This window comes from Balaenoptera ricei, chromosome 1, assembly GCF_028023285.1.
Source record: "Balaenoptera ricei isolate mBalRic1 chromosome 1, mBalRic1.hap2, whole genome shotgun sequence".
In the NCBI taxonomy this organism is placed as follows: domain Eukaryota; kingdom Metazoa; phylum Chordata; class Mammalia; order Artiodactyla; family Balaenopteridae; genus Balaenoptera; species Balaenoptera ricei.
This window is the reverse complement of record NC_082639.1, coordinates 22,890,741-23,177,798: the sequence shown is the minus strand read 5'-3', so window position 1 is coordinate 23,177,798 and position 287,058 is coordinate 22,890,741. Positions and strand designations below refer to the sequence as shown.

Below are 287,058 nucleotides of genomic sequence, written 5' to 3'. Positions count from 1 at the left end.
CAGCTGCAAGGCTGTGCTTCTTCACCTGGGCTGAATTCTCTCCCGCTGCAGGAGAGGGAGAGTGGGTAGGAGGGGGAGTGGGGCAGGCACTCCAAGTGGGAATGGGGTAGCAGCTTGGTTCCAAAAGACAGAATGTTTGTTTGTTTGTTTGTTTTACAAATGACTTTTTTTTTTTCTTTTGGCCACACCACGCAGCATGAGGGATCTTAGTTCCCTGACCAGAGATCGAACCCATGCCCTCTGCAGCTGAAGCATGGAGCCCTAACCACTGGACCGCCAGGGAATTCCCAGAATGTTTGTTTTAGAATGAAGCATTTAGATGATGGAATTCTGCCCCTGTCCTCCTCTCTACTTTTCAGATGGGGAAACTGAGACCTAGAGAGATCAAAAAACTTCCCCAAGGTAACACTATATGTCAGTTAAAAACAGGGGTTCGAACTCAGGTGACCTCTCAAGCCAGGGCTCTTCAGACCACTCTGACTGCGGGATTAAAAGACATTCACGGGAGAACAAATGGATCCGTCTGCTGCTGTGTGTGAGAGGACTAGAAAGGGAGGCCCCTAATGCCAGGGTGAGGAGGTTGGACTTTGTTATGTAGGCAATTGGGAGCCAGGGATGGTTCTTGAGCAGGATAGTGACATGGTCAAAGCTGGCTCTAGGGAGCTGTCTATGGAAGCAACATGGAGGCATGATTGGAGATGATGAGTCTGGAGGCAGGGAGACTGGTGAAGAGACTAGAGTGGTGATCCAGGAGGCTAGTGATGAGGAGTGACCGTAAAATAGTGATGTAACACTAGTGACCATATTTTGACTACTTATGGATTCCAGGAACTTCACGTGCTTCATTTTATTCAATCTTCAAAACTATCCCGTTAATAGTCCCATTTTTCAGGACACTGAGGCTCAGAGAGGTTAAGTTACTCCCTGAGAGTCACACATGAATTAAGTGGCAGACCCTAGGCTTGAACCCAGCACTGCCTGCTCCACACAGGGCTGACATGTCTGGGACTGCAGCAGTAACGGTGGGGAGGAGGGACACTGCCACAGAGATCTGATCTGAGAGGACAAACTGACAGGGGAGGGAGGTGGCAGAGTTGGATGAGACTTGGGGAATCAGCCTGGGAGTTTAAGCTTCTGAGGGCATGTTGGGATGGAGCCTGGGTTAGGCAGGGGAGATAGCCAATTGGGCAGATGTGTAGTAAGAGGCAGGGAAGGTAAGGGGCATTTATCTCCCTACTCTCATTCCCAGTACCTTGTTATATGAAAAAAAAAAAAAAAAGGTTTTAAATCAATCCCTAATGACTCCCAAAATTACAGGAGCACTTCTCTAAGTTCCAGGCTCTGAGCTTTGTATCAGTCAGTTTATGCTAGGCTATACTGTGGTAACAAACATGCCCCAAATCTCAGTGGCTTAAAACTAAAAGGACTTCTTCCTCACTCATGCCACCTGTCCTTCTTGGTTGGCTGGGCCTTCTGATCCATGTTATCCTCTCTCTAAGACCCAGGCTAATGGGCCTGAATGGAGCTCTTCTGGTCATTCCAGCAGAGAGAAAAAGGAGCAAGGGGAATTGTGCACACATTCTTAAACTCCCACCTGCACATGTTACTTTCACTCACATTCCATTGAGGAAAGCAAGTCAATGGCCTCATCCAGGTTCACGTGGGCAGCAGAGTGCAATCCCACATGTCTGGGAGGAGAACAGGAAAATCTGGTGCACAATGCAAGTGCCCACGGTGTGTTTGATTTCCCCATTTGCGCATCCAGGGGGCAGCTGGAGCCCAGCATATCCAAAAGAGAACTTCCTCTTCTTCAAACTTACCTACCCCAAGCCTTCCCTGTGCCTGCAGACAGCACCTCCATCCTCCAGTTCATCAATCTGAGAACCTGAGAGTCTCCCCCTTCCCACCACCCACATCACATTCATCACCCAGTTCTGTTGATTTGACCTCCACAATGTGTCTGAGTCCCATCTTCTTCTCTCCCAAGGAGTCCCCAGTCTAGTGGAGGCGTCAGGGCTTGTTCTAAGGAGACGCTAGTTTGCTGGAGGAGATAGCTCTGCCTTTAGAAGACCGCCGTCAGCTAGGGGAGCCTATCCTCCCTGGTCAGGAGCCCTCTGGGAGAAACTGGGAACTGCTGAGGACACCTGGTCCCTGCAAACTCATGGAGACATGAGCTCACACTGTCCCAACAGAGACCATTGGTGAGGTGGCCCCTCTCATAGGTGGGTACCCCCTCGCTGAGGCAGAGGGGCAGCTGGGGGGATGTGGAGGCTAGCCTCCCCAGATGAGTGGGCCCTGGGTCAGAGCTGCCAAGGGCATCCCTCTCCTGGGAGGCCAGACCCCATCAATATCCTTCTCTGGTCTGGCGGTGGGAGGAGGGAGCCTGGACCCCAGCCTCACTGTGCCCCCAGTAGCCTGTGTCATCGCGGATGTGCCCCTGCCCCTCTCTGGGCTGGGCCGGCTGACACTTATACTGCATCCGCCTCCAGGCTGGACTCTCCCTTCTCTCGCCTCCCCGTCCCCTTGCCCCCAACCCTCTCCCCGCATCACTCCTGGTTCTTGATCCTGCAATTATGGAAACAGAAACTTGGCTAATTTCTTGGGCCCGTAAATCACCCAATGGGGAGGCCAAGTGGGCGGCCCCCGCTTCACTCCATCACCCACCCTAATGCATCGTCTGACACTTTCAATTTATTTTTCAATTCCTTTACCATCAGAAATGATGATTAAATTTCCTACGTAAATACCACTTTACCAAACTGAATTAATCTCAGGATAGGAGGGGCAGACAGGCCCCAGCAGCACCGTCAGAGCATCTCAGGCTTTAACCCTTCCGCCCAACTGAGGCCCTACTGGGAGGGCAGGGTCTCCTGGTGGGTGGGTGGGGGGGCTCACTGGGGTCACATGACCCAGACCCCTTTGCCCTCTTGCAGCCATTCTCCTGCCGGAGGTCTGGGAGGAAAGTCTTGCCCAAGGTCGTCTTGCCCAAGTTCACCTTCCCCATCAGGGCAGAGTCAGGGACACCAGCCCCTCATCCCCCCACCTGGCTCCTTCCGCAGGGGAGCTCAGTTGGGGAAGGGGCGCTTCATGGCTGAGAGACGATGAGATGTGGGGAGTACCGAGGTTTGCCATTTTTCAAGTCACTTAAAGGGCCAGGGATCCTGCAGGCATGAGGATGGGGGCTCCCTGTGATCCCAGAACCTGGGGCGACAGGAGTCCTACAGGGATGGGAGTGTGCACGACTTGCAGTCCCCTCACGCACAACCAACACCATCGCCCCCGCACCCACCATGGTCTCTCATATCAATCCAACCAACAGCTGCATTTGACGTGTCTCCCACCCCCAACCTCAGCCCAGACCTCCAGCCTGTGTGACCTGCTCCCCCGGCCTTCCCCCTGGTCTCCCCATTTCCATGCCTGCCCCCATCCATTCCCCATCCATCTGCAGAGTCATGGGCTCAAAATACTGCCCCATCATTTCCTGGCTTCAGTGCTTCCCTCTGCCCTCAGATCAGGTCCCTGCCCTTCACGGCCACGAGGACTGAGGGACCCAGCTCCTTCCCCATCAAATCGTCCCTCCACCTGGAGGGCCCTCTCCCTTCCTAACATCAAATTAGATGTCATCTCCTCGGAGAACCTTCTCTGACCACCATCCTCCATCTAAATGAGTTTTTACCCCCTACGATTCTATTTCTTTTCCTTCAGAGCACATAACACGAATGATAATCTTGTACTTATTTGTGGGCTTATTTGTTTAACAGAACTTCAGTGAAGGGATTTTTGTCTGACTCACTCAGTGCCTCAGCGGAAGCCCCTGGAAGCGGCCCTGGAATACAGCAGGTTCTCAGTGCAGACATTTAGCCCACGATGACAGATGATACCCCTGTCTCTGAGAGCCCCCCACCCCGGTTGGGGGACACACCCAGGCACAAATGGGGAAACATCAGGCAAAGAAGTGCCCTAAGGGAGGGACAGAGCAGGAGCTCCTGGGGCAAGTTCAGGAGGCTTCTCAAAGGAGGCCTCTCGCCCTTCCGACCCTCTTTTTCTGTCCCTCACCAGCCCCCTGACCCATTTCTGTACCACAGTCTCCCTCTGCCCTGAGGGGGGCCCCCCCACTGCACCCCACTATTAAGCCAGGGCAGCCGGGTGTGGGCAGGGAGGAGGAAAGTTAGCAGTGGCCCTCCTGCAGGATGTGAGTTCCCATTCGGTGGCCTGGAAAGCAGAAGGGGCGTCTGCAGGAAGCCCGGGGCTCAGGCCACCTTCCCACCCTGACGTGGGATAGGGCGGGCAGCTGGGCCTCAATACACCGTGTCACCCCAGGCAGGTGGCTGTCTTTCTTGAGGCCTTGGTCTCACTACTCTTAAACCTCGAAGAGCTTCTCAGAGGCACCTTCCCAGCCCACCTCGGCCCCAGCTGTGCCAGGTGGGTCAGTCCCTTCCCCTAAGCCTCTCTTTCCTCATCTGTAAAATGGCTCAGTGATGCTTGTTCTGAAGTTTGAAAAACATGGGGTGTCAGAGATGACACAATAGGCGTATTAATATAACATTAATATTAATCGTGAAAGGGCTTTTTTAACTGTCAGGTGCTGTGCCCACATGAGGGCTATGGTTGGTGAGGAGGCAGGATTGGGGCTGGGAGACCTTGTTCTCATCTCTTTAGGCTGCTGGACAGCTGGATTAGTCAAGCTCCTCCCTGTTACTAATTCACCAACCATTTAAAAGTAATTTATTAAACATCTGCTGTGTGCCATGCTTCAGGCAAGGGGCTAGGACACCATGGTGAGCAGAGCCAGAATCGGACCCTCAGTTTCCTCCTCCATGAAATGGGGCATCACCTGGATGGTCCAAGGGCCTCTCCAGCCAGCCCCGAGCCTTTCAACTAGAATTAGTCCCTGAGGCCAGGCTGAGGTTGCAGCTGGCAGAGCCAGAGCCTGGGCAGAGGGTTGAGAAGAGGCTGCAGACTGCAAAGTGGCCAGAGGGACAAGGAGGGGGGACATGGCTCCTGAGCCCGTTTCACCCCTAGGACAATGAGAGTTTCCAGGAAAGACCAGACATGCTCCCCAGCCCACCCCTCCTGCTCAGCCCAGTGACCTCTGGTCAGTGGCTGCTGTGACCTCATCCTCCTCTGGGAGCCCTGGGCTGGGAAGGAGCTCTGGGCCCTGACATGGACTTGGAGCCTGACCCCATGTCTGAGCAGGGAGCTCCCATATCCCTCTGTGCTCAGATGGGAAAACCAAGGACAGAGAAGAAAGCAGCTTTCCCAGGTCACACAGCAAATTAGTGATGACTAGTTCCCACCGATGTGTGTGCTTCTGATGAGGAAACTTAAAATACAATAACCACCATAATAATAAACAGTGCTGAGCGCTTTAAAGGTGAGACTGCATTTCACCCTCACACCCTCCCCTTGGGGTGGATGCATGGCTGGCCCCATTTTACAGACAAGGAAACTGAGGTTTCACTCCCATTGCTGCCCCTCTCACCACCCCTGCACGGTCCCCAGTGGGTTTTCTATGCTGTGGGTGGTTATTTATCCACGTCTGCCCTCCCTGCTCATCTCTGACCTCCAGGACGTCCAGGGCCGTCCGTGTCTGTTTCACTCCCCACAATACCCCAGCAGGTGCCCATCATGTAAGAGGGGCTCAACAGAGATGTGTGACAGGGCGGTAAAGTGAGAACCTAGGAAAACCAAGTCTCCCAGAGGAATTGTGCCCCCACCCTGACCCCCAGCAGCGGGCAGACCCCGACTCCTGGCTCCTGTTGCCACTGCCTGCCACGCGCCATGTACCCACGCCCAGCGCTGCCGAGACAGGCTGACTCAGAAGGAGTTAACAGCCCGAGTCTTGGGCTGGGATTCCCGGGCCTGCCTGGTTGGCTGAGCCCCATGATTAAGCCCCGCACGGGGGAGAGCGGGCTGCTGACGGAGGCGTGGCCGTGCACTATGGGGGGAGTCAAAGTCAGCCCCTTCCCCTCCCGAAGCCCTGAGCGCTGGTTCAAAGCAGCCCCACGTCCCTCCCCTCTCCTCCCTTCATCTTCAAAGCAGCCCTGGAGCTGGAGCGCGCTGCTGTTTACTCCTGAAAAAGAGGCCCTTGGGGCAGGGGACAGGCCCAGGGTCACACAGCTATTGGTGGTGGACCTGGGGCCAACGGCCCCTCCTCTGATTCACCAGCATCCTTCCTCCTCCTCCCTGGCTCTGTGGGTGGTTGAACACCAGGCTCTGGCTTTCAAAGTCCCTGAGCGCTTCTCTGTCCTCCGGCCACCCTGCAGGGTGTTCTGCCTGCCACCAGTCTGCTTCTTAGACTGAGCAGCTCATCCCCAGGAACTGCCCTCCCTCCCCCAGGCCTGCGAAGTGACTGAGAACATAGAAGATTCCCCCAGAAGAGCTGTTGCCCTGGCCAAACCCACAGAGAGGAAACATGAACTCATATCCCAGTTCCTCTGTTTTCCTTAATTCATTCAATCACCCACCCATCCACCCAGCCTCCCATCCACCCATCATTCGATGAGCAGCTCCTATGGGCCAGGCACTGCTCTAGACACTGGGGTGAAGCAGTGGACAGAAGAGATGGGCAACATAGTAGGCTCTCAGGACACAAGAGCTGCATCACTGTTACTGTTACACTTTGGTTACTATTGTTTGAAGACACCACCTGTTCTGAGGTCTCAGAAGCCACCAACGAGGGGCATGGGGTGAACACTGCTTCCCCTGGATGAAGCTGCCCCCCCAGGGGCCACCGGGAGCCACAGAGCCCCCTGAGCACCCATGGGTAGGGGATGCACCCAGGCACGGGGTCAATCCTTCCCATCCCCCATCCTTGCAGACAGGGCAGGTGGCTCCTGCTGACAGACTGTGGTGCCAGGAATCTGGGGAAGGTCTAATTAATTATGACAACTGACACCTTCGCCAGATGTCCGCCGTGAGACGCCAGCTCTGATGATAAAAGGTTCGGGTGATTCTGTTTGAAAAGCACTTTCCAAGCAATATGTTTTTCATTTGAGTCACCAGGAAATGGGTTTATTTTCAAGGACACCGCCCAGGAAGGGCTGGCTGAGCTTTTGCTCCCCCTGCTGGAGGGTCACAGAGGGTGCCAGGGCAGACAGGGCTGGGCAGCAGATCTGTCTTGCTCAGGATACAGGGCACGTCCACTGGGAGAGCCACGTTCTCCGTGGGCCTCACGACAGTTGGGCTCAATGACTATCTCATCTCTGCCTTGCTTTTCTCAGGGTCTGCATAGTCACATAACTGTGGGGTGGGGGCACATCACCATCCCCCCACCTTCTTTTCCTCCTCCCCCATCACTCACAGATCTTGGTCTGTTTGTTCCTGATGTGACCCCAAGCTCCTGGACAGTGTCTGGCACATAGTAGGTACTCAATCAATGAATGCATCCTTTTTTTATTGAAGTAGAGTTGATTCACAATGTTATGTTAATTTCTGATGTACAGCAAAGTGATTCAGTTATACATATATATACATATTCTTTTTTATATTCTTTTCCATTATGGCTTGTCACAGGATATTGAATATAGTTCCCTGTGCTATACAGTAGAACTTTGTTGTTTATCCATTCTATATACACTAATTTGCATCTGCTAATCCCCAACTCCCAATCCATCCCTCCCCCCCCCCATCCCCCTTGGCAACCAAAAGTCTGTTCTCTACATCTGTGAGTCTGTTTCTGTTTTGTAAATAGGTTCATTTGCGTCATACTTTCGATTCCACACATAAGTGATATCATATGGTATTTGTCTTTCTCTTTCTGCCTTACTTTGCTTAATATGATAATCTCTAGGTCCATCCATGTTGCTGTAAACAGCATTATTTCATTCTTTGTTATGGCTGAGTAGTATTCCATTGTATCCACATCTTCTTTATCCATTCACCTGCCTACCAACATTTAGGTGGTTTCCATGTCTTGGCTATTGTGAATAGTGCTGCCATGAACATTGGGGTGCATGTATCTTTTTTGAATTAGAGTTTTGTCCTGATATAGAGTGCATCTTCTTTTTTTTTTTAACATCTTTATTGGAGCATAATTGCTTTACAAGACTGTGTTAGTTTCTGCTGTATAACAAAGTGAATCAGCTATACATATACATATATCCCCATATCCCCTCCCTCTTTCATCTCCCTCCCACCCTCCCTATCCCACCCCTCTAGGTGGTCACAAAGCACAGAGCTGATCTCCCTATGCTATGCGGCTGCTTCCCACTAGCTATCTATTTTACATTTGGTAGTGTATATATGTCAATGCCACTCTCTCACTTCATCCCAGCTTACCCTTCCCCCTTCCCACGTCCTCAAGTCCATTCTCTACATCTGTATCTTTATTCCTGTCCTGCCCCTAGGTTCCTCAGAACCTTTTTTTTTTCTTTTTTTTTTTTTGATTCCATATATATGTGTTAGCATACGGTAATTGTTTTTATCTTTCTGACTTACTTCACTCTGTATGACAGACTCTAGGTCCATCCACCTCGCTACAAATAACTCCATTTTGTTTCTTTTTATGGCTGAGTAATATTCCATTGTATATATGTGCCATATCTCCTTTATCCATTCATCTGTCGATGGACACTTAGGTTGCTTCCATGTCCTGGCTATTGTAAACAGAGCTGCAATGAACATTGTGGTACATGACTCTTTTTGAATTATGGTTTTCTCTGGGTATATGCCCAGTAGTGGGATTGCTGGGTCATATGGTAGTTCTATTTTTAGTTTTTTAAGGAACCTCCATACTGTTCTCCATAGTGGCTGTATCAACTTACATTCCCACCAACAGTGCAAGAGGGTTCCTTTTCTCCACACCCTCTCCAGCATTTATTGTTTGTTGATGGCCATTCTGACCAGTGTGAGGTGACACCTCATTGTAGTTTTGATTTGCATTTCTCTAATGATTAGTGATGTTGAGCATCCTTTCATATGTTCATTGGCAATCTATATATCTGGTCGGCACCGCTCATCTGTGCGGGAATCTCTCCGCTTTGCCCTTCACATCCCTGTTGCTGCGCTCTCCTTGATGGCTCCGAAGCTTCCCCCCCACCACCACCCCCTGTCTCTGCCTGCGCGAAGGGGCTTCCTAGTGTGTGGAAACTTTTCCTCCTTCACAGCTCCCTCCCAGAGGTGCAGGTCCCATCCCTATTCTTTTGTCTCTGTTTTTCCTTTTTTCTTTTGCCCTACCCAGGTACGTGGGGAGTTTCTTGCCTTTTGGGAAGTCTGAGGTCTTCTGCCAGCGTTCAGTAGGTGTTCTGTAGGAGTTGTTCCACATGTGGATGTATTTTTGATGTATTTGTGGGGAGGAAGGTGATCTCCACGTCTCACTCCTCCGCCACCTTGAAGGTCCTCTCTAGAGTACATCTTTAAGGACAGCAGCACACATACACTGAGTGCTTACTGGGTGCCCGGCCCCCACAAGCTCTCATTTAATGCCCACCACAGGCCTATGTGTGATAATAGGTGACAATCATGGCTGGCGTCTGTTAGAGCTACGGGCCAGCACAGTTCTAAGCACTTCAAATGGATTAACCCTTAATCCCCACAAAGCCCCAGGAGACTTGCACTATTATTAACTTTCACTTCCAGGTGACTTACGTCCCTTGACCGAGGCCGCTTGGATGCCGAGCGGCAGAGCTGAACCTGGAGTGTCCTCTGGAGGCTGACTCTGACCCTGTGCTGTGTTGTTTCCCCATTTTACAGATGGAATCCCAGGTGTTCTGGTTCTCTGTCGCTGTGAAACAGACCCTCTAAACCCAGTGGCTTAAAATTTTGCTCACAATTTTTAGGGCCAGGAATTTGGCACATGGAGGACAGCTTGTGTGGCTGCAGTGACAGGCCACAGCCGGGTAGTCGGCAGGGCTGTCGACGGCTGCTGGGCTCGATGGGGCCGTGTATCTGGGCCTCGGTTCTGGTTGTCAGCGGCTTCAGTTCTTCCCCTGACACGCCTGCTGGGGCTGTGATGGCCCAGATGCCTTCTTCCCTCACATATATATCACCTAGGATGGGCTCAGCTGCCACAGCTGGGGTCAGCAGGCATCACTCTCCCCAAGCCATCCCTCCCCTGGTTTCCTGGGCTTCCCCACAGCCCTAACATTGGCCTCCCCCAGAGAGGCAGGGGGAGCGGGCTGGGCCCAGAAACCAGCCCGGCATCACTTCTGCCATATCCTATTGGTCAAAGCAACCAAAGGCCACCCCTGTCCAAATTCAAGGGGACAAATCACACAGAACCACAGCTGGTCTGTGAGTTGCGTGTGACAAACATCACCCAGAGGCAGGCCCCACCTGCCCCCAGCCTTGAACACCTATCCTATCCCACCTGCCTTTCCAATAAAGCCTCTTGTCCCACTCCATGAGCTCTGCGCCCCCTCTGCACCTTCCCCGGTCACCTGCCGGACCCCTGGCCCACTCAGCGTCCTCCAATTCCAGCCCAAGCCCCGAGAAGACACCTCAGGGTCCCCAAAGTGTGGTCGGTAGCCTCCCGAATGGAGGAGGGGCTTGCGAACATGCAGATTCCCCGGACCCTCCCCAGACCCAGGCACCAGGGCCTCTGGGATGGGGTGGGGCCAGGGAGTCTGTATTTAACCACCTCCCGGGGTGAGTCTGCGCGCTCCCACCTCTGGGAACGGCTGTCCCAGTTAGCGCACCCCTTTCCCACCACCCCCAGGCCCTCCTGGTGGTGCCAGCCCCCGCTGACCTCTGCCTACATGCCCCGGGCCGTCCCCCCAGCAGCCCTGCGGCCCGAACCACCACCGCCCTTCTCCGGGGTGTCAGGCGAGGCTCAGGGGGGAATGACGCGTCCAGTCTCTGCCCTCGGCTCCACCCCCGGCCCGCTCCTCCCCCTGGGCCGAGGACCCTGATGGGGGCAGCTTCCTGGGTGGGGAGGGCCCTGCTGACTCGCTCACACCGGCCTCAGGAGGGACTGAGGGGCCCCGGCCTCAGCTTCAGAGCCCTGCGGCCCCAGGAAGAAATTGGGAAGCGCTCGGGCGTTTGTGACTCAGCCGACCCAGCAGGGCTCCACCGCCGGGGCCGCAGCCCCCGCTGGCCAGGCCGGGCCTCGATCCGGCCACGGGACCCGCGTCCCCGCTGACCCGCGGGAGCCCCGGTCAGTCAGGGCGGAGCCGCGGCTCTACTTTCTCCCGGTACAGTTCCCGGACCTCACCTCAGGGTCCAGGTTCGCGGTTCAGTGAGAGAGAGACAAAATTACCCCGATACCGGCTTCCTAACGTTCCGTCACCAGGCGATTGGGGTCTCATGGAAAGTTCTGGAAGCCAGGCACACGGACCCCATCTGCATCGCCTCACTGAACCCTGGCCACAGCCGCACGGGGTGTGCTTCTCACCCCTGTCCTGGCGGGGGACGTGAGGCCCGGAGGGCTGTGCCTCCCGGCCACGAGGCACGCGGCCACTCAGGGGACAGGGCAGGCGATGGACCCCGAGCCCCGCCCGCGGCGCCGCCCTCCGTCCAGCACCTCCGGCTCCGCCCGCGGCCTCCAGCAGCCCCTGGGCGGGGACGGTGCCCCGGGCTCAGCCCGCCCGGGAGAGAGGAATCACAGCCCCGCCCGATGCGGCTGTGTCCGCCGCCGGGGTCGCCGCTGCGGGAGGAGCGGGCAGAGACCGGGGCGGGGGAGCCGCCCGTCAGCCCCGCGAGCTCCGTCCTCCGAAGACCGTGTTGCGCCTGCGCCTCGTTCTGTAAATTCTGCAGTGGCCTTTGGCCAAAAGCAAGAAAATCGTGACCTAGAAAAGGTAAAAGGCCTTTGAAAGTATGAGCCCGGAGCGCTGGCCTGATGTGTGGCCGGGGACAAGGTGGCTGAGGCGGCAGGAGGAGGAAGAAGAAAGGCGCGGCCGCAGTTCCCTCCCCGCGGCTCCTCCAGGTTTGTGCTGACGTCCGCGGGCCCAGAGCCCCGACCGGACCTGCAGGCGGAGAGGAAACGAGGGGGTGGTGTTGGGGGGCGCCCAGCGTGGGGAGGGGCACGCGCAGGGTCACCTCGCCCTGAGGACCCCCAGGCCCTCCAGCCGGGACGGCCGTGCAGCCAGGAGCTCCGCAGTGAAGGGGCGGCTGCCCACCTGCCAAGGCCAGGATGGTTCTCAATATCTGGGGTTCATAGCGCCCTGGAATTCAGGCCAGCCCACTTAAAGGTGTCCCAACAATCCAGCCATGATGACAAGGCCACGTTTTGCCATGTCCACAAGTTTCTCTCGCCCTCTGCTCTGGGTCTTTCTGTGCAGGCTGTGCTCTCCCACACCCTGACTATGCCTCTTCTAGATATTTCTAGCTTAGGCTCAAAGCTTAGATGGGTCCTCCTACCTTGCTCCTACGTGAGTTGAGATTGGTTTACATTTGTCTGACCACAAGAGGGAAGGACGTTCAAGAAGGGAAGGGGGGCATAGGACCAAGCTGCAGTCTGTGACCTAACTTACTCAGTAGTTTTTTGGACAAAGTGGGAAAGGTGAGGGGAGTCCTGCCTACATCTGCCCACCACATGGCAGTGGCAGAAAGTGGAAGAGAAAGGCTACATGGGCTCCGGCCTTGTAGCACAGTAACCCAGTCCCCCAGTAACTGCGGCTCTGATGAATCAACTCCTCCGCCTCTGCAGGGGTGGGGTGGTCAGGAAGGCAGAGGTGGGCGAGACTGGAAAGGAGGGAGAAGACTCCCTCCCCCTCTGTCAATCATACACTCCTCAGATGCTGCCCAGGTCCCAGGCACATCCCCTCGACAATCCCCATCCCAGACCCTACCACTAGAATGTTCCATCAGGCACCTGTAAGTCTCCATCTGAGGCTTCCTCTCGGCCTGCGTGCCAGGCAGCCTGCCTTCCACCAGCAATGGGTGAGAACCTGGAGGACCCACGTGGGATAGCTGGCAGGCATGTTCTAGAATGTCTCCTAGCATTCTTCACTGGGACCGAGCCCCAGTTACCCCCAGTGGTAACTGTTCTGAAATGCGCTTGGGCTGCTGACTTTGAACCCTTCCTGGCTGTGCCTTAGGTAGGTCACCTCCCATTCTGACTTCAGTTTCCTCCTCTGTGAGGATGCCCACCTGGCAGCTTGCTAGGGAGGTTTGTGATCCTGGATGCCAAGTGCTTAGACCAGCATCCGTGGCAGTAGGTGCTCCACTGCCGTTGATGTGTACTCCAACGGGCATCAGTTCTTTGCTGCCCCAGTACTCATCTCCTCTTATTCCAACAACAGTCCTTGATCTGGGGAGGGATCAAAGGTAACCCCCTCCTTCTACTCTCAGTCTGTGGTTCTGGGTGGCTCCAGCTAGTCAGGGATTTACATTAACTTGGCCACAGTTATTGGCTCAAGGATGGTCACAAGATCTGATAAGAGCCAACAAGTTGCAATTAAATGCTGGATAGGAATGCTGGGACTGAAGCACTTGCTCTTTGCCTCTGAAATTGAACCTGAGGGGACAGAAAGGCTGCTGCAGCATCTTGCCAACACAGGGTCTGAGGATGGAGCCAGTGGGGCAGAACCAGAGCAGGGAGAGAGAAAGAGACTCAGACCTTGTTTGAGCTCTTGAGCAAGCCATTCCTGAAACCCTCCTCTTTGACTTTTCAGTTACCTATGCCAATACTTCCCCTTTGTGCTGAAGCCAGTTTGATATGAATTTTCTTCTCATGATCTGTAACTGAAAGCAATGACCCAGATATTTTTTGTTACTACTATTATTATTTACCCTCAGGCCTCAGGTTCACCATCCACACAGTGAAAGGGTTGAGTCTGATGGAATCTCAGAGTCCAGCCCTGAATTGCTGGGATTCTAAGGAACCTGAGGACCTGACAAGGCTTAGAGCTACCAGAGGCAGGGATGGGTTTTTCTTGCTCAGGCCACAGGGAGGATGGCAAGCTGTGGGAGGAATATTGATAAGGACAAGTCAATCATGGCTTTCACTTGCTGGCCTGCTGGGGGATTTGGTTTGGAAAAACGGAGCCAGGGAAATGAAGAAAAGCTTCTTGCTGAGCCCCGGGCTGCTCAGTGGTGACAATGATACCCAGGCTCACAATAATCCCTCTCACCTCTCAGGTGTGTAAAATGTATCCTAATCCGCTTGAACCTCCCCATTGCACTATGCAAGAAGCAGAGCCCAGGAGGAAAGGACAGCTCAGAAAGGTTAAGTGGTTTGCCCGAGGTCACACAGCCATTACAGGACTAAGCCTCCACCAACCGGGTAGTGGCTCCAGACAAGTGGCTTCCCTTCCCCAGGCCTCAGTTTCTACATCTGACAAGTGGGCATGACCCTCCCTGCCTGACAAACCTCACAGGGTTTGGGTGAACAAATGAATGGGTGGTTGGGTAGGAACCGCTCTGAGATGCCAGGACAAGGCATTGGAATATGGAAAAGGAAATGGGGAGCCTGGTAAGGCAGCTTTCTGGCACATTCAGCCGACATTCCATTCCTGTCTCCCTCTAGGGCAGGGAAGGCCATGCCGAGGTCAGGGGTTGTACAAATGCCAAAGATTGTCATCAGACTAGCCATCTTGCACCTCTGTGTCTATGCAAACATGACGTGGCTGTTGAGGAGGTGATCCTGGGGGTCGTGAGGGCTGGGTGGGAATTAGGCTTGTGTTTCTCTAGAGTTCCCCATCTCTGCCTCACTGCACAGCAGCTCTGATTTCCAACTTCTAAAGCCTGGGGTGGAGGAAGGACCAGGACCCAGGGCTGCCTGCCCTGGGCCAGCCAGGAAGCAGAGCGGAAGGCAGGATGGCGAGTTAGAAACTGCACGACCGTGGCACCTCATCCCGCCTGGTTCCTCTCCCACTTCCGGCCTCCCGCCTCCTCCACAGCCTGGGTAACATTCGAGAAAGTAAATCCAATCACATGCCTCCCGGCTTAAAACCCTCCAGTGGCCTCCCACTGAACTTGGAATAAAATCCAGCCTTCTCACCATGGCCTCCATGGCTTCCGGTCTGTCCACAGCCTGGAATGCTCTGCCCCAGCTCTCCATCCCACAGGCTTCCCTCATCTTTGAAGTCTCAGCTGAAACGGAGTCAGCCCCACGTGCGCCACCCACTTATTCTCCATCCATGCCCCTATGATCTGTCTCCCTGGCTCGCCGGCACCCAGCCGGCACAGGGCCTAGTGGGTGTTTGAAAGAATGGATCAGCTAATTAATGCACTAGAGCAAATCTGTTTGACTTACTGGAGGTCACAAGACTCAAATCCTTAACTCGTCACTCCCAGGCCAGGCTCTTACTACCAACCTATCTTAACTTCACTATGAAAGTTGGGAGTGGGGAAAAGAAGAGGGAAGGGGCCAAAGGACAGATGCCAAATCCATTTCTCTTCCTAAATGAAGGCCCCTCAATCCAGGCTTCTCCAGTGTGAGCGAAGAGTTGGGAGCTGTTGAATAGATGGGGTGGGAGACATGACATGCTCAGGACCTTGGCCTTTGCTACTAAGCCCACAGACTCTGGAGCCAGACTGACCAGGTTCAAATCCCTCATCTTCCAGTGACTAACTGTGTGACCTTGGGCAAGTGATCCAACCTCTCTGTTGGGCTGAGCACAAGAGGAACCCAGGGAAGGGTTTCGGCAGGTGGGGACTGGGTGATACAACTGGGTTTGCAGAGAAATGGGTTGGAAGGAGACAGTTTGGGTGTGAAAAGTTGTCATCTGTAATTATACTCCAGACCCAAACAGGCTCCTACAGAGTGGGCTTGTAGTAAATGTCAGCTAAGCTGGAGTCTGTGGGTCCCATCCCTTGTCCCACACTTGGATGGCAAATACGGAGGTGGACGCCACCTTAGTCATGGTGTTCAGGCAGCACCGTGCCCGCCGTCCCCAATGTCCCCTCAACACTGACCATCTGCTACTCACCCAGGAGGCCCCCTCTCAGCTCTTCTTCCCTGCGGCCCTCTGATATCCTCCTATAGTTTTGGCAAAGATATCCCCTAACACCCCACTTTTGTCAAAACACCAGCTTTGATCTCATTGAGCAAGACACAATCTGAGATCCAACTGATGCCACCAAAATAATTTTAAAATAATGAATTTTGATTTTGTAAAAATGGCAAATGTATAGTGTAAAACATTTAAGCAACACTGACGATTACAAAAAATAAATAAATTCAACATTTGGTGGATCTCATTCTAGGCACCTCTCTGTGCACATGTGTAGCATAGAAGGAAAGATAGATGAGGAAAAATGAAATTATACACTATTTTTAATAAAAGGGTGTTAAATATAATTTTACTTAAATTTAACAGAAGAATTTAAAATCGAGGTTAAACTGAAATAAGTATTAACTTCAGATAAATGTTGCCTCACAAGATATATCCTTTTCCTAAAAATATTTTTACAGTTAAGAAGAAAGCTTGAAAAAAAAAAATTAAGATGTTGTGGTCATGCTTTAAAAAAAAAAAAAGCTTTATGTTTTTATTTTAGACTGAATCTACTGACTCCCTAGTAATAAAAGTTAGGAAATTAGTGCATTTATACTGTCCCTTAAAACGTTATTTTTATCTTGTCAGGGTTTACAACATTTCGTGCTGTTATGGAAGCACAATTCTCATGGCAATTTAGAGTGAGCTTTGCATTTAAATAGAATCACTTCTCAGCCCCAATCCTTCCTTTCTTCCTTCCTTCCTTCTTTCTTATTTTAACTTTTGACTATATCTTTGCCTTTCCTTTTATCTTTTTTACTTTCAATTTTTGTTAATAAAATATTTTTTTCCAGAAAGACTCATGAATGTTGTTTCCTGAGCTCCAGACAGTTGAAAATGTGTCTGTCACCTTTTCACTTGAAAGACAACTTGGCTGGGTATAATATTCGGGAGTTGTATTTTCTTTCCCTCAGATTTTGTAGACATTGTTCCAATGCCTTTTAGCATTACTATGGAGACCTTTGTGCCAATCTGATTTCTGCCTACATTGTGATTTGATTTTTCTACCTAGATGAACAGATGAATCTTTTATTTCTGAAGCTCAGTTATTCAGATTTGTCTTAGAGCTGATATTTCTTCAGCAATTATTCCTGGAAGACTGTGTGTACTTTGAACCTGAAGATTCATGACTTTATTTTCAGACTTTTATTTTAGTATAACTTTGAATATCTTTATACCATTGTCCCATACAAGGTTTATCCATTGGCTAACCTTTTTCTGTCTTTTATGCCTCTCATCACTCTAATCTTTTTTTTTAATCTTATTAATTTTATTTTTTTGGCTGCGTTGGGTCTTCATTGCTGAGCGTGGGCTTTCTCTAGTTGCAGTGAGCGGGGCTACTCTTCCTTGAGGTGTGCAGGCTTCTCATTGTGGTGGCTTCTGTTGTTGTAGAGCATTGGCTCTAGGTTCACGGGCTTCAATTGTTGCAGCACCCGGGCTCAGTAGTTGCAGCACGCAGGTCCTAGAGTGTGCAGGTTTCAGTAGTTGCAGCCCATGGGCTCAGTAGTTGCATTGCACGGGCTCTAGGACACATGGGCTTCAGTAGTTGTGGCATGCAGGCTCAGTAGTTGTGGCACACGGGCTTAGTTACTCCATGGCATGTCATCACTCTAATCTTTGACCCCCAAAAAAAGTTCTTCTTTTCTGTTTAATGTTGCATGACTTTCCATAGTTTAACTGCAATATTTCTTACTGTAGTTTAGTCATATTCATTTTATTTGCTGGTGTTTCTAATGTGGCTTAATCTCTTTTGTTCTTTTTTTCTATTTCATTCCTAAGAACAGCCAGCTTGATTTTCACTATTTTATAATCACTTCTTTCCATCCTTATATTTCTTATTTGAGTCTTTTACAGAGACATTGTGTCATTTGAAAATGATGAAGGCTGTAAAGAACAATTGTTTTTCCCTGCTTCTTTGGGCAATTCTTCTTGCAGAGTATTTTCCTCATCTGCTTTCGTTTATGTTCCTTTTCTCCCCTTTCGCAGCACTTCTGCACAGTTCCTGTGCTGGTTTCTTCTTAACTCAGTTTCGAATGGGGCCAGCTCTTTGTGGGATGGTAGTGTGGGAAAGGGTGGGAGAGACGACCTCAGGGAGACCACAGCTTCCATTTGGGTTTGTCGTCTTAAACTATTTTACCACATCAGTTTTTTCCTTTGCTGTGGAAACACAGCTCAGTGTTTGACACCCAGCGGTCAGTGTGGCCCCTGCAAAGCCTCGAGGGAGGCTGTGACTGGGTCCCAGGGCTCTAAGCCAAAGATTTTTGGATAAAGTTTTCAGGTTTGGGATGTATCCTGCAAAGCCTCAATTTTCCTATCCACAAAACATACTAGGGATGTTTACATAGATTCTCTCTTTCCTCTGGGCAATGGTCTAGATTTCACAGTATTTGGGCAAAAGGACTTCAGTGTTTGTGGTTTGGGGCTATGGCAATTTCTGATTTCAATAAAAATTCAGGGGAAAAATTCCCCTATATTCCAATTTTGGTTGTTGCTGTCTTTAGCTGATTTTGAGAGAGGAAGGTGATTCAAGTGTCCTTTAGCCATCATTTTTACCTGGAAATTAAATGGTTTTTCATCCATTATCTCTTTTAATTCTAACACCAACCTTAAGAGGTGAACTACGCTATATCACCCTAAGCTGGGTAGTGGTGGCAACAGGGCTAACAACTAGAAGACACAGGGCCTGAGCATAACATAAGGGTGCATGCTCATCTTAGGTAAGAGCTCCCTGCTCTGCCTCAGGGACAAGTCCTGATATGTCTGCAAAAATTCTCTCATACTTTGGGTTTGGGTATACACAAGACTTAATAGCTAATGCATAGCACTCACACTGCTGCTTCTGTGTTCACCATCCATGGCAGACATGACTAATCAACCACAGTAATCTTTTTTTCCCCCTCCATCTTTTCAACGCTACATTATAGGCAGACATTACCAACTAACTAACATTGGCAAGTGAAATGAAGCCTATTTGCCACCCCAGTATTAGAGATTCTTCAGCTGCATCAAAAAATGACAGAGGAGTCAGAAAAACCTGGGTTGAATTTTAGCTCTGGGATTACTAGCAGAATGACTTCAAACAAGGCTTTACTTCTCCGAACCTCAACTTTCCCATCTGTAAAATGGGGATCATTGTTATTACAAAAAATTATTGAGAGAACCACATTAGATAGTGCACGTTAGTCATGGTTGCATTAAAAAATAACTCCAAAACGTATCTTAAAACAGTAAGCACTTATTTATTTCATGAGTCTGCAACATAGCTGGGGAATTCTTTTGGTCTGGATAAACTTGGCTGATCTCACCTGGACTTACATATCTGTCTGTGGTCAGCTGGCAGGTCAGCTGGAGCTGGCTAGTCTTAGGTGGCATTACTCGAATGAATGACAGTTATCTGGCTGTCATCTGGGGTAATGGGGGTGATTAGGCCCAGGGTTTCTCTCATCTTCTAGTAAGCTAGCCCAGGCTTGTCCCATGGCAGCAGTAGGATTCCAAGAGACTGGGTAGAAGAACACTGCGTCTCTTGGGGTGAGGCTCTGAACTGTCACACTGTCATTTCCATCCCATTCTATTGGGTGAAGGAAGTCACAAGCCGGTCCAAGTACAAGGTGGGGAGAAATAAACTCCCCCACTTGATGAAAGGAGCTGCAAAGTCATATCGCAAAGGACTTGATTACAGGGACGGGTGGAGAATTGTGGCCATTCTTGCAGCGAGTCGAGCATAGCCCTTCGCTCACTAACAGCCGCAGTTGAAGCTCAATAGTGGGTTTGAGAGATAAAAAAATTAAAACTCACAAATTGCCTACTTTTTCTCTTGGGTGATGGAGCTCATAAAGACTGGATATGGGGAGTAGCTTTTACCTCATGAGTCAACTACCGTATTGGATAAGATTGTGCGATCCACGCTTAGTGGGAACAGTGCTGAAATCCATCAACGCCGTCTGCCATCAGTATGTGATGGGAGTTGGTGGTAAGTGTGCCACCGTGTGCTGGGCAGGGAGACTAGAGCTCAGAGGAGGCAGGTCCTGCTTCATTATGCTCTCCCCACGTAGATCACAGGTGCATGAAAAGAAGAGTCTTCTTATGACAACGTGGCATTTTTTGCTAACCTGCTGACAGTGTGTTAGCCCAAAGCTGATAGGGACCAGGATTAATGGATGCAATGGGAAGGTCACTGGCGTAGCATCAGAAAGCCTGTGTTCTGGTCCCAATTCCCATGGACCAGCTGTGTAATGTCGGTATGAGTCTTTTCCTTCCTGGGGATGGAGGTTGGTTGGAAAGGGATGGAGGAGGAATGTTGTCTGACAGGGAAAATGGGGTGAGCCCAGATGAGCTCTGAGATGCGTAATGAGTCAGTCTATTAAAGAGAGGCTGCCACCAAATCGCCGCGCTCCACCCCAACCCCAACTGCGTTCCCCACCCTGCTTCCCCATTTCCTAAACATACGCTTGAAGGTCACGGTTGGTCCCCATGGAGGTAATGGGCACGAACCTGCCTCCTAATTTAATGCAAATCTCAGCCCACCTTATTGTGCGGGAGTTTCAGTTCATTTGTACTTTCTTGGTGACACAACTCATCTCTGTCTCCAGTGGAGTCTGTAATCCCTGCAATTTCCATGGTGCTAGTAATTACGGGGGTAAAAAGTCGGAAGCATAGAAATTCTGCACCCTGTCTATGAGATTACACACTTTATGGAGTTTATTAAATTTATTTCGCAGGTACTGAGGAGATTAAACTCACTGTGTGGCTCCAGAGAGCAAAACGAGGACCAGTTGGCAGAACCTTCCAGGAGGCAGGTAAGAATTCAAAGGAAGAAGCACTTTCTGATAATCAGAACCAATTGGTACTGAGTGAGCTGTCCCAGGGGGCCAGGGGCGAGGCCAGCAGGGTCCAGAGCCCAGTGTGGTCACTGTGGGGGGCGGTGAAGAGCAAGGGTTGACGGCCATTTCTGGGTCCATTTCCCAACTCGCATTTCTCAGGAGTTTGGAAGAGTGAGTCAACTTTCCTAAGCCTGTTTTCATAAGAGGGTGGCCTCCCTGCTTAGTACAGAGCTATGCCCAGAGAGTGGTCACACTATTATTTCATCATTTAGAGTTGGGGGGAGGCTTCCTCTCCCCTCAAGTTTCCCCATTAACAGTGTGGAAACTGAGGCAGAGAGAGGTTCGGTAAATTACCAAAGGTCACACGGCCATTAAGTGGAGGAAGAGGGATTTGAACCAGGGCACTCAGGTTCTAGAACCCATGTTCTTAGCCACTACACTGTTCTTCAGCAACAGAAGGGTGGGTCAGTTTTGACTTTAGGAACAGTCCTCTAGCGGCCAGTCTAGGTGGTCGATTCAGGGACACAAAACTTGAGCCTGGTGATAGGTTTAGAAGCACATGACCACTGTCCAGTGGACAGTGGCACTGGTCACATCTACTGGATGGGGGCCAGCTGTGGAGCGTTTGCATGGACCCAAACATCAATGTGTCAAATTCCCACGTTGGCCTTTGACCAGACTATTGGGGAAACCGGCATGGGAAGCCCCCAAGACAGTGTCAGATATGTCACAGGGGGCAATTGCACTCCTCCAGACTGCTGTTGACAAAGACTCAGATTTAGAGCAAGAGCTAGAAGGGCCTGCATCATAGGGAAGCGACACCCGGAGACAGAGCATATGAGCAGGAGCAGCCGGGATTCTCAGACATAAGGATCCATAGGACCCAAGCCAGGCAAGAAGGAAGGGAGGAACAAAGACCTTTGTTGGAGCCACACCTGGATAAAGGGTTTTCACTAGTTGCCTAGTAAAAAGACATTGGAAACTCAAAAAGAGATTTCATTCAGTCATTCATTCTTGGAGACTTATTTAGCAGCTTCTACATGCTTGTTATGTACTGGTGTCCACCACAGGGGTGGATGAGACAGACCAGGCCCTGCCCACATGGAGTTTGTATTCTCCAGGGCCCCCATCGGTTGGAATACTAAATGCTGGTCAACACCATAGACACATCCCCAAATCTCAATGGTTTAATAAAAAGGTCTTTCTCATTCACATCAGTCTGATGTGGGTCTGTTGGCTCTTATAGCTTTGCTGTCTGAAACAGGTGGCCCCTAGGTCACTCTGAATGGGAAGAGAGGGATGGAGGAGTCACATTAGCTGTTTGCCATCTCAGTCTGGAAGTGACATGTTACTTCTGCTCATGGCCCATTGGTCAGAACGAGTCACATGGGGAGGACTAAGCTGCAAGGGAGGCTGGGAAATGTGGGCAGCACCTGCATTTCAGCAGATTCAGAGCTAGAAAGACATTGTCATAATCAGAAGCATTGCTAGGTACTGGAAAAGGGCCATCCGACAGTGAAGATCAGGATTCACATCCTGGGACCCTATCCACCACGAGCAAGACCCCGCACAACCTCTGGAACGTCGCCAGCGTTTCGCCATTCTGGCCAAACGATATTGCTAACATCCACAACTTGACAATGTCTTGGCCACAGGCTCCATCATTCAAAGTTGCATCTAGTTTTGCGGTACACATACGGTGAATTGTCAACAGTCCTCTTCTTAGAGGCTGACCTGTCTTTCTCAAGGAATCATCCAATCAATGTCCTAAAGCTCTTAAGTCTGGGAGCTCCTGTGGGTCAATGGAGGAACCGGTACCACAGGACCACAGTTGAGTTCTGGAGCCCAGAAAGGGCCACACCAGAAAGACAGCCCCTAGAGAAAGTCACCTCAGCAAGGCTTCCCTTTTCCTCTGGCTGACAGACAACTTGAACACAACTTTTCTCCTGGATGTGACAGGAAACGCAAAGAGAAACAAGATTGGGGTGAGGACTGAGTCTCCGAGAAGAGCCTCATTACTGGGAAGGACCCAGGTGCTAGCTCTGGAATGTTCCGTGACAGTGACTGAGTGGCCAGGCTTGGAGCCTGCATTAAATGTGACAGCAGGAGAATCAGGAGACACGGCCAGTTCATCGCATCTCTTCACCTGAGCGGTGCTAACATTTCTGAGTGACCAGGGCCCCCTTCTCAGGAGGCTGCAGGAACCAGGAAATCAAAGGGCACAGAGTCATGGGCCCAGCAGGGACCCCAGAACAGTTGCCAGTCCAGGCTCCTCATCTTATCAATGGTCCACAATTGTGCTATGCTCTCACATTCATTACCTCAAGAACCTGTGTGTGCGTTGGAGGGTGGGAGGAGGAAGTTCTTGTTATCCCCACATGTCAGAAGAGAAAATTGAGCCACAGAGAGGGTAGTGCCTTGTCTAAGGTCACACAGCTGGTGTGTGGAGGAGTTGGGTGTGGAAACCAGGGCTCTGCTGTCTTCCACGCTGCTATTCCTCTCTAGGAACCAGAGAAGTGACGAGGCCTGAATTCATCCAGCAACAGCAAGCCCTCCTTTATCCTAAAGAGATATTGTTCTGATGTGTGATTGAGGGATAACCTTCCCAGCCCCTGTAACTTTATCATTCAGGACAAGGAAGGCTCTGCTGTAGTGATAAATAGCCCCCAAATCAACAAAGATCAAAAATCTATCACTCAGGCTTTGTGTCCTTTGAGGCCCAGCTGAGGCTCTGCCCCTCATGGTCTTCACTCAGGGACTTAGGCCAACAGAGTGACCACCATTTGCTACATTGCCATTCACTGTAGCAAATCAACAGAGAACTCTGGAGGGTCTCCCATCAACATCAAATGCTCCAGCTCAGAGTTGACACACACCACTGTCTCAGTCGGCTCAAGCTGCCATAACAAAATACTAGAATAGTAGTGAGTGGCTTAAACAACAGGAATTTATTTCTCACAGTTCTGGAGACTAGAAGTCCAAGATCAAGGTGCTGGCAGGGTTGGCGTCTGGTGAGGGCTCTCTCTCTGTTGCAGACGGCCACCTTCTTGCTGTGTCCTCACATGACCTTTGCTCCATGCATGAGTATGAATAGAGGGAGAGGAAGCAAGCTCTGGTATCTCTTCTTATAAGGACACTAATCCCATTACAGGGGCCCCACCCTCAGGGCTTCATCTAAACCTAATCACCTCCCAAGTGCCCCATCTCCAAACACCATCGTATTGAGGGTTCAGACCTCAGTATATGAATTCTGGGGGGGACACAATTCAGTCCATAGCAAGCACTTTTGCTCACAACTGGCCAGAATGAGTTGCTCAACTACTCCCCCCACAGCCACAGGGGGCCGAGAAGTCAACCCTTCCTTGTGGAGAGCAGGAATACTGGGCAAGAGGTGCTGGTGACCCCCATACCCAGCTTTTCAGCTAGGGTGACTGGGTGGCTGCTGCTGCCTTTTAGCAAAGTCACAGGACCCTGGGGCAGGAGCACAACTGAGGGAAAGATCATGATAATGACTTTCATTGAGAAATTGCCCCGAGTCAGGCCAATGATGCGTTCTATATATACACGATGTAATGTAATCATGACACATGTATAGCGGAAGTGTTGACACCCCCTTTAATAGGTTGATTTGCACACAAATAGTTATTGAGTGTCTTTTGTGTGCCAAGCTATGCTCTAGACAGCAGGAAATAGCAGTGAATAAAACCAGCCTAATCTTTGAGCTTGCATTTTACTGTAGAACATGCACAATGACCAGAAAAACTCATATGCATATGATCCCATGATGTCGGAGAGGGACACGTGATAGAGAAGAATAAAGCAGAGGGGCGGAGGGAGCCACGGAGAGGCTGCGGTGACGGGGTGTTCAGAGGAGGCCCATCTGGGGGCGGTGGGGGGACATCTGCGCAGAGACCTGAGTCAGGTGGGTCGTGTGCATCCAGGTGGATAAGCATCTGGGGCAGAGGGAAGGGCACATGCCAAGACCCTGGTGTGGGACTGTACTGGGTGTGGTCATGGGATGGCCAGGAGACCAGTGGGGCTGGAGCAGAGTGAGGAAGAAATGGAGGGAGAGGAGGTCACAGAGGATGGGGACCAGATCAGGCCAAGGCCTCGGAGGCCTTGGACTTCATCCTGGGTGTGGGCTGACCTGGGGGTGATCCAGATGTGTGGGCACGTGGGCAGCGTAATTGTGGCACCAGGAAATTCTGCCTCTGAATCCTGGCTGTGCCACTCCCCAGCTGGGTGAACTTGAGCAAATATGTCTCAGGTTCCTCATGCTCCAGGATGCCACCGCATCTACTTCAGGTGACGTCTAATCGGGGAAGAGCGTATAAATGACTCTGCACAGGGCCAGCTCTTGCAGCCGTCTCTCATGACTCCACGGTGTCATCTTAACTGTTCCTGACAATATTTCTCCCCCACTTCTGCCTCCAGAATACCCACCTGGCCTTGTCACCGTTGGGCAACATTCTCCCCCTGAGGGGCTCCTGGGCGGCCTTCCCAGTTAGCCTCCCCCGCTCCACTCCCCCCTCCCCCGCAAGCAATGGGACCCACAGCCTTTCTGTGCATCACCCTGCTCCCAGCACAGCTCCCTTGACCAGAGCTGGGCCTGGCAGGAGTAATGGTATTAGACCCATGAGTTATTCTTTCCTTGGCCAGATCTATAACGTGTAAACTGTAAACTGCATAAACTCAAGGGGTCTGTGGCGGGGTTCTGTCATGGGCCTGGTCAAGGAGAATGCTGGTGGGGGGGAAGGGGGAACCACGACGTGTAAGAGGAGCAGAAACCCAGGACCATGAGGGAGACCCCCAGCTCTGCCCACTCCCCGCTCTCCGTTCTGGGGTCTGACCACACTCCTGACCTTGGATCTGGGGGGCCACCCCAGGTCCTGGATCCCCCTCTGGGTGTAAGTTAGCTTGAGTGAATTTCTGATTCCTGCCATCAAGAGGACTTCATTGCCTGTGACTGCACACCCTTCTTTCAAGGCCCCGTTCATCTGCGGCCCCCTCCTTGGAGCCCAGCCTGACCTTCCCCATGGTGGGCATTCCCGCCACCTCTGAGCCCAACACCTTGAACGTCCCTGTGAACCTCCCGTTCAACAGTGATGTTTGTCCATGTAGCACGTCATGCCCGCTGGACGGTCTCTTCCCAGGGGGTTGCAAATCCCGTTTCCTGATTCAAACCCCCAAACCCCAGGCCCCGGCGCAGGCCATACATATAGCAGGTGCTCAGTGCCAGTTTATTGAGCCAAGAGCTAATCAGAGTAGAGGTGACTTCGCTGGGTGCTGCCCCCGTGCCAGGCATTTGCACTTCCTGCACCCATCGTCCCGTTTAATCCTCATGAGGAGCCAGACCTCCTAGGTTCAAGTCTCAGCCCTGCCACTAACTAGCTGTGTGACCTGAGCAAGTTGTTGAACCTCCGTGTGCTTCGGTTTCTCATCTGTAAAATGGGGGTAATCGTGGTTCCTCCCTCATGAGGTTACTGTGAGGATTCAATGAGTTAACACAGGGAAGGTGCTTAGACTTGTACCTGGCACCAATAAGTGCTGTGCAAACATCAGCTATTTTGAGGCTGACGCAGATAAGGCGGCCTGAGGTCTAAGGTTACTGAATACACAACAGCACAGACCCTGCTTGGGAGAACGTGGAGATGCTGGGCCCACCGCTCACTGCCACTGGCACCGCGCCGAGGTCCACCTACAAGGCTGGTGGCCTGTGGGGCAGGCTGTTCTGAACAGCGGCCCACGCGTGCTAATAAAGATCTACGGAGGAAGTGTGCACAGATAAGCCTGAGGGTGCTGCTAAAGCCGCGAGCAGATGTTGACCTGAGAGAACAAGGTGGGTGGTCTGGGCAGAGCTGCGGTCAACAGGGAATGTTCACCAAGAGGCACTGGAGCAGGCAGAGCAGTTGGTAAAAATGTAGAAATGTGCCTTTATTGGCTGGTATCAGTTGCCATTCTGAGCCCCGTGTGCCCCAACCCCTCTCCAGGTACCCTCACACCTCTTCACCCTCCAGTAACTAAATAGTTACCATGCAGCCCAGCAGGGGGCCTCTGGGGCCCTGCCCAGCTCTGGCAGCCTCCAACCCTATTGGTCAGTGCCTTGGGTCTAGTGGTTGGTAAGTATTTTCAATCTCTCCCCGATCAAGGGACTAATTTTGCCAGCTTGAACCTACTCCCTCTTTCTCTAGAGTACTGCCTCCTCCATTTTTCTTTGGGGACTCACTGCCACCACTTCCTAGGTCCTTGGTGGTTTGGGTTCCAGGAGATGAGCACATAATGTCAGCCTGGCCAATTAGTAATTAAAAATACTGCACATAACCTCTGGCCATAGCAATTAGCTTAGAGATGGGCATGTACCTCAGGACTGACCAATGAAATTCTATCCTGAGACTTTTTTGGAATTACTGAGCTAGTGAAGCTCTCCCTTCTGCTGGAACCTCTGGGGGCCTCCAGGAAGAGAGGGGTTGTGTGGTAGGGAAGCAAAAAAGGAGAAAAATAAGAGTCAACTTACAGGGAGAGATGGATTCCTGAAGACCTCACCTGATCACCTGGATCCAGCCATACCTGAAATTCCCCTGGACGTTTCATTTAATAAGCTTTTAGTTCCTCTTCTGCTTTTCTTTCCCTTATAATCAAAAGGGTCCTGACTGATGCAGTTATTATCCCCATGAAATATTGTTCCCTGGGAAGTAACTTATCTACACTCATGCACCTGGTCACATACAGAGATTCAAATCCAAATCCAGCTATCTCTAGTGGTGATGGTCTTTGAAGAAAGCTTTAATAGTTGGGCTGAGGGAAGCAAAGTAACAGGCCCTGCTCAAGATGCAATTTGCCGAGTCTGAAATCACTCAGCAAGGCAATCTGATTTGAGGAGGCCTATTTTGCCAGCAATCTCCACAATTTCCTGGAATCCTCACCACTCACCTCCCAGGGCCAGACTGTCCACGGACCATGACAGTTCTGTTATCAGGCTTGGCAGGACACAAGCTGTTGCTGTGGCTGCCAGCCCAAATAGGTGGCGAGGTACAGTGGAAGGTAATTTTCCTCTCTCTCACTTCCTGGGGAGCAGCTTCCCTGCTGCCATCAGGACGGCCTGATGCAGGGGGTGGGGAGAGTCTCCAGGAAGCCACGCGCTCAAATGAACCTTGACAGGTAATCATTCCCCAGAGCAGCTGGTGAGTTGTGATTAGCGCTCCCAGGGAGAGAGAGAGGTGGCCGTGCCTCCGCCAGTTCCCTAGGACTCCAGCCTGGAAGTTGCTGGAACCAGTGCAGGTGAGGGGAGGCTCCAGGTGCTATGGGATCATCTTCCTGTGACAGCCCAGGATGTACCACCAAAAGGCCCTTCTAGACTGGTCTCTGTTCGGGGATTCAGGGTTAAAGTCAAGGTGAAGCTGAGACCATGATCCCCGAACAGTCCCACGTCTGTCTCTCCTTCCATATGGTGACCCCCTTGAAGGTGGGGAGGCTCTTATCCCACTGTTGGCTCCTGAAGGCCCAGCACAGTGCTAGCTCCTAGGAAAGCTTTGTTATATATTTGTTGACTGATTGAATAAATGGAAAAATAAATGAACTAAGAGGCCATCACTCCACAGGTGGGGAAACTGGGACCTACAGAGAACTCACAGCTCATTTGCAGCTACCACCAGCTATAACACAAATGGGTAGGGGACCTTATGCCCCGCTTGGCCAGGACAGCCCAGTATATGCCTACTGCCCTGGCGTAATAATTAATAGTGCTTCCTCTCTCGCTCTCAATAGTTTCCTCATTTGGATCATTTTTCAGGGTCACTGACAGGGTGGGGTCTCGAGAGAGGGAAGGGAACCAGCATCACCAAAAACTACCTGAGGCTCAGCTTCCTTCTTTTAATCCTCACAACCACCCCCCCATTCTCGATAGCTTTCCCACACCTTGAGCTTTCAGGTGTTCATAGATGCTCCATGACAGAGGTGTTCCATGGCCAAGTAAGTTTAGGAAAGGCTGAACTAAACAACCGTAAACTGACTTTCTCACCGTAGTGTTTCTCAGTGCCCCTCCTATGCTAATACAAGCATCAGGAAGAAAGAAAAGACACTCCTCCAACACCACAACTCCAGAAAGGAGTTGGTGTGGGACAAATCTTTATGCTAGTCCCCTTTAGTTTATGTCTTCACCCAGACAGGCGGTTTGCTGTGCCTCAGAATGTTATTGAGTTAACAGGAAGGGGGAAAAAATGCACAGGCGTTTTACGGGGCTAAAGAGAAGCTCAGAATAAATGGTTTTTTGCTCTGTCAAGCAAAGCAAGGGTTTTTGATTATGCAAACTTGAGCCCTAAGCTGGGGTGCAGGTGGAGGTGGAAAAAGCACGGGAGGGACATGGATAAAACTGAGAAGGGAAAGGAAACCAGGAGAAGCAGTGATCAGGAGACCCTAAGCCCAGGGGAATCTGTAGACCTCTTTGGGAATGCCCTGGACTTTGCAGAGAGCCTGAGTTGTGGTTCAAGCCAGTTTTCAAGACATTAAAGGAAAGGTGGCACCAGTAATCTGGAGGACTGTGGGCAACCCAGCTGAGCCATCTGAGGCCAGGGTGTTCTGTGATTCTGAGTCTCAGTGCTACAGTGGTAGGTTGGACTTTTGTTTCCCATCTTTTACTCCCTGCCTCTGCCATGTGGATTTGTAGAGCCCTAGAACAGGCAAGCTCACGATCTTGGCTTGGCCGTATGACTTGCTATGGTCAATGGAATGTGGGTTCAAGTGACCATGGCATTTCCAAACTGAGGCCTTACAAAGTAAGGGGGCCCTTGGGAGTCAGAGAGTGTGGGAGAAAAGCACAGGGAAGTGGGGAGCTTGAGAAAGCCATCCAATAATGCTGTGTATGAAGTCCTGGACACAAGTTGGGCATGTATGTAACTGACCCAGAACAATATACTAAAGGCTTAAAGAACTGAATTACAATGTAGTGTGCCCTTGGGGGAGGGGAGGCACACACTTGGGGAAAAATCAGATAGTATTGCAGTCTTTGAAAACTTAACTGAAATTGAAACTGCCGGCCAAAGAAGATGGGTGAGGATTTGTGGCCTGCACCCTCCTAATCTAACTGCCTTCTTTTAAAGAAAAATCAAAGTTCTCCACAAAATTTTAAAAGAGCCCCAAAGTTTCAAAATGTCCAGGATATACTCCAAAATTACTCAATATACAAAGAATCAGAAAATCTCAACAACTTGTAGGGGAAAAGACTGTCAATAGGAGCCCATTCTGAAATGATAGTCATGTTGAAATTATCAGACAAAGATTTTTAAAGCAGCTATGATAACAATGTTCCATGAAATCAGGGAAAATACTCTTAAAACAAATGGAAAGATAGAAATTCTCAGCAAAGAAATAGAAGCTTAAAAAAGAACCAAATGATATTATTCAGCCTTAAGAAGAGAAGAAAATTCTGACATATACTACAATGCAGAGAAACCTTGAGGACATTATGCTAAGTGAAATAAACCAGCCACAAAAGACAAATTCTGGATGATTCCACTTACACAAGGTGCTTGGCATAGTCGCTAGCATAGAGACAGAAAGCAGAATGGTGGTTGCCGGGCCTGGGGGGCAGAATGAGGAGTTTCTATGTAATGAGTATAGAGTTTTACAAGATGAAAAGAGTTATGAAGATGGATGGTAGTGATGGTTGCACAACATTATGAATGTATTTAATACCACTGAACTATACATTTTAAAATGGTTAAGGTGGTAAATTTTATGTCACGTGTACTTTACCACAATTTTTAAAATGGGAAAAAAAATAACCAAGTGGAATTTTAGATCTGAAAAAAGCAATAACTGAAATTTAAAATTTCATTGGATGGGCTCCGTAAAGCAATGGATATAACAGAGGAATGAGTCAGCCTGAGGACAGATCAATAAAAGTTATCCAATATAAACAACAGATGCGGGGATAGAAGAATGAGAAAATAATGAACAGAGCCTCAGGAAACTGTGAGGCAATATCAAAAGGTCTAACATTTGTGTCTTTGAAGTCTTTCCAGAAGGAGAGAAGAAAGAGATCAGTGCAGAAAAAGTGTTTGAAGAAATAATGGATATAAACTTCTCAAATTTGTAGAAAGACATTATTTTATGAATTCAAGAAGTTCAGCACACCCAAAATGGATATACTCAAAGAAAATCATGCCTTGTTATATCATAATCAAGTTACTGAAGACCAAAGACAAAGAAAAAAATCTTGAAAGCAACCATAGAAAAACAACATTTTACATATAGGAGAAAAATACATACAAATGACCATGGATTTCTAACTAGAATTCATAGAGCCAGAAGACAGTGGAACGTTCTTTTTTTTTTTTTTTGAATTTTATTTTATTTATTTTTTTATACAGCAGGTTCTTATTAGTTATCCATTTCATACATATTTGGAACATTCTTAAAGTATTAGAAGAAAACTACTGTCAACCCAGTATTCTATAGCTACTAAAAAATATCCTTCAGGAATGAAGGCAAAATAAGAACATTCTCAGGTGAAAGAAAATTAAGAGAATTTGTCACCAGCAAACCTTCTCTGAAATAAATGCTAAAGGGAGTTCAGATAGAAAGGAAATGGTACCAGTGAAAAACTCGGAACTTCAGAAATGAAGCTAGAGTAAGAGAATTGGTAAACATCTGGGTAACAATAATAGACTATTTTTCTCCCTTTAGTACTTTAAAATATGTGTGATAGTTGAAAACAAAAATTATAACATTATCTGGTAGTATATACATGTAAAACTTATGACAACTGTAATACAAAGGTTGGAGAGTAAAAGAAATAATGGATTGTAACATTTCTAAATTTCCCTTGAAGTGGTAAAATATTAATTTGAAGTAGACTGTTCAGTATGTATATTGTATGTTAAGTGTGTATATTGTTATCCCTAGAGAACCACCAAAAAAATCTGTACAAAGAGATGTAATAAAAAGACCAAGATATAAATTTAAATGGAACAATAACAATATTCAAATAACCCAAAAGAAGTCAGGAAAGGGGAAATCAAGGGAAAAATGTACAAGGAATAAATAAAATCTCAGTCTTAAATCCAAACATATCAATAATTACATTAAATGCAAATCGTCTAAACACCTCAATTAAAAGACAGAGTTTGCTGGATTGGATTTCTTTTAAAGACCCAACTACATGTTGTCTACAAGAAAAGCACTTTTTATGTAAAGATATATATAGGTTAAAAGTAAAAAGCTGGTAAAAAAAATGTACTATGCAAACATTAATCAAAAGAAACTTGGCATGGCTATTAATATCAGAAAAATATAGATTTCAGAAACAGGAGAGTTATCAGAGATAAAGCAAGATATTACATAATGACAAAAGAGTCGATTTAACATGAAGACATAGCAATCCTAAATATGTATGGAGCTAACAAAAGAGCTTCAAAATATAGCGTAAGGAGAAACTGACAAGTCCACAGTTATATTTGGATACTTCAACATTCCTCTCTGTAATTGATAGAAAAAGTATACAGAAAATCAGTAAAAGTAGACCTCAACAATATGACCAACTTAGCCTAATTGTCATTTAAAAAATACCACACCCAACAACAGCAGAAAACATTCTTTTTAAGTGCACATGGAATATTCACGAAGATAGACCATATCTTGGGTCATAAAACAAAGTAACAAATTTAAAAGAATTGAAATCCTATAAAATATGTTCCCTGGCCAAAATGGGAATAAACTATAAATCAATAACAGAAAGATATCTGGAGATTCCCAAACACTTGGAAGTTTAGCAGCACACTTATGAATAATCTATAGGTCAAAAAAAGTCTAAAGGTAAATCAAAAAATATTTTGAGCTCAATGAAAATTTGTGGGATGTAGCTAAAGCTGTGTTGGTAGGAAATTTTATGTTAAATGCTTATATTAAGGGAAAAAAGAAATATCTCAAGGCCAATAATCTAAGCTTCCATGTTAAGAAAGTAGAAAAAGAAGAGCAAAATAAAAATGCAACCAGAAGGAAGGAAGTAATAAAGACAGAAGCAGAAACCAATGAAATTAAAAACAAAAACAGTAAAGAAAGAAAAAATCAAAATTTGGTTAATTTTTAAAAATCAATAAAATTGATAAACCTTGTTCAGACTGATCAAGAAAAAAAGGGAGAAGACACAAATTACCAATACCATAAATGAAAGCAGGGGCTTCACTACTGGCCTCACAGGCATTAATATGAGAATAAGCAAATACTTTGACCAACTCTACACCTATAAATTTCACAATTTAGATGAAATGGACCAATTCCTTGAAAGATAAAAACTACCAAAGCTCACTCAAGAAGAATCTGATGATCTGAGTAGCCCTCTGTCTATTAAGAAATTAAATTTATAGTTAGAAAACCTTCCAAAAAAGAAAATTCGAAGCACAGATGGTCTCACTGTCAAATTCTATCAACATCTAAGGGACATAATAATACCAACTCTACACAATCTCTTCCAGAATGTAGAAAAGGAGGGAACACTTCCCAACACACTTTATGAGGTCAGCATTACCATGATAACAAAACCAGACAAAGACCATATAGGAAAAGAAAACTAAAGATTAATATTCCTTTGTGAATATAGATGCAAAAATCCTTGATAAAATATTAGCATGTCGAATCCAAGAATATATAATAAGAATAATACATCATGGCCAATTTTGTTTATTCCAGGAATGAAGATGATTGAAATTTAAGAATCGATCCATGTTATCCACAATGTCAACAGACTAAAGAAGAAAAAATATACATACACATACATATATATACACATATACATATATATATGATCATATTAACAGATGCAGAAGACATTTTGACATTTGACAAAATTCAATATATGCTCATGATTTTTTTAAAAATCTCTCAACAAACAAGGAATAAAAATGAATTTCCCTAACTTGGTAAAGGGCATCTACAGAAAATTTACAGCTAACATCATACTTTTTTTTTCAGTTTTTTTTTAATTGAGGTACAGTTGATTTACAATGTCATGTTAGTTTCAGGTGTACAGCACAGTGATTCCTATATATATCTTCTTTTTCAGATTCTTTTCCCTTATATGTTATTACAAAATATTGCATAGAGTTCCCTGTGCTGTACAATAGATCCTTGTTGGTTATCTATTTTATATATAGTAATATGTATATGTTAATCCCAACCTCCTAATTTATCCCTGCCCCCTCCTTTCTTTCCCCTTTGGTAACCAGAAGTTTGTTTTCTATATCTGTGGGTTAAATGTTTTGATGTCATTAAAATTATTAAAGTAAGAAAACTGGAAAAAAATTAATGCATCTCTATTTACATTTGGGGGGAAATGTAAATATGTATTTACGTTTAAGGGGAAAACATGGAAGAATAGACTAGAGCAACGGCTGGCAAAGGATGTCCTGAAGGCTAAATCTGGCCCGCCATGTGTTTTTATATGAGCCACAAGCTGTGAATGGTTTTTATATTTTTAAATAGTAAGGGTAAATCAAAAGAAGAATAATATTTCATAATATATAAAATTATATGAAATTCAAATTTCAGTGTCAATAAATAAAGTTTTATTGGAACCCAGCTATGCCCATTCATTTACGTATTGTCCATGTCGGCTTTCACACTATAATGGCAAGGTAGAGCAGCTAACATCATACTTGATAGTGAAACATGGAAGGCATTTCTGCTAAGATAGGGAACAAGACAAGAATGTCAGCTCTCACTATTCTTATTCATCTTTGTACTAAAAGTCCTAGACAGTCTATTAAGAGGAAAAAGACATACAGATTGAATGATTTCACAATATATGTATACATATATCAAAACTTAAAGTAGCACACTTTAAAATACACACATTTTGTCAGTTATACCTCAATAAAGCTGAAAAAAATAAGTAAAACTGTCCCTATTCACGGGTGACATGACTGTCCATGTAGAAAATCCCAAGGAATCTATTTTAAAAAATTTCCTAGAACTAAGAAGTTCTGGCAAGGCCATAGTATACAAAGTTAACATATGAAAATCTCTTTGTACTACAATGAACAGCTAGAAATCAAAAATTTTCAAACAATACCATAGGGGTTTCCCTGGTGGCGCAGTGGTTGAGAGTCTGCCTGCCAATGCAGGGGACACGGGTTCGAGCCCTGGTCTGGGAGGATCCCACATGCCACGGAGCGACTGGGCCCGTGAGCCACAACTACTGAGCCTGCACGTCTGGAGCCTGTGCTCCGCAACAAGGGAGGCCGCGGCAGTGAGGGGCCCGCGCGCCACAATGAAGAGTGGCCCCCACTTGCCGCAATTGGGGGGGGGCCCTCGCACAGAGGCGAGGACCCAACGCAGCCAAAAATAAATAAATAAATAAATTTTTTAAGAAAACAATACCATTTACAATAGCTCAAAAAAATTAGAAATACTTAGGTATAAATATAACAAAATATGTACAGGATCTATATGCTGAAAACTACAAACAAACAAAAAAAAACTGATGAAAGAAACCAAAGACCTAAATAAATGGAGAAACATATCACATTCATGGACTGGGAGACTCACTACTGTTAATATGTCAATTCTCCCCAAATTATTCTATAGATTTAACATGACCACAATCAGAAGTTTAACAAAATATTTTGTCAGATATAGACAAGCTAATTCCAAAATTTATATGAAAAGACAAAGGAACTGAGTCAAAACAATTTTGTAAAATAAGAACAAAATTCTTAAGACTCAACTGTCCCAACTTTGAGACTTACTATAAAGTTATAGTAATTAAGGCAGTGTGATAATAGTGAGAGGATAAACATATAGATGAGCGGAATGGAACAGAGACCCCAAAAATGACCCACAAGAATATGGTCAATTGATGTTTGACAAAGGTGCAGAGGCAATTCAATAGATAAGGGATCATCTTTTTAACAAGTGATGGTGGAATCTGTGTGCAAAAAAACTGAACCTCGAAACATACCTCACACTTTACACAAAGATTAATTCAAAATGGATCATAGACTTAAATATAAAATGTAAACCTATAAGCTTTAGAAGAAAACATAGGAGAAAATCCTTGTGAACTTGAGTTAGGCAGAGCTCTTAGATGTGACATCAAAAATATGATCCATCAAAGAAAAAATGGATAAATTGGACTTCATCAAAATTAAAAACTTACTCTGTGAAAGACACTGGTAATAGAAAGAAAAGACAAGGGACAGATTAGAGGAAAATATTACAAATCACATATCCAGCAAAGAACTTGTGTTCAGAATCTATAAAGAACTCTCAAAACACAATATAAAAATGAACAACCCATTGAAAAAATAGACAAGAGATTTGAAGACAAAAGACTTTTCACCAAAGAAGGCATATGAATGGAAAACAAGCGCATGAAAAGGCATTCAACATCACTAGCCATTAGGGAAACATGAAATAAAACCATAATAAGATACCACCACACATCTACTAGAATGGCTATTAATTTATTTTAATTGACAAGGACGTCAGCACATCTCAATGCAGTGCTGGTCAGCATGCAAAATGGTACAGTCCTTTTGGGAAACAGTTTTGCAGTTTCTTATGGTGTTGAGCATGCACTTACCACATGACCCAGCCATACTGCTACTATGTATTTGCACTAGAGAAATAAAAACTTACCTTCACACAAAAGCCTGTATATGAATGTTTAGAGCAGCGTTATTTACCATTGCCCCAAATTGAGAACAACCCAAATGTTCTTCAACAGGTGAATGAATAAAAACCCCGGTAGAGTTAACCCTCCAGATCCCCGGGCTCCGCATCCATGGAGTCAACGCAGATCAAAAATATTAGGAAAAAAACTTTTCTAGAATGTTCCAATAAGCAAAACTTGAATTTGCTGCACACCAGCAAGTTTTTACATAGCATTTACACTGTATTAGGTATTATAAGTAATCTAGAGATGAAAAAGTATATGGGAGGATGTACATAGGTTCTAGGAAAATACTACACCATTTTATGTAAGGGACTTGAGCATCCTCAGATTTTGGTATCCACAGGGATCCTGGACCAATCCTCCTCAGATACCAAGGGAAGCCTTTACATCCATTCAGTGGAACACTACTCAGCAGTAAAGAGGGCCGAACTACTGACACACACAACGTGGATAGATGTCAAAATAATTATGCCAAGTGGAAGAAGCCAGACTCAAAAAGCTACATGCTGTGTGTTTCCATTTGTATGACATTCTGGAAAAGGCAAAACTATAGGCATGAGGAACAGACCAGGGGTTACCAGGCTTAGAGGTGGGGAAATAGTGTGACCACACAGGGGCACACAAGGGAATTTGGAGGTGATGGACTGTTCTGTGTCCTGATAGTGGTGGTTGTGACACTAAGTTACGCATGTGTTAAAACTCAGAGACCTGTACACCACCAAAGGGTGGATTTTACTGTTTGTAAATTTGTTTTAATGTTTAAGACAAAATATTTGAAAAAGAGTCGAATGTTCCTGCTCACCCCTCCTCTGCTCTCTTCATTCGTCACGGAAAAGCCTCCCCAGGGGAGCTGCTGGCTCAAGAAGGACCTGAGGACAGACCGGAGCCCACCTACACCCTCAAGAAGAGCCCTCTCACCTGCCGTGAGCAAGAAAATACGTTTGCTATTGTAACCCATTGAGATTTCCAGATGACTAATTACGTAGCAAAAAACTGACTAATACAGTTACACAAACTGATCTGATCATAGAAAACACCTGCTGGCATCTCTCAGCACTCCGTGTCCCTCGGAACCTGCTGCTCTGGGAAGGGTAGACTATTCTTGTAATCAGAATGTCTCAGAGCAAGAAATAAAGGGGCCACATTAACATCAGACAACCGCCCTGCACCTACCCGAGGACCATAGAACCTCACTTCCCTCTTGGATCTCCCCTGTTAGCTCTGAGCATCCACGGTGGGCAGGGACACATGCTTAGGGCTCCGACCACCCTCATCGTCCCCTCTGCCCTCCTCCTGGACTGCTGACCCCTGCAAGCCATCAGCGGGGTCTCCCACCTCTGCCTCCAGTGCTCGTGTCTCCGGGAGCCTGCGCCTCTGCTGAGGGCTGAGGTCTCTCCCTGCTCCAATAGGCAGTGACCCCAGAAGGCCCAGGAGGTGCTGGGCGGGTGGCCTGCTCTGGGGAGAATGCCCCATCTCTTGTCTCTGGATGTTACCTGGTCCCTGAGCCACACTGCTCAGAAGCTGAGGCTCGCACAGCGTCTCATGAATACAGCCATGCTCTGGCCTTAACCCATCTCTCCATGGAATTGGAGAACTGTCCCTGTGGCCAGAAAGAGAAAGAGCACGATGCAGGCAGCTGCTCCTCCCCTCCCCCCCCCCCCCCCCACCAACCATCGCTTCCCTCTTTACCCACAGGCACCTGCCTCCAGAAATAAATTCTTCTCTTCTCCTTTAATCTAATGTACTTGAATAATGAAGAAAAGATATTTATGGAAGGGATGATGCCTAAGTCTACCTGCCAGGAGAACATGGGCCCCAGTTCCGATTCATTCAAAGCACCTCTACCCATTTAACAGATGAAGAAACTGAGACCCAGGGAGTAAACACAAGTTGCCCAAGTTTGCACAGCTGCTAAGGGGTAACGATGGGGATGAGCCCATAGCCCTCTGCTTCCAAAGATCTTTTCCATGTAGAAGGTTCAGGGGGTGAGGTTGGGGGTTAGGGGGTCAGAGGCGAATGAGTCAGGGGCGAGTGGAAAGTCCTTTGAACTCATGTTTATCTACAAAATTTATGTGACTCCAGACAGATGTATCTATCTTGGTTTTAATAAAAAGTGTTTCATGTTTGCCCTGGAGGGTAGTATAGGGTTTTATCTCTTTATTAATGTCCCTCTGTCATGGAGCAGATCCCCAGGGCTGAGCCTGCCCTGGGTTGAGAATTCCAGAAGTACACACCCAGCTGTCTCTGGGGATGGGGGGAGAATGTGCCAGGGGCGGGGGGTGAGTCTGATTGACCTGCTATTAGAGGCTCAGGAGAATTAGCCTAAGGGGGCAGGGGGAGTGTCTCTGTGTCGTCTGCCAGCACCAGGGCCAGAAACCAGGGACTTCAACTTGGAAAACTAATGAACTGTCCTGGACACTGATGTCACCATTTTAGGGATGGGGAAATTGAGGCCCAGTGAGGGAAGGCGACCTGCACAAAATCACCCAGAGAAGTGGGAGCTGAATCCGGGCCAGAATCGGGTCTCCTCAAGCCCACTCCGTGGAGTCCAGAGTATGGGGGCCGCCCTCCTGCGTGCCCCAGGCCCTGCAGTGGTCCCTGGTGGCCTCACTGGTGCTGGTGCTGCCCGGAGGTGGGAGGTTATGGGCTCTGTCCTCCAGGAGGTCACAGGTCAGGGGTGGGAAGGAGGGGAGTAGGTCACCTCCCCAGGTCCTGCTCAGGCAGCTCCCAGCTGTGTGACCTTGGGCAGTGACAGCCTCTCTGAGCCTGGATCTCCTCAACTCTGAAACAGGGACAGTGATGGCTGTTTACCGAGTGACATGAGACAAGGGGCGCTGACGAGGGCCCGGCAGAGTGACCGCTCTGCACAGGTCACCTGTTATTTTCCTTATGATTTTGACAGTTGTCATTACGGTCACTCCTACAGGCAGATTCAGGCTGAGGGAGGGTCTGGACAGCGCTTCAGAGCCAGACCAGGCTTTGTCTGGTTGGGGTCCGGGCGGGTTTTAAGGAGACTGCACCTGAGCCAGGCAGGGAGCACATTGGGTAGGGAATGAAATCTCAGTGCCGAGGGCAGAGGAGCCCAGCAGACAGGGAAAGCCCTGCTTTGAGCTTGGAAAGGGTGGGAGGGGACACATCCAGGGAACAGATGAAGATGCCAGTGTGACCTGATGTGGGTCCAGGGCTTGTCACATGCAAACCACGATCTCCACTGCTCAGAGCAGCCGCATGAGGCAAGTGTCACGTCAGGGCTCAGGGCAGGCCAGCCCAAAATATGCCAAAGTGGCACATTCATTAGTGTGAATTATAGCTCCTTGAGGAACAGGCAGTGCGAGAAGAACACTCTGACCCTCCTCTTTGTCTCCTGAAGGCAGAAAATAAATCTCCCGTGTGAAGGGTGCCCTCCCTGTACCAGGAGGGAGAGAGGCAACCTTATCGCCAGAGATTGGGAACTTGGGGCCAAGAAGGCTGTGTAAACAAACTGTGCTTAGATAATTCACTAATTAGTACCCAAGCCCAAGTTTCTTTGTCTTGTCAGTTCTTCACAAATATATTGTTTTTATGTCTAAAATGTATAAAGCTGCCTGCTTTGGTCATTGCTATGAGTCTCACATTTCTATAAACTCCCGTACGCACAAAATTAAAATTTGATTTTCTCCTGTGAATCTGTCTCATGTCAATCCAACGACTAGACCAGCCAGAAGAACCTAGAAGGGTAGAGGAAAATTTTTTTCCTCCCCAACATTTGGTGTAGTCAGCAGGATAAATTTTCCTGGCTAGATGCTGAGAGATCCTGGGACCTCTGACAAGTACGGGCAGAAGGTTAGCACTCTTACCATGTCAGCCTCCTGGATCTCTGCCTACAGACTCTGTTGCAAGCAGGAGTGGCGAGAGTCCTTTTCTTTTTCTAAATTTTGATTATCAGGAGAAAATATTTGTGGAACTCGTTCCTTGTCACATAGCGACTTGGTAACAAGGACTCTTGATTTTTATTGATCCTTTTCTTCCCAGAGATGGTTACTGTTTTTCTTTGTCTTTGTTGTGTCATTTGTCATCAGGAGGAAAAACCACAGGGCAGAACACAGGCACAGACCCTACAAGCTACTCACAGACTGGTAAGCTCCCAGTTCTCATCAGAGCAGAGCTTGTTTAGACAAACTTTTCTGTTTTTCTAAAATATCCCCTATGTAAAAACTGGATGAGGTTTTTCCTTTCTTCTTGTTTCATTTCCTGAGAACTTGCTCTGTGGACAATGAGAATATTTTCTCTGGTCTCTGCCGTCCGAATAGACTGAGATTTCAAGACAGGAAGTCACAAGCAGCACTCCATTTGTCCAGCTGTTCCAGCTGGCAGGGGGGTTTGTCATGAGGGGTCCCAGTCCCCCCAGGAGCCTTTGTCATCTCAATTTTCTTTACTTTGTTAGTGCTGGAAAAATCACATTCCAGTAGCACTTGCCTGGTGTCACAGATTAGCAAGTTTGTAACTGGAGGTGTCTCATGTTCCCATGAGAGACAGGAGACACCATTTTCACTACACCATCCTCACACCTGTTCAATGAGGACCTTTGCTTTCTCAGACTATCTTTGAGAGTGAACTTTCTGGATCTTTTGAGGGCTGCACTCTCTGATGGGACACCCTTTGCATCCTTCCTTAACCTAAAAAGGCTTGTTGGTTTGAGTTGCTAATAAGATCCTATTTGTCAGTGGCCAGACAATGGATCCTTTAAATTGAAAATTTAAATTGAAAAAAAAGAAAATTTAGACAATTGTCTTATCTGTACCTATGGAAAGACCAAATTAAAAAGTATAATGACCAAAATATATATATAGTGGCTAGGCTTAAGGACTCCCTAACAAGATGAAAGAAGAGGAATTAAATTTAGAACAAAATTAAAGTCCACATCCAACATAAATTCCCCTTCTCAAACTCCAGCCCCAACTCCTTAGCACTTAACTCCCCAAACTCCACCTTCCCCAGAAAATCCCTTAAACACCCAGCTGTTTGTTTTAACTTCCCTTTGCCTACAAGATTTACAAAGAGCACTCCAGCCTACTCTCTAGGCCTAGAGTATACAGGTTACCCATGTAAATGCTAAAATCCAAGAAAAAAATTTAACAGAAGCATCCAGAACAGACAAAAATGTTTGTTTTGCTGGGCTCTATAATCAGGCTTTGCCAGCTTCAGACCTTCCTATGCAATGTTCTTTGCAGGTATAATCCTAGAACCCCACCGAAAAAATTCATGTCCCCTGGGCCACAGAATTTAGAAATCCTTTTATTTCCATCTTAGTTGGAAATTTTCTCCCTGATATAAAAAGGAAAATTCAAAGAGTGTGGTGGAATGGGCAAACCAACTTCTAAGCATTATAATGGAAATGGCTACCCAATTCTTTGAAGATAACTTGAATGAATGCAAATAAAAAAAAAGAGTTAAAATCAACAATTCTTAATTTACAACTTGACTCTAGAAAAACAAAAGTATAACTCTGAAAACAACTCAAAGTCCACTCAGACCTTTTCCTGTTTGCCTTCAGACAATTGCAGATATTGTGAAAATCACGACATTGAAAGTACAATTGTCCTGCACCTAAGAAAAAAAAAAAAAAGGAAATTTTTTTTTTTTTAGGAAATTTTTAATAATAATTACCTTAGGCTAATAATAATAGGCAAATATACTCCAAAACTCCTAGGGAAAAAAACTTGCATTCTTTCTCTGTCCCTTGAAGTTATACAGCTTATCCTGTCTTTGAAATGTGAACACAGCCCACAATTGCCTGAGACTAAAGGGTAGAAAAATAAAAGAGAAAGAAATCTTTTTAAAATACAAACTGCAAAAAAGCTCTCTTGCCAAACTCTAGACCACAGCCTCCTTAAGATTACTTCCAGAGACAAATACAATTCTTAAAAGTCTTCTCCACAAATAGTAAAAGCCTTTAGCCATCTGAGCAAGTAAACTTTACTTATTCCAACTTGTTGACTGAAAAAAAATGCGCAACCTAAAAACTGAGAGTTATGTTTTATTCGGCAGACAAAACTGAGGACTTAAACCCAGGACACAACATCTCAGATAACTCTGAGAGGCTGCTCTGAAGAGGCAAGGGGAGAGCCAGGATATACAGGAGTTTTTGCAACAAAGAGCAGGTAGTGGGAACATCAAAAGATTACGGTTAATTCAAGAAAACCATATGTCTCAAGTTAAGGAATTTAACATTTTTCTATGTATGGGAAGATGCAAAGTCTGGGCTCATTGAAATCATTCCTTTGATCTGCACCTCAGCTGTCTGGGGCTGGTATCTGGTACTTTCCCATCCTGAGTCCCCTCAGAGTGCACCACTGGGGGTGGCTGCAGTGACTGACTGCTAGATGGGGGGCAAATCCTGCCTCCACCCTGAGACCCTTCAAGCCTCACCATTGGGCAGCCATAATGTGATGGCTTGATGGCTGCAACTCCTTTGTTTACTAATATGGCAGGTGGCATTTTTAGTTCACAAACTGTTATTTATAAACTAGTGAGTTTTATATTGTTTTAGAACAGAAGCCATAAGATCTCTGTTTGTATATATGTATATATGTACATCATAAATATGGTATTTTTTTATCTTTAGATGGAATTGCCAACATTAATTTGTAAAAGAGCTCTACCTAACTGACTTAAAAATAAGCACTCATATAAATTCAGTATTTGTAAACTGTCAGAAATATAGAAACTAACCCACATGCATTCAAGTTCACGTGATCTAGGAAAAATCTTTGGTAAATAAAAACTTGCTTAAATGTGTTGGTTTAATTAATACAGACATGTTTTTAGAGTTATCAACATTAAATACTCTTATTCTACCTATATTTACTAAAAGTCAAATAAGCTTATGTTATCTGTTACAAAATTTGTCATCAGGAAAAATAGTTCGGAATGACGGTTCACTTTGTCTAAAGTCTCATGAAGTTTTCATGAGTAGTCTAAACATAAATTCTAGGAGCAAATAATATATAGAATGATATATATAATTATATACATATATATATAATGTCGATGGGATAAGAGTTTATAGTTGAACTTTTTAACGATAATTTTGTGTTATGGTATGTATATATCTTCCAAAATCTTTTTGGTAGCTTAAAACTTTAAAGCTTTGCTAAATTAAATGACAGGATTTCACTGAGTGTCTAGATCATTTCCAAATAAGATAAAATACTGAAACATTAATTGCTAAACAAGTCTAAGTTTACCTACTTTTGACACCTTACTACAGAGACTATAGACGTTTGGGTCTATTAATAAACATTAATAAACATGTTTTGTGCCACATTGAAAAAATGTGCTATGAGGAAATATATCTTTCTAGAAATTATTAAATGAATTCATGAATTTGCCAATCTAAAAAATGCTGATGTAACAGTTCACAATTGATTACTTCTTAGTCTTCAGTAGAAACAAAAATCTCTAAGGGTTAGGAATTCTAGTTAATATATGTAATTAAAGCTACTAAAGTAATAAGGATAAAAGGAAATGACTGGGGGCTTCCCTGTTGGCGCAGTGGTTGAGAATCTGCCTGCTAATGCAGGGGACACGGGTTCGAGCCCTGGTCTGGGAAGATCCCACATGCCGCAGAGCAACTAAGCCCGTGAGCCACAATTACTGAGCCTGCGCGTCTGGAGCCTGTGCTCCGCAACAAGAGAGGCCGTGATGGTGAGAGGCCCGCGCACCGCGATGAAGAGTGGCCCCCGCTTGCCGCGACTGGAGAAAGCCCTCGCACAGAAACGAAGACCCAACACAGCCATAAAAAAAATAAATAAATAAAAATTTAAAAAAAAAAAAGGAAATGACTGTATATGAAAAGTAGGATGTATATTTTCAGTAAAAGAAGGTATGCAGAAAGGAAATACGTTTTTACTGAGGAAAATGAATGGAATTTTGTCCTAAAGTAAAATGATTGTTCCAGAACAGAAAAAAAGAAAAAGGTAAGACAAAACCTAAATCAACATAGAAAGTTATAGAAGGTTTGTGGAAAAGGAACTTTTATACATGGACAGGACTAGCTAAGATTGGAATGAATGAGTTTTAATATCAAAAGTAAGCTGGGGGGCTTCTGTGGTGGCGCAGTGGTTGAGAATCTGCCTGCCAATGCAGGGGACACGGGTTCGAGCCCTGGTCTGGGAAGATCCCACGTGCCGCAGAGCGACTACGCCCGTGAGCCACAACTACTGAGCCTGCGCGTCTGGAGCCTGTGCTCCGCAACGGGAGAGGCCGCGATAGTGAGAGGCCCGCGCACCGCGATGAAGGGTGGCCCCCACTTGCCGCAACTAGAGAAAGCCCTCGCACAGAAACGAAGACCCAACACAGCCATAAATAAATAAATAAATAAATAAATAAAACTAAAAAAAGATGAGTTTGTGTACTAAACTCATCAGTATGTGTACTAAAAAAAAAATTTAAAAAAAAAAAAAAGGGGCTTCCCTGGTGGCGCAGTGGTTGAGAATCTGCCTGCCAATGCAGGGGACACGGGTTCGAGCCCTGGTCTGGGAAGATCCCATATGCCACGGAGCAACGAGGCCCGTGAGCCACAACTACTGAGCCTGCGCGTCTGGAGCCTGTGCTCCGCAACAAGAGAGGCCGCGATAGCGAGAGGCCCACGCACCGCAATGAAGAGTGGCCCCCGCTTGCCACAACTCGAGAAAGCCCTCGCACAGAAATGAAGACCCAACACAGCCATAAATAAATAAATAAATAAAAATTTAAAAAAAAAAAAATTAAAAAAATAAAAAATAAAACAGATGTTTAAAAAAAAAAATTAAAAAAGTAAGCTGGTACAAAATTAGAATTTGTTTTTCTCTCTGTTAAAAGGATAAATTTTTATTGGACTTTTGGTCTACTTTTGATAACAGATTGTGAAAGCTTCTTTACCTTTTAAGTAATATCCCTAGAAAACAAAGATTTTGTGTTTTGTCAAAACAATTTTGTGTTTGTTTTTATCAGGTCTTTAATTACCTAGGAAAACTGAGTCTTCTTAATATTAAAAGAGCTAAGTTGTGTACACAACTGTGTAAACTTTTGTATTTGTCTTTTATTGTCACTTCAGTCAGATACATAATTGAGTGTTATTCCATAATGATTTATAATCCTATTTAGTCAAAAGTCTAAACATTTTGATATCTTTTTACAAACTTCCCCAAATCAAATTCTAAATGTGGTCTTTTTTTACCTCAAACTAACTTTGAAACTTTCCAGAAGATCCCTTGAACATTTCAAAAGATTTGTTCTCTCTCCTTATAAAAAGGGGGATATTAAGCTAATTAGGCTTATTTGATATGTTAAACTACATGGAAAACATTGTCAAATAAGAAGTACTACAAAGCCCTCTTTATGTTGTGTATATATTGATGTATATTATGTTATAAATATTATATAAAATTTCTAAAATTCTATGTCCTAGTATAATGTTATCAGCTATAATTTTATTTATCTTAAAATGTTTTTTGTTACAGGAATAACCAAATTTCCTTGTCAATTCTATTATAATGAACTCTCATCGGATCTTTAATAATGTGCACTTTAAAGTCTTTTATCATTTAAAGATAGTTATTGTTTTACTCAGATGCTTTTACAAATGCTTCCAACAAATGTGTTTCATCTTTGGAAAAATTCATGGAAAGGAATCTAACAAGTAATCTAAAATACAAGTTTCCAATAATTTTCAAATCATGCTGCTGAACTAGGTAAGAATGTACAGAACCCTAATGGAGAAACGGATGGTTTCATAAAATTTCTAATAAAAGATTAAGCAGAACAATAATTAATTACGTGGGACTGAATAAACTGATAGGATGATCATAATTTTTATGACTTTATTTGAAATATTACTCATTCTTTAATCTTTTGTTTTCCAGATATAAGGAAACCTTTCCTCTTAAGCTAACTATGACTTAGAACAATTTGGTAAATTATACTTTTGTAAGCAGAATTGAAACATTTATCTTTTTCTCCCTACCTGATCCCTCCAGAATTTAGAAATTCTCAGTGAATATTCTTTTTTTTTTCCACAATATAGTTATTTGCATAAGTTCAATAAGAATCTTCTCCTCCTAAAAGGACATAATTGGAAATATTGGTAATATTATCAAGGCTTTGACTAGAATGTCATATTGAGAGAGAGACGCATAGACTCAGATATGACCAGATAGCTTTAAGGAACTAAGATTGACTTTATGGAGCCAATAAATCTCCTTGGAAAAACAGACTGATACCTTGCTTACAGGGTTCCCAGCAGCCAGGTGAGTAAGGAAGATCACTTCTTGGCAGATACAAGAACCCCAGGATATTTGGGGAACCTCAAAGACAGAGAAATTCACCCAAATCTATAGGTATTGCTGACGAGTCTGATGGCACGTTCTTGGCTTGGCTTACTGGCCTCAAGAGGCATTTAAAAGTTCAGCAGGAGACTCCTTATCAAAAGTTCCAGCAAAGCAGATTTAAAAGAGCCTATATGCTGTACTTATGTAAATAATCAAGCCAAGCTTATTAAAACTAGACTTATTTTGCAAACAAATTAGTCTTAATATGGCTATCTTTGGTAAAAATAGGGGTAATTTTAGAAAGAAAATATTATATTATATATTATAATAATTATATATAATATAATATATTATATTTCAGTAATATATCATTGTGGATATCAGATTCTGGTTCTGTTAATTGTCTCTGAGGTTTGTTATCTACTTGTAAAATGGACTGAAAATGAATTCTTCTATTTTCCTCCAATCGTCTGGCAACAACTCTCTAAACTAAAATGTCCAATTTTTCTCCCACACTTCTGATTCAAAGCCACTGAGAACTAAAACTGCCCTTTTTCTAAAGAGCATGTAAGCTAAAGTTGGACAACTTAATGTAAACTAAAGTTGGACAACTTAATGTAAACTTCAGAGAAATCACCACAACGGCTCATGTATGGATAAACTTCATGCCTGTTGCTGTTTGGCCACACAGAAAAATCACTGGAGATATTCAAACTATGAACCAGGAGAATCTATCAGATTGCCACTGCCTGCCCTCACTCCATCTAAAGATGCTTCAAGTCTAACATCTAGAAATCTTCTTGACAGGCTACCTTCTGAATTCAAAAACTGGTTTATAATTTGTTCCAATAATTAACCATTGTTATTCTTTTGTTTCCATAGAATTAGAAGAATTAGGATACCTCCATAGAGGTATTAAATACCTCATTGCTTGTGCAATATAGCATTGGCCTAACTTTGGGAGCCCACCTGCCTCATCACCTCTTGAAATGAGTTTAACTAAACTGACCTATTCTCAGGCCTAGGAAACGGGTTCAGTGAGATATGGAATAAACTGCCACTCAGCTACTAACCTAATTTTCTCCACAGCCACCGGCTCAGCTATTAACATGAAAAACTTCCAGGGAAGTTTCAGAGGAGACAACTGTTGAGGCAGACCACCCCAAAGTGTCATATACATTAGTTTGCATTAAAGCTCCCTGAGGAACAACCACTGCAAGAAGAACACTCTGACCCTCCTCTTTGTCCCCTAAAGGCAGAAAATGAATCTCCCGTTGAAAGGTGCCCTCCCTGTACCAGGAGGTAGAGAGTCATCCTTATTGCCAGAGATCGGGAATTCGGGGCCAAGAAGGCTATGTAAACAAACTCTGCTTAGGTAATTCACTAATTAGTACCCAAGCCCAGGTTTCTTTGTCTTTGTCACAAATTTATTGTTTCTTTGTTTAAAAGATATAAAGGCTGCCTGCCTCGGTCATTTCTTTGAGTCTCACATTTCTCTAAACTCCCGTACGTACAAAATTAAAATTTGATTTTCTCCTGTGAATCTGTCTCATGTCAACTTTTTACATTTTATTTATTTATTTTTATTTTTGGCTGCATTGGGTCTTTGTTGCTGCGCACGGGCTTTCTCTAGTTGTGGCGAGCGGGGGCTACTCTTCATTGTGGAGGGCGGGCTTCTTATTGAGGTGGCTTCTCTTGTTGCCGAGCATGGGCTCTAGGTGCGCGGGCTTCAGTAGTTGTGGCACACGGGCTCTAGAGCACAGGCTCAGTAGTTGTGGCGCACCGGCTTAGCTGCTCCACAGCATGTGGGATCTTCCCAGACCAGGGCTTGAACCCGTTTCCCCTGCATTGGCAGGCAGATTCTTAACCACTGAGCCACCAGGGAAGTCCTCATGTCAACTTAATGACTAGACCAGCCAGAAGAACCTAGAAGGGTAGAGGAATATTTTTTCCTCCTCAGTTGTCACATGTGGGGAAACTGAGGCTCAGAGAGGGGAAGTCCATGTACAAAATTTGAGCTTGAGTGTCTGCCTCCAAGTCTTGGCCCTTTGAATAGAAATCCCAGGCTCTTTCCACTAGCCCAGATATTGCAAATCGACGGCCTCAGGCAGAATCCTGCTCCCAGACGGAATTTGTTTGACACCCACAGTATAATAAAAATCTGAAAATTTCATAGAAAGACACAAGATCTCTGATTTCTCTTGAAAAAGCAGGGAATTGAGACACTGTATTGCAACAGTCCTCCATGGCAACAATTATGAAGAGTCAAGCTCACCTTCAAGAGCATCACAGGCTTTGGAGCCAGATGACTAGGTTACCTTGGGCAAGTGACATATCCCTTGGGCCCCAATTACATCGTCTATATGATGGGTATATCACTGATGTCTACCTAAAGGGTTGTCCTGAGCAATAAATGAGTTTCACACATGTAAACCCAGGTGGGCTCACAGGCCAGACTATCACTGTGCTCACTCTGGTTCTCCTGTGATGGGACCTGCCCTCTCCTGGTGCCCACAGTTCCTTCCTCTGCCTTTTATCTCCACTGCCTTCACCCTCTCACTCATGTATGTGACCTGCCCACCTGCCCCAGGCCACTAGAGCTTGTGAGCCCTGAACACCCAGGGCCACTGCCCAACCCAATGCGAGAAAGATTTAGGCTGAAAAAGGGCAGGACTCAGATATGGGTCAGAGTGTCCAGGCCAGAATGTTCTCGATGTGAGTTCCAAGCTGGATTCTGCCCTCAATCTGTGTGTGTGAAACTGCCCGTCTGCATCTGGGGTGCCTTCACCAACCCACGTATCTATCCACAGGTGGCGTGGAGGCCCCCAGAGCACTGGAAGAGAGAGAATGGTCTGAAAGGGGCAGAGAGCCTGGAGGACCCCCCAGTATCCTGGGGCAGCATCAATGTGACCATGATGACAGGTTCATCCCGTCCCACATCCTCACACCTGGGGCTTCTCCAGGCTCAGCTGCTCCACCCACGTGATGCCTAGGACTTCCCCGAGCTCCCACCAGGGGCTCCAGGCCAGTGGGGGAAAAGGACCCCTACTCCACTCTCCTGAAAAACATCCGTCACGACCAACAGGACGGTATGAATGGTCCATGGGTACTGTCAGTGGAGCCAAGCAGGGGGCCTGGGTGAACTTGGTGGGAGAGAGAAAGATTGATTTTCAGATTATCTCCCAATCCATAGTTGTCAAGGAAGAAAAAAGACCTAAACAATCATAAAATTAAACCAAATGACTTTCTGAATGCTGAATCGTTTCTCTCCCACCCATGGACACCTTTCACCTGTCCCTAGGGAGGCGATGATGAATGGACTCGCCATGTGTATATTCCCCCACTGGTCCCTCTGACCATCCATGCACCTCTGCAGTCAGCAGGGATTGATTGTGCTCCTACTGTGTGCCCGGCCCTGTGCTTGGCGCCAAGAACCTGGGGACGAATGGGCAAACACCACCCCTTCCTCATGGGTCCACTGACCAGGGGCAACGCCTGGCAGTGACCAACCACCACAAGTCCAGAAGCACTCCCCATCCTCTTGCGAGTCTTCCCTCCAGCGTCTCCTGAGTGAGCCCACTGTGACCACCCCGCTTGTAACTGCAGCCCCCCCCAGCTCCTCCAACCCCACATCCTGCTCTTATCATCTTCAGACATACAGTATAATTTACTTATTCATTGTGTTTATTGTTTATCTGTAATACACACACACACACACACACACACACACACACACACACACACAGGCTTGTAAGCTCCAGATCAGCAAGGACTCTGTTGTGATTTGGTTTTGATGCATCACCAGCATCTGCAGTGGTGCCTGGCATATAGCAGGTGCTCAGGAAATATTTGTGGAATGAATGAATGATCACTGACCTAGTCACCATTCTCATCAACCCCCAGAACAGTGACAGTCCTGGGCCCAGTGCCTGAGCTCAGCCCAGAAGTGGGCGTCCTCTTTCTCAGCTGCCGCTGGGGGTCAGTGGTAGAAGGCGTTTGCAGTTCCAGGGGGAAGGAGAGAGCTGGGGAGGTGGTTTTAGGGCTTGGGATACAACTGGGGGAACCGCTGGTTTGGAGGAGGGGGAGTGAGTTTCAAAGAGTGCACTTGAGGGAGGGGTGGGGGAGCTGAGAACATGCGTGTAGCTGACGGTGGTGGTGGCTTCAGGGAGATGCTAGGTCTAAACGAGGGCCAGACAGGGAAAGAGGAGGTGAGGAACACGGCTTGGGGACAGGCCAGGCCAGGCCAGGGGTGGGGCCCGGAGAGCCAGCAGGAAACACCCTGACCCCTGTCGGGTACTCGCATGCCTTGTGTCAGGATGAGGTAAAGGGCTGCTCCCCAATCCTGCACAGGGGCTCAGGCTCTGGCACATCTCTTTCTTCCTGTCCCTCTCCCATCCCCTCCTGTCACCTGCCTCACTTGACCCTGGTCTGGGCTTGAGGGCCAGCCAAGGACAGTGGGTGCATCACCTACCTTCAGACTCCCAGACTAGCCTTTGGGAAAGCCTTGTCTACCCACCCCATCACACACCCATGGGGAAACTGAGGCCCAGAAAGGGTGAGAAGTACACTGGGTTGTTATACTCGCTTTCCCCTTTCCTGCCTCTCAAGAGTGGACAGGCCCTGGACGGGAGGCCAGGAGACCTAGACACTCTTCCTGCCGTCTGTCCCCTGTCACCTGTGCCACTGGGTGGGCTCACTCAGGAGACTCTGGAGGGAAGACTTGCAAGAGGATGGGGAGTGGGCTTCCCTGGTGGCGCAGTGGTTGAGAATCTGCCTGCCAATGCAGGGGACACGGGTTCGAGCCCTGGTCTGGGAAGATCCCACATGCCGCGGAGCGACTGGGCCCGTGAGCCACAATTACTGAGCCTGCGCGTCTGGAGCCTGTGCTCCGCAACAAGAGAGGCCGCGACAGTGAGAGGCCCGCGCACCGCGATGAAGAATGGCCCCCACTTGCCGCAACTGGAGAAAGCCCTCACACAGAAACGAAGACCCAACACAGCCATAAATAAATAAATAAATAAAATATTTAAAAAAAAGAATACATAAATAAAAAAAAAATTAAAAAAAAAAAAAGAGGATGGGGAGTGCTTCTGGACGTCCTTTTTTTTTTTTTTTTTTTTCATGACCTACTCAATCCGTTTGGTGTATTTCAAAAGGTGCAATACTTTTCGTCATTTATCAGTGAAAGAAGTTAGAAATTAACTTCCAAAAAAAAATCAGCAAATGGCAAACAAATTTCCTTGAGAGTCACAGTCACATTATGCTGCCCAATGGCAGCAGGGTAAGTCATTATGCTGCCTCAATTTCCCCATCTGTAAATTGAGCCCAAGAGGCAATATCTTCATTCCTTTGAGACTGCACAAAGCTGAACGCTCCAACTTCTGCTCACCCTGGACAATAATACATCCCTTGAACTGAACGGAAGTAACCTCCTGTTTCTCCTTTGCTGGAGGGGAGGGGAACTCAGAGTTACTGAGCAGCTCCCACACACCAGGCTCATTCATGTATGTTCTCTTACCTAGTGCTCACCACAGTCCTGGGAAGATTTCCCATTTTACAGATAGAGAAACTGAGGCTCAGAGATACAACACAACTTACCCAGTTACCCAAATCCAGTGGGTGGCAGAATGGGGATTTGAAACCAGCTCTGTGTAAGGCCAAGCCCACTGTCCTCTCTGCACCCATAGCCTCTGACCTCCTGTCCCCACCTCCATCCCTGCCCTGGGGAGACAGGCTGCCTCCTTTCCTACGTGCCCCCCTAACAAAAGTGGAGGAGTTTAGCTTCTCCCTCTCAGGCTCCCCCTGGCTGAGTCAGCCCCTCATTGTGGTGAGCATTCCCTTCCTCCGATTAGGTCCCAAGTCTTGCAGCGTCTTTACAAGCGAAACTTAGAAATCTGCTTGCTTTAACTCCACCTCTTCGTCTGAACAACACAGTCCAGGAGCGCCATGTAGGAGACACCAGGGCAGGTCAGGGGTTTCTGGGCCAGCTCTCAGGCTGGACTCCTGCCAGCTCAGGATGCTTCACTCTGCCCTGCCAGCCAGCGTCCCCCTAATGTGATGAGTGGCCCTGATTTAGAGATGGAGGGGGAGGGAGCCCCAGCTTGAGAGTTTAGACCCTGGCTCCAGCAGGACATTTGCTGAGATAGCATAGGCTGCATGCTAAAAGCACGACCCTGATCACTAGGGAAACACGGCAGATCTGCCTTGATCTTCACCCCTCTGACAGTCACTCCCCTGGCCTCTGCTCTAGCTTGTGGCTGCTGCCCCCAGACTGGACAGTTCTGGAACCAGGAGAGAGGGCGGGCTTGGGCTTGAGGGGCTGTGTGGTGCAGTGGTTACATGCTTGGGCTTGGAGCCAGCTGGACCTGCATTCAAGTCACAGCTGTGCCCCCCCGCTAGCTAGGTGCTCTCAGATGAAGTATTTATTTTATGCAGTATTTATTTTATATGATACAGTAAATTTTACTTTCTGGCATCCAGTTCTATGAATTTTAGCACATGGGTAAATTTGTGTGACTTCCCCCACAGTCAGGATACAAAACAATCCCATAACCCCAATAACATCCTTCACACTAATGCCTCATAGTCACACCCTCTCCCCAACCCAAAACTCTAGCAACTACTGATCTGTTCTCCATCACTACTGGTTTGTCTTTTCAAGAATGTCATATACAGGAAAGCATACACTAATGTTTTTTTTTTAATTTATTTATATTTATTTTTGGCTGTGTTGGGTCTTCGTTTCTGTGCGAGGGCTTTCTCTAGTTGCGGCAAGCGGAGGGCACTCTTCATCACGGTGCGTGGGTCTCTCACTGTCGCAGCCTCTCTTGTTGCGGAGCACAAGCTCCAGACACGCAGGCTCAGTAGTTGTGGCTCACGGGCCTAGTTGCTCCATGGCATGTGGGATCTTCCCAGACCAGGGCTCCAACCCGTGTCCCCTGCATTGGCAGGCAGATTCTCAACCGCTGCACCACCAGGGAAGCCCCTACACTAATGTTTTGAAACTGGCTTTTTCACTCAGCATAATGCCTTTGAGATTCATCCAAGTTGTTACATATATAAATAGTGCATTCCTTTTTATTGCTGAGTAGTATGCCGTTGTGTGGATGGACCAATACTTGTTTATCCAGTCAAACAAACATTTGAATTGAAGGACATTTGAGTTGTTCTTCTTTTTGATGATTATGAACAGAGCTGCTGGAAGCATTCATGTACAAGAGTGGAATTGCTGGACCCTATGATAAGTACACAACTAATGTTTAAGAAACTACCAGAGAGGAGAGAAGATGGCGGAAGAGTAAGACGCGGAGATCACCTTCCTTCCCACAGATACAGTAGAAATACATCTACACGTGGAACTGCTCCTACAGAACACCCACTGAACGCTGGCAGAAAACGTCAGACCTCCCAAAAGGCAAGAAACTCCCCCCGTACTTGGGTAGGGCAAAAGAAAAAAGAAATAACAGAGACAAAAGAATAGGGACGGCACCTGCACCAGTGGGAAGGAGCTGTGAAGGAGGAAAGATTTCCACGCACTAGGAAGCCCCTTCGCGGGCAGAGACTGCGGGTGGCAGAGGGGGGAAGCTTCGGAGCCACGGAGGAGAGCGCAGCCACAGGAATGTGGAGGGCAAAGCGGAGAGATTCCCGCACTTCCCGCACGGAGGCTCGGCGCTGACCAGCACTCACCAGCCCGAGAGGCTTGTCTGCTCAGCCGCCGGAGCGGGCGGGGCTGGGAGCTGAGGCTCGGGCTTTGGTCGGATCGCAGGGAGAGGACTGGGGTTGGCGGCGTGAACACAGCCTGAAGGGGTTAGCGCACCACAGCTGGCTGGGAGGGAGACCGGGAAAAAGTCTGCAGCTGCCAAAGAGGCAAGAGACTTTTTCTTCCCTCTTTGTTTCCTGGTACGCGAGGAGAGGGGATTCAGAGCGCCGCCTAAACGAACTCCAGAGACGGGCGCGAGCCGCGGCTATCAGCGCGGACCCCAGAGACGGGCGTGAGACGCTGGGGCTGCTGCTGCCGCCTCCAAAAAGCCTGTGTGCGAGCACAGGTCACTCTCCACACCGCCCCTCCCGGGAGCCCGTGCAGCCCGCCACTGCCAGGGTCCCGTGATCCAGGGACAACTTCCCCGGGAGAACGCACTGCGCACCTCAGGCTGCTGCAACGTCACGCCGGCCTCTGACGCCGCAGGCTCGCCCCGCCTCCTCTGTACCCCTCCCTCCCCGCGGCCTGGGGGAGCCAGAGCCCCCGAAGCAGCTGCTCCTTTAACCCCGTCCTGTCTGGGTGGGGAACAGACGCCCTCAGGCGACCTACACGCAGAGGCGGGTCCAAATCCAAAGCTGATCCCCAGGAGCTGTGCGAACAGAGACGAGGAGGGGAAATCTCTCCCAGCAGCCTCAGAAGCAGCGGATTAAAACTCCACAAACAACTTGATGTGCCTGCATCTGTTGAATACCTGAATAGACAACGAATCATCCCAAATTCAGGAGGTGGACTTTGGGAGCAGGATATATTAATTTTTCCCCTTTTCCTTTTTTTTTGTGAGTGTATATGTATATGCTTCTGGGGGAGATTTTGTCTGTATAGCTTTGCTTTATAATAGCTTTATTTTACTTCACTATATTATAGCCTCTTTCTTTCTTTCTTTCTTTCTATTTTTTCTCCCTTTTACTCTGAGCCGTGTGGACGAAAGGCTCTTGGTGCTTCAGCCAGGCATCAGGGCCGTACCTCGGAGGTGGGAGAGCCAACTTCAGGTCACTGGTCCACAAGAGACCTCCCAGCTCCACGTAATACCAAACGGCAAAAATCTCTCAGAGATCTCCATCTCAACATCAAGACCCAGCATCACTCAATGACCAGCAAGCTACAGTGCTGAACACCCTATGCCAAACAACTAGCAAGACAGGAACACAGCCCCATCCATTAGCAGAGAGGCTGCCTAAAATCATAATAAGGCCACAGACACCCCAAAATACACCACCAGACGTGGACGTGCCCACCAGAAAGACAAGATCCAGCCTCATCCACCAGAGCTCAGGCACTAGTTCCCTCCACCAGGAAGCCTACACAACCCACTGAACCAACCTTAGCCACTGGGGACAGATACCAAAAACAACGGGAACTACGAACCTGCAACCTGTGATAAGGAGACCCCAAACACAGTAAGATAAGCAAAATGAGACGACAGAAAAACACACAGCAGATGAAGGAGCAGGGTCAAAACACACTAGACTTAACAAATGAAGAGGAAATAGGTAGTCTACCTGAAAAATAATTCAGAATAATGATAGTAAGGATGATCCAAAATCTTGGAAATAGAATAGACAAAATGCAAGAAACATTTAACAAGGACGTAGAAGAACTAAAGAGGAACCAAGCAATGATGAAAAACACAATAAATGAAATTAAAAATACTCTAGATGGGATCAATAGCAGAATAACTGAGGCAGAAGAAAGGATAAGTGACCTGGAAGATAAAATGGTGGAAATAACTACTGCAGAGCAGGATAAAGAAAAAAGAATGAAAAGAACTGAGGACAGTCTCAGAGACCTCTGGGACAATATTAAACGCACCAACATTCGAATTATAGGGGTCCCAGAAGAAGAAGAGAAAAAGAAAGGGACTGAGAAAATATTTGAAGAGATTATAGTTGAAAACTTCCCTAATATGGGAAAGGAAATAGTTAATCAAGTCCTGGAAGCACAGAGAGTCCCATACAGGATAAACCCAAGGAGAAACACGCCAAGACACATATTAATCAAACTGTCAAAAATTAAATATAAGGAAAACATATTAAAGGCAGCAAGGGAAAAAAAACAAATAACACACAAGGGAATCCCCATAAGGTTAACATCTGATCTTTCAGCAGAAACTCTGCAAGCCAGAAGGGAGTGGCAGGATATACTTAAAGTGATGAAGGAGAAAAACCTACAACCAAGATTACTCTACCCAGCAAGGATCTCATTCAGATGTGATGGAGAAATTAAAACCTTTACAGACAAGCAAAAGCTGAGAGAGTTCAGCACCACCAAACCAGCTTTACAACAAATGCTAAAGGAACTTCTCTAGGCAAGAAACACAAGAGAAGGAAAACACCTACAATAACAAACCCAAAACATTTAAGAAAATGGGAATAGGAACATACATATCGATAATTACCTTGAATGTAAATGGATTAAATGCTCCCACCAAAAGACACAGACTGGCTGAATGGATACAAAAACAAGACCCATATATATGCTGTCTACAAGAGACCCACTTCAGACCTAGAGACACATACAGACTGAAAGTGAGGGGATGGAAAAAGATATTCCATGCAAATGGAAATCAAAAGAAAGCTGGAGTAGCAATTCTCATATCAGACAAAATAGACTTTAAAATAAAGACTATTACAAGAGACAAAGAAGGACACTATATAATGATCAAGGGATCGATCCAAGAGGAAGGTATAACAATTGTAAATATTTATGCACCCAACATAGGAGCACCTCAATACATAAGGCAAATACTAACAGCCATAAAAGGGGAAATCGACAGCAACACAATCATAGTAGGGGACTTTAACACCCCACTTTCACCAATGGACAGATCATCCAAAATGAAAATAAATAAGGAAACACAAGCTTTAAATGATACATTAAACAAGATGGACTTAATTGATATTTATAGGACATTCCACCCAAAAACAACAGAATACACATTTTTCTCAAGTGCTCATGGAACATTCTCCAGGATAGATCATATCTTGGGTCACAAATCAAGCCTTGGTAAATTTAAGAAAATTGAAATAGTATCAAGTATCTTTTCCGACCACAACGCTATGAGACTAGATATCAATCACAGGAAAAGATCTGTAAAAAATACAAACACATGGAGGCTACACAATACACTACTTAATAACGAAGTGATCACTGAAGAAATCAAAGGGGAAATCAAAAAATACCTAGAAACAAATGACAATGGAGATACGACGACCCAAAACCTATGGGACGCAGCAAAAGCAGTGCTAAGAGGGAAGTTTATAGCAATACAAGCCTACCTCAAGAAACAGGAAACATCTCGAATAAACAACCTAACCTTGCACCTAAAGCAATTAGAGAAAGAAGAACAAAAAAACCCCAAAGCTAGCAGAAGGAAAGAAATTATAAAGATCAGATCAGAAATAAATGAAAAAGAAATGAAGGAAACAATAGCAAAAATCAATGAAACTAAAAGCTGGTTCTTTGAGAAGATAAACAAAATTGATAAACCATTAGCCAGACTCATCAAGAGAAAAAGGGAGAAGACTCAAATCAATAGAATTAGAAATGAAAAAGGAGAAGTAACCACTGACACTGCAGAAATACAAAAGATAATGAGAGATTACTACAAGCAACTCTATGCCAATAAAATGGACAACCTGGAAGAAATGGACAGATTCTTAGAAATGCACAAACTACCGAGACTGAACCAGGAAGAAATAGAAAATATGAACAGCCCAATCACAAGCACTGAAATTGAAACTGTGATTAAAAATCTTCCAACAAACAAAAGCCCAGGACCAGATGGCTTCACAGGTGAATTCTATCAAACATTTAGAGAAGAGCTAACACCTATCCTTCTCAAACTCTTCCAAAATATTGCAGAGGGAGGAACACTCCCAAACTCATTCTACGAGGCCACCATCACCCTGATACCAAAACCAGACAAAGATGTCACAAAGAAAGAAAACTACAGGCCAATATCACTGATGAACATAGATGCAAAAATCCTCAACAAAATACTAGCAAACAGAATCCAACAGCACATCAAAAGGATCATACACCATGATCAAGTGCGGTTTATCCCAGGAATGCAAGGATTCTTCAATATACGCAAATCAATCAATGTGATACACCATATTAACAAATTGAAGGAGAAAAACCATATGATCATCTCAATAGATGCAGAGAAAGCTTTCGACAAAATTCAACACCCATTTATGATAAAAGCCCTGCAGAAAGTAGGCATAGAGGGAACTTTCCTCAACATAATAAAGGCCATATATGACAAACCCACAGCCAACATTGTCCTCAATGGTGAAAAACTGAAATCATTTCCACTAAGATCAGGAACAAGACAAGGTTGCCCACTCTCACCACTATTATTCAACATAGTTTTGGAAGTGTTAGCCACAGCAATCAGAGAAGACAAAGAAATAAAAGGAATCCAAATCGGAAAAGAAGAAGTAAAGCTGTCACTATTTGCAGATGACATGATACTATACATAGAGAATCCTAAAGATGCTACCAGAAAACTCCTAGAGCTAATCAATGAATTTGGTAAAGAAGCAGGATACAAAATTAATGCACAGAAATCTCTTGCATTTCTATACACTAATGACGAAAAATCTGAAAGTGAAATTAAGAAAACACTCCCGTTTACCATTGCAACAAAAAGAATAAAATATCTAGGAATAAACCTACCTAAGGAGACAAAAGACCTGTATGCAGAAAATTATAAGACACTGATGAAAGAAATTAAAGATGATACAAATAGATGGAGAGATATACCATGTTCCTGGATTGGAAGAATCAACATTGTGAAAATGACTCTACTACCCAAAGCAATCTACAGATTCAATGCAATCCCTATCAAACTACCACTGGCATTTTTCACAGAACTAGAACAAAAAATTTCACAATTTGTATGGAAACACAAAAGACCCCGAATAGCCAAAGCAATCTTGAGAACGAAAAATGGAGCTGGGGGAATCAGGCTCCCTGACTTCAGACTATATTACAAAGCTTCAGTAATCAAGACAGTTTGGTACTGGCACAAAAACAGAAATATAGATCAATGGAACAGGATAGAAAGCCCAGAGATAAACCCACACACATATGGTCAGCTTATCTTTGATAAAGGAGGCAAGCATATACAGTGGAGAAAAGACAGCCTCTTCAATAAATGGTGCTGGGAAAATTGGACAGGTACATGTAAAAGTATGAAATTAGAACACTCCCTGACACCATGCACAAAAATAAACTCAAAATGGATTAAAGACCTAAGTGTAAGGGCAGACACTATCAAACTCTTAGAGGAAAACATAGGCAGAACACTCTATGACATACATCACAGCAAGATTCTTTTTGACCCAGCTCCCAGAGAAATGGAAATAAGAACACAAATAAACAAATGGGACCTAATGAAACTTAAAAGCTTTTGCACAGCAAAGGAAACCATAAACAAGACCAAAAGACAACCATCAGAATGGGAGAAAATATTGGCAAATGAAGCAACTGACAAAGGATTAATCTCCAAGATTTACAAGCAGCTCATGCAGCTCAATAACAAAAAAACAAACAACCCAATCCAAAAATGGGCAGAAGACCTAAATAGACATTTCTCCAAAGAAGATATACAGATGGCCTACAGACACATGAAAGAATGCTCAATATCATTAATCATTAGAGAAATGCAAATCAAAACTACAATGAAATATCATCTCACACCAGTCAGAATGGCCATCATCAAAAAATCTAGAAACAATAAATGCTGGAGAGGGTGTGGAGAAAAGGGAACACTCTTGCACTGTTGGTGGGAATGTAAATTGATACAGCCACTATGGAGAACAGTATGGAGGTTCCTTAAAAAACTACAAATAGAACTACCATACGACCCAGCAATCCCACTACTGGGCATATACCCTGAGAAAACCATAGGTCAAAAAGAGTCATGTACCAAAATGTTCATTGCAGCTCTATTTACAATAGCCAGGACATGGAAGCAACCTAAATGTCCATCGACAGATGAATGGATAAAGAAGATGTGACACATATATACAATGGAATATTACTCAGCCATAAAAAGAAATGAAATGGAGGTATTTGTAATGAGGTGGATGGAGTTAGAGTCTGTCATACAGAGTGAAGTAAGTCAGAAAGAGAAAAACAAATACAGTATGCTAACACATATATACGGAATCTAAGGGAAAAAAAAAAGGCCATGAAGAACCTAGTGGCAAGACGGGAATAAAGACACAGACCTACTAGAGAATGGACTTGAGGATATGGGGAGGGGGTGGGGTGAGATGTGACAGGGTAAGAGAGTGTCATGGACATATATCCACTACCAAATGTAAAATAGATAGCTAGTGGGAAGTAGCCACATAGCACAGGGATATCAGCTCGGTGCTTTGTGACCACCTAGAGGGGTGGGATGGGGAGGGTGGGAGGGAGGGAGATGCAAGAGGGAAGAGAAATGGGAACATATTGTATATGTATAACTGATTCACTTTGTTATAAAGCAGAAGCTAACACACCATTGTAAGGCAATTATACTTCAATAAAGATGTTTAAAAAAAAAAAAAAAGAAACTACCGAAGTGTTTTCCACTACACCATTTTGCATTCCCATTGACAAATGTGTGAGAGTTGTTCATACATCCTTCCCAGTTGTTCCACATCCTTGTCAACACTTGTTATTGTCAGTATTTTTATTTTAGCCATTCTAATATGTATGCAATGGTATGTCATTGTGGCTTTAATTCTCATTTCCTCAATGGCTAATGGTACAGAACAGCTTCCCACCTGTACATTCTCTTTGAGGTCTATTCAAGTCTTTTGTCCATTTTCTAGTTGTGTATTCTTACTGCTGAGTTTTGTGAGCTTTTTACATATTCTAGATACAAATCTTTTGTTGGCTATGTGATTTCAGATATTTTCTTCCAGTCTGTGGCCTGTCTTTTCATTCTCTTTAGAGTGCTTTTTGCACAGCAACTTTTTTCATTTTGATGAACTATCATTTATCAACTTTTTATTTTGTGGATCATGTTTTGGTGCTGCATGTAAAAACACTTTGCCTAAATCCAAGGCATGAATATTTTCTCCTATGTTTTCTTCTAAGAGTTTCATTATTCTTTTTACATTTGGATCTATGATCTGTCTTGAGTTGATTTTGTATAAAGTGTGACATTTAGATGGAGGTTTACTTTTTGCATATGAATGTCCGCTCATTCCAGCATCATTTGTTGAAAAGACTCAGCAAAGTCTTTAACCTCTCTGAGTCTCAGTCTTCTCCTCTGCAGGATGGGGTTGGTAACAATAGCACTTGCTTCACAGGGTTCTTATGTCATAATCATCCCCTGTTCCCTCCTGATTAGTAAAGAAACCAGGTTCTGGACATGTTAGGATTTTTATGTTTTCCACCAACTGTTTACTTCACAGTAAGTCTGTGATGAATAAAAGATGATGTTTATTTATAAGTTCCTGGTATGCAGTAGGTGTGCAGTATATAGGAAATGGCTGCAGCCAGACAGCCTGGGCTCAAATCCCAGCTCTGCTACTCCCTGGCTGTGTGGCCTTCAGGAAGCTATTTAATCTCTCTGGGCCTCAGTTTGGTCACCTGTAGAATAGGGATGAGGATAGTAGCACCTATAAAGTGTCTGGGACAGGACCTGGCACACAGTGCAGATGACATGCTGACCCTCCCACCTGTGGCCAGTCCCTTGGATGCCAAACTCATTTCCTGACACCTTGAGTAATGTAGGCAAACACTTATGAAAAAAAGTGAAAGGAAAAAGGATTTGAAGCTGTATGTGCAGGATGACACCAGTTAAACACACACAGACAGGTATGGGCACATATATGGGGATGGGCACGTACCCACATGCACACACCCTGGCAGCAGCCAGCTGCCTGGGCATTGCTCAGGAGAATAACCAGCTGTGGTTAGATAAATGTCTCCCTGCTGCTACTCATCCAAGTGGGGCTGCCTGGGTGAGATGCAGCTAAACAGAAATCAGTGCACCTATATATACAATGGAATATTACTCAGCCATAAAAAGAAACGAAATGGAGTTATTTGTAGTGAGGTGGATGGACCTACAGTCTGTCATACAGAGTGAAGTAAGTCAGAAAGAGAAAAACAAATACCGTATGCTAACACATATGTATGGAATCTGAAAAAAAAAAATGGTCTGAGGAACCTAGGGGCAGGACAGGAATAAAGATGCAGACATAGAAAATGGACTTGAGGACACGTGGAGGGGGAAGGGTAAGCTGGGATGAAGTGAGAGAGTGGCATGGACATATATACACTACCAAATGTAAAACAGCTAGCAGGAAGCAGCTGCATAGCACAGGGAGATCAGCTCGGTGCTTTGTGACCACCTAGGGGGTGGGATAGGGAGGGTGGGAGGGAGAAGCAAGAGGGAGGGGATATGGGGACATAAGTATACGTATAGCTGATTCACTTTGTTATACAGCAGAAACTAACACACCATTGTAAAGCAATTATACTCCAATAAAGATGTAAAAAAGAAAGAAAGAAAGAAAGAAATCAGTGCACCTGCCCCTGTGACTCACACCCCGGGGGTGGGAGGGAGGATGGCAGAGGAGAGGGCATGTGTGAAGCATCCACTGCATCTTGATGCTTGCGGCAGACCCGCCCAAGTGCAGCCCCACAGGCCTCTCTGGTCTCTGGTTTAACCGCTTGGTGGCTGTTAACTTCTTTGCGGTTCCCCAGTGCATTTTTTTTTAACTGAATTAAGGATTTTATTTTATTTTGTTTTAACATCTTTATTGGAGTATAATTGCTTTACAATGGTGTGTTAGTTTCTGCTTTATAACAAAGTGAATCAGTTATACATATACATATGTTCCCATATCTCTTCCCTCTTGCATCTCCCTCCCTCCCACCCTCCCCATCCCACCCCTCTAGGTGGTCACAAAGCACAGAGCTGATCTCCCTGTGCTATGCGGCTGCTTCCCACTAGCTATCTATTTTACGTTTGGTAGTGTATATATGTCCATGCCACTCTCTCACTTTGTCACATCTTACCCTTCCCCCTCCCCACATCCTCAAGTCCATTCTCTAGTAGGTCTGTGTCTTTATTCCCGTCTTGCCACTAGGTTCTTCATGACCTTTTTTTTTTCCCCCCTTAGATTCCATATATATGTGTTAGCATACTGTATTTGTTTTTCTCTTTCTGACTTACTTCATTCTGTATGACAGACTCTAACTCCATCCACCTCACTACAAATAACTCCATGTCGTTTCTTTATATGGCTGAGTAATATTCCATTGTATATATGTGTCACATCTTCTTTATCCATTCATCCGATGATGGACATTTAGGTTGCTTCCATGTACTGGCTATTGTAAATAGAGCTGCAATGAACATTTTGGTACATGACTCTTTTTGACCTATGGTTTTCTCAGGGTATATGCCCAGTAGTGGGATTGCTGGGTCGTATGGTAGTTCTATTTTTAGTTTTTTAAAGAACGTCCATACTGTTCTCCATAGTGGCTGTATCAATTTACATTCCCACCAACAGTGCAAGAGTGTTCCCTTTTCTCCACACCCTCTCCAGCATTTATTGTTTCTAGATTTTTTGATGATGGCCATTCTGACTGGTGTGAGATGATATCTCATTGTAGTTTTGATTTGCATTTCTCTAATGATTAATGATGTTGAACATTCTTTCATGTGTTTGTTGGCAATCTGTATCTTCTTTGGAGAAATGTCTATTTAGGTCTTCCGCCCATTTTTGGATTGGGTTGTTTGTTTTTTTGTTATTGAGCTGCATGAGCTGCTTGTAAATTTTGGAGATTAATCCTTTGTCAGTTGCTTCATTTGCAAATATTTTCTCCCATTCTGAGGGTTGTCTTTTGGTCTTGTTTATGGTCTCCTTCGCTGTGCAAAAGCTTTTAAGATTCATTAGGTCCCATTTGTTTATTTTTGTTTTTATTTCCGTTTCTCTAGGAGCTGGGTCAAAAAGGATCTTGCTGTGATTTATGTCATAGAGTGTTCTGCCTATAAACTCAAAATGGATTAAAGACCTAAATGTAAGGCCAGACACTATCAAACTCTTAGAGGAAAACATAGGCAGAACACCCCAGTGCATTTTGAGGTGACCTCATTGCTTTCAAGTCAGACCATCCAAACGAAGCCTCCATATTTGGTGAAAAACTTCAGAGCCATTTTCATCCACAGGGATAACAGACAGACAGAAATTTAATGTGATTTATAGTCATATACATAAAAGGAAACTTGAAATATGCCATAGTATGAACAGTGGTCACCTCTGAGGAGTGGGATCATGGGTACCTGCTACTTTCTTCCTTACATCTTTTTGGTGTTTTCCTCAAGAGACGTGCGTTACTGTCAGAATCATCTCAAAGCAAACATTAGTTAAGAGCCTGTCCTGCACTTGGTGTTTTCCTCTACCGACCCAGACCCAGACCCAGGGGAGTCACGTGCTCCTGCCCACCAGGTAATCAGAAACAGGTGTGGTGGACAATCGATCATTCCAGGGAGGTCAGGGCTGGGTCTGTATAAAGATTGGTACCCAGGTCAGAACTTTCCAGAAAGGCAGGTGTTACCTGCATCTTTGCAGCCTTGCTGCCGGCCTCTTTCCTGCCCAGAGGGCGCTGGGTGGGCCCTGGGGGCAGCTGCAGCCAAGGCTGTGATGGCTGTGACTGGCCACCGTCGGGTGACCACCACGGGCCTGGCGCTACAACAAGTCTGTGAAGTGGACATTGCTGGCCCCATTTGGCAGATGAGAAAGTTAAGGATCAGAGAGGTGAAGTGACAGGGCTGAGGTTACACAGCTAGGATCTGGTAGAGTCAGGATGCCAATGCAGTGGCCACCAAGGCCTGATTTAAGGCTTAGAACACCTGGATAATCTCCATCATCCCCCACAAGCCTCCTTAAATAAAAGTATTGCCTAGGGTAAATGCAGCTTTAAGGCAAGAGCTCTGCCCAACCCCCCAGAGCCCCACTCCATGTCAGAATCCTGGAGCAGGGGTGCCATCTCAGGGGTGCCCTGCTCCAAAGCCCAGGTGCTCCCTCCTCTCCAGAAGGTTTCTCAGACTCAACCTTCACAGGCAAAGCCCCAGAACCTGGCCATCCAGGGCTCACTCCTGCTTAGGTGAGGCTGGGGAGAGTGGAGGGGACAGCTGGCTGGTCGGTAAGCCTACAGTGTGTCTCCAGCCATGGCCTCTCTGAGCTGTTCCCTCTTTGTGCTTCCAAAGACCATCTTGGGGGAAAGAAGGCAGCCCACCTCAGTCATCTCTCTTGTTTCCATCCTGGAGAGCAGAGCTGGGGTCCTGGCACTTGCAGTGAACTCTATCTCCACCCCTTCTCCACGGCCTGTGATCAGGGAACATGGGAGCACAGACCACCAGGCTCCCGGTCTTCGGGGCTGGGGTCAGGCTGAGGTGAGGTGTGGAGCAGAAGGGATAGGTTTCCGCCTTCACTTCACTATGGGACACAGGTTGAAAATGAGACCGAGTGCAGCTCACTCAGGTGCTGCGCCACCGTGATAAGTCACAGGTGCTGTTTCTGTTCAGCTGTGGCTTCTGCCCTGCCTGCACCTGGACGGGTCTTCAGCGCCCCACCCTGCTCTGACTTGGGAGAAAGGAGAGATAAGATCCCATCCTGACTCAGTCGAAGCCTCTGCAAAAACTCTAGAGTGAGAGTCGCCTGTGGGTTTTGGTTATCCCTGGAGATTTTAGAAACTAGAGCGGATAAAATGCATAATAATTTCTATGTATGGAGGGATGGGGGATTTATCTTACCTGTGCTCTTGTACCTGCTGTCTCATTAAACCTCATCATAACCAGGGTGGAGAAGGGATTATTATCTCACTATCTCCTTTTTAAGGATGAGGAATGGAGGCTCAGGAGGGACAGAACCGTGTCAGGTCACATCAACAGCAGCAGAGCCGGCATTAGACCAGGGTCAGAGTGACTCTAGTGCCTGCCTTGTTACCAAAGGCCATCTGCAGTCACTGTCACCTTCATGCTCTCACGTGTTGCGAGAGGTGGGCAGTGTGGGGACCAGGATCCCCACTATACAGACAGGAAAACTGAGATAAGACAGCATGGGTGACCTGTCCAAGGTCCTGCAGTTTGTTTGCTGCTGGGCTTATTCCAGGGCCCAGAATTGCAGCTCTTCAACTGAAGATGCTTGCAATGAAGATGGAATCGACTGTATTTCACTCTTCGTCCCTGGCTCTCAGTCTTTAGATTGCTGAAGAACCACCCAGGGGTGGGTGTGTCTGTTAAAATGCACGATCCCAGGCCTGACCCAGAGACTCTGACTTAGTAGAGATGGGGATGGAGCCAGGGAATCTGTATTTTATACACAGCATACCCCCTCACCCAGGTGCTTCTAGCAGGTCGAGTGCATGCAGACCACCCTTGGAGAAACACTGGTGTAGGGTGTTCCAGGCTCCATACTCGGTTCTATATGGACATTTTATAGCCTAGTGTTTAAGATCTAAGATTCTAGATTCATCCAATTTGGACTCAAGGACCAGCTCTTCCACTCACCAGCTTGAACCCAGGGAAAGTTATCTAACTGCTCTATGTCCAGTGTCCCCACCTGAAAGTGGGGATAATAATAGTACCTCCCTCATAAGGCCCTTGCAAGGAATGTTGAGCACTTAGAACAGTGCCTGCACAGAGCGAAGCTTGATGATGGTAATCCTCAAACGACCCTGCAGTGTAGATATCCTAGGCCCACTCTACAGATGAGGAGGTGTGGGCACAGAGATGACGTAAGCTGTATAAGGACACACAGCCAGTGAGTGACAGAGCTGGGACTCAAAGAACACAGTGCTCCTAAAGGCTATGTGACCCTGTCCTGGTAGCACAAACTCCCTGGCCCTGGCCTTTGCACCCGCACCCACAGGGCACTCACACACAAGAGGGAGTCAGGAGAGGCCCCCCGGTGCTAGGCAGAGATTTGCTGCAAAGGGCGAAGGATCTGCACCGTGATTCTTCAATTGGTACTGCCCAGAGGCTCCAAATTGCATCCCTTTTTGCCACAGATACTTTAAATATTATTGGATCTGTTGTATCATAAGGCCAAAGGGATAGAGCAACATGCACTGTAGCCTAGAATTACTGCAGAGACTTCTCTTCCTAGGTTCCCACTCAAAAGTGGCAGCTTTATAGATGATCTTGCTGTTAGATGGAAGTGAATCCGTGTGATGCTTTGTGGAATGTCAAGACAGCCAAGACTACGTTATGAGCCACAGTAGACTCGCCATACCCCTTAGGCAATATTCTGACAGTATACTGTTGGCCCAGCCAGGTCAAAGAAAACTGCTTCTGGTGGACCTTGCAAAACTGGTATAGAGAAAAAGCCATCAGCAAAGCCAATAATTGTATTCTAATTGCCAGGGGCCATGTCGATTTGCTCTAGCAAAAATAATACATCTGGGAAAACAGCTGCAATTGGAAAAACTACCTGACTACGTTTACAATAATTCACAGTCATTTTCCAAGATCCATCTAACTTCTGAACAAGTTGATCAGATTAGTTAACACACCTATTTAGAAGCACCCCTGTTTCTTTCAAGTTTTTTTAACTTCTTGTGCGTAGAGTTTTGGGGGGTTTTTTGTTTGTTTCTTTGCTTGTTTATTTTTTATTTTTTATACAATTTTGAAAAGTTACTTTCCATTTAGTTATTACAAAATATTGGCTATATTTCTCGTGTTGCACAATACATCCTTGAGCCTATCTTGCACCCAATAGTTTGTACCTCCCACTCCCCAACCCCTATATTGCCCCTCCCCCCACTGGTAACCACTAGTTAGTTCTCTTTATCTGTGAGCCTGCTTCTTTTTTTGTTATGTTCACTAGTTTGCTGTATTTTTTGATTCCACATATAAGTGATATCATACAGTATTTGTCTTTCTCTGTCTGACTTATTTCACTTAGCATAATGCCCTCCAAGTCCATCCATGTTGCTGCAAATGGCAAAACTTCATTCTCTTTTGAGGCTGAATAGTATTCCATTGTATATATAATATATACTGCACCTTCTTTATCCATTCATCTGTTGATAGATACTTAGGTTGTTTACATATCTTGGCCATTGTAAATAATGCTTCTATGAACATTGGGGTTCATGTGTCTTTTTGAATTAGTGTTTTGTTTTTGATGGTGGCATTAATCTGCAATCTGCACCACCACTGCCTCCTACAAGAAACATTATCACTTTGGGTTTATTACCTTTCTAGGGAGGGAAAGTTCCAGAACTTCTTCTTAACCCTTCCTGGGCCAGAGAACCAAAGTGGGAATTCTACCAGTTGCTATGTATGTCTATTCCAATTATACTTTCGGAAACTAGGGAAATAACAGACTTGGCCCACTGTGAGATGAGCTTGAAATAAGACCCCATCTATCACCTGGTGGTTGTAAATCCCCACTTTGACTAGTGGAGCACAGTGGCATGTTGGGTCCCCAGGATTTAGCATCAATTCATAGCCAGTATCCGAAATTCCTAAAAGGTCTGAGTCTTTCCTTTTCTCCAGTAGACAGTCACTCTAGTACAGGGATTGGCAAGCCATGTCCCGGGTGCCACGTCTGGCCCATGGCCTATCTTTGTATGGCCCATGAGCTAAAAATAGTTTTACATTTGTAAAGGGTTGTTTAAAAAAATAACATCTTTGCTGGTCCATATCCTGAGACCTGTTCCAGTACCGATTCTATATCAGTCAGGACCTAAACAGAAAATAGGATCACAGAATTTTATCAGGAAAATTTAATGTAAAGGATGACTGGCTAGTAATGGGATGAACTGCTAAGATGTGAAGAGAACTCTAACAGAAATAGCTGATCTACGGAGTTGAGGCAGGGTACTCAAGGAGTAAACTAATTTGAAAGAACCACTCCTGCTGCCCACCAGTGCTGTGATTCAGACCTCATTGGAGAGGGTGTGGCTGGAGCCACTGAAGTTTGGTGAAGAGTTTGCTGAGGCCCCACAGGCTGAGGCTGGCAGAAAACAGCCCACAGCAGGACCAAACCAAGTCGCCAGGCATCTGCTCCCTGCGGTGCCACGGAACCTCGCTGGGAAACCCACCCCCTCCGCAAGATGGAGAAAACGATGGTACCGACACCGTTGTTGTGAGGATTCAGCAATTCAAAACGTGTGAAAGGCTTAGAACGAATGGTGTTTCTCTAAGTGTGGGTAAGCCCTCCGTAAATGTTTGCTATCACTGTTTTTGTCATCACCTTTATCACCACTCTCCCCAGGGGGAGGAAACTCAGCCTGCTGAAGGCCACGGCAGGACACAGCAACACTGGACTCCAAGCCCCAGCCCATCTGGTGTCAAAGACCATGTTCTTTTCACTTGCACCAAGCAAGAAGCTCCTGGTCCAGTCTCAGTATTATATAGATAAACGGGGAATCTGAGGTCCAGAGAGTGGAAGGCACATGCCTGGAGTCACACAGCGAGAGGGGCCCGAATCAGGCCCAGGCCCCGCTCTCAGCTGTCTCTGGGCGGAATCCTGGAGACAACAGTAATCCCAGTTACCTGTGCGAATGTGACCCCACTCTGCTAACTTTCCCCTCCCCCTCCTTGTCTAATATTGATTTAACCTGTGGTTTTATGGTTAATCATCTCGTAGTAAATCTCTGCTTTAACCTCCCAGTGGGCCACCCAGGCTGTCTTTTTATTAGGAAATAAATAGTACAGGCACTTTGTGCCACACCGTGGCCAATGTGAGGCGCTTGCTGGTGGGAGGTGAGGCCGTGGCGCCTCTTGAGGCCCAGTAGACAAAGATAGGTGTGAGAATAATTCCAAGACGATGGGTGTGTGGGCATGGTTTATGCAAAACACAAAAGCTGAGATAAAATTGGCTTCTGCTCCAAAGCTCTAGGTAAGATTTTAAATGAAAGGATCAGCTGAGGGATAAGTCCCCGCACTGCTGCTTCCATGCTGTGCCTTCTGAGGCCAGCCTGACCCTCTCTGGGCCTCCGGGAACCTGAGGAGGGGGTTTGGAACTGTCACTCAGGGGTAATCCACCCACTCAGCGTGGTGAGAGTGAGCAGACAAGGGCCAGCTCAGAAGGAAGCTCCCCCCACAGACCTCTGAGGAGCCCTGGGGTCAGCCCTGCCCCACCCAGCTTCCTGTCTCTCTGACTCTCTGAACAGAAAGAACACTGGACAGGAGGTCGGAAGCCTGAGGCCTGGCAACCAAAAAAAGGCAGGAGGCTGCAAATAAGAAAAGAGCTTAGGACTTCCCTGGTGGTGCAGTGGTTAAGAATCTGTCTGCCAAGGCAGGCGACACGGGTTGGAGCCCTGGTCCGGGAAGATCCCACATGCTGCAGGGCAACTAAGCCCACGTGCCACAACTACTGAGCCTGCGCTCTGGAGCCCGCGAGCCACAACTACTGAAGCCCATGCGCCACAACTACTGAAGCCCATGTGCCTAGAGCCCGTGCTCCCTAACAAAAGAAGCCACCGCAATGAGAAGGCCGCACACCGCAACGAAGAGTAGCCCCTGCTCATTGCAACTAGAGAAAACCTGCGTGCAGCAACCGAGACCCAACGCAGCCAATAATTAATTAATTAATTACTTTTAAAATATATATATTAACCATCTAAAAAAAAAAGAAAAGAAAAGAGTTTATTTAGGGTCTTAAGAACTGCAATTTGGGAGACAGAGATTGAGTTAAAACCGAAAGAATGTTCTGGGGAAGAGAAAGAGTCAAGGGCTTATTAAGGAAAATGCCTCAAGGCTGTACTCTGACACAAGAAAAGAAATATTTGTCCTTAAGTGAGGGCTGTCACGAGTTGTTTTAGGGTAAGGGTCCCCTAATTTTCTTGAGTTTCTGGCAGATGTTCTGGATGCCTTCATTAGGAGGATAAGTGGTCAAAAGGTCAGATTCCCTCCAGACTGAGCCGTGCATAGGTCACACTTGCTCAATGGTCTCCTGGCTTCATTTTAGAGAATTGTCTTAGCAATACTAACTCCATTTTTATTTTTCTTTCACAGGCCTCAGCCCAGCCTGTATGATGATTTGCTGCATAACCTTGGACAAGCGTCTTCCTCTTTGGAGCCTGAGATACTGTGATTTATAAGAAATATATATTTAGTCTTCATGCACTGTTCCTGGCACAGCTCCTAAAACTCTTGGAATTTCCTAAGCTTTGAGAGCAATAAAGGTGCCTTTTGTTGTATGAAGGAGGTGACTTTTGGAAAGCACCTAGGTTAACCTCAGAATGGGGACTGGTTGCCAGGGGAACCAACCAGGCGATTGGAGGGTTAGAATTTTCAGTCCCTCCCCTCCCCCAGCCCCCACCAACCTCTAGGGAGGGGAAAGGGGCTAGACTTTCAGTTCAATCACCAATGGCCAATGATGTAATCCACCGTTCCTATGTAATGAAGTCTCTTCCCGCACCTTGCCCTATGTACCTCTTCTATCTGGCCATTTCTGAGTTATATCTGTTTACAATAAATGGGTAATCTAGTGAATAAAATGTTTCTCTGGGTCCTGTGAGCCGCTCTAACAAATAAATTAAATCTGAGGAGGGGGTCTTGGTTCCCATCTATAGGCGGTTGGTCAGAAGCACAGGTGACAACCTGGACTTGCAATTGGCATCTGAAGTGAGGTGGGCAGGGAGTCGTAGGCACGAACCCTTCACCTGTGGGATCTGATGCTACTTCCAGGGAGATAGTGTCGGAACTGAGTTAATTGCTTGGTGGTGTGTAAAAAAGCACTCACATCGGACGTCTCATCTGTAAAATGAGGGACATGCTGGACCCCAGTGTTCTTTCCAGTGACCCAGGTTGTGGGAGCCGCTGCAGGCTGGTCCACTCGATGGGAGGAAGGTGTGCGGACTGGACGGGGCCCCTCTGCCCAGCTACCTGCCGCCTCTTCTCTGTGCCCCTCCGCCTCCCTCCCTCATCCCTGGGGGCCCCATCTGGCACCATCCTCATCCCTGCTCCCCAGATGCAATGGAAACATTTCAGCATGGCTCAGTAGGATGCAGAGAACTGAGTCTGTCCCTCCAGATGGTGATGTCCTCTCCTGCTCCAAGCCCTAAACTTAGACGTGTTAGAGATGAAAACCAGAAGCTCTAGCTGCTCCTTCCTGTAGCTGTCATCCCACAACCTGTGCTGCAGAAAGCGGTGCCATAGGAGAATTGGAAGCAGGGTCTGGAAGAGCTCTCTGCACTCCCACGGCAGCATTACACACAACAGCCAAAACGCAGCCCGACTGGCCACTGGCCGGTGAATGCATGAGCAAAATGTGGTCTATCCCTACAGTGGAATATCATTCAGCCTGAAAAAGGAAGGAAAACCTGACACATGCTACAACACGGATGAACCTTGAGGACATTATGCTAAGAAAGATAAGCCAGTCGCAGAAAGACAAACCTGTATGATTCCACTTAGATGAGATACTTCAAGTAGTCAAATCATAGAGACACAAAGTAGAACGGGGTCCCCAGCGGCTGCGGGGAGGGAGGAATGGGGAGATGTCGTTTAATGGGGATGGAGTTTCAGTTTTACAAGATAGAGTTGTGGGGATGGATGGTGGTAAGGGGTGCACAACATTAAGAATGCATTTAATACCACTGAACTATACACTTAAAATGATTAATATGGTAAATTCTACATTATGTGTATTTTACAACAATGAAAAAATTCAAAGATTAAAAAAACAGTGCCAAATAATAATAACAACAACTGTTGATTAGTGGGCATTTACCACCTAAGTACTGGGCACTGCTTTAAGTAATTCACAAGCAGGAATTTATACACTGCTCCCAACAAGCCTGTGAAAAAGAAACCATTACCCCCATTTTACAGATGAGGAAACTGAGGCAGAAAGAAGCTAGGTAACTTGTCCAAGGTCACAGGGCTAGTAATGGCCAAGCCAGAACTGGACCAGACACTCTGGCTCTTGAACCCTCATGGTGACACATGTGATAGCCCTTATTAGCCCTGATCTGGGTTTTTTGTGCATTTGCCCGGTGAGACCCTAGAAGGAGGCTCAGGGGAAGCTGGGGGGAATCAGCTGTGGATTCCACAGGAGGACGAGGACTGTCCCCCATCAGCCCCTTCCCCACAGTCCCCAGAGCCACCCAGAGCATCCCTATGGGGAGTGAACCACACTCAGCCCGGCCTCTGGAGCCCCCAGTCCTGCGGCGCGTGGAGCAGCCAGCACCTGGCACTGGGGAGCCTGATGACTGCTGGCTCACCCATGGGTGGGGAAGCAGGTTCTGCATCAAGCAGTGCTGTACCAGGAGCAGCTTGAAGACTCCACGAGCCCTGAGAAGGAAAGTCACTGAGAGATTCAGGGATTTCCTGCTCTTAGTAAAGGGAGTGGCCAGGGCTTTCTGGGTAAGAGAAAGTTCCAGAGTTTGATCACCTTCCAGGAGACTGGAGGCAGCTCTGGCTGAGCCCAGGGAAGTCAGATGTCAATGCTTCATCTTGCCTCTTGTCCTCAGGAAGGTTATCAGCCCCGGAGCTGGTCACCACTGCCTTCAGGAAGTAACCACAGCAGGGACCAGCTTCATTCCATGTGCTGGCCAGTACCTCCCTGCCTCCCACCCAGACCTTCCCAATGCACTTTGCAGATTATCACCATCAAAAAATCAAAAAGACAGAGTTTATTTCAGAGCTGTCACGGGACAGAAGGGAAAGAGGAGGGCCTGGGGTCAGGCAAGTCTAGGTCACTTTCTAGTGGAATGAACCTGTGGCCTCAAACAATTCACACCCCACCTCTGAGCCTTCGTTTCTTTGGCTGCAAATGGGAACAAGGACCCGACCTCACTGGCCACGGGAGGATGAAATGCGATCACGGCCGGTGGGGGTTGATACGCTCTTCCATCACCTCTTTGCTCTTGACGGAATGTCTTTCCGTGAAAGGGAGGAGGTACCAGCCAGTGAAAAGGAACAAGAAAACATTTAAAAGTAAAACATTCAGCATTCCTAATCTTTGAAAACCAAACCTTTCCGCCAGGTTCAGGCGCAGACCCTCCTGCTGGGTCCTGGCTCTCTGCCCCCTTCTCCCCACACTCAGGGGTTCCTGCTTTGCTTCTGTGCCTGGACCGGAGCCAGACAGACACCGGAGCACTACCAGCCACTGAGCCGCTGCCCAGAGAAGGGCCAGGCGCCCAGGCAGTGGGAAGGAGCCGGGAGAGAGGCCAGAAGCCAGCGGGGAAGATGGTGTGTGTGGGAGTGTGTGTGTGCCTGTGTGTGTGCATGAGACAGAGACAGAAAGATGAAAGAGAGAGTGAGAGAGAAGACAGCACACAGAGACAGAGACAGAATGAGAAAGAGACAAAGAAGGAAAATAAACTGTGAATCCCTGTCTTTGCCTGGCGCCCTCCCTCCTCCCTGACCCCTTTTCTGCCCCATCTTCACTCCACCACCACCCCAACCGCCCCCCAGCTCTGGTAATTCAGCTCCCCTTCTGTAAGTAGGGGTGATCACAGCACCGCCCCTGGGGTCCCGTGAACCATCGCACAATAGGTGTTCAGTAAACGTGGCTCTTACGATGCCCCTCGTTCAGGGAAAGATTTATTGGGTAGAATCTGGGCTGTGCTTCCCGAGGGAAGCACCCAGAGGGATCAGGACCCTTCTGATGCAGCCGTCACCTCATCCAGAAAACCAGGACTGCTTTCAGTTGTTTATTTCTTATAAACGTTTTGATGTTTCATTCATGAAGTATGGTTTTCCTGAGGCCTCTTGGAATACAGAGGCTGGAGTGAAGAATTTAATGAGAACTCGGGCCTGTGCTCCCTGAACAGCACCAAGGACACCACTCCCAGGAAGCTGTGTCTGCTCTCAGAGCACGAGTCCTCATCCTAATGCTGCAGATTAAGTGGTGGGAAGGGTGGGGGACAACCTTCAGCTACAGGAGGGAGCGGGGGTCATGGACCCATTGCACAGGGAGGCAAAGTGGAGTCACTTCAGCATACATAAACACACACCGTAGCTGGAATGGGGATGATAGTTCAGACTTTTCAAAGCACATAGGAGGTGCACAACGAAGACTGACAGAATGAATGAAGGACATCCCATTCGCAGGTTCGACTTGGGTCCCAGAATGCCCCTGCGGATGGGGGAGGGCAACTGCCATTATCTCATCTTTCTTGACAAAGAAGCAAAGGGTCAGAAAGGTCAAGCTACCTGCCCAAGGGCACACAGCAGCAGCTGGTCCTCTTGGCTCCTGGGGAGGACTGAATCCAACTCTCCTTTGACAAACAGGGGAGCTCAGGCTGAAAGAGTGACAGTGGTGAGTGCAAGGGCAGCAGCAAGGGTAGTGCCAGGGCTGGTCAGGACTCACACCCAGGGTTTCTCTGACCCAGCACAGGCTGGGTCCCTGGATCCAGGCCTTCTCCTTCTCTTAGGCCCCTCTGCACTCCCACCTCCCTGTTCCCCTCCCACCCAGAGGCTGTGACGGCCCTCGGCCCTGCCCCTCCCCGACCTCAACCTTGGGAGCCAAATGTCTGGCGCTCACCAGGCCACTGGAGCTATGCACCCCCTTCAGCTCTCTACAGCCTCCAGGGAGATGTTCCCCTATGTCCTCCCCACCAGAAGGTCAGGGGAACGGGGACCTCCCCACAGATGTTCTGCATCATCCCAGGAAGTGGGCTGTGGTTGCCAAGTCCAATACTGAAATACCTCTCAGGGCACTGCCACCAGGCCTCATGACCGGGCCTCGCTTACATACCTCCTGCGACGGGACACTCACTCCCCTAAGTCACCCACCACAGGGAGGCAGTCCTGACTGTTAGAAAGCCTTTCCCTAGACTCACCTGAAAGCTGTCCCTGTGGCCTTATTCTTCCATCCCAGGCACAACTGCTGGGCCACCCAGCCTGAATCCTCTTTTCCCATGGCAGCGCTCTAAATATTTGAAGGAATGATCATGGCGGTTCCTTCTTTCATGAAATATTTACTGGAAGATAGCCATGGTGGCTTTTTTCATCCATCCATTCATTCATTCATCTTACCCTGGGCTGGCTTCCGAGGATGCAACTGTGACACAGCCGCGGTCTCTGTCCCCAGTATAGTGGGCAAGGCAGGGGAATGGACCAGCAGGGACACAAAATGTGTAAGTGCTGTGATGGGGGGTGGCGAGGCAAATGGCTGTGGAGCCCAGAGAAGGCGCCTTTGGGAAGGCAGGTGGAGGTGAAGGGAGCAAGTTTCAAGCGGAGGGAGCAGGAAGTTCCGAAGTGGAGAGAGACTCCACAGCACCCTGGGGACTGAAAAACAGAAGGGAGAAGGCCGGGGGGCGAGGGAGGGGCGGGGTGATGAGGGGGAGGGGTGGGCACAGCCCCGAAGCCATGCTGCCCGCAGCACCCTGCACCCCTCCTCCCTACCTCAGTTACCCCCATGTCCTGGATGGTCCAAGAGGCCAGAGTCCACCTCACCTTGGTGTTCAGGTAAAAGTGAAACTCAAGGACACAGGAGCCAGGACCAAGTAGAGAAAAGGCCACGAGGGTCTCCCTAGTCTGGGCCCAGGGTAGGGACCCAGGCCAAGCAAGAGGACAGAGTGACCCACTTTGTTACCCCAGAATAAGTGCCAGGCCCTGGCCAGGCTCCCCACATGCAGTGTGGGATCTGGACCTCACTACAGTCCAGCAGGGCGGAATCACTAATCCACCTGCTGAGGAGTTCAGTGAGGCACGTTCATTCACATCCCACAATCCCGTGGGGAGGGGCTTACTGGCCCTGCATGGGGGCTCCGTGACTTGTCCAGGCTCACACGGGTCTCTGGCCCCAGTGCTCAGTCTGTGCCCAGACCCCTCTGGGGCGGTAAACAGGAGGCCAAGATGGGAGTGACAAGACAGCCCTGTCCAGGTAAAGGTCCTGTGGTCAGACAGGAGCCAGCAGGAGCCAGCCTTGGCTCTGCCCTGGTCTCAGGCTCAGGCCCAGGCCCTGGTCAGGCCTGCCCAAGGCTTGATCTCTGGGGGCTGGGGTCACTGGGGTTAAGGTCTCTGCCCAGGGTCAGACAGACCCAGGTTAGAGTTCTGTCCCAGGGACTCAGTGGCTGATCCTCTACTGCCTGTGGTCTCCAGGATGCTGGGAGTTTGGGGGGAGCGGGGGGTGGTGCTTGCTGTGGGATGGTTGCTCTCTGGAGGCCTAGAGGGGTAGACGGGCTCTGGAGTCAGATGCACCAGTTCACATCTTGGCTCTGACCCTGAGCAGCCACGTCATGGGCAAGCCACGTAACCTCTTGAGCCTCAATGTCCTCATCTGTAAAATGGGGAGATAACGGTACCCCTCATAGGCTGGTTGTGAGGGGTCAGTTACCCACAGGACGGGCATTCAGCAGAGTCAGAGCCCCATCAATGTCAGATGTGATTCCCTGGCAGCCCTGAGAATGTCATCGACAGAGAAAGCCCTGGGGTGACAAATCTGGGAGCGAAGCTCTGACATTCACTCCCCTCCACACTCTGTGATCCTCCCCAAGGCTTTGACCCTTTATATGTAAAAGGAAGATGGTGACGCCCATTTCATAGGGCTGTGGTGGGGATGAAATGGCAGTGTGAGAGCCCCCTCCCCAACCCCAATGCCTGGCACCAAGGAGGGCCCAGGGAATGAGGTTGCCCCCCCCCCACCCATTGAACTTGCCCCAGGCATTGCTGCATGAGGGGCCTGGAGCTAGGCCAGTTTGGAAGGTATCTGGTGGGTTGGCTGGCTGGTAATCCTATTAGCTGACACTCGGCTCACTACCTGTGCCAGGTAGAGAACAAGGTGCTTCGCACAGCTATTATCCCCCTGAACCCTCCCAATACAACTGCCGATGCCCCCATTTTACAGATGAGCAGGTCAGAGGTGAGCAGTGACTTGTCCAAGGCCCCACAGGTGGCAAATTGTGGAGCCCAATTAGAACCCAGCCAGCCTCCCCAAAGAGCCTTCTCTCTCAGCCACCCACCCTCCCCGCCAGCAGGAGCAGGGATGAACAACCAGAAGGTGACAGTCCTGTCTGTGCTGATGGTGCCTGAGGGGACAGAACCCTCTGCTTCCCCTGCAGGAGACCCCATGACTCAGCAGGAGGGGGCGCGCCATCTGGCCCCGCACACGGATTCACTTTCTAGGGCAGATCTGCCCAGGACACCGTCTCCCACTGTTTCATTGTGTCTATTGAGCTGCGCAGGCCTGCAGGACAGAAGGTGGGCACAGCCCTGCTAGCATCCCTGCGAGACGGGGATGGAGGAGGGACGGAGGAGGGGTGCCGCTCCGCAGTCAGCGCTGGATGTTGAGGACGCCCACCTGGTGTCAACCGAAGAAAGCGTACAACGTGAGAGCTGTTAGTTTCAGTTTTACTCAGGGATCTTACTGGGGACGACAGCCTGGGAGACAGCCTCTCAGAGAGCTCTGAGGAACCACCCCGAAGAGGCGGGGGGAGAGGCCAGTATATATGTGATTTTAGCTAAGGAGCATGTGCAATCCAGCACACATCTCGGTAGAAGGTCACTGCTAATCACGAGGAACAGATATCTCAGTTAAGGATTTTAGTGCTTTTCTCAGTATGGGAAGATGCAAGAATCTAGGTTCATAAAAAATTCTTCTGGAAATATATCTATCTAAGGGCCTGTTTTGCCTATTTTTCCAAAGCACAGAGTACCTCATCCTGTTCTTTGTCTTGAATTCCTTTCAGGGTGTCCTGCAGGTCAGCGACTGCAGTGGCTAATGACTTGAGCCTTGTAGAACTGGGTGGTGGGTAATTTTGTTTTACACCAGGCCCCCTCCTTTGGTGACTTCCCCAACCCCTTGGCAACTCAGTGACCTTGTTCCTTCTCCCCCTCATACTCTGCACTCAGGAACAGATCCACTCTCAGTGTGAATGTGGACAGAGGGGAGATGACCATTATTAGGGCTCACAGAGGGGTCTCCCACTTCATGGAAAGGGGCTTGTGGTGACAAAGAGACAAGCTTTGGGGTGTATTGGTCTCAAGTCACTTAACCATTTGGGATCAGTTTTCTTGTCTATAAAATGGGATGATATGTATTGATAATTCTTGAAGCTAATTGAGGGATTCATGGGGATTTATTACACTACTCCTTCCACTTTGTGTATGTTTGAAATTTTCCATAATAAAAAAGTTTTTTAAAAGTGGGATGATAAATCACACCTTTGTAGGAGGAAGTAGGATAATACCACATGTAGAGAGCTCAGTGCTGGGCAAGCCTACAGCAAATGCTCAGTGAGTACCAGCTGTTACTGTTATTATTAAAACAAAAACCATCCAGTCCAAGCCCCTGTAACTGTATGGAGAGAGAAACTGAGGCCCCGAGAAAGCAAGAGATGGGTTCCAGATTCCAAAGTTGTGAAGAGGGGGGGCCAGAAGAAAGGACCAGGTCCTCAAGGCCTGCATCCCTCACCCTGATAGGTCTCAGCCCTGCTGGGGATCTTCTGGGTGTCCTCAGAGAAGCCAGCAAATCTCTGGTTTCAAAGGGTAATTTTCAAAGAGAGGAAACACTCCCTGTCTCTGATATTAAACATAGAACCATGTCAGTGCCCTAAAGGGGCCCCTGGATTGGGAAGGGGCTTTTGGGGAGGGAGCTCAGACACCCATTGAGCACCTACTGCATGCCAGACATGGTGCCAGGCACTTAAGTCAGACAAGGCTGTGCTCAGATCCCAGCTCTGCTGCTGATTTGCTATGGCCTTGAGCAATTCCTTTACCACTCTGAGCCTCAGTTTTCTCATCTGTGATATGGGAAAATAAGAGCCACTTTCTGGGAGGGTGAGAGGAATAAATGTAATAATTTACATGGGGTGCCTGGCACACAGTGGGAGCTCACACACTCTAGTTCTCTTCCCCTCAGCACTGACTAGACTGGTGACCTGGTTGACCCCTGCCCCCCTGGCTCCATCCCCTCCTCTGCTGGAAACAGCCTCAGAGCTTTACACTTCTCCCCTGCACAGCAGCCCAGGGTCCAGAACACCACATTTTCTCTGTCTGCTCCTTACAGATCAACAAAGGCTCATCCTGAGGGCCAGGCTGGGGGCACAGTGGGTGCGGAGGCAGGAAGGGGGAGGGGGGGTTGCTCTTTGAGAAACAGTCAGAGGAAGGGCCAGTAAGCATGACGGGGAACAAAGAAAATCTACCCTTCACTGATTCAAGACTGGATGATGGTGGTGAGGATGATGATGGTGATAGTGGTGAGGATGCTGATGGTGATGGTAGTGGTGATGGTGGTTGTGGTGAGGATGATGGTGATGATGATGGTAGCGGTGGTGGTGGTGGTGAGGATGATGATGGTGGTGAGGATGATGATGGTGAGGATGGTGGTGATGGTGGTTGTGATGAGGATGATGGTGAGGATGGTGAGGATGGTGAGGATGATGATGGTGGTGGTGAGGATGCTGATGGTGAGGATGGTGAGGATGATGATGGTGGTGGTGAGGATGCTGATGGTGATGATGGTGGTGGTGAGGATGCTGGTGGTGATGGTAGTGGTGGTGGTGAGGAGGATGATGGTGAGGATGGTGATGATGGTGAGGATGATGATGGTGAGGATGGTGAGGATGATGATGGTGGTGGTGTGGTGGTGGTGGTGGTGATTCTTATGGTGCAGATAATAGGGAGGATGACTATATCAGGCAGTTATATGGCACCACTATGTGCCAGGCAGTGTTTTAAGTATTTTACATATATTAATGCATTTACTCTTTCCAACAACTCTAAAAAGTTGATATCAACATTATCCCCATTTTGTAGGTGAGAAAACTAAGGCATAGAGAGGTTAAGTAACTTGCCCAAGGTCATGTGGTTGGTAAGTGACAGTATTGGGATTCAAACCAATCTGGCTCCAGAGTCTACATTTTTAACCACAATGCTATGATAATAATGACAGTAAAACAATGGACACAAATAAAAAGAGCAGCCAAACATTATTAAATGTTGATGACATGCCAGGAGCTGTTCCAAGCACTTTACATTATCTCATTTAATTTTCACTATATTCCTTTGAAGAAGGTAATATTTCCGCTCATTTTACAGATGGGAAACTGAGACTCAGAGAGGCAGAGTAATTGGTCCAATGGCTCTGTGATGAAGCTGGGATTTGAACTTGGCTCTGTCAGACTCCAGAGCCTGTTCTCTTCACAGCTTTAGATGGTACAGGATGCGGTCTGGAGTCTTTCTCTGGAGTCTGGAGACTCAGGATCAGGCTTGGCTCGGTTCCTCACTCGCTGTGTGACCTTCGGCAAGCTGCTCACCCTCTCTGGTCCCTTCTAGTCCTCAGAGTGCATTCCACCCCATCCAATGTGGCTCCTCCACTTCACAGTTGCATTCAGGATCCTCTCCCCTTCCCCACCCCCATATCTCATACGTCCCTTGGACCCAGCCATCCAAAGCCAACTCTCCAGACACTTACCCCCAGCCAAACCCAAGGAAACTGCCCATCTGAGGTCATTGCTCACAGATCCTCAGGTCTTGTGAAGTGTTCGGCCCCCCTTCCAATAACTGGAGTAGAAACCATGTTATCGTCTCCAGGTCTGCGTTTTTCTCTCTTGTCCTCCCCACTTCCACCCTCTGTATACATAACAATTGAGCCAATTTTCCCCTAATAATGCGGAAAACAGAAGCATAGGTGCTGGAAAGTAGCAGACCCAGTCTTGGGAATCTCAGCTGTGACGCTTTCTGTGTGACCTTGGACAAGTTTCTTTACCTCTCTGAGCCTCAGTACTATGCTGGCAAATTGCGGTTAACAATAACACCTACTTCATGGAGTGGCTGTAAGGATCAAACATGATAATGTAGTATCAAGTGCCTGGGTGGTAGAAATTCTCAATTAATGGCAGCTGTTAGCATTTTTAATTCTCTGCCCCTCCTCCACATTCACCCATTCACCCTGGTACGGGCTCCATCTCTCCTCTGTCCTTGCCTAATGAGATGGCCTCCTCCCCAGGTCCCCTGCCTGAGGTGTCGCCCCCACCCCCCCGCCTCTCCTCGTCCATCTTGCTCACTGCTGCTGACCTTCCTCTCCTTCAAGACCTTCAGGGGCCCCCACTTCAGGGTCGTAACCTGGCGCTCAAGGCTCTGCCTCTTGATCCCATCGGCCACCACCTGTGTTGCAGCCTCGGCTCCCACCACTTCCCTTCTGGTGACCAGTGCGCCAGGCCAACCAAGCTCGTCCTCAGGATCCCTGACCGAGGCGCCCCACTGCCAGCCCTTTGCTCAGACCATTCCCTGGGCTGAGCGCACCCTTGTGCTTATCTCCACATCCCTCCCAAACATCAGGACCCAGCTTGAATCTGCTCTGATTTCTTACTTTACTCCTGAACCCAGAGTAAGAATTCTCCCTCTGTGTCCCCTCCCAACTTCCAGAACAGTTCCCTGGTCTTTCCTCATCTACAGCACATATCACCAGTCCGTTTAAATGTTCAACTCATACACACACTATATTCGCTGCACTATGTCCCCTCCCCTCCAGTGTGGGCTGGTCTGTCCCCTGTTTGACCAGTTGCATTTGGCGGAGGTGATGTTATGCCAGCCCTGAGCCTAGCCTTTAAGGGGTCTGGCAGCTTCTGCCATGGTCTCTTGGAGCCCTGAGCCTCCGTGTAAGAACTTCATCTCTCAGGATGCTGTCACCCTGTGAGGAAGCCCAAGGCGTATGGAGAGGGTCCGGAGGAGGAGACACCCCAGAGAGAGAGGAGCCCAGAGCACCGGGAGGCCGAGCTTGAAGTGAAGGACTTAAGCGGGCATCTCGGGAGGGATCCTCAGGAGCCAGCCCCTAGCTGAGCCCTTCCCCAATTTCTGACCCACAAAATGCTGAGCAAAATAAAATGGTTGTTTTAAGCCGTCAAGTGTTGTGGTAGATTGATGTGCAGCAATAAACAGCTAGAGCAGAACTGCCCTCCCCAGCCGAGCAGAGCTCAGTCCCTTCTCATCCTGCATGTTCTCAGCCCCAACATCACCTCCTCAGGGAAGCCCACCTTGACCTCCACATGGGGTCAGACGCATGGCTCTGTGTGCTTATCACCCCCTGTGCTCCTCCATCATGGTGTGCAGTCACCCATGTGTCCTGCAGGTGTTGAATCTCTCCATCTCCCCTCCAGACCGAGCCCCCCTGCTGTATCACCAGCCCCACATATCAGGGCTCGGGAAACACCTGGGAAGCGAGTGAGCACGTCTCTCTGAGAGGTGGTGCCGTCTGTCCCAGCCCCATGTGCAGGGCGGGGGCAGGATGGCGACCCCAGCCCTGCTTCCCTGCACCAGGCCCGATTCCCTCCTTTTTTTTTTTTTTTTAATAAATATTTATGTATTTATTTTATTTTTGGCTGCCTCAGGTCTTAGTTGGCACACGGGATCTTTTGTCGCGGCGTGCGGGCTTCTCTAGTTGTGGTGTGCGGGCTTAGTTGCCCTGCGGCATGTGGGACCTTAGTTCCCCAGCCAGGGATCGAACCCATGTCCCCTGCATTGGAAGGTGGATTCTCAACCACTGGACCACCAGGGAAGTCCCCCCGATTCCCTCTTGACGACAGGTTGGATTCAAAGGGCTTGGTCACTGTGCCAGCCCTGAGGCCTAGTCCCGGGGTCCCCACCTCCGTGCGGCCCCTGGGGGTGGCCTTCCCTGGGGAGGGGACTGGGAGTACTGGAGGGTGGGGGAGAGAGAGGCCTGAGCCAGGCCAGGAGGACACCAGCATCAACCTCCTGCTGCCCTCCCCTGACAGCACCTGCCATCTGTTCCCCGCAGCCTGTCTCCACACCGCCTCCAGGAAGCCTCCATGGCTCCTTCATAACCACCAGCAGTTCCTCCATCCAGTGTACACCTGTGGGCCTTAGGCCACGCCCGGGCTGCCTTTGAGTCCTGACTCCTCCTCTATTTGTTGTGCCCCTCAGTCTGTGTACTGGCCTCCAGTTGTACAACAGGCCCATTTTACTAATGAGGGAACCGAGGATCAGAGAGGCTGAGCGACTTGCCCAAGGTCACACAGGAAGTGGAAGAGGCAGTACTTGAGCTCTGATTCTCTGGCCCTGAGTCCAGTGCGCTTTCCAGCACATTTGGACAAGGTGACTCAGGAGCCCCCTGGGATTTGCAACATGTTCCTTCCCTGAGGATCAGCCGAGAGCTGCCTGCTGCCGAAAACTGATTTCTCCTTCCTCAGAACTTGAGGCCCTCGGGTCCCCATGTTAATATTAGCAGCAAATATGAGGTGGAAGGAGTGAGCAAGTCAGACAGAGAGAGAGAAATTAAATGGCTCATTGAGAAACAGAGACAGAAGTATCGAGCAGCCTTTATGAAACACAGACACCAGGTTCACAAACACATAAACACATTCACACATAAACACACACACACACATTCACATGGAAGGAAGGAGAGAAACACACACACAAGGTGAGAGATGAGATGTGTGGAAATGAGATAATAGATATAAAGAGAAAGGAGAAGGAGGGAGAGAAAGAGGAAAAAGCAGACTCAGAAAAGGAAGGAAAAACAAAGACTAAGAAATAGCCACAGGAAGATCAAGATAGAAATATACAGAAATGGGTTGAAAGGTACAAAAGCCCACAACACATTTACAAAGACACAGTTACAGACACCTTCACATGAAGAGAGAATGTGAAACTCAGAAAGAAACAGAGGCTGGGTGAGAGAGACTTAGAGATGCACAGCCAGGCAGAGATGGACAGTCAGACAGTCAGCCATATGGAGAGACAGAGGCGAGTTACAATAGACACAGATAGAGGGAATGAGGACCGGGTCAGGGAGATAGAAAAGGCCATAGTGAGTGAGAAAGAAGAGAGAATGAGAAGAGGATAATAAACAGAGAGAGAGAGTGATGGGGAGAGGTCATGAGAGAAGCTGGAGGGAGGAGGGAGCTGGAGGGAGGCGGGAGCCAGCAGCGCCCAGAGCATCAGATGCTCAGAGCTCACGCCTCTCCTCCGCTGCCCGCAGCCCTCTTTCTTCCACCACCTCCTGACTCAGCTCACAGGAGCCTGAACTGTCAGCGGAGTGGAGACAGTCACCCTCCCAGATCCAACCACCCAGACACGCTCTGCCTCCACCCTGAGCCCTAAGGACCAAGAGGTGTTGTGGGTGCATCTGCATTGAGCAGGGCTTTCTCCTCCTGTCCTCACCTTTTTTTTTTTTCTTTGACTGCGCCACACAGCATGTGAAATCTTAGTTCCCCGACCAGGGATCAAACCAGTGCCCCTGCAATGGAAGCTCAGAGTCTTAACCACTGGACCACCAAGGAAGTCCCTCCTGTCTTCACCTTGAACCAGACTCCCTGACAGAAGGACAGAGACCTGCCCAGCATTTGCACCCCAAGCCCTGGCCTCAGAGCTGCTTGGTTCTACCTGCTGGTTTCTGAGTCACAAGGACTAGGGGTGGGTACAACCCACATCCCCTCAGCAAACCTCTGCGGGCACCCACCATGGGCAAGACACAGCCCCTGCCCCAGGGACCCCCACGTGGGAGGCAGGCAGCCCCCCTCACTGCTGCGTGACTATGGTGCCACCTGACCTCTCAAAGCCTCAACGTCCACCTCTGTGAAATGGGGATAATGGGGCTTCCCTCTCAGGTTGATGAAAAAATCAGAAGTGGATGCTGATGAAGCGCCTGACACAAAATCTGGCATAGAGCAGGTGCTCACTAAGCACTAACTTTCTCTCATTAAGAAAGTCTGAAAAATACAGCAATAAAGGCAGAAAGTGAAACATAGCCAATAAGAGTGAGGGGGTCCTGGGACGGGAGAGGTAGGTCATTCTAATTGGGTCAGGGGACACGTTGGTGGCATTTGAACCAGACCTTGGAGTATTTAAAAGTGAGAGACAGAGATGGAGGGGGTGGTGAGCATTCACCTTCTCAGGAGGGTAGATGCTGATAAACTTCACATTCCTGGCCACTTGGATAAGTTTGGACCTACATAGGTGGGGTAGGAGCAGAGAGCTGGATGGCTCTGCATGAGTAAGAGAGAAGAGCTTGGAGCACCCAAAGGCCATCAATTAAGGGGGGTTGGGAAAAGGAGCAGTGAAAGGAGGGGAATGCCACCATTGTCACAAGTCAGGTCACAGAGTATGAAATTGTCTGGGACTTGAGCCAATCATTCCTAGAGCTGAAGAAGACAAAGGGACCCCCAAGAAGCTAGCTTAGACTTTATGACTATATATAAATGCATATTTTCCTAGAGAAAAGATCCATAGTTTTTATCAGGTCCTCAAAGGGGTCTGTGTTAGTCAGGACAGGCCAGAATTATGCTTAGTAACAAACAGCCCCAAAGCTCCCTGACTAGGAGTTTATCTCTTTGTCTGTCATGAACTACACTGTGGGGCAGGTGACTCTCCAGGGTCCCACATGGGTTGACTCAGCGATCCAGGCTGCTCTGAGCTTATACCTCAACTATCTCAACATGCTGCCTCCATGATCTCCAGCAAAGAAGAAAGAGCTGGCACACCTTCCAGGGGCCTCTTCCTGCTGCAGCCCACATGACACACATCACAACTAGTCACATGGTGCACCTCACTGCAAGGGAAGCTGGGAAGACTTCCATGTGCCCAGGAAGGGGAGGAGAGCTGGATATTGATGAGCACCAGTTATGTCAGGGACACCCCCCCAAAAGTTAGGAGCATTAGCGTTAGAGCAGTGAGTCCCAAACTCTGATTTATAGACCACCTGACTCAGATAGTATCCTGAAAGCTTTGGGGAAATGCACATCCCAGCCTATGATCTTAGAGAGTTATGTGCTAAGGTCCAGGAATCTGTATTTTTAACAAGTTCACAGGCGAATGTACAGAACAAGTTTGGCAACCCCTGAAGCGCGGAAGGTCCTTTGATCACAGCTAGGAGTTGCCTCAGAGGTCATCCCAGGTTACAATCTTAAACTGCCTCCAACCGGCTTGCTCTCCACTCTCTATATCTTCATGCTGCTGGGGTGAAATTACAAAGCCCACTGTCAAGGTTGATGCCTGCCATCACCCAGAATTCCAGAACCCAGGCCTGTGCTTCTCATGCCAACACTAAGGTAGGGCCCATTTTGCTGATGTGATACTCCATCCCCAGTAGATATGGTTTTCTGGTATTTTCCAGGGCAAGTGGGCCTTTAAGACACAGGGTGCTCAGAAGTGCTCAAACACTTGCATTATGGTCAGTTCTCTCTTGGCCTCTGTTGTTTAATTCCTCCCGGAGAACAAGATTAGAAAGACAGTGCTAATTTAATTTGTCAGAATGCATAAAGATAAGATAGTAACCGAGGGTAATAAAGGGTGATAAAGTGCTGGGAGCACATAATTCACATCCACAAAACCTGGGCTCCTCCCATCCCGACAGCCTTCCCCACACTGGAGCTGATTAAGCTAAAATGATGGCAGTTAATTATCTTCCTCTGTTGCTGAGGAAGGCTGGCTTCCCCCAGCCAGGCCGTGGGCGTGAGAGGGTTTAGAAATGGGCAAATGAGATCAAGGGGAGGAAGGAAGGAGCAGAGGCTTGTGGACCCCTCTGGGATCAGCGTTATGTGGGCGAGGAGGGCACTTGGAGAACCTGTTCATTAGTTAGCCGTTCACCAATCAGCCCCCAGGGCTTGGAGTCCGGTGCTCCTGGAAGCTGTTTATGGGGCTACCTGAAAGCGGGTTCATCACTGAGCCCAACGACCTGCTGGATCCAGAACACGGGCAGCGACATCCATTGTGTTCACAGAGGGCATCACTAGTGTTCACGGGACATTCACCTCCCTGTGCACAAGGAGGCTTTTCATCGGTGCACACAGGGATGTTGCCCATCAGCGAAGCAACAAGTATTTTCCCGGTACACGTTGGGGTGTGCGTTGGTGTAAGGGCATGTGGGGATTCCAGGGGGCTGGTTCAGTACTGCCCACATGGTGTGATGTAGAAGCACCCATATTCAGACAGCCCTGGGGATAATTCCCTGCGCAACTGCTAACTAGTTGCATGACCTTGGCAAAGATTTTTCTCTAAGCCTCAGCGTCTTCATCTGAGGAATGGGGACAGTCGTAGCACCCGCTTTATAGAGTTCCGGGGAGGACCAAGAGATGGTGCCTGGAAAACACCTGGCTCGGCCCCCAGCCCACAGGAAGGGCTCCATGATCACGAGTTACCATCAGTGTCATTACCGTGAGGATCACACGGCTCCTTTCCGGGTGAACATGGGGCACATGTTTATCTGTGAACATGGGGGGAGGGGGCCTGATGTGCTGATTCATGGACCTCGTGGGCAGAGACATTTATGGCCACAGGGAGAGACTTTTCTGTCACCTCCAAGGTGCCATGCCACCCTTCCTCTGTGGCTCAGACAGTGAGGACTCGGTGCCCGGCCAGGAGGGAGGGAAAGCAGGTGGAAAGCCGTCCCTCCAGGGCCCGCGAGCTTGGACTTTATGAAAAGTCAGAGACCTGCTTTGCTGGAACTGGAAACAATTTGCGGCAACACAAAAGGAGGCGTTAGAGAGAGAGGCAGGCGCCCCAAAGAAAGGGAAGAACTGATTGTGGGAGAGCACTTTAACTGCAGCCACAGCCTGAATGAAGGGTCCGCATGCAGGTGCCCTGGCCCTGATGGGGGGAGGGGAGGAGCAAACCCCACACCGTTGCAGAGATTCCGTGGCTAAGCTTTAGTCTCCTTTTGTGTGGAGCTTGAAATGAAGACAGCTGATCTTGGGGCCTGGGATGGGGAGACCCTTGGACCTGGGTCAGATAAGGCTGGAATTTTGGGGGGGGGGGTGAGGGAGAGGGCAGAGTCACAGTGAAAGATGAAAGGGATTTGGAGCTGAGAAGGCTGTACCAGGCACGGGTTCAAGGAGTGACCCTGGCTGTTGGGGGGCGTTTCAGGGAGCGGGAGCAGGTGGGACTGAGCAGAGCTGGGAGGCTCAGATAAGACTGTGAACAGGGGGACGGCAGGCGGTGGTGCCAGGTGTGTGGGAAGCCCAAGGGCTTAGAGGAACAGCAGCCTGGCTCTTAGACCCGCACCCCAGCCCCAGCTCACGACTGGGCTCTGCGACCCCTTGGGAGATTGGGCGGCCCTGGATTGAGGAAATGTAACAAACCCCACTCTCGTGGGGTGTCAACCAAGAAGACACAGAAGGCTACAAATAAGAAAAAGCTTATTTGGGGGTCTTAGGAACCGCAATTCGGGAGACACACATTCAGGTAAAACCTGAAGTGTTCCCGGGGAAGAGAAAGAGTCAGGGGCTTACAAAGGCAGTGCCACAAGGTTAAGTTGTCTGGAAAGAATTATGATCGACCCTGACACAAGAAAGGAAATACTTGTCCTCACGGGATCGGCTGTCATGAGTTATTTTAGGGTAAGTGTCCGATAAGTATCTTGAGTTTCTGGAACCTTGGGCGGATGTTCTGGGTGCCTTCAATAAGACAATAAGTGGTCAAAAGGTCAGATTCCATCCGAACTGGGACGTCCATAAGTCTCACTCCCTCCATGGCCTCCTGGCTCTATTTAGAGAGCTCCCTTAACATTGCCAGCTCCATTTTGATTTTCCTTTCACAGAGAGTTGGGGATAGAAAAGCTCGTGGACATAACCCAACTCCATAACTAGACAGAAGGACTTCCCACGTCTAGGGGTGGGGAGTGATTGTTCAAAGTCTCTGCAGCCGTTTGGATCCTTTTCAGCAAATATTCACGGCCTTCTGCCCTAATGATGCAGAGCCTGGCCCTGTGACCTGTTTGGGCCAAGAGAGTGTCAGCGGATGTGACAGGTGGCAATTCTGAGCCAAGTCCTTAAGGAGCATCCCGTGTTTCTGCTCAGCCTCTTGTGCTTGTGCCATTTTCGATGAGCAGAGCACGCCTTCAGGAGCCACTGATCCACAGGGGTTTGTCCCGGGGCCCAGCAGGAAGGGCACGTGACAATCACAGGACTGAAGATATACGACACAGTAGCCAATATTCTATTCGTGAATCACTCGGTTTATCGCACACAGTTAGCATGCAACATGGGTTAATCAAAGTAGGGATAAAAGGGGTAACAAACCACTTCCAGGAGAAGTCCGGGATGGAGATATTTCAGCACGAGCAGCGGTCTCCAGTCCAGCAATGGGTCTCGCCACAAGCGTGAGTGGGAAGCCTCCTTCTGCGCCGACAGGGCCTCTGGCAGCATCAGTCTGGCAGCATCTCTCAGCAGCGTGGAGACAGGTCCTCCCGCGAAGAGCCTTCAAGTCACTCGTCTTAGTGGTCTCTTTTTAAGGAGGGATGGTCACCCCAGGAGAGGTCTTGATTCTATCAGCTTCTCCTTCTGTTTGAGTGATGTACGTGATCCATCAAACTTCTTTTTTTTTATTTATTTATTTATTTATTTTTGGCTGTGTTGGGTCTTCGTTTCTGTGCAAGGGCTTTCTCTAGTTGCGGCAAGCGGGGGCCACTCTTCATTGCGGTGCGCGGGCCTCTCACTATCGCGGCCTCTCCTGTTGCAGAGCACAGGCTCCAGACGCGTGGGCTCGGTAGTTGTGGCTCACGGGCCCAGTTGCTCCACGGCATGTGGGATCTTCCCAAACCAGGGCTCAAATCCGTGTCCCCTGCATTGGCAGGCAGATTCTCAACCACTGCGCCACCAAGGAAGCCCCTCAAACTTCCTATCTAAAGCAATACTCTTAGTTTATCACTCGAAGACACTCGCAGTCCCACAGTGAGCATTTCCAAACATCCAATATGGAGTTCACGTTGGCCACTGTGACTCCATTTTGAACTACTTATCGTAGCTTAAGTCCTATAAGTTTCACACAAGATGAGTAGGAGTCAAAACAACAGAGGACGAGAGGCTCGTGGAGCAAGCCAAAACCCAGCCCAAGGTCTGCAGCCAAGTGCATCCAACTCAGAACCCGGGACAGGCTGCCCAGCCAGTCCACAGACCCACGAACAAGAAGAGCAAGTGCCCACTGCTGGAAGCTACACCCTTCAGGGGGTGTTTCACGCAGCATTATGATGACAACGTCCGTGTGATATTGTGATTTATAATGAGAAATATCTATTTGGGCTTCATCCCCATTCCTGGCACAGAGCTCCTAAAACCTCTGGAATTTCGTAAGTGATGAGAGTAATAAGGGTGTCTTTATTATGCTAATGAGGCAACTTTTGGACCCCACCTAAGGACGGGGGCTGGTTGCCAGGAGAACCAACCATGTAATTAGAGGGTGAGAGTCCCATCCAACCTCCCTGGAGGGGAGAAGGGCTGGAAATTGAATCAATCATCAGTGGTCAATGATTTAATCAATCATGCCTACATAACGAGGCTTCCATAAAAACCCAAAAGGACAGGGTTCAGAGAGTTTCCAGGTTGGTGAACACGTGGAGGTGCAGGGAGGGTGGTGTGCCTGGAGAGGGCACGGAAGCTCCGTGCCCCTTCCTACCTACCTTGTCCTATGCATCTCGTCCATCTGGCTGTTCCTGAGTTATATCCTTTTACAATAAACAAGTAATCTAGTGAGTAAACTGGTTTCTGAGTTCTGTGAACCGCTTTAGCAAATAAATCAAACCCAAGGAGGATGTTGTGGAAACCTCTGATTTATAGCCAGTAGGTCAGAAGCACAGGAGCCAGCCTAGATTTTCCACTGAAGTCTGAAGTGTGTGGGGGGTGGCCGGCAACGGGGACGCAGCCTTGTGGGACTGAGCCTTTACTCTGTAGGATCTGAGACTATCTCTAGGTAGGTAGTGTCAGAACTGAGTTGAATTGTAGGACACTGAGCTAGTGCTGGGAAATTGCTTGATGTGGGAAGAACTACACCCACATAGGAATTGGGAGCAGGAGTACAGGCTGACAGAGCGCCACACAGCAAGTCAGGGGCTGAGCTGGACCAAATCCCACAGAGAATAAAGGACTCTTTCTCTACCACCTCTGTCCCCACCAGGTCATCACGCCTCTGACAGCATGCTAGCTAAGGTCTCACCCTTAAGAGGCTGTGTTTGGACGCTCCCCCTGGGTACGCCGTTTCCCGGGAGACCCCTGTGAAAGGCTCAGGCTGCCTGGAAGGGCTGTGCCAGCCCCTCCCCCTCTCCCCACAGCAGGGTCCCTCTCAGACCAGGCAGCGACACTGCGGCGACGCGGTGGGGCCAGCAGGCGGCTGTGAGGCAGAGCAAGTCCGGGAGGAGGGCTGGGCAGCAGCGGAGGAGGAGGTGGTACCCAGGGCTGGGGGGGGTCACAGGAGGGAGGAGGTGCAGGGCGCCGGGTGGGCGCTGCACCCGGGGGACCACTCTCCCGCCGGGATGAGCTCTTGGGTGCAGAGTGAGCGGACTGCAGACAGGAACGGCGCCCTGCTCCACACGCGCTTCTCTGTGACCCTGGGCCGGTGGCCTCGCTGCTCTGAGCAGGGCAATGGGGATAATAACACCCCCCCAGGACTGCGGCTCGGAGTAATAGACCCTGAAATATGCAACAGGCCCGGCCCAGAGCCTGGCAGGTGGACGGTCCCTGCCAGAGCGGGCTCCCTCCGCGCCCAAACCTGGCCAGGACGCCCCAGCCAGGGACATAGCTCCACAGTCACGCTTCGGGGACTTGTGTCCTGCTCCCCTGCCTCCTGGCTGTGAGACCGTGGGCAAGCCCCGCCCCTTCCCTGAGTCTCAGTGTCCTCACCTGCAAAATGGAGATAATGATAGCATCCCCCTGCAAGTCGAGCTGAGGACTCAGTGAGACAATCCTCCTAAAGTGCTGGCACAGGGTCTGCACAGAAGGCACCCTCCATCAAAGGCAGCCGGCGTCACCCCGAGCTGGGGGCTCTGCAGGGGGCCTCTTAGTGAAGCCCTGGACCCACAGGAGGGTTGTTGTTCCCAAAGTTATCATTCGCTCCTGGTGTCCTTTCCAGAATCCCACGTGGGAGGTTTGTGGCTGTCCCTCTCCTGCCCCTGACACCTCCTCTCTCCCTCCCCATCCAGCTTTGACAGAGTGGGTCTGGCTCTATGTGGAGAAGGATTCCCAGTTCACGTGAAAATTTCACGGAAAACAACATCTTCTACCCGATTGATGACGAGAGCAAAAACATACCAGCATCCTTGCGTTTTGCCTTTATGAACAAACAAGCTGTCCCCATGTGTGAGGGACTCGGTAAAAACTATTCAGGGACACATGGCTCCTCCTTTTAAGCCACAGTATGTTAAAAGCAGTTTCCTCTCCACTACATGTTACCTTTTCTCCTTTTTCTTTTCTTTTATATGCGGGCGACCCTTGTTCATTACTATGGACTTAATTAACTCCTGCTCAAAATTCGTATGTTGATGCCCTGACCCCCAGTGTGCTGGTAGTAGGAGATGGGGCCTTTGGGAGGTGATTAGAGTCAGATGAGGTCATGAAGGTGGGGCGCCAAGGATGGGATTAGTGTCCCTTTAAGAAGAGACCTCAGATTGCTTGCTCACACTCTCTCTTTCCCCACATCCTGTGAGGACACAGCAAGAAGGCAGGTATCTACAAGTCCCCTCACCAGAACCCAACCGCGCTGGCACCCCCATCTCAGACCTCCAGCCTCCAGAACTGTGAGAAATAAATTACTGTTGTTTAAGCCCCCTTTTGTTATAGCAGCTGAGCTAAGACATTCATTCTTATGAATGATCTGTTAAGGGAGATGAATCTAGGAAATTCATGTACTGTTGGAAAGATATAGCTCTTTAAAAAAGCATTCATTTATGGTGTAAAATACAGCTGAGTGAGAGTGTGTAAACCCAGGCAAGGTCAGTGGGCCATTACGGTGCAGGTTGAATAGCTTTGCTGTAGAGCTGTCTGTAATTACCTGCTCCTAACTGGTGCTCAGGGCTTCTGTTTCTGTTCATGACCTGCAGGGAAATGGTAGAGGTCTGGCGGGGTCTGTCACCACCTTAAAGCCCCAGCTGCACCCTCAAACCTGTACAGCTCCATAGAGCCCAGGTCCTTTCTCTGGTTGACTCCATCCTTGGGGCTCCAGGCCCAAATGGTCCTGTCTCTGGACCTTTGTCCGTGGCCTTGGCATGGAGTCTGTGAGTCTCCCTCTCCCTAGTGACTTGGTCCAGCCTCTTGGTTCCTTCCTACTGTCGAACCAGGCAGACAGTCTGGCAGGTGGAGCAGGGCTGGATTTCATACCATCCTCAGACCTGGGCCAAGACAGGCCCCTACCCTGGACCCCAGACATTAAAGGACCCTGCTCTGTCCCTCCTCTAGCCATGCCTCTCCTCACAGGATGACGCACATGTGTAGCCAAAAGGATGTGCTCATTGGAGACTAGCCCCTGATTTAGACAACAGTTTGGATACCTAGGACCCCAGAAATCCCCATCCAAGTGGCCTGAAGCCCACTTCCTGACCCAGGTGGGCCTCTTCCCTGGGCCTGTGCTGCTGAGGGTGGATGCGCTTGGTTGGGGGGTGAGCACCCCAGGCCTGAAGGGCGCCAAGGGGCAGCTGTTCGTGGGGGTCGTGAAAGGAGTTTGAACACGTGCGCTGGGGCATCCACACCCTTGTGCTGTGGGGCGGACCTAGGGAGAGGAAGAGAAGGGGATGGGCCCGGGGGGGCCAAGGAAGGTTCTCCCTGCACCTCCACATCTGGGCTGGAACCCCAAGCACTTCAAGTCAAACCTGGTCTCCCAGGTTGTTATAAAGTTATCTTTGTCAAGGTAGCAAATAGAATATATACTATTTCCACTTCACTGGTTTGATTTATCATCTTAAATATTCAGGAACGAGGGCCTCCATTAGGTGTGGTCTCCGTCCCTCAAATATCAGGGGCAACCTGGAGCACCTACAGCGCACAAACAGTATGCTGGGCCCTGGGGTCCGCGGGGAAGAAGCCCACCTCCAGCAGGTAATGCCGGCCGCCTCGCCCTTGAGTGCAGGAGTCTGATCTGACTGAGGGGCAGGCGGGGTCCTCACCGGGCCACGTGCTCCCGCTGTGGGCCCTGCGTGCGGCTCAGCCGTCCATGGGGATGGTTTTATCGCGCTGTGTGAGGGGTCACGCTCTGCTTCAGGGCGCCTTCAATGCTGTTCCAGAGAATAGCAGGGCCCTGTAACAGGACGAGAGGCTGGACAAGGTGGCAGAGGCCCCGCAGCCGGGCTTATGGCCCCATCCTCTCCCCGCTCTGTCTAATTACTCCTCACAACCAGCCCGCAAGGGGGCACGATCACCTTCCCATCTGCAGGTGAAGTCACCTGTCCCCGGTGGCATGCTCAGCGTCAGCACCCCCATCCTCTGACTGTCAGACCAGGGCCCCTTCAGGGGTCAGCTGGGTGTCAAGAGCGAGCGCCCAGAGCAGGGCCAGGGGCTGGAGTGGGCGAAAGCTGCGAGCAGCTGCGAGAGGCCCCAGTCACTCCTGTTTCACCCCCAGGACCCTTAGTGCCCAGCCCAGTCGTGGCACAGAGAGAGCATCCCCTGAGACACGTGGCTGGTGAAGGGACGACAGCTGTGGGACCCGGGCAGGAAGGCTCCCCCAGACGCCCTCAGCCGGGTCTCTCCTGTTTCCCCAGCCTCCTTCTATGTCTGGCTTCCCCACTCTGTTCCCTCTGCCCTCCAGCATTTAGGGCCTCCTCTCAGTCTCCCAGAAGACACCAGCTCCCGCCCACCACAGGGCCTTTACAGGTGCCCTTCTCTCTGCCTAGATCACCCTCCCGGTCCCGGTGGCTCTTCCTCCCCTTCCCTGAGCAGCTCAAGTCCATATTATCACGCCTCTTTCAGAGCATCAAAGCCCTCTGCTGCCTGGCAGTTGCCCCACGTGTGATGAATTAAAGATGTGGGCAGTGATCCATTCAGCGCAACTCTCCTCCGCTGGCTGCAAACTCCACGAGAGCGGCCACTGGGTCCTGGTCACCTGTCTCTCCAGCATCATAGCTCATGCACAAGAAATACGGAATGGATGATTGAATGGATGAACAAATGGAGGGAATGAGGTCTGAGCTGAGCCTGTGACTGCAGCCTGGAGCCTCCCCCAGCCCCACCCATCAACCTCTCCCATCCCGAGACTCAACCTGAGGTCCTCCTCTGGGTTCCCGTCCCAAGTTCTTGCCTCTGGAGTCCTTATCATTCTAGGTGGCCTGTGTAGATGGTCTGTGTCTCCGCCTGCCTCCCCATCCAGACCCGAGACTGTGAAGGTGGGATTCCCTCTAGGGCCCCAGTGTCCACCCCAGGGCAGGACCAGGGCGAGACAGTGAGCATGTGTTGAATGAATAAAGGAGGGGCTTTTGAGAGAAGGGAGGCACCTGGCTCTACTCAGAGGCAATGGCTCTGGCCCTTTGCTCTGCAGGCTGAGCTGTGGTGCCTATTCTCCCCAACACACACACACACACACACACACACACACACACACACACACACACACACGTCTATGGCACAGATTTGGCTGCAGCCTTCAGAGGTCCTGGGGGAAGATACAGGAAACAAGGTGGCACCTGGGAGCTGAGGGGCTGGGAGTAGGGCTGTCAGGGTAAGAGCATCAGTGAGCTGGGTCCTCTTCTCTCCTCTGAGAAGAAGCAGGCAGTGGCATACCTGAGACTGCTGTTTGGTGGTCTGGCTTCTATCGTGGCTGTGGAGTTGGTAGTATCTTAGAGGCACTGGTGGAGTGATGGCTTCTAACTCATCCCCACCCCCTTGAGGTCTGACATCTTAAAATTCATGGAACCACAGCACCTCGAGGAGGCAGGGACTCTCCTAGGCACTTACTAATAACCTGCCATGGCAGGAACAGGATTTACTATCGTCTGCATACTTATTTGCAACCATTTACACACATACACACAAACAAACACACACAAGAATTTTATCTTTACCCACCCAGCTTCCCCCCTTCCCTGCCCTCTAAACGAGAATGTTATCTTTGCAAGATGGTTTCCGATGTGTATGTGAGCCCGCTTACAAAGCAGAGCCAGGAGAATTGACAACAGGGAGAAAACCAAAGGTGAAACCAAGACTGAGGTGATGGTTCTACATGATGCAAGCGGGGAAGGGAAGGAAAGGAGACAGAACAGCTCTGCAAGCTGCGGGCTGGAGAGACCTGGAAGCTTCAGCTTGTAAGAGGCTCTGCAATCCCCTGAAAGTGAGGAATGGGGCCTTGAGAAATTGTGGGAGCACAAACCGCCTCCCCGGAGTCTTCTTCAGGAAATGGGAGTAAAATAGGAATTCCTTTTTAAATGACTGTTGGTCACCGGACTGTTTCTTTGGGTACAACACTGAATTGAGACTGGGCCCCACGGAACTCCAGTTACGATCAGGTCACGGCGTCATGAAGGATGCAGATGTTTCTCAAGGGCAGAGGTGGGGCTCTGAGTGTCACCCCTGAGGCCCAGGACCTGGCCTGTGCAGGGGAGACACTTCATAAATAAGTGCTGAACCAAAGAAGACTCTTTACTTGTAGGAGTTCATTTTATCGTCAGAGAGACTGCAGAACAAAAGTAATGAACAAAAGACTATCTTATTTTTTTCAGGGTTTTCACATTTTTTTAAAATTTTTATTGGAGTATAGTTGCTTTACAACGTTGTGTGAGTTTCTACTGTACAGCAAAGTGAATCAGCTATACGTATACATATATCCCCTCTTTTTTGGATTTCCTTCCCATACAGGTCACCACAGAGCACTGAGTAGAGTTCCCTGTTCTATACAGTAGGTTCTCAGCAGTTATCTATTTTATACATAGTATCAGTAGTGTATATATGTCAATCCCAATCTCCCAATTCATACCACTCTCCCCTTTCCCCCTTGGTATCCACACATTTGTTCTCTATGTCTGTGTCTCTATTTCTGCTTGGTAAGTAAGATCATCTGTACCAATTTTTTCACATTCCACACATATGCATTAATATACAATATTTGTTTTTCTCTTTCTGACTTACTTCACTCTGTATGACAGTCTCTAGGTCCATCCACGTCTCTACAAATGACCCAATTTCGTTCCCTTTTGTGGCTGAGTAATATTCCATTGTATATATGCACCACATCTTCTTTATCCATTCCTCTGTTGCTGGACATTTAGGTTGCTTCCATGTCCTGGCTATTGTAAATAGTGCTGCAATGAACATTGTGGTGCATGGAGAGATATACCATGTTCTTGGATTGGAAGAATTAATATTGTGAAAATGACTATACTACCCAAAGCAATCTACAGATTCAATGCAATCCCTATCAAATTACCAATGGCATTTTTCACAGAACTAGAACAAAAAATTTTACAATTTGTATGGAAACACAAAAGACCTCGAATAGCAAAAGAAATCTTGATAAAAAAAAAAAGAAAAAATGGAGCTGGAGGAATCAGGCTCCCTGACTTCAGACTATACTACAAAGCTACAGTAATCAAGACGGTATGGCACTGGCACAAAAACAGAAACATAGATCAACAGAACAGGATAGAAAGCCCAGAGATAAACCCACCCACCTATGGTCACCTAGTCTATGACAAAGGGAGCCAGAATATACAATGGAGCAATGACAGCCTCTTCAATAAGTGGTGCTGGGAAAACTGGACAGCTACATGTAAAAGAATGAAATTAGAACACTCCCTAACACCATACACAAAAATAAACTCAAAATGGAATAAAGACCTAAATGTAAAGCCAGACACTATAAAACTCTTAGAGAGAAAACATAGGCAGAACACTCTTTGACATAAATTGCAGCAAGATCTTTTTTGACCCACCTCCTAGAGTAATGAGAATAAAAACAAAAACAAACAAATGGGAACTAATGAAACTTAAACTTTCCTTGCACAGCAAAGGAAACCATAAACAAGATGAAAAGACAACCCTTAGAATAGGAGAAAATATTTGCAAATGAAGCAACTGACAAAGGATTAATCTCCAGAATATACAAACAGCTCATGCAGCTCAATATCAAAAAAACGAACAACCCAGTCAAAAAATGGGTGGAAGACCTAAACAGACATTTCTCCGAAGAAGACATACAGATGGCCAACAAAAACATGAAAAAATGCTCAACATCACTAATTATTACAGAAATACAAATCAAAACTACAATGAGATATCACCTCACACTGGTCAGATTGGCCATCATCAAAAAATCTACAAACAACAAATGCTAGAGAGGGTGTGGAGAAAAGGGAACCCTCTTGCACTGTTGGTGGGAATGTAAATTGATACAGCCACTATGGAGAACAGTATGGAACTAAAAATAGAATTACCATATGACCCAGCAATCCCACTCCTGGACATTTATCCAGAGAAAACCATAATTCAAAAAGACTATCTCAAGGAGAGTGACCAAGTCAGCATTTATTGGGTGCCTCACCGAGAGTCAGGCAACAGTCTGGTCAGTGGGCGTCACCTCCCCCAGCCCACAGAGGAGGAAATAGACTCAGAGAGGGGAAGAGGCTCACCCAAGGTCACACAGCTGGGCAGTGAGGAGCTGGGTGCAAACCCCACCTGCCTGGCTCCCCTTCCATGCTCTTTCCACTCACCCCCCTGAGCAGAGGAGAGGGAGGCAACGTGCGGCTGTGGGGGACCTGGGCAGGAGTCAGGGTGGGGTGGGGGGGAGGTCACGTGTGAGCTGGAGTTTGAAGGAGGCTAAGCATTCTGACGGACAGAGGGGACAGGACACTGGTGTAGGCGAGGGAGGGACGTTCCAGGTGGAAGAAGCAGCATGAGGAAAACCAGGAAGTGGGGAAGCCCAGAGCATCTTTGGAGCATAGAGAAAAGTGGGGTTTGGTAGGATCAGCAAAGGGAGATATAACAGGAAGGGCAGGGTGATCCTTGGCCAGAAAGTCCCTCCAAGGTCACGGCTTTGCACAAATCTTCCAGCCCCCTGAAGTCAACTGTGTGACCTCAGTTTGGATGTGAACGCTTAGGCCTGTTTTTTCAGCCCTTCTGACTGGGGTTATTTCCCTGCCCTATCAATAGCCATCTGCCAGCCCTCCCTTGGGGCCCTGACCTCTCCCATAGGCCCAGCTCTGCACATCCAGGCTCAGCAGGCCCTGCAGACTCCATCTGCCCGCGCTGAGCCCGTCACCCAGTCTCCTCAGGCTCCGCCTCATGGACGGCTCTGAGCCGAGTCACGGCTGGGGTCAGTGATGAGAGTGGCTATTTGAAGCACCCACCCCTCCTGCCCATTGTCCAGATTAAAGCCACATCTTCCTAAAGCACCGGCAGAACAAGTCAGTCCCCTGCTACAGTCCACCAAGGGCTTGCCATCCCAACGTCCATGGCCTTTAAAGCCACACACGCTTCCCTGCCTCCCAACATTGTCACTTCAACCCTGTTATTCTCACCGTGGGAGGAAATCGTTTTTCGGGCTGTGCAGCTGTTGGTTTAGCGCTCACTCCTAAGCCACCCACCAGCCATCGGGCACGGGCCAAGGCTGAAACACTGCTTCCACCTGACCACTCCCCTGGGCTTTCCATCATCTACTCTCCCCCAGACACATCCCCAATGGCCCTGTGTTTGTCTGTGGCCTGGGCTCTCTCCTAGGAGTCAGGCCTTGTGCTTTCCTTTAGAGCATCTGCCGGGCCTAGCCGTCTCTCTCTCCCTCTGGGAACCCAGCCCAGGGCCCTCAGTCTCTGTCTGCCAATTGGGGAGAGTGTCACCGTCAGCTCAGGGGCCACACTCAGCGCCTCTGGGAGGGGGAGGGTTTCTCGCTGGCCGGTAGTCACCATCTGCCGGACGCCTGGGTCTCCACCATGAGCGTGGGGAGCCATGGGGGAAGCATTGCTGCTGCCAGAGAGGCCCTTCTGAAATGCAGATTCCCCGTGAAAGGAAGCACATCACACTCTCGACGTTCTCCGGCCTCCCTCCCAATCACCTGGATGCTGAGTCCTGGAGTCAGGACTTGTCACTGGGGTCAGGTGCTCATGTCACCAACAGCACAGGCTCCGGATTCAGCCGGGCCTGAGCTCGAGTCCTGTCTCTACCTCTTGCGCCCTGGGTGACCTGGAACATGTCCCTTGATCGCTCTGGACCTCAGCCTCCCATCTGTTCTTGGGGCAAAAGATGTGAAGGAAAAGATGGGGTGAAAAATGGCCACCTTGGAGGGTGGAGGAGAGGATTGGGTGAGATGAGTCTTGTAAGTGCTTGGCCCCGTGCCTGTGCGTAGGAGATCTCGGCACGTATCAGCTGTCGTCGCTGTCAGTCATAGAAGCAGCAGGGCAGGGTGGTGACAGGCTCGGTGCCAGGAGTCAGCCTGGCTGGGTGTGAATCTGGGCTCTAGTCCTCCCCGGTGTGTGACTGGGAAAGCTTCTTAACTGTGCTGGGCCTCAGTTTCTGCATCTGTAAGATAGGGAGGATGGTGATGCCTTCCTCGCAGGGTTGTTGTGAGGATTCAGTGAGTTCCTGTGGGTAAAGCATTTGTTCACAGTGCCTCCATGTGAGCCCTTCCCACCGTGTTCACAGTGGCTGTTTCTGGGTCTGTCAGCTTCACCCCACCCCAAGCTCACCAAGGGCAGGGCCAGTGTCTCCATTCGGGTGACCAGCTTATCCCGTTTTACCTGGGACTGTCCCAATTTCAGCACTGAAAATCCTGCATCCCAGGAAGCCCTCAGGACCCAGCAAACCAGGACAGCTGGTCACCCTAGTCTCCATTTGTGCATCCCCTGACCCCCAGCTTTGTCCATCCGATTCCAGCTCACCTGTCACCTCCTCAGAGAGGCTGGGCCTGACCTAAGACATATGTCCCCCACCTGGTCCCTCTGTCACTTGTCACATTAATGTCTCCATTTTTTTCCCATCCTCCCCTAAAACCTCCGGAAGGGAAGTTCTCTGGAACCAGGGGTCCTGCTCCCCCTCCTCCACAGGATCCCCAGCACCCACTTAAGGTCTGGCATGTACCTGGTACTCAATACATAAGTAAATGTCATTCATTTATTAAGCACCTGCTATATGCCAGGCCCTGTCCTAGGCACTGGGGACACACCTCTGAGCAGGACAGATTCAACGCCCTGGGAAGGGGGCACGGGCAGTGGGCAGAGCAGGGCAGACAGTCCAGCGTGGGTGCATCAGGGGCCCTCCCAGAGGAAGTGGTGTCAGCTGGGCTCAGGAGGACGAGCAGGGGTACGCAGGCCACAGGAGGGAAGAGGCTCCTGGCAGAGCCACCGGCGGAGCAAAGGCTGGGAGGACAGAGGAGGTAAAAGGATCCAGCAGTCAGCGTCCCTGAAAATTCCAGAAATAGAGCCGCCCAAAGGCTGTGCACGGCCAGAGCCATTTCACCCAGGAGGGAGCCAGGCCTGGAGAGGTGAACGGGCCTGCCCGGGTGAGCTGGGGCTCAGTGATAGGATCGCTGGGCTGGGAGCCCGCTGCCCCGGACCCCTGGCTGGCCTCCTCGGCCTCGGGTCTTTCTCTGTGTCCCGGTCCACCCAGCCGCTGTCAGGCTGATCTTTTTTCCTCTTCTCCGGCAATTCCTCTTTCACCTTCCACCTTGGCGGCTGAGACAATTTCTCAATGTCCAGCCAAAGGGGTAATACTTATTGGATTTGATTTAAGTAATAAAACACTTGCTGGCCCAGCCGTTTGGATGGGAGAGCTGGGAACAGCGGGGCCCGGCTGCAGACACACGCGTCAGTCTTGCTGCTTTCCCAACATGAGACCCCAGAGGTGCTGACTGGGGGCTTGGGGCCAGCGGCCCTGAGGGTGGACCCTCTACTTCCAGGCTGCGTGAGCCTGGGGACGTCTCTTCACCCCTGGGAGCCTCAGCTTGCTTCCGTGTAAAGTGGGGCACCACCATGTACCCCGCAGGGGTTGTCGTGAGGACTGGAGATGCTGAGAAGCCTGAGAACGGTGTGCGAATTGTCATCTTCCCAGGGCCCCTGGGGTTCCAAGGCCTGACAGGCAGGGGCACTGTGGCCGCAGCTGTCTTGGTCCTGCCCCCTTCACAGACACAGGGCACTCACCACCTCCCGAGCCAAACAGCACACCTCGGGGTGGCTCTGTGTGGAAAGAAACGGATCGACACACCCGTCCAAGTTCTCCAGGCCCCAGGACAGGCCCTGCCCATCCTCTGAGCCCCTGCCCTGCACGTCGGGCACTGGGCGGAGACCCAGGTTCGAAGTCCTGGCCCCACATCCCCGTCCCACCCCCTAGAGCTGCTTCCCCCTCAGGTCTCACCCTCCTCATTGTACAATGGGGTCATTGCCCCTGCATCTCGGGCTTGTTGGGGGACTCCGACATGAAGGACGCCCGCCGTGCTGCCCCGTGTTCTGTGATTGCCGTCATCCTTGTTAGCTCTTTCCCCACCTTCTCCTCTGCAGGTTCTCTCGGAGCCGGGAGCTCATCCTTAGGGAGCAGGTCCCTGTTCTTATGATCTTCCTGTCTGGACTCTGAGTCCCCCCTCAACACGGTTTAATCCCCTTTTCCAGCCTGAGGTTCACTCTTGTCTATTTGTTATTCAATCTAGAGCAGCACTACCGTAGAGACCGTCTGGTCCAATTCCATCGTTGTCAGGTGGGGACACAGAGTCCCAGCAGGTCACTCGGAGACTCCGAGCTGAGATTAGAGCCGGGGAAACGCAGTGTCGAGCCCAGGGCTGTCCACCTCTCCAGGCGACCCCCTTTTGATGTGCCCTCCTCTGAGACCCACCACTGGGGACTCCACACGCAGCCTCTCCCAGATCAGGAGAGGGCAGGTCCGTTCTGCAGCCTCTGGGTTTCTCCATCTGTGAATCAGTCACAATAATCCCTGCCTCTCAGAGGTGCTGGGAGGAGAGCCTTGCTTGGAATTGTCCCAGTCAAGGAACACTGCCTGGCTAGATCCGGAAAATTCAGGAATGGGTTGAGGGGTCATGCATGGTATCTTCGAGGGAGCTAATGAATAAATCACAAGTCATTCAGAGGTGTCTGAAGCTCATCCACCTTCACTGGACTGACCTTCCTCTGTCATGCTCTCCATCCCTCCAGCAGAGTGCAGGTGAGGAATAAATAAACAGCAGCTCCCCCCCCCACCACCACCCGACACACATATCAGCTTCCGTGCAGACGTCACTCACCGGGCTGGCAGGGCCAGAAGCGGGAACCCCAGCCAGCCTCCCCTCTGGGACCAACCACAATCCTAATACCAACAGCTACTGCTTATTGAGCACCTACTATGTTCCATGCATCATCTTGTTTCTGTCTCACAAGAAGAAGTGAGTTAAGCACTATAATTAGCCTCAACTTACAGAATTGTAAGAGGGTCAGACAGTGGCACAGAGGAGAAAAGACAGGCTCTGAGTCAAACTGGCATGAGTTTGAATTCCAGCTCTAGCCCTTGACCGTTGTGAGGCCTTGAGCAAGTTATTTTAGCCTCAGTTTCCCCATCTCTAAAACAGGGAGTAACAATCTCGCTGGGCTCTTTTGAGGATCCCATGAACAAGTGGGTCAGGGTCTGGCATGTAGTAATTATTCAGCACATGGTGGCCTTGTTTATTCATATTATCGTTGTTGCATACGCCTATGTTATTTCTTTCCCCTGTGCCACCCTGGCTGCCTGTGCTGGGAGAACTGGGGAGCTGAAACCAACCAGAAAAAGAGTATGAACTTCAAGTGGCTACAGAGAGTTAAGACTTCCCTGCTGGGGGTCAACACACACAAACACACACACGCACACGCGCGCACACCTGCGCTTTTCCTCCAGCAAGAAGAGGTAGGTGAGGACTCCTTCCTGGTGGCAGCTCCTGGGCACTCTGCAGTTCCCGATGGTTGCAGGCTCCTGGTGTGTTGCCCTGTCTGGGCGGGGTCCCTATTTGCTGGCACTAAGCAGAAGGTAGATGAAGCCTGAGCAGGCAGGAGGCTTGAGTGAGGCTCTTCCCCCTGAGATCCTGATTCCACTCCTGCTTTAAGAATCTATTCTCGACCTGCAGAATTGTCTCAGCACTCAGCACAGAGCCTGGCACCAAGGGGACATTCAGAAAATATTTATTAAATAAGTAAACAAATTCTAAGATTCTATAGTTCTAGGTACCTGAGACTCTGATTCTAATATTCTGTGCTTCTGTGGTTCAAGAATCTTAAACCGTTAGTACTTTTAACCAAGGATCCCAGGCTCAAATGCCAAGAAGAGGCAGGCAGAGAATGTGTGTGAGTGAAACGGGCCAGATATGAGTACCAACACACACACTGTGTGAGGGGCAGGCTGGGAGGGTCTGGGGAACCCAGTCCCATCATAGCTATGACCAGTATGAACCCAGTGTGGCCAGATCTTCCGATTTTTCAGGGCAAGGCAGACAGCTGGATTTTTTTGCCTTTTCTCTTTCTACCTTTTTGTTGTTGTTGTTGTTGAATAGCCTCATTTTTTTTAACTGCCATGTTTTTTAAAATAATAATAGGAGAAACTGTGTGTGGGGTTTATGGGAACTCTCTGGACCATCTTTGCAACTTTTCTGCAAATCTAAACATACTCTAAAAGAAAAAATTTTATTAAAGAGAACAGAAACACCACGAGGGCCAAAAGCAATAGATCTGTGAGCTGAATCAGCCCCCCGGGCAACTGTTTGCAAACTCTGTGCTCAATAGCAGTGAAACTAGGCACTAAGCTTGAAGTCAAGGCCCAGGGTCTGAACAGCTTACACACTTCCACCTCCTGGCCAGGTCAGGGAGGCAAGGCCCACACCTAGAGATGGAGGCTGGAGACGTGGGGGGAGAGGCAGAGAGGAGCAGGTGCGGGGCAGCGTGGGGCTGGAGCGGGGGATTCTGGGTAGACACATTAAGTTGAGAGGCCTAGAGGATGTGGAGAAAAGGGGACCCTTGTGCACTGTTACTGGGAATGTCAACTGGTACAGCCATTATAGAAAACAGTATGGAGCTTCCTCAGAAAATTGAAAATAGAGCTACCGTATGATCCAGCAATCCTACTTCTGGGCATGGATCCAGGTCCAAATCCTGACTCTGTTCCCTACTAGCTGAGTGACCTCAGGAGAGTCACTTCCCCTCTTCAGGCCTCAAGTTCCTGATCTGTAACATGGAGATAATGATTGCTTGGCCTCAGCTCATGGCCCCAGAAGCTATCTGGTCTACCACGTCAGGGCAGAAGGCACAGTTCCTCAGGCCCAGGGCAGCAGGGCTCCCACAGGCAGGCCTGGCCGGCGCCCCAGCCTGGCACGGCCGAGCCTCTGCATCCAGCCCTGCTGACAGCTGGCCACTCTCACTGGTGACACGGCCCATCGTTCCTGGCATCTCAGCTCTGAGGCTTCTCTCCTTCTCTGTTCTGGGCCTTGCTTCCCTTTCAGAGTCGGGTTCTGCTCCTTGATTGCAGCTTGTTTTAGGCAGAACCTTTTGTTGCAAGGGGCAGAGCATGAAGAGTTAAAGCAAAAGGTATAGGACTTGTTGGCCCACAGAACTGGAACATACAGTGCGTGGAACTGGTTCCACAGGGGCAGCTGGAGGCAAAAGCTCTACCTGCTTCCTCCCTTCTCTTCGCTCTGCTTCCCTCTGTGTCGACGTCCTTCTCAGACAGGCTTTCTCCCCACTGAGGGGAAGATGGCCACCAGCGATTCCAGGCTTAGATGGTCCTTACAGCTTGTGACCTCAGAGGAAGAGGGCCCATCTCCCTCCCAGTGTCCATATCAGAGGATCCTGTTGATAAGAGAGAAAGGAAGGACAAACCCCTCAGAGCTCCTCGCAATGAGCTGATGCAACCTTCACTTCACAGGACCCGGGGAGAATGAGGGTCTGTCTCCCTGATAGGACTGCAGCCCCCACTCCCCAGCCCAAGAAGGTGAACTGTGAGGTCCATGGGGTCAGCAGAGGCAGGGATGGGCCAGATCAAAGGTCTCAGGAGACAGCGGAAAGTCTGGAAAGGCAGAATCTGCTCCCAGACTCTCTGATCAGAAACAGGAAGCAAAGGCATGAGTGGAGGGAATGGAGGTCTCGACCTCCCACCACAGTCCTCAGGGCCCCTGGAAGAGGTAACATCCCCGGCCTTCTCCTGGGCTCTGGGCCTGGCCAAGCTGCCTCCTGCATCTGGGGGTGAATGAGTAAACAACAGGAAGGCGGATGCCTTAGAATAACCCAGAATTTGGGGAAGAAAATATCAGCAAGCAAATCACAAGAGGAACCAATCAGCAGGGACTGCCAGTCAGCTGGACCAATGAACTCACCCAGTCAGATGAATTCATTTGTTCGGCCAATCACGTGTTGAGTTCTGCCATGAGCTACTATTAAGACACAGTGGGGCTGGCATTGGTGCTGCCTCCAGATTCCCAATGACCTTGGGCCTCTAGGAGTCTCCCCACCTCCCCCACCAGGGGGCACATCCTTCCCAACACGCAAAGGACAAAATGGCCTTGCATTGGATGGGAGCCTTTCAAGGCATGCAGGGAGCCGGGGACCAAGCCTGACATGTCAGTGGTGCATTGAGACACTCGTGTCTCCAGGCCCCTGATGATGTCAAAATGTTATGATTTCCCTGGAAGAAATGATGAGTGGAACTGAGTGGAATTAAATACCGACCTGACTGGAGAGGCTGCTGCTGAGTGTGTAGCCATGGTGACAGCATCCCTGCTGACTCCCCACTCACCAAAGGGGACACGGGCAGCTGGGAGAGAAGGAGCCTGTCGGACCCTCCTGGGGACACCCCTGAATTTCTGTCTCATTCAGGTTACTGAGGACCCAACTTTGTTCATTCGTTCCCTCACTCATTCCATATATTTCCCCAGCATCTATTTTGTTCTGAACACCACGACGTGTTCCCTGTCCTCAGAGATCCTATCGTTTAGCTGAGGAAGGAGATGTAAAGAGATAAACAAATGAATATAATCAGAAACTGGGATGCTTATTGTGAAGTGAGAGAATAAAATAACATGAGGGAGAAGAAGATGGCAGCTTAATCTCGGGGGTCCAGGGAGGGCCTCCCTGAGGGAATATTTGAACTGAGACCAGAAGGGTCAGGGGTCAGACAAAAAGGGAAGAGGAAGAGCTTTCCTGGTGGCAGGAACTGCCAAGTGAAGGCCCTGAGGCAGGAAGGAGCTTGGGGCTTCCCAGGAACAGAGGCCGCTAGTGTAGTTAGAATGAGGCTGGAAACGGACAGGACCAGGTCAGGAGGGGCTACGTGTTCTAGTAGTGGCTTATCCCAGGGCAGTAGGGGCCGTGGGAGAGCTTTAAGCAGGATTGTGACGCCACCAGGCCGGTGTTTTTACAGCTCTTTTGTCTGCTCTGTGGAGCGTGGACTAGGGGAGGAGAGGGAAGGGAGAAGAGCGTTCCAGGAAGAGGGAGCAGCTCACAGGCAGGTCAGGCCTGAATGAACAGGACGTGTTCCAGGAAGTGCCGGGAGTGGGTGGGCGCATGGAGGGAGGGGGAGGTGCTTGAGATGAGGGGGGGTTGGGTGGGGCCCTGCCACAGAGGGCTTCACAGGTGCCTGTTCAGAGTGTGACTTTTAAACGGGGGGAAGTGACATGATTCAATTTTTTTAAGTTCCCCTTAAGCTCAGCCTTACTATGTCCAACAGCCACTGCTGACCAAGGTTTTAGGAGGCTCAGCTCCCATTGGATGGGAAGGGGGCGTGGCGGGAATCCTCAGACAGAGAGGGGTGTTAGGGCCCTGGCTCTGTCCTTCTCAGCTGTGTGACCTTGGGTGAGCTCCTGAACCTCTCTGAGCTTCATCTCCCTCCTCAGGAAGCAGGGTTGAGACCCCTCACTCCACAGGGCTTCCCTGAGGGCCTGACGAGCTCCTGTGTGTGGCTCAGTCCTCGGTGCTGCCACCCGTGGCATCATGAATCCAAATCCCCCCTGGGGAAGGGGCATCAAAATATCCCTGGGAGGCAGAAGGGCCAGGGGTGTCTCTTCCATTTTCCAGATGAGAAAAACGAGGTCCAGGGATGGGAAATGACTTGCCCAAGGGTGGCGAGCGGCAGGCAGTGCCCAGGAGACATAGGCTGAGGATGGTGGGCGGTTAGAGTTGGTGCTCTCTGGAGGCCCATGGGTGTGGGTTCAAATCCCATCTCCTAGTCACCAGCTCAGTGCCTTGATCAGGTAGCCCAACCCCTCTGGGTCTCAGTCACCTCATCCCCAGCCTGTCAGAGGCTCAGAGGGACTGGGGTCACACCATGTGTGGAGCCCGGCACAGGGAAGAAGCTGCTTAAACTGACAAAAAGGAAGAGCATCAGGGCGAGACAGAGACACTGCCTGGGAGAATCACTCTCCCCTCCTAGGGAGCAGCTGCCCCAAATCCCCCCACTTCTCTTCTCCCACTTGGCTCTTGGCAGGATCCACTGTCATTTCTACACAGAGGTAACAGTAACAATAATTACACTAATCCCAGTTCGCAGACCCTTCCTCCCAGTGGTACTTTGCCAGCACCGGTTGCACTCCACCCACCTCCCCAGAAAGAGGGGCACTAAAGGCAGTCTAAGGGCAGGACATCCAACACCAACATGCTATGTGACTCTGAGCAGGGCCTTTCTCATCCTGGGCCTTTCTCATCCTCAGTTTCCCCATCTGCACAAAGCAGGTATGGAAATAGATACTTATAGAGGTAAGAAGTGTCAGTCACACTGGGCCACTAACTTCTGAGGCTGTTCAGAGGATGTGTGTGTGTGTTGGCCCTTTTAACCTTATCCCTCTCCCCTCTCCCCAGATCACAAAGCAACAGCCTCCATGACCTCCTGCCATTCCTCAAAGAGGCTATGCCTTTTCCAGCCTCAGGGCCTTTGCACTTGCTGTTTCTTCTGCTCCTGCTTCCCTCAGGTGTCACCAGGTTTGTCCCTTCATTTCATTCAGGTCTCAACTCAGCCATCCCTTAGAGTATCACCCACCCCAGCCTACCACTCCTTGACCCCCTGAATTTGCCCCCCACAAACTTCATGTGTTCAAACCCTAACCCCCAGTACCATAGAATGTGACTGTACTTAGAGATAGCACCTCTAAAGAGGTGATTCATTTAAAATGAAGCCGTTAGGAGGGTCCCTAATCCAATCTGACTGGTGTCCTTATAAGAAGAGATTAGGACACACAGAGAGACACCAGGGATGTGTGTACACAGAGGAAGACACAGCAAGAAGGTGGCTGTCTGCTAGCCAAGGAGAGAGGCCTCAAAGAAACTAAATCTGCCAACACCCTAATTTTGGACTTCTAGCCTCTATAACTGTGAGAAAACAGATTTCTGTTGCTTAAGCCACCCAGTCTGTGCTATTTTGTTAAGGCAGCCCAAGCAAACTAATACAGCCTTCAACCCTATTTTATTTTTCTGTGTAGCACTCATCAGGTCTGACATTATTTATATATACATATTTCTTTATTGTTTGTCCTCTCCTCACCCCATACAATAGGAACTCCACAAGGTCAGACACTTGGCTGGTTCTGTTTCCGGGAATCGTAGGCACATAGTAGGTCCTCAGTAAATGAAGAAGTTGGAGCCAGACACCCCTGAGTTCAAGTTCTAGCCCCGTCATTCCCTTACACTGTAACCTTGGACTGGATCCTTGACCTCTCTGGATCCTTGACCTCTCCTCCTTTACAGAGGAGCCCAAAGTGTCTCCTCTGTAAAATGGACCTAATAATCATGCCAGACTCAGAAGGGGTGTGACACTATGGAGGATTAATGCAGGCAAATTGCCTAGTGCAGTGCCTGGTGCGTAATATATGCTCCAGAAATAAGAGATAAGTTGTTGCTGTTCTCTTAACAGTAGTAAGTCCGTTCATTCATTCATTCATTCCATAAACACATACTGACACTTTTTCTGCTGCCAGATGCTGGGGACACGGAAAATCAGGCTTGGCTTCTGACTTAGAGGTGCTCCCAGGTTAGTGAGGGAGACAGACCAGGGGATCGGTAATGAGGGTCCATGAGCAGAGACAGAAATAGGCTCCCCAGGGAAGGTTCACAGAGAAGAGGGTGTTGGGATTGGGTCTTGAGGAGTGAGTAAGAGCTCGCCAGGCCAATAGGGAGGGGAAGGGCATCCAGGCAAAAGCAGGGGCAGGTCCTTGCCTGCTGTGTACCTGGCTAATGTCTGTGCCTCTGCGTGGCTGGTGCAGGGCCAAGGATTCTGGAACGTGATCCAAGGGCACCATGGAGCCTGGGAAGGATTTATAGCAGGAGGGAACCAGTCAATTTTGTGCTGTGGAGGGTCACTCCAGGGCAGAGTAGAGGGCTGGAGTGGAGGTACTTGAGGGCAGAGAGGCTGTCAGTGCACAGAGCTGGAGCATGGAGGGGTGGGGGTGGGGCCGTCAGCCAGAAGACCAGAGGGGAGCCCAGTGGTGAAGATGGGCCCCAGGTAAGCTCTGGAGAAGCATCCAGGCCAAGGGGCTTGATGTGGAAGTGCCTGAGCTGCAGGATGGGTCTCCTGGCTAGGCAGAGCTGGACTGACAGGTAGGGCTCCATGGCTGTGGGGTCAGAGAGCTGAGGTGGGTCAATCAGGGTGTCATCTTCATAGTTCACAGGAAGTCAGGAAGGAACATTCTGTCAACCAGAACCAGAGCAGGAAACTTGATAGGACTAGAGCAGTTTCCTTCCACAAGAAAGCCAAAGGGAAATACATTTGTTTCCATGACACGTGTTTTCAGGAGACCATGTGATTGTTTTTGCACTGGAAAGCCATGAATGGAAAATTCCACCTGCTGAGACAGACACTTTCTCCTCCAGGCACTAAACAATGGAGGAAGCTTCCGTCCTGAGTTTACTGGTGCCTGAAACCCTACCATTTGAGCTTCATTCCTAAGGCTTGAGGCTTTGTCCTTTGTTAAAACGCAAACAACTTCACAGAAGTCATGTCTTCAACACAGACTTATTTTCATTAATTCAACAAATATTTATTGACTTCTTGCTCTAAACCAGGCAGTACCTAGAGGCTGGGAACAAAGAGATTAGTTAAGACTTGTCCAGGTCCATACCTTTGTTTTTAAATGATTGAAGAAGACGATGTAGGTGATACAAACAAACTTTAACACTTCATGAAGCAGGAAGTCTTCGTTCCCAAGGGTCCAGAGAACTGCAAAATTGGGCAGAAGGCAGGAAGCATTTATAAGATAAAGAATAAAGAACAAGGAAGAGAAAACCAGAAAATGAATATAGAACAAGGACGAGAAAAGGAGAAAATAAATAAGGAACAAGGAAAAGGCATAAAGTCCAAAGCTGGCTTGGCCTTCGAGGATTGATTGGCTTACTAGGTATACTGCATTTCTGGTCAAGTGGAGCATTTACAGGGACACAAAAGTTATCTGGGTTTCGTCGTGCTGATGCGGCACCTTGGGCAGGAGCGGCTCCATCTTGGGCCTAGAGATTTATTTTATTTTACACCTTCAAGGAACTGGTAAGCTCTGTGTGTAGGGGGTGGGCAGGGGACGATAGAAAACTTGATCATAATGGTGCAGCAAATGGTGGTGGGGGCACCCAGCAGAGGTGACTCATTTCGTAGTTGCAAAAGGTAAAGCTTGAGCTGCGATCTAAAGGGTGAAGGGGGGTGGAGTGGGGATGGAGAATCCCAGCTGGGGGCACAGCCAGGGAGATGGATGGAGTCATGAGCCACGATGGTGGGAGACGGTGGACTCCAAGCCTCTCAGCAGCCTTGGACATGAGGCAGGACATTGGAGACGGGGCTGGAGCGGCAAAGAAGACTTCTCATTGATTGGATGTTATTACCCATCTCAGGTGGTGGCATCTGTCACAACCTTTGTTGCCCCCCACCCCCCAGCTTCCATCTCACCTCTTTCCAACAAGCCCACCACACTCTCCTTGAAGGAGCTGCCTCTTCCCACTCTCCGTCATGTGGTATGATTGACTCGGCCTCAGCTCCCGAGGTGGGGCCTGATTGGCTTAAGCCATCAGCCTACCCCATCCTGCTGGTACGTGATTGGTTCAGGGCAGGGCACATGACCCAGCTCAGGCCAATGAGAGGTGAGATGTTTGCTGGAGTTTCTGGGGGAAAGGATCGCCCTCTCTCCTATGGCGGAACTCCCAGAATGGACCCGCTTTTCTTCTGGCTCCAGGGAGTGAGGGGCACGAGGGGCCAGGGGTGACGGCAACACTGGAGGAGAGAATGTCAGAGAGGTGGAGCCTGGCTGGACCTACCTTTGCTGGTTCGCTGAGCCAGCAAATTCCCACATTTGTTTAACCCGTTTATTGTTACCTTCAAGTGAAAAGTTCCTAACTGGAGCAGGGCATTTCTGGAGGACAGAATTGGATAGAGCTGGAAAAGAAGCAGGCAGGGGTGCTCCGACCAGGGGTGGGGTGGGGGTGGTCTAATCCCCTTTCTTTTTTATTCCATCTCCATGTACAGTACTTACGAGTCAAGATCTTTCCCCAGAAAACATTCCCCGACCCCTATCACTGCCCTGGCTCCTGGTTGGAAAGCCCAGGTGTCAGGAGTCCTAGGTTCTATCCTAACCCAGCCAGTTGCCTGACTGTGGGGCTCGGGGTGAATCATACCCCCTCTCTGGTCCTCCATTTGTGATTCGCCCACCAGCCCCCAGACTGAGCTCTAGGGCAATGTCCAAGCAGCCCCAGAGCCCAGGGCAGGCCTGGCACAGAGCAGATGTCAATTGGGTTGTTGACCAATCATTGTGGGAGCTGTACCTTCCTGCTCTAACCTCCTATGTCAGGGACCAGCTGCTGTTCCTCTGTTCACCCAGAATGCCTCCTGGAGACCCCAGCCCCATGTTAGAGCAGCAGAAAGAGATTTCACTGGAAGAGATTTAGCATGCAACCTGCATGGTTCAGCTCACACAGAACCTCTAGTGCTGTTAAAGGCTCACTGAACCACAATTGGAGGGAAAAAAATTCACCAAAAGCTCAACCCTTTACTTTCCAGTTGCAGCTGACCTGGGCAGTCAAGCTCTAAGACTCTCTCCTCAGTCTGCTCATTGCAGGCAATGATGAAGAGCCCATGACTGGCGACAAGATTCAAAGAGTGAAATAAATCAATGGGGGTCAGCCTAGGTTTATTCCTTTAAAACAGCAGAGCCACAGTGCTGATCTGCTGGGTGGCATGGATTGCATCTCAGAGTGCAGGACGTGTCTGTATTCACAGGCAGAATCAGAGAAGGAAGGAGTGGAGGGACCCACCTTCTTCCATGAGAAAGGATACAACCCCAAGAGCACTGAAGGGTGAGTCAGGGGTTCAATGGGATCCTATATATGTGTGACATGTGTGTGTGTGGTATGTAGCTCTTGTGTGAGATGTGAGAGTGCGGCATCAGTGAAAGTGGTAGAGGAAAAGGAGGAGGTAGCAGATGATGATGTGAATTCCAAGGTAAGTATCTTGAACTTCATCCTGTGAGCACTGTACCCCACCACAGACACACACGCACACACACACGCCACAGGAATTTTTAAGGTGTGCCCAGCAGTACAAGAAGACATTACATAGGCATAGGACATCCTCCCTACTCTAATACATGGAAATATCCATTGCTTTGTATTTTATATTAAAACAATCATGGGTATAATATAGAAAGCAAAATGTGCATATTTTTGAAATATTAAATTGGAGAATTTAAAGAACCTGTGAGCTTGTGGTTTGGGGTCTAGATGAAGCACTGTCTACATTCAGACCTTTTGGTAATCTGGGTGTTCCCATATCATGACGCCATTAGCAAGAAACCCCCAGTTTCTCCTCCGGGGTCGGCGTTGGGGGGGGGGCGGCGGCGGGGTAGGGGTGGGCGGCGGCGGGGTGGGGGGGGGGGCTCTGTCCGTGGTGCTGAAGCAGGATTAAATCATTCCAACGGTGAGTTCAGACCTTAAAGCTTCTGGTCTATTTCTATCTCTTGGAAGGGGATGAAGGGGGAAGAGTCAGAGAAGACTCTCAAGAAGTTGAGCAACCCTGAAGGCTAGGGAGTGAATATTCCTTACTTCTTACCCTTCAGCTCAGGGGACAGAATCCTCAGAGCAAGGTAGAGATGGAGGTTAATGAGGAAAGCTGGAGGAACAAGATTAGGGCAATTGTGTGTGGCATTCACAGACTTCAGCGAAAATATTTCCTTGAATTTGGAGACTTTTTTTCACTTCCTAAGAACGATCCAGTGTTCTTGAAGAAGGAAAAATCCCCAATGACCTTCTCTTTGTGTGTGTGTGTGTACACATGGGTATGTATCTGACTGACTGCATGTAATAGATTCTCTGTGTGATGATACATCTCTCATATTAAACAATTGGCATCTCATAATTCAGTTACTCAAGAGGGAGAATCTAGGACAAATCTTTAGCTCGCATTTTATCCCAGTTCAAAAATGTGTGCATTCCATGATCATTTTGAAATATATAGAAATATCGAATCACTATGCTTACAACAGGAACTAATATAGTGTTGTAGGTCAATTATACTTCAAAAACAAACAAACAAACAAACTCATAGCAAAAGAGATCAGATTTGTGTTACCAGAGGCAGGGGATGGGGTGAGGGGAAATTGGATGAAGGCAGTCAAAAGGAACAAACTTCCAGTTATAAGATGAATAAGTACTAGGGATATAATGTACAACATGATAAATATAATTTACACTGCTGTATGTTATATACAAAATTTATTAAGAGAGTAATTCCTAAGTTCTCATCACAAGGAAACAATTTTTTCTATTTCTTTAATTCTGTATCATACGAGATGATCAATGTTCACTAAACTTATTGTGATAATTGTTTCATGATGTATATAAGTCAAGTCATTATGCTGTACACCTTAAACTTATACACTGCTGTATGTCAACTATATCTCAATAAAATTGGAAGAAAAAATTTAATAAAAAATAAAAATTAATTAATTTTTAAATGTGTGCCTCCTAAGTTTTTTTAACTCCACCCATAGCTTTGTGGTCATAGCAACCATGTAGATCTACTAAGAAGAGAAAGCTCTGGCATCCCTGAGGGAAGAGTTCTCCTCTTGGTGGGTGCTGAAGGGAAAGCCTAAAAGGATTTCATAATCCCAGGGAGCTGGAAAGCCCACAGCTCAGTGCATCCATCCTTCTGGCAGACAGGGTCCCTGGTTATACTTCATGACCAGTCCATCAGGACTGTAGGGAAGGTCCCCTCACCCCAGCCCCTCAGTCCTCAACTGCTCTGTCCCCCAGTCTTGCTGGACCTGCGAGGCCTGGGAAACTCCAGCCTGAAGACGATGTGGTGCTGGCCAACTTTGATGGGTGGTCAGAGCCTCGGCTTCAGACACCTGGGTTGGAGTCTGGGCTCCACTCACCCATGGTGGGATTTGGGGAGTGTTGTTTCATTTGATGTCGTTGCTGATCCCGGTGAGTGCCCCATCACCCCATCTTCCATCTCTCTAACATCATACCTATTGTTTATACATGTGACAGTCATTTGATCATGGTTGACATTGGCATTTCTTCCTGATGGATGTAATGACTTTAAATTTGCCTTCTTGTTATTTTAATCAGTTTAGCCACCATTAGCACATGTATTGTTGTCCTCACTAATATAATTGCTGTTAGCCAAATAAGAATAATTCCTGCTATAGTCAACACAATAAAAATGTGTTAACTATGTTGCTTTGCATGTGTTATCTGGGTTTCTGTGCTTCTTCAGGCTTCTGTCAACTTGGACAAACCCACCTGCTCCTCTACTTGAACAAGCCCTCTTGTCTTCCTGTAGCCACAGTCACTGGGATGGATCCTACATCCCCTCCTGAAGAACACACTAATTGGTAGATTTACCGCTAATTACTCTGTTTATGTGGCCACTCTAGTTACTGTGTATTGAGAACTTACTCTGGGCCAGGCACGGTGCTAAGCACTTTGCCAAGATTATCCCTAAGACAGAGGCACCATTCTTATCCCCATTTTACTGATGTGGAAACAGGTTTACGGTGGTTGAATCATTAGCCCAAAGGCCCCCATATGATGAGTAGATGAGCTGGCCTTTGATCTCGGGTCTTTCTGATTCTAGAGCCCACACTTCCTGCTTGCATTTTGCACCATTGAACGGAGACGGTCATCCCCCTCCAGATGTTCCTTCTCCTCCTCTTTGCCCTCCTCTTCCTCTCACCCCCTTTTCTTCCTCCCCACCCCCTTGTAAATCACCACTTTCTCCCTTTCCCTTCCTTCCGCTCTTGCCCACAGCCCAGCACTGCCAAGATCCCTTTGGGCAGGCACCCTGAGATTTGACTTTCCATGTCACTTGCTGGGACAGCAAGAGGGAAATGGCTTCAGAGACAACCTCACCTTATGGGGAGAAAATCCAGATTTAAACCCACCCTGAAACCCCTTCGCTGCTCCAGGGCCTCTTGGCGAGCAGATGATACACTGGTTTCCCTTCACTCCTTCTAGCAGCTCAGATGTGGAACCAGCTCTACCCTCAGCATCACCTTGCTGCAGACGTGGGAGTGATGATAACACTGTCCCTGAGGTTACTTTCACACAATTGTGTCAAGGAACTTCTTCTGGACATCGCGTGATTCTCACATCATCCTAGGAAGTAGAGCATTATACCCCTTAAATGGGGAAACTGAGGCTCGAAGTGATTTTTGGAAGCTGAAGAATTCTAGAGGTCATTAATCTTCTGTTTCACAGAAAAAAAAACTGAAACCCAGAGAGCAGTCTCCAGCAAGAGAGAGGCAGAACAAGCATCTGATCTCAGGGTCTCTAATTTTCAGGCCAGTGTCTGTAACAAAATGGCAGGCACAACCTGTGAGTCAGTCCAGGGTGTTGGTTGTTTTTTTGTTTTGGTTTGGTTTTAGTTTCAGCGTGACTCCCATTTTGCCTGGTCTTCTGAGAAGTTGGGGACTGTTGGGGGCAGATCTGTTTGGATTTAGACTTGAGTCCCAGGTTTGCCACTGACTCACTGTGCATGACCTTGGGCAGCCTTTCCTTTGCCTCTGCACACCTCGGTTTTCTTATGTGTACAGCGATCTTTCACAGGACCAGGTCGCTGAGTTTGAGTTCCCCAGCATTCTGGATGTACTCAGAGTGTCCCATTCCCCCAAAGGTTTCAAAACTGGACATGGTCTCCGTGACCTCTTGGCTTGGGAGCAGCTGCTTCACTTCCCCAGCAATGATTTTATCTCCTCCTGCTGGAAACTCGGCTCCATGTACTTGGGCTGAATAAGCTGATTTCTAGAAATTACCGTTTCCTGGGGCTGCTCACATCAGAAGCAGGTAGTTGTTCTGAGTGCTTCTGCACGAGCCCCAGAGTCCATCTGGGACAACTCCAGCCCTCCAAAGCAACATCTGCTGGCTGGTGGCATTGAATTATGTCACACTATAATAGCATCTCCCCGGGCTCCTGTAGCCTTTATTTAACTGAAGTTGGAATCTCCTACCAAGAGACCCACTTCCCTGGTCTGGGGACTTTTCCTGGCAGGAGGCGTCCTGGGAGCCAACTGCGACGGTGTTATAGAGGGCAGAACAGGTATCGATGGCAGAGGGAGGTGCCTCAGGACCTGGCAGGGGGGTCAGGAATAGGCCCCCCGATAGGAGAGGAGGAGGCAGGGGTTCAGAGGGCCACACCGATGGGATAATTCAATTCACAGGGTCTGTCACCCAGCGTAGGTGCCCTGGAGATTCATGTCATCATTTACCCATTTACTTTCTCACTCCCTCACTCAGCAAACAATTCTTGGCCAGTGATGGGACGGGTAATGTGCCAGGTGAAGGGGACACAGGGGTGATGAAGAGCTTGCCGTCACCCTCGAGGGGCTCACAGTCTGGAACAGGAGACAGAGGCTCTGCCTCAAGAAGTGCAAGAAGAGACACCAGGAGCAGGAGGAGGGAGCACGGAACTCCCTCAGGGGCGGGTGGGGTGGGCATGGGTCTCAGGGTGGGGCCCCCAAAGCGGACCCTGAAACAAGGGCTCTGGTGCCGGTAGTTCCTCTGGGGGGTGAGCCCAGGGAGCACGCGGGAGGACATGGAGAGACTGAGCAGGGCAGGGAGGAGAGCCAGCGAAGCCGGGGTTCATGAGTGGGTTACAGCGGTGGGCACCGGGGCTCAGTTCTGCTGGGGACCCTCTGAGGAAAGAATAAAATAAATGCAGGCACTTGAGGTGGGAAGATGTCAGCATGCCCAGAACTTTCTGTAGCTGCAGGAGAACTCAGAAAGTCGAGGGGGGTGAGGTGGGGGATCAACAGCATCTGCTATGGCGTCTTAGAGAAGCTGACATTTGAGCTGGGTTTGAAGCGTGACTAGGAGTTTTGCAGCTGGAGCAGGCGTGGGGAGCAGCTAATCCAGGCAGCGTGAAGAGTATATGGATGGGAGGGGAAGAAATAAAAGTGGCTCAAAGGGCCAGAGGAGTTCAAGAAAATAACTTATTTTAAAATTAATTATGGGGGAGACTTGAGCAGCCTTTATGCAGGGAAGCCTTAGGTAGTGGAGTTGGGGGAGTTGACAAATGAGAGAGAGAGACAGAGGCAGACAGAGACAGAGAGAGAGAATACTCAGTAGGGACAACCCTTGGCAAAGGTAGAAAGGAATGGATCCAGAGGACAGAAGAGATGTCTTCCACCAGAAGAGAAAATTTTCTGTTCCTGAACTGGCTGAGATTAGGTTTAGCCGTAGGAGAGAAGGGAGTACTCAGGAAAGTCAGTTACATGTTGGGAGTGAAAGAGTTGATGATTGGGATGGGAGAGGGCTTGTGAAGGCAGAGGACTTGAATAGTCCTTGAAGGTAGGCAGGGGAGTGGAGCAAATTACAGGAAGGCCAGAAGGATGGACGATGCTGGAGCCAGCTTACGTTGGCACTGACTCCCTGGCAGTGTACTCATTGAGTACGGTTTTCTTGACGGCTTCCTGGCAGCTCAGAACAGGAGTTGAGAAAGCAGATGGTTGCATTGGAAAATGGCTGGGGTTTGGCATGGCAGGGTGGCAAGAGGAGAATGCCAGCCCCCTGCAGGCACAGGATTAGTGAGGGCAGGCCTTACTGGCTTCCCATCTCCTTTGCTATCCTTGCCCCAGGAAGAAGAATGGGTGATAGTGAGGTCCTGGACTGTCATTCAAGTTCTGCTGCCCACTTTCTGTGTGACCCTAGGCAAGTCATTTCCACTCTCTGGACCTCCATTTCTATATGTTAACTCAGGACTTCTCAGCCTCAGCACCATTGGCATTTGGGGCCAGATAATTCCTTATTGTGGAGAGCTGTCCTGTGCATTATAGGATGTTCAGCAGCATCCCGGGCCTCTGTGCACTAGATGCCAGTAGCACAAACACACACCTTGTTACAACCAAATGTCTTCTAAGAAGCAAAACTGCCCCAATTGAGGACCACTGTACTAATTGGAATAAGAAGAGGAAGACCTATCCAGCCAAACCATGTGAAAATGGTTCTCATGAGGAACACATAAAATAATGGGAACTGAGGCTGGGAGAAAATCTTCGACAGCTGATTAGAGAAGTATGAGTAGTTATTTATCACAACTTCTGCTCCATTTCCCACCTGTATAATACATGGTTCAGAGGCTGAGCTGGGTCTAAAATCCAGGCACCCTGTTTCCAAGATCCAGGCTCTTTCCATACCACCAGTTTGGTGAAATTCCACCTTTTTGCAAGGCACCCTTGGAGGATGCCACATCCTTGTCTTTGCACCGTGACAGGAGGGACCTGAAATAGGCAGAGGTGAGGAGAAAGGCAAAGATAATAAGAACAAAAGAGGGCCCAAATCTTCCAAGGGTTGACATGGAGATAGCAAAGGAAACCAGGGTGGAGAGTATTTGATTCAGGGTCTGTTCAGGAGGCAGAGAGCACATCAGTGATCTGAACATGGAAAATTTACTGTAAACAAGTGTTAATTAGGAAAAGGGGGTTAATGACTAAAACTAGTAAAAAGGATACTAAAAAAGAGAGGAATGGCAAATGTAGGGAAATTTTACTACCTCTAGGAATGACCGAGGGCGTGGCTGGAGCTGGTCCCTCCAGTGCCCCCTACTGACAGATATTAACATTGCACCAGCTGGCAGAGAAGAAATGTTCACAGGGTCCAGCTCCAGTATCACAAAGCAGGGCAAAGAAGGGTAGACTTGGAGCTGAGAGAAATAAAGTGACAACAGCCACAATCCTTACCTTGGGCTAATCAGCTTCCACATACACCTTCCATGCACGTTGGAACTTCATTCACAACACAGCAACTCTGTTTCCACCTAACAGGGCACAGCTATCTTTTGTACAAATAAAGAAGTTCTCACACTTGCCTCAAAATAAGGAGATACATAGTTGCAACGTCATTATATCCATTGCTGGCTGTATGAATGACTCCTCAAATTCAGTACAGTCACACTGAATATTCTGTTTCCTAAAGACTAAATTCTAAAGTTAACTTCCAAGAACTTACATAGAGATAATAATGGGAAGGAGATAGGAGAAAAAAATGGTTAACATACAGATACAAGTTTATAAACATAACAAGCAAAGCTACTACAGTCCTCATTTCTGTAATTGGTCAAAGCCATGGTTTATATTTATTGCTTCCTTCTTCCACTACCTGTTTCACATTTCCCCCACCCTCAACCAGAACCTCAGCTAGCTGGGATTTTTACCAGGAAGAGTGAACCAAAACTTCATTCCTGAATGGTATGAATCCTCAATTATTCTGCTTTTTTGGGTTGCTGAAGTTTTTCAGTAATATTTGCAACTGGACATGGAAGTATTAAGAGGTGCCCCAGAGAATACCCGGAGTTCCATACATAGTCTTCTGTACTCTCATTGTGTAGCAGCAACCCAATTTCCCCTTATTAATCAGGATCAATCCTTCTATGCGGTAGAGTAACGCTTTTTTTGGCTTCAGTGTTTGTTCAGTGACGTAAGGATCTCTAATGGCTACATGGCAGTCTCATTCTTCTGCTCACTGGAACCACTGTTGAATCCTCTGGTATGCCCCCTCCGGAACAGAGATCTCCAAGCCAGTAGAGCTCAAATTTGCTACTACAAGAAGCAACAGTTCTGCAAGTGGGTGATTAAGAATGATAGTGAGAAGTACTAGTTGTCATGTATTGCTTCTTGGCTCCAAATCCACCCTTCAAGACCTGCCTGTGGCACTAGAACATTTTTCCTTACAAGGATGATGTTAATCTTTGTCAATAGGTGGCACCGGCAGGACACAGGACACTCTACCTGATGCCAGTCTACTCTGCTGCTTCTTTCTCCTGCAGCACCTGGTTGTGTGTAGGACACTCAACGGAGCACGCCCCTCATGGCATCAGTGGCAACCCCACAGCTGACTTCCGAAAGGCAAGGTTGATGGGAGCCCCAGCTCACTTCCAAGAATACTCCCAGTCTTCCCTATACCCTAACCCTAACCCTAACCCCAACTCTGTGAGAAACTCCTTAGCAGCCAGTTCCCTAGCTGGCTTCTCAGTATGTTCAACAGCAAACCCCATAGCCAATTTCTGAATGGCATCAGCACCTCAGCAGGCCATTCTCTGCCCACTAAACTTGGCCCACCATTAGACTACCTCTGGCCTGGACAACCCAGTGACATCTTCTGCCATCCAGTGGGCTGCATCCATGCTCTGTCCAATGGTCTGAATTCCACCCATGGGGAGGATCCTCCCTCCCTCCCAAGTTTTATTCCTTGCATACTCTCCTTCCATCTTAGTGGTATTCTTTAGAGTTCTTTTTGTTCCCCTTTAGTTAATTTAATGTAGTTTCTGTCTCCTGGTTGGATCTTGGCTGACACAGAACACTCCCATTTCCACAACTTGATTAATGGACTCATGTATTCTAATGATGAGGGAGGCAGCCTCATACAATTGTGTCTGATTCAAAGCATATACTGCATCATTTCAGGATTTGTCTACCAACTGGTGCCGTACCTGAGCCCTGAGGATGCCATTCCACCTTTCAATTAGGCCATCCACTTCTGGGTGATGAGTTATATTGTAAAACTAATGAATTCCATGGGGATAAGCCTACTGCTGCACTTCCTTTGTTATGAAATGAATTCCTTGAGAAGAGACATTCTGGGTAGAATACCATGATGGTGGCATTCTGTAAGTATGAACATGGTGGTGTGGATAAAGGCATTACAGGCAGAGACAGCAGATTTATATCCAGAAAAAGAATTCTATTCTAGTAAGAAAGTATCTCTGCCCCATACATGATGGAAGAGATACAATGAAATCAACCTGCCACCAGGTAAGCCGCTGGTCTCTCCAGAGAATGGTGCCATATCATGGGTGCATGTTGGTCTTTTCTGTTGAAAGATTGAGCACCCAGAAGCGGCAGTAACCAAAGCTGTCCTTAGTAACGGGAAATTCATGTTTTTGAGCCCATGCATATCCTCCATCCCTGCCACTATGGACACTTTATTCACAGTACCATTGGACAAGAACAGGGACCACTGGATAAACAAGGTAACTGATACCACAAAGCATGACATGTTGTTCATCTGATAATTGAAAGCCTCCAGGGCAGCAGATTCCCATTAGTGAGCATTCACATGGGACCCAAATCTTCACAGTCTATGCCCATCCTGAAGAGTCCATCTTCATACCTCTTCCCCAGAATTCCTTGTCACCAATCTTCCAATCCCATTCTTTCCAAGTCCCTTACCATCCAGCCAAACCATACCATTAACAACTGGTCATGGGGACTTCCCTGGTGGTCCAGTGATTAAGAATCCGTCTTGCAATGCAGGGGATGCCGGTTCGATCCCTGCTCAGGGTAATAGGACCCCACATGCCATGGGGCAACTAAGCCCACGTGCCACAGCTAGAGAGAAGCCCACGCACTGCAACTAAGAGCCTGTGCGCCGCAACGAAATATCCCACGTGCCGCAACTAAGACCCAACGCAACCAAAAAATAAATAAATAAAAATATTTTTAAAAACTGCTCATAAATCAGTGTAGATTCATACTTCATATCCAATTCCAAAACGGACAACCAAATACACTGCTTAAAGTTCTACCCACTGAAAAGATTTTCCTTCACCGCTGTCCTTCAGGGTCACCCCCTGATGACGTTATAATGCTGCAGTCTTCTACTCTGGGGTGGTACTCACATATCATGTAACAGCAGCATCTGTAAACCAGGCTTGAGTTTGTATTCCTCAGCTAACTGGCCATAAGGAACTCCCCACAAAGCCATCGGCGTGATATGAGGAAGAAGAGGCAATGAAGCGGGAGTCTGAATCATTGAATCATACAACTTACTCATATCTTCCGGATTTGCCCAAGCGTGGTCTCTTTTATACCACTTCCATCTGATTGTAGATTGCTGCTACACAAAGTTAAATTTATGGCTAGCTGTGCTAGAGGAATCCTAAATGGGGGTCTCAGGCAGCATGGTCACCTGCTGTGGTCTCTTACCACAGACCAGTAGAAAGCTAGAAGCTGTCTCTCAGAAAAAGAAGTGTTATCTGCATAAGAGGAAAAGATTTACTCTAAAATCCTGGAAGTTGGCACTGTGATCCTCCTTTGGGGCCTTGCCTGAGACTATACGGCATTCCTATTTGCTATAAAATCTTTGATAATCATCAAATCTAATGGATTATAAGAGCCAAGTGGTAGAAGGACGTGTACTAAAGCCTTTACTTGCTCTTTTTCTTTGGTGCCCACTCAAAACTGTCCGTCTTGCAGGGATTTTGTCAATGGGTCAAAGAAACACACACAGATGTGATATATGTTTCCTCCAAAATCCAAAAAGCCTACCAAGTGCCGTGCCTCTTCTTTTGAGGTAAGTAGTATAAAGTGCAGCAGCTTGACTTTCACCTCAGAGAGGATATCTCAATGTGTTCCATACTATTGAAGCCTCAGAAACTTTACTGAGATAGTGACCTTTGAAATGTTGTGGTATTTATTTCCCACCCTTTCATTCATATATGTTGTTCTTGCTACCTCCTGTTCTTCAAAAGCAATAAGCTTGTCATCAGTGTAGTGCACCAGTGTGATGCTTTGTGGAATGTCAAGATGATCACATTATCTGTGGACTATGTAATGGCAGAAAGCAAGAGAACTGACTTAGCTCTGAAGCAAGACTGTGAAGGTATATTTTTGGCCTTTCCAGGTAAAGAAAAACTGGTTTGGCGGTCCTCACAAGTTGGTTTGGAGAAAAAGGCAGTATCTAGGTCAATGGCTACATACTAAGTACTATACTGAGTTGCTCCTGTAAACATACTGTATCTGGGACAGCAGCTGCAGTTGGAGTCACCACCCGATGAAATAGATGAATAATCTAGTCATTCTCCAAAACTCATCAAATGTCTGCATAGGCCAAACAGGAAAGTTAAATAGGAATGGGATGGGAATCACCACCTCTGTGTATTTCAGCCTTCACCAGTCTCTGAACTTTCCCCAGGGATAGAGAATTGCTTCCAATTTACTATCACGGTAAAGGGGAAGTTCCAGGAACTTCCAGTGAGCCCTTCCTTCCACAAGTGCCCTCACTTCATGAGTCAGAGACCCAAAGTGGGGATTCTTCCAGTTGCCAAGCATGTCTACTTCAATTATACAATTCAGGAAATGGGGAAGTGACCCACCGGACACACCTGAGCTGAGTATCTATCACCTGACTACCTAAGTTTTCACTTTGACCGGTAGCCTCAGTGGCATTTTGCATTCCCAGGAATTATCATAAATTCAGAGCAGTGTCTAGTAATCTCCAAAGATCTGAGTGCCTTCCTTTCCCAAGTGTAGTCATCTAGTAAACGGCCAAAGCTTCCTCTGGTGAAGGCTTGGAGGAAGATTTATGGTACATACTCATAGCACTGCTGCAGGAATCTTCTTCAAGGGGCCTGGCCTCCTCTTCAATAAAGGGGCTCTAACCTGTCTCAAAACGAAGAGAGGCCACCACTAACCAATGTGGTGAGTCAGCTCAGGTTTTGGCTGGTTGGTTGGTTGATTTTCTTTCTGTTATGTAAATCAAGCAATACTCTAGTAGGCTGTCCACCTAGTTCCTTCCTCGTGATGCACTGACCCATTAGTCACTACCAAAGATCTCTGTTGGCCAAGGCATTCTGATTACTGGTACATCCCTGCTGCCATTTATGGTAAATGCACTCACCTTGTCTTTGGCTATTAAGTACTGCCACTTAGCCTCTACCACTCCAGGATCCTACCATCTCCATGAAATCAGGGAGCCGGTCTGAATGACAGCATTATAATATCTGGTCTACAAAGGTGAACATCCACAGAGTATCTTAAGGATGTAGGTTCTCAACTCACTAATATGTTTTTCAAAGCCTTGTTTGTGAAAATGTCTCCTTGGAATTTTATGGAACATAGTTTAGGGGTGGCTGTGCAGGTCACACATGATAAATCCAGTCCAAAATCCTCTATCCTTAAGCCTTTGGATCAGAGGAAAACATAGGCAGAACACCCTTTGACATAAATCGCAGCAATATCTTTTTCAATCAGTCTCCTGGAGTAGTGGAAATAAAAACAAAAATAAACAAATGGGACCTAATTAAACTCAAAAGCTTTTGGACAGCAAAGGAAACCAAAAACAAAACGAAAAGACAACCAACAGAATGGCAGAAAATATTCACAAATGATGCAACCAACAAGGGATTAGTCTCCAAAATTTACAAACAGCTCATGTGGCTCAATATTCAAAAAATAAACAACCCAATCAAAAAGTGAGTGGAAGACCTAAATAGACATTTCTCCAAAGAAGACATACAGATGGCCAAGAGGCACATGAAAGGATGCTCAACATCACTAATTATTAGAGAAATGCAAATCAAAACTACAATGAGATATCACCTCACACCAGTCAGAATGGCCATCATCAAAAAATCCACAAACAATAAATACTGGAGAGGGTGTGGAGAAAAGGGAACCCTCCTACACTGTTGGTGGGAATGTAAATTGGTACAGCCACTATGGAGAACAGTATGGAGCTTCCTTAAAAGACTAAAAATAGAGCTACCATATGATCTAGCAATCCCACTCCTGGGCATATATCCAGAGAAAAACATGGTTCAAAAGGATACGTGCACCCCAGTGTTCACTGCAGCACTGTTTACAATAGTCAAGACACGGAAGCAACCTAAATGGCCATCGCCTGATGAATGGATAAAGAAGATGTGGTACATATATACAATGGAATATTACTCAGCCATAAAAAAGAACAAAATAATGCCATTTGCAGTGACATGGATGGACCTAGAGATTGCCGTACTGAGTGAAGTAAGTCAGACAGAGAAAGACCAATATCATATGATATCGCTTATATGCAGAATCTTTTTTAAAAAATGATACAAATGAACTTATTTACAAAACAAAAACAGACTCACAGACTTAGAGAATAAACTTATGGTTACCAGGGGGAAGGGCAGGGCGTGGATAGATTGGGAGTTTGAGATTGACATATACACACTGCTATATATAAAACAGATAACCAACAAGGACCTACTGTAAAAATAAAAAATAAAAATAAAATAAATAAAATAGATTATCCTTCAAAAAAAGAAGACTTTGGAATCCTTCTTCCACATTATTCCATGGAAACTCTAGCACCTCCACTCATTCAGTGTAAGTCATTTTCAAGTCCAAGTTTCAGTCAACCAACTAAAACGTTACAGCCACCTTCAGCTGCACAAGCTGACACTTTAAGTCCCGACTCTACATCCATGAATTCAGAATGATTTAGTATTCTCTTCCACCCTTAGAATCAAGTCCATATATATTCCCCAGGATTATGTCAAAGCTTGCCATTCTTCTACTGTATAAACTATCTCCTCCTGGATCACAGTATATACCTGACCCCTTGGAGCATGTTGAGATTTGACCTTCATTACGGATCTAATGGCAACAAAGGATGCTTGTGTTATGTCTTGAGGAGAATGGTCATCTCTTTTCAAGGTATATGCCCCGTATCACAGGGTTTTCAAACAAAGGAAAACTAGTCTCTTCAGATACAAGAGGGAGAGTTCTTTCTTTCTTTCTTTCTTTCTTATTTATTTTTGGCTGCGTTGGGTCTTCGTTGCTGCGCACGGGCTTCCCCTAGTTGCGGAGAGCGGGAGATACTCTTCGTTGCGGTGCACGGGCTTCTCATTGCGGTGGCTTCTCTTGTTGCAGAGCACGGGCTCTAGGTGCGTGGGCTTCAGTAGTTGGCTCGCAGGCTCTAGAGCGCAGGTTCAGTAGTTGTGGTGCATGGGCTTAGTTGCTCCACGGCACGTGGGATCTTCCCAGACCAGGCCTCGAACCCGTGTCCCCTGCGTTGGCAGGCGGATTCTTAACCACTGCACCACCAGGGAAGCCAGGGAGAGTTCTTTCCATTGGTAAAGTGAGCCTCAGAGTGGCTCTCCATTTCATCTGGGTCCAACCAGATGTCTCTACCAGACGTTTCAGGATCCCATTCTTTCCTAACTTATGCCCAAACTCTCATGTGAGAAACTTGGAAATGCTGTAAATTTAACTGACGTTTAAATTCTGTGACCCACACCATTAAATTTTATATTTTATTTTCAGCAATATCAGCCCTGTGGCTACATGAAATAAGTTTCTTTTAAAGATGCCATGGAAGCTCTGTGGTTCTCAAATCATGGTTTGAGCTGAGAATTAAATGACCTGAACTTATCATTTTCTTTCGAGTAAGTGCTCCAGTACATTCAAGAATCCATGTCACTGGAAGCAACCTAAGTGTCCACTGACAGATGAATGGATAAAGAAGATGTGGCACATACATACAATGGAATGTTACTCAGCCATAAAAAGAAACGAAATTGAGTTATTTGTAGTCAGGTGGATGGACCTAGAGTCTGTCATACAGAGTGAAGTAAGTCAGAAAGAGAAAAACAAATACCGTATGCTAACTATATATAGGGAATCTAAAAAAAAAAAAAAAAAAAAAAAAATGGTTCTGAAGAACCTAGGGGCAGGACGGGAATAAAGATGCAGACGTGGAGAATGGACTTGAGGACACGGGGAGGGGGAAGGGTAAGCTGGGACGAAGTGAGAGAATGGCATGGACATATATACACTACCAAATGTAAAATAGATAGCAAGTGAGAAGCAGCCACATAGCACAAGGAGATCAGCTCGGTGCTTTGTGACCACCTAGAGGGGTGGGATAGGGAGGGTGGGAGGGAGACGCAAGAGGGAGGGGTTATGGGGATATATGTATACGGATAGCTGATTCGCTTTGTTATGCAGCAGAAACTAACACACCATTGTAAAGCAATTATACTCCAATAAAGATGTTAAAAAAAAAAATCCATGTCACACCACAGTCTTTGCAGTCATAATTACTGACACGATGGTCAAGTGCACTAGTCACTTGGGCTCCCCAGACACTTGCTTCAATTAGCACTGCATCAAAACCCATCACAGGTGAAAGCATGATTCCGATGCCACTATGCTGTTGACTAGTAGCATCCGATGTCCCATTGGCAGGGAGCACAGCACTGTACTCAAGCCCAAGGGCACAACGAAACCAATCAAAATCCCACCTTTGAAGGTCTGTTCCTGGGACCACCCCTGCTCCCAATTCTATATCGATTAGAATCCAGTCAAGAGACAGAGTTCAGAACCCATAAACTGAGCATGGAAATTTTTAATATAAAGAATTGTTAACTAGCAAAGGTAGTTAGTTACTAACAGGGGGTGAAAGAGGATTCTAAGGAACCTGGAAGCAGCAAGAAAGAAACACCCAGAAGAAAAAGGGGTCTGCAAAAAAAAAGCAGCTAATATGTCTAGGCTGAGGGAGAGCAAATAATGATGGAACTAAAAGACTGAGGAGAAAGTCTTCCCCCAAGACTGAGGTTCAGACCTCTTCAGGGAGGGTATGAGGACCACACGCAGCCTCCAGTGGCTAAGAAACATGCCAGGGAATATGGGCTAGCACTTGTCTGTAGAAAAGGCCCTCTGGAGAGTGAAGCTTGAGGATACATCCAGAGCTGGTCCACAAGGGTCACTGAGGTCATGGCTCCTGTACTGAGAAAAAAACAGGAAAAGATGTGTGGAGGATCAGAAGCTGGAATGGCAGTGCACTCCTGCTATATTACCTACAGTGTCCCTCTAGTGCCCCCTATTGACAAAGCCTAACATTGCTCCAGCTGGCAAAAGAGAACTGTTTACAGGGTCCAGCTCCAGTATCTCAAAGCAGGGCAAAGAAGGGTGTATTTGAAGCTCAGGGACAAAAAAAATAGATAACTGGTATTGTGGGAGAGACAGACATGGAAGGGAGCACGAGTCTGTCAGGGAAAGAGGCTAGAGGGGCAAAGGTTTCTCTGCCTTTAGCAGAGGGAGGGGCAGGCAGGGGGCTGTAGCCCTGGGGAGTGAACTCTGGCCCCCAGTGCTCTTCAGAAAGAGAATGCAGCCCCATAATAAACACAGCTCAAGAAAGCCACATTGTTCAGCTTTCAAATGAACAGAAAATAAAATTCCTGGACAGGTTCCCTCTCCCCACCCCTGGGAGTAAGTAGGAAGTGAGTTGAGATGCATTTCATTTCTTTTGAAGAGGCTTTCTCAGCTCCTTGGCTCCTGCTGACTCAGGCCAGCCCCACCATCTGCAGATTCAACAGACATTCAAATGTTCATCCAACAGCATTATCAGCAGGCCTACTAGGTGACAAGCACTGAGTCTGGGAGGCTGTTTGACTGTGGGCCTCAGCTAAGCCTGTCTACAGCTGTCTGTGGCTGAGTCTGGCTTGAGCAAGTGTTGAGAGGGAAGATTGATCCATGGACAAGAGAAATTGCAAGTAGTTAATGTGGTTCAGGTTCAGATTCTCCAGAATTCTGTGAGGATTACAAGAGCAAGGACTTTGGAGTCAAGTGACATGGGTTCTAATTCTGACTTGGTTCTTTAGTGGCTGTCTGACCTTAAGCAATTCGCTTCACCTCTCTGAGCCTGTTTCCTCATATATCAAATGGTTTTGGCTGTATCTACCTCAGGGTTGCTGGGAAGATTAGGGATAATGTCTGTATTAAATGTAATCCAAGGACCTGCTAGGGTAGGTGCCCAGACCCATCAGACCAAAGCCCAAACCACACCCAAGGTTTCACCAGACTCACAGAGCAGATGCTCAGGCCAGTGGCCTGGCACCACCACCAAACAATGCCAGCCCCATTGTCACTAATAGTGAACCATCGGTGCCCTACCTGATTCCACCTCCTCACTGGACAGATCAGAGCCCCAGAGAGGGCAGGTGATCACCCAAGGCAACACAGCATGGTGGTGGCCAAGCCAGCACTGGAACAAGGCCTCAAATGGCATCAAGCCATTTGACCATCTGGAAGACTAAAAATAACGTGTTTCAGAGTATGGGTTCTGGAGCAAGGCAGGCCTGAGTTCGTGTCCTCCCTCTGCAACCTTCATTTATTCAGCAAATATTCATTGAGCGTCTGACACATGGCAGGCACCTGTGCTCAGTGTTGGGGACCACAGGGGGACCGGATTCACATGGCCCCCACCCTCTCACAGTCTGGAGGGCGAGACAGTGAACAAATAACCAATGAATAAATAAGATCACCCACTGTGGGAGAGCAAGGAGGGACATACAAGGGGTGAGGTCCTGAGACAGACAGGACAGTGGGGCAGGGGGTCCCCTCAGGGCAGTCAGGGCGGGCCTTTTTGGGGGGCATCTGAGCTGGGACCTGGACACCAAGGAGGACCAGCCGCACAGAGACTGCTGCAGGGCGTCCAGGCTGAGAGCTCAGCGCAGTGAGGAGAAGTGACGCCCGAGTGAGCAAAGGAGCAGGAGGGACACGCAGGGAGAGGGCAGAGCCCCGTCAGGCAGGGCCTCGGAGGCCACAGCCAGGAACTCAGCTTCGCCCGCCGAGCAGTGGGAGGTCACTGAGGGTCTGAGCGGCTGGGTGATGGGACCTGGCGTATTTTTTCAAGCGATCGCTCTGGCTGCCGCTGTTTGTCAGTCACTCGATGACTCTGTGACCTTGGACAGGTCGCTTAAGCTCGTGGAGCCCCGATCTCCTCACCTATAAAGTGGGGGTGACAACGATTCCTGCCTCACCGGTCTCCTCGGAGGACGACAGGACAATCCACAAGGAGCACTTGGCAACGCGCCCTGCGTCTTCTAAGTGCTGAATAGAGCTTCTTTTGCTTTTTTTTTTTTTAATAGATCTTTATTGGCGTATAATTGCTTCACAATACTGTGTTAATTTCTGTTGTACAACAAAGTGAATTAGCCATATGCATACATATACCCCCATCTCCCCTCCCTCTTGAGCCTCCCTCCCGCCCTCCCTATCCCACCCCTCTAGGTCGTCACAAAGCACCGAGCTCATCTCCCTGTGCTATGCTGCTGCTTCCCACTAGCTAACTATTCTACATTTGGTAGTGTATAAATGTCGATGCTACTCTCGCTTCACCCCAGCTTCCCCCTCCCCCCAACCATGTCCTCAAGTCCATTCTCTATGTCTACGTCTTTATTCTTGCCCTGCCACTATGTTCATTAGTACCATTTTTTTTTTTGATTCCATATATATGTGTTAGCATATGGTATTTGTTTTTCCCTTTCTGACTTACTTCACTCTGTATGACAGACTCTAGGTCCATCCACCTCACTACAAATAACTCAGTTTTGTTTCTCTTTATGGTTGAGTAATATTCCATTGTATATATGTGCCACATCTTCTTTATCCATTCATCTGTCGATGGACATTTAGGTTGTTCATTGCAGCACTATTTACAATAGCCAGGACGTGGAGCTTTGCTTTTTCACATCACCACGTCCAAAGCTCTCGTCCTTCACCAGCAGGATGTCGCTTGGCCTGAACCTGTTGAAACCATAGGTCCCTCCAATTCCATCAACACCACCCAGCCTCCCACTGCCCTGGGAGCACCACAGCCTCTGGTTCTTTCTACTCCCATTTCTTGGATGAGGCCCCCGAGGCTCACTGAAGGTCAAGACCGGTCTCAGTGCCCCTGAGAGTAGGAGGCCCGCGGACCAAGAGCCTTGGACGCCATCATCCCTGCTCATGTCACCACATCACAAGGTAGGTTCTGCCCACATAAAGACACCGTTATTTCTGCCCTGGGGGTGTCTATTAAGCCCCTGTCAAGCAGAGGTCGCTGGGAGCCCAGTGACAGGGAGCAGCCAGGCGCTGCTCTCAGTTAGGGCTTTGCAAATGGCCTTAGCGTCTGTCAAAGTCACGGCTCCATCTCCTGGGTGCCCGGGATATATAACATGTCCCAATCAGCGCCCGGCGGAGAGGCTGTGAGAAGTAATAATTGCCTTGGCAGGTTCCTACAGCCAGATTTATTATGACATAAAGAAAAAAATTTAGCTCCTGGCAGTCAATAGGCAGCTGGCCCCTCGGTGCTTGTGGAAATCCTATTTACTGGAGTGGGGCGGGCGGGGGCTTCTACCCCACATCTGCTCTGCCCGTGGCCCTGGGCAGAGCCAGGCTGGACCATTCGTCTTCTTGTGCTCCAGGCAGCCTCGTCTGAGAGGCCACTGCCTCTGACACATTTCACAGCATTTGAAAATCAGCGCCCAGGCCACAGATCACCCATTTGGTGTCGCATCAAGGGATCGTCTGGCTTTCAACGCCACCCGGACGGGCACAGAGCAGAGCAGTTAAAGGCCCGGGCTTTGGAGTCAGCCCGGTGCAGCCCGGTGTGTGTTCAAGTTCAAGTCCGGGCTCTGCCGTGCAATGGCTGTGACTTTAGGTGAGGAGATGCCTCCCTCAGCCTCTGTCTCCTCACCTCTAAAATGAAGGGGTAGTGGCCCCTACTTTGAAGAGCTGTCATGTGGATTAAGTAAGAGACAAAGCCTGCAGGTGCTCAGCGACAGGCAATGGTGACCACGTCTACTACCCAGAGACTTCAGTATCATGGTAAGAGATGGCATTTACTGAGGGACAATGATGTCACCAGGGACTCTGCTAGTTCTTTTTAAACAATTTTATCTCCAGACTTCACAACCAATCCTGCAAGTAGGTAATGCTATGTCCATTCTCTAGATTAAGAAACTGAACCTGGGGTGGTTCGGGGACTTGAGCAAGGTCACCAGCTAGGGGGATGTGGGAGCTTGGCTTGTTGATTCTGGAGCTGGTGCTTCTCCTAATACACAACCCACCCTCCCAGCTCCTCTGAAAGGTCAAGTAAGGCCAGACAGACAGGCAGAACCACACCACCCTCCCTCCCTCACGCCAACATTTCCTGAACATCAGCTCCAAGTCCAGCACTTTGCTGAGAAGTGGATACACTCAGATGGACACAGAAACACTTCCTGCCCTTAAGGAACTCAGCACCTTATGGAGGGAAAAGCAGGGCTGCTGACCCACTGCACAGAACACATATGTATCAGTTAGCTTTTGCTGCATAACAAACAATCCCCAAACTTACTGGCTTAAAAGAAAGAACAATTATCTCTTCCAGTTCTGGGAGTTGGTTGGGCAGTTTCTGCTACATTTAATCGTATAAGTACACTCGCCTGACAGGTCAGCCAGGCTGGAGGGCCCAAGATGGCCTCATTCACCACATGTTGGTTCTTCTCCACATGCCCTCAAATCTCCCAGTAAGCAAGACAGGTTTCATTACATGGCAGAGTGCCAAGAGGGAAAAATCAAAAGCTGCAATGCCCCTTGAGGTCTAGAAGCCAGAGCTCACTTGATGTCAATTTTGCCACATTCTGTTGGTCAAAGCAAGTTATACTCTGTTGCTTGGCCAGTATCTATGACATACATTTGTGGCCCATCAGGTAAGGCTTAGTGGTCAGTTCAGAATGAGTGTGAGGGGGTCAGTTTCTGCCTTAGCTAAATGGGATCACAACTGTCTAAAAATTGTTTAATTCAGATCAAAGGATGTTGAATTGCGAGGTCATTAGAATGGGTCACATCCTTTAACCAATGGAGAAACTGAAGCAGAGTCAGCCAGTGTGTGAACAGAATCAGTACATCACAGAGCCAGTCTTCATATGAAGAAACTGAGACCCAGAAACAGGAAGTGTCTTCACCAAGTCCTACAGCAAGTTTGTGACAGAGCCAGGAGTGACTCAGGTCCCTGCCAACCAGTGCACTATTCCTCCCACTCCACACCCTGAGGAAGCCAGAGACTGGGAATGGGCTGGACTCAGGCAGCTGGACAATCATCCCGACGAGATACGTGTCTGCTCTGTCCTATCTCTGTTGTGTTTTAAATGGAGCTCTTTCTGCACACCTGGCACCACATAGGCACTTAACCACTACCTCAGCTCATCATGATAGAATTGTCCCCATTTTACAGATGAGAAACCAAGGCTAGGAGAGGCAGCTGATTTGCCCAGGGTCTCACAGATGGTGGGGACCATCAGCCTGACACTGAAGCCTGAGCTTCCCATGCTGGACGCGAAGGAGCTCAACCTAGATCCAGGCCCCCAGGGGTTGAGAGGCAGCTCTGTGGCCCTCGGCGGTCTCAGGATAAAGCCCCCTGTCTGAGTAAGTGCTTCAGAGGCTTGGCTGGAGAAAGCAACAGCCAAGGTCCCTTGGAACCAGCTCTGCAAGTGGAAGGCCCCTGAACGATGCTCTGGTCCATGCCCCTCCCATTTTATGGATGGAATATTCGAGGCCAGACCAGGGCCCTCCCGCCGCACTGGGAGGCTGGGGGCAGGTGAGCAGGCCCCAGTCAGACCGGCCAGACACACATAAGGCTGCTCTGTGGCATTCAGAGAGTACGTTTATTTACAAAGCGCTTTACAAACATCAGCTTATGCCTCCCCACAGCCCCCTGCGAGGTAGGTCAGTAGTCATATCTACAGTTTACAGATGGGGAAATTGAGGCACGGAATGGGGGGGTGGCTTGCCCCATTTTAAAGAGACCTTCCCACACCCCCCTTAAAAAATAAACAAAAAAAAGCATAGATCCTCCATCCCAAAATATACCTTCTTTCTCCAAACTCTAGGGGTGCTGAGCACCCCTGATTTAATAGCGTCCCAGTGGCCAGCCTCACCAGAAGCCACAGGGACCTCAACCCCAGGGGCTGTCATTCAGCCTTGCAGATTGTCACTGACCCAGGCTGAGCAGGACCCAGCCAGTGAGGCCTGAAAGTTATAGGCAGTGGGGGCTGAGGTGACTTCATTCTGCAGACATTGGGTCAAGCAGGGAAGGGACCCCACACGGGACAGGGTAGGGGTGGGCAGATCCTGGTTCCGGGAAGCTCAGAGCACATTCAGGGAAGCAGAAATGGAGGGTGGGGGGTGGGGATCATGAGCAAAATATCCCCGGGGCTGCAGGGAGGCAGCGGGTAGAGGAAGGAGCTGAAGTTCCCCCTGGGAGGACGAGTCTGAAGTGCCCACTGGCAAATGAGGGCAGAGTTCAGTCTCCCCAGGACCCTCAGGGGCTGGGCCAGATGGGATGCTAGATGCCAAGCCCCAGTGCACTCTCTACCCATGTCCAGCCAAGCTGGGTGGAAATCCTGGCCTGGCACTTGCTCTACAGGGCCTCACTCATCTCTGCCAAGGGTTGGGATGCAATCCAGGGGCTTGGGCTTGGGTCTCCCAGAGCCGGCAGTTCTGAGCCTGTCACTCTGCCGGGCAGCGCCAGGCCTCTCAGCAGGCCTGCAGGACCCCGCGGAGGTGGGCTGGGCTGCAGTCTTGCTAAGCTCCTCCTTGGCCCGCAGCCTGCCCACGGAGGTGCTGAAAGGCCCTGCCCACAGTGGAAGGGGGCACCAGGATGGCCCAGCGCCCACTCCGGTGATTTCCCTGTGAGGGCTGCAGCTGAGCAGAGCTGGGGGCGCGGGTCTTCCTCGTCAGTCCGGGATGGTGGGCCTGGCCCTGAGTGCGCAGTGGGTGCCCCAGGCCAGGGGCCCCTGCTATCTTGACTCCAGTCCCTCCAGGTACTCCAGGGCCACGTCATAGCAGAAGTGGTACTGATCCTGGGAGAGGGAGAGAAGGAATCACCAGCCTGGTCCCTCTCTAGTACTGGGGCGAAGGGGCAAGCATAAGCCCTGCCCCATCGATGGGGAGAAGGGGAGAAATGGGGGTCACATTTTGGCACCAGAGGACTAGAACCCAAGGCCCAACTGTGGGGGCCAGATAAGGGAGAGGGGTGCTGAGGGGCCTGGCCGGGCGTGGACCGGGAAGTTGGAAGTGGCTGGGCAAGGGGTACATGGCGCCTCACCAGGGTCTCCACCATATTGGGTTTGTAGTTTCTAAGCATTTTGGCAGCAAAGAAAACGTCTACCAGGTTGTGGCAGCGGATCATCTCCAGCACCGTGGCGCAGGCGCAGAAGGTGCCACTGCGGCCGCCCCCATTGCTAAAGGAGAGACACGAAAGATTTGGGGTTGGGCTTGGTGGGTAGAGCGAACTCAAGGGTGAAGGGCAGGGCAGGGCCAGGGAATCCAGAAGGGAGGGGCGGGGCAGGGAACCCAGATGGGAGGGGTCAGGGACGCCAGAAGGGAGGAGTCAGGGAGCCCAGAAGGGAGGGGTGGGGCAGGGAACCCAGATGGGAGGAGTCAAGGAGGCCAGAAGGGAGGAGTTAGGGAGCCCAGAAGGGAGGAGTTAGGGAGCCCAGAAGGGAGGGGTGGCGCAGGGAACCCAGATGGGAGGAGTCAGGGAGGCCAGAAGGGAGGAGTTAGGGAGCCCAGAAGGGAGGGGTGGGGCAGGGAACCCAGATGGGAGGAGTCAGGGAGGCCAGAAGGGAGGAGTTAGGGAGCCCAGAAGGGAGGGGTGGGGCAGGGAACCCAGATGGGAGGAGTCAGGGAGGCCAGAAGGGAGGAGTGAGGGAGCCCAGAAGGGAGGAGTTAGGGAGCCCAGAAGGGAGGGGTGGGGCAGGGAACCCAGATGGGAGGAGTCAGGGAGGCCAGAAGGGAGGAGTTAGGGAGCCCAGATGGGAGGAGTCAGGGAGCCCAGAGGCGAGCAGCAGGAAGAGAAGGTTAAGGGGGAGGAGTCAGAGGATAAAAGACTAGCATCCGAAGTGGAAGGTATCTAGGAAGACAGAGCTTCCAAGAGAAACAGAGCAGATTCGAGAGAAAGGAGGCCAGACACACTCCAGGAGAAAGACACTGAGACAAAGCCAGCGACAGAAGAGGGCTGCAGAGCATTAAGCGAAAAACCAGAGAGCAGGATGGAAAACAAACACTGGGAAGACCAGCCACCCCTAGTAACACAGATACACTCCCAGTCAAACCCATGGCCTCTCACACGGAGACCCTCCCATTCCCCCAGTCCCCAGCCCTCTCCCTCCACTGTTCCCTGTGACCTGGGGTGTGGGGTTCCTCTTGGGAGATGGGGGACGGACTAGGCCCTCTGTCCCCTTCTCAAGGGGTCTCTCCCACTAGAACCAAAAGCCCTCGAGGGCCAGGCCCTGCCTGACTCAGCTCCCTGCCCCTGTCCCCCATGTGCCCAGCCTGATACAGGGAAGGGTAAGTGCTGAAAGCATGAAGAAGTGGGAGGCAAAGAAGTGACTGCACCCAGACGTGAGCGAATCAATCAATCTGTGAATGAATGAATGAAAAAAGCTACATGCATGCAGGCATGACCAAAGACCAGAATTCCGTTGGTTTGAAAAGTATATTACCGTATCATGGGCTAAACTAACTATTCTGACAAGACTCTCTCTAATTAAATTGGCAAAGTCAAACATCACACAGAGAGCACTGGGCGGGTGTTCAGGATTGAGTCCACACCCTGGAAAGTGACTGGCTCCTCCGTGGAAGGCAGGGCCAGCCTCGCCTCGGTGGGCAGAGTCCAGGCTGCGCTGCCTGGGAGCTCAGGGTTTGGGTGGCAGCCCCGAGGCCCTCTCTCACGCTGGCCTCTGCCCCGGTCCCGTGGGGCCCTGACCCCGCCCCGCAGCCGAGGGAGGGCCGGCACTCACAGGCAGTGCACGACGGTGCGCCCGTCCCCGCTCTCTGCCTGCCACTTGTCCACCTCGGCCAACAGGTGCAGGAAGGCCTTCTTGGAGTCCGGCGTGTCCCGGTACGCAGACCAGCGCAGGAACTGGAAGTGTCGCACCAGCAGGTGCCCCTCCTGCAGCTGGGGGTGCAGGCGATCAGCCAGGGGACATGAGTGCCAAGGGTTGCACGGCCCCCTGGGGACCTCAAGAGGGTCATTCAAAGCCACTCAGCCCCCACCCAGGTTCTCATCCTGGAGCTCCCAGATCACTCACCCGAGAGATGTTCTGCACCCGGAAAACGCGGGTCACCAAGTCCTCGTCCACTGTGCCTGACATGAACTCCACCTCCATGAGGCCATACTGCTGCCGGCCCGGCTCAGGCCAGTACTGCAGGCATGGCTGGGAGCGCGGGCAGAGGGAGCGGAGCGGAGCTGAGCAGAGCCGGCTGGGCAGCTGCCGCTCACACCCACCCCCAGACTTCCCGGGCTTGCCCGGGGCCCACCATTCACTCCAGACTCACCTTCAGTTCCCCCCACATCCCCCCGCTCACCCATCAGACCGCAGTGCACGCCCGCCCCAGTGCGTTTGTACTGACACACTCAGGTCAGCCGAGGCAAACCCTTTACAGTGGTAAACGGACACTCACTGCCGTGCCACTAGACAGCTACACCCAACACGCTCACCAGCACACACACCTACACGAAGTTGCCTTCTTCCAGGGACAGGCCTCAGATCACCCCCACCCACGCCAGCACCCCTGGCCCACGGCCCTCTCTCTTGCTGCCTCGGCCCTCCAGCATCAGCTCACAGACGTGAGGTGTCCCTGTGCTGCAACACAGCTCAGCACCCCGACTCCTGCCCCAAGATCCCTCCGTGCAGTCAGGGTCCTAAATGTACCCCCTCCAGGCCACAGACTCAAGACAGTGGAGGGACACAGGAGAAGCAGCCCCCACACATACATACACGGGTCCTCTGGGCAGCTGGTCCGAGGCCCCAGCTTCTAGCAGCCTTCTAGCAAGGCTCTTCCTTTCTCTGGGCCCCAGTTTCTCCACCTGTGAAATGGTCCCTAGGCTCCTCCCAGACAACACCATGCTCCATCTGCCTCCCTCTCTGACCACGAAGAGAGGACACTACCTTCCTCTTTTGCCTGGGGGCCTGGCAACTCCTTGCATTCAGGCCTTTACATGCTGCTCCCTCTCCATGGATCACTCATCTCCCACCTCTTCACCTAGTTAACTCTACCCTTCCTACACATCTCAGCTCAGATATTACCTCCTCCAGGAAGCCCTCCTTGATCCATCATCCCCCCAGGCTCCTGTCTGTCCCTGTGCCAGCTCCATGATAGCCCTCTCCCTCTGCTGTCATGATCAGCTTTTGTACCTGCTTACCCCTGGACCATGAGATCTGGGAGGGGCCGTGTGTTCTTCTGTTTCCCCAACAGGCTGACAGGGTGTGGCCCGTGAGGAAAGGTGGTTGAATGAATGAGCAAATGGGTGACCAGTGAATGACATCTGTGTGAGACTCCCTATGGGTCCCTCGCCTCCATCTTAGCAAGGGCAGGTCCTTGCCACATGGGATTCCCTGCCCAGGTGCTGGAGCCCATTACCCTGCAGTTCTAGGTCATTTATACCAAGCGCCTGACTTGCAAAGAATCCAGTTAACAATCTTCCCCAGGCAGCCATTAAGAGGCTGTCATGCTCATTTTACAGCAAATCTTCCTGGGCCTCCTGGGATGGGGACCTGGGGAGAGCGGGGGCCCAGAGATCTAGAGAAGATGGTCATGCAGGGTGGAAGGCTGGGCATCTGTACCTCCCAGGAGTTCCAGCTTTGGGAGCCCTGAAAGGAAATGAGGGTAGCTGCCCCTAGGCTGAAATCACTGACCAGTGTCTGGACCAACCTCAGAAGTGACTGTCACCCTCATCATCTTCATCCCTGCCACGTACTGAGCACCTGCTATGTGCTGGGCGTGACACAGTGCTAAGCATACGTCTCACATGGTCCTGACAATAACCCCTGAGAGAACAGGTGCTGTGATAGTCCCCATTTCACAGAGAAGGAAGCTGAGGCTCAGAGAGGTAGATTAACTTACCCTAGATCAAACAGTTAGAAGGTAAGGAGGCTGGAATTTTACTCTGCCTCGAAGGCCCCCATGATGAGCAGTTTCACTGAATGACTGAAAAAGCAGAGGCTCTGGGAGGAGGCAGCCCAGGGTAGGGGGCACAGCTCTGCCACTGCCCAGCTATGTGACCTTGGAGAAGTCACTTCACCTCTCTGGGTCTTAATTTTCTCACCTGAAGCCCATAAGTGCAAAGCAGAGTCCCTGGCATACATCAGATGCTCCATAAAGAACAGCTATTTTTCTCTAGTCTGAGCTCCATTTTACAGACAAGGAAACTGAGGCTCTGGGAGGAAGTAGGACACATCTAAGGTCCCTACTCAGCAAGTAGGTGGCAGAGCTGGGTTCCAACCACTGACTTTTGAGATGTGTCCTTGAACACACTGAGGTCCTAGGCTGCAGGTAGCCAGCCTGCCCGGCCAGTGGGGCCCTCACCCAGGCGGAGTTGGACTGGTGCAGTTGGTTGAGCATGACGACGGAGGTGCACCCGTAGTCGTAGACCAGCCGCCAGAAGTCGGGCGTGGTGCTCTGCAGCGGGTGCAGGGTCACGATGAAGGCTGCGCTCCGCGTGTAGCTCTGCAGGGAAACCAGGACTCAGTGCCCCGACATTGCCAAGCCTCTGCAACAGACTGTCCTCCTGCCCTGCCCACCACAGCTCTGCCCCCAAAGGACCAGGCTGCCTCCAGGGGCCCAATTTGGAGGCTGGCCAGCAACTGAGGCCTGAGTTGATGGGGTGAGCCCCCAGACCTCTAATGCCCAAGCCCATGGCCCCCAGGAGTTAAACAGCAAAAGGTTCCCAATGGGTGGCAATGGGAGCTTGGGCATGGTAGGCAGAGGCTGGCCAAGCTTGCTCCCTGCCTCAGGGCCTTTGCATCTGCTATTCCTGTTGCCAGGAACAAATTTCCCAAGTGTATACATGGCTCTCTCCCTCACTTCTTTCTGGTCTTTGCTTAACTTCACCTCTTCAAAGTGGCCCTTATTACGAACTCATTAAAAATTGCCACACACATACCCCAAGACCCACATTAAGTTCTTCTTCTGCCTGGTTGTTTTTTGTAGAAATTACCAGCGACTGACATTCCATTGCATATTTGTTTGTTGACCGTCTCAACCCATTCCCCAAATACAAGGTTCAGGAAGGCAGAGATTTCAGGGTGTGGCCTGTGCCCAGAACTTTGTAGGGGTTTATAACTGATTCCCTTTGTTATAAAGCAGAAACTAACACACCATTGTAAAGGAATTATACTCCAATAAAGATGTTAAAAAAAAAAAAAAAAGATGTTAAAAAACAAACAAATAAATAAATAAATAAATATTTTTGAATAAATAAATAGCTAGGTCCCTTCCAACTCCACGGATAAAAGGTCTGAGACCCCAACCCAGGACCCCAGACCAGTGACCGGTACTGACTCTGTTCCCTGCTCCCAACCTTGCCCCTCCAGGTGGGCTGGCACCAGCCTTCCCCCCTGTCAGTGCTCCAGCCCCACGTCTCCTCCTGGTGCCCTGCCTTGACCCACCTGTGCCATGTCCCCCTCCCTCTCCTGATGCGCTTCTCTCCCAACCCCCTCCCCAGGACTCACTGAAGGCTCCCTGATTGCCAGCTCCTGAAGGCCAGGCCCAGCCAGACTCCAAAACTCTGGCCTGGGCACCCAGTGGAGCTCCCTGCAGACTTAACCACCCACAACAGACCCCAGCTGGCCCCGAGATTAGCTCACTACAACCCAAGCATCAGGGCCTCCTGGCTCCTGGGACTCATGGTTCATGAGCCAATAGGCTTTGCATGGCTGGGATCAAGTGTGTGAGATATCATGGCCCCAGGGACGCTTCGCCACCTTACTCACCCATTCCCATCCAAGGCCAGGGAGCCAATGTGACCCTCTCCAGCTCAGAGACTCTCAGGACCTCAGAGAGCCTCCTTTCCATCCCCCCATGTGCAGATGGGCACACGGAGGCCAAAGAGCTAGCTGAGAGGGAGGCCACAGATTCCTACGTCCCCACCCAAAGCTCGCCAGCACCCTCTGCCACCTCCCCAGGGCTCCGGCCCCCTCTCCCCTCACTCCCTTCAGTGGCTGGGGCCGCTCCCCCACTTGCCTTCAGCTCGTTCCAGGAAGCCCCTGGGAAGCAAGTGTGGGAGCTTTCCCTCCTTAGAGAAACCCTACTGTCCCCTGCACCTGCGTGCCAAGGGGCCCTGGCCAGGAACTGGGCCAAGAAAGGCCCATCTCCCTCGTCCCTGCTGTAGGGGAACCTCCCTCCCCACAGCTCTCATTTCCACGTGGAGGGACGTCCAGTGGTGACACACCTGGCCTCGGCCCACCTTCATGCACTCCTCCCATGGGCGAGTTTGGGATGAGGACCAAGCACGCTGAGCTCGGCCCCTCCCCTTCTTTTCCCAGGCCAGCCCGTCCTCAGAAGGTGTGCATTCAATTGCTGCTCTCCCTGCCGCAGTAAAGGCCCAGCCCTGATGCAGGGGGCACGCGTGGGGCTGTGGCCGGACAGCTGTGGCCGGGAGGACGGGTCTGCCTGCCTGAGGGGTGAAGGAGCAGCCGGTCCACTGAGCCACATCGCTGAAGTCACACTCTCCAGTGTCACTGGCTTTCTTAAAACGGTAACATTTTACCTCCACCTGCCTGGCCCCCACACCTCTCCCTCAACTGGGTCCAGTTTGGGAAGGAGTGAGGGGACACTCACTACTCATCCCCCTCAGGTAGCAGCACCTGGGAGTTATTCACTGGACCCTAAAGCCCCTGCTCTGCTCGCAATGCCCAATAAAGGCGGTGGAGTCCCCTGAGCCGGGAGCAAGGGAAGGGGCTTCTAAACAGCTCCTGAGCCCTCAGACCATGGCCAGGCTGGGCCCAGGGAACAAGTCACTACTCCAGGCCAGGTCCTGGGCAGGCTCTAGCTCGACCACCCCAAGACAAGCTCCCCTGGCTCCAGATATCAAATCTCAAGTCCCAACCCCAAACCCTCCCAGCCTCCCCAGTCAAAGCCCTCGAATCACTCATCCTACTCCAGGCTCTGCCGGGCCTGACCCTGGAGACAGCCCTGTCTGAACTCCACCACCCAGACTTCTATTCAGGCCAAGGGTAATACCTGAGGCGGAGCACTGGCTCAAGTGCCCTGAATGGAAGATCCCTGGGGGAAGGAGGACCACACAATGGGCCTGGTCCCAAGAAAGGCAGAGGGTCCCCCTAATCAGAGCCCTCAGCTCTGTCCCCCTGGCTCCTGGACCTTCCCAGATGCTGCTGGGTGGGAGAGTCCCAGAGCCCACCCCACCCCCGTGCCCTCACGTCCGTCAGGGCTGCGTTGATGTAGTTGTTGGGGTCCCCGTCGGTGGAGATGAGGAAGGGCAGGCAGCGGTCAGGCGGCAGGACGTCCATGCTGCGGTTCTTGTCCCGGTTCCGGGGCAGCAGGGCGATGCTGCACTCCTCCACGTCCAGCGGCGGCGTGACCGAGTTCAGCGTCTACAAGGAGTGGGGAGAGGAAAGGGAGGTGACTCCTGTGTTTGTGGGGCCTCCTCCCACCCCATGAAGGAGATGGGGCTGGGTTATTAGGCCCATTTAATGGATGGAGAAACTGAGGTCCAGAGGGAAGGGAGAGAGGGAGGGATCCAGGCTCCCTGTCTCCAGGATGCACAGGGCCTGGACAGAGCTCTGGAGACTGGAGTCTGCCTCCTCACTACCTGTGTAACTTTAGACAAGCTACTGTATCTCTCAGCCTCATTTTCCCTCAACTGTAAAATGGGATAATAATATGCCTACCTCAAGGGGCTGCTGGGAGGATAAGTGAGATAATATCAAGCCTGGCACATGCACAGCCTTCAATACACAGATGGCACCATGAGGATCATTACCAGGTGCTTGCAAGGAGCTAAGCCCTGAAACCCCACATCTTCCACAAAGCAGACTCCAGGGACCTGACACAGGTAGTCACCTTCCTCCGTCACGGCCCTGTCAAGGGACACCTGGCACAATAGCAAGCCAGGGACTCTGGGTCACCTCCCCTACCCTCCTGCCTTCATGCCTCATGCATCCTGATTCGCGGGGTCTCCATTTCTTCTCTTGTTCTTGGGGCTCCCTATCAGGGAACCCAGTCTCTCATGGTCCTCAGGGCTCAACATCCTTCTCCAGGAATCACAGAGAACATTTCCTGTGACATCACTCTATGCCGGTCCTAGAGCGCCAGGCACCCGGCATGTACCACCGAACCCTCACGGGAACCTTGGAGTAGAAAGGACATCTGGGGTCTCTCCGTACCCAGTGACCATGCTCAAACTTCTCTGGAGAACCAGCCTTCTCCCATCGCAGTCATGTGACATTGTAAGACTGGCCCTGCCCCCAGAACCAGGCCTAGGCCGATCAGTGTGCTCCATCTCTCTGGTCCCAGTGATCAGCTCAGAAATGGGCACATGAGAGTCTGGTTGGGACTTTTATTGGGGCTGTTGGGAGCACGAAGTGCCCTCTTCCAGAGTCTTCTGACAGCAAAGATAACGTAAGCCTGGCACTGTGAGGGGCCAGAGTGTGGGTCTGAGAATGAAGCCAAAAACAGAAGAAAGTAGAACCAAAAATGGACAGAGACTAAATCTTGACATCATCATCTGAACCCCTGGATCCAGCCATAACTAAAGCTGCACCATCCTCAGACTTTTCAGTTACAAGAGTCACTGAGCTGGACTTTTATCACTTGCAACCAAAAGAATCCTAATGACTACAAAGACTGCAAGGACAATATTAACTATCTTTCTTTTCTGGGTAAGAAAACTGTGGTTTAGAGAGGTAAAGTGATTTGTTCAAGGTTATTCACAGCTCTTAACTAGGTAAGCCAGGATTTGAACCCAGGTTTATCTGACTTCAAAGCCTGGGCTCTTAATTTCTCGGATGCACTACGTCCTCCACTGTCTCTAAGTCCTTCCTAGTAACCCAGCTCTGTGCATCCTGCTTGGCCCTCAATGACTCCTACAGCACTGAGGACCTCCCAATACTACACACACACACACACACACACACACACACACACACACACACACTCACATACTCACAAACCACACCTATACACATACACTCATGCCCCACCTGGAACTCCTCCCGAAGCTGGGAGGAATTACTCTGAGGGTCAATGCGGATCATCTCCTTGTAGGTGGCCTTGAATTCGCTGACAGGGATGGTGGTCTCCCCACACAGGCAGGCCTCCAGGATTGCGTCATGGATAAAGATGTACTGCTCCTGGAGCAGGAGACGAGAATATGAGGAACCAGGAGGGGAGCAGAAGTTAGAGATTTTAGGGTTGAGGGGGAAGGCAAGCTCATGTTTGAGGCTGGGTTGCTCTGAGGTGGAGTCCAACCACCTGTTACTACAGGTTGGACGCACTGTACCTGAAACAACCTTCAGGGATGTTTGCTCACTTATCTCATATTTCATCCCCATAACAACCCTACGAGAAGCTCTGAAGGTGAGGGGACAGCCCAGGGTCACACGTCTAGTGAGGAGACAAACCCAGTAAGCATTATGTCTTGACTGTAGAACCTATGACCTTGGCCCAGTGCTGTTTGACCTCACCCAACTGAACACAGTGGAGCTGAGTTTGGGAAGACCCTAAGAGGCTGGCCGGCCAAGTTCAGGGATGGGAAAGAACAAGGGGACATCCTAGGACACCCTTCTGACACACTCCACCGGCTTCGAGCTCCTGCACGAGGGACACTCCTGCTGGAGGGGAAGTGGGGAGAGGGCTGCATCCCCACCTCAGTCTGGATCATGTTGACGCGCCGGGAGCAGAGGGTCTTCACGCAGTTGTAAATGTCCACGACGCCCTCACACTCCGCCATGTCCAGCATCACATCCAGAACGATGTAGCAACCTGTGCGGCCAGTGCCCGCACTGGGGAGAGAGCAGCCCAGGTCAGGTCGGGGCCTTGGGGAGGAAGCCCGGGACCACGCAGAAGAAGAGAAGAGGGTGCCTGGGGCCCCTGGCCACATCTACACCACACAGGGGATGGGGGATACAGGAGGAGCCAGGGACAAGGCTGCTTGGAAGAGTTCCAGTGAAATGTGATAGAGGACAGAGTGGGGGCTGGGCCTTGGGGAAGAAGAGGAAAGAAAGGGTAGGGAGAATGCAGATGTGAAACCAGCCCAACTTAGCAGCTGTGACTGGGGGAGAGGAACAAAGGTGCTGCTCAGAGAACATTAATCCAAGAATGTTCTGGTCTCTTGGATGTCCCAAAATCTCCTGCACATCCTTCAAAGCCCTACGCACTCAAACCCACTCACATACTCAGTGGATCCTCTAGCAAATGTCATGCTTTTGAGCTCCCAGAGCAATTTGGGTGGACTTTTATCAAAACCTTCCTTCCTGCTCCGTGGTCATTGTTTATGTGGCTGTCTCCCTCACCAACTGGGAGCCCCTTGAGAGCTGGGCTGGGTCGGACCCAACTCTGGGATCCTCACATTCAGCACCAGGTTGAGCAGAGTTGAGAGGAGGGGGGAGGACAAAGATGACACCAAGATCTCAAGCTTGAAAATGGCAGTAGCAAAGTGTCGGCCAAGACACAGCCACCAGATCTCCTGTACACCGCTGCCGGCGGCTTGAATTAGTGCAACGACTTTGGAAAACTGTTTGTAGTACCTAGTAAGGCTGAACATTCACGCAGAGCAATTCCACTCCTACGTACATACCTCCCTGGAAGGTGTGTGTGTGTCGGCCAAAAGACATGTAATACAATGTCCTTAGTAGCACTATTCATAATAGCTCAAAGCTGGAAATGCTTATCCACAGCAGAGTGGATAAATACATTGTGGTTTATTCACCCAGTGGAATAGGATACAATATGGATGAACCTTATAAACATAAGGTTAAGGGAAAGTCAGATTCCAAAGTGAACCTGATGTATGATTCCATTTATACAAAGTTCAAAAGCATGCAAAATGAATCTACGGTTTAGAAGTCAGGACAGTGATTGCTCTGGAAGAGAGAAGGTGGGTACAGACCAGAAGGGGACTCCAGGGGCACACTTGCTCAAAGGAAGCAAATGGAACTCAGTCCTGCCTGGTGCCTCGCCAACCCCTCACCCCCTCCATGTCTCCAGCGCCTCCTCGGCATCTGAGAGAAGGGCCTTCCCAGGTCTTGGGGAGCGCACGAGGGTGCCAACCCCGGAGCCAAAGTTCAAAGGGCAAAGGGCCCCTGGTGGTCATCCTCCCTTGTCCTCTGTCTCTGAGCAGGATGGACCCAAGCCCAGTCTCGTTTAGGGACCTCCAACAGCCCCATTCCCCGCCCCTCTTCTCCCCGGGCTTCCCGGCACCCCACCTGCAGTGGATGACAATGGGCCCAGCATCAGGGGGCGTGGAGGCCTTCACGCGCCGGATGAAGGCCAGCAGCCCCGTGGCGTGGTAGGGGACGCCGTGCTCCGGCCACGCCGTGAAGTGGAACTGGCGGACCTCGTGGCGGGCAGAGTAGCCTCTCTGGGGAGACAAGAGTAGTAACAGTCAGAGTCTCTGCTGGCGTCTATCAGACGCTTGCTGTGTGCCAGGCACTGGCGTGAGCATCTCACCGCAAGAACTCAGTTCACCCCAACGAGACTCACGAGGTGGGTATTAATGACTCATTGTACAGGCAAGAAAACTAAGGCTCGAAAGAGGAGAAACCACTTGCCCGAGGTTAGACGAGACAGATATCATGCAGGAGTTGGGCTGGGATCTTCCTGATGCCCAACCTGCGTTATTAGTCACCCATCTCTACCGCCTGGGTTACACAACAGCCCTAGGAGATCATTTTGACTCTCCGGGTCTTAGTTCGAAGGGGGAAAACTATCTTTCTTCTGAGGATTTTACAGACGATCAAATGGGACCATGATTAGGAAGATCTGGTCATCCCGGGCCCTGTGGCCTTTCATGAGTGACGTAACCACTCTGAGCCTCACTTTCCTTATCTGTAAAATGGGGCTAAGGGCAAAGGCCTAATCCCACAGAGCTTTCCAGGGCTGAAACAATATGTGCAACGGGCTTAGCACAGCGCCCAGCACAGAACAGGACCGGCACCTGGGCTGAGATCCTCATCATCCTCATCGCCTCGACTTCCTCTCGGAGTCGCCAGCAAAGACGGCTACCTTTCCACCCGTCCACGGTGCTCCCAGCAGTTACCGAGTAGCTGCCTTGCTGGGCAGGCAGCGGTGCCCTTCCCACCCTCCACTCCTGGGCTGGGGGAGGTGGGCTCTGCCCCACCTCTCAGGCAGCCTGGGAAGGGCCCCGTGACGACAGGAGACTCACCCGCTCCAGGGCAAAGCTGCGCACGACATACTCCGCTAGGATCTCCGTCTTCACCAGCGTGATCTTGATGTCCCCGTACATGTCCGAGTCCTCTGGCCAGTACCGCGAGCATTTCACCTGGAGTCCCCGCGGGGCAGGCTCAGTGGGCTCCTCACTGCCCCCGGCCCACCACACCCGTCCCCCACGGCCCCACTTACCCTGCCCACCTCCACCAGCTTGGTGATCATGACAATGCTGGAACAGTGCTCCTGCCATACCATGCGCCAGAAGTCGTAGACCATCTCGGGCTTCGGCCCTGGGGGCACAGAGGGTGCTTGTCCCTGAGGCCAGGTCTCCACCCAGGCCCAGCACACGGCGGCCCCGCACCACCACCCCAGGCCAGGAGACTCCTGAGCCCCAAATGGGGGCTTCGTGCTCACCCCACACACACCCCACCAACTGCCAACTCATGCCTGTTGGGCCCTGGGGGTGGGCATTATCAGGGAGGGGCTGCCAGGAGACCCCCCTCATCCCGCGCGCAACCCAAGAAGCAGAGTTAGAGAGCCACGGCACAAGTCTCCAGGCGGGATGGACAGATGGACAGCTGGGCGGGAAGACACAGCCAGAGGGACCCAGGCGGCCCCCAGACCAAGAGGCACAATCCACACCCGTGAGGACCGAGTCTGGCTGGCCCTTTTGCATGCAGACAGACAGCTGGACCAGGAGCTACAAGTGGATGGTGCACATCAGGGAAACAAAAACACAAAGAGGGGGCGGAGACGGATGGCCAGATTCCAGACACCCAGTCAGAGAGTGGGGCTCAGACAGACAGAGACACAGATGGGAGGCAGGCAGATAAGCAGGGAAGGCAGGAAGGCAGGCAGAGGGCACTCAGCACACTGAGGGGCACATGGGCGGAGGTGCCAGGTACCTTGAGTGGCTATGAAGTGGTTTGACCTGTGGTAACCCTGGAACAGGAGAAGAGGGTGTGTTAAGACCCCAGGGAGCAGCCCCTCACTTGCTCAGGCCCCCTCTGCCCTCCTCTCCCAGAAGCTGCACACATTCCCCCGGGAACTGCCCCACCCTCCTGACCAGGGTGACCCTGTCCTCCCAGTCTCCAAGTAAGGAAGGAAGTACAGCTTAGACACCAGTGTCTTAGGTTTAAACCCATCTTTGCTATGTGACCCTAGGGAGGACACAACTCCTTTATGGGCCTAGAGGGTCTCCTCATTCATAAATTGGGGATAATTATCCACAATCTGCTTACAACCCGGCTGCTGTTTGAAGACAAATAAATTTCGGGGTGACCCTGCCCTGTTCCTAAAGCCCCAGAGACCCTAAGCAACCCCAGATCCTAGGCTGGGTCTTGTCAGCTATCCCAGCCCCCTTCAGGGCAACCAGAATGGGCAATGTCCCCCCCCCAACTACCCCAGTCACCCAGAGCTTGGGTGGCCAGATGAAGGCTTCAGGTTAGGAGCAAATGAGCACAGGAGTTGCTCATGGCCCTTAGATAAAATGTGTTTTAAAATCTTTGAAATCAATAATAAAAACAATAACAAATAATTAAAATAATTATTTATTAAAATAATAATACATTTTTGAGGCCCTATTATGGTCACATACTGTGCTAAGCACTTTACCTACATTATCTCCCACAAAAGAGAGGCCAAGAGCTACTTCGTCCTCCATCCCCAGAGCCCTCAGGCTGAGAAGTGGAACCAGCCAGACTCCATTCCCACCCTGGGGCCTTAGCCACCCATGAGGTCCTGCCCACACGAGACACCCAGGGAATCAATGCAGGCAACACGGGACAGGGAAGAAGTACTGCAGGGCCGGTGCAAGAGAAACAACCAAGCTCGGCCACTTGCCTCAAGTTCACACCCTCAATACAGCTCCCAGCAAATCCTCTGGCCCCATGGGCTTCCCAGGCCCAAGGAGCCCTGGAGTCAGACTGCCAGAGTTCAAATCCCTGCTCTGAATAGCTCTTGCTAAGTATGTGCCCTTGGGCAAATCCCTTTACTTCTCTATGCTTGTATTATCACATCTATAAAATGGGAATATTTATAGCATTTACTTCCTTGGACTGTTGTGAGGAGTAAATAAAGTTACATATGCCAAGGGCTTGGCACCATGCCAAGCACTAAGCCAGTACTTAATCAGTAACAGCCATTCCTATTACTACTACTTTAAAGGCCAACGAGTACCCCTGAAGATCTAAATGGTGCGAATGTCAAGAATTCCTGGAGATCTAAATGGTGTGAACGTCAAGAATCCCTGGGCAGACAGTGGTTTACAACAGGGGTTAAGAATCTGAGTCTTGGGTCAAGTTGACCTGGGTCTCTGTTGCAACTCTACCAAGGAGCAGCTGTGTGATTCCAGGCACTAAGCGGGCTCTTCTCAGCCTTTACTGTGCACGCGAATCTCCTGGAGATCTTGTTAAAAGGCAGATTCAGATTCAGAAGGTCTGGGGCAGGGCCCAGGATTGTGCATTTCCAACCAGATCCCAGGTGGTGCCAAGGCTGGGCTTCAAAACACACTCTGAGTAGCCAGGCTCTCTAAGCCTCTGTTCTCCTCCAGAATATGAGGATAATAGCAAGACATGCACATGTTGTATACCTACACGTTCCCATGAAAATGACCAAAACATAGTCAACGTTACCAATAACAAAAAGCCTCCCAGAGTCATTCAGCCCTCACTACTGGAACTTCTCTGGGTCTAGCCTAATTCCCTCCTGCCATCTCCCCAGCCACTGCCTCTGCTTCAAGACCTCAGGGGAGCTGCTGGGCATCTGGGGTCAGAGGGGCGCCCAGCAGAGGTGCTGCCAGGTCTGCCCTCCACACCCAGCCTTAGTCAAGCTGGGGACAGGCTACTCCACCTAAAACCGGTTTGCCTGAGAATCTCACGCGAGAGAGCCAGGGTCTCTTCTGATTCATCCATCTCTGTCCCGCCAGTGCCCAGCACACTGCCAGCACCCAATTGCTAGTCAGTATACAGCAAACAGCTGAACAAGGTTTTAGACAGATGGCCTTCAATATCTGCATATTAACTTTTTAATTGCGTGCATGTATTACACAATTATATCACATAGAGGACAGTGAAATGGAAAGTTTTAAATGATCAGATGTTAAAGGAAGATAAGGAGACACCTTGAGCACACCCACTTTAGAGACCAGGATTAGAGAGCAGAGGTCTTCACACTCCGGGGCACCAGCATGTCCTAGGGGCCTGCTTGCACCCCTCCCTGGTGCCTCTGAGTGGCAGACACCCGTCCTTCCCTGGAGTCTCTGAGTGGGTGGAGCTGGGAGACTGATGACTTGCACGGTGGGCAAGACCCCAGGGCATCCCGATGCCCCCGAAGGGAGAGATCCAGGGTCTCGTGTAAGGGTGGAGGGCTCAGGCTGGGTTTGAGCTAATCCGGAGCCGTGGGGCCATGAGTAAGCCACTCAACATTTCTAAGCCTCAATTTTCTCGTCTGCCAAATGCAGGTCCCAACTTTGCAGAGCGTGATAAGGATGGCATGATGTGCCTGAGGTGCCTGGCACAGAGCAGGTGCTCAGCCAATGACACTCTTGTTAATGGACATTCGAAGATGAATTAAGCCAAGTCTCCTCGGGGCATTTCGTAAGAGTCTGACGATAACTAAATGAGTAGTGTGTTTTGTGGAGATTGAGACATAAAGTATTGATACAATGACCTATATTCACCACCTCCTAAGGGCGGCGCTAGGGCTGAGTACATCCACTGCCTTCTGTGGGCCTAATATTCCATTTAAGTTTAGCAACTTTACAAATAAACTGTTTAAACAAACTCAAAACAAGGCAGAGGGTGTCTAGAAGCACATCTGGGACAACTGTCATCTCCAGCAGACGCGACAGCCGGGACCTTACACTTTACATATTAGGTATCTCCATGCTGTCTGAAAGTCTAATGATGAATTGTATTTTTGCAATCATAAAAAAAGCAAGAAATATATTTGTAAAAGAAAAAAGGAGATAAAACAGACAAAGTACCCAAAAAGGAAAACAATCCCATCGGGCATCAACTATTACAAAAATAATATGTATTAAAAGACAAATCAGAGGATTGCTAGATGAATTGGGGTTTTTTTTAATTCTTAAAAGGCCCAAACACAGCACAATTTTTGAAAATAAAATACCCATACTGCTCCCCCAAAATAAAACATTCAAATTAGGGCTACATTGAGGGCAAAGTAGCGAGGGTTGAGTTTCAAGCAAACTGATCACAAAGGGATTTGAACACCAGGGCAACTAGTATTAAGGGGACTGCCCGGGGCCATCCTTGCTTCCTGGAAGGTCCTGACCCCCAAGCAGCACGGGCACCCAGGGCAGCTCCTCCCATCCCACCCCTCCCAGGCCTGCAAAAGGTGCGGCTACTGAGGATTCATCAGGCACGGGGAGCCCGGGACAAGGGTGACAGAGGTGACAGCCGGTGAAGAACAGAGCCTGGGGAGACACCCGGAGGCACCCCAGCACTGCCGGCCCGTCTCAGGGCAGAGGAGATGGAGGGAATGGTTTAAACTGGGATCGTGTCGAATCTTCAACCCTGGGCGGCCCCTGGCCAGGCTGCTGAAGTGGACGGTTGGTGTTGGGCGCACGAGTGGAGGGGAAGGAGGACAGAGACAGAGAGAGAGACAGCCAGAGACTGTGAGAGAGTCTGAGACATAGCCGGTCAGACAGACAGGAGGAGGAGGAGGAGGAGACGGGGAGAGAGATACTTACTTCACGGTTTATCCGAATCTTAATGATTCCAGTGAGGGAACAGTACAAAGCAAAAGAGACAGATATTAGGCCAGAGGCAGATGGAGGTGGACGGAGCACAGCAGTGGCCAGAATGGGTGATGCCAGCAGGGGCGGCAGAGCAGAGATGGGAGGGCTGGGCAAGAGAGGGGGAGGGGCACGTCCCTGCCGGGGCCCAAGGAGAAGCCGACGAGGACCTTGAGGAGACCGAGGCGAGGCCCCTGTCACCAAAACTGCCCAAGTCTGAGAGGCGAGGCCAGGCCCGGCCCCGTAGCCCAGCCAGGGGAGAGGATGGGAGGTGGGGGAGAAGGCAAGGAATTCTGGGAAATACCGGGTAGCGCATCTGGCCACCAGGAGGGAATGAAGACAAAGGAAAGGACAGGTCACCTCCAGAGTCCCTGACTACCCGCCTCCCAGATACATGCCTCCTCCACCTCCAGCCGGTCATGCTGCTCCTACCTGGGCCACCCTTCCCTTCCCTCTCCAGCCACCCAAGGCCAGCACAAGCCCTCTGCTTCCATGCAGCAGGCCACAGCTAACCCTGGCCCTACCACCACCTTGCTGTGTGACGCTGAGGAAGTCATTCCTCTCTTCTGGCCTGTGCTTTTCCATCCAGTCTGAATTTATTTCACTTGTACGCTTATGTGTCTCCCCAGCTAGAATCTATATGTTCACGGAAAGCAGGGACTGTGTCTGCTTGCTCACTGCTGTATCCCTGGTGCCCAGCACCGTGCCTGGCACACAGTAGGTGCTCAAAACATAGCTAACAAATGAATAAATGACTCTCTACCCAACTCGGCTCGCTGCAGGTCAGGGAGTCTGATCAGGGTCCGACTCCTGGGCCTGTCCTGTCTCACCCTCATCCACACTTGGGGAGGAGACTCATCACCTCTCCTTCACACTCAAGCTCAGGCCCCTTGGCTGCCTGCCCTGTCTCTGGCCCCTCCCTCCGGTCCAGCCCGACCAGTTGCTGCTGTGGCTGGCAGGACAGTCTCATGGTTAGCAGCAAAGGCTTTGGAGACCCTGACAGGCTGAGATTTGAATCCCTTCTTTACCACTCCCTAGCTGTGTGACCTGGGAAAAGTAGCTTCACGTCTCTGAGCCCCAGTTTCCTCACCTGTTAAGTGAGGCCACACAATGCTAACTACTGCATAGGGTGGTTGTAGGGATTATATAAAATTAATTACTTGGTATAAAGTGCTTAGCACAGTGCTTGGCACACAGTACATGGTCAATAAACCTGAGTTATTTTTCTTAAAGTACCACTCTGATCATGGGTAAACACTTTTAATGACTCCCTGGTGCCCCTAGGGAAAAGCCCAAATTCCTCAGCTTGTCATTCGTGGCCTTCAGCCCAGCCCCTGTCTGCCTTCAGCCTCACTGTGTATCACCAGAATCCCACCCCCAGCCTCTTGGCCCCTCACCGAGAGGGGATCCTTCCTCATATCTAGGCCTAGCTGTCTGCCCTCTTCCCTCCATTCTGCCTCACTGACACCGCCCCCCCCCCCCACCATCTCCCATCTCTCAGGCCAACTCTGGCCTGCAGGAAGCCCTCCTGACAGCTGCCGCCCACCCTCTCCTCCCCTCGGCTGAGCTCCCCGGCACTGACTGCAGGAGGTGGGGGCACTCAGAAGCCAGCCACGTGAACCCCCATTTATTCCCTGACAGGTCCCGCCCTGCCTGGACAGTCAGCCTGGAGCGGGCAGGGCCGGTCAGCAGAGATGACGGGGCGAGGCACTCACGTCTATGTAGTTGGCATGAATGTAGTCGGCATCAGGGTCTCCCAGCATCGGGTGCAGTTTCACTCGGTGCCGATCGTCTGGAAACACAGAGCAGGTGGCCATGGGGTGGGCAGGGGCTGAACTGGGGAGCCCAGAGCTGAGGCAGTGGGGGAAGCTTCCTGGAGGCCAGAGGTGGGGCACAGGCAGGTCAGCCAGGGAACCTAGAGGCTCAGGACCAACGAGTAGGCCCTTGGTACTGCTGGAGGCAGGGCAGGCCAGTGGTTAGAGTCTGGGCTGCAGCGTCAAGAAGGCCTGAGGTCCTGTGCTGCTCACACAAGTATATTAGCTGTGTGACCTTGGGCAGGGGGCTTAACCTCCCAAGCCTCAGTTTCCTTATCTGTAAAGTGGGGGTTCTACTACATCCACTTCACAGGGTTACTGAGAGGACTAAGTGAGATAACAGGTGTGATGCTCAGCACACAGCTTGGCATGAGACAGGCGCTCAATAAATGGCTCATGCTGTTCTCCTGCTTCCTGTTCCCTCCTACCCACTGCCCCAGACCCCAGGCCCTCCCCCAGGACTCACAGGCAGGCATGGGCTCCTGCCGGCCGCCCTTGACCTTGTCTTTCTTCTTTGTAGCATCCCAGCCTTCAAAAAAGCTCTGCCAGAAGGGAAAGTGGTAGTTAGTGAGGGAGGGAGCCCTATCCCCTTAAGAGAATGGGAGTGGGACCACGATAAGGGCCAGGTTCAGGGTTAAACTTGGGGCCTGAAATAAAGTCACTGTAAATTCCTTTGTAAGTGAGGGACTAAGTTCAATACCAAGCTGTGTAGGGGGAAGTGAGAAAAGAGGGAAAAAGAGGGTTAGAGTTCAGAGACATTTTAGAATGAGGGTCAGGTTTAGGGCAAATCCAGGTTTGAGCTGGGAAGAAGGTAAGGGTGAGGGTCAAATTAAGTCCAGATGGAGGTAGGATGGGATTCAAGTCAGAGTCCAAACGGAGCTTAGGATGACAGTCGGGGTCAAAGTCAGACTGGGATTTAGGTTGGAGGTCAGGGTCAGTGTTGGTGGTCAGGTTCATATCAGGAATAGAATAAGGATCCCGGCAGGGTCCAGATGGAGACTGAGATAAGTTTCAAGATCAGTTTTCAAGTCAGGGTTAGGGTGAGAGTTAGAAACCAGGTCAGTCTGAGGTTAGGATCAAGGTCAAGGTCAAAAAATTAGGTTGAATTTAGGGACTGTCAGAGCATGGGTCCATCCAGGGCTGGGCTGAGGGCTGCCAGGGTCCACAGGGAGGAGCAACCAGGCAAGGCCTTGGCAAGGGGTCCTGGCTGGACTGGGGCCATGCACCTCATACTCCTGCTTGAAGCCGTAGCCCTCGGCCGTCTTCATCTGGTTGATGTGCTGCAAGAGGTCGGCCACACGCACCGCGGGATGCAGCTGTCCCGTGTGGTACGGGGAGCCCTTCCGGCCACACGGACGCCGCGGTGAGCCCCCCAGGAGGCTGCTGGCCTCAGTGACCCCACCACTGCGCTGGTCTCCTGTAGTCAGAGAAAGGGAAAGGGGTTTCTGATACACACGGGCCCCAGCCTGGGGAACCCCAGATGGACTCAGGGGGCCGAGGGAGGGAAGGGAGCACGGCCAGCGTGGAGGACGCCTGGGTTGTTTGCTGGAGCCAAGCAGCTGGCTGGGCCCACCCTGTGTGACCCTGGGTGGCCCCTTCGCTGCTGCATCTCAGTTTTCCCATCTGTAAAATGAGGGGATTGGTTCATATGAACTCAGAGGGCCCTTCTGGTTCAGCCCTGCCAGCTGTGATCCCGTGGTCCCCTCACCCCCCTGGGCCCACCCTTCTGTGACTTCACCTGCTGCCTGCAGGGGGAAGTGCTCAGCAGAGCCCATGACATCCCTCCTTCCTTCCCCTCTTCCAGGGAACAATCTGGAACATTGACAACTCCCAGCAATTACCCCCATTCAAAGATAAGCAAGTCCCGAAACTAGCTGCTGCTGCCACCCCTTCTGCAGATTAACAGGAAGCACCTGAATAGAGGCGTTTCTCCGCGTAAGCATTTCCATTGTCAGCCTGTGCGTAGGCTCAGCCCGTGGGGAAGAGGTGGAGAGGCTCACAGTGCCCCACGCGCCCCAGGAAACTGTCCTCTCCCTCCAGACCACCCACTCCCCGGCTCTCCTGGTCAGCATCCCCAAGGACATCCCACCCTGGTCCTTAGATCAGGTCCTGGGATTGAGAAAACAGTCCTGTCCAACCACACCCACCTTCCAACACTCACTCCCACACGCTGATTCCCTTCTCCTGGCCTGGGTGAGGTGCAGGGGCTTATTCTCCGCATGTCTCACCGCTGTTCTCTGCCCAGCGGGGCCCAGATGCCAGCCCCCTCCCTGCCCTGTGCCTTCACACATGCTTTTCCTCTGCTTCAAACACTCCCTCCTTTATGCCTGGTGAACTCATATTCATCCTTCAGGTCTCAGCTAAAATGACCCTCCGTGGGGAGCCTTCTCTGGCTGGTGCCTGGCCTCTACTTCCTAGTCATGACTAATAGACAGAATGAATGCAGCACCGGGACGGACACCACAACCCCCCTCCTCTGTGCAGCTCCACTTCCCCAAACTCCAATCTCTGCCTCTTCAAATCAGGGAGACTGCAGGCCCTGCTTGGGTTCCCCTTCCTGTGCTGAGGTTTGAAAACTGCCTCCAAGTAGAAAGGTCATGCCAGGCAAGGATCACCTCATTTGTTTCTCTTCTCTCGGGAATCACAGTCATGAGGTGCCTGGCGCCCGATGTCTGAAAACAACTGTTTGATGTATTTTATCCAGATTTCTAGTTGCTTACAGCTGGAGGGCAAGTCATGTGCCAGTTACACATTCGTGGTCCAATGCCCCAAGCCCTTAGTTTTTCAGATAGGGAAACGGAGATCCAAAGAGGAGAGATTTGCCTAATGCAGTGGTTGTCCAAGTGTGTTCCAGAAAATACTGGTTGTGCCAGATGACTCAACGGTATTCCATTAAAAAGAAGAGAAGGAGGATGAGGAGGGGTTCTACGTTTTAAAGGAGTCAGTGAAATTGTTTTAAACAAAAATAAGTAGGTTTTTTTTCCCTGTTAAACCTCTCAGGGCTTCCAACAAGTTAGTGTGTATTTTAAATTTATTTATTTTTATTATTTATTTATTTTTGGCTGTGTTGGGTCTTCGTTTCTGTGCGAGGGCTTTCTCTAGTTGCGGCAAGCGGAGGCCACTCTTCATCGCAGTGCGCGGGCCTCTCACTATCGCGGCCTCTCTTGTTGCGGAGCACAGGCTCCAGATGCGCAGGCTCAGTGGTTGTGGCTCACGGGCCTAGTTGCTCTGCGGCATGTGGGATCCTCTCAGACCAGGGCTCGAACCCGTGTCCCCTGCATTGGCAGGCAGATTCTCAACCACTGCGCCACCAGGGAAGCCCAGTGTGTATTTTAAATCTCCAAGAGATGGAGGAAAATAGCAATGTTTCACCTCCCTCTTTCACCACGGAAAGCTTGTTTCATGAAACATCCTCAGGGGAACACAGTGTAATATGGCGATTAAGAGACATGCTCTGGAGTCAGACAGGCCTCAGATCAAATCCCAACTCTGCATGTGACCTTGGGGATGTTAATTACTCTCCAGAAATTTCCCTTTTCATATGACAAATGAAGATTAAAACTGTTACTCTCCAAGATGATGATGTAAATATTCAATAAGATAATGTGTATAAAGCACCCAGCCCAGTGCCTGGCACATGAGCACCTGCAGATGGAGCTGTTGACATGATTAGGAGTTTCCAGGAAAGGGAGGAACCTCTGGAGTCCCAGAAAGCCAGGGCAGCTGTTTGATAAGAGGTGGCCTTTCTGTCTTGGTCCTTCTCCACTGTAGGATCTTGGTCCAGGACCTGACAATTCTAAAGACCATCTACCACAAACACACAAGACAACCACAAAGGTGTCAAGAAAAAAAGATTTCTGCTGGCTCAAAGAACTCAGAGATGAAGGGGTCCTAAGTGTTCTTCGTGGAAACCATGCCAACAGCTCCATAGAGAGCTCTCCGGGTGGAGAATCCAATAGCTCATCCCAGAGATCTTGAAGGGTTGGAAGCCCTGATACAGCCTCACAAGTAGGCATGGAATCATCTTGCAATGGGTGAAGACAAGCAAAAAATCCCACTTGCTTGGGATCCAGACAGGAAGCCACAGCCAAAGCTGGGTGGCTTCCAGCTGAGCCCGAGAGCAACACAAGATGTTCTACAAATAAGACCACCAGAAGACAAAGGATCATGAACAATTATGCTGCCATTAAGACCCTCCATTTCGTGGGGCCCAGAGAAGACAGGTCCTTACTCTTCTCACCCATGAATTACCATGGGATTTCACTCACACTCACACACACACACACACACACACACACACACACACACACACACTCCCCCCCACTCCGCCTCTCCCATACACACACATACCCCAAGAACAAGCTTACCCACAGCCAGAAGCCCCTGAAAGGGAGGAAGAGAGGAAGGAAAGTAAGAGCCAGCCCTCAGCTTCAAGGTCACCACTCAGGGGCTCTCCCAGGCTCTCCCCAGCTCCACTATGATTGTCGGACAATTTTTGGGAGTAACCACTGGACAGCTGATGTTTTGTGGGGAGGGCTGAAGCCCAGAGGAAAGAACACTGGGTGTGGAGTCGGAGAAGCCTGAATTTGAATTCTGACTCAAGTCACTTGACCTCTCTGGACCTCAGTTTCCTCATTTGAAAATGGAGATCCTCAGACTTTCCTCAAAGATGGGCACTTTCCCCGATTCCCATCCACCCTCAGATGAAGACAGGCCACCGATTATACAATCTAGCAGCATATTATATTTTTCCTTCACTATTTGCAATTAGCAAATAACTTTAAAGAAACACAGTCTGTAATAATAGCTAACAATATCTAATATATTGAGTGCTTTCATATGCCTAGCATGATTCTTAAGTCATTCAATCCTTAGAATATCCCTATGACGTAGGTGCTATTGTTATCCCCCCTATTAAACAAGGAAACTGAGGCCCAGAAGGGTTAAGTTACCTGCTCCTTAAGTGGAAGCATCAGGATTCAAACCCAGGCCCATCTGACTCTGGGATCCTGTTGTCTTTCTCTGTTTTCCTCTCCTGATAAAGGGGCATTTGTGGTGTCAAATAAGAGGCACTTATTTGACGAACCATTTGGCCGGAACCCACTGGTTCCCACACTGGTCAAGAGCTCCGGATGGACAAGGCCCCAGAGGGTTTGAGGGTTTTCATAGGCAAGATCAGAGTCGACGGGGGCACATTCCAACATCTTGGGAACATCCCAGCTCAACATTTACTCAGCATGGGAAGTCCCTATTTAAAACTTCCATATTGAGGATACATCAAAATCAACATGGCTTTCTGTTCTAAACCACAAAACTCTGGCCTCCACTGTTTGGAAAGAAAAGAAGGAAGTGGCGGCTAGACCAGCATGGGGCATAAAGAAAGAGAGAGAAGCCTTGAGACTGAGCTCCAGTCTCCTGACTACACCTTGAGCTTCCCAGCCGTCACACCTTCCCCGTGTCCTGCATCCTACCTTCAGTGCCCCCGCCCTCCTCACCATCAGTCAAATCTCATCCATCTCAGCCGAAACCCTGACCTCCCCTGCCCAAAGGTATATCTTCTCAAGACTATGGCAGCACTAATTGTCCCCACTACCCCCTGGCAATTAGCCTGGTGTGGACTTCCCTGGGTCAATCTCATCTCCCCAACTAGTCAGTGAGTTCCTTGGGAGCAGAACCCGTGTTTCCTGCCTCACTGCATCTCTCCATAAGACTCAGCAGCAAGGCATGTGCCCACACCACCTGCACCTCCCACTCTCCCCAGCACCCACTTGAGTTTTCAGCCCAAGCAAACCTCTCCATGTCATCCTCTGTGCCCACCTCCACGCATTTACACATGCTGTTCTTCATGCACATTTGCCTTTTCCTTCCCATCTCTGCCGGTCCAAATCCTACGCGGTCCTCTAGGCCCAGCATGATACAGCAGAAACAGCAATTTGCAATTCAGAAAGAACTGAATTTAAATCCTGACTCTGCCACCTTCTGCTTGATCTGGACAAGTGATTCTCCTCTCTGGGTCTCTGTTTCCTCATTTGTAAGATGAAGGGTTGATAACAGCTACTACTGTGTGTGTAAATTTAATGAGGGAGGTCACAAAGAGAACGTGATGCATAAATGCATGTCAATGAATTTGAAAACATAAATGAAATGGACACATTCCTAGACAAATATAACTTACTAAAAGTGTCTTGAAAAAAACAGAAAGCTTGAATAGTCCTTTACTCCTTTAAATAGATTGAATTAAAAGTTTAAAATGTTTCCATAAAGAAAACAAAAAAAAGAGATTGTTTCACAGGTGAATTCCACCAAACTTTCAAGGAGCCAATTACTCCAATCTCCCATGATAAGGAAAAAAGAGAAGAGACCTCAATGCATTTTATAAGACAAACAGAATCTTGATACCAGAAACCAGACAAAGACAGTATAAAAAAAGAAAAATTATAGGCCAATCCCACTCGGGAATACAACTTTAGAATCTTGAACAATATTATAATTATACTGAATCCAATAATTCATTAAAAAAATTATGCATGATGACCAAGTTGAATTTACCCCAGGAATTGAAAGTTATTTTAACATTAGAAAATCTAAAAATGTCACTCACCTCACTAACAAACTAAAGGAAAAAAATATGGCATCATAGTAAATCCAGAAAAAAAAGCATTTGCTAAATTTAATGCCCATTTAAAATAAAATCTCTTAGCAAACTAAAAACCGAAAGGAATTTTGTTAATCTGATAAGACACTTCTTCCAAAAACCTATGGCAAACTTCATTCTCAGTGTTTTAATGTTAGAAGCATTTCTTTTAAAACCAGGAAAACAAGACAATGATTTCTGCTATAACCACTTCCATTTGAGGTTCCAGCCAGTGCCATGCAGAAAGATAAGGAAAAAAAGGATAAGAAACGAGAAATAAGAAACAGAACTGTCAATATTCACAGATCCTTTGTACTCAGGAAATCTGAATGATTCTACAGACAAATTAGAATTAATCAGAAAGTTTAGACCCTGAATAGCCAAAGCAATCTTGAGAAAGAAGAACAAAGCTGGAGATATCAAGCACCCTGACTTCAAACTATACTACAAAGCTACAGTAATCAAAACAGTATGGTACTGGCACAAAAGCAGACATATAGATCAACGGAACAGAATAAAGAGTCCAGAAATAAACCTACATACATATGGTCTATTAATCTATGACAAAGAGGCAAGAATATATAATGGGGAAAAGACAGTCTCTTCAACAAGTGGTACTGGGAAAACTGGACAACTACAAGTAAAATAATGAAACTAGACCATTTTCTCATACCATATTTAAAAATAAACTCAAAATGCCTTAAAGACTTAGGCATTTTTCCAAAGAATACATGCAGATGGCCAACAGGCACATGAAAAGATGTTCAACATCACTAATCATCAGGGAAATGCAAATCAAAACCACAGTGAGATATCATCTCACACCCATCAGAATGGCCATCCTCAAAAAGGCAAGAAATAACAAATGTTGGTGAGGATGTGGAGAAAAGGGAAGCCTCCTGCAATGTTGGTAGGAATGTAAATTGGTGTAGTCACTATAGAAAACAGTGCAGAGGTTCTGCAAAAACTTTAAAATAGAACTACCGTATGACCCAACAATTCCACTTCTGAATATTTACCCAAAGAAAATGAAAACACTAGTTCAAAAAGAGATATGCACCTCAGTGTTCTTTGCAGCACTATGTATAATAGCCAAGATATGGAAGCAACCTAAGTGTCCAATGACAGATGAATAGATAAAGAAGATGTGCTATATATATATATATATATATATATATATATATGTGTGTGTGTGTGTGTATATATATATATATATATATATACACACAATGGAATATTACTCAGCCATAAAAAAAGAATGAAATCTTGCCATTTGTGACAACATGGATGGACCTGGAGGGTATTATGCTTAGTGAAATAAATCAGACAGAGAAAGACAAATATTGTATGTTTTCACTTATGTGTAGAATCTAAAAAGCCAAACAAATAGACAAATATAACAAAACAGAAGCAGACTCACAGATATGGAGAACAAATTAGTGGTTGCCCGAGGGGAGAGGGGTGGGAGGATGGGCAAAACAGATGAAGAGGATTAAGAGGTACAAACTACCAGTGATAAAATAAAGTAGTCACAGGGATATAATATACAGCACAGGGAATATAGTCAATAATATTGTAATAACTTTGTATGGTGTATAATCTATAAAAATATCAAATAACTATATTGTATACGTGAAACTAAGCCAACTATACTTCAATTAAAAAAAAGAAAGTTTATCAAGGTGTATGGATATAAGATCAACATCTATACATATAAAAATCAACTGCATTTCTCTATATGACCAATACTTAGAAATATGATCTTCTAAAAATGTATCAATACCATTTATGCTGGGAAAACTGGACATCCATATGCAAAAGAATGAATTTGGACCCTTATCTAAAACCATACACAAAAATTAACTCAAAAAACACTAAAGACCTAAATGTAAGACCCCAAACTATAAAACTCTTAGAAGAAAACATAGGGCAAAAGTTTCATGACATCAGGGGCTTCCCTGGTGGCGCAGTGGTTGAGAATCTGCCTGCCAATGCAGGGGACACGGGTTCGAGCCCTGGTCTGGGAAGATCCCACATGCCGCGGAGCAACTGGGCCCGTGAGCCGCAATTACTGAGCCTGCGCGTCTGGAGCCTGTGCTCCGCAACAAGAGAGGCCACGATAGTGAGAGGCCCGCGCACCGCGATGAAGAGTGGCCCCCACTTGCCACAACTAGAGAAAGCCCTCGCACAGAAACGAAGACCCAACACAGCCATAAATAAATAAAAATTAAAAGTTTCATGACATCAGATTTGGCAAGGATTTCTGGGCTATGACACCAAAGGCATAAGTAACAAAAGAAAAAAAAAGACAAAATGGACTACATCAAAATGTAAACATTTGTTCATCAAAAGACACTATCTGCAGAGTAAAAAGGCAACCCACACTATGAGATAAAATATTTGTAAATCGTTCATCTGATAAGGATTAATATCCAGGATATATACAGAACTCCTAAAACTCAACAACAAAAGGACAAACAACCCAATTCAAAAATTCTCCAGATAAAATACACAAATGGCCAATAAACACATGAAAAGATGCCCAACATCACATCATTCAGCATTAGGGAAATGCAAATCAGAACTATGAGATACCATCTCACATCCATTACGATGGCTGCTATAAAAAAAAAACTGTCTTGAACAGAAAACAAGTGTTGGCAAGGATGTGGGGAAAACTGGAACCCTTGTGCACTATTGGTGGGAATGTAAAATGGTGCATCCACTGTGGAAAACAGTATGGCAGTTCCTCGAAAAATTAAAAATAGAACTACTGTATGATCCAGCAATTCCATTTCTGGGTATATACCCAAAAGTATTGAAAGCAGGGCCCCAAAGAGATATTTGTATACACCCATGTTCATAGTAGCATTATTCACAAGAGCTAAAACATGGAAGCAACCCAAGTGTCCATCAACAGACAAATGGATAAGAAAAGTATGTGTATACATACAATGAAATATTATTCAGCCTTAAAAAGAAAGTCAATTCTGGGAATTCCCCGGCGGTCCAGTGGTTAGGACTCTGTGCTTCCACTGCAGGGGGTACGGATTCAATCCCTGGTTGGGGGACTAAAGATCCCACATGCTGTGTGGCGTGGCCAAAAAATTTTTTTAAATAAATAAATAAAATATTTTTTAAAAAGCAATTTTAAGAAACACTTAAGAAAACAAAGGCAATTCTGAAAGATGCTACAACATGGATGAACCTTGAGTACATTATGCTAATTGAAATAAGCCAGTCCCTAAAGACAAGTACCGTATGATTCCACTTAATATGAGATAGAGTAATCAAAGTCATAGAGACAGAAAGTAGAATGGCGGTTGCCAGGGGCTGAGAAGGTAGGGAAAGGGGCGTTTAATGGATACAGAGTTTCAGTTTTACAAAATGAAAATCGATCCAAAGATTCAAAGCAAATTCATCCAACAAAGTTTTCCAAGGAACTTGAAAAGATGATTCTAAAATCTGTAAGAAAGAGAATGAGCGCAAATATAGCCAAGACATCCTTGATGAAGAACTAAGTTGGGAGGGCTTGATGTGTCAAAAATCAAGACCTAGATAGCTAGTTTGCTATTGGTACAGGAATCACCAAACGGGCTGATGAAAGAATAGGGAGCCAAAACACAATCCATATATGTATGGGAATGTGATATATGATAAGGGTGGCACTGCAAATCAGTGGTGAAAATACAAACTATAATACCTGATGCTGGGACAGCTGGTTTTCCCTATAGAAAAAATAAAATCCTTAATTCATATCACATACAAAAATCAACTACAGATGGATAAAGATTTAAATGCAAAATGCAAAATATTAAAAGTTTTAGAGAAAAGTAAAAAATATCTTATGACCTTGCATAAGGAAGAATTCTTTAAGCAAGCACAAAAAATAGAAATCAAAAAGGAAAAGATTGATGAACTTGACTGAATTGAAATAAAAATCTGTTCATCCAAAGATACTATAAATAACCTGCAAAGATGAGCCACAAATTGGGAGAAGATATTTGCAATTCATAAGGGACAAATGAGTCTCATCCCAAATATATAAAGAACTCCTAAAAACCACTAAGAGAGCAACAGAAAACCGAACAGAAAATTAGGTAAAAGACATGAAGAGGCATTTTATGGAAGAAGAAACCTGAATGGCCAATGATGATTTGCAAATATATTCAACCTCACTAGTAATCAGAGAAATGTAAATTAAGACTATAGAGAATTACCATCTTATACAAACTAGTTTGACAAAAGTGAAGAAGCCTGGCAAATTTTGATCTTGATGTGGAGCAATGGAAACTTACACCCTGTTGCTAGGAGTGAACACAGGCAAAGACACTTTGGAAAACAATTTGACACTGTCTTATAAAGCAGAACAAGCACATACTTTATAATCTAGCAGTTCTACTTCCAGAATCTGCTGTGCAGGTGCATCTGGAGATTCATTTAAGAATGTTCACAGCAGCCTCGTTTGTAATAACAAGAAAACTAGGAACAAATCAAATGCCCATGGATGTCAGAATGAAGAAATAAATTGTGATATATTCATACAGTGGAAAGCTATACATCAGAGAAAATAAATGAACTACAGCAAAACATCCACCTGGGTAAATATTGGAAACATGGTGCTGTGTTGAAAAATAGAGAGCAATTTCATTTCTATCAAGCTCGAAAATGAGCAAAATTATATAATGCACTGTTTGGGGACACATGCACATATGGTAAAATTACTCCCAAAAAGGCAAGAAAGTTATAAACATAAATTTCAGGGGAATATTTACATGTAAGAGGGAGGTAGTGGATATGGGAGGGGCACCCAGATGACATTCAAATTCACCAGCGGGGTTCACCGGTGTTTGGTGTATTATTATGACTTTATGATTTTCATAAATGTTGTTTTTTGTACAAATCAGCACTAAGTAGAATAAAAAGATGTGTGATGAAGCAATTTATGACAAGCTCCTAGCATATACAGCTGACTCACTATACTCTCCCTGCAGGCCAGGTACAGCACTAAATGATGAACACACATTCTCTTATTTAGTCTTCCAGCAGCCCTACCAGCAGATATGATCTTTATCCTCATTTTATACATGAGGAGGCAGACATCCAGAGGGATTAAGCCACTTGCCCCAGGTCATGCACCTAAGGGGATGTGAGATGCACACTGAGGTCTGACTCCCGAGCACTTCCTCTCACACAGCAGGAAAGAGACTGCTCTGATCCCACAGCAGCCCTCCCTCCTCTGAGTCCCCAGAACACTTCCCACAAATTAACCTGTGAACTCGCACTCCTCTTAGATGAATCTGTCTCTAAGTCCTCAATTTTCCTAAAGCTCCTCCAGTACAAAGATAATACCTGTGCCTTCTCTGTATTCCCAGGGCCAGTGCTGGTACCCAGCAGGATGCTTAGTACTGTTGGTTCGGGGTGTTACAGAATCATCTGATGTGGGGCTCTGGGCTGTTGGCTCAGAAGTCTGGGGAAGGAGTGCCTGGGGGCCACGAGGAAGGGCCGGGCACTCACCCCGGGGGCTGTAGCCATGGCCGTCCATGAAGGAGAGGCCCAGCCGCTCATCTTCCTGCAAGGTGCTCTGGTCCGTGAAGCTCCGGTCCACGGCACTCATCATGTGGGTCTTCTCCTGGCGGTAGTTGACCGTGGCCTTGGTCATGTTCACTGGCTTCCTGCAGAGGAGGGGTGATGGGAGACATGGGTGCTCAGCTGGGCAGGAAAGCAGCCAGAGCTGGATGGGGAGGCCTGGCAGTCAAGGGGCCTTGAGGCCAGGAGCCAGTCTAGAAGCATCTCTGGATGCTGAGGGGGCTCTGCCTCCATCCTTTGCCCACCAGACCCAGTGAGCTGCTGCCTCCCCCAAGAGGGACTGGGCAGGGTCCCTGTCCTGGGGACCTTTGCTGACAGCAAGGGATGGAACAGCAGTGGCCTCAGGCTGGGATCTGCCTCCTAACTCTCACTGGCCCCGAGGGCTCAGGAAAGGGGAGGAAAGTCACTCTGGGTGACTATTTTGGTGTCACAGCAGACAGTCACTGCACCCCAAACAAGGGAGATGCCTGCCCCAGCTCCAGCCCCAGCAAGCCCCATAGGTAACCTTCCTTCCTCCATCCTCACCACACAGCTGCCCTGGGAACTCTTCCTCCTGCAATGGGGTTAGACTACACTCCTTCATGGAGAAGAGTCTGGCTAGTACTCGGTCAGTCTCATAAGTTTTCACTGGGCACAGAATGACTCCAACCATGACTTCTTCTTACCCCCCAGAACCCCCAGGATGGTTCCACCACAGGCCACACTAGACTTGTAAAGAAATCCACGCAGGGTCCCTATTCCCGTCACTGCCCACCACTCCACCCAGCCACCGGAAGCAGCAGAGAGAGAAGGCGAGAGGCCCCGGACCCTCCCGAGAGGGCAGAGCTTCTGGAGAGACCCTGGGCCGGGGCCACACACAGCCCAGGCCTGCAGCCCAGCTTTACAGATGAGCATGGCAGTTTGTGACCCCAGGGAACTCGGAGGAAACTGGGAGGGAGAACGGGGTGGGGAGGCAAGGGCCACAGCTCCAAGACCGAGGGGCTGAGCAACGGGCAAAGGGAAAGGACTTGGGACCTGCGCTGAGACTGGAGAAGAGCCAGGGCCCCATCACAGGGAAGGCTCGAGACGAGAGAGCCATTCACCTCTAGGCCCTACAGCATGCAGGGTGTGGGGCAGACCTGAGAGAGGACTTCCGGGTCATGCGGGCTCAGGGACACTGGTCATCCCTGGAGATGAAGAGGCCAGTGCACGGATCCCCCAGACAAACAGGCAAACTCCACTCAGCCCCTCCTGGCTCAACAGCCGCCTGGGGCCCAAGCGGGACAGGATGACCTCTGGATGCCCCTCCTGCCAGGACCTCGACGTCCTTCCTGTGCTAAGATGGCTCTGTGTCCACGCTGGGGACCAGTGCTGCCGGGCACTGCGGTGGGCACGGCCTTCCCAGTCTGGACAAGAGATGGCTCAGCAGGCCCAGGCCTCCTGCTCCCAGCCCCACCCGCGGGCTCTGGGCGTCACCCTTACTGTGGCCTGGGGCAGAGCCAAAGACCTCTTTGGGGGCAGGTGAGAAGAAGCCTCTGTGGCTGTGACCTTGACCATCAACATAAGAGAGAAGGTGGAGGAGGAAGGGAGGTGAGGAGGGAGAAGAGAAGGGGCAAGAGGACTGACAGAGGAGGAGGAGAGTAAAGGGACAATGACAAGGAGAGAGAGAGAGGGAAGGAGACAGAGGGAGGGAGGGACAGGTCAGACACCAGCAACCACAGGGAAGACAGATAGAGGACAGCCCATCAAGCTGGCTGAACAATGGTGCCCAAGGAGGACCTGTCACCATGGATACTGGCCTAGAAGGTCTGCAGCGGTGTACCCCAGGGCCCTGTTCCCACCCAGGCCTCCTGGTCCACTTGGAAGAGGAACCTGAAACACCAACCAACCAGATCCACAGACACAGCCAGGAGGGACACCTCGCACTGAGGCCTCCAGCCGATCTCAGGGTGAGACCAAGCAGATGCCACGTAACATGGACCCTTGGAAAAGTTCTGCATTTAGGTTCAAAATTAGCTGCAAAGTAGAGAGGGAGGGCGAGCTGCCTTGTCAGCAGCTCCTGGAAAAGCCGAGCTGGAGGCTCCACATGAGTTGACAGGGGTGTGGTTGCTGGAAAAGCCAGTGTGATGGTGGGTGACTTCGATGCAAGAAGAGGGTCCAGGGAGGAGGTGAGAGACCACCGTCCCCTGGGCTGGCCCGGGGCCACCTGAGTCTGCTGTGTAAGGAGGGGACAAGCACAGGTAAGGGGAATGTTCTGGAAGGCTTGCAGGGTCAGCGATCACAGAGGCAGGAAACAGAGCAGCATGGACAGACCGTGGAGTCAGACGGGGCCTGGGTTGTAACCCCAGCTCTGCCTGTCCTGTGGCCTCTGATGAGTCCCTTAAATTTCCTGAGCCTCAGTTTCCTCATCAGTAAAATGGGGTGATCACAGTGCCTCTTCTCAGGGTTGTTGTGCGAATTCTGTGTGAAGAACTGAGCCCAGGGGAGGTGCCCAGGAAACGGTGGGTCTGAGGAGCTGGGGTCACCAGCTGGAGAAGGGCTGGTGGCACCCTGGGAGCCGCGTGCACCGTGCGGAGAGCTGCCATGTGTCTGCCCCACACACACGCGCACAGAGCTGTGGATCCAGAGCGGGACCCGGGTGAGGACCTTCCTGGATGCGGACTGCGGTCTGACATCAGGAGGTCCCACCCAGCAGTAGTGGCTCAAGACACAAGGGGCTGCCTCGGGGGCAAGAGGACACAGAGGCTCAGGGAGGTCGAGTGACTTGCCTGGGGTGGCTCAGCAGAGCCAGGTCTGAACCTGAGACTGACCACAAAGCCAGCGCTCCTGACCTCCACACAGGAGGATGACAGGGAGAGGAGAGACAGAGCAGAGGAGGGAAGCTCAGAGACAGGGTGGCCGTGGAGGAGGGGCTGACGCCAGGCCAGGCCGGCGAGGGGGCAGGGGCTCCCCAGGAGGGGCGGGGCTCTGAGGCAGGTGCGCTACTTACGGGTAGTAGGAGTAGGCATAGTGGTCTCTCCTGGCAGCGTGCAAAGAGAACAGCACAGGTGGGCCACGGTCCTTCCCCAGGCCGGGCCCAGGGCAGCACCCCCAGCAGGGAGGGGCCTGGTGCTTTCCGTGCTGGGGACGGGGCTGGCCGGGGACCGACAGGTCAGAAGGGCCTTCCTTGACCCAAGGGCTGGCCGGGTTCAGTCTCTGAGGACCAGGACCCAAGGTCCCTTCTAGAACCTTCACCAAGCCCACTGCTGGAGTGAGAAGGAGGTGGGGAAAGGGCCTGGAGGGAAGCAGAGCTTTCACACACAGTCATGCACACACGCGTTCACAAAGAGAAATGCACTGCACGCTCACATATGCAGACACACTCATATGGATACACACGCTCATACACAGAAACACAATGACACACTCATGCACTTACAAACACAGATATTTACACACATGCAGACACTCGTACACATGTATTCTGACACACACAGGTACATACACAAACACACATTCACAAACACACGCTCACACACAGACGCCTGCGCTCACACACACGGACACCCCCACTCACACACTCAAGGTAACTGCCGCACTCTCCCCTGCAGACAGTCCCCACTGCGGTCCCCGTGCTGCCCACCCCTGCAGGCCCCTCTGCCCTTGACGGGAGGGACAGCCCTCTGCACGCACCTGTGCCTGGGAGGGAACGAGCGGCCGGGACAGCCCTCTGCACGCACCTGTGCCTGGGAGGGAACGAGCGGCCGGGGCAGGGGACACTGTGGCCTCGTCACCCACCCAGACTGCCCCTGGGTGCGGGGTCCATTAAAGGAGCCAGGTCACCCCCTCACAGGCACCCAGAGCACAGGGGGGGTCAAGAGCCCTGACCTGACCGCCAGGCACCAGCAGCGAGGAGGGGGGGCAGGTCTGACTCCCAGCTCCCAGGTGGGGAAGCCGGGTCCCGGAGAGTCACGGTCTGCCTGGGGCTCTTGGGGGTCAGCGAGAGTCCAGAGTAGGCCCAGGACCCTGCCCCCAGAGCCAGCTCCCTCCTGCGGCCCCGTCCAGGCCCACTCCAGGGTCCTCCACTCACCCGCCCCACGTCACCCATCAGTGGGGAGGGAAGGGAAGGAGAGGGGAGGGGAAGACTGAGGCCCAGCCAGGGCAGGAGATTGGCTCGAGGTCGCACAGCATGTCACCCACCCCAGGGACAGAGGGGGGGTCCAGGGCCCTGAGCTGTTCACAGAGGCTCTGAGGGGAGGGGGGAGGGGCTGAAGGAGTGGTGTTCTTCTGGTCTCAGCTGAAATATCATGAGTTTAAAAGAGCCTTCCCTAAGGAGTCCCCCACAGTCACCAACTACATTATGTCCCCCTTTACCCTCTCTCTGCCCCCCACCCCGACACCCTGGTCTTTTCACAATTTGTAATTACGCATTTGTGCTTTTTCTAGTTTAATGCCAGGCCCGCCACTTATAACCACAAAGCACAAGAGGACGGCATCTTGGTCGCTTTTGCCCACCACTGGATCCCCAGGGCCCAGGACAGTGCCCAGCACATTATATTCCATAGATATTTTATTGAATCGAGTAATCAATAAATGAGGAAAAATAAATAAAAGAACTCCACTTTTATGAGCTTCCATTTCCTCCTCTAAACAAGTGAGGTTAATAATAATCCCCCCAAGGCAAGCACGCACTCAGCCCTTCCCTGCCCCCTCCTTCTGCTGGGTTGGGAGGGGCGTTCAGGAGGACCCAAGTCCCCTGGGCCAGACCCTGGGGATACACAGCCAACGAGACAGAACTTCCTCCACCCCCACGCAGCTCTCAGTCCAGCAGGGAAGAGAAATACTGAGCAAAGCGCTGCGAGCATGTGAATGAAGTGCTGGGGTTGGGGGGACCGGGGCGGGGAGGGCTGCAAAGGGAAGTGGGGAGGGTCTCTGGAAGCGGAACCAAGGGATCCAACCGGCCAGGGGCACCCCGGAGTTCCCCAGGGCAGGTGCATCCAGCCTCACTGTCCGCAGGGCAGGGCAGGATGGAGAAGCCGACACCTGCCCCCAGCGCCTCCCATAACCCCCACGGCAGGCGCCTCCTCCCTCCAACCAGGTGCACAGGGGCTAACTGGGAGCTGCCCTCCCTCCGCAACCTCCTAATCTGTCCATTACATCTGTACCCCAGGTTGATCTGAACACCCCCATCCCTGCCAGAGCTGCTCTGTCCCATGGCACCCCACAGTACAGACTAGGGGAGCCCCCAGGAGCACAGTGGACCCTGAAGGCCGGGTAGGATTCGGGGGATGCAGCGAGGTGCTGCAAAGTAGGGGACCGAATGGCTTTTAGAGGGCCTAAGGAGGGGCGGGGGGGGGGGGTGGATCCTAGAGGCTTCCAGTAGCAGCTGCATAAAGTGGAGGGTTTCCTAGTGAGGCTCTGGCAGCATCTCTGACCCACCCTCTCCTGGGCCTGGCGCTCTCTTTGCAGGGGTGGCTAACGTCCCCTACTTTGCCAATCTTCCCTTGAGGGTAAATTTCTAGAGCCTCGAATACCACCTGCAACCCCCAAGATCTGACCCCTCCCTTACAGCCCTCTCTATCTGCACCACTACCCAGCCCCCAGGGCCTTGCCACTTACAGGAACCTATTGTGTGCCAGTTGTGGTGAGGCCCTTCACGTGCCCAGCCGTGAGGAGGATGGGCTTTGCAGTCAGGCCTGGGTTCAGTCAGGACCTGCCACTTAGCCAAGTGACATGGGCGAGTCGCTTAATGATAGTTTCCTGACCTGTGAAAAGGGACTTAGACCTGCTTCGTGGGTCAGAATCCAAGAAGGAAAAATTCTCTGATGTATTCCGAGTCCCAGAACAGTGCTTCGTACACAGTAGGTGCTCAATAACTCCTGTTCTAATGGCTGATGTGTATAGAACTCCTGGCACAGAGTAATATTCATTAAATGACAGTTTAAAATATTTTGTCTCAGGAATCTGTACAGGGACTACGGGAAGGGAAAAATCAGAGCCCAGCAATCTGGACTGGACATCCCCACGCCACCCCACCGGTGGCCTGCCCCACCCCCAGACTCTCTAGGAGAGTTTTTCTCCTATCGTTGCCTGGCCTCAGGCAAGGGGGCCCTGGCCAGTTCTCCCTCATCTCCCTGGATCCCGCTTATCTGCTCCTGGCATCCCAGAGACCCAGAGCCAACACACCCACGTGTGCCCAGCCTGGCAGCAGCAAGGGCTACCAAAGCCAGAAGCCAGAACCCAGGCGGGGAGAGGGTGGAGCGGGCTCTGCCTCTGGCTCCCTGGGTGACCTCGGGCAGGTCCATGACCCTTTCTGGGCCTCAGCATCTCCATCCCTCAATTAAGGGGCTTGGACCACAGTGTCCTGGGGCTGCCTGGTGGGGAATGCGGTGGGGTGGGGAGGGAGAGCAAAGGGGTCTCAGAAGTCCCCACTCAGCTCCAACCCGAGGCTCAGCCTTCAGCTGCTCCATATACTGAGCTCCCAGGAGAGGTTTATTTGGTGTTTTGAAGATGGGTTCTGCTGCTTTTGAAAGACTGGAAAACCACGAGACTAGACGTCCTTGAGCTACATGGCAGCTCTCAGTTTCTGGGCTCTGAGCCTCTATAATTCTAAATTCTGAGATTCTCAGAATCTCAAATCCTGGATTTCTAAAACTCCAAAATTGTAAATCCTGGATTCTAAGATATGCTGGGATTCACTCTGCCCACTGCAAAATGCACTGGGAAAATGCATCCCTCACAAACACAAGGACTGGACCTTTGAGGCCCAGGAGATGGCACGGGCAGGAAGGAGGTCTCCTCTGAGTCACGGGCCCAGGAGGACTCCTGAGGGATCAACGGTAACAGAGTCCAGGGCAAGCTAAGCCCAAGAGAAGGTGGGGCCTGGGAAGAGCAGAGGGTCCTTGCTTTGAGTGGAGTGAGCCCTGCCCCCACCTCAGGATCAACACCACAAGCCCATGGTTAGGGAGACAAGAGAGCAGAAGACCTTCGGGGGGCTGAGGATTCAAAGTCAGGTTACCTCCACACCTTCCCCATCAGAACAGCCCAGCAGGCACAGGAGGGCGGTGCCCACGCCCAGCACGGCTCCTTGGCCTTGAGCCGGCAGTGAGTGCCCTTGCCTGGACAGTGGCACCTGGCACCAGCCAGAACTGGGCTCCAGCCAAGCCACTCTAGGGCAGCTCCATTTGCAGAGTCTCGGGCTTCCCCCGACCCGGCTTGGGTCCATTCACAGGCCTGATGCCCAGGCTGGCAGCCCTCCACACACCCGCCAGGAGACTGCCTGACCAGCCCCCAGCCTCCTCTCTGCTCACCAGGCCTCTGACGGAGAGAAGCCTCGGGTGGGCCAGGGCACCGGCCTCACTCACCCCTTTCGGATGATAATAATAATGGCCCCCAGGAGGAGGATGAGGACGGCAAGTCCCCCTGCACAGATGCCCAGGATGAGCCCCATCTCCTCCGACCTCTGGGACACCTCCAGGGGCTGTTTGCTTTCCTTGCAGGCAGCTGGGGAGAACAAAGCAGAACAAAGGATCAGAGGGGAGATCAGGACCACCTTAAGCCCCAAGGAATAAACCCGGCTGCACAAACAGGTTCACAAAGACATCTGCCCCTCATCCTCAGCATGTGTCCCACCTTTCAATCAAACCCATCTCCTCATCATCCCTCACACCTTCCGCATTCCCGTGTCAGAGGCTTTACGTGCCCTGTGCCCCTAACAGGGATAGCTCCCTTCACCTCTCTGTTTGCTCAAATCCTCCCCATCCTTCAGTGGACGGGAGATGGAGGATGTGTGGGGCCTTCAGACCCCGCCCTTTTGCCCTCCTGGGAGGCAATGGGGGGAGAGAATTATGTACCCAGGGCATGGTTAGGGCATCTCAGGATGGGGAACCAACCACATTCCCCATCTGGGAGCAGGGACAATCCCTACACCACAGGGTCCATGCTGTCCCCACTTCTCCCCACCACAGGGAAGGGGGCAGATACAGACCTCAGTGTCCAGTACCCACCACCCCCGTGGCCCAACCATAATGGCTCACCCTCCTCCAGGCCCCTGCCAAGGCCCCTTCTGTGACCATGGCAGGATGAGGGTTTGTCCCCACTGCCCAGTCTGGAAGAAGGAGCCCTTGAGGTGGGGCATACAGGGAGCAAGAAAGGGAAATGTTTCCTGACCCCCAAGCCTGCCGGACCACCCTCCTCTGCTCCCACAGGCCTGGGGACCCAGGGTCCACCTCCCCAGAGCCCAGCAAGTAAGAAACCCGCTACTAAAGGACTGAACCCAGGGGGGACTTACCTTTCCTGGCAATGCGGATGCAATTCAGCCGGGTCTCCTGGAGGCACAGATGGGGGTCTCAGCACCGCTGAAGCCAAGACCTGACCCTCCCCAGAGGGAATCTTAGACAGCGTGTCTTGGGCCTGGTCAGGGCTTTTCTGGTGTGGACTGTTACTAAAGACACCCCACCTGGCAAGAGGGCCTGGGGGGAACCAGGGAGGGAGGGGCCAAGAGGGAAGGAGCCTGCAATAGGGTAATGCCTTAGGAAAGGGGGATGAGATAGGTGGAAACAGAGAAAGAAACAGCATGGGAAGAGGGCTGGTTGGGGGAGGCGCTCAGAAATGAGGGTAGGGCTTAGATCCAGGGGTCTGCTTAGGAGGGGGGCAGCCTGGGAAGGAGCGATCCGAGGAGGGCGGAGCATGGAGACGGGCAGGGCTTCAGGGAGGAGGCGGGTTCCAGGCCTCCTCAAGGTCTGGTGAAAGTGGTAACCTGAGATGGGCCCCCTCTGGAGAGAGAGGAGCCTGAGATAGAAGACCAGGGCCTCAGGAGGTGGCAGGGACCAGGCTGGGAGCTTGGATAGAAAAGAGTCTGGGGAAAAATGGTTCAGGAAGGGGGTACTGCTGGAGAGAAGGTGGCTGGGGTCAGGAGGGCGGGGCTCAGGTGAGTGGGCGGGGCTGGGAGTGGGAGGAGCTATCGGAGGGCAAGGCTCATCAGCGGGGGCGGGATCAGGACCAGGGTAGGGCCTGGTGGGGGTGGGTCTCTGGCCTCTGTAGCAGCCTGCTCCAAGGTGTCGCCAATCCTGCCCCCCAACCGCCCCCGCCACCACCCCGGCCAGCCCCTCACCCCCTTCAGGTGGCTTGTTGCCTGGAAGTAGATGAGGTAGGCCTTCCTGGGCTCAAGCGGTGGGTTCCAGAAGCCACGATAGGTATTGTTGTCACCCACGGTGAAGGGCATGGCCTCAGGCAGACTGCTGGCCGCCAGTTCAGCCCCGAAGTAGTGCACCAGGCCTCGGGCCAGCGCCGCATCGAAGGTCAGCGGCACTGGGAAGCAGTCCTGGCCGCCTGGCTCCCGCCGGAGTCTCCGAGGCCGCTCCTCCTCCACAATAACCTGGTACACACTGGACATGGGGAGGGGAAAGCGCAGTGGTCACGGTTGCCAGAGAACAGGGAGAGCCATCTGGTGGCTAAGGGCGTGGGCTTTGGGGTCAGGCCCAGGAGAGGGCCCATCTCAGCTCTGCCTCTTACTAGCTGGGCAAGTCACTTAAGCTCCCTGGGCCTCAGTTTCCCCCTCTGTAAAACGGGAGTGATTACAGGACTGTTACATAAGGTAGAGGTGAGGAAGGAGGCAAGTTTAGCAAGCAGCCAGTGCCTGTCAGTTGTTATTACTGTAACTAAGGCTGAAAGAATGTGAGCCCTGCTTAAGGGAACCAAGCCCTAAAGCCCCACCCTGACTCCTCAATGAGTCCTCCAGGGCCTGGGAACCCCAAGCCTCAGGCTCCAACCAGGTTCCCGACAGGTCCCTCTAGGCCACAATGAATTCGAGTAAGACATGATGCATTCACTCACCCAGAAAGTGTTTACTAAGCTCAGACATGGGCCCTGTGCTGGGCACTTGGGGGATGTAGGCTTCCTGGAACTGCCCTCCAGTGGGGGAGCCAGTCACTTAGCAGGCAAACGAGGTCACACTAACCCTACATCTCGAGTACCCTCCCAACCCGAGGCAGCCTCGAGACTGCAACTCTGAGCCTGCCATCTCCCAGTCCTGATGGCTGATTTGTGTTCCCTGGTCTGTATTCCCTCTGATTTGTGTCTCCTGATCCCGACTTGTGTGTTTCTATTTATTTTCATCACTTTACTGAATGGCCTTGCTGTGAACTCCTCCAAATCCTCTGTGGAACAAAGCCAAGAGTAAATAAATGAATGCTGACAAATTTAAATATTTCCAGTCCCAGCCTCGGTCACGTCTTGGCATGGGATACCCCATACTGACAGCCTGCACTCTGGCAAAGTAGAAATGCCTTTTCCTTGCTCTCCAGCTGTTTCTTTTGAGCTTCCAAGTTGGGAGGGAATCACCCCAGCACCCTGGGATTTGGGCCAGACAGGTTCATTCCATCACTAACAAGCCCAGGCCCTTCTCAACCCTCCATTTCCCAGGCTGATGTGAGGCCTCTCCTGGCCCGAAGTCCCACCAGGAGATGATAATAATCATGAGCCATGAACAAAGCACATCTTGATCTGGGATGATCCCCATGATGCACCTAAGGGAGGCTCAGAGGGGTGAAGGGACATGCCCAAGGTTGCACAGCCATCAGGCCTCTCCCCCTCACATGGTCCACCCCTCGCCCAGACCCAGCCTTGCCATCATCATCCCTGAGAGACGCTGACCAGGCCTGCTCACAGGATCCCCCAAGGGAAAAGGAAAGGAGAAGAAGGTGATGCTGGTTTCCCAACTCCTCCCAGATTCAGAGGCAAGAGGGCCCTGAGGCTCCCACAAAACGCCAAATGCCCCTGATATGCCCAGACTTTTTCCTGGGGTCTGGGAATCAGCCCAGGGCAGGCTTTGCAGTGGCAAATACAGGGGAGCCAAAGAAGGAGAAAAGAGTGGAAGGGGGGAGGAGTGAGGAAATGAGGGGGTGTCAAGGGCACCTGAGAAACCCACTGCCTTCTTGGGGGGCTTAAGAGGACCCTCCCATGCCCAAATGCAGGCTGTCACCCTCTCCCAGTGCATGAAACTTTATGGTAGGAGGGGGTGGACCAGAGGGGCAGGGAGGCTCTGTGACTTCAAGGAAAGGTACAGGCTTTGCAGACAAACCTGGCTTCCAAATCCCAGCGCTATCGTTTACCAGCTCTGTGGCCATGGGGGCTCGTTATTCAGGCTCTCTGAGCCTGTTTCCTGATATGTAAAATAAGGGTACTAATACCCACTCCACAGGCTGCCACGAGGATAACATGACTCATGCAGGTAAAGTCCCTAACACGATGTCTGGCTGACACGAAGTATGTGCACACATTCCACAAACACGCTCACACTCTTTCACATACACGCTCACACATCACACACACATCACGTGTCTTCACCACACGTGCACACACACACACACACACACACACACACATCTTGTCTCCAGCACCTTCTCCCCAACAGAAACAGCCACTATGGCATCAGCTTTCTCTGCAAAGAAGTGGGGAGGCCAAGCTCTTGGCCACTCCAGAGAGATGGCCCCATCTGGCTGGCTGCACTAGCCTTCCAGAAAGCCCATCTCTGTGTCTCCCTGGATGGGATCCTCCAGGGAAAATGCTGGGAAAAATAAGGCCCCCAGAGTTCACTTCTCCAAGGTGTCAGAAGGAGGCCCTCTGGAGAGGCCTAAGCAGTCCCCTCTCCAGGCTGGATGTTGTCCAGAGGTCTCATGACAGTCACCACCAGGCACCCTGTGGCCTCAGAGGGGAGTGACTGCAGGCGTCCTGCCTGCCCAGGATCACAGAATGTCCTCCTCCTGACACTCTGAACCCTTAGTGCGAGACTGAGGAAGGACAAGGGTGAGCTGGCCTGGGTGGGGACTCTGGGTCAGAGCAAGGGAGTCTTCCCTATGGTCCTGACCTCCCGCCCCTCCGTGCAGGTGTCCCCACCTGATGGGCGCCCCGCGGCCCTGCGCCGGCCTCAGCAGCACGGTGATGGTGTTCTCAGACTCGCCCAGCGGCGACGGCATGTCGGCATAATCAAAGCTGGGAGCTGGGGAAGGGGACAGGACATAAGCACAGAGCCTGGCCACTGGACCAGGAAGGTCAGGCCTCCAGCCTCCTTGACCCCTGTCCTCAGATCTCTTCCCCTTCAGCCTTCGCCTCCTTGTTCCCTCTGACCTGAGCTTCCCTGACCCCTGACCTCAGCCCTTGGATTCCACCGATCATCGTCTCTAGACTCCTCTGATTTAATGCTCCCCTGACCCCTGACCTCAACCTCTAAATGGTACATTTATCTCAGCAGGAGCCCTCCATCACCACCCCCAGGAAGCCTCACCCCCTACCCATGGAACCCTGAGACTCTGTGCCTCCTTCAAAGGGGCCAGGGCGGGTCGGGCGGGGCTTACCTGAGATGTTGGTGGTGATCTCGGTGAGCGCCGCCTGGCCGAAGCCTTTGCCCGTGCGGGCCCGCACGGAGAACAGGTAGGTGGTGCCCGGGTGCAGGTTGGAGAAGACGTGGTAGGTCTCATTGCGGAGCTTGGAGATGGTACGCCGTGGGCCCGGCACATTCACCGCCGGGTCTGACGACTCGATGCTCTGGTAGCTGATCTGGGGGCAGGATGGGCAGGTAGGCGGGAACAGGGATGGGGAAGGGCATCACTGGTCCCGTAGCCTCCCACCCATCATGGTTCAGGTGAGCTAGGGATAAGGTTGGGCAAAGGGGAGAAGCTTGGTGGGGGGACCGTGGATGCCCCTTAGTCCAGGCCTCTGGGCACCTTCGCCTGTCTCTTCTGCCTTCAGGGCCCCTGTCCCCATAACACATGGGGCACAGACCCCAGCCATAGTGGAAGGAATCCCGATGTTCACCTCTGTTCCTCCGCCCCATACACTTCCCTCTCCAACCTGTGGGCCCACCTTCCACCAGGGGCCCCAGTTGTAATAGGGTCCAAACCCACCTCATACTGAGTGATGAGGCCATTGGGTTCCTGGGGCTCCTCCCACTTGAGGAAGATCATGTCCTCCAGCGGAGTGAAGGTCAGGGACTCAGCCGCAATCCCGCCAGGCACTGCAAGGGAAAGGCGACATGGGGCAGGGAAAAGCAAGCTTTGGAACCAGATACCTGAGTTCAGATTCCAGCTTTGCTATTTCCTAGCTGGAATGCTTGGACCACTCAACCTCTCTGAGCCTCAGCTTCCTCATCTGTGAAATGGGGATGATAATAACACCTCCCTCACCAGAATTAAATGATGTGATGTACATAAAGCCCCAAGGCAAATAAATATCAGCACTCTCATATGGTTCAGCCTACGCCTGAGTACTCGAAAAGGGCAGCTGGCACTTTCATCACTGTGCAGGATGCATTTGGCAGAGAAGAATGAATGCTCCTATTTTGTTCCAGTTGAGTGGTTTTCAGAAAATATAGACATTTGCCAGAAAAATGAAAACAACCGCATTAGAGTGGCAGGATTATGGGTGGAGTTGTTTTCTTGTCTAAATATTACTAATTACACAAACAATATGTTCAATGTAGAAAATCAAAATAGGCATAAAGAAAATTAATGGCACCTACAATTCCATCACCCAGAGATAAATACTGTCAACATTTCAGCAGAAGCCCTTTCAGGTACGGTTTTGTTTTTGTTTTGTTTTCTTTTAAGGTATCATCTTAACAGCAGGCTCAAGGAATTTCTTCTAGGAAGAGAACGACCTTTGTTTGGGAAAACACCTTGATAAACCCTTGTGGGGAAGCTGAACTCCTAAGATAGGGGAAAGCAGAAACCCAGATAACAATCAGGGGCAGCTCAAGTGCCTTGTGTTAAAATGAACAGTTAACAAGGTGACACCACTATCCACCCACCAAAATGATAAAAGGAAAAAGACAATTCCAAGTGTTGGTGAGGATGCAGAGCAACCGAAATTTTCACACACTGCTAGTGGGAGCATAAATTGATACAACCACTTGGGAAAACTGGATATATCTACTTATCATGAACACATATCCTATAACCTAGCCGTTCTACTCCTAGGCATAAACCCATCAGAAATGTGTATATCTACCAAAAAAAAAAAAAAGAATCTACAAGAATTTTATTTGCAGCACAATTTAAAATAGTTGAAAATGACCCAAATGCCCAACAATAGTAAATAAGAAAAATAAATGTGGTATATTCACATAATGGACTATTCAGCATTGAGAATGAATTCTCTAGAACTGTACACACAACATGGCTGAATCTCTCAAGCATAAAGCTGAGAGAAAGAAGCCAGTCATAAAAAGAGTACACACTGTATGATCCCATTGATGTAATGTTCAAAACCAAGCAGAAATTAATCTGTGGCAATACAGGTCAGGATAATGCTTATCTTTGGAAGGTTGTGAGGGGGAGGGTGCAAAAAGGGGGGCTTCTGGGCTGCTGGTAATGCTTTTTATTGGTCTGGGTGTGGGTTATCCTGATGTGTGCCATCTTTGAGAATGCTTTGAGCTGACCACTTAAGATAAGCACACTTCCCGTAAGTATGATACTAATACTTCAGTGGAAAGTAAAAAATATTAAATAATGAGCAGTTATCAGAGGGAGGGGGGAGAAGAGGGACAGAGAAAGAAGAAAGAAAACCAAGTAACCCAAGTGAGGCCTGGCCAGGGGTGGGGGAGGGGGTGTGAAGCAGCCACAACAACGTACCTAGCAGGGGGAGAGGGGAAAGGTCAACAGATTTTAAGAATGGAGATTAATCCTTTGTCAGTTGCTTCATTTGCAAATATTTTCTCCCATTCTAAGGGTTGTCTTTTGGTCTTGTTTATGGTTTCCTTTGCTGTGCAAAAGCTTTTAAGTTTCATTAGGTCATATTTGTTTATTTGTGTTCTTATTTCCATTTCTCTGGGAGCTGGGTCAAAAAGAATCTTGCTGTGATGTATGTCATAGAGTGTTCTGCCTATGTTTTCCTCTAAGAGTTTGATAGTGTCTGGCCTTACACTTAGGTCTTTAATCCATTTGGAGTTTATTTTTGTGCATGGTGTCAGGGAGTGTTCTAATTTCATACTTTTACATGTACCTGTCCAATTTTCCCAGCACCACTTATTGAAGAGGCTGTCTTTTCTCCACTGTATATGCTTGCCTCCTTTATCAAAGATAAGGTGACCATATGAGTGTGGGTTTATCTCTGGGCTTTCTATCCTGTTCCATTGATCTATATTTCTGTTTTTGTGCCAGTACCAAACTGTCTTGATTACTGAAGCTTTGTAGTATAGTCTGAAGTCAGGGAGCCTGATTCCCCAAGATTTACAAGCAGCTCATGCAGCTCAATAACAAAAAAACGAACAACCCAATCCAAAAATGGGCAGAAGACCTAAATAGACATTTCTCCAAAGAAGATATACAGATGGCCTACAGACACATGAAAGAATGCTCAACATCATTAATCATTAGAGAAATGCAAATCAAAACTACAATGAGATATCATCTCACACCGGTCAGAATGGCCATCATCAAAAAATCTAGAAACAATAAATGCTGGAGAGGGTGTGGAGGAAAGGGAACACTCTTGCACTGTTGGTGGGAATGTAAATTGATACAGCCACTATGGAGAACAGTATGGAGGTTCCTTAAAAAACTACAAATAGAACTACCATACGACCCAGCAATTCCACTACTGGGCATATACCCTGAGAAAACCATAGGTCAAAAAGTGTCATGTACCACAATGTTCATTGCAGCTCTATTTACAATAGCCAGGACATGGAAGCAACCTAAATGTCCATCGACAGACGAATGGATAAAGAAGATGTGGCACATATATACAATGGAATATTACTCAGCCATAAAAAGAAATGAAATGGAGGTATTTGTAATGAGGTGGATGGAGTTAGAGTCTGTCATACAGAGTGAAGTAAGTCAGAAAGAGAAAAACAAATACAGTATGCTAACACATATATACGGAATCTAAGGAAAAAAAAAAAAGGCCATGAAGAACCTAGTGGCAAGACGGGAATAAAGACACAGACCTACTAGAGAATGGACTTGAGGATATGGGGAGGGGGTGGGGTGAGATGTGACAGGGTGAGAGAGTGTCATGGACATATATACACTACCAAATGTAAAATAGATAGCTAGTGGGAAGCAGCCGCATAGCCCAGGGAGATCAGCTCGGTGCTTTGTGACCACCTAGAGGGGTGGGATGGGGAGGGTGGGAGGGAGGGAGATGCAAGAGGGAAGAGAAATGGGAACATATTGTATATGTATAACTGATTCACTTTGTTATAAAGCAGAAGCTAACACACTATTGTAAGGCAATTATACTTCAATAAAGATGTTTAAAAAAAAAAATAAAAAAATAAAAAAATAAAGTCACTTCAAACTCAAAAAAAAAAAAAAAAAAAAAAAAGAATGGAGCAGTCTGATATTCAGTTTGAGGTTACCTGAGAAGGGTATCAGTATATGCTACCCAAAACATGCCACTTGGTGTAAGGATCATTTTGAGCTGAATTGAGAAGGCAACGTAGGAGCATACATGAGAAAAAATTCTCTGCCCTCCCCCTATTTGCCTAAAAGTAGGACATAAATTTGTAAAGGTGCCCCCTTCCCCTCTCTACCAGGAAGGACAGAAGTTAATCACTGAGAAAACTAGACCCTTATCAGCCTGGAGGAATCTACCTAACAAACTTTACAGACTACCATTAGTTTCCCCATATATTTGACTTCCCCTAATTTGCTGCCCCTAGAAGCTCAAAGTCCTTTTCCTTTGTCTTGTCACTTCTCTAAAAATTCATTGTTCTTTTGTTAGGACACTATATAAGTCCAAGTTCTCACCACCCCTTTGAGTTACTCATCACTGAGTACTCCCCTGTTATGGGTGATGCATGTGTTCATAAACTACTATTTCCTAGAAAGGAAAAGAATCCGAAAAAATATGTATATGTATATATATATCTTATATCTGAATCACTTTGCTGTACACCTGAAACTAACACAATATTGTAAATCAATTATACCTCAATTTAAAACTTTTTAATAAAATAAATAAATTAAAATAAAAATAAACTCTTGTTTGTTTTTCTCTTGTTAATCTGTTTTTTCTCCGTCTAATTTACAAGGCCCCAACCAATGAACCTAAGATGAGTAGAAGAAAAAAGTTAAGTTTTTCCTTTCCTACATTTGCAATGATTCAGGGTAAACCCCTCTAGTCCTCACTCCCATCCCCAGCAAATCTTCAGCGCATCAGTGCAGGGCATAGAGCACACACGTTGCCTCCGGTGAGTGGGGTTTTCTGGAAATCAAGGAAGGAGTTGAATTTTATATCTGGGATGCTGCTGTGCAGAACAGAAAACTTCATATGTGAGGAAGCAAAACACAAAACAAAACAAAAAACTATTAACCAAGGAGCTTGGGGTTACCTGGGATTTTACAGCGATCTGGAGAACGCTTTTGCTGGCATTAGAGTGTAGCTGTTAAGAAAAACAACTCTCAAACAGATGGCCAGGTTTGAAACCCAGCTCTGCTACCCATCTACTAGCTATGTGCCCTCATCTGTAAAATGGGAATGGTAATAGTAAATAACCAAATAGGGTTGTCGTGAGGATCATATGCATTAATATATGAAAAGCATTCAGAATAGTGCTTGACATATAGTAAGTGCTTAATAAATATTAGCTTGACGTAAGTAGAACAGTGCACCCAACTAGGACAGAACGCCTATTTTTTTCAAGTAGATATGGAACATTTATCAAAATTTAACCATATGTCAGGCCATAAAGCAAGGATCAAATTTCAAAAGACCAAAACTAGAGTATATACTCTGACCATAGTGGAAGTAAACTAAAAATCAATAACAAAAAGATAATTAGAAAAATCCCAATTGCTTAGAAATCAAGCAATGTAATTCTAAGTAACTCTTGGGTCAAAGAAGAAATCATAACAGAAATTAGAAAATATTTTAAACTGAATGATACTGAAGATAGGATATATCAGAACCTGTGGGATACAGCTAAAGCAGGGCTTAGAGGGAAATTTATAGCTTTAACTGTATATATTAGAAATAAAGAAATGCTCAGAATCAATGATCTAATAAGTTTCTATCTCAAAAAGCTAAAAGAAAAGCCAGTCAAATCCAAAGAAAGTATTTTTTTAAAAAAAGAAATAAAGAATAGAAAATATTCAATAAAGAAAATAAACTAGGCCAAAAGTTGGCTCTTTGGAAAGATTAATAAAATTTATACACCCTTACCATGAGAAACATGAGAATAAGAGAGAAGACACAAATTACCAATATCAGGAATGAAAAAGGGAATAGCACTATAGATCCTACCGATGTTCAATAAATATAATAAGATAGTATTATAACCGACTTTATGGCAAGAAATTTGACAATTTAGGTGAAATGATCAAACTCCTTAAAAACGCAGTATACCAAAACTGATACAAGAGTAGAAAACCTGAATATTCCAATATCTGTTTTGAAAATTAAAACTACTATTAAAAAACCCTGCCACAAAGAAAACTCCAGGCCCAAATGACTTCACTGCTAAATGTTCCCAAACAATTAAGGAAGAAATATACCAACTTAACCCAAAGTCTTCAGGGGAATAGATATCAGTATCATTACTTTACTCTTATACAGTCAGTTTAATCCTAAGCAAATAATTTCCTATAGCAATTTCAGTCTCAGACACGCAGCGTCTGTGGGAGGCACTGAGGACACTGGGAATAAGGGGGACTCTTACCATCCTCGTCCGTCTGGAACGTGACCTCCTTGCCCTCCTTGCGCCCCTCGGGGTTAGTGAGGACGAGCCGCACGTGGACATTCCGGTAGGGCAGTAGGTTCTTGATGGTGTAGCGGCTGACACCCTGCTCTATCTTCACACATTCCCGGATGGTCTGGTTGTGGCTGCTGCCCAGGGTGTAGTGATAGCACAGGGACACAGTGTAGGTGTGGCAACGTGTCACGTTGTAGCCCAGTGGTTCCCACTGCAGGGTCAGCTGGCGGGCCTGGATCTCAGCAAAAGCCAGGCCTTTGGGGGCCCTCATGGGCTCTGGGCAACCCAGGAAGCAGAGAGAAAAGGTAGAAGAAATGGGAAAAGAAGAGTAGATGGGAGAGAAAACATCATTCAGCTGACTGATATCAACCTTCCTTTGCCCCCAAGAGTCCAAGAGACCCCCCTAGAAGAGCAAACAGTGAGTAAAAGTGTGTTTGGAGTCAGGCGGGGCCACATTTGAATCCTGGCTCTGCCACTTGCAGCTGGCAACCACTGGCTAAGCTGCTTCACCTCTCTGAGCTTTAGTTTTCTCAATTGCAAAAAGGGATAATAGGCCCTACCTCATAGGATGGCTGTGAGGTTTAAGGTAATACATGCAAAGCATGTGCAATAATGGCTAATACACAACAGGCCCTCGAAAATTTTAGCTATAATTTTTTTAATAATACAGTTCACTTCCTATTTCAAGATCGTGCTGGAGGACGTCAAGAGAGTCTGAATCAACCAACTGCTGTATTTTCCTTAATTTATTAATTCCAAACTTGTTCTAAAACAGCTTATAGTAATATATACGATACAATAGTATAGAGAAGTCAGGATGATGGGGGAAATGAGAGGCAAATAGTTAAATAATGCCAGAGAATGTTAGGAAAATAGAAATGCATGTCATTAGGTTCTATGTGGAGCTAAAGATAAGATTCATATTAGGTGGTGAGTTTCCTGGCTGCCAAAGCAAAAAGGGAAATATAATGTTAGATGATGATAGTGATGATGATGATGATAATGGCTGTTAACATTTATTAGAGGCTTTGTATGTGCTAGGCATTGTTCAGAGGCTTTAAGATGCTTTATCTCATTTAATCCTCTCTGTAATCCAATAGACAGGTGTGATTATTAGCCCTGTTACACACATGTAGAAATGGAGGCACACAGGAGAGATAAGTAACTTGCCCACAGTCGCACAGACAATAAGTGGTAAAGCTGGGATCCAAACCTGGACAGGCTGGCTTCAGAACCCACACTCTTAACCACCACTACCCCGCCTCCCCATGAGGAATTCACTGTCCAAAAAATAAAAATAAATCACACCAACGCCTCTGGAGAGGCAGCTACCCCAACACAAGGGAGGTGTATATTACTGTGCTTTACAGCCTCTTGATGATTCCATAAAACCGGAAAGTTATCCTCATTTTATAAGTAAAGAAATCAAGGCTTCTGAAGCAAAGCCAGGATGGAGCCCAGGGGGTCTCAGACCCCAGTCCTGCATCTGCATTGACCAGCTGTGTGATCCTAAGCAAATCTCTGGGCCTCAGTTTCCTCATCTATAAAATGATGGAAGAAGCCAAGATTACTAATGATCCTCTTCTCTCTTGCCCCCTGACTGTGCAGGTTCTGTGACACCTTCAAAGTTTCCCCAGTTAGAGGACCTCAGGACACACCTTAATGAACAGGAAAGAAAGCACTACTGCTTGGCCTCTTAAGATCATTAAGTATGACCCTATTATCATTTTTATACGATTAATTTGCTCAGGATGCTGTTTACAAAGATGATGCAAAGAGAAACATCAGGCTGCTCTTTACTTGGGAATGCCTGGGTAGGTGGCACAGCTTTAGACACTGGTCCCAAGGACAGCACAATGCAAGTTTGTTTCCGCCCAGGAGCTTTCCTTCCTTCTCTGGACCACAGGCAAGTGGCAGTCTCCAGTCATACATCAGACCACCAAAGAGAGATTTCAGCACATGCTAAGAGCAAGGCCCACCTCTTGACTTCTTACAGAGAGCCTGGCTCTCTTCTCCCCACAAACGAGGCAGACTCGATCCCCACCCGACAAAAACGTTAAAGGGCTGGCTCCCTGCTCACTGCAACCTGAGGGTTGCTGGCTGCAAGCCCACTTACCACACTTGTGTTTTCTCTCCCGTTCCTGGCCCACAGAGATTTTCCTAATGGTTTTCTATATAGTTTTGTTTTAACCCATCGTTCTTATGTGTTTGGAGAGGAGTGGGAGGATTTTGTGTGTGCTCACTCTGCCATCTTGTTCAGAGATCCTTGCTTTATTCCCTGACTGTCTGGCTCTGGTCCTGGCTGCCCGATGTGTCCTGTTCCAAGGTGTCTATGTCCATGTCCATGTCCATGTCCATGTCCATGTCCATGTCCATGTCTATGTCTATGTCTACTAAAGCCAAGTACCATGGCTTTATTTGCACTAGTGAGAGTGGATCTCGTTTCCCTGCAGCTCTGCTCACACCATCCCACCCCCGGGAACACCTGCTCTACATTCTTTGCCATCCTTCCAGGTTTGGCCAAAGTGCACTGCTTCCTTCACCATCCGGCAGCATTTAGAGAAGGACATGAAACGTTAAATATAAACCAGTAACACAGGCTGGGTCGGAACTATGACCAACAAGACTGTAAGTGTCCCATCCAAAAGGGGCAGCTGCCACTCAGTTCCAGGTGATGTCGCCATGCAGGACTACAGGCTCAGGGTTGCCAGATCCTCCCATTTCTTAAGAGAAGCCAGAAATTCCGATTTGTGTGTGTGAAATCTCCAGATTTTTAAATACTGGCAACCTACTCAGGTTTCTTAAAACCACTTTGCAGGGCACAAAATGGTAACCTCTAACTTGGAGGATGAAACTTTCACCCTCGTGCTTGGGTATCTCATTCTCCAACAGCTGTGTTAGCCCCCATCCGCCTCGCTAGAAGAAGGGGTCTTTGAAAAGAAAGCTCACTTTTCTTTCTCTCCCGACCCTGAACAAATCTGGGCAGATCCAGCGGCTCAAATAGTTTGTTGACTAAAGGCTGATATGTTGATTGAGGGGTGTGAATTCATGAGTCTCTCTGTGTTTCCAAAAACCATCTGGCACCCAGACACACTCTCTTCAGCTGCCAGCACACACTGGCAAAACAGAACTTGGGGACCTCAAAGCCCCATCTCTCTAAATTCCATATGGCTGTAGGTTACTCAGAGATCAAAGGTCAAAATGGGGCTTCCCTGGTGGCGCAGTCGTTGAGAGTCTGCCTGCCAATGCAGGGGACACGGGTTCGAGCCACGGTCTGGGGGGATCCCACGTGCCGCGGAGCAGCTGGGCCCGTGAGCCACAATTGCTGAGCCTGCGCGTCTGGAGCCTGTGCTCCGCAACAAGAGAGACCGCGATAGTGAGAGCCCCGCGCACCGCGATGAAGAGTGGCCCCCGCTTGCCACAACTAGAGAAAGCCCTCGCACAGAAACGAAGACCCAACACAGCCATAAATAAATAAATAAACAAATACTTAAAAAAAAAAAAAAAGAATGTCATTATTGTTCCTATAAAAAAAAAAAAAAAAGGTCAAAATGCACATTAAAACAAGAAGGTTAACAGTTAACATCTGTTAAATTAGGCCAAAATGTGTTGATTTTAATGATGTTAAGGAGGATTCAATAACCCTGAAACATTAACTGTTTCTTGAGGAAGGGGCTTTGGAGTGGGGTCGGGTGCTCCAGAGTTCAAATCCTATCATCTCCACCTCTCATTAGTTCTGTGACTTCAGGCAAGTGATTTAACCCCCTTTTGAACATCCAGATCCTTGACTAAAAAATGGAGATATAATAACACCTACTTTGAAGAGCAAGTGTGAGAGTTACATGAGATGATCTAACTTATAGTAGTTAATTAATTAATATGTACACTCTAAGGGTGAGATACACCCTTATATACAGCAGCACCCTTTATAGTAACAGTATAAATTAGTGCAACCATTTTTAAAGCAATATATGTCAAAGTCCTTTCTTAAACCACCCCGACTACTCGTCTGAAAGAAATAACTCAAGGAGGAAATAAAGCACGATAAGCACTAAATTTTTCAATACAGTATTATTCACAATAATAGGAATCTAGAGACAAATAGCCCAGCCATATGGAGACACTCAGTGGACTCCTACAGCCAATAAACATAATTATAAACAACATAACACATGTTAACAACACCAAGAAAAGGAAGCAGAATACAGAATGCTTTCTACATCCCAATGACAAGGGTGTGAAATGTGTACTGTAGGCATGTGGGCAGAGATTTGAAGAAGGCAGGAAAACTAAAACAGCTGTTGGGCTAGGATGGTGAGATTTAGAGTGATTTCTTTTAAATGCCTTCTACTGACGTTATATTATTGTTTTTACATTAAATAATATTGTGGGAGCGGAGTTTCATGGGGACCAGGGAGATGACAACACAGCTGGCCAATAGCAAAACAACTATGGGCCAAGGTGCCTAAGCAAGGAGGGGTGGTGATGCCAGCGAAGAGAAGGCAGGGTGAGTTGTCCGGCTCCTGTCTGCCTGATCCCTGTCCCAGGTCCCGTCCCGGCCAGCCTATGTAAAGTGTTTAGCAGTGCTGGCACAAAGTGGGCACTCAGCCCACAATGGCAGCTGCTGCTGCTGTTCCTGATGGTGTGGTCGTGACGGTGGTGGTGGTTTCAAACACTAGACTGGAAGGCAGGACATTCAAACTTTGGTTCTGACTCTGCTACAGACTCACTACGTAGATTTGGGCAAGTGACTAAATCTCTAAATCTCAGTTTTCTCATCTGTGAAATGGGAACGAACAACAGCTGTCACCATAAAACATGGGTTCTTAACCCACTGTATGATCACAGGCAAGTGCCTTCCTCTCTCTGGGTTTCATCTGTACACTAAGGAGAGTAGAAGAGAGATTCTCTGTGGATCCCCGGCTCTGATTTCTTTTATTCCAAGTACTTGACCAGAACTGGCTTTGAAGAGTTAAAAACTCCATAGCAACAATAGTTGTCATTTACTGAGTGCTTACTGTGTGTGTTAGGCACTATACTTCACAGGCGTTTAATGCATTTGCATGCCATGACCTGCATTTAACCCAAAACACTGGAAGGTCCCACGGTTCAGGCTTCACTGCTTTTCTCTTTTCCGCCTACACTTATTCCCTAAAATCTAAGGACTAAATCAGGGGTTCTCAACCTCAGCATTATTGACGTTTCGGACTAGATAATTCTTTGTTGAAGAGGCTGTTTATACACTGCAGGATGTTCATCAGCTTCTCTGGCTTCCTCTACCCCTTAGATGCCATTAGCACCCCACCCCCAGTTGTTACAACCAATATGCCTCCAGACCCTGCAGATGTCTCCTGGGAGACAAAATCACCCCCCAGTTGAGAACCACCAGCATAAGAGATCTCATCCAGTCTCATGGATGTAAATACCATCTACACCATGTCTATACTGATGACTTTCAAATTTATATCTGCAGCCCGAACCTCTTCCCTGAGCTCCATACTCGTAAATCCATCCACCTGATAGATATCTCCACTTGAATAGGCATCTCAAAGTGAACATTTCCAACACAGAACTCCTTATCTACGGCACCGCATCTACTACACCTGCTCCTCCCGCAGTCTGCTCCCTCTCAGTAAAATGATAACTCCATCCTTCCAGCTGCTCAAGCAAAACACCTTGGAGCCAGCCTTGACTTCTATTTCCTTCTCTCACTGCACATCCAATCCATGAACAAATGCAGTTAGCTCTACCTTCAAAACAAACTCAGAAAATAAACCACTTTTCACCACCACCACCACTACTTCCTCCCAGCTCCCAGCCTCCACCACGTCCCAGCTGAATTGTTGCATAGCCTCCTCACTGGTCTCTCCTCTGGTCCCCTTGCCCTCCTGGAATCTATTCTCCACAAAAGGACCAAAGTGATCCTTTTAAACATAGTAAGTGATGTCATTCCTGCTCTCCAAACCCGCAATGGCTCCCCAGCCCACCCAGCATAAAATGGCTCTGAGTCCCACATCCCCAGCATGACTTTGACCTTCTCTCCTGCCAGCTCCCCTCTCAGTCACTAGACCACAGTTCTACTGGTCTGCTTGCTGCTCCTCACACATGCCAAGCACGCTATACAGACTTCCTTGCTATTATGTCTGCCTGGAATGCCCCTTCCCCCAGCAATTCCTCCAGCTTCCTGCGTGGCACTGTCCCTCACCTCCTTCGGGCCTCTGCTCAAATGTCACCTTCTCGGCAAAACGGTCCCTGAGCCTTTTTGAAATGACAATTCTCCTGCCCCCACACTCCATCCCCCTTCCTGCTTTAACCTTCACAGCCCTGGTCATCTGACCATCCATATATTTCACTTGTTTACTGTCTCCTCCACCAGAATGTGAGTTCCATGCAGAGCTCCGGCAGCAGGAACTCACTCACTAGTGGCTTTTGTCTGTCTTGATCGCAGTCTTATATCCTTAGCAACTAAACAGTGCGTGACACATAATAGGCACTCAATAAACATGTCTTGAATGAATCTTCACACTTACCCTGTATGGTAAGGATTATTATCATTCCCATGTTACAAAACAAGGGGACTAAAGCTTAGGGAGGTTAAGTAACCTGACTCAGATCCCTCAGCTAGAAAGTAACTTCCACTGGAATACTCTTACCCAACACCCAAGGGTCTCTCTAAATATGGCATTAAACTATATTTTAGATGGTTCCCGGATCAGCTTTTTAAAATACTTAAGAATACTGATTGGCAAAAAATAAATAAACCTCAACCTAAACATGTAGCTTATCCAAAAATTAACTCAAAATGGATCACGGATTTGCATGTAAAACTATAACACTTTTTTTTTTTTTAAAGGAGAAAATTTGGGGGATCTAGGGCTAGGTAAGGAGTTCTTAAATTTGACACCAAAAGCACAATTCATAAAAGAAAATTTTGATAAATTGGCCCTCATCAAAATTAAAAATGGTTGCTCCGTGAAAGCTCAGGTGAAGAGGATAAAAAGACAAGCTAAAAGCCAGGAGAAAATATTTACAAACTACATACCCAAAAAAGGACTAGTATCTAGAATGTGTAAAGAACTCTCAAAGCTCAACAATATAAAGTGAATAATCCAATTAGAAAATGGGCAAGGACAGGGACTTCCCTGGTGGCACAGTGGTTAAGAATTTGCCTGCCGTATATACAATGGAATATTACTCAGCCATAAAAAGAAACGAAATTGAGTTATTTGTAGTGAGGTGGATGGACCTAGAGTCTGTCATACAGAGTGAACTAAGTCAGAAAGAGAAAACAAATACCATATGCTAACACATATATATGGAATATAAAAATTAAAAAATGGTACTGATGAACCTAGTTGCGGGGCAGGAATAAAGATGTAGACATAGACAATGGACTTGAGGGCGTGGGGTGGGAGGGGGAAGCTGGGGTGAAGTGAGCGTAGCATCGACATATGTACACTACCGAATGTAAAATAGTTAGCTAGTGGGAAGCAGCTGCGTAGCACAGGGAGATCAGCTCGGTGCTTTGCGATGACCTACAGGGGTGGGATAGGGAGGATGGGAGGGAGGCTCAAGAGGGAGGGGATATGGGGACATATGTATACATATGGCTGATTCACTCTGGTGTACAACAGAAACTAACACAGTATTGTGAAGCAATTATACTCCAATAAAGATCTATTAAAAAAAAAAAAAAAAAAAGGAATCCGCTTGCCAAGGCAGGGGACATGGGTTCAAGCCCTGATCCGGGAAGATCCCACATGCCGCGGAGTAATTAAGCCTGTGTGTCACAACTACTGAGCCTGTGTTCTACAGCCCACGAGCCACAACTACTGAGCCCGAGTGCCACAACTACTGAAGCCCGCACGCCTAGAGCCCGTGCCCCACAACAAGAAAAGCCACTGCAATGAGAAACCTGTGCACCACAACGAAGAGTAGCCCCTGCTCGCCACAACTAGAGAAAAGCCCGCGTGCAGCAACGAAGACCCAATGCGGCCAAAAATTAATTAATTAATTAATTAATTATTTTTAAACGGGCAAGGACATGAATAATTCACCAAAGAGGATATACAGATGGCAAACAGCACATGAAAAGATGTTTAACATCACAAGGCATTAAAGAAATGCAAATTAAGACCAGGATAGGATATTACTACACACCTCTCAGAACGGCTAAAATTTTTTTTGAAAAATAATAATAATGACAGCACCAAATGCTGGCAAGGATGTAGAAAACTGGATCACTCATATATTGCTGGTGAGGATGTAAAACAATACAGCCTCTCTGACAGTTTCCAATAAAACTAAATATGCAATTACCATATGATCCATCAATTGTACCCTCAGGCATTTATCCCAGAAAAATATGAAAAATTATGTTCATGAAAAACTTGTAAATGAATGTTCATAGCAGCTCTACCTGTAATAACCAAAAACTGGGACCAGTTCAAGTTCCTTCAACAGATAAATGGTTAAACAAACTCTGGTATATCCACACCATGGAATACTACTTAGCATTAAAAAGGAATGAACTATTGATTTACACAACAACTTGCATGAATCTCCAGGAAATTACAATGAGCAAAAAAGCAAATCTCAGTGCCAAGACAATTCAATGGGAAAAGAACAGTCTTTTCAATAAATGGTGCTGGAACAAGTGGACATCTTCAAGTGAAAGAATGAGATTGGACTCCTACCTCACACCATATACAAAAATTCACTCAAAATGGATCAAGGACCTAAACGTAAGAGCTAAAACTATAAAACTCTTAGAAAAAAATAAGGGTAAATCTTCGTGACTTTGGATTAGTTAATGTTTTTTTAGATATGACATTGAAAGCACAAACAAAAGAAAAAAATAGATAAATTGTACTTCATCAAAATTAAAAACCTTTGTGCTTCAAAGGACACCATCAAGAAAACTAAAAGACAAACCACAGAATGGAAGAAAACACTTGCAAATATCTCTGATAAGGGTCTAGTATCCAGAACATATAAAAACTTTTACAACTCAATAATAAAAAAACTGAACTTAAAAATGAGTAAAGGATCTGAATAGACATTTCTATAGAGAAGACATATAAATGGCCAATAAGCACATGAAAAAAGTTCAATATCATTAACCATCAGGGAAATGCAACACCACAATGAGACACCCCTTCATACCCACTAGGACGGTTATAATCAGAAGACAGATAATGACAAGTGTTAGTGAGAATGTAGAGAAACTGGAACCCCCATACACTGCTGATGAGAATGTAAAGTGGAGTGGTTGCTTTGGAAAACAGTCCAGCAGTTCCCTAAATGGTTAAACATAGTTACCATACCATGTGTGTGTATATATATATATATATATATATATATATATATATATATATATATATATACATACACACACCCAGGAGAAATGAAAACATATGTCCATACCAAAACCTGCACTTTAATATTCATAAGAATACTGTTCATAATAACCAACAAGTATAAACAACGCAAATGCCTACCAACCGATGAATGGATAAGTAAATTATGGTATGTCTACAAAACAGAGTATTATTCAACAATAAAAAGTACTGGGACTTCCCTGGTGGCGGGACTTCCCTGGAGGCACAGTGGTTAAGAATACATCTGCCAATGCAGGGGATGCGATTTCGAGCCCTGGTCCGGGAAGACCCCACATGCCGCGAAGCAACTAAGCCTGTGCATCACAACTATTGAGCCTGCGCTCTAGAGCCCGCGAGCCACAACTACTGAAGCCCGCGCGCCTAGAGCCCACGCTCCGCAACAAAAGAAGCCACCACAATGAGAAGCCTGTGCACCACAAGAAGAGTAGCCCCCGCTTGCCGCAACTAGAGAAAGCCCGTGCACAGCAACAAAGACCCAACGCAGCCAAAAATAAAATAAATAAATTTATTTTTAAAAAAATACTAATGCATGCCACAACATGGATAAACCTTGAAAACTTGTGCTAAGTGAAAGAAGCCAGTCACTAAGTACTACATATTGTATGATTCCATTTATATGAAATGTCCACAAAGAGGCCAATCTATAGAGACAAAAAGTAAATTAGTGGCTGCCTTGAGCTGCAGGAATTAGGGGGAAATGAGGGGAGGCGTGGACTGCAAAAGAATACAAGGTTTCCTTTGGGGGAGATGAAAAATGTTCTAAAATTGATTGTGGTGATGGTTGCACAACTCTGTGAATATACTAAAAACCATTGAACTGTACACTCTGAGTGAATTGTATGAGGTGTGAATTATATCTCATAAAGCTGTTACCAAATTAAAAAGCCGATTCAAAAGGTTATACACTGTATGATTTCATTATCTATATAACATTTCTAAAGTGACAAAATTTTAGAAATGAAGGACAAATTAGTGGTTACCAGGGGTTGGCGGTGGAGGAAGGGACAGAAATGATATAAAAGAGCAACGAAGGATCTTTAAGCTGATTGCACTGTTCACTATCTTGACTGTGGTGGTAAATACACAAAGCAACCAACACATTTGATAAACTGTATAGAACTAAATATACACAGATACACACAAATCAGGACAAATGAAACCGGGAAAGTCTGAATAAGATCTGTGGATTTTATCAATGTCAGTATCTTGAGTGTGATTTACACTACAGTTTTGCAAAATTCAGGAAACAGGGTAAAGCGTATAAGGAAATCTCTCTTATATTTTTTCTTACAACCGCATATGAATCTTCTATATCTCAATAAAAATTCAACAACAACAAAAACGCTGAAATCACAGAGTAAGAAAATTGTTCTGTTGTCAATTTCTCTTCTGATTAAACAATAAAGTCTCCCCTGGTGCAGGTGTGCCATTGCGCGTAACAGCTGCATTACCCTTTGAAACAAGCAAAAGCGGACTTCAGGCTCAATTGCCCAGACAAGAGAATCCAGCTAGAATTTAATAACACTTTTATTTTATGGTGTTTAGTTGTTTATTTTATCTAGATGATATAATGTAGAATTAAGAACACAGATTCTGAAGACAGCCGGTCAAGTGTTCCAATCCTTTACTGCTCTGCTGCTTACTAGCTGTGTGACTTTGAGCCAGTCACTTAACATCTCTGTTAATAATAATCTGTACAGAGGTTACAGATTTTACACCTCATCTGTAAAACGGGTATGACAAGAGTACCTAGATCATGGTGTCGTTCTGAGTTTTAAATCAATAAATGACACACACACAATATATGTATAAATGTCCATCACAAAGTGAAATGTTAGCTATCATTATTTTCTTTACCATAACTAGGATTGAGGGAAGGTCACGATGTTTTAGAAAGTTTTAGAAGCACAGATCGAGGCCATACTACCGCTCGGAATGTACCCTTCGCCCCTCGGTTGCCCTGAGTCCACACCCGAGTATCTGGAGAAGGGAGTGGAGCCAGGAGGCACCCACCTGCGCACTTGGTGCGGCTGACGAGGGGCGGCCCGGGGCGGCCGGTGCCGCCGTCACCGGGGCGCGTGAGCAGGACGCTGATCTCGTACTCCGTGTCGGGGTCGAGGTGCCACAGCTTGTAGGTCTGCAGGCTGACCGCGTGCACCTCCGCCCACGGGCCGCGCGCCATGCGGTACTCAATCTCCTTACGCACGATCGGCCCGTCGCCAATGATTGAGTTGGTGTTGAGCTGGATGATGAGGTAGGTGGGACCAGCGCGCAGCAGCTGCGGGGGCGCAATGGGGGTAGGGGGCTCTGCAAGGAGATGGGAGAGAGACGGAGCCCACGGATGCCGCTATGAATCCCTGGCCCTCAGCTCCTCACCCCACCACACCCAAAAGCCCAAGAGCCCCCCTGTTCCCCCAGGCCCCTCACGCAGCCCCCAAGCCCTAGACTAGACTGCCTCTCCCCACTAAATCCCCAGGCCCTAAGGAGCTCCCCACTCCAAAAGCTGACCCCGTCCTCAACCCTCAGCCTACACCCTCTCCCTCACTCCCTTCTGAATCCCCAAGTCCTCGCCTCCAAGGACTGACCGCTTGCCCGCTCCGGTCAACCCTAGGGCCCAATAGCCAGATCCCGCCTCGCCGGGCTCACACCTTGACCCAGTCCCCACGCGGGCCCACCTCTCAGTCACATCCCCTCACCTCCAGTCGGACCTGATCGCGGGTGAGATTGTGCCCCTCCCCAAGCCCCGCCCCGCGGTCAGACCACGCCCCCGGTCAAACCCTTCCTTCCCTACCCGTCCATGGGCCACGCCCCCTGACAAGACTCCGCCCCCTGGTAGAACCTGCGCCCCCACCCTCCGCTCGCCCCGCCCCTCGGAAGCCCGCCCTCTGCAAGCGTCCCCGAGCTCACCTTTGACGATCAGCTCTGCGAAGTTGGAGACGCCCACGCCACGCGGGGCCTGGGACACGCAGCGGTACAGGTCCTGCTCCGCGCGGCGCACGGCGGCCAGCGGGAAGGTGGCCAGGAAGCGCCGGTGGCTGATGTGCCTCACGCCGGCCGCGGGCACCAGTGCCCCGCTCTGTCGCTGAGCGGGGAGAGGGGCCAATGGGTCATGGGCGCCGGGGAAGAAAGGTCCAGATCTCGCTGTGACCCGGGCGAGGGGAGTGGTAAATGTCCCGGCCCCATTTAGCCATCCCTACTACACAGGGACATTTGGGGTTCCTGGAACCAGCTCTGCCACAGGAAGGTGTGGGTCTGATTAAGGGACTGTGGTCGCTCTGCCTTTGATGGAAGGTGTGGTTGGAGGATCCTGGAGCCGCTCTCTGTCCTCGGGGGATGGGGCACCCAAGAGGGCAGAGCAGAGCCTAGGGAGAGCCAGGACGCATGTGTATGGGTGCTGGAGAATAACGGAAGGACTCAGAATTCCGCAAAGGAGCCAGAACTTTTCATAAGAAGTTGGCCAAGGTCCCCCCGCACTCCCACCCCACCCGCCTCACCTGCAGAAGGAAGCGCTCGGCCTCCGCTGCTCTGCCAGCAGCCATGCACTGGAACGAGGCGTTCTGGCCCGCGTTGACCTCCACGTCGCCCAGGCGGGAGAAGTGCGGGGCCTTTGCTGCCGGAACAGAGCCTTGGCGTGAGCTGGGCTCGCGCCCCCTGTCAGCAGGAGCCGCAGCCGCCCGTACCCCTCACCCTGCACCCCAGTGGGCTGGGACTCACCGCAGGGGTAGCTGAGAAGCAGGATGTCATCTAGGCCCATGTAGCCCCTGCGGTCTGAGGAGATGAGGGCCTCAAACAGCACCTGGGGGAGGTGGGAGGGTCCCTGTCATGCTGACATCCCTCCAGCCCTGCCTGGGGAGATGCCCGCAAGAGCCCCCTTTCAGCTCTGCTCCAGCCCCATCCTTCTCAACAAGCAGCCCAGCTCACAGTTACCCCCCATACCAAACCAGCTTGTTGTGGAAGGGGGTGTCAGCACCCAGAGCTAACAAGGTCAAGGCCAGAGGTTCCATCCCAATCCTGGACAGTTACCTTCAAGCCACAAAACTTCCCAGCCAGACAGGGTTTCCAAGTCAGCACTATTCCAACTCACCTCGACCCCAACCATAAACTATTCCTAATAACAATGACCTCTGACACTGAACCAGACTGACCCATCACTGAAGAACCCAATGCTGACCACAGACTGGCCACTGACCTTGACCACAGACTGACTCCTGATGCTGAACACAAACTAATTCCAACCTTGGCCACTTGCTTACTCTGATCTCATGCTGACACCCCTCTACCCACACCCCCAAGCACAGACTGACCGCCGACTGAACCCAGCCCACCTGATATTCATTGGGCCAGAATGTGCTGACAGCCAGCTCAGCCTGGTGCCACTGGCGGCCGTGGGATCCAGTCATATTCCAGACGGCACTGCCCAGGGGACCCCCATTGACACGCACATAGATGCCCAAAGTGCCCGGGCTGTGCCCATCCCGGCTGTACAGGAAGTAGCTGAACTGCACACAGTGGGTGTCATTCTCACTCAGACTCTGGAAGATGACATGGGCCCGCTGGCCTGGAGCATGCTGGGAAGCATTGACCATTAAATAGGAGCCTGGAAAGAGAGGAGGAAGAGGCAGGAGCTGAGAACTCAGGGGAGGACCAGGGTCAGGTGGGCACAGAGGAGGAGGCAGAAACAAAGGACTCCAGGCATTTGGACCCATCTGGAGTCAGGGGCCTGAGTTCTGGTCCCAGCTCTGACTCACTGGGTAAGTCCCTTCATTTCCCTGCATCTGTTTCCCAAAGTAAAGACTTGGAGCAGCAAAAAAACACACAAATCTGGCTGTGCCAAAACCCCTTTCTGGCTCCTCACCTCACTCTTTACGACCTCAGTCCAAGCTTGTGCTGATCCACAGCTTTCCCCACATTCTGAGCTGTCCTGCGAGGCAAGGACTAGGACATTCATCTCAGGAGTCAAGAGTCCGGCACATGACAGGCCCTCAAAGTCCACCTCTTCTGAAGCCCTCCCTCTCCATCCCTCTATGGGTGTCTCTCCTGGCCCTTGGATCATTAATAAAGTATGTATCACTCTCCCCACCAGCCTGTGATGCCTCAGGGCTCCGCTGCGTCCCCAGCACAGGTCTGCAAGCTGAATGAACTTACAGAACAGAGATGGAATGAAAGGGCTCTAACTTCCCTTCCAGCCCCCACCCCCTCAATCTAAACTCCTGGGATACAATTCTCTTGATTTCGAACCTAGAGAAAGGCAGCCCTGCCCCTTCCCCAGAGATCCAAGCTGTATGCTGGGAGTGAGGGAGAGGGGTGGAGGGGGAAAGGGGGCTGGACTCCTCAGGACCTGGCTGGGGGATTATGGCTTCCCTCCTGTGGGGAGAAGGCCCCAGCAGCTGCTAACGGGGTGCCTGCAGCCACCCAGGGCCGCCTCCCCCCAGGCCTGGCTGCCAGCCCACACAAGCCCATTCAGATCCCAAACCACGAGGCTCCCTGCCCCAGGAGGGCTCTCCAGGGACTCCGCTGGAGGGAACCGCATTCATCTCTGGGAGCCAGAAGCCTGTGAAGAAGGCAGCTCCTGCATCAGTCCTGGTGGGGTAGTAAACAAAACTCCAGGTCCCCATTCCCACCCAGGAAGGGGCACATCCCAGCCCCCACACAGGCTCTCTCGGCCCACTCCTCCATCCTCTCTCCTCTCCCTGGGAGCAGCTGTGTGTGCTCAAACTGACACTTTGTTCTTGCCTCTCCCTCCTGCTCCCTCTGCCTTTCTCTCTTCTTCCCTAGTCTTTTCTCACTCTGCATCCCTCCTCTTCTCTTTCATTTACTCCCTTCATCCCTGTCACCCCTCCTTCTCCTCTCTCCTGCTCTCTGACTCTGAGTGTGAATCTCCCTCCTTCCTCCTCTCTCCACCTCCAACTCTCTTGCCCAGAATGTGAGCACCAACACGGCAGAGAGACTGTCCATCTGGCTCACCACTGCATCCCCAGGATCCAGCCCAAGGCCCACACTACATACAAAATTTCTCTCCCCCTTTTCTCACTGGGTATGTCTCTGCTTGTGTGGGGGAGAGAGAGAAGCAGACCCCACACAGGGTGGTCAGGACTCTAAGAGGTGAATTCAAATCAGCTACTTGTACCCGAATGCTAACCTGTACCAGGCCAAGGCTGGGCCCTGGGGATATGGAATCGGCCCGCTCGGCATCCTGCCACGGTGGGCACCTTGACAGATCACTGTCACACAGGTCAGACTTTGATACCTCCCAGGACAGAGGTCAAACAAGGAGCTGAGAGCCCTGTGAAGGCGGAGAGGAATGCCCCAGGGAGGGCACAGTGTGAGCAAATGCACAGAAGAGGGGAGGCAGGGGGGCCTCCGGGAGTCGAGGCAAGGGGCAGGAGCCCAGGCTGCGGAGGCTGCCTGTGCCGGGTCGTGGAGGGCCTCTCTCCTGCTGGCTTCAAGTCCTGGTCCCACAGTGAGAACCTTTGCTGCCCCTCCCACACACTCTTGACAGCAGATGCGATCTCGGCCATGCTGTGAGCTGAGATGCGATCTCGGCCATGCTGTGAGCTGAGCAGCAAAGGCCCTGGCCCACTACTGTGACAGGGCAAAGGGGAGGGGCCATAGGCTGTCCCATTCTGGGTCCCCTCAGCAAGCCCTTTTGGTCCTCGCACTATGCTATGTCCTCCGACTCAGCCTTCATCAGTAATAAAGGTGATAATTTGGCCTCCACCTGTCTTATCCTTTTCTTAATCCCCAGTTGCTTCTGTACCCAGTGAAGAGGGGTGCTGGTAGTTGGACCCCCTCAAATATCTCCAACAATAGCATCTAAGCATTAATTGAACCCTTACATGCCACCCCCATGTTATGTACTTTATAGGCATTATCTAATAATCCTATGAAATGGATTATTGTGCTCTCCATTTTATAGTTAAGGAAATGGAAGCTCAGAGAAGTTAGGTGACTTGCCCAAAGTCACACAGCTGGTAAAGTGATGAAGCAAAGATCTGAAGCCCAGCCTTCATGACTCTGGAACCAGTGCACTAGAGGCCATCATCAGGGTAGAAGGCCAGGACTAGAATCTACATAATTAGTCTCCTCTCAGTCCAGTGTTCACGACGCCAAATATTCCCCATCCTGAAACAGGGGCAGGGCAGGGCAGAAGTCGGGAAAGATCCAGGAAGAAAGGGGCAGAGGCAGAAAGGTTTTACACACATCCAGCCCCCAAGGTTACTGCTCTGTCAGCATCTTCAAGTCCTGGGAGACCAGGATTCAGAGGCTCACAGGGAGAAGAAAGCCTCCCTGAAGGTGGAGGATTTAGGAAGGCCTGGCAGGAGTAAGGTGGATCCTGAACTAAGCTGCCATAGGAGTAATGGGAGGTGGGCTTTATCTTACAGTTTGTAAGGGTCTTTGATTACTTGAACCTGCACCCATTTAAAGGTAAAACTACCTGATGTACACAATTGGTCAGGGTCCACAGAGCTCCATATTCAGTGTCATTTGTGTCATTACAGATGCCAGAGCAGATGGAGGCCCAGAAAGATTAGGTAAATGTACCCAAGGTAACACAGCAGGTGGGTAGCATGCCCCGGGAAGGAGACGAAGGGGGAATGGTGATTGAGAGTAGGCTCACCATGGGGCAGGTCCGCAGGAGCCCGGGTGCCAGGGTGGATCCTCACTTGCTCCCACTGGAAGTCATCGTACTGGGCCTGGCTGTACTCACAGGGCACTGCTGGGTCACTCGCCTCCTCGAAGGTGCAGCCGGCTGTGAGGGAAGGGCCTGCTTAGCCCAGGCTAGAGCAGGGCTGCTGGCCAGAAGGGCTCCTGGGGCTACCCTCTAGGTGCCCCCCACTGTCCCTTCCTACCCAGGCCCACCCTCATCCCCTCCGTCTCCTCAAGCCCTCCCCCCACTGCTCCCTCCCTCTAACCAAACACTCCCTCCCCCACCCTCTCCTTCTTTTCATTGTCTCCTCCCAATGCCAAGACCTCCCCACATTGCCCACCCCCCCAGTACTCCCCAGGACCCCCCACTGCTCAACCACCAATCAAAGACCCTCCTCAACAAAAACCAGTTATCATTACTATCCATTAAAGCCTCTCAACAACTCATGAGAGCAAAGCTAGAATTATCCCCACTTTACAGATGAGGAAACTGAGGCCCAAAGAGGCTGTGACCTCCTTAAGGTCACACAGCAGGTAAATGACAGAGGTGGGGTTTGGACCAAGATCCTCTGACTGCTGGTCAGTGTTCCATCACCTGCCCCTCCATCTTTGCAGAGAGGACAGACAGTGGGCCCCAGGACTGGCAGGGTCATGAATGCCCTAAGTCAGCCCTGATGGTATCTCCTTAAAAATAGGAACAATGTCCACTGATGACATCAGGCTTACGACAAGCCCTGCACAGTGCTAAATGCTTTAAGCGTGGAGTCCCATTTAGGCCTCGCCTTCTAAGGAGGTACCACTACTGTATTATTCCTACTTGACAGATAGGCTTAAGTGATGCACATTACCCAAAGTCACCAAACTGAGGTCTCTGCCTGCAGGAATGTGGCAGGCAAAACAGTCATGTGTGGACTGAGGACACATATGACTAGAGGAAGCAAATTCCCATGATTTGGAACCCATATGCATAGTTTAAGTAAGACAGGGATTGAAATGGATGTGAGTCCTTTGGTCGGTAATGAGGTCCATATATCTTAGCTGGCTCATCAAAGCCCTGAGTTGGACGTAATACACTTGAGAACACCACTGGTTCAGAAAGTAACTGCAAACAGGTCCCTGCACTCACTCCTGAACCTTCGTGTTTGGAGCCCCATCAGGGGTAAATGAAGGCATCTGAGACCCGGGAAAATGCATGGACAAGTGGCGAGGAAGCAGGCACAAATCGGGCCAGGCCCTGTCCTGGGTGCCTATCAGCCGCTGGTACTTCTCCCCACTTGACAGATGAGGTGACTGAGGCTCCGAGGGGTGAAGGGATTCATCCACAGTATACGGTGATAGATAAGCAAGTGGGCTTCGGCATCAGACAGACTTGGGATTGAACCTTGACTCTGCAATTTGCCAGCCCTGTGATGGTGATCCTTTCTCATCCTCAGTTTCCCCACCCACAAGTGGAGTTGTTGAGGTTTCAATGCGGGGGTCCACTTAGCACAATGCCTAGCACATGCAAGCACTCAGGAGCTAGCAGCTCTGCACCTGTTCCACCTGAGCCACCTGAGTAACAGAAGCAGGATTTGAATCCATGGCGGTCAGAGGCCGAAGTCCACATTTCTCACCAGAAAAGCCTTCACTATGAGAAGGAGCAAGTTTTAGCTGCTTCCCAGCCTCAAGAAGAGGAGGGACAAGAAACAGAGAGTAACTGGAGAGTGAGTGCCACATGCCAGGCACAACGGTGGGCATCTGCACGCACTGCTGGTGACCTCACTTTCAGGAGGCTCTGCTGTTTCATCTGCAGCAGGGACTTCTCCAGGTTTTCGCGGATCATGTGAAGCAGCATCTCGAAATGCACAGCCAGGCACAAGGGGCTTGCCACTACTGGTGGGGGGGGTCTCCCTTTCCTCTTTATGGACCCCATCAGAGTGTAAAACAGTAAAATGTGGGCATAAGGCTGGCACCAGGTGGATGGGATGAAATAACAGCAGCCTCTCTCCAGAGCTGGGGCAGGACGTTGGCTGAGCTCTTTGCCTCACTGTGTGAAGAGCCCTGATCAGCATGTGCCCTATGGCCTGTGGAGGTGGATTTTAACCCCATCTGTGCTGGGGAGGCCTCAGCTCTCCCCCTAGAAAATGATCCATAGCACAGCAGGGAGAGAGAACATAGCTAGTAGGGATGATCAGGGAGGGCTTCCTGGAGGAGGGGACAGCTGACTTCATTCAGCCTGAGCTGAGTCTGTGCCTGAGGGTCTTAGCCAAGGCCTCCCTGAGCCAGACAAATTACCAGAAAGGGAACCACAGGATCTAGAGTCTTGCTGGGGCTCAGGTCCTTCCTGTTCCTTCTCAAGGAACAAGGCAGCTGCCCCAGATGTCTCACCCATGGCCCTGCGGCGAGCCTGGGAATGCCAGCTCCTTGGCTTCCTCCCGTCCATTCTGAACCAGGCCACGTGAGCTGCCAGGACTCCAGCCTGACTGACCTGGTCAGAGGGACCCCCAGACTGTCTGACCTTGGCCAGAGTAACCCTGAGACTGCCTGACCCAGGTCAGTGACCCCCAGACAGATAGACCTGAGCCAGAGTGGCCCCATCATCCTCCAGATGACCACAAGACCATCTGACTTCGACCAGAATGACCACCAGACTGACTGACTGACCCCAGACCAGCTGACCATGTCCAGAGTGACCCCTGACTTCCGTCAAAATGGAAGTCCTGCACCTGTCCCCAGCCAGGGTGATCTCCCCGGCTGACCATTCCCATCCAGAGTACCCCCTTCCAGAGGCAGAATGACTCCCTCTCCCTGATCCATGCCCATCCCCAGCCCTGTGTTTCTGGGCCAGGCCCATTCCAGCCACAGTCCTCAGGGGGTAACATCTCTGAGGCCAGGTTCTCCAAGGTGAGCCCTACCCCCACCTGCTCCCCAGCTCACCCTGGGATGGGAACAATCAGCCCTCCTGGATCCTGGGAAAAGCCTCATCACCTCCAGTCTGGATGGCTCAGGAGCTAGGAGTCCCAACGCCAAGTCCCCGCTTCTGCTAGAGACTCAACTCCTGCTAGGGGCCGCCAGCCCAGGGGAAAACAAAAATAGACCAGACTTTGTGTTGAGAGCAAGAACGGTCAGGGAATACCTCTCGACTCCATCAACACAGACGTGGGCACAGACATGCACACACACATCAACGCCATCACAAGAGGGCTGCCACTTACCACCATGACCCCCTGTGCCACTGATTCCTCATAATAACTCACAAGGTCAGTACTATTATTATTCCTATTTTACAGATGGACACCGAGGCACAGAGAGATGAGGTGGCTTGCTCAAGGCCACATCTTAAGTCCCAGAAGCTGGGATTTACACCACCTATCTTTATTCAAGGAGACTAGGCACAAACAAAGCAAGGCCCTGGTATTCTGCTGGCCACATGTGCAAATTCGGTTCCATTCACTGGACATTCATTCACTGACAGTACAAAGCAGGCCCCAGGTTGGCACTAGTAGAGGCACAAGAATGGTCAAGACTCTGCTCTGCCCTCAAGGACCTCCTAGTCTGAGTGGAGGTAAGGGTATGAGACAAAGCAGAGAAGGGTCAAGGCCACAAGGGGAGTCCAGGGGAGGAGGGTGGGTACAGGGGAAAGGCTTCCTGGAGGTGGGTGCATCTGAGCAGAGGGATGGAAGGATGGGTACCATTCTGGCCAGTAGAGATGGAGAGAGGGGCATCTGAGGTAAAGGGCCCAGCAGGAGCGAAGGAAGGTAGTGAGTAAACACAGCTGGTCCAGGGCACAGAGAGGAGCCTAGACTGGCCAAACAATGGTAGATAAGACAGGAGGGAAGGAGGCTGAGGCCAGATCACGGACAGCCAAGTGCCAGGGTGAGAAGTCCAGCCTCATTTTAAGGGGGCAAACCACACTAGGTATTTGAGCAGAGAAGCACCTGGATTCCGACGAGACAAGTGACACATCCTATAAGCCATGAGGAGGGCAGGTGTCTTCTCTAGATGGCAGGATCTGATCTGTAGGATCAGAAGTGGGACAAGCCATCAAGGGGTCTGGAGTCAGATATCAGGAACTGGTGAGGAAGGGGCCTCAAGTCCCCATCCTGGATGCAAATGGCACGCGCTCCAATCACACCGACAGAGATGCACAACACACACAGACACACACACACTCAATGTTCACATACACATACTCTCTCCCCCTAGCCTCGTCTAAGCCTTGGGGACACAGTCTCAGCTGGGCTGGGGACAGGGAGAAAACCAGACCCCTCCGTGGGTACGCCATCTCTGCCAGGGCCTCCCTGAGAGGGTGGGCTGAATCAACCCAGGACCCCCAGAAGCTCCCCCAGACTCAGCTCAAACTGGCCCAGCTACATTCCTCAGCTAATCTCCACAATCTGGCAGGCGGTTGCCTGAGCAACCGTCGGCCGCAATTTGGGAAGGCAGGATGATGGTTTATCCACATCCGGCTGGGCTCCGGATGGGGTGAGGTAAGGGGCAAAGCAACCTCTGCAGGAAGAGCCAGAGTGCGGGAGGGGGTCTCCCTGGAGTGAGGGTCTCCCCCCCTCCATATGCTTGTACTTCCATATGCAGACCTGTGTGTGTGTGTGTGTGTGCACGCACACGCGTACACGTGTAAATGGCTGTGAGACTGATAGCCTGGTACTGACTTGTGAGCACCCGACTGGGAGGCAGAAGGCCTGGATCTAATTCCTGCTGAGCCTCTAACTTCCTGTGTGACCCTGAGCAGGTGGCTTGTCCTCTCGGAAGCCCTGCTTCCTCACCTGTGAAATGAGAATGGCGACCTCGGTGACCTCGAAGGCTGTTCCACCTCTAGAATTCTGATTCCATTCGTGTGAGCATGCATGTGGGCAAGAATAACTTGAAGGCAGAGAGAGATACTGTGGGGGAGAGGTGAGGGTGAGTGTGGCTCTCAAAGTGTAGGTCCCTCAGGCACTGTGCTGTGAAGTTGTGGGTGTGTGGCTGTACGTTTATCTGCAGAGCTATATGGGCACATTCAGCAGTAAGCATGTGCCTAAGGAGGAGGTGAGTGTACACGGCAGGTAGAGGGGAGTCGTGCGTGCGTGCGTACGTGTGTGCGCGCGCATGTGCACGTGGGCACCACAAGCGTGGAAGCACCAGACTTCCTCGCCACCAGACAGGGAATGGCGTTCTGTGCCAAGTGTGGCTGCCAGCCGCCATCGGTGTTTTCCGAAGACCCTAGGTAAACAGAGGCTGTTTGCAGTGAGATTTTTGTTCCCTTTGGTTTGTCAATAGAACATTCAGTTCCCAAGGGACAGCCCCAGGAGAAACAAAACTCCTCCCAACAGGTTTCAAATTTAGGGGCTGGCATCATACCCAACCCCTGGCATAGCCCCAAGCCTTGCCTGGGGAACCCAAATACAACCCCAAGGATAACACTGGTCTGTTTCACCGTCTGAAGCCACACCCCCTTTCTAGGTAGCCCAACCCAACCCTGGAACCAACACAGGCTCACCCTTGGCCATTCCTGCCCAACCCAGCCCCATCCCATGTTCTCCACCGCAAAAACAGCTCCGTCTCAGGCCTGTCTAACCCCTACCTCCTCCCTTCTTGAGATCAGAGACTGTCTCTTATGCCTCTGAGCCCCATCCCCAAGCCCTGTGTATAGTAGAATGCCAACCGTGGCTGGACCTACTGACCCCATGATCCCAGCTAGTCTGATCCAGGCGCAAGGACCATGACTCCAGCCCAGAGATCTGGCCCAGCCCACTTCACTGCTCTCCTGGCCCAGATCAACACAACCAGACCTTGGCTAGGGCTCCCCGGAGTTGCCCTCCAGAGCCCTGAATAATTGATGCGCAATTAACAAGGGCAGGGCTGGCAGCAATATGCCCACCTTTTAATCACCCAGCATTCAGCAGAGCTGCAACCAAGAAGAACACCCAGGGCCAGTCCACAGGGAGAGAAAGCTGAGCTGATATCCCCTACAGAAGCCAATACAGAACCCAGCGATGCCAACATCCTTCCATCTCTACTGAGAGTAGAAGGAAGCCAACTACAGCAGGGGAAACTTCGGCCAGGCTCACTCCCCATCTCCCGGATCAATATGCCCAGCAAATCCCAAAGTTAACAGCAGGGCTGCCATGTTGGTAGTGTAAGGGGAAGGCACAGGGCGGGGCCAGACTCCATACAGAGGCAAAGGGCTGAATGGAGGGTTGTTCTTTGCAGAGGTACAGCGGGCAAAGGGTACACAGACCCCTGTAGTGCAGACACCGTGAGTCATATAAAAACACAGTGCAGCGTAGAGAGGCAGAGGGCTGTGCACGAACACGTACAGTGCAAAGATCTGGACTTCCTAACAGTCCCGTGGCAAGAGAGGGCTACGTGGCTGCGGTGTGGCGTGTTGCGGGTGCAATGCAGCAGCTCCACTGTACAGAGGCGGAACGCAGTTATACAACGCAGGGAAGCAGAGAAGTGTACACAAACACCCACACAACACCTGGCACAGCACGGCAGCACTGGTCGGTGCCATGATGCAGTGGAGAGGTGCCCCATGCATCGTGGCCATGACCCAGAGCTGCACAGAGGCACGGTGCAGCAGTGAGCGCCTAGTGGTACATTGGGCTCGCGCTCAGCACCAAGGGATAGGTGTACGCAGGAACACCAAGGGGGTATGTCCAAGCCTCACTAGGCTTGGCACATAGTTGGCGCTCCATGAGTTCTCACTGAAAGGATGTCTAGTGGAGGCGTGCAGAACATGCAGAGATAGAGGGAAGAGAAAGACGTGGTGCAGTGCAGAAGGAACTGCTGGGTGCTTGATACAGTCCCAAGGAGTACAGTAAGTGTAGACTTGAGAGCAGGGGTAGAAAGTGGCACCAAAATGGAATGTAGTAAAGACACCATGTGGAACAGGGAATTCAGTGCCAGAGCTCTGCATCTTGAAATCCAGTAGAACGCACACATCCCAACAGTGAACAGGTACAGTGCAGGGTAGAGGCCCAGGACAGTGACGGTGTGCAGTGCACAGACGCAACACCGGCAACTTGCAAAGGTAATGCCTGCAAAAACCCACGCCAGTCCCGAGCCCAGCAAAATGGCCTCAAGCTGCAGTGTAGCTCCTGACTCCTCGGGCAGTGAGCAGTGGGGGCCAGAGGAACACTGCAGCTAGGCCACCTGAAGCAAAGATGTTGCTCAACTGGGGCTGCCAACAGAAACCTGGGGAAGGACACCAGCTGACACCTCAGTGGCCATACAGGGTGAGATAACCTAGAGCGCGGCGTTACAGCGGCAGTGGTACAGTATGACGGGCTGGGCCAGGAGATGCGCATCTCCAGTGCAGTGCAGTGAAGCAGTGGGACAGAAGTGCTGTGCCGGGCAAAGGGGCACTGTGTTTGTAAAGCGCGACGGTGGACTGCAGACAGGCTGTGGCCGGCCATACCCGATGCAGTGCAGATGCCCCCTACAGCAATGCAGTGCAGTTCAGAGAGGCCATGTGATGCAGATGCAGTGTCGTGGTAGCACGCCATCTGTTGGCACAGTGCGGTGGTGCGTTGCCAGGGACCATGCACAATCCCAGGAGGGTCCACAAGCCCAACACAACATCATCATCCAATAGAGTCACACAGCACAGAAGAGAGCCGCAAAGACACAAATGGCAGCGCAACTGCAGAACAGAGGTACAGCACGACGGGACAATGCGGGTGGAGAATACAGACACGCAGGAGAGTCCACACAGCCAATGTCATGCGGAATCCCACACAGCGCAGTCATGCAGCATAGGGCTGAGATGCAGTGCACTGCAAGGATGCGATGCAGTGGCCCAGTCCTGAGGTGATGGGTCCAGGACTCCCCAGAGAGCACACAGCCAGAGCAGTCCGGGGCTTTGATGCAGAGCAGTTCTTAGCGTGAGGTGAAGAGGTGGCACACTTCTCCCTATGATGCACTGGACAGCAGGGGAGCCGGGACCCCCAGAAGCCCTTGTGCCTACCGCTCTGCCCGGCTGGGCTGGCTACCCCATGGATTGGGGGTGAGGCCTCATCTGCCCTGCGGGCTTCCCCCCACCTCACCTCCCACTCCCAGCATCTTCCACCCCAGTGACTCTCCAAGGGCACAGGATGAAGCCACTGCCACCCGTGGGGCACACAGCCAGAACTGAGCACATTGTCCAGGTATTTCTATCTGAGCAGGGCCCCAGCACGCAGGCAGGAGAACAATGAATTCAGATTCTGCTGAAAAGCTTTTGGACAATTAAAGCACATCCCCTGGCCCACAGCCCAGGGCCAGGCAGTGTGGGGCAGGACGAGAGAGAGACGCAGAGGGAGACCTATTGGATTAGGCCCTGGCACAGGGTGGGCGGGAAGTGGAATGAACGGAGGGGAGGGGGTGAGAGGCGAGCCAGACCCGATGACCTGGATGGTCACTCCAGCGCTCCCAGCCACCATCACCCCTCCCAGGCCTGGATTTCATCAGAAGCCAAGAACAAACTTTTCTGAGCACACAGGATGCTGCACTCATACACACACCCTTAATAATAGTTTAGCACATACAGTGGCTTACCACATGCCAGAACCTGTTCTAAACAATACACGTATGTATATAAAACATATCCTCACAGCAACCCCGTGCAGTGGGTTCGTTCCATTATTATCCCCATCTCACAGATGAGAACACTAAAGGCCCAGAGAGGTCAAGTAACTTGCCCAAGGGTTACATGGCTAGCACTGGTAGAGTGAGGATTCGAACCCAGATGGTGTGGCTCCCAAGTCCGTGCTCTCCACCACCACACTCGAGGTACAAACACACAGGCACACATGCACAACCACAAGGGAGTACACACACACACATGCAAACACACACATACACACATAGACACATCCTGAGCAATGTATTTCCCACTCTCTCAGCTGAGACCCAACTGTCCTGTCCAGATAGGTTTCTGATACCTCCCAGTTGTCACCTCTTATCCCCCCTCAGCTGTCCCATATCCCCCTTCTATCCATCCCTCACCTGTCCCCCAACCCTCAGTTGTTCCCCCAACACCACCTGTCCCCTCATTCCCAGCTGTTCCCACCCCCCAGATATATCTTTATTGCAAGTAATCTCCCATCCCCCTCCCGTTGTCCCCCTCCCCCAAGTTGTCACTCCACCCCAGCTGTGATCTTGCTCATCAAATATCTCCAACACCCCTTCCCAACTTCCCTATCCCAATCCCTTCATCCTCTCCACCTATACTCAGCTCCCAAATCTCAGGGACCCCTCTAAGCCCCCTTTTCCTCATCCCTCCAGATTCACCACCAGGTCCTGGGGTCTGCACCCTGGGAATCTGCTCAAGACCTCCTGAATCATCCAGTAACAGCTATCTTCTGAGTTGTCAACCCCAGGGGTCCTCCCCAGCCATTCTTCAGGCAATGGCAGCCCCACCCAGGGCCAGCCAAGGGGGGATACCGGCCCCCAACCATGACTGCCCTCTGGAGCCCCAGCTCCACCCCCACTCCCTCTGAGCCTTCCCTGTGTACCCAGGGGTCCACAACAATGCAAACACTGAGTAGGCACATGCCATGTACAAGGCCCTGGGGACGGGAGATGACAATGACCCAGCCCAGCCCTTCCTCCCAGCCTAGTGGGGAAGGAGACGGAAAACACTGCAGCCCACTGACACATGTGCATGGTGGGAGAAACCTGGCCAACCGTATCGGTTGGCGTCTGGGAAGGCTGTCCTGGGGAAGTGACATCAGAGCTGGACTTCTGAAGGCTGAGCGAGTAGCCAGGCCTCCAGGAAGCAAGACGGGTGGGAGTGGTGTTCTCGGCAGAAAGCACAGCACGTGCAAAGGCAGAGAGGCGTGAAAGGGCCTGGCAGGTTCTGGGATCAACATCGGCCTGGTGAGCCTGGATCATAAGGCGGACGTGGGGAGTGGGGTCAGGGGAGGAGAGGCATAAACATGAAGCTGTCATGGAAAGCAGAGGCTGGGTCATACAGGGTCTTATCTGTCATGTTAGGCTTTGGTCCTTGGGTGCTGGAGAGTCTTCAGCTTAGAACAAGGGAGTGGCAGGATCCTATGCCTGCCTGAGAGGTCATTCAGATCCCGGGGTGGTAGAAGCACTGGCAAGTCGATGGCAGAATGGAGACCAAGGAGGGGGCTGCTGCAATCGTCCAGGCAAGAAATGATGGGGCTGGAGAGGAGGGGACATGGATTCAGCAAAACCTTCTTCAGTGGCCACTGAGCAACAGGCCATCCACTCCTTGAGGTGTCCGGGCCTCACTAAAGATGCTGTAGGCCTTGCACCTCTAGACCAGCACTGTCTATAGAATTTTTTGCTGTGATGGAAATGCTCTCTACCTTCACAGACTGACCAATTCAATAGCTACTAGCAACAGGCGACTCTTGAGGACTTGAAATCTGGCTGGTGAGACTGAAGGACCGAATGCTTATTTTAATGAACTGTAGCTAAGTGGCCACCATACTGAAGAGAGCAGGTAGAGAACATTTCCATCATTTTAGAAAGTCCTATTGGATAACACAGCTCTAGAATGACAAACCATAGAGAAGCAGAACCACTGGGGTCTCCTCCAGAGGGTGCTGGCATTGGAGGCTGTAGGGAGATGAGGAGGCAAGCCCCAGGGAAGGCGGTGTCACAGGCTGAGCTGGCACAGCCCCAGTCCCTGGTCCATAGCTGGGCACGGTCACCGGGACACTCCCCACCCAAACATGCATATCCCTTTCCAGGAGACGCAGACACCTAAATATACAGACACACAGACCACAGGGCACCCCACAGCCAAACTCACAAACACCTGGGTACTCCAATGCATGCGCACCCCACTGCCGGATACATAGATACCCCACACCCGGACACTTGGGTACCCACACCCAGACACCCAGGCACATGGGCAGCCTGGGCAGCCCCACAGCTGGACACAACACGGCTACACTCCCACACACCCATTAACCTGAGGACTCCCAGACACCTGGATACACCCACCTCTGGATCCAGAGACACTGGGATATCCTTATGCTGACACACCTGGTTCCTCCCACATCCTGGTACTGGGACACCCACACCCAGAACCTGAGACACCACCCACCCAAATAGCTCCACCCCCAAACTCCAGGAATCTGACACTTGGATACCCAGACACCCCAGCATCAGGCTCCCCAGGTTCAGACCAGCTTGTCGCCTCCTTACTCCAAATTCAGATTCTGCCACACAGGGTAACCAGATGGCTAGACTCCCTGAGAAGTCACACATGTGTCCTGTGCCCCAGGCTACAATCATACAATCACAACCACACACACACACACACACACACACACACACACACACTGACTGCCCAGATGTCAGAATCACACCTGCACACACCTCAGCCTCCTCCCCGAACCCCACCTGCAGGGGTCAACACAGGGGGCAGCTCTCCTCCCTTCCTGGGCTCACAGGCAGCCAGGACAGAGGCTGAGACAGAGGACAGAGTCTGCCCTCCTGCCGCAGGGCCCTCCCCTCCTCCCCAGACGCTCAGACTGACAGTTGGGACTCGATGCCTCTCACCAACTGCCGAATCTCCAGCACAAAGAGCTGAGACCAGGGGCCGGACAGGCCCTGCCAGCTGCTGGGGGGCAAGGGCAGTGGGGGTGGGGCTCGGGGAGGGGGCCACGGAGGACGGTGGCTGGGGGGAGGGGCTGGCAGGCAGAGAGTTGACCTCTCCAACTCACAGCTCCCAGACAACACTCTCTGCATGGCCTTTTCACACACAACACCATCCCCCAGCAGAATTTTCCAGATTCCTGGAGGGAAACCTATTTCTGTAATCTCTACTTTCAGTGGAGTCAGTGCGCCCCCATCTGGCATCTCCAGCTCAGAACCTGACCCACTGGACATCACTCATTCTTTCATGCTGGGTGTATTTACTCAGCAGGAGTGGGCCAGGCCTTGTACCTGGCACTAAAGATTCATAAGGGAACTAAATACCCAGTCCCTGTCCCCACAGAGCTCATGGTCTGTAAGGAAGAAAGGACAAATAAACTGTAATTACAATAATTACAGTGTTATGGAAAAACCTAATCAACCCCCACCCTCCCTTTTTAGGCTAGAAGGGGGAGTAACCAAGGAAGGCTTCAGAGAGGAGGTGATGTCTAAGCTAAAATCCGAAGGAGGAGCAGGAGCTCACCCAGTGAAGAGGTGGAGTTAGAGAGTTCTAGGGAGAAAATGTAGCTTGTGCAAAGGCCCAGAGAGGAGATGGCAGGAGTGGACATTTAGTGGGTATTAGTAAGTGGGTTAGACTGGCCACAGCATAGGATGCAAGGCAAGTAGTACAAAGCTGATGGGACTGGACAGGCAGGCAGGGGTTAGAGCAGGCAAGAGGACATAGGGGGAGGCACTTAACCCAGGAGGTAATGGGGAGCCTTCAAAGGGTTTCAAACCAAGGTTTCAAACATGTGTTTTAGGAAGATCCCTGACACTATGGAGGGAGGGGTGGAGGAAGAGGCTGGAGCCTTCCTGCCTGTGAAAGATGGATGAGGACGGAGAGAAGGGGACAGATGAGAGAGACCCTGAGATGGCATAAAGGTAGGATGCATCAGGATGCAGGGAGAGCAGCTTGGAGGAGGGAGAGGGTTAAAAGAGGAAGGAGGGCACAAGGTACCCCAGCAACTCTAGCTAACCCAGCCCTGCATGAAAAGCCACCACCCACCCCATTCTAGCTTAGTTGATGAAGGCATGGAAGGATGGCGGCATGCCTGGAGCAAGCAGGGTGTCCACCCTGGATTTCCCCTGACACCAGAGCTAGGAGGGAGGCCGTCCAGGAGCTCAGCACCTCCCCCAACTCTGGCCACTCGCACATCTTCCTGCTGAGTCCCTCCCCCACCCCCAGGGAGAAAGGCCAGCTGCCCAGACAAGCCTTTATTGCCCAATCTGAAACCACTGGGCAGCCTCTCCCTCATTCCTGCTGTCCACAACTCCAGCAACCAAAAGGACAAAATGAGCTAGAACACAGCAGAATAAATTACTGCCAGATTTGCACGGCTCAGAGACATCACCACCCACCCTTTGGGGGAGGGAGACTCAGGAGGCCTTCAGGGAGCTGGGCTGACTCTAACCAACTTGGGGACAAGGGGACATCACACCCCTTCTCCTAAGGGCTTCTGAATTAAGCTCAACAGTAATAGCTACAGGTGCCAGGAACTGTAGAAGTGAAGTGACTTGCCCAAGGTCACAGGGACAGCATGTGGCAGAGACAGATTTGAACCCAGGTCCTCCTGGCTTCAAATCACAGTCTCTGGCTCTGTAGCAGTCCTCAAAACCATCTTTTGTTCCCTGGCACTCACAAACAGAGCTTTAGTTTACAATCTACCAAGTACCATACACCTTCATTATGAAGCCCATGGGGCAGATGAGGAAAGGGCGGCCCCAAGAATGTAAGTAACCCACTCAAGATCTCACTCCCAAACCTCAGTCCTTGACAGTCTCCCCTACTGGCAGGAGCTGGGGCACCTGAGGGTTCTTGGAATCAAGATGATGGTGGCAGGGATGGGGGAGCATGTACCCTTGGTTTGATCTCAGGGTGGGGGAGGGGGACAAAGTTGCTGCAGGACAGGGGGAGGGGTTGGGGGAGGATAAGGAGGGAGGTCGCCTTAGGCGTCCTCTCGGGCACCGAGCGGTCAAAGCTAAAGCTGTGCACGATGGCCTGGGGCCGGGGGGCCCGGCCGAGCTGAGAGCCCGTGGCCGGAGCGGCTGCAGGTGCCCAGGGAGCTCCGCCCGAGGGGCCGGAGGGAGCAGCGGGGCAGCGAACGCTATCGGGAGAGGCCAGTTCACGGAGACCGGCGGCCTGAAGGAGTCTCTGGGGCCGACGTGCTTCTGCCTGTGTCTTGGCTCGGGTATCCGTCTGGGGCGTCTCCCCGTTACTCAGCGCCCCGGGTACCAGGCTGAAGCCGCCCAACTGGAGGGGGTAGGGATGCTGAGGCCGCCACCGGTAAGGGACCGGCCACCGCCGCCCCAGGGGAGGCATCGGGCGCAACTCCGCAGGAGAGGGCCGCAGTCTGGGATCCCAGGCCTCAGGGTAGGATGGGGGGTTGGGAAGGGGGTGGACAGACACACCAACACACACACAGACCACACACGGTCCACAGCCCACACGGGTACACAGCTTTAGATACACACATTCAGAAACGCTACACACACACACACACACAACACACCCCAAAAGACTCCAGACTCCAAAACACACCCAGAGACAGCGCGGTCATACAGCACACAGAAGCACGGAGACACACGCTCACACACGTACACTCACTCACGGCCGTCCCGGCCGGCGGGGAGGCCGCACAAAGTTGCGGAGTCGACTGAGGGGGTGTCCCGGGAGACCCCTGCGTTCGCGGCGCCCCCAGCGCGCAACGGGAGGGGGCGCCGTCCGGCCGCCCAGAGCCAGGCCCGGCCCGCCCGGACTCACCCCCGCCCCGCTGCCCTGGAGCAGCCACGGCCCGGCCCCCGCAGGAGCGCCCGGCCGCCCGGCCTTCCCCTCCCGCCGGCCTCGGCGCGCCCCGCGGGCCCCCGCGTCCGCCCCCCACCCCCGCGCCCGACCCTCCCCGGCCCCGGCCCGGGCGCCCCGCAGCCCCGGCGCCGCCTCGGCTCTGCCGCCAGCCAGCGCCGCGCCGAACTTGCGAAACAACAAACAGCCCGAAATGTCGGAGTCAGCGGCCGCCGGGCCCCCATCCCTCCCTGGCGAGCCTCAGGCCCGGCCCGACCCGGGCGGGGAAGGGAGGAGAAGGGAGGGGGCGCCGCCACGACAACTTGTTCCGGGCCCGCGCGCCCCACACGCACACCCGAGGGACACACACACATACACACACACACCCTGCCACCGCCCCCTCGGGCGGCCCCGGGCCCCGGGCACATGCTCAGCCACGGCCCAGGCGCGCACCACACTCGCAACATTCCCGGACACGCAGCCAGCACGCACGAACACACTCACATCCGTTCCAGACACGCTCCTACACACGCATTCCCGGCACACTTGGCATTCACTCGGACCCGCGCAGCCCCCCGGCGGCGCACACCACCAACCCCAGACACTCCCACACGTACACATTGCGCACACGGCGCACGGACACACACGTTCCGGACCCGTTCCCACGCCTTCACACACGTACACGGATCTCACAAGCACACACACCGCACACGCGTTCCCTGCTCCGCACGCGGGCAGAATCCACAGAGCACTCTTCGCCACACGCAGAACACAAACACGCGAGCCATCCTCGGACACACAACAAACAACACTCCGGGCTAGGGCACACAAAATGCCCACAAATGCAACACATTAGCAGACACAACTCCTGCCACACAACCAAACTCAAATGTACAAACAACAGGCACACAATCCTACTTGGCCCCACACACACTACACAGTGGCAGAGACACAAGAGCGCACACCCCATGCCTCGATGCACACAACATTCACCCCAACATACTTGTGGACACACAACACACACAGCACCTCTTCTTGCACGTAACTCAGGACACACACCATTCGCAGGCACACAACAACCTGAGCACACGATCGCACATCCAACACTCAGACACACAGGGAGCAGGCTCGCAACGTCCGGTCACCCAACACTCCCACTTTCTTTCGAGCTACGCCACGGGCGCCGGGGGCTCCGCGGGGCAAGCTGGGTCCGACCGACTCGCGCTTACCTGCCGGAGTCTCGGTCTCGGGCGCGCAGAGCTGGAAGGTGAGCGCCAGGACGAGAGCCTGGGCGCGGGCCATGGTGCGCCGCAGCCTGCCCCGGGGGCCCGGCGCGGGGGGCGCAGCCGCCGGAGCCCGAGCCGGGCCCGAGGCGAGCCAGAGCCGGAGCGAAGCGGCGCGGCGCGGAGCGGGACTGGCGCCGAGTCCAGAGCGGGAGCCCAAGCAAGCGGGGCGCTGACGTCAGGCTCGGCCGCGCGTTCCTCGGTCTCGAGGCGCCCCCTGCTGGCAGCCGCGCGAGCCGCTGCCGGGTTCGGTCGCCCGCGGCCCTCACGCGCCCCTCCCCCACTCCCGGACCCCCTGGAGATCCCGGGCTGGGCCCGGATGCCCACCAGCCTCTGCACCCACCGGGCACCGACATTCTTAGGTGAGCAGGTCCACGCCTCTGCTCACTGCCCGCGCCTAGCTCCCACACAGCTCTCCAGGACAGAGACCAGGGACACCCGGCCTCTCAGTCCCATCCAACGCTTGAATCCCCTCTACCTAGATCCCGTCAAATGCGCATCCATACATACCTCCAAGGACAGGGAGCTCATCACCTACCAAAAGCGGGTGGTGGGGTCTTTGGGAAAGCTAGCTTTTAACGTCGTTCATAGTATTCCTTTACCATCCTTTTAAAGTCCATGGGATCCGTAGTGATGTCCCCCCTTTCATTTCTGATATTAGTAATTTGTGTCCTCTCTCTTCTTTTCTTGGTCTGGCTAGAGGCTTATCGATGTATTGATCTTTTCAAAGAACCAGCTTCTGGTTTGGCTGATTTTTCTCTATTGATTTCCCATTTTCCATTTCACTGATTTCAGCTCTAATCTTTGTTATTTTCCTGCTTCCTTGGCATTCAATTTGCTCTTGTTTTTCTAGTTTCCTAAGGCAGAAGTTTAGACGATCAATTGCAGATCTTTCTTCTTTTCTCATATATGCATTCAGTGCTATAAATTTCCCTCTGGGCACTGCTTTCCCCACATCCCCCAAATTTTGATAAGTTGTGTTTTCATTTAGTTTGAAATTTTAAAATTCCTCTTGAGATTTCTCCTTTGACCCATGTGTTATTTAGAAGTGTGTTAATAATCTCCAAGTATTTGGGGATTTTTCAACTCTCTTTCTGTTATTGAATTCTAGTTAATTCCACTATGGTCTGAGAGCAATCACTGTATGATTCTTTTCTTTTAAATTTGTTAAGGTGTGTTTTATGGCCCAGTAGGTGGTCTATCTTGGTGAAAACTCCATGTGATCTTGGGAAGAATGTGTATTCTGCTGTTGTTGGATGAAGTAGTCTTTAGATGACCTCTATATTTAGTTGATTGATGGTGTTGTGGAGTTCAACTATGTCCTTTCTGATTTTCTGCCTGCTGGATATGTTCATTTCTTTTTTTTATTTATTTATTTACTTATTTATTTTTGGCTGCGTTGGGTCTTCGTTGCTGTGCATGGGCTTTCTCTAGTTGCGGCGAGCAGGGGCTACTCTTCGTTGCAGTGCATGGGCTTCTCCTTGCAGTGGCTTCTCTTGTTGCGGAGCATGGGCTCTAGGCGTGCAGGCTTCAGTAGTTGTGGCATGTAGGCTTCGGTAGTTGTGGCATGTGGGCTTCAGTAGTTGTGGCTCATGGGCTCTAGAGCACAGGCTCAGTAGTTGTGGCGCATGGGCTTAGCTGCTCCACGGCACGTGGGATCCTCCCAGACCAGGGCTCAAACCTGTGTCCCCTGCATCAGCAGGTGGATTCTCAACCACTGTGCCACCAGGGAAGTCGTATGTTCATTTCTGACAGAGAGATGTTGAAGTCTCCAACTGTAATAGTGGATTCAGCTATTTCTCCTTGCAATGCTGGCTTTTAAAAAGTTCTTTCTCTTTATGCCGTGAAATCTGCCCCCCTCACTCACTCTCACTGATTCTAGTCTATCCCCTGGATACACAGCTTAAGTCCATTTGGGCATCTGCCCAGTATAAGCTCTTGTACAATGACCACAAACTAGTTGTCCATTAGTATATAAGACCAGGCACCTTCTATGTGCTTCACCCACATAGACTCATTTAATCCCCACCACTATCATTCTCATTACGCAGTTGAGAAAATTAAGGTACAGAGAAAGAAAGTGGCTTTTCCAAGGTTATGCATAGTATGCAGCAGCACCAAGATTTGAATCAAGGCCATCCGGCTTGAATTGAATAGAAGCTGAGACCTGTCTTCCATCTGGAACAAATCAACGAACACTGGATATTGATTCATCTGTTCAACACTTACTCTAAGCCGAAGTGGAGACATAAAACAGACAAAAATCCCTACCCTCACGGACCTTATATTCCAATGGAAAGACAAGAACAATAAACAACCAAAAAAAGCAAATTCTCTGGTATGTGAGACAGTAATATACTAGAGAAATGGGGGAGAGAAACAGTAAGGGGGAAGGGAATTATTGTAGTTTTAAACAGAGCACCTGCTATATGACATATTCATTATGTGTCTGCACCTCTAGAACATGAGCCCCCTAAGGGCAAGGAATCTGTCTTATATCCCACTGCTTGGTATCTGGCATGTAGTCAGCACTCAATAAATATTGAATGGATGATTGGATAAATGAACGAATGTGGACATGGTTCTTGCCTTCATGAAGCCTACATTTTAGGGGGAGAGACCAATAGCAAACATGCAGACAAGAGACAGAAAGGATCATCCAGAAAAGGAAACTCAAGGAGAAACATCTGATGAAAAGAAGAAACAACCAAGGACGCTGCTGTTTCCAGAGGACTCTTGCAGGAGCCTCATGGCAGGAGTTTACCATTGGTCCTATTTGGGGGGATGTGGAAACTGAGGCTCAGAAAGCATAAGGCATTTCCCCAAGGTCACACAGCTAGTAAATGGTGGGCCCAGAGCTCAGACCTAGATCAGACTGATTCCACAGCCCTCTGCTCTTTGTGCAGGGGAAGACTATGGGCAGAGACTGTGATGGAGGGAGAAAAAGAACACAAGTAACAGATGGACAGATGAAAAGAGAACATTCTGCTCCACTTGAAAAAGACCACAAGCTTCTATAATCCTTGAGAGAAGAAGGAAGGGAAACAGAAAGTCTTGGCCTGGAGTCACTGGCTCAAATTTAGGGAAAAGGAGATGGTACCACAGACAGGGCCAGGCCATGACGAAACTCAATCACTTTCAACTCATGGAATATTCATGGCACCTACCCTGTGCCAGGCCCCATATTGGGTGCTGGTGTCATGGAGATGCGCTAAACATGGCCCCACTCTTGCCTGGAGGGGGAAATGGCACATAAATAAATAAGAGACTATGTCCTAAAGGTCATAACACCAGTCCAAAGAAAACACAAAGGCAGCAGGGGTTAACTCAGCCTAGGGGGTGGAAAACAACATCAAAGAAGGGATATCTGAACCTGGAGTTTCCTAGACAGGCAAGGCAGGGAAGAGCATTTCAGGCAGAAGGAGCAGACTGAATAAAGGCACAGACATGGAAGTACTGGGAAAGGTGGGTGTCAGGTATGGTTGCATCATAGTCTCTACATTGTCCAATAGCAGGAGATAAAGACAGTGTGGAAGTTGGGGTACAAAGGGTCTTAAATGCAAGGCCAGGACAATTGGACCTGAACCCTTCAATCAGTGGTTCTCAAACTGTGCCCCTGAGAAAACCCTGGTGTTCCTCAAGCCAAGCTGAGGCATCCTACTGTTGAATTAAAACCACAGCCATATTTTTCTAATTTGCAAGAAGGTAGATTAATTACAACGAGTAGAAAGTTTTTGTTGTCATTTTAAGGTGTTTTTTCCTCCATATATTTTTCTGTAGAATTTAGAATGTGTTAGTAGTGTGAGAGAATGTTAGAATTAGCATAGAATCATAATTTTATTTACAAGTTTAATATATCAACAGTTCACAGTGTTCTACAAAGAACTGTAGTTTATGGTTCTCCCTGAGTATTGAGGAATCATGGAAGGACTTTAAGCAAGGGAAAGACAAAATCTGGTCTTTCTCTTAGGAAAAAAAAAAAGTCATTCTGGAGGCCTGAGAAAGAAGAAAGTGGGGAGGGAAAAAGAAGGGAGAGAATCTCAGGAAGAAGGTTGTTGACACAGTTCGACCTGATGTCCTGGGCCAAAAGTGAGGCCTATCAGGATGGACAGGGGACTAAGTCCAGCCCCCAAAGAGGAAGACCTGCTGGGTAATTCTCCACACTTCCTGGCTAAGATGCCCAGGAAATGCAGAGGAAACGATTTAGTATAGAAGATAATGTCAACAGCTCAATGTCACCTAGGGAGTCTTCCAACAGAAGTAGAACTGTGGGTCACTGTGAAAATAGAAGATAGGCAAGACTGGGTATTCGTGTGTGTGTGTGTGTGTATTGCGGGACCAAGTCTTTCTCCCACCATGGCACACCAACTTTCTCTAATAATAAAACTAAGTACAAACACGTTTTAAGCATGTACTATGAGCCAGTCTAGATGTTTTACATATGATGTTTCTCATTTAATCTTTACAATAACCCCCAGGAACATTTATCAAATACTTTCATGTGCCAAACATTGTGCTAAATGCTTCAAGTGAATAATATCTCACAACAGCCTTGAATCAGATACTATTATTTCCTTCCTTTTACAGGTAAGGAAGTGGAGACACAGAGAGGCCAGGTGACTTGTCCAAGATCAAATGGACTTGTCCAAGTCCAGTGGCAGAGCCAGGACTCAAAGCCAAGTTTGCTAGAATGCAGCACGTGCACTCTTCATCATGACATTTTCTTTTCTTCCTCAGAGGAAAGGCTCTAAGTTGGCAAGTTTGGGGTCAATAAAATCCAATGAAAGGAATTCTTCCTTATCCTTTGAAGTCCTGGTTCAGTGTTTCTCAAGTTTGTTCCCCAGGCCACCTCCATCAGAATATTCTTGAGAGCTTCTAAGGAATGTAGATTCCTGGACCCTTCCCCAAGATTCTAACTCAGTAGGTCTGAGATGAGACCTCAGGTGAGTTTCATGCATATTGAAGATTTTGAGTCACAGGACCGGCTCCAAGAGCACTCCCTGCAAAGGCGCCCACCCCCACCCCAATCCCAAAACACCTCTCTCCTTCAGACTCCAGCAGTACCCTCTGTCATGTCCTAATATTCAACTAGGGTGTTAGTTACGCTCATGTCTTCCTTCCACTAATAATATGATCTGGCATCTTTCCTGGGCTACACCTTGTTACCCATTGTCCCATTCAATGCTACTGCACCCTGAGCATTCTGAGAGGGGGCTCTCCTTCTTATGATTCCTCCATTGTAATCTGAGCACACTTGGCATTTTACAATGTGCTATCCGGTCCACGACAACATTATTCTGTTGTTCTATCCAATCCTTACAACAATCTTGAAGGAAGTATATTAGCTCCGATGAGAAAGCTGACTCACAGTTTCAGTCACTTGCCCAAGATGGCCAAGCTAAGAAGTGGAGGGTCTAGGATGTGAACCTAAATCTTCAAACACCAAACCCAGTACTCTTGCCTCTACATCAGTTTACATCTACTCTACTTGGTGTAGGGAAGTAAGCTTTGCCACCCTATGCTAGCAGAAGACAGCGGGGATTAAATGAGATAATGCCTTAAAGGGCCTGGCAGAGTGAACACTCAAATGGTGGGGAGGAGGAGAAACTGAGGCCAGAGAAGGTGAAATGTCTTCCCCCCCCCAAGTCAAACACCAAATCGCAGACCATAGACACAGCCTTATGCCAGTCTCAGATGCTCCTAGTTAGGAGTTCAACTCTGGCAGGCTCAGAATCTCCGAGACTCCCTTAAGTCCCTCCAACGACCAGGCCTCACTCCTCAGTCCGTCTCAACAAGCGCCACCGCGCGGACCGCGGAGGAAGGAGACGGCCTTCTAAACGTAGCAAAGGGCGTGGTCACGCGACGGGGCGGGGCGCAGGCGCGAGGTCGCTGGAAGATGACGTATCTCTCAGCGTCCGGCTCTGAGTTAACCGGAGGGAGCATGTGGGTCTGCGGGGCGCTCGGGGCGCGAATCCCGGCTCAGCTACGGCGGCGGCTGTTCCCCGCGTCCCGCCGCCGCCGGCCTGCTGCCGCCGCCTTCTCCGCATCTGCCGAGCCCTCCCGGGTCCGGGCGCTGGTCTATGAGCACCACGGGGACCCAGCCAAGGTCGTCGAGTAAGACACCGCGCCGAAATGGGGCAAGGGAGCTCGGGTTCCTGGAGGGTTTTAAGATGGGCTGTGGAAAATGGGGACTGGAAAGGGAGGGACAAGTCCCGAGGAGGAAGGCAGCGAATAATAGGACCGAAACTGTAGCCAGGGCGTGTGTGGTAGCTCAGAAAGTCGGTGCTTGGAAGTTGAAAACCCGAGAGGCACAGTTATAATTGTAGTAATGGCTGACGTTCATTGATCCTGTACTGTGTGTCGGGCAATCCCTGTGTAAATGGATGCTCTCATTTAATCGTCACAACAACCTTTTGGAGGAGGTACTTGATTTAGCCCCGTTTTGCAGATGAGAAAATGGAAGCATGGGAAGTAAAATCACTTGTCCAAGGTCACACAAGCCAGTAAGTGGCAGAGTCGGAATTTTTGAACCCAGGTCTGTCTGACTGGCCTACGTGAGTTCCTACGCTGTATTATATTATGGAAGGAATTTTCAGAATACTTTTTCGTCCATTTGGATCTTCACATCTCAGAAAGTAGGTCAGAGATCATTGTTTCCATTTTACAGAAGGCAGGGGACTTGTCCAAAGTGATATAGCTAATGAAGATTGGGACAGAGACAGGGATCCGTGGCTTCTGAGTCCTGTCCCGTGTGATTTCCTCTCCACTGCGCTGTGTATGTGCCTTTAGTTAAAAAGAGATCCTGTTTTGGAGCCATACAGACCTAAGGTCAAATACAGGCTCAGCCTCTTAGTAGCTGTTTGATCTTGGACAAGTCACTCGGCCCTTGTTACTTTTATGATTATGTCCTAAAATTCTGTTGGATCTTAACCCATGATTTTCACATGTGGCTCATAAAAACAGTATGTGAATTTTCAACGATTAGAAATCTGCACATAAGTGATTATAGTCATTCAAAAGCTAGTAGGGTCACTAGTGGCGCTAGGGCAAAAGCATGGTGGGTCTGGAATCAGAAGACCTGGGGTCAAATCCTTGCCTCCCTGTCCTAGCTGTGTGTGTTTGGCAAGTTACTGAGATTCTCTAAGCCTCGGTTTCATCACATTTAAAAATGGAGACAATGTAGTCATAGCTCATAGTGCTAATCAGCTGCAATAAAAGGAATGCTCGTCACCAAAAAACACCTGCATACTCTCCTGCAATCCCTTATTTCCAACTCTTTGATTCCCAGCAAATGGTTTGATTGTTTTCCAAAGGTCAGGCCGACAAGGAATTATTTTCATGATTAAAATACAGGCTAGAGGGCTTCCCTAGTGGCGCAGTGGTTAAGAATCCGCCTGCAAATGCAGGGGACACAGGTTTGAGCCCTGGTCCGGGCAGATCCCACATGCCGCGGAGCAACTAAGCCCGTGTGCCACAACTACTGAGCCTGCATTCTAGAGCCCGTGCACCACAACTACTGAGCCCACGTGCCACAACTACTGAAGCCCGTGCTCTGCAACAAGAGAAGCCACCACAATGAGGAGCCCGCACACAGCAAAGAAGACCCAACACAGCCAAAAATAAATAAATAAATAAATTTATTTTTTAAAAAAATACAGGCTAGAGTGCTGGCTTCAGCAGCACGTATACTAAAATTGGAACGATACAGAGATTGGCATGGTCCCTGTGCAAGGATGATGTGCAAATTTGTGAAGTATTCCATATTTTTACTTAAAAAAAAAAAATACAAGCAAGATGTTTTGACAGCCGAAGGGTTTAAGCCTCAGATAATTTCATGGTCATGCACTCAGCCTAGCCACATCCACCATTAGAGCAATTGAAAAGAATGTTGAGAAGACACCGTCAGTCAATAAACCCCAATTTGTATGTTGATCATAGGTAATAAATCACCATGTTGGGAAGACATCTCCCTGAGGATTGCTGTAATGAGTTGGTAAAGCTCTGATGAACACTCTTTTTCCAGGAGTGCACCCCAAACAGGAACGATGTAGTGCCTCTCTCACAGGCTTGCAATTTATGCGTCTGGTGCAGGACCTGCCACAAAATAGGAGCTGCAAAAACATTAGTTGAATCTGAATCTAATTTCTGTAATAAGTGCACCTTTTATTGAGTTCTGTGGTGATGAGGAAGGCATCTCCAATGTGCAGGGACCCTGAGAAAAGGCATGGGAAGGTTAGGCAGCTGAGTGCAGCTGCCTCCTGATTGATTCCCTCCCCTTGGAGAGTCAGGGAAGCTAGAACAGACCGGTCTGGTTGCAGATGCCACTTAGGAAAAAAAGACAACTTGTCTCCTTGTGTGGAACCCTGATAATTTCCAGGAAGTTCAAGACGTGATACTTCCACGAAGCATTGTATTCAAGCTTGGCCTCACATCTCAGTCACCTGTGGCACTTATGGAAACTATGTATTCCCAGGTGCCACTCCCTAGGTACTTAGTGGGTCTAGAACAGCCCTAAACATCTGAGTTTTTAAAGCTCTCCAAGTGACTGGTGCCTAGGCCAGGGTTGAAAACCATTGCCCTGTGGATATGGATTGTCAGGCACGCAGTAATTCTCTCTGCCCCTGAAGGGCAGCTTTCCCTCCTGACCCAGATTCAGGTGACCTGACTTGTTCGTGTATGGACTGAGGCCAGAGGCTGGGATTCTCTTCTTTGTAGTCACGTCTTAGGTGGTTTAGGGTAACCACGCTGTCACAGAAAGAATCAGGTGTCCTTTAAACATCCTGGTGACTGGATGTGTCAGGTTACACCAGGTGGGGTCGTGGTGTCTGAGCAGAGTCGGAGCAGAGTATTCCCCGACCTGCTGTGGTTTGCGATACTTGCACTGTGGGCGGAGCTCTGGGAACAGCAGGGAGGGAAGGAGGAAGAGTCTGCTCAGATCTGAGAGGTTGCAGAACTCCTCAGAATGAGGCCTCCAGGGGCCTCCTGTTCTTGTGTCAACATTCTGAATGTCCCTCTCTTCATTCCTCTTGGCCCCAAACATTCCAGCTGTTCTCTACTAAGGCCTTTTCCTTTGGTCTCTTAGAGTTTCTTTCTTTTATGCCCAAACTGAATCCCCTAAATAAGCACTTGGGCCTTTTTCATGTAAAGAATTGAACTGCTGACCTAAATGAAGCAAGACTGCAGGAGAAAATTACAAAGATGGGAGAATTACAAACATTCCAGAAATATCAGAGGTCCCCATGACCATCATCCCTCATGCAGAGTTCTGGATTCTCTATCACATAATTCCCAGAAACTCCAATGTCCTCTTTCCTTTTGTTCCTGGAAGTCCCATTTTAGAACTTGATGTTCTCTGGATCTTGTGGTAAAAACAGCTCTCATTTATTGTGTACCTACCATGCAGCAGGCATTGGGCTAAGTTCTCCACGTATATTATGGATTTTAAAAATCACAGTAGGGACTTCCCTGGTGGCGCAGTGGTTAAGAATCCACCTGCCAATGCAGAGGACACGGGTTCAAGCCCTGATCTGGGAAGATCCCACATGCCACAGAGCAACTAAGCCCATGCGCCACAACTACTGAGCCCGTGAGCCACAACTACTGAAGCCCGTGCACCTAGAGCCTGTGCTCCGCAACAAGAGAAGCCCACGCACCACAACGAAGAGTAGCCCCCGCTCACTGCAAGTAGAGGAAGCCCGCGCGCAGCAACGAAGACCCAACGCAGCCAAAAATAAATAAATAGAATAAATAAATTTATTTTTAAAAATTAAATTAAAAAAATAAATAAAAATCACAGTAACCCAGTTTGCTCATTGCTATCACCATTTTACAGATAAGAGAGCTGAGGCTCAAGACACTTGAAAGTCACTTGCCCAAGATCATACAACTAGGATGTCCCTTCTTTACTAAAGGTCCATGATATAGACATAGGCCTGAAGAAACAATGACAGTCATCTCAAATGTTTTTTGAGCATGAGATGGAGTATAAAACTGGGAAGAAGGTAGGTCAGAAGAGAAGGTGGAATTCTAGGTCATTCAGGTGACCCCAAGTCTCTGCTCTTCATAGGAAACGCAGCCCCCTCCCCACCCCCAGGGAAGATGGTAGGAATGCTGTCCTCTGTCTTGTCCCCTTTTCAGGATCCTGACGCTTTCATAAAACAGCATCCTAGTCATCATGTCTTTCTCACCTGCCTGCTGCTAGCACAGAATGAAATGAAGCTGTGAAACCTTTGGCCCAATACCCATTCTGTCTTAGCCAGATGGAATTTGGGGGAGCAGGTGGTGGGGACCCAGGCTGTATAGGTGGTGAGTTCTCACTGTAGGGCACTGTTTACTCTCAGGGGATTTCTTCTTTTTACAGTTGATGCCAGTGTTTAAAACCAAAACTCTGTGCAAGTGACTTGGTTTTTAAACCAGAATTACAGTACTTTGAAAAAAAATTGAGCATTCTGGTTTGGCACCCTAAGAACTGGGATTTGTTTGCTTGTTTGTCTCCTGGAGCTATTTTCTGTGGTCATGAATGAAAGAGGAGAGGACAGAACTCATTGTGCACCTACCATGTGAGCTAGCATTTATTCTTTGAGGGCCTACTAAGCGCTAGGTACTGAAGGTGCAGAGATTGATAATCTGTGGCCTTTGCCCTCAAGGAGCTCACACTGTAGTCCAGGAGATGGTCCAGGGGGTAAGTGCTATGATATCTATGTTTAGAGTCTGTGGACACCCAGAAGACGAGCACCCGACCCTACCCCCTCGGGGTGGTCAGAATGCTTTCTCTGAAGACATGAGGTCTAAGTTGAGTCCCCCAGAAGATCAGGTGAGCCATATACAAGGAGGGAAAGTAGAAGAACCTGCATGGGCAGAAGCCCAGAGGGAAGAGAAAATGTGGTGTGTCTGACTAAGGAATATTTGTTGGGCACCCTCATATGTGATCTTTGAGGGAGGAATCTGTGGAAACAGGCTCAGAAGGGACAAGCCTGAGGTCACAGGATTCAGACTCAAGCTGGATTTCACATCCTGTGACACCTTTACATTACCTTCCCTCTGGACTTCACATGACGTGGCCGGGTTTGGGGCCCAGCCCTTCTACCCTCTTTTCCTCATTCTTGCCTCTGAGGGTGAAACTTGACGGCACACCTCTGAGGGATTGCACGGTAGACGGGGGTTTCCCAACGTGCAGAGTGTCTGGGAGGAAGTTCTTACCATCCGGCCCTCTCCCAGCAGCTCCTGCAAGCACGCTGGCGTGATTCCAGGTCTTTCCCACCCTGGATGGCATGGGAAGGGTCTTCATTTTAGAGAAGGAAAAGCAAAGATAACATGAGGCTAATGTGTGGCTCAAGGGGTGTCATTGGGGACCACCTGCAAGAGCACCGGCCTGGCTTCTAGTCCCACCCACGCCACTCATTGTTAGAATGAGGACATCTCTCCAGTCTCCATTCTTTTCAGTTTTTTTTTGTTGTTGTTGTTTTGTTTTGTTTTGGGGGGGGGTGTTTTTTATTGAAGTATAGTTGATTTACAATGTTGTGTTAGTTTCTGGTGTACAGCAAAGTGATTCAGTTATATATACATATTCTTTTTCATTATAGTTTATTACAGGATACTGAATATAGTTTCCTGTGCTATTCCTTTCTTTTCATTTATTTTTTGATAAAAGAAAGGGGTTAGCCAAGGTCAGCGGTGGTAAACATGGGAATGCGTGCCATCCCCCCGCCCTGTCTTCTGTGCCAGTGACAAATCTTCACAGTTCCCTTTTCTATGTACCTCAAAACCTACACAGCTCTCTGCCTCATTCTCCCCAAACAACACTTTTTCCTGCCAAGACAAGATGAGGCCTCAGCATCCTTCTCAACATTATCCTGCAGCCGTGGAAATGGTTCTGAGGCTTGAGTCCTCTGATCCAACAATTGTCTAGCTCCGACAAGTCTGTGAAGCTGAAGCAGGCGTTGGACTGCCTGCTCGCCAGTGTTTGCTCCAGGGAGCAACGATGTGACTTGAAGTAAGGGGTCCTGGGCACAAGATTTCACCAAGGGCCCCCTTTGCCATTGGTTAGTTACACAGTCAGAGGCCCACCAGGCAGGGGCTGCACGGTCGTCATCCTACCCGTCAAAGAGAAAAGCAGCTGCAGGCAGGGCCTCTGCCCCCTGCTGTGGCCCAGTCTTGCTCTCTGAGGCAGCAAGGAGAGTTAGGCCTCAGCAGACTAAGCAACAGACTCTCCACAGCCCCCTTCAAGCAAGTTTCCTGATGTTAGGAGATGTAGAATATTATGGGGCTTGCAACCTTTCTGGTAATCTTAGTTGAGGAAAGTAGGAGATTGAGAGGGTAGGGAGAGGGTTTCTTTGCCAACCCTGGGTAGAAACTTCCAGAAGTTGCCGTCTGTCTCTGATTCCCTTGCATTCAAAGCGATTGTGCTACAGAACAAAAAGTCCTGAATGGTGGGAAGGCAAGATGACTTGGAGGCAGAGAACCCGGAAGAGGCGCAGGGAGGCAAGCGGGAGTGTCCGCACACCACGAAGAAACACAGAACCCGTGAGCTTTGCCCAGGAAAGGCAAAGAGCCCAGGACTCCTTGAGAACCCCACCAGCTGTGGCCACCAGCATCCCCTGCTGGGGGCCGAGCTGGAGAACTTCATTCCTCCACAGTTGCCCAGTTGTGCCCTGCTTATTAATGATTAATCAAATGCCAGAACAGTGTACCTAGCACGCCCAGCACTTCACTAAATCACAGAAGGCGGCTTGTTTGTGACCATGGGGACTGCAGACAGACCTGGGAGAGCCACGTAAGACATCAGTTACCTTCCCCCAGTGCCCTGTGTTGGAACGCACATTCTTGGCTCTCTGTAATGAGCAGAGGAGAAAGTCTCTGTGGCCCATGACAACTCTTCCTGCGCAAAATGACAAGTGACCACTTTGAGGTGATTGAGTGGAAGATGCAAGATAAGTACAAATGGTTGCTAATTAAATGCGGAAGTCAGGAAAGATATCTTAGCAGAGCTGGCTGATGCCCGCCTTACACAGCCAGTATAACTGAGCCAGGCCCCAGAGTACTGGCCTCTTTTTCCCCCCTCTCAAAAGGCTCTTTCTTCTGCCTGCTTTTGTCTCCCTTGTCGTTCATATGGCATCACAGGTGTACAGCCTTTGCCTCAAAGGAGCCATTGTGACCTTATCCAGTGTGGGATCTGTCGAATGAAGGCAGAGGCATCCCTCCGAGTCGCGTGGCGCCACTACTCACAGGGGAAGGGACTGAACAGTCTTGGGAAAGTGACTTGAGATCCAGCCAGGCTGTGTTTGGGTGCCTCCTTTGCGCTCCATAACACAGCCACCAGTTCCTTTGGTGAGTTTAAAGCAAAAAAAAAACAAAGAAGAAATTGCTATCATTACACCCGAGGTCCAACTCCTGGAATTCAGACTCGGCCCGGTTTTCCTTCCTGTCTCGGCCGAATGGTATCCTTGACGACGCAGTTAGCACTGTCTGCAGGAACAGCAGTGTCTGGTATTGATGGCATTCCGTGGGGCAGGCTGGGGCTGGTCTCCCTGGTGAGACGCAGCTGGACCAACACACCTCCCGCTGGGCAAGCAGCCTGTGTCAGGTCTGTCCCCGCCCTCACCCACCTCTGTCTGCAGCTTCAACTTTCCGTCTCCTGCCCCACTCCCCTTCCCTCCCACTTCTGTGAATGTCAACTGGTGCAGAGCAGCTAGGCTCCCAGAAGACAAAGAAGAGAACTGGGAGCAGGTTGCAGCCCAGTGCAGCACTTTTCAAACTGCTGTTCGGGGTACTCGGTGTGCTGTGAGGGTAGTGTCCTCAGCTGAGTTAACTCTGGAAACTCTGGATTACATGAAGCCACATGGGTTTCTTTACTGGAGGACTTCTCAGAGCCTTTATCACTCTGATGTGCAGTTTGAATCTTATAAAGGGAGTTTAGTAGGCAGCGTTTCCCAAAAGTATTGGACCCCAGGGAATACCTATTAATATCTCCCAGGACAGAGGTTCCACACACACAGTGTAGGGGATGCCGGCTTAGTGTTCGACAGTCTGAGCTTTGGAGTCAAGCTTAAGATCAAGTCTTGCCACTTACTAACAGTTTAACCTTGGGCACGTTACATAACTTCTCTGAGCTTCAGTTCCCATCTGAAAATTGGGGTGATAGCACCCTCCAGACATTTTGAGGACTCAACAGCGTCTTGCATATGAACGCTAAGCACCGTGTCTGGGGCTTGGTAAGCTGTTAACAGTAGTTATCATTTAATTGTCCAGCCAGATCACCCAAAATAAGTTTATCTACCATCCTAGACTCCACCTATGCGCAGCTGACTCAGCTCTGTGTGTCCAGCGCAGAGCACCCTCTGCTCCATCCCGTACTGCAGGCCACCTGCTTCGGGCTTCAGATGTAACACCTTCCTCCCTGCTCCAAGCCGCTCTTCCTTCCTCCTATCTCTACATTCAGTTGCCCAAGCCTGCAACTTGGGCTATCAGCCATGATGATGGCCCTCCAGCCATCAAAGACTCCCCAGCCACCCCCATGGAGTCAGTCACCAAGTGATATCAATGCCACTTTTTATTTAAGAGATTCCAGGTTATCAGATCCTTCTCTCCATTCCCACAACTCCAATCTAGACTGCACCTGTGCCTGGCCTACCATCAGGTCGGATTCTTTACCATTCCCTCTGGCAGGAAATCCTTCCTTTCTCTCAGTCCACCCCATAAACTCCTGTTTATCCTTCAAGCTCCAGCTAAGATATCACGCCTTCCGAAGTCCCTTTGGTAACCCTTTGCTCTCCCTCCGGCTGGTCACACACTCAGTCGGCTTTAGCACTACAAGCGCCCTCCCAGTGTTTCCACATGTGAGTCCCCACGCCATCAATCTCCTGGGCAGGAGATACTATTTTTTTCATCTTTAAAGCCCTTGGCACAGTCCCTGGCACTTAGTAGGACTGTTGATAAATATTTGTTTCGTTAAATTTACTTGAATTTTCCAAAAAGTTGCCATCTTCCTCTGAGTGATTCATTGATTTTTTTCAGAGGTATAGCCAGCTGTTTCAAAGGTTTCCTTGGATATTCCCACCTCTGACAACAGCTGCCATTTCTTCAGCATCTACTGTGTATCAGGTACTCTAGCTTTATGTCCATTAACTCACCTAATCCATGAGCTGACTTGTAGTGTTCTCCCATTCCACAGATGAGTACTGTGAGGTTCAGCCAGCTGGTCAATGACCGAGGTAGGATTCACACCCAGGACTGTCTGTTTCACTCCAAATCCATGCTCTACCCTTCATCTATGAACTGAGATCTACCTGTATTCTTATCCTGACCATGGTCATCTAGATTTTTAAGAATTACAAACGTACTGCAAATTTGATCTGCACTCTCCTGTGAGGAAAAGAGGCATGGGTTTTTGCTTAGATTGAACTCCCGTAAGGATAATCTCCGTTTTTATTTGCACCCATCGTTCAGGGGTATTTTCCTAAACAGCCCAGGACCAGGGAGAGCAAGTACCAGCCTCAGTAGCTAAGTCCCTGGCGTATGAGCCCCTCCCCTGGCTCCCTGACTGTTGCTTTTGCACCACATTTTCTCACTAAAGAGGAAAATGGGATAATTTCTTTAAGAAGCGTTCTCCAGCACTGTTGTGGTCCCAGATGCTGTGCTGAACACTGAGTTAAGACTAAAAGTTCTCTGCCGTCCGTGAGCTTACAGCCTAGTAGGGAGACAACACACATTCTGACTTTAAAACTCAGTGATAAGTAAAAAGTACCCTGAACTGAGTCTGAAAGACCTGGATTCAAATCCGAATTCGTATCTGCACTCCAAAATCCAGAAAGCTCTGAAAACTAGCAGTTTTGTTTTTTCATAACTCATTTGGAGGCAAAACCTAATCTGGAGTGAAGTTTTTATATGGTCACTGTTCAACCCACTTAGTGTGAATATTCCTACTTTTTGCTTCAGGAACAGTGTGTCTAATGGGAGTGCTGCCCATCCCCCAGGGAGAGGTGCAGATAACACACGGGCCTGAACTCTGGAGGACATCCGGCCCCAGGAGTTGGAAAAGGCATGTGAACTTACGCTTTGTGATCAGTTGAAGAAAATGTATGAAAAGACTTCATCAACTAGATGGTCTTAAATGGCATAGTCACCCCATCTGTGTAATGGGAGCACTGAGGGTGGAGCAAGTGATTTTTTTCAGGGCCAAGAAGAGGGTCAAAAGATGCTTTAGGGGACGTACAATTTCAGCCAGGTCCTAAAGGGTGCGTTCAATTTCTCACTTTGCAGAGAAGCTGTGGAAAAGGAATTCTGGGCTGAGGGAAGAGCGTGTAGAAAATGTGCGGGAAAAAATGTCTTTAACTAGCTTGAGCATGTGGACTCTGTCAGCTTACAGAAGAACTCTGATTATCCGTCGAACTGCGAGAGAGAAGCGGTACAGATAACATAAAGGGGCAGCTCGTCCACAGTCCATTTGCCCTGGGCAGGATTTTTCTCTGGAGTGCAGACTTACATATGTGTTCGCAGAGAAACAGTGCCGTCTGGGCTGACGCCTCCCGCTTATCCTGGTGGGGAGTCTGTGGAGCACCCCCCCTGCCCCCCGGCTCCCCAGGCAGGCCCAGCAAGGGTCAAGGCTGCCCACTACTCCAGGCTTTCTCTTGCAGCCCTCTGTGTGGTGTGGGGTCAGCCCTTCACCAGCCGGCTTCTCTGGCGTCAGACTGCCAGGTTCAAACCGAATCAGCCACTTACGACTTCTGGTGGCCTGAAACAAGTTATTTATTGCGCCTTTGTTCCTCGGCTGTAAAATCAGAATAATATGAAAGCTCACATGGAAAGCACTCAGCTGCATGCCTGACTGGTACATACTCAAACAGTAGTTATTATTATTACGAGGACTCTCCCTCCTCCAGCTATGTATAAATACATACATTCCTTAATACTTAACCTAAAAGGGAAAAAAAAGCCCTTTCTGTATTCTCTCTGCCCTGGTCATCAACTCCTTCCTAGTTAACCATTTTCTGTAGAGAGTGTTTTTACTTTGATTTTTTGCAGCTGTTTCTCAATCATGGTAAAGCATGGCCTCCCTTACTTTGGTCATAATCCAGTACAGGGATTCCCAGGTTGGGTCCCCAGGGGTCCTCGTAGGCAGTCAGAGGGATTCCCATGCTAATTTCAGGTACTGGTTTAGAGCAAGGTAAGTAAGAGAGCCAACTCTGAAAGTGGATAAGCCCCGCCCTGACCAATTCTCTTACTCTGTGTAAGTTTCATCATCTCCAAGAGCCTTCATTTCCTGCTTGATAGAATGGGAATATTCATACTTTCATCACAGGGGTGTTACATCTTAGATTATGTGTTGAAAGCCCTTAGCACAGGACCTGGTGTATAATAAACACCTCACAAATGCCTGCCACAATTATTACTACTAGTACAAGCCATTTCTTAGAAATCACACTTTTACCCCAAGTGGAGCCTCAGGTATAATTAAAAGATCAGATTTCAGCAGGAAGTGGGTGGAATTACATCAGCTTAGTGCAGTGACACTGTTGCCTAATGCTAAGAACCTCTGGTTGGCTTTTATATGTGCCTTTGGTAAGTAAAAATAAGGAGAATTATTAACAAGTACATTTGGGCAGAGAAAAGCACTGCAAACATGAAGTCTTAGAGGTGTGGAGAGAGACAGAAAAGGAATCTCTGATAATTAAAAGTCATGAGGATCCATTGGTCTAATACACTGATCAGTCCTTTCTGGTTGGAAGGTCTCCTTTTATTAAAAAAAAAAAAAAAAAGTGGCACATGGGCATTGCCACTGGGCAGGTTTTACCCATTAACCAACATTCCAGTGGATAAAGACGTTAGTCCCCTGATGCCTACAGCGCACGCACTGTGAGCAAAGGGAGTTACCACACAGGCTTGAAATGGGAAGAGCTCTTGGAAGTGATCAGGTGCAAGTGGGGGTGATGGTGGCATCACCCCCATTTTACAAATGGAGAAATGCAGGCCTAGAGCAGGGAAGAAACCTGCCTGTGGTGACGCAGCCATCCTGTGATGGAGTTTCACACCTGAGGCCCGCAGCTCTCCATCCAGCATCCTTTCTGACAGACCAGATCCTCATCCGGAAGGGACATCCTTCCAGGGGGTGAACCACAGTCACCCAGGGAGTTCTTTCCCAACTCCATGGGCCATCTCTCTTTCCCTCACCACTTGGGGTGCCCCTGATCTGGAGATTCTGATTCAGTAGGTCAGCCCTGGGGCCTGAGAATCCATAATATTAGTATACCAGGTGATTCTTAGCATCTCTAACCACTACTAACCCATGCCCTCAGGAGTTCTAGCTATTTTCTGCCCTAGAGTGGGTGGTGGAGTGGAAAGGTCACTTGGGACTTTCCACTTGCAGTTAATGAGCATTACCCTGTGTCCTGTACTAATTCCTTATAGCTCCTCTCTCTTTCTTAACAACCCTAATTCCTGGGCACACAATGGCAGCTCGAAAATGTTGCTGCCTGACCTACTTAGGGGAGATGATTTGAGCAAAAGACTCCCTGGCTAGCCTGGCTGACATGAATATCTCTCTCTGGCTTTGTGCTTAGACTGAAGAACCTGGAGCTGGCTGCTGTGGGCGGATCAGACGTCCATGTGAAGATGCTGGCGGCCCCTGTCAATCCATCTGACATTAATATGATCCAAGGTAACCTTGGTTTCTGTGGCTTATGTTAATTGGCTTTTTTGCTTAGCCGCCACCTCGTTTTCATTCCTCCCCAGGTGTGAGTGTGAAGTTCCTGTGATTAGCAGCAGCTGTTCTCCAGATGAGCCGTCTACAGGCTGTGTGAGCCCTCTCTGGCCTCCCCTCCCTGAAATGTGAGGCTTTTTGAGTTAGGAAGATTGCAGCGGGGAGCAAACCAACCCTTGTGAAGTGTGCGATATGCTGGGCTCATTTCCTACATTATCTTATCTAATCTTCATAATAACCATGAATCTGAGGTGTATTATCCCCCTTTACAGATGAAGAAGCTCGGGCTCAGAGAGGTTGGTTAGTTACACAGCTGGTCAGAGGCAGAGGCCAGAGCAGGCTGAGGTCTGTCTGACTCCAAAGTCCATGCTCTTTCCCTGCCCAAGCTTCATTGGATGATGCTTTGTGCTCTTCTCCCTTAGGCAATTATGGCCTCCTTCCCAAGCTGCCTGCTGTTGGAGGGAATGAAGGTGTTGGACAGGTCGTAGCAGTGGGCAGCAGTGTGACCGGGGTGAAGCCAGGAGACTGGGTGATTCCAGCGAATGCTGGTTTGGGTGAGTTTCTCCAGGTGTCTGCAGCTTTTCGTTGTTTCAGATCCTATTTCACCCGCGTGGTACACGTTTGTTTATTGTCTCTGTAAGTAAGCAGCGCAGGGTTTCTTATTAAGTCCATATACCCACCTCCAGTGGGGATGGAAGCTGGACCAGGAGAGCAGCAGTTCTGTTTCTTTTGCTCAGGAGGTGGTGATACACCTGCTCTCATCACTGTGGGCGCATGTTGATCGGAGCTATGAGTCTCCGAATCCCTACATCCCTAGGGAATGTAGGGTGCAATGGGGAATCAAATAAGACAGCCCCTTCCCTCCAGGAGGTTAAAATCTAATTGAAGAAATCTCCAAACCAACAACCTCCATAAAGGGAGTGCTGCAAGTTCACAGGAAGCAGAGGGCACTTCTGGCGACTCTGTGTGAGATAGACACAGTCTTAAGGAAAGATCAGGGCTTCATGGAGGAGGCTTCATTGGAAGGGACCTTTGATGGATGAATTTTGGTAGGTGGAGATGCGCCCCAAATTGTGGCATTTAGAGGAAACAAAATGAGCAAAGACACAAAGGTGAGTTTGGGGAAATGGAGGAGAACCCAGTGTAGCCACAGCAGAGGATGAGCATGTGGAGGAGGACTGCAAAAGTGAAGGGGCGGTTACAGAGCAGGTGGGGCCGCCTGGGGAAGGCCCTGCGAAAGCCATGCTGAGAGTTAGGGTTTTCTGTGACATGTGGTAAAGAGTCTTTGGTGAGATTTGTGTTTTAGTACTTGGTCGTTTTTGAGACACAAACATTATACAAACGGATCCTGACAGGAGCCACAAGAGGGAAGCAGGGCTGACATCCATCCCATTGGACATACGAGGAACTGAAACCTTAGAAGAAGCCCTTGTCCAAATGCAAACAGCTAACTAAAAGGAGAGCCCCTTGGACTCTTGTCTCCTCCGTTTTTCCCACTACACTCCAATGGGAGGACCCTTTGGGTTATAACTTGCAGAGAGTCAACTCAAACTTGTTTTACCAGAAAAGAAGTTAATTGGTTTGTGGAACTGGGAAGTGCAAGAGATGGAAGGCTTCAGGCACAGCTGGATCCAGAAACACCAATGCTATGAGAGCTCTTTCTCTTATTCTCATTAGCTCTCCAATGGGATCTCCCCACACAGTGATATAGGAATAGCAACAAATATTGACCACTCCCTTTGTACCAGGCACTGTTGTAAGCACTTTACCTATATTTACTGAGTCATTCCCACAACATGAGGTAGATACTGTTATCATTCCCATTATGCAGATGAGACTACAGTAAATGTAAAAGATTAAGCAATTTGCCCAAGGTCACCCAGCCAATAAGTGGTGGAGGTAAGATGCAGACCCACTCTGATATATACCTTTCATAGATGGCCACCAGCAGCCTGAGGTTTACATCATCCTGAGAGCAAACGAAGAAGCATGTCCTCCAGAATGTGTCCAATACAACCATATCCATCCCCCAGAAGGGCTCTGACCAGCCCTGTCTGGATCCTTGCCCATCCATGAACCTATCACTAGTGGGTGGGCTTAGGCCACTCCAATTGCCCTGGTTGAGTCTCTTGCCAACCTCTGTGGTATAGAGAGTGAGGCCTTGTGGTCGACAGCCCCAGAGGTTAGGAAGGAGCAGTTCTAGAAAGAAAAATGTACCAAGCAAGAGAAAACAGTACCAGGAGTCTACTAGAAGTTCTTTCCTTCTCTGAGATCAGGGAAGTGCCAAGAATGGCCCCACCCTCTCTGAAAGTCCCCTGACAGTGAAAGAGCATAGCCAGGTGAGCAAATTGAGATCTGTAAGGATTCACTGGATACTGACTGGTGCTTCGGGCCAGCCCCCGTACAGAGTGAAGGGCACACAACGTGGCTCAGGCACAGTCTCTGCCCTCAAAGTGCTCTTGGCTGGGAGTGGGAAAAGAGCACTTAATACAGTGCAGTGTAATGAGTGGTGTAATCACAGGATGAACACAAAGGCAAGAGTTCCCTATCTTGGGAAGCATTAGGAAAGGCTTCTCAGAGAAGTGATGCTTGAACTGGGTCTGGAAGACAGTAGAAGTACAGCCAGGGGAGGAAGGGCTTCCCAGGCAGGGAATGCGGCATGGGCAAAGGTGTGGCGATGGGAGAAGGCACGGCACCATCGGCACTGCAGGTAGCTCAGTATGGCTGGGTCATGGGTGGATAGGGAGAAGTGAGATGAGGCTGGAGGGGTCGGCTGGGGTCCAGTTGTAGAGGGCTCGCATCCACCGTCACTGGGGGCCTGATGAAGAGTGAACACGAGGAATGATTTGATCAGATTTGTGCAGTGCAGAGAATGCTCTGGAAGGGCAGAGGGTGGAGGCAGGAAGCCAGTGAGGAGGTGGCTGAGCAGTCCACGCTTCAGACGACGAGGGCCTGAGCAAGTAGTGCTGCAGGGCTGGAGAGACGGGGTGGACCTAGAAGCTTGGTGAGATTGGAGAGAATAAAGGACACGTGCCAGGTGTGTACGTAATTGCACGTGTGTGGGGGGGTGATATCCAGAGCAGGGATTTCTCCCCGGAGGAAAGGTGATTCTTTTAAACCAGGTGCCAGTCGGAGAGGATGGGGATGAGGCTTTTATCATTGTCAGGATGCTAATTAACTCAGTTTATTCAGTAAACATTTTGTGAGCATCTGAGGGTGCCAGGCTCTAACATACAGCAGCGAACAGACATGGTCTTTCTTCTAGTGAAGGCTGCCGTTTAGTAGAGTAGCAGTCATTAAAGAGATAAGTCCTCAACTGGCCAGATCTTGGGCATTTTTCATGCACTGGGCTACTCAGCTGCTGCTGCGCCTGTAGCCAGCTTTTTCCCACATGCAACCAGTCCCAAGGGAGACAGAGCCAGCTAATGTGCGAACTGGCTTTCTCATTGGAAACACTCAAAGCCCCCTGAGGCAGCATGGGGCATAGCAAGCACTGGCCTGGGAATGAGGTACAGGCTCTCCTTCCACCACCACCACCCCACCACCCCATGACCTTGTTTAAATCACAACTACTTTGAGCCTCAGTTTCCTCATCTCTAAAATGGAGCTAATAGTCGTTGCCTTATCTGTCTCAACTGAGGGAATACATACAATGATCTTTGCAAACACTACATTTGCGGTAGACTTTTTTCTTAAAGGGCGAATTAGTAAATATTTTAGGCTTTGCAGGCCATTCCACTTCTACTCAACCCTGCCAATGTAAATAGCCATAAATAATACATAAAAAGTGGGCTATGTTCCAATGAAGCTTTATTTACAAAAACAGGTGGTGAGCCAAGTTTGGCCCATGGGCCATAGGTTAGGGACCCCTGTGTTAGATGACAGAGATGGTTAAGGGTCAGGTGCATGTGAGTGCAGAATGGGAGTCCTCAGAACTCGGACCTGGGAATTCGGATCAGAAAAGGAGACCAAGGGATGTTCCACACCTACTGTGTACCAGGCACAATGACAGTCTGTACAATGTCATCACTTAATCTTTACACTCTAGCGGGAGTGTTATTCTCCGCATTTCATAGATCAGAAAAACTGCAACTCAAAAAGGGTGAAGTGATCATTCAAAGTCAACACAACTAGTGAGTGGCAGAGCCAGGGCTTTTAAGCAGGTCTCTACAACTCCAAAGTCTAAGGGTTTCTACTTTAAAGCCCTGGAGGCTGACGTGGGTGCTGCCCCCATCCCATCCCACCCAGGTTCTCCTAAGAAGACGATTAGGGACTGCCAAGCCCCAGAAATCCGTGTCAAGGGTTGGATTTCCATTGTCCTGCCACTAAGGGGAAGTAGAAAACACCTTTGATTTCACGCACAGAAAGCCATTCACTCAGCGTCTGGCACAGAGTAGAATACAGTAAACGTTGACTAAGATGAATGAGGGTGATAGTTATGAAGATGACGCTGAAGATCTGAAAACCAGGCTGCATGAAGCCCAGAGACAGACAAGGCACCTCCTGGACTCCAAAGCGGTCCTTCAGTTTTTCAGCCTCTTATTTTCTCAGCCAGAAATCTACTCTGGGATTGACACAGCCTATAATAAAGAGTGTTCCTGCCTCCTATCGCCAATTCCTGGCCCCTAAAGCCCACCTTGGTTCTCCCCTCCTGCAACACAATTAGCGGTCTAGGCTGGTCCCTGCTCCCCACACTGGACCACGTAGAGCCAGGGCACTGTCGGAATCCCAGCCACTGGGTCATGAGTCACACTCGAGAGCTTTGGAAGGGTAGGCCGAGGGCCCCTGAGACATCACAGCCACCAGACACCAAGCCAACAAGGCTCCAAGTCGTTTCCCTGAGGTAACTTAGCAAGTGCGCGGCGAGCCAGGGCTTGAATCTGCATCTGTCTGACTGTGCTTTATACAGGATCCCGCCTGCACAGGTGAGGACCTGTCACCCAATGCTCATCAAATCCTGTTGATTCTATCTTCAAAACATAACTCGAATCCATCTACTTTTCCTCATCCCCACTGCCAAAGTCTAGGCAACCATCACCTCGCATCTGGGCCCCTCCGGAAGCCCCCTGATTGGCCTCCCTGTTCCCACTCTGCCCGCCCCCCCGACCCCCGCCCCAGTCTTTTCCACGCAGCAACAAAGTGATCTTAAAGCATAAATCCAATCACCTCAGACTTCTCTAAAATTAGAAGCTTCCTGGACTCTTCCTGGGACTTCCCTGCCAGTCCAGTGGTTAAGACTCCGAGCTTCCCACTGCAGGGGGCGCGGGTTCGAGCCCTGGTCGGGGAACTAAGATCCCGCATGCCGTGCAGTGCGGCCAAAAAATAAATAAATAAATAAATAAGAAAAAATTAAAGCTTCCTATTCACTAAAATCAAATCCGTTCTTTATGCCATGACCCTGAGCCCTTATGTTTTTCAGACTGCAGGCTGTGACCCATTAGCGAAATCAATCCAGTGGGTTGCAAGCAGAATTTTTCTTTTGTTAAAGTTGGTCAGAATAGAATAGAAAATAACAGTACATCACATAGAGTAGGGTAAGTATTGTTCCGTGAAACTTCGGCTTCTGTTATGAATCCATGTATGTGTACATGTGTTTATGTATGTACATGTACTGAGTTAGACTGTAACACACGGTTACTGTGAGTCAAGATCATGAAAGTCTGTGTGACGTCCGTCCAGCCTGTGCCACGTCAGCCATGTCTCCAGCCACTCTTCCCACCATTCTCTCCCCTCCAGTGTGCATTCTTCCTGCTCCATTCCTCTATCTGTCCTGCCTCAGAGTCTCTGCACATGCTTCTTCCTCCACTGGAATGTTCTTTGTGGATTCTGAGAGGCTGCATCTCTATCCTTCAACTCTTAGCCTGTCGCCTCCTCAGAGAAGCTGTCCCTGACTCCTCCCATCTAAAGTAATTCTCTCCTCTCTCTCCCTCCCTCTGTCTCTCTCTCTCTCTCTGTATAACTTAGAATTCTTGTACTTGCTTGTTCGTGTCTCACCTGTTCTGCTCCACTGGAGTGAGCGCGCTGTGAACGTAAGGACTGTGTCGTTGTTGGAGGGGCCTGGCTCACAGCCGGTGCCGGATGAGTATCTGCAGAAGGAAGTGGGCAGCCCGGGGAGCTGGGCGACGGGGCAAGTCACAGCCTCAGTTCCTGCCCTGTTGAGTGAGGACTTTAAATTGGACATTTTATTATTCTTTTGTCTAGAACTGGAATGTGGGCTGGGGGTTAATGAGCATTTTTTTCCAGTTTACAGGATTGTTTCACTTCCCATATTCTCGTTTGATCTGTGCAACAGTTCTTGGGGGAGGCCAGTCAAGGCTCTTCTTGCCAGTGTCATCTACATATTAGAATAACCAAATCTCAGTGACTTAGTGCTGTGCTCAGACTAGCAGACCAGCAAAGCCAGGTCCCACACCTCGGCCTTTGACTTTGGCTTTCATGCTTTTTTCCATAATACCACCCGAGTCACCCTGCCTTAGGTGAGAATGAGGGCCGAGTGGGAAAATGGGGCTTTCTCAGCTTCTCTTGCGCTGGTAATGATGTTGCTGTCTCACCCTCAGAGCCCAGCAGTTTGAGATCCTCAGCCACTTGCTGTGTGACACTAGCTAAATCTACTGGTCACTGATGTGGGAATAACACAGTCTCCCTAACATAATTATCATGAGGACTCAGACATTCGAAAAGGCTTTGGGATTTTCCTTTTTCTCCAAGTATTACTGAAGTCCGCTGTCCTCGATGCCCGTCCACTGAGGAGGGGGAGTGGGGTTGGGCATGGAGGGGGTCGTTCCTTACTCCCCTGGCCTCCCCCTTCTTAGGAACCTGGCGGACCGAGGCTGTGTTCAGCGAGGAAGCGCTCATCTCGGTTCCGAGTGACATCCCTCTTCAGAGCGCCGCCACCCTGGGCGTCAATCCCTGTACAGCCTACCGGATGCTGATGGACTTTGAGCGGCTGCGGCCAGGTAGGAACCGCAGTGGGTGGGCAGGCTGGGCACTCCTGTCTGGGGTGTGACCCACGTCCCGACCCTGAGGCCTGGGAACTTACCTGCGAGGAAGGCGGCCCCAACCTGGGTGGTGGTGTTGCTTTACATGGAAAGATGTTTGCTTGGATCCTGGAAAACATGCTGAAACCTCATGAGGAGCACACCCTAGAAAACCGCTGAAGGGTCACATTCCCTAGAGCTTGGGATGGAATTCTGTCATTCAGCAAAATCGTATGGAGCTGTGCTGAGCTCTGGGGCTACAAAGCCAGACAACATAGACACAGTCCCTGTGTTTTCAATAAAATGCTGAACTTAGTGTTAGTCTTTCCACTCAGCACTGCCAGAGCACTTTCCAGCCCACATACGTGCCTTTCCATGCATTGCCCCGTCAAATGCACTGGACGTCAGAGCGGTGCAACGAGGTCCACAGCACGGGTCTGAACCCCAGCTTCGCCTCACTAACTGGGAACTGACCTCTCAAATCATCAGACTTTTCATCCGTAAAATGGAGAGTAAGGGGTTCTGAGGGCTCACTGAAACATGCCGTGTGACACTTAGCACAGGGCCTGGCATACAGCACAGTGAAGGTGTACTGCTGTTATCATTCTCCCTTTTTATAAATGAGGAAACTGAGGTCCAGAGAGGTAAATTATTGGCATGAGATCACTCAGCAAGGAAGTGACAAAGCCAGGTGTTTTATTCCAGGTTCCCCTGAAAGCAGAGCCTAAGAAAAGAACTGGGGGCCGACAGTTCGCTGGGGAGGTGACCCCAGGAAGCAGGAGTGAGGGACTGGGGACAGGGACAGGGAAGGAGGAAGAGCCAGCGAAAGCTGATCCTGCCGTGGGCAACCGGGGCCCAGTCCTGCTGGGGACCCTCCACAGACCCTCACAGAACCCTCCTCAGAATTAACCTGCAAGTGACAGGAGGCTGGGCCAGTTACCCACCAACTCCCGTCCCCCGTGGTTGGAGGGTTACCCCACACACCACGCATATCCGGGAGCTGGCAGGGGCCCTAGAGATCACCCAGTCCAGCTCTGTCATGCCGACGAGGAAACTGAGGTGAAAAGAATCCGGAGTGTGGTCACCTTCGGTGGCAGCTCTGCATGAATCTGGCTGAAAACCAGTCCCAGCTTCCTACAGAGACAAATGCCAGTTCTCCCAGCTGTGGCAGAGCAGCCCTAGGTCTCTTTAAGTGCAGAAAGCCAGCAGGTGTGATCAGGGACCTTTGCTCAAGTCCCAGTGCAGCAGATGTTTTGGTCGCCTAAATCCTCTCCCCTCAGACCCCCTCTGATTTGGGCTGCAGCTGTGGTCGTCACATCAGGCTATTCTGACACCACCCACCTCAAGTGCCCATGGTGTATCTCTCCACTTTCCTGCCCCAGGGCTGGTGTGAAACGTGTGATCTTGACCCACAGTAAGAATTACACTTTAAATTGTCATCTAGTACATAGACGTATATGAATATATATGTAATGAAAACCAAAGTTTCATGGAATAATATTTACCCTCACTATGTGTGATGCACTCCACTATTCTATTTTCCTTGATTTTAACTTTAAAAAAAAAAAAAAGCTTGCAACCCACTAGGTTGGTTTCATAACCCACTGATGGGTGACGATCTGTAGGTTGACCCTAGCTAAGGAGGATGGGCCTTCTTCCAGAAAGTCCTCTGTCTCTAGCACGAGATCCCTGCTGCCTCTCAAAACCCAGATAGCATTTCAGGGGAACAGAGCCCCTTCCCGGACACAACAGCACTGGGCTCTAATGAGGAGCACCCCGGTGGGTGCTTCTAGGGCTCCTGTTTTATGGGGGAGAAACTGAGGTTCAAAGAGGTCAGGACTCATCCCGCCCCATTCACTTTCCGTTACAGTCAGTGGAGAAGCTGGGACTCACACCCCAGTATGTCTCGTTCCAGAGCCCATGCTTTTCCCAGCATGGCCCGCGGCCTCCCCCGTTGGCTAAGTCCAAAGTTAGGCTTCGGCTTTGACCACAGACTATCTGGAGGTCCCTGTCTCAGGGGCTGCCAGTTTCTCCAGTGCAGCTCTTATCCCATTTTGAGGCAGTGCATCTTCCCCTCAAGAAGCCGCAGCCTGTTGATAGAAATGGACTGAGATAACAACCAAGTATAAGTCAGGGCTGACCGTGACCATTAACAGAGACGGCCGCAGAGTGCTGTGGGAGTGCACGGGGGAAGAATCTGGGAAGGCTTCATGTAGGAAGCCACACTCGAGCTGTCCTTCGAAGGATATATAGGATTTGAAAACGAAGGGAGACGGAAAGAGGAAAACATTGCCAGCCAAAGAAATAACCTAACCAGAGACTTGAGGACATAAAAATTGGGAGGATGATGAAGGATGCAAAATCATTTACACAGCAGGGTCTAAGTTGCATCCAGTGTGAACTCTTGAGTTGCTGAATCCTGGCAGGCTTCATGGGTGTTGTAGAGGTTTGTGGGGCACGGGAGAAGAGTGAACAACAGTCCAAGGACTGAGAAGGCTCAGCAGCCAGGTCCTGGGTCCCTTCAGAGTCTGAGGACTCCACCTCTGGCCCTATAATAGGATCCTAGGCTGGAAGCCCTTGACTTATTACAGGTCTCAACTTGAGTCTCTTCCTGGCTTCACAGGGGATTCTGTCATCCAGAATGCATCCAACAGTGGAGTGGGGCAAGCAGTCATCCAGATCGCCGCAGCCCTGGGACTGAGGACCATCAACGTGGTCCGAGACAGGTGCGTGGGAAGGCCTGATCCCAGCACACCACTTGGGCCTTTCCGCCTGCCACCCGCGGGTGCCCATGTTTCCACCAGGTGGCGCCCTTGCGTAAGCGGTCTCCCTTTCCTGTGGGCAGGAGCTGGCTTATAGCCGAGTCAGCCACCAGCACTGAAGTCCAGTGGCTTTTGGCTATAGGATGAATGAATCTGAAATGTAAAGGGAGGGCAGGAAGGAGAAGGCCCTTAGTGAACAGCTAAGAGTTTCTGAGACTCTTGACTTGTGATAAACCTCATGTTTTTAAAACCACAGTTCACATTTGGGAATGTTTTAAGCTGTGTTATTCTTTCTGTGAACTGACTAACCCAGAGCCCTTGTTTCCCTTGCATTTGTGTGATACTTTGAAGTGCACTAAATACAGATGTAAAGGAGATGGGGCAGGTTTGTCATCACAGAGAGGAAGCCACTTGCTCAGGAAGACACAGCAAACCAATGACAAACTTAGTTTCCCAATTTGTTCTCTCTCCATCATATCATCCAACTGCCTTAAGCCTCACCATCCACGCACGTGGTTGTGTCTCTTCAGGGAAGCCCAGCCTTGGCAGGAGAACTGATACTCGCTTCAGTTCCCCATCCCCTCAGTTGTGCTAACAAAAAAATTGTTCTGTTTGCCTTGGTAAAGAGGCTCAGAGCCACTCCTGGACCGGAGTGTGTTTGCACAACACTCTGAAGAGCCCCTTGAAAAGAGGGGGAAAGGAAGCAGAGTTTGGCGTTTCAGTAGAAGAAATCAGGAAGTGAAGTGACTCCTCCCTGAGCCCAGATAGTTTCTAGCGTCCTTGGGCTGACAGGAGCAGTAGAAACCTCCCAGTGCTCTCTCACGCCGGTGAGGAAACTGAGGCCAAGAGATGCCAGCATGTGATGAGACTGGTGGCCAGGCCCAGCTTAGCTTCCCACAAAGAGAAGCTCGGGTTCTCACAGCTGTGGCAGAGGGGTCCTGGGAGCCTTCCGTGGAGAAAGTGAGCAGATATGACCGAGGACCTTGAATTGTGTTTGGTTTCCAGACCTGACATCCAGAAGCTGACCGACAGACTGAAGAATCTGGGGGCCCATCATGTTGTCACAGAAGAGGAACTTAGAAAACATGAGATGAAAAACTTCTTTAAGGTACCAGTGATGAGCGACATTGCACCTCCATTCCAGGCCCAACTCCCTGAAGAAAGAAATTCACTTGAATTGGAAAAGCTGGCACTGGCCCCATTCGTCTCCAAAATCCTCCCTTTGTCTCTTTTCGTGGAAGAATAAAGCCCATTCCCTCAGCCAGGGGAAAGCATGCATTAAGTGCCCGGGGCTGTGAGGGGGCAGGAGAGACAGACAAGGTTTAGGAAACCCTGTATGATTGGTAGTTTTGAACGTTAGTGGTGGACTACATCAGCCCACACAGCCGAAGTGAATCTCAGAGCTGGGAGAGAGCTGAGGAAACTGAGGCACAGGAGGGAAGAGAAAGAAAAGAAGTCACATTTCCAAAGCATTTGCTGTATATTTTATCTGATAATCCCCACAAAAGCTCTACAAAGTAGGTGCTATCTATTTTATAGGTGAGAAAACGAAGACTTGGAAAAAAAGAAAGGACTTTACTGAGACCACACAGTCATAAGTGGTGGAGTCGGGCTGGTCCCAGGCCTCTCTGAACTCAAAGCCCCTTAACCCTGTCCGGCACACCTAGTAAGTGACAGAACCACATCTCAGCCTCTTGTCACTGAACCCTGGAGGGACTGGACACACACTTGCTTGAGAACACGTGCCTCTTGAGAACATTTCTGAAGCAGTAGGTCAGCACATCTGATATAAACTGAGTTGTAAGTGCTGAGAAGAGGGGGAAATGAAGTCCGTCAAAACAGAACATAGGTGCCCTTTGTCTGTTCTTTCCCAGAGGAGGTGAGTTTTGAACAAAATCCTAAAACAGATAACAGGATTAAGCTGGTAAAGAAAAGGCCCTTCCCAGACGGAGTTGGAAGGCATGACTGTTCCACTTTCTTCTCTCCTTCCTGACACAGCCCTTGGGCCAGGGAAGTGCTGTTTATAGCAAGCTTCAAACCCCACCACAGAGGGGTAGCTCACTCACTGCAGGTCCCTTCTTTTCCAGGACGTGCCCCAGCCTCAGCTTGCTCTCAACTGTGTCGGCGGGAAAAGCTCCACGGAGCTGCTGCGGCACTTGGCGTAAGTCCCTCGGCCCTGCGGGTCCAGTGCACAAAGGCGCCCTCCCGGGATTTAGCCAGGAGGACCACCGAGTGACCAAGTCCCAGTGGCCAGTGCAGGCCAAAGCCAGGTCAGCACGATCCGGAGTAGGAAGATGGGACCCACGTCATGTCCTAGTTACCTGGGCCCGCCCTTTCTCAGCCTCCTCCTTTACAGATGACCATCCGGCTCTGTTCTCCTAGGGACCCCAGAAGTAGACTGCTGGGCGCTCTGTGATAGGGGAACGGGTAAGGATTCATAACCTAGGGGCATCTGAAAAAGTCACTTAGTCCAAGCTTATTAGCTTTTAAATGTTTTATTAGCTTTTAAGAATAGATTCTAATTTTAAAGGTAACATCATGCTGTTACAAAACATCTTGAAAGCATGTAAAAGTACAAAGGAAAAATTAAGCACAAAGCTTACCTATCATCCCGCCACAGAGGGGGATGACATGTTGACAGTGCATGTCCTGTCCTTCTTTTTTCGTTTAATATAAACTTCTCAAATTGAAGGGCGCCTGAAAGGACACTTCCCAACTAGAGCACCAACATTTGTTAACTCATATTTGCTAGCACTCACTAGCCACAGGGTACCTAGATGGCTGAGACACTGAGGGAACCCTCTAGAACTCAGGCTGGATGGGAATTTGGGTCATGTGATCAGAGAGCTGTAGTCACAATCACAGAGTGTTTACCGTGCACCAGACTGTGCAGAGTGCGTGATTGTACCCCTTCCACAATCGCCTAGGTGAGGGGTACTGCTCCCATCCCCGTCCACACGAGGCCCAGAGAGGGCTGTCAGCTTGCCCGAGTTGCTGTGGCTCCGAGCATACCTCTTCAGCCCTACTCTGGGCAGCCTCCGAGGCCAACTGCCATCCCCACGTGGCTCGTGCTTACTAGCTGTGGACTTATGAAAAGTTAAGCAATATGTGAAAAACGATCCAGGTCTCAGTCTCTTCATCAGTAAAATGGGGGGATATAAACCCTTTCTGCCTCAGAAGGTGAGTCCAAGGGGCTCTGAGGTCTGTACACAGCACTATACAAATGAGAGGTGGGCCCCAGTTTTCTCATCTGTGAAATAGGAGTCATAAAAGTCCTCCCTTGGGGTTACTGTGAGGATTCACTGGCCAGCACATGTGAAGTGCTCTGACCTGTGCCTGGCACATAGTAAACACCCAGTATACGGTAGCCATTCTGATTAGATCAAGTGAAGTGCAGGTCCACGGAGGGAGGGCTCGCCCCCCCACCATGCAGGAGCTACTTTCCAGAGCAGGTGGCAGTTGAAGGGAACTAAAGACCAGACTGGCCCCCGGCCTCAGGCACAAAGAGTTACCTGCCTCTCTCAGCAGCTTCTTCCATCCTGGAGTTCACAGAGCCTCCCTTGTGTTGTCCCAAAATGTATCTCGGGTCATCCTTGATCAATAAACTCCTAAAAGAGCCAGGGGAGTGGGGAGGGGAGCACAGATTAAGTCAGGCATGTGAAGTCCTAGCTTACGTTTTAAAAATCATATGAGCCCCTCTCCTGTTTGACCGCCGGGGCGGGTGTGGGTGTCAGACAGCAGGTCCTGACAATCGCCATTGTCCTCTGCACCGTCCACACCGTTCTTTAGCTGCGTCGTCTCACTGGAGCGTGTACAGGAGAGGCAGTGTGGCCCGCTGTGGACATGTTGCCCAGCGTCATATACCGACAGTGGAGTAGAGCCCGGCCCGATCTACTTCTGGCTCCACTCATGACTCAGGTTGTGAGCTTTGCTCAGCGGAGTATTTTTCTCTGCGGCTCTTCCGCAAAGCCTGACTGGGAGCTTCACTCTGGGCTCCCAACCCTGGCTAGACATAGAGGTCGTCTGCAGGGGGTGTTTGCTTGCTTGTTTGTTTTCTGTCGTTTTTAATATAGAGCTTTGCTTCCCAATTCATTAGGTCTGGGTCGGGCCTAGGAATCTGTATTTTTGAACCCTTCCCAGGGATTCTGAGAACGAGGTTTAGGAACCAGGGTTGGAATAGATGCATTGTAACTGGTTCAAGAAGGGCTCTGTCTCTACCTGCGACCACTCTCTTCTCTCTGGACCCTTCAGGCCTGGAGGAACCATGGTGACCTATGGGGGGATGGCCAAGCAGCCTGTCATCGCCTCTGTGGTAAGCTGGTGGGGCGGGGCGGGGGAGTGCCGGGAGACAGGGGCCTGGACACCACTGTTGTCTAAACTCAGGCAGTGTCCCCCGGCCCTGGGGGAATCCATACCTTAAGCAGTGCCTGGAGTTTTTGCCCTCAGAGCCCCAATATGTCCTTCCTGTGTTCACAGAGCCTGCTCATTTTTAAGGATCTCAAACTTCGGGGCTTTTGGTTATCCCAGTGGAAGAAGGACCACAGTCCAGGTAAGTGAATGATGGCCCCATTACCAAGGGTCACATGAGAGGGCAGTGCCCACTGCAGAAGTGACCAGCCACTCTGAGCCCTGGAGAGGTGATTGGACGCCCAGGCCCACAACAGGATAAAGGAAAACAGTCTCTAAATACAGCTGCAGTCAGCAAATAGTTATTGGACCAAAGTGGGCTAGTCCTTGGGGCACCATATTGAACAAGGCATCCCCTGCCACCCTCCTGAGGAGCTGACAGTGGGGAAGCCTGCCGTGGAAGACAGCCAAGTAAAGGGAACAGACTCTGGAACCGGCCTGCCCAGGCCCAAATCCTGCTTCCACCGTTACTTGCTATGGGCTCTGCCGAGTGAGCTGTGGGACATTGGCAAGTTACTTAACCTCTGCCTCGGTTTAAATGTCATAATTGTTTAAACTATTGTCAGCTCTGTCTGACACAGGAGGAAACAGAGGCTCAGAGTAGCTAGGTAGCTGGCCCCGAGTCGTCCCCACCTGAGGGGTGTGTAGCCAGGGCGTGAACAGCCTCTCTGCCTCCAAAACCTGAGGCAGCGCACTGCTCTTCTTCTCCTGGAGGACTGGCTCCCCAGATGGTGACCACCACCGCCCCGGGCTGAGCTGAGGAAGGGCGTGGAGTTATCCCAGCGGCGCGGAGGGCGGGGAGGGAAGTGGTCGTCTGAAGGGGGTGTTCTAAGCAAAGAAGATAGCATGTGTAAAAGCCCATCGTTGTGGCCAGATTACGAAAGGCCTTATAATCATCTTTAAGGAGCTCAGACTCCTCGGTCTTAAAGGGAAATGGGAAGCACTGAAATGTTTTAAGCAGGGGATACGATTCGTTGAATGAATTGATGTCTATGACAAAGTACTTCTCAGCCAAGGCCTTCACTTCTCATCTTCCTCTACCATATTGGGTCCTTAGTGGGAGGCAAGCCCGGGAGGGGACGTTGGTGGCTTCTGCTGGTGCGGTTCTGAGGGAGCCTGGGCTCTCAGGGAAGTCTCTTTTCCCTGAGCAGAGCTCCGCTGTTGCACATCTGTTGGCGTGCCAGGCACCACCCACCCCCTCCCCGTGCCTCTTCCGGCTTCTGCCCCTCTGAGTGATTCCGCCCTCCCACCATTCAGGACCCCCCGTTACACCCAGTCAGGTTCTGTGGGCCGAGCCATCACAGCCACCACTCCGCCTGCCCGTCAGCTCCTGGGGCTGCTCCCCGTGCTTCTGTCCCCACCGTGGCCCTCACTGTCCTGAGCACAGGCGGGCACCAGGCCGCCTCCGCAGCGGCCGCCGTGTCCCTGGCCGAGCCCAGGGCTCTCGAGGCTTCCCTGGAGCCCAGCACCAGCTCCTGCCAGCAGGGGAAGCCCGCGTGTCCCCTCACCGAGCCCTGCGGTTGCTCCCCCGTCTGACACCCTCCAACCTCCCACAGACCAGTTCAAGGAGCTGATCCTCACGCTGTGCGATCTCATCCACCGAGGCCAGCTCACGGCCCCTGCCTGCTCTGAGGCCCCACTGCAGGACTACCAGCGTGCCCTAGAAGCGTCCATGCAGCCTTTCGTGTCTTCCAAGCAGATCCTCACCATGTGATGTGATAATCCCAGAGGAGCCGGAACCACGTGGGAGGGGAGGCGGACCAGCAGGACTGGTTTCGGCCCCCCAGTTGGGGCCTCCGCCTTCCGCAGGCCGCTCCTCTCCCCACTGTCACTTCTGAGTCGGAGAACTGCGAGGCCAGCCAAGGCTTTCCCTGGGGCCAGCCTCCGGGTATCTAATAAAGTCCGAACTCCCTAAAAAACCAAACAAACAAAAACCAATAGGAGTCACCCCTAATAAGAAGGACCATCCCTTGCCAGCTCCCAGCACTAGAAGCCCCCCTTGCCCACCCTCACCTGTCCTCCAGCCATCACTTCCTGACCGCTCTGAAAGCAAAGCCTTGGCGGGGCTGGCAGGTACAAAAGCCAGTAAAACAGGTCTCTGCCCTCAAGCCCTCCAAGCCCACAGAGGAGAATCTTCTAAAAAGGAAGGTTTGACTCGATCTCAGGTGGCCTTCGGCTCAATCTGGGACAGGGGGAGGATCAGCTCCACAGAGGAGTGAATGCCAGGCTGAGAAAGCAAGGAAATGGGGTCTCAGGTGCCTGGACCAGCCTCATGGAACTTCCATTCTAACTGGGGAGATAGACGTTACACCAGTGGTTCTCAGCCTGAGCTCATTTGACCCCCAGGGGACGCTGTGGTTATCATAATTGAGGGGGTGCTGCTAGTGCCCAGTGAGCAGAGGTCAGTGATGCTGCTACAGCATCCTGCAGTGCACGGCACAGCCTCCCTCAGCAAGGGCTTATCCAGCCCAGATGTCCACAGTGCCGCCGTTGAGAAACCCCGCATCCAACCCCTGGTCCCACGACAGTTACCATAGTGATGAGTGCAAAAGAAGACACGCGTGAGGTGCTGTGAGCGCCTAACCAAGGTCCTGTCCTAGGCCTCCCTGAGGTGAAGCTGGAAAGTGGGCCCTGAAAAATGAGTAGCTTTATTCAGACAAAGAGAAGAGTTTGACACTACGTGAGTTTTTGGTGTTTGCTTCATGATCCACTCACTCAAAGCAAAGAACTAGAGGCTTTGGGGTGTCTCCCTCATCACCTGGCCCCCTGTCCCTGAGCTGTAGAGCCTCACTGCGGGGGAACTTACTGAGAGCCTAGCATGTGCCTGAGGCCAGGGCTGCCCGTGAGTGACGTGGGGCTGGCCCGCGAGTAGCTAAGCGTAGCGCACAGCATACTCATGAGGCTGCTGATACGGAGGTGTTGGAGGGCCGTGGGGACACGGCAGCTCTGCCTGAGGGTTTAAGGAAGGCCTCCCAGAGGAAGTATGGTCACAGCCAATCTTAAGGCCCAGCAGGAGAAGGTGTACCAAGCAAAGCCAACAGCACTCGTGAGAGTCTGGCGGCCCTGCAGAGCCTAGCAGTCGGGGAACTGCCCACAGGCAAGTATAGCTGCTGCCCAGGACGCGGGGGGAGTATGAAGACTGAGATGGGAGCAGTGGGCAGCAGTCAGCAGGAAGGCTCAGGACTTGCCCCCAAGACGTGGGGGAGGCACTGAGGGATTTTAGGCAGTGGAGAGATGTGGAAAACTGGCTCTGAAGGCTAGTTGCATGCCAGCACATACCTGGGCCCCGGCATCATCCTCTTGCCTTCAGGAGCATCTTGTGTGTCCTCTGGAGAAAAGGACTCGGCTTCAGCCTGGGGCTGGGAAAGGTCTACAGGTGCCCTCTGGGTAAGATTTGCCACCTGGTACACCTGGGCTCAGAATCAGCCCCAACTCACCCAAGTCCCTCCCGTTCTGTATCCTCAAGGTTAGTGGGATGGATGATTTGTGCAGTTGGTCAATGTGGGAAAGTGCAAAAAGTCTGAGAGGGAGCGGGAGGTTGCCCAAAGCCTACAGGAGTCAAAGTTACGATTAGTTTCTGCAGGGGGACTCCACAGGGTTGGGCTTAGGGGATGTGATGAGCTTGGAGCCATGGAGAAGGATCGGGCCCCTGGTAGAGACTCAGAGTGGGCAGACAGGTGGGAGGAAGGTTCTTAACACCACATCACGGTTAGAGACCTCGGGGGTGTGCAGAGTGTCCCGGGAATAGTACCTCTGGGGGTCTGGAGCTGATTTTTTTTTTTTTTTTTTTTTTTTTTTGGCTGCTCCGTGCGGCATGAGGGATCTTAGTTCCCCGACCAGGGATCGAAGTCATGGCCCCTGCATTGGGGGCGCGGAGTCTTAACCACTGGACCGCCAGGGAAGTCCTTGGAGCTGACGTTGGGCTTTAAAGGATGATAATATTTTCTCAGGCAGGGGAGGGAGACAAGCATTACAGACTAAGGGACCAGACTAAGTTATAGAGGCAGAACATTTATGTCAGAATCTTCTCGTTTTCCCCAAATACCATTCTACTGCTAAGAATTAAAACTGATGACTCTTAGGCGGGCACGTGGTGGGCTGGAATAAACACTGTTTCCCTGCCTCCCTTGCAGCTGACAAGATCTGGCCCATGTGATGTAAGCAGAGGTGCTAGGTGTCCATTTCTTAGGAACCTCTTTAAAATATAGCTGGCATCCATCCTGTACCCTTTCCTTCGCCTTTCACCATCCTCCTGGCTGGGATACAAACGGAATTTGCACAGCCATCTTTGACCATGTTGAGAATGGGACAGCAACAAAATCAAAGGAGCCTGGGTCCCTGAGGCCCAGAAACGCTGACTGCCCACCTGAGGACTTGAGAAATAAGCTTCTGTGTTATTTAAGCCCCTAGTGTTTGGGCTTTCTCTGAACCTAATCATAAATGATACATATTCTATGATTTAATTTATATTGAAATCCTGTCAATCCATCTGAAGCTGTAAATTTCACAAAATCACAATCTGAATTGTGGCAGTGTGTGATTCCCAGCTAAGGAATTTGGACTTCACCCTACTGGCAGTAGGGAACAAAAGATTTCTGAGCCAGAAGATCAGAACTGTGCTTCAGAAAAATCCCTCTGGCAGCAATCTGGGGGGACAATTTGGAGAAGGGAGGCGCTAAAGAAAGAGATAATCAGAAATTCCCAGATACGTAAAGTCTCCCTAAATTTTGAAGACCAACATAGGGATTACCAACATTTAATGAGGCCAGCAGAGGAAAGGAGCCTGAGGCAAAACAATGTCAAAAGGGAATCTGACTTAAGATGGGTCATCGCTTCCCTACTTAACAAGTACAGGAGATTGTTTTTAATTTTCAGGCTGAATAATCTCTCTGTGGAGTTGGGACAGCTCTTCTGGCCCACTAAGTAAACAATATACTTTTTAAATGGCTGAAGGAGGAACTCTGGCTCCAGGAGACCAAAGGAGGACAAACAGGCATGACCTCCTAAACCAAAGCTTGGGTGCACCTGAAGCCCTGAGGCTTCATGACTGGCTCTCCCTGTTGTCTTCTGGAATCATCCACCCTTCAACTGCCTACAGCCACTGTCGTAATATTGATGACTGTCTGGTGTCTTGGGACACCAATTAACCCTGCTTTCCTCAGGGAAAAAAACCGATGCCCAGAAGAAAGTTTCTTGCATTAACCTGTGTGTGCCAGGCATCTCTGCCCTGGCACCTGGAAGCTGTCAGCAGCTCCCGCCGGCCCCATGCTTATTGGCAGGTACCATGCCGTGGGTAGGACACTGGGCCCAGCTTGGGCAGCTGGAGGAAATGGTGAAAGAAGAGAGACTCAGTCCTGGCACAGCATCTGCCTGCATCTGAAGGCAGGAAGATCGTGGGAAGACAGAGGGCCCACCTGCAGGTGAGTTAGCACCCTCTGAGAGGGAAGAAAGCTTGCCCTATGTCCCTGACCCTTTACAGTGTACGGGCACTTCCACACATACCTGCATTTGATTTTTACAACTTCCCTGTGTCATTGAGGTTTTAATATCACCACTTTTCAGAAGAGGAAGATGCTGAGAGAGGAAGTGAGCTGCTCAAGGTCACATACCAGGAAGCAAGCTGGCACCAGAAGCCAGGTCCCCTGACCCTGTCTGGTCAGCATGCCAGTCAACCCCAGTTCCTCTGGCCCCACAGTTGGCCTTGAGCTCCCTCTTTTCTCAGGACTCCTTGATTTTGTTCAGTAATAATTGACATGTCACTCAATTTCCCTGAGTCTATGTCTCACGGGGAAGCATGAAAAAAAGGAGAAGCAGGAGGCCACTGAAGTAATCCAGGTGAGAACTCATTCACTTATTCATTCGGTAAATAGTTTGAACACCCGATATGTGAAATGCACTGTCAGAAGTGCCAGGGATACAGCAGGAGCCAAAAATCGTGGCCCATGATACCAGGAAGCTTACGTTCTAGTGGAGGAGAAAGACAGTGAACAAGTGAATAAATGAGGTAATTACAGAGTGTAGCAAGTGCTGTGAAAGAAAAAATAAAGTGATATCATAGTGATGGGGGGTACTTGAGAGAAGGTGGGCAAGGAAGGTCTGAGTCCTGAATAAGAAGTCAGCCATGTTGCAGGCAGGGGGAGCAGCATGTTAAAGCCCTGATGTGTGAACAATATGACGAGGCCTGAACTGGCTTAGCTAAGTGGGAGTGAAGTGAATGGATTCGTGAATATTTAGAAGGAAGAATCAACAAGACAGTGTGAACGAGGTGCATGAAGGTGGAACTTTGGCACCTTCCTGGAAGGAGGTGCCACTCCCTGAGTTAGCAAGCTCCAGAAGAGGAGAGGTTTTGGAGACAGGTATTTCGGTGGGCAGGGTTCTTTCCCATCTGTGCAATAGGTTGAGCAGATTATTTAACAACCAAGTTTAGCACTGGTTCTTCAGAATACAGGTACTACGATCCTCACACTTTACAAAATACCAAACGGATCAGGACTGCAGCATAAAAATCAGTTCTAAAAGTAACAGAATAAACCATGGGAGGTTTTGTTTGTTTGGCTGCGCCCAGTCTTAGTTGCAACACAGGGGATCTTTTTTTAGTTGCAGCATGCGGGATCTTCCTTGCATCGTGGATTTATCTATCTGTGCCACATCTTAGCTGCGGCATGCGTAATCTTTAGTTGTGGCATGCAAACTCTTAGTTGCGGCATGCATGTGGGATCTAGTTCCCTGACCAGGGATCGAACCTGGGCCCCCTGCATTGGGAGCGCAGAGTCTTAGCCACTGGACCACCGGGAAGTCCCCAGGGGAGGTTTAAAAAAAAAAAAAAAAAAAAAAATTTAAACCTCAGAGTGAGGAAGGCCTTTCAAACTACAACACATAATCCAGAATCAAAGAAAAATAAAGGATAAATTCGATCCCATAAACATACAATGTTTTTGCATGGCAGAAAAGCACTCTAGGCAAAGTCAAAAGTCAACAAACTGGGAAAAAATATTTGCAACTCATTTGACAAAGAACTGATTTTCCTTATACATAGATAGCTCCTATGAATAAGAAAAATGGGCAAAAAAATATAAACAGAGAAAGGAAAATATGTGCCTTAAACATACGAGGCTGACTCCACTCAACATAACTGCAAATTAAATTATCCCAAGATACCATTTTTCAGCTATCAGATTGACAACGATCATAAAGTTTCATAACGTGTTGATGAGGAGATGGAGAAACAGGTGCTTGTGGAAAATTGAGCAATATGTATCAGAACTATGCTTGCCCACACCCTTTGGCCCAACTATTCTACTTCTAGGAATAGATCCTACATAGATGTACATATACAAAGTTACTCACTGAAGCTGTTAAAAGGTTTCATCTATCTCAACGTCCTTTCCTAGGGCACTGATTAAATAAATTACTGTGTATAAAGTGGCATATTATGAGCCATAAAATAGTCCTGAGGAAGCTCCTTTTGTACTCTAATGGAATGATTTTCAAATTATACTGAGTGCAGAACTGTATGTATAGTACACCACCATTTGCTTTACATGTGTAAAACCTCTGTAAGGACATTTAAGAAACATTATATTGTCTGCCTCTAGGCCGCCAGAGGACAGAGATGGGAAGACGTTTCACTGTATATCATTTAAACCAGTTAATGAATTATCCGTTCAACATATAATTTTTAAAGTAAAAACAGCAAAGAAACAAAACTCCTTTGTGGTTCCAGGTAAACTGTGTTAGTGATAAGGGAACCAATATTTATTGAGCTCCTACCACGTTCCAGTTACTGTTCCAAACCCTTCCACATATACTTTTAGTTACCCTGGTAGTCCATTGAGATGGGATAAATTATTCTAATTTTACAAGTTAGAAAAGAGATTTAAAAGAAAATAGGTTAAGTTGGTCCAGTTAATTTAGCCAGTGTCAAGCCAGTGTCAATCTAGCTCCAAAGTTCCAGCCTTCTCCACTCTCCACACTGCTTCCACTGAAGCAAGTCATCCTATTTTTAAAGTAATATTGGCATTACTTTATTGGGCACTTACGATGTGCTGGGGACAGTACGCCTATAATTCTCAAAACAACGCTGGAAGGCTGGAATTACTATCCCCCTTTTACAGAGAAGACAAACGAGGCTCAAAAGGGAGGCGCGTAACGACCCCAAGGTCAGACACTTAGACGGTTAGAAGCCAGGTTTAATTCCAAATCTACTCTAAAGTCGAAACCACTCCCGGATCAAAGGACAAAAGCAGAAACATTCGAAGAGCTATGGGGGAGGTGCGGACACTTCCGGGGAGAAAGGGGAAGCCAACGGGCTACGGAGGGCGGCGCAGGCGCTGGCGCCAAGCTCGCGAGAGAACGTGCCCGGGGCCTAAGGGCCCCCGCACCGCCCGCGCCGCCTGTCGATCACCTGGCCCCGCCCCGCGCCGGCGCGCCTCCGGGCACGCCCCGGCCGAGCGGGAAGCGAACGCGCGCTCCCTCCCGTTACCCTCCTCCTGCGGGAAGGGCGGGGGAGGCTGGAGGCGCGTGCTCGCGAGCTGCGTGCTCGCGTACGTCGCCGGGTTCGGCTGCGTCCGTCCCGCCGCCCGCCCGTTGCCGCCGCCGCCGTCGCCGCGCTTTCGCTTCGCCGGCCGCCGCCTAGGGGGGCTGGGGCCGGGCCAAGCCGCCGCCGCCGAAGCTGTTGCCGGGATGCCACGGGTGTACATCGGCCGCCTGAGCTACCAGGCCCGGGAGCGCGATGTGGAGCGCTTCTTTAAGGGCTACGGGAAGATCCTGGAGGTGGATCTGAAGAACGGGTGAGGAGGACGGAAGAGGGGCCTGCCGGGTGGGGACGGGGCCCCGGCGGTGGCGGGGAGGCCGCGGGGACGGGAGTGGGACGCCTACCCCGCGCGGAGCTGCCGGCCTGCTCCGGCCCCGCCATAGTCGCGGCGCCTCGGGGGCGCGGGTAGGCCCCGGTTCCCACTGCGCCTGCGCGGGTGGGGGTGGTGGAGGGATAATGGGAGCGATGGTGAGGCTCTGAGTGGGACGGGGAGAAGGAAAACCCGAGTGGGATTGGGGCTCCGGGAGGGAGGGCACAGCTCCAGGGCTCCGGGGAGGCCTGGGTTTTTCCTTCCCAGGCGCTGGAGCCGGAGCCTGGTTCATCTTCAGTAGAGACCGACCTTTCCCGCTCTGAGGGCTGCTGGAAACAAACAGATTTCCTCCTCCCTTTTCACCTCTTCCCCAGTCTAATGGATCAGATGGTCACAACGCATCTCTCCCGGGGACGGGAGCTCTGAAGGGACGCCCTTTTTAGACTTGCCATGTGCTACACTTTTTTGGGCGGGAGACTCTAGTTTGAGTAGTCTAGGGACGGTTTCGAAAGTATCGGCTTGCGGTGCTGAAAGCCTTCACCGTTCCCTCTACAAGGGTAAATTAAAGTCTTAGCCTGCTATCTTTAAGACTGCGTACAGAGTTTCCATGCTGGGGTTTCCGTTCTCCAACTTGCCAAAAAATTGTTTTGTCGTTGTAGAATTTGTTAGAGAATAGTGGCCACCGTGACTAGTCAACTAGTTGATGTAGACGGAGACCTACAGTTAGGAAATTGCTAACTTACTACCCACCCGGGTATGGTCTGTTACTTGTATTCCTAATCTACTTTGGTAGAGCAGGGCCCGCAGGGGCTACAAGTTTCAGGGAAAGCATGAGGAGTCAGCCCTGGAAAAGATATTCAACAGGGAAAACTGTGAGAACCGGGAAATGTTAGGTAGGACTTCAAAGACATGGATATAAAAAAGTAAAAGGAGTGGGGAAACATTTTAGGGTACTAAACCTTGGCTGTTAGAAGAACTCTTGGCTTTTTTTTTTTTTTTTTAAGATCTACTTTGCAACAGGTCTGATATGGCTAGAGTTTACTCCCCAATGTAATACTAGCAACTAACACTTGAGAAGTTATGAAAGATACCTAAGTTGAACATTTGAGAAAAATTGGAAGCTACAATGTACTCAAACTGTTGGCTGGGTTTAAAATTTTAACAAGTCATTTCAAATTGATTGTTAGGAAGGACCACCTTCTTACTAAGGAAAATGTCCTCCATCAAGTGTTTATTATGAATGCTGATTTCTTTTAGAGTAGAAGGTTTAGGAAGTTACTCATTTTGTACAATAGAGCTCTCAGTTCTTAAACGTACTAGATAAAGTGGGCAGGGGGTTGTTCTTGTGATACATATCATATGTCTGAACAATCAAGTTCAAACTCCCAGTTTTCTTCAGAGCCCAATTAAGTTGACAGAGTAAATTTTGTGGGGAAAGCATGGGTTTTGAAAGCAAACAGGCCTGGGTCAAATCGTAGCTTCACCACTTACTACCTATGGACAAGTTACTTCTGTGATTCTGAGTTTCCCCATCCACCAGGAAAAGGAAGATTAGAGATAATAGTTGTAAAGCATTTGGCTCATAGCTGTAAATGGTAGCTATAATCAAAGGGATTTGACCTTGATCATAAGGAGACATCTTAGCTTAAGTGTTTAGTAACACAAAGCGTATTTGGTGAGGTCTGTTCTCTAAGGTTACTCAAGTGATAGTGAGCAGGAAATGATGTTAATAGGAAAGCTAATTAAGGGAACAAATATGTTGATAACTGACAAGATGCCTCTACTGTGCTAAATGAAGGGAGGAGGCAGAAAACCAGTTCTGCCCTTGAGTGAATTAAGTGCTTGTGGTTATAACATACACTTTGAGTTAAGCAATGCTTGCTCTCAATTTAAAGTCAAGAAGTGAAACTTGGAATGGTTTGTCTGAAATAGGCTTTGAAGTGTGGATTGACTGGGGCTTGAAGTATCTGGGAATAGTGTATGTCATAACTGGTGATGGTAGAATAAGGAAGAATTTTGAGATATAAACAGTCTAGCTTGGATTGAGTCTCATGAATGATCTAGAAGTTTAACAACATAAATCAGAAACAACAACTGTAAGATTTTACACTAAACATTCAAAATCATGGATGGGAGTTCAAATGCTCTGGAGGGAATAATCGAGCAACCTGAGAAATGGTGATCTAAGAGGAAGGATCAATCGATCCTTCCAGGACCCTAAATACGTGGGTCTCTTGGGGAACTAGTCATTTTTACAGTTGTGCTGCTAAACCATGATATGCATGAAATCTGTGATTGAAAGTCAAGGGAGGGCTTCCCTGGTGGCGCAGTGGTTGAGAATCTGCCTGCCAATGCAGGGGACACGGGTTCGAGCCCTGGTCTGGGAAGATCCCACATGCCGCGGAGCAACTAGGCCCGTGAGCCACAACTACTGAGCCTGCGCGTCTGGAGCCTGTGCTCCGCAAGAAGAGAGGCCGCGATAGTGAGAGGCTTGCACACCGCGATGAAGAGTGGCCCCCGCTTGCCGCAACTAGAGAAAGCCCTCTCACAGCAACGAAGACCCAACACAGCCATAAATAAATAAATAAATAAACAAACAAACAAACAAACCCTCACGCCAACGGTTGGTCATTCTAGACCAATAAAATCATTTAAAAAAAAAAAAAGAAAGAAAGTCAAGGGAATGAAGAATGAGAAGTCATTTTAGGGATTTGAAGGCAGGTGTCAACAGTCACCAAACAGGTGCACCTCCTGGTAGCATTCAGGAATCATTGCAGAGGAAAATGACTTCTGAACAAAGGACCAATGGTATATAGATGTATTTCAAGCAACTGACTGGATTAGATGGCAGTAGCACAGAGGAGTTTGAAAGGATGGCATAATTTAGCAACATGTGTAAGCTTATAGTCCTGGAAACGTACAAAGGATAGTAGAGCCCCTTGAGAAGCCTTTTTAACATATCTGGATTGTGATTATTAGTAACTGAAACTCAAAAGATTTTGGATGGTTAGGGCTTTGAAGAATTGCTGAAGAGTTCAAATTTGTAGAAGTGAGATTTATCAGTAGACCGTAGCTATGTTGAGCTGAAGGGTTGTAGGTAAAGTTCTGAATTAATTAAGTAGGTGTAAAGCAGTGGTATAATAGAAAGTTGACCAAATGAGGCAGCAGATGAGCTCTCCAAAGGAGATTTAGTATCCAGGAGAACATTTTATGGACCCTCTTGGGATTAGGAGAAGGGAGGTGTATGCAGTAATGTATTGCCTGCTTTTATTGTACCAGGTAACCCTAATCTAGATTGCCTTAGTTTTAGAGAACTCCTGGAAAGATGGTTTAGTTTGGGGCCACGAATATGACGTAAATCTCCCACAACAACATAGGCCACTCCAGATCCCCTCTGGTCTCCTCCATTTGTATGTGCCACACTAACGCCAGCAAGAGCCACGGTGGGCCAGGGGTCAAGGAAGCAACAATATTAGCAGCTGTTTATAGCCTTCCAACTCTGTGGTAACTTTTGCTGTCTTTGATTATTTGTGAATTCTGTGAGCTTTCTCTTTTATTAGTAAATCACTTTTTTCATGTAAAATGTAGATTTTTTTTTTTTAAGTACAGTACTTTCTTTTGCCACAAAATATTGTGGTTTTGGTCTCAGATCTTTATATTTTAATTTTCCCGTATTTTAGTTAATGAATGAAACATATCACATTCTAAGATTATTTTATTTGCCTAGTAGCAGGTAAACCCCCAAACCATTGAGGGTTTGGGGGGGGGGGTTGGTTTTGGTTTTTTGTTTTAGTTGGTTAAATGTGTGAATTAACGCTCTCCAGGGAAACTTGGCTATAAATTTCAGAACCTTTGTTTCATATTACAGACAGTGAAATTGTGAACAGCCAGAATTTTCAGGGGTGTCCTGGTCTGTGTAGTTGGATTTTCATGATATCTAAGTATTACCAAGAAGTTTTTTGTTTTCATCCTCTGTTTAAAATTCCTTCAAGTAGAAGATACCCCTTAGTTAATTTTTTAAATATGTTACGGCTTTCAGCGAGTCAGGTTGTTGTTCTGTTTGTCCCTGAGCACTGTAGGGCACTGTTAGGCCTGAGATACTGGGATGAATCTCTGCCAACCCCAGAACCTACACAGGGATTTTCTCTTTTGACTAAATCCTTGATGAGAGCTTGTTTTTCTTCTTGTCTTTTAAAGAGGCAATAAGGAAAATATAATTGATGTTCCAAGTTATTGGTTTCTGGTTAATTGAACTGGTAGTTTAGTATTAAAAGCCCATTCTTGGGAATTCCCTGGCAGTCCAGTGGTTAGGACTCTGCTTTCACGGCTGAGGACCCAGGTTCAATTCCTGGTCAGGGAACTAAGATCCTGCAAGCTGCATGGTATGGCCAAAAAAAAAAGAAAAAAGCCCATACTTAATCTATATAACATTTCAAAATAGTATGTATTTATTTCTGATTATAAAAATTTTACATATTTATTGTACATTTTTTTAAATATAGAGGACAAAAATTAAAGATGACAGTATCTGCACTTTGAGACTTTGTCTTTTTTCCGCACGCAGGTGCATGCATTTCTTAAGCCTCCCCGCCTCCCTTTTTCACATTGGATTCGTACTGTACGTTCTGTTTTGTAATCAGCTTCTACCTAACAGCCTGATCCTTTTGTCATTAAGTGTTCTCCCACAACCTAATTCTTAAGGGCTACATAGTATTCCCACATAGAAATACTATTTAATGTACATAAGCAAAACCATGTTGCAAGACATTGCAGTTGTCTTTGGTTTTGCACGTATTTTACACGTATATAACGCTGTGGCAAATATCCTTTATGTAAATCTTAGGGCAGATTCCTGAAAATGGACTTTGGAGTCAGAGTGTATACAGTTGTCCCTCAGTATATTCACAGGATTGGTTCCAGGACCCACTGCAGATACCCAAATCTACGGATGTCCATGTCCCATAGTCGTCCCTCCACACCCACAGGTTCAACCAACCCAGGATATGGAGAGCTGAGTGTACACATTTTTAACTTTTGCTACCTTTTGGTTTCCATGGTATTTATTTATATTTTCACCTGTCGTATTTAAGAGTTCCTATTTTTCTGAACTCTCAACTACTCTTGATCATAATTTTTTAATATTATGACTTTTTAATTAGAATGTCTAAAAATATATATTAGGAAGTTATCTTGCAGCCTTTAAGCCTTATCTTTTTAGCCTACCAAGCATAACAGGTTCAAGAACTTTTTTTAGAAAATAACTTTTTGACTGATTAGAAAATAAATACAGGTGCATTGTAGATAATTTAGACAATACCAAAAGCAGAAAGTAGAAAAGAGGTATCATTAAGAATCCTTTTAACATAGACAAGGTCTTATGTGCAATTTTATGTCCCACTTTTTCTGCTTAATTTTTCTCATATATTTTTTCTGTTACATTAAAATCTTTCTCATAAACATCATTTAGGGCTGCACAAAATCCATTGTATGGCTATATCATGATTTACCCAACCATTCCTTCTAGGCTGTCTCTCAATTCTTGCTGTCCTGTATAACCTTGTGATGGATATCACGTGCAAAAAACTTTGTTTGCATTTTAATCATTCCTTAGGACGGATTCTATGAAGTAAAATTCATGTGTCACAGTAGGAGTGAGCATTTTGAAAGCTCTTGATGCGTATAGCCAAATAACTGCCCTGCAGAGCCGTGCCGGTTACACTTGTAGCAGCAGTGCATGAGCACGCCCATCATGGCAGCCTCGTCAGCACTGAGCCCATGGTACTGTTCAGAGTCTTTGCTGATTTAACAGGTGAAATGGTTTCAGGTGTTTTAACCAAGAACTTTTTCCTAAACAAATAAGAAATCATGAGAAACAGGGCTATGGATTAAGTAGCATTCTGTCATTGTTTTATTCATAGTATCGAATGTAACTGTTACAAATGTGACCAAGTTGTTTTTGTACTGAAGTCTCTTGCTGAGGTCAACATACCTCCCCCCAAAATATATTAGGTAGGTTACTTTTTTTCTTAAGCCATGGGTGATTTTTAAATTTCTGTCATTTTGAAAAGTCATTGCCAAGAAACCATACCATGCTGCGGTTTGACCAAACGTTACCACCTTAAACTGCCCTGGCTTGAGACTTCCACTCCTTGTTGCTGGTTTCCCAGTCAGTTTGTGATAAGAGTAAACATCGTCTGTAATTACTTGGCCAAATCATTTTAAATCCCTATTCCTCAGTTTTATAGCTTGCTCCTCCCTTCCTTGTTGATGTATCATGAATAAAAGGGCCACATGAAATATTTTTCCCTTCTTAAAAGGTAGGCACAGGATGTAGACTAGATAAAATATGGTTTGGGTTCCCGATATTTTTGGATACTTCCAAGTAACCTAAACAGCAAATTGTATTTTGAGATCCTCGGAAGAAAGGTGCTCCAAGCATCTGAGAGAATACTATTGGGGGTGATATTTATAAGTTTGTAAGCTAACACTGAAATTTTAAAATAAGTGTTGTCTCTAGTTTGTACTGACGGGGAAACTGAGGCACGGGGGATTAAATGACAGGGCCAAGGTTACAAAATGAGTTATTGACAACTCTGGAAACTGAAGATCTTTCTTATTCACATACCAGATAGAGCATGGGTGGTGTCAGCCAAAGTTGCTCTCCGTGTTGTTTGCTTCCAGACGATTCATTCCTATCCTTTGGGGCTTGCCTCCAAGGGTGAGAAGGTAGTTCAGGTTCCACAGCCTGAAGTCCTTAGTCTCTCTGCAGAGGCTTCCAACAAGCTGCCAAGTTACTGCCAAAAGTGAGACAAGTGCTATTTTTTTATGACGTTGGCCCCGGACAGAGACTGCTACTGATTCTCCTCAGGCTACTCTTTGCAGAGCTGAAAGGTGGTATCAGCTTTGTGATGGCTGACCAGGGTCGGATCTGTGCAAGTAGATGCAGTGAACAGTCTCTGTCCTGTTGTCATAGCTAGGGCTATCTGGTCTTGGAGTATCCTGAAGGTGAGGGATGGATTGTGCCCTGGATTTGCACGCCTGTATTTTGAGGAAATGCCCTGCATGACCTTTCCTGTGTGTTGAGATGAAAGTCTAGAGGTCCTGGAACTGCACATGATGCCTGAAGAGCCACTTAAAGGGCCCTCCGCCGGGGCCCCCAACCATGTCTTGTGCCTGGATGCCAGATGGGGGCCTCCATGAACACAGACCTCCAAGGCCTAGAGGGGGGGAAACTGGAGGAGGGAGGTTTGAATTCAGCCATCAGGAGTGAAAGAGGTGAGCAGGAGACTTGGGCAAGGGGGTTAGGAACCACAGACCAGATGAACTGACTTTGAGAAAAGTTATTTCATGTGGATGAAATGAAGCTATTGATCCATTAATGTTTAAGGAATTTGAAACATCCATTAAAATATTAAGTGAATTAAATGACTGATTTTCAAGGGAAGGGCATCCCCAAGAAATAGCATGGGGAGTGGCATCTTTGACCAAAAAGAAAAGGAAACAGGGACCGTGGGGTGGTTATGAGGGACATGGAAACAGCCAGGATGGTCCCAAGAGGCATAATTTCTAAGAGGTTTTAACACCTGTCACCCTGCCTATAGTGTGGTTTTAGAGGTAAGTACAAACTGGTTTTGTTTGTAGCTTTGGTGTGGAATCAGGTAGTGTTGTCTGCTGAGTGTACACCTTTATTTCATTAACTACAAGTAACAGTGATTCTTACGTTCTAGGAGTTTTATTCTAAATTAGCAATATGACTTTCATCTCTTGAGTTTTTTTAAATTGTTTTTAATTTGTGATTGAGTCTTCATGAGCTTTAGTGTGTCATCAGGGAATAGTTGATCTCTCTTCTTGTGAGACCTTTTCATTTACCCTTAGTGTGGATAAGTGTCAGAAAATTGAAATGTACACAGGTATGACTATGTTTGCTCCCCTTTAAGGAAAGCATCCCTGTTGACTTTAAAAGGTCACAGTGAAACACTTCATTATGACAGCGGGGTTATGGTTGTGATAGTTTGATCCACAAACTATTTGCAAGTATGTTGCTTCCTGCGGGTAGTCCCATTTTATAGGGTAGAAATATGGAAGCAGCCTAGTAAAAGTGAATTTGCTTAGTTCATTTTTGAAAGACTTTTGGATAGTTGAAACAAAATGGCAAATAGGCCCATAGACCAGTTACAAAGTAAGACTAGATTTGAAATTGGTTACAGATTCCTCTCTTGCTCCTGCTTTCTGAAGGAATTTTGTATTATCACTTAGTTTTTAGAATAATGATTGTTTCTGTTCTCTTTTCCTCACTCCAGTATGTGAGTATTCCTTCAGAGATGGGCTGGTATTTTCTTAATGATTTGTTATCTTTCTCTATTTTCCTAGACTGGTGTTAAAATTTTGATAACTGACGTATAGGCTTGGTTCCACTATTAGCTTAGAGGATGTTCACAACTTACTAGCACACATCAGATGCAGAAATGGTATTTCTTGCCATTTAATATTTCTCATAAGATGCTAACATTCATGTGGGCATTTGTCTTCCACAGCATATAATTTGATGTAACTGATTTTCTGTGCTAGAGCTTGTGTTTCTCAAACTGTTTGCTCTATGGACCACTTCTTTCCACTAGTGTGGAGATAGTAGAACGTGGTGATGAAGTGTTGATTTTAGGTTAGGACCTAGGGTTGAAGAATCCCAGGTGTTGGGTAGCCTTTACTTAACTGCTGTAAGCGTTCATTTCTTCATCTATGAGATTATCAGTAAATCTCAGAGTTGTGAACATTATTATAAAGGATTTTGAAAAGGGAAAGAGTCCTGGTGGGCTAGAGTAGTCATGTTAATAGTGGTTTGGAGTTGAATCAGATCATAGATGGCTGTCATCTGCAAAGTACTTTTCTGGTTGCTGCCATAATCTTTGTATAATTGGAAGTCTGTAAACTTTATAGCATTCTTTGATTTCTCATCCATTTTTTTCCCACACCATTCATGCTTATATTTTTTGGTCCCGGTCACCATTCCTTACAAAACTAATTAAATGCATTCTTAAATACATAATACTGTCAATATCCATTCACATCTACCACCTCTAAGCCCAACCTTCCATCATCTCTATGCTGGTCTAATTTTTGCTGAGCCTTAAAACCAAAGACAGATTCCAGGGGTTAATATGGGGCCACCAGAATGGGGATTGCACAGAATAATCTTATTTTTCCTCTATTCTTCTAGTCTGTTATGTTCTGAACCCACACATGTTTTCGGAAGGACCAGATGGCTGACACTGGCTAATGGGAACCAAAAGACGAGTGAAAGTAACCTGGTTGTCACATACTCCAAGCTTAGGGGTGCTTCACCTGCCCCAAGATCAATTTCTTTTTTCCTCTGGAGAATTGACCCAGCTGTATCCAAAAAACGTTAATACAGCCTGGCTTATCTAAGGTTAGATTATCAAGTCAAGCAGCAGCATTTGTTGAATTTGAAAGGATTGTGCTCAGGACTGTGGGAGAAAAGAAACAGCTGCCTTTACAAAGGCACTGTGACCTTGTGGTTAAGAGCTTGGGTTTTGGAGTCAGATGGACCTGGGTTCTAATCCAGCTATACCGCTTAGGAGCTCCTTGACTACAAGCCAGTTGCTTAGCCTCTCCCAGTCTCATTTTTCTCTTTGTAAAATGGGAGTAATAGTAGTAGTAGTAGTGCATTCTTCGCATATGATATGAGGAATGAATGAAATATTATAGATGAATTATTTACTGTGTGCCAGGCACTGTTCTAAATATTAGCCTTTGTTAATATTAAAGAGCTCATAATCAAATGAGAGGATAAGCACAAAGGAAAAAGAACAAGGCTTGAAAGGTCACCAAAACATTATCATGTAAAACATAAAATTGAATAGAAGTGCTAATGCTAAAGACAGTGCTAAAATGCTTAGAGTCCGGCAAGTTTCTGAGACTTCATGAAAGAGAATTCTCAAGTCCGTGGAAGATGGTTGCTGTGATTCACCTTGCGTAATCAAGGCATTCCAGGTTTAGAGAATGACATCAACAAAGATCTTTAGGAGTCAATATAGACCTCTGAGCAAAAGAATGATAAAGCCGCTGACTTTCCCCACTACATTTAAAGAGACAAGTTGACTAAGTAAAAATAGCCATATTCTTGAACGAAGGAAGGTGATCAAACAGGAAGAGGCCGCCCTGGGGGCCCAGCAGAATGAGCACACTGTAGAACTAGGCAGTGCACTAAGTGGGCAGCCAGAGAAGAACAGCCAGAGGCAATGACAGTGTTGTTAGGAGTGAATCAGGTGGTCAGGGGACCGAGAAGAGAGGAATCATGAGGTAGGTTTTCTTCTTTGAAGGTGGGGAAAGATCAAGTGCAGACTGAGCTGTGGCCAACGTTTGCAGACCAGGAATCCACACTAGCTCTAAGCAGAGAGCTCTTGGTGTGCGGGAACTGCCAGTTTGCCGACGTGAAAAGAGCCCCAGACTGGGTACTGGTGAGCCCTGAAGTCGCACCCCAGCTCTGCCACTCAGTGAGCACGGGTAAGTCATCCACCTTCCACGGGTGGCCGTGATGGCCCTCCCTCCTCTGAGGCTAAAGAGAGGGAGGCCGGAATGCCCAGAGCAGCCTCCTTCCTGTCTCAGGATAAAAAGGATCTCAGGAACCCACTTTGTGTGGTAGGAGCTCCTAGTGGTGGGTTATAAACAACCCTCAGTTACTGGGATAGTCAAATTGCAACCATAATCAGTGACTCAGAGCAGTGAATGTGACATTGGTTAATTCTACTTTGAGGGCCTGACCACTGCTTCCCTGGAATTTTGCAGACCTTTGGAATTGGGGGCACTTACATGGTTGTCACTCACAAGCTTTCTCTGAGTTGGCCTCACCTGAGCACTAGAGAGTTGGTTGCAGAAGTGTCTTTCTGCAGTTTTCCAAGCACTTTATGCAGAGAGCAAGAATTTTCGTTTTTTATTACTATCCTGTTAGTGTGCCCTAACTTTTTTCACCTCATAACACAAGCTGGCTGAAGCATAGGATCAACACTGAGTGCTTTGAAAGAAAGCTGTTTGATTCCTGTTCACTGAATGCCGTTTCTTTCAGGGTAGATTTAAGGGCTCTGCCCTTAAAGTACATTGCTGTTGACCCTAGTTTCAGGGTTCAAGCCACCCCATGGGTTAACTTCAACAGATGAAAATTTTTCCTTGGCTACAGCAACATCCCTAATCCTGACCAGCCATGGAGAGGTTCGGTTCTTGCAAGGAAAATGAGTGAATGTGGGAATGGCTCACCACATTGGGAAAACAAAACTCACATCCTGCTGATGGTTGGCTGAGGACTGTCATGTCCACATACAAAGAAAAGCATGTGGCACAGTTTTAGGACAAAGGTGAGCAGAGATCCACCGTGGAAAGGGGCAAATTTTTCTTATAGAGAGAACATCCAAGGCGTGCCCCGGCGGTAAGCAGTACTGGCGGGTGACAGCAGGCACACGCATGGAGGCTTGCTTTCCCTCGCTCCTCGCCCCCACCCCCCGTCAGTCAGCTGGTGGTGCGCACCCCCTTAGTCACGCCCTGTCCGGTGAAGATGTTTGGAAGACGGAGATGGCCCTAAGCCATTTCGGGAGGGGTGAGATAGACTCCCCAGCCTCTTCAGTAGGACATACGGCGTGGTATTTGGGACCATTGGTGTAGGTCATTAGATCAGGGGAAGACTATTCAGCAACAACACAACCTCAGGTGGTAATTTTTCTTGGGTGAAAAAGTGTGATTAACATTTTGAAAATTGAAGTCTTGGAGTACTTTAGTTTTAAAAACATGTCATTCCAGTTCTAGCATTTCAGAGTTCTGACTGATAGTCTGAGCAGTACATCAGCTGTTGAGTGAGGAAGACCAGCACATTGGCAGTGGTATAAGAATGGACTAAAGTTTAGAGCAGCCCACGTAATTCAACGTGGCTTTTGTTTGTGGTATCCAGAATACCTGTCTATAGTTGGTAAGAATCATGGTGCCCACTTTTCTTAGAAAATGGCAGGAATTCCTCGGCCATCATTTTTTGACTAAATTTGTTGGGATTAAATGTGATCTAGAGGAAAAGAGTGGGAAAAGGCAATAGCAGAGAAACATTGAAGAAAGGAGTTTTTCTTTTAATTGAAAAAATTTACATTTAATAGTTAGGCCATGCTTTTTGTTCTTTCACATAGGTGTAGAGAGAAAGGTCGAAAGATACAACATCTGGGAGTCAAGCCAGAGGAGGCATATTGGTGGGGGTTTGATTTGTTTTGGTTTTTATCAGTCCCTACCTTAGAGGGATTTATTAATTTGTAGTAGATTCATTCTCCTGAATTCCTTCATCTTCTTCATTCTCATACTAGAATTACTGAAAGATGGTTGTTTTTAATAGAGAAGAGGAGGGGTGTCTGCAGCTAGAATTGAGAAATTTATCTGCTGGGTTATGTTTGTAAGGCTTACCTACCGGTCACACCAGAGATATGTCTACATAAATACACACATGCCGACACATAGTGTGTGCACACATGAATGCGTGTATTTTATATCCCTCCTTTGACAAATGATTCAAAAGGAGAGTACTTTTTGGGAGAGGAGATTACTTTCACGTTTTTTGCTACAACGCACAAAGGGATGTTAAGATCGATTTAGAAAGATTCTCCCGTGTTACCAGGAAGAGCTTTGCTTTCTTAAAGGCACTAGAATTTAATTCAGAGACAGTTAAACTGTTTAAATAAAACTAAAATTTTATCCCATTGTTAAGCCAGAGGAGGACTAATTTTCATTTTAACTGTCATACTTTTGATGTTAGGAGAAACCTCAGAGATACGTAGTATAGCTCCCTCATTTCACAGATAAACTAGGATCCAGAGAAATAAAGTGATTTAAATGTGCTTTTCAGAGTTGGTTTATTGCAGAACCAGGACTAGAACCCAGGCCAGTTCCCGCTGCTCCAGTCTTAGATAGAGTTCTGGAGTCATGCCACAGGCTTTGAATGTCAGCTTTGCTGTTTTATTATGCACATTGTTTAATGCGATGTGCCTCAGTTTCCTCATCTGTAAAACAGATAACAGTACCTGGCTCTTGGGTATTGTGATTATTAAATAAGATAACATTGTTTAGTACATAGAGATTACTTAATAAATATTAAGTACCATTTTATTGTTGCTATCTAGTCTTCCTGCCTTATTTGGGGAACCCATTCACTCCACTTACTTACCAATTACTCCAATTACTTACCGAGTGAAGTAATTCTTTCAGTAAAACTGATCTAAATAAACAGTGATGTGGTAGAAGCAACCACACACTGATCTGGTCTTTACTTTGCTCTCAGGACAGGAATCCTATCAGGTATGGTTTATGGTGCAGGAGTATGGTTTAGTCTTCCAGGCCCACCCAGCATGTCAGTGACAGAAGTGACAGTCAGGTTCCTGATTTAATCCTTGGACTGGACTTTGACATTAAAATGTTCCAAATAGATTTTGTGGCTTTTCACAGAATAGTAGCCAAGATTTTTCTGTGAAATAAATTTGATCTTAAGTCAGCTGTTTTAATAAGTTACTAGGATATCCCCAAAATGTGGCTAAGTAACTTGCTTGTTGAAGAAAATGGGGTGTTCTGTGACTTCTTTATTTAATCCTTGTGAGTCAGCGTTGTCCTTATGACATCACATCAGATGAGTTAGGGGCATTGAATGGTTCCGAGCCAGTGTGAACTCTTAGAAGGGCGTGGAGGCCATTTTATCATGCCCGTGTTGGATGTTTTCTCTCATCCCTCTATACTTGGCATCTGGGCAAGTGGGCAATGCAGACCTGTGACCAATCTTGACAACTAAATTAAGGAAGGTACTCTTGGGGGCAGGAGGTATTTTATGATCTATTTAGGAATAAACCAAAGCAAAAAGTAGTTAGATTTGATTTTTTTATTAGCTCTTTTTTATTTATTTTGTCTCTAAAAATGATAGTATAGCTTTCCTGATGACTCACTCTATTTAGGAAAGAAAAAAGTAGCTGCAATATATTTTATCTATTAAAGATTTTTAATGATCATAAAGCACTTTTTAACATAGCAAGTTATTGATTTGGAGAGGCTTTACTTTGTCAAATATGACAATCATGGTCAAAATCATTCTTATTACGCTGCTCGGCAATTCCAGCTTATGGAAGTGTGAAACCATGTTTTAAAGATTTCATAACCCATAAGTTGAGCCAGGTGTCTTCTGAATTGTGTCATTACAGAACATTTCCCATTAAACACTGGGTGTTTCTGTGTTACTTTTCTTTAATGGAGTTGAGATTCAGTGCCTCTTGAAGTTTGAATGCCACTCAGAGACATTTCAGCATAAAGAACCCTCCAAAGTTTTTAGCTGTACATTGTCACCTTGAGAGACTCTTGTTTGATAGAAACTCTTTAATCTTTAGTAAAGGAAGAATTCCTCAATTCTGAGTTCTCTCACTTAGCATGTTGCTGAGTACAGCATTACATGCTGAAGAAACGAATAATTTTGGTCAGGCTGGATGAACTTCTGGCAAGTCTTGTAACCTGTCTTTAGTTTCAGTAGGTGTAAACCCGGAGGGAAACTGTAGTCAGTATCTGCCTATATACATAGCTCTGTTAAAGTTTAAAGATGTTGCTTGTAACTTGTATGATTAAGATGGTTTTGGTTTTTAGCTATAGGCAGTGCTCACAAAGCTAGACTTTTCACAGCCACATCAGAGCAAACTAAAAGTTTCTTGATAACAGTTGATAGGGCATTTGTTTAACCTTGCTTATAAATATCTTACAAATTTTGCCTTTTAGTTTTATAAGTTGTACTCTTCAGCAGGCATTAGTAGGATTGGGGTAGGGGGTTGTTTTCTTTTGGATATATGTTAAACCACCAAACCTGTTTGCTGGGAAATTGCTAGCACTACTGTGTAAAAGAAGTTTGCACAGTTGTATATAGATTTTAGAGAATTCCAGCCTACCAATACCTCATGGAAATGAATTTGGAATATCATGAGGAAGAGAATAGGACCAGATTTTTTTCACTGGTAGTTTCTAGAATAGTTAATTCACTTGTGACTTATTTGTTTAGGTAGAGAAATGGGAACTTTAAAAAAATTTTTTTTTTTCACTGAGGAGAGTCAGGGTACTGTGATTTTTTTTTTTTTTTTTTTTTTAAACCTGGTTTGTTACTCCATACATGATTTAACAGTTAAGACACAGTGCCTAAATGTAGGTCTAATTGTTCTCTAAGATACCACTTTGGGGCTAAAGCTAAAAAAAGAAAATGAGTTTTTATGTGACTTGAAAGAGCAAATATTCAATCTTGTAGAATTATGTATTTTAATACCTTATACCAAGCATCCCTGTGGAGGTCTTTGCAGTTGCCACCAGCTACTTGGGGAACAGAAGAAGTGGTCTCTGTATATTTAGCCAGCCTCCTATTAGAAAGACAGGAGTCAACCTTCAGAAGTCTCCCTGCCCTCTTGCAGTACCCACGGGCACAAAGCTGAGTGGTTTCTGCTAAAGGGAAGAGAAAGCTGATCCGTAGTTTGCAAAACCCACCTAACCTTTGCTAAGCATGAACCTCATTGCTTTCTCTTTAATGTTAGTGAAGCTGGGTGTCAGAATGGTGCCAACCAGGACTTTGTTTGCTTTCTTCTAGATATGGGTTTGTGGAGTTTGATGATCTGCGAGATGCAGATGATGCTGTTTATGAACTGAATGGCAAAGACCTTTGTGGTGAGCGAGTAATTGTTGAGCATGCCCGCGGCCCGCGACGAGATGGCAGTTACGGTTCTGGACGCAGTAAGCATTTAAAGGGCATTTGTATCAGTGACATGCCTGTTATTAAATGTTAATTTTTAAAGTAATTAATTAATTAATGTTACATTGAAATGTATTGATATTTAAGCCATTTGTTTTATAAATTTATGTATCTTTTTAAATGTAAAATTGCAAATAAACATCTTTAATAATGTTTAATTGTAATTAAATTAATGACATAAATTTCTTGTTTTAATACTTTATAAATATGTTTAATGATGTGTGTTTGTGTTGTTGTTTTTTTTCTCTGTAATGCAATTGTTTAACATAGATTTAACAAAGACCTCAATGTTTTAATTAAAAGAATCCTTTGAGGCTAAGATGACTGCCTGTTCCATTTGCTGACCTTGGGTTACCTTTCCATGCGTGGCTCTTTGAACCATTGTGGCCCTTGGCTGACCAAAAACAGGAAGCCATGTGACGACCGCAACCTTTCCCCATTAGACCTGGGTGGTGAGGATCCCAAGGGTTAGACACAGATGAGATTAAACTGAAATAGGTGCCTGAAAATCTTTTTTTCGTATAAAATGTTCACAAAAACTTTAATCACTGTGAGTAACGCCAGTAACTGATTTAGTAATTTGGTTAGTTATTTCTAAATTGTTAAATTGTTGATAGTTTTTAATTTATGCATGTTAATTTTAAATATAAATATTAATGAATACATACTTACAACTTTGTAAATTAAATTAAATTTTCATGTTAGCTGATTGCTTTTTTTAAAATCTAGATTAGAATTAAGGGTGGGGATAGAGTTAAAATATATACTATTTGGGGTGGGGGTAGATGGTATATTTAAGGGGAATATGTGCTGTATCATTTTTTCTTTTTCCTCCACTGAAGTAATCTCATCTATTTGAACCTTCCAAAGGTGGATATGGTTATAGAAGAAGTGGCCGAGATAAATATGGCCCTCCTACCCGCACAGAATACAGACTTATTGTGGAGAATTTGTCAAGTCGGTGCAGCTGGCAAGACCTAAAGGTTTGGGCCCTGTTAACCTTCTGGGTTACAGCTGGGCAGGAGTTAAGGTTGAGTTAAGGAAAGAGGTTATTTTATGCAGGCCCAGGCACACAGAGAAAACTTTCCCAAAGCATTTGGAGATTTTCCAATTAAAGTTTCCATAGGAACACAAAAGACACTGGAATCTCACTGCTACTGTATGTTATGGGGCCAGCATGCTAAGGACAACCTATGTTATGTGAAATTTTCTTCTGTAGAGAATGTTACAGAGAGATAACAATGTAGTTTCTCCCTAATAAAAGAAAAAATTGCAGCCAGCAGTTTCCTGCAGTATTAGTTGTAATAGGCAAGTTTGTGTCAGCTTCCAGTGTAGAGCCTCATTGGTGAAAATGACTATCTGACCCATGTTCTTTTCTAAGATTTATTTGTTTTTCATTGAATATTTGTCCTGAAAGAGTTTTAATGTCAAAAAGTACAGTCCAGTGGTGTACTGGCCATGCAGTGTACTGATGACAGCTCGTTTTTTGAAAATGGTGTTGGTTTTTAATCTCAAAAGGGAAAAAACCTTATTGAGCGTGCCTTAACCTGGATGGTCTTAGGAGGGCAAATGTAAAGGTTGCTCAGAGTTTCCTATCTCACTTCTCATTTTTAGTCCATCATTAAACAAGTCATCTCTAGCAAAATGAGTGAGTATGTTTAGGTTCAGCAAAAAGTAGTAACTTATCAAAGCACTTTTACATCTTTTTTTTTTCTTTTTTTAATGTGCTCTCAACAGTCTTTAGCAAACAAAGATAAGATCCAGAAAACGTTAATTCGCACAGTTGGTCTTAGCAGAAGAGCTGAGACTAAAACATATGCTGGTATTTTTTCTAGTACACTGTGTTGGTTGTCAGTATTACAGCAGGCCCTTACTGAGTGTCTGCCAACAAGACTGTCCTCTCTGAAGGAATGACTCCAGTATTCTGAGAGTTAAGGATTGAACATTATGGCTTAGAAACTAGAAAGGCTTTCCAACTTGCGGTTAAAATGGAGCCTAGCCAACGTCCTCAGTTGGTTTTATACTTCTGTGTCTTTGGCAGTTTCCCTCTCGGGAAAGGAGAGTAGTCGAGCCAATTTCCTAGGAAGTCAAGGGAGCCTTCAGAGCAGGACTTTGGAGCCCACCTGCCTGGATGGAATCCCAGCTCTGCCACTTATCAGTTATTTTACTTCAGCAACTTACTTTCCTCTTGCACTTCATATTCCTCAACTATAAAATGGGAGAAATACTCATTTCTACTCAGAGTTATTGTGAGAAATGAATGCATTTTTATATAAAAAGCCTAGAATGGTTCCAGGCACAAATGCTAGCTATTAATCACGGAAATGCAAAAATAAAACTAATGTAAGGTGGTATATTGTTAGTTTTTAAAAATGTGTAAATTCATAATAGCCAGTGGTGGCGTTGAGTTGAAATTTATAGAGTAGTGGCATTGAGAATTGGTCGTTTTACCCACGGTGTGGGTGGTGCTAAGAATTTAGGTCCTTAAGTCTGGCTGCTTATGTTCAGACCCCAACTCCTTCACTTACTACCTGAACGACCTTGAGCAGTTTGCTTAATATCTCTTGTATTTCACTTTCCTGTAAAATAGGGATAATGATTGTATCTACCTCATGTGGCTCTAAATAGGACTAAATTAATTAAATCCTACCTATCATCCAATGAACATTCAATATGTTAGCAGCTATTATTATTAATTTGGAAGTATGGCAATATCTCAACTTGCCCAGGATAGTCCCAGGTGTGGCATAACTTAATAGCATCTTCCTTTACTCTTAGATGTATCCCAGTTTGGACGATAAATTATATGGGCTCCCTGCCTTTTTCCCAGAGCCCCCACTCCTGCAAATAATTCAGCTGAAGTAAAGAAATTTTTGCATGAAGACGGTCATTGCTAGATTATGAATAATGGCCAAGGACTGTATATAAAACCCAGAAATCCCAGAAGTCCCAGCAATTGGGAAATCCTCAGAAAAAGTATTGGACACACTAATTATGAAGAATGTAATGTATGTTAAGACATGTAAACATTTTATGATGCAGTGAGTAGAGGAATAGTATCAAATGGCATATAGTCAGTGTTTGTAACTTTGCAAAATAGGGAGAGGAAAGCAATAACAAAAATGAACTGCTATTGAATATTCATGTATTCATTCCACAAATATTTATTATTGAGTATATATTATATATAAACAAACATGGGGAAATTGGCTACAAGACCCCAGATTTCATTTTCTTTTTAAACACTAATCACATGTTCTCTTATTTATATATCACTTCAGTATTTATCTGTCATGTTAGTTGTATTCTCTCTTTGGGTTATATTAAGTCCTCAGAGAGAATGAGGAAAGAGGCTTATAATAGTGAAGGGACATGGGTGGTCATTCCACTTTGAAGCCAGAGCTGGACAATATTGTTCTATCGTCTTTTTGTCTTTCGTAATCCATTTTTGAATTTGTTTACCTTTTACCTTAGATATTTATCCACAGCTATACGTGTTTTCAATAAGGATTTATGATGAAATGCAAAAGACCTGAGTTAAATGTAGTAACTTGAGCTTCTAAAGCTTCTGTAAACAAAGAACTTGCCACTATAAAATTTGGGAAATGATAGTTAACTAAAAAAATTTATATTCAAACAAAACTATTTAAAGAAACAGTTAAATTATTTATTTATTATCTCTACTACCCACCTAATGCCTAACACTTCAGAGAACCTCAGTAAATGGTCGGTGTGTAGCTGTAAATACTTAAGAGTCGACTTCATTCTGAGGAAAGCTAGCATTTCTTCCTAAAGGAAAGGGAAAACTTTCATTATGATTGTGTTAGATATTTTCACAAAATGTGTCTTAACCTATTGGGGGGTTTTGTTTTTCTTTAGGATTATATGCGTCAGGCGGGAGAAGTGACCTATGCAGATGCTCACAAGGGACGCAAAAATGAAGGGGTGATTGAATTTGTGTCTTACTCTGATATGAAAAGAGCTTTGGAAAAGTTAGATGGAACTGAAGTCAATGGCAGAAAAATCAGATTAGTTGAAGACAAGCCCGGTTCTAGACGACGCCGGTCCTACTCCAGGAGCCGGAGTCACTCAAGGTACTAATAATGTGTTGGCGCTTGCTGTAAATTCATTAATGAGCACATAGATAATCCATTTTCAGTATTCTGTTGAAGTCTCAGTACCATGGTTCTGTCTGGTCCAGTTACTCAGAACTTTGAACTGAACATTTATTTGCAAAACTCTTGAACTCTTTTGTCATGAGTACAAATAGAATTAAAGTCCTTTCTCTGATGCAGGTATCAGTGACCTTCTCTTACATTTCTTCTTGGGTCCCCTAAATCATACCATTACTGGGGGTGAACATGACCACTCACCCCTTGTTACTCTCACAGATACTCCAGCTACTCAGGAGTGGAGACTTTGTCTTATTTGGCAGCTGTTTTGCAGATGAGCCAGGCATTTGTGAACAAGACACACATGGTCCGTGCCCTCATGAAACTCAATCTAGTGGAGAAGACGGGCATTGAGCAAATAATTACCATTGTGATAAGTATGTCAAAGGGAAGGTACGCGGCCCAACTCGTCCGGAGAGCTGGCAGAGGCTTCCCTAAGGACTGTCATAGAAGCTGAGACCTAAAGGATGAGTTGGACATGGTGGGCAGAGAGGGGGGATAGTGCCTTTTTAGCAGAGAGAGCAGCGTATTTTGAAGGCCCTGTTGTGGGGAAGGGGGAAGCAGAGGAGCATGGCTTGAGATGAGGTAGAGAAGAGCGAGATCCTGCTGAGCCACAGGCCAGGTTAAGGGTTTAAGAGTAGCGGGAAGTCATTAGTCTAAGCTTTTCAGGTTTTGTTGTTTTGTTTTTTAACTCTTTATTGAAAACAATACATAAAGCATTAGAGAAAATACGAACTTTGAGTCCCCTTATACTTATCACCCATCCAGCTTCAGTATCTTTCATTTTGCCAGTCTTGTTTCATCACCCCCTCCTACTTCATTGTTTGAAGGCAAATCTAGACATCCTGTCATTCTGCCTATAAAGTGGGTATCTCTAACCTTTTATTTATTTATTTTATAAACTTATTTATTTATTTATTTTATAAATTGATTGGTTGATTTTTGGCTGCATTGGGTCTTCGTTGCTGCACCTGGGCTTTCTGTAGTTGTGTCATACGGGGGTTACTCTTCATTGCAGTGCACGGGCTTCTCATTTCGGTGGCTTCTCCTGTTGCGGAGCACAGGCTCTAGGCGCATGGGCTTCAGTAGTTGAAGCATGCGGGCTCAGTAGTTGTGGCTCGTGGGCTCTAGAGCGCAGGCTCAGTAGTTGTGGTACACAGGCTTAGTTCCTCCGCGGCATGTGGGATCTTCCCCAACCAGGGCTCAAACCTGTGTTCCCTGCATTGGCAGGTGGATTCTTAATCACTGCGCCACCAGGGAGGCCCTAACCTTTTAAATAAAATCATGAGGCCATACCACAGCAACACATCTGTATTCACCTTTCCCCAGTTGTCTCAAATATGTATGTATTTTTGTAGTTGTTTTGTTCATATTAGAATCCCAACTAGGTGTACACATAGCAATCAGATGACATGTGTCTTAATTCTCCTTTTAATCATGGCTGCATCGTCCTTCAACCTCTTTTTATTTTCCGTCCATTTAGTTGTGGAAGAAACGGTTTTCTGTTCTGAAGATTTTTCCGTAGTTGAGATTTTGCAGATTGTGCTCTTCTGGTGATGTTTAGCACATCCCTTTATCCTGTCCCTCATGTTTCCCATAAAGTCATACTTAGGTCTTGCGGGCATTTAGAGTAAGGCCAGTATTTTAGCAGGTGCTTTGTACTTCCTGTTGCAGCACTTGTGTGGTGTCTGGATGTCCCACTTTGAGTGATGATAACATGCATCCGTGTGAGCCGTCCATTATACAGTTCTGCGCCAGCATTGCACCTAACGGTGGAGTTATTAACATCTGCTGAGAATCATTACCTCGAGCCATTCAGCTGTGGTTGTAACATGATGACTTTCTAGTTTTCCGTTCTTTGTGCATTTAAAGGCTGTAGTTCTATGAAGGATGATTTCCCTCTTCCACCCTTTTGCTACCACCCTAAAATAGATTTTTTATAAGAAATGGAAAGTAAAAGTTGATACCTTTATTTACCAATTTTCAGTATATTGAATGTGCCCAGCAACACCCAAAGGTGGTGGTGAGGTTGCTTGTTTAGTATTATTTTGAATGAATTCTTGGATCTTTGCATATTTAATGTTTGATCCATTGCAGTCAATTTGTTTTTGCTCAAATTGTTCTGTCTTTGGTCATTGGGAGCCCTTCAGGTTGGCTTCTGTGTCTTTTGGTTTTGTTTGATTTTTGTGTGACTGTGCTTTACTAAATATTTCCGCAAATTTTTTATTGCAGCATTTTCAAACATAAAATGTTGAAAGAATAGTTCATAAACACTCATATGCTCTCCTTATAGCTTCAACAGTTACTAAAATTCTGTCTTTCTCTCTGTATATTTATAGACACGCCCTATACATTTATTGTGCTGTAGCATTTGAAGGGAGGTTGTGGAGAGTGACACTTCACCCCCAAATACTTCAGCGTGTATCTCCAAGAATGAGGATAAGCACACTTCTGTCTTCCAACCTAAGAACATTAACAGTGATCCCATAAAGTCATCTAGTGTCCAGGCCGTATTCAGATTTCCCCAGTTGTTCATGGCTATCCTTAGAGCTGTGTTTTCTCCTGGCCAGGATCCATCTAGTCATGTATTGCAAGGGGTTATTGGGTCTCTTCAGTCTGAAGCAGTCCCCCTACCTCATCCCCCCACCCCACCCCACGACAATTACTTTTCTTAGCTTTTTTTTTTTTTTTTTTAATACTGTCCCACATTCTGAATTTATGTTTCCTCTTTGTATTGTTGTACTTTATCCCCTGAGCTTCCATAAACTGGAAGTTAGGTCTAGAGAGGTGTGATTGAGATACAGATTAAAAATTTTGAGCAAGAGTTCTTTCATAGATGATAGTACCCAGGAATCTTTGGAAGTCTCTTTCCATCATGATGAGAGGTTCCATCTTTGCCTTTCCTGCCCTGCACCTGGAATTGGTCATTTTCCCCAAGGAGCCCTGGTTGCTTTTGGTAGGAAACGACAGAGTCCACAGTCTCGGCTTATTAGAGACTCTTTAATCTTGGAGGGTACAGTTGACCCTTGAACAAGCGGGGTTGGGGCGCCAGCCCTTCACATCCGCAGTGCCCACACTTGTGGATTCAGCCAACCGCAGATCGTGAGGTACTGTAGTGCGTACCTATTGAAAAAACCCCGTGTGTAAGTGGACCCGGGCACTTCAGACCCATGTTGTTCAAGAGTCAGCTGTATTTTTAAAACAGCTCTCTGGTCTCAGTTGAATAAATAAGTGAAGGGCAAAAGTGTACGCAGGAAGGCTGGTTAGGGGGCTGCTGCGGTACCAGGGAGAGTGGTGGTGGCTTGCTGGGGGGCAGCCGAGGTGGATGAACTGGAGAAGATCGAGGGCAGAATCAACAGTGCAGAAGACGGTGAGGCAGAGAGGGGAGTCGAGGGTGGCTGTGGTTCCTCGTGTGAGGAACTGGTGAATAACAGCGGCATCGGTGGGAATAAGGAAGGAACCCAGCAAAAAGAGCACGTCTGGGGGGCAGTGGGTTCAGGAATGGAGGCACTACGAGTTTCAGGCAGGCCATTCCAGGCGGAGTGTTTGCGGGTGACTGGATCTCTGGGCCCAGAGCACAGGAGAGAGTTCTCTTTCAGCTTTGTGCCTGGACACAGCCAGGGCCATGCATATTTTTTGATAGAAAGGATGTCTGAATTGACTCTTTTCAGCCAGCATTTTGTCAGCAAGTATTAAAAAAGAAAAAACTTTCTCCCCTAGATCTCGCTCTCGAAGCAGACATTCTCGTAAGAGCAGAAGCCGAAGCGGCAGCAGCAAAAGCAGTCATTCTAAGAGTAGATCCCGATCCAGGTAGGTCTTCCTGGTATTCATGCAGGGCCCACAGGCACCGTTTCCCACTTTGGTGTTAATGGTGTTCCCAGTCTTCCCTCACCCCAGGATTCCCAGCTCTGGACTGGAGTCTCGGGGGTTCAGAAAGCAGTCCTTGGCCAGCACAAGCCGGGCTTTGTATTGTGCGGCACAGCTCCACACATAGCTTTAGTCTGTTCTTCTCATGAGCAGCCTGAAAGTACAAAGTCACATGCGGCTTCGCCGTCCCCATGTCTCCCCAGGTCAGGGTCCCGTTCCCGGAGCAAGAGCCGCAGCCGCAGCCAGAGCCGCAGCCGCAGCAAGAAGGACAAGAGCCGGAGCCCCAGCAAGGACCAGAGCCGGAGCCGCAGCCGCAGCGCCGACAAGCGCCGCAGCAAGAGCAAGGACCAGGCCGAGGAGAAGGTCCAGAACAGCGACAGCACCGGCAAGTCCAAGAGCCGCAGCCCCAGCCGGCAGAAAAGCAAGAGCAAAAGTAGAAGCCGCAGCCAGGAGAGGGGCGCGCAGGAGAAGCGGGGCAGCGTGAGCCGAAGCAGAAGCAAGGAGAAGAGCCTGCGCAAGAGCCGCAGCCGGAGCCGCAGCAAAGGAGGCAGCCGCAGCCGGAGCCGCAGCAAGAGCAAGGACAAGAGGAAGGGGAGGAAGAGAAGCAGGGAGGAGAGCCGCAGCCGCAGCCGCAGCCGCAGCCGCAGCAAGAGCGAGAGGAGCAGAAAACGGGGCGGCAAGCGAGACAGCAAGTCGGGCAGCAGCAGCAAGAAGAAGAAGAAGGAAGACACCGACCGCTCCCAGTCCAGATCGCGATCCCGCTCAGGCTCGAAGGAGCGGGAACACGCCAAGTCCGAGTCCGGCCAGAGGGAAGGCCGAGGGGAGAGTGAGGATGCTGGCGCCAATCAGGAGACCCGGTCCAGGTCGAGGTCCAATTCCAAATCAAAACCAAACCTCCCGTCAGAATCACGCTCCAGATCAAAGTCCGCCTCAAAAACCCGATCCCGGTCCAAGTCTAGATCCAGGTCTGCGTCCAGATCGCCCTCCCGGTCTAGATCTAGGTCCCACTCAAGGTCCTAACTGGCTACGACCACAGCTGGAACTACCCAAGAAGTCTTTTGTACATGTTTGGTAGCCGTAGCACAAGTGATTGAAGTAGAACATATGTCACTGCTGTACATTTTTAACTCCCCTAATGGTGTGTCTACAGTTGTTAAGTCTAAGCGCTTCCTCTCCATAAAGCCTCCTGGCGTCAGGCCTTCCTGCTCGACCGAAAGCAGTCTTCTCTTTGAAAACCCCCTTTACTCATGGCCCACAGTAGAATATCCAAAATGCCTTGGCTTTGAGGCCTGGCCTTTCCTACAGGGAGCTCAGTACCTGGATGGCTTTAAGGCTGGAATGATGACATAGGTAGGTATGGTGAGTTCAACCATTTTGCCCTTGAATTGATGCCCTTTGATGTATGCCATTTAGTGAAAGTGCTAAGTCTTAAGTTTCCTACCACTTTGGTTTCATATTTTTGGACTTAACAAAGTTGTGAATAGCACAGTCGAGGAAAATTGATACCTGCAGTAACCCATAGGAAATAAACTGTAGAGTTCCATATTCTGGTATTGTGATTATATTGTTTTATATTAAAAAAGAAAAGAAAAGAATTTTTTTTAATTTTATTTTTCCCCGTCTTGCAAAGTATAGTGACCCCTGTTTCCATTAAATTTGAATAAAGACTATTTTTGCTTGACAAAATTTCATGGTGCTTGAATTGACATTGCATTTCCTGATGCATCTTGATATCTTTTTCTTAGCATAAAAAGTTCATGATATAATGGCTGTTTTGTTCCTTGAGATCACCCATGGGTAGGGAGCCAACACTTTTCCTGAAGGAGTTTTCTCACCCAACAGAATAAAGTCAAGTTTCTTAGGGGTTTATAAATCCTTCCTATCAAGACTCCTATGGCCAAGCTGATAAGTGAATCAATTTGGCAACTCAGAGCATCACCAGATGAGCTCTTCATGAACAGAGTTCTTTCTTCTGTGCTGATTGATTGTTGAATGTCTTGCCATGATGAATCTGAAGTGTAGAATACCTCATTGCCTTAGAATTTGGATTAATCGAAACCAGGAAGAAAAACCATTCAGGATTACCCTTGTCCCACTCACTCTCTGTTACTTGTCTGACCTACCTCTATAGGAGGTTCCAGAGATAGATAGAGTGGTTCTGATCTGGTCTCCACCGTTAAGGGACTGTAGAGAGGCATCGATCAGAGCAGGA

At 48.8% G+C, this 287,058-nt stretch overlaps 4 protein-coding genes and 1 non-coding gene across 28 annotated transcripts; 4 read left to right on the top strand and 1 right to left on the bottom strand.

The window, feature by feature from the left end:
- Positions 1–11,265: 11,265 nt before the first annotated feature.
- LOC132362587 (uncharacterized) lies at positions 11,266–71,522 on the top strand. Of its 21 annotated transcripts, none has more exons than XR_009502402.1 (6): positions 11,266–11,735; positions 20,597–20,674; positions 37,205–37,291; positions 40,427–40,483; positions 49,468–49,746; positions 71,407–71,522. XR_009502402.1 is itself a non-coding variant. In XM_059917395.1 (5 exons), the coding sequence occupies exons 1-5, from the start codon at positions 11,418–11,420 to the stop codon at positions 71,425–71,427; spliced, it is 561 nt and encodes a 186-aa protein (XP_059773378.1). In that variant the 5' UTR covers positions 11,266–11,417; the 3' UTR covers positions 71,428–71,522. The 21 variants fall into 21 exon arrangements, 15 of the variants coding, with proteins under 15 accessions (XP_059773378.1, XP_059773314.1, XP_059773366.1 ...); XR_009502420.1 differs by lacking the exon at positions 49,468–49,746 and adding an exon at positions 42,396–42,508; XR_009502407.1 differs by lacking the exon at positions 71,407–71,522 and adding an exon at positions 47,747–48,032 and having other exon boundaries at positions 49,468–49,873.
- Positions 71,523–135,584: 64,062 nt separating this feature from the next.
- On the bottom strand, positions 135,585–219,414 carry PTPRU (protein tyrosine phosphatase receptor type U). Of its 2 annotated transcripts, none has more exons than XM_059917306.1 (30): positions 219,275–219,414; positions 203,601–203,732; positions 200,308–200,579; positions 199,697–199,778; positions 199,477–199,592; positions 198,890–199,064; positions 197,996–198,289; positions 186,549–186,857; positions 180,790–180,899; positions 180,241–180,442; positions 179,783–179,885; positions 177,000–177,273; positions 176,178–176,214; positions 175,252–175,390; positions 167,858–168,015; positions 156,933–157,123; positions 156,173–156,248; positions 155,608–155,684; positions 150,039–150,075; positions 149,326–149,423; positions 149,129–149,245; positions 148,170–148,324; positions 146,612–146,747; positions 145,947–146,096; positions 144,165–144,338; positions 141,313–141,453; positions 139,035–139,160; positions 138,744–138,901; positions 137,048–137,183; positions 135,585–136,802 (listed from the first exon to the last, which is right to left on the bottom strand). In XM_059917306.1, exons 1-30 carry the CDS (start codon positions 219,345–219,347, stop codon positions 136,740–136,742), a joined length of 4,311 nt encoding a protein of 1,436 aa, XP_059773289.1. In that variant the 5' UTR covers positions 219,348–219,414; the 3' UTR covers positions 135,585–136,739. The 2 variants fall into 2 exon arrangements, with proteins under 2 accessions (XP_059773289.1, XP_059773300.1); XM_059917317.1 differs by having other exon boundaries at positions 149,335–149,423.
- A 5,810-nt stretch (positions 219,415–225,224) lies between these two features.
- Positions 225,225–254,847, top strand: MECR (mitochondrial trans-2-enoyl-CoA reductase). 3 transcript variants are annotated; one of them, XM_059917291.1, is made up of 11 exons: positions 225,385–225,442; positions 234,341–234,427; positions 237,883–237,980; positions 238,445–238,576; positions 244,835–244,978; positions 247,623–247,725; positions 248,767–248,869; positions 249,849–249,922; positions 252,013–252,073; positions 252,238–252,310; positions 253,725–254,847. In XM_059917291.1, exons 3-11 carry the CDS (start codon positions 237,935–237,937, stop codon positions 253,880–253,882), a joined length of 894 nt encoding a protein of 297 aa, XP_059773274.1. In that variant the 5' UTR covers positions 225,385–225,442; positions 234,341–234,427; positions 237,883–237,934; the 3' UTR covers positions 253,883–254,847. The 3 variants fall into 3 exon arrangements, with proteins under 3 accessions (XP_059773260.1, XP_059773266.1, XP_059773274.1); XM_059917277.1 differs by lacking the exon at positions 234,341–234,427 and having other exon boundaries at positions 225,225–225,442; XM_059917283.1 differs by lacking the exon at positions 234,341–234,427 and having other exon boundaries at positions 225,324–225,434.
- Positions 226,993–227,096, top strand: LOC132354590 (U6 spliceosomal RNA). The gene has a single exon (XR_009499341.1). It is a non-coding gene; the product is annotated as a U6 spliceosomal RNA (small nuclear RNA).
- Positions 254,848–260,661: 5,814 nt separating the features above from the next.
- Positions 260,662–286,532, top strand: SRSF4 (serine and arginine rich splicing factor 4). The gene is made up of 6 exons (XM_059917265.1): positions 260,662–260,957; positions 276,646–276,788; positions 277,678–277,790; positions 280,687–280,901; positions 284,700–284,789; positions 285,050–286,532. The coding sequence occupies exons 1-6, from the start codon at positions 260,851–260,853 to the stop codon at positions 285,864–285,866; spliced, it is 1,485 nt and encodes a 494-aa protein (XP_059773248.1). The 5' UTR covers positions 260,662–260,850; the 3' UTR covers positions 285,867–286,532.
- Positions 286,533–287,058: the final 526 nt, after the last annotated feature.

What these genes read in the sequence shown, in the direction of transcription:
- LOC132362587 (XM_059917331.1), top strand. Translation starts at nt 11,418, where the DNA reads ATGGACCCCGAGCCCCGCCCGCGGCGCCGCCCTCCGTCCAGCACCTCC. An exon ending in CAGAACCTTCCAGGAGGCAG is followed by an intron (nt 20,675 to 37,204) that starts GTAAGAATTCAA and finishes GTCACGGAAAAG; the next exon opens with CCTCCCCAGGGGAGCTGCTG. An exon ending in GAAGAGCCCTCTCACCTGCC is followed by an intron (nt 37,292 to 40,426) that starts GTGAGCAAGAAA and finishes ATTTGTCATCAG; the next exon opens with GAGGAAAAACCACAGGGCAG.
- PTPRU (XM_059917306.1), bottom strand. Translation starts at nt 219,347, where the DNA reads ATGGCCCGCGCCCAGGCTCTCGTCCTGGCGCTCACCTTCCAGCTCTGC. An exon ending in GTTCCAGACGGACGAGGATG is followed by an intron (nt 180,900 to 186,548) that starts GTAAGAGTCCCC and finishes TTTCCCTTGCAG; the next exon opens with TGCCTGGCGGGATTGCGGCT. An exon ending in AGCTGGTGGAGGTGGGCAGG is followed by an intron (nt 149,246 to 149,325) that starts GTAAGTGGGGCC and finishes CGGGGACTCCAG; the next exon opens with GTGAAATGCTCGCGGTACTG.
- MECR (XM_059917277.1), top strand. Translation starts at nt 225,225, where the DNA reads ATGACGTATCTCTCAGCGTCCGGCTCTGAGTTAACCGGAGGGAGCATG. An exon ending in ATCAACGTGGTCCGAGACAG is followed by an intron (nt 247,726 to 248,766) that starts GTGCGTGGGAAG and finishes TTTGGTTTCCAG; the next exon opens with ACCTGACATCCAGAAGCTGA. An exon ending in GAAGAAGGACCACAGTCCAG is followed by an intron (nt 252,311 to 253,724) that starts GTAAGTGAATGA and finishes AACCTCCCACAG; the next exon opens with ACCAGTTCAAGGAGCTGATC.
- SRSF4 (XM_059917265.1), top strand. Translation starts at nt 260,851, where the DNA reads ATGCCACGGGTGTACATCGGCCGCCTGAGCTACCAGGCCCGGGAGCGC. An exon ending in GAGGTGGATCTGAAGAACGG is followed by an intron (nt 260,958 to 276,645) that starts GTGAGGAGGACG and finishes GCTTTCTTCTAG; the next exon opens with ATATGGGTTTGTGGAGTTTG. An exon ending in AGGAGCCGGAGTCACTCAAG is followed by an intron (nt 280,902 to 284,699) that starts GTACTAATAATG and finishes TTTCTCCCCTAG; the next exon opens with ATCTCGCTCTCGAAGCAGAC.